General features: G+C 54.7%; 2 protein-coding genes across 8 annotated transcripts; one reads left to right on the forward strand and one right to left on the reverse strand.

The window, feature by feature from the left end:
- The first annotated feature begins 283 nt into the window (after positions 1-283).
- TIMM22 (translocase of inner mitochondrial membrane 22) lies at positions 284-5,772 on the forward strand. The gene is made up of 4 exons (XM_004058217.5): positions 284-853; positions 2,267-2,463; positions 3,026-3,098; positions 4,537-5,772. The coding sequence occupies exons 1-4, from the start codon at positions 616-618 to the stop codon at positions 4,611-4,613; spliced, it is 585 nt and encodes a 194-aa protein (XP_004058265.2). The 5' UTR covers positions 284-615; the 3' UTR covers positions 4,614-5,772.
- A 1,348-nt stretch (positions 5,773-7,120) lies between these two features.
- ABR (ABR activator of RhoGEF and GTPase) lies at positions 7,121-230,516 on the reverse strand. Of its 7 annotated transcripts, none has more exons than XM_055367089.2 (23): positions 229,320-230,475; positions 130,933-131,117; positions 106,808-106,906; positions 97,585-97,770; positions 88,540-88,647; positions 82,857-82,917; positions 76,933-76,985; positions 75,917-76,057; positions 73,426-73,547; positions 69,833-69,998; positions 63,880-64,002; positions 63,107-63,182; positions 62,142-62,246; positions 61,156-61,230; positions 56,616-56,713; positions 56,129-56,260; positions 17,471-17,530; positions 17,054-17,163; positions 16,226-16,365; positions 15,098-15,232; positions 14,047-14,152; positions 10,903-11,050; positions 7,121-9,802 (listed from the first exon to the last, which is right to left on the reverse strand). In XM_055367089.2, exons 1-23 carry the CDS (start codon positions 230,425-230,427, stop codon positions 9,713-9,715), a joined length of 3,627 nt encoding a protein of 1,208 aa, XP_055223064.2. In that variant the 5' UTR covers positions 230,428-230,475; the 3' UTR covers positions 7,121-9,712. The 7 variants fall into 7 exon arrangements, with proteins under 7 accessions (XP_055223064.2, XP_055223067.1, XP_055223065.1 ...); XM_055367092.2 differs by lacking the exon at positions 229,320-230,475 and adding an exon at positions 190,899-191,162; XM_055367090.2 differs by lacking the exon at positions 229,320-230,475 and adding an exon at positions 183,474-183,821.
- Between the last annotated feature and the right edge of the window lie 30,572 nt (positions 230,517-261,088).

Below are 261,088 nucleotides of genomic sequence, written 5' to 3' on the forward strand. Positions count from 1 at the left end.
AGGCGTGAGCCCCCGCGCCCGGTCCGTGCATTTACAGCACAAGTTCACGCTTATCTACAAAGCATCTACCTCTCACCGCACCTTCCGGGACCACAGGATTTAACGCCTCACCGCCCGATGACGCACGAGGCGGAAAGGGCAGCGACAATGCTCGCGCGTCCCCTCCCGGCGATCCGGAGCACGGCAGCCCCGCAGCGCGCGGCCACTCCTCGCTCCCCTCAGGAGCTCGTAAGAGCCCCGCGCTGGGCCGAGGCGCGAGAGCACGCGCAACGCTTCCTGGGAAATGTAGTTGGATGTCGGATTAGAACTACAAATGCCGGTACTCACCGCGCTGCAGCCCCGACCGTGAGGGCGCTTTCTGGTGAATCTGAATCTCGTTTGTCTGTGACATGGGGAAAGCTGTCCAAGCCCAATTCCATTTTCACAAGAGGCTTTCTTTTTGGAAACATGATAGCGGTCTCGCTGGTGTGCGCACGACGAGCCTTGCGGCCGCGGCTTCCTCCTGCGGCGAATCTGCCGTTGCATCACAGTGGCTAGTCTCAGGGCCCGCAACGTGACGCCTGTCGAATCTGCTGCGGGGAGAAGGACGCGAGGGTTGCTTGGGCGGCGACTGTCATGGCGGCGGCCGCCCCCAATGCCGGGGGATCGGCCCCTGAGGCAGCGGGTTCCGCCGAAGCTCCGCTGCAGTACAGCCTTCTCCTGCAGTACCTGGTGGGTGACAAGCGTCAGCCCCGGCTCCTGGAGCCTAGGAGCCTGGGCGGGATCCCAAGTCCAGCCAAGAGTGAGGAGCAGAAGATGATCGAGAAGGTGATGGAAAGCTGCGCTTTCAAGGCTGCGCTGGCCTGCGTGGGAGGTGAGGCCGGGCGATGGGACCCTTGGGAGGCTGAGGGCCTGGATGGCAGTGGGGATCTCTGCCGAGAAGACCACGCGCCTGGGAGGCGAGGGACTGCGGGCCTTGACCTTGACCACACCCTCGCCTCGTTGGTGAATCGGGCGTCACCTCTCCTGCCCCCTCAGGTCGTCTTTCCTGATGAAAATTGGGTCAGAGAATCAGTGCTGTGGTTGGGGCCTAAAAGTTATTACATGACATCCTGGCTAACACGGTGAAACCCCGTCTCTACTAAAAATACAAAAAATTAGCCGGACGTGGTGGTGGGTGCCTGTAGTCCCAGCTATTCGGGAGGTTGAGGCAGGAGAATCGCTTGAACCCAGGAGGCGGAGCTTGCAGTGAGCCGAGATCTCGCCACTGCACTCCAGCCTGGACGACAGAGCGAGACTCCGTCTCAACAACAACAACAAAAAGTTATTACATGGGTGACTTCATTCATCCGTTCATTCCCTTAAATTCACTCATTCTCTTAAATAATTCTTGCAACAAATTGTTCCTAAGCAATATCACGTGCCAGGTGAAAGAGACAAGAGCCTGGTCTTCACGGGGCCTGTATTATACTATGTGGAGAAGAATGTTGAGCAGGAACACTGCAGAGGAAGGATGCAGACATATGGAAATGCACATGCAGACGACTCTAGGGCAGCGGTTGTTTGAGGTTTGAAAAACTGAAAGACCATTGTGACTAGACAGCCCCGAGCAAGGAGAGACGAAGTCTGCACTTGTCCTTCTGTTTTTCCCTTAAGTTGAAGGGGAGGTGCCCATGATTTTATTAAACTCATATTGACCATGAGGTCATGAGAGGGCATCCATCTGGACATGTCCAGCCGGCTCAGGAAGGAAAGATGTGGCAGCAGTGTGGGATTTGCCATTAGGTAGCTGTGTGGCCTTGGGAGAAGTTGCTTAACCTCTCTGAGCCTCAGTTTATAGAAAGGAGAGGCTAATAGCATCTGTCTCACTGGATTATTGTGAAGAATGAATGAGGCTGTGGCATACTGGCATGTGATGCTCAGTAAAGCATTACTGTGAATGTCACAGTGGCCGAGAGAGTGATTTGCAAAGTTGATAGCTGAAGTTGAGGGTGGCTGGTTTACATATGAGAGAGTGTAGAGAGAATAGAGGGTTAAAGATGGAATCTTGAGAGATGTTAGGGAATGAAAGGAGGAAGAAATCTTAGAGACAGAGAAGATGATGTCAGTAACATAGACCCTGGATTGTGCAAAACCCTCCACCAGGCAAGTGGAGAGTTTGAGTGGCAAGAGGGGGGTATCCTCTGCACCGGTGGTCATCCAAAAGTATGGTCCCTTCCAGGATGATCCCAATACAGCAATCCAGAAAACATGCCAAAGACACCTTCATCTCTGTGTTTGCTTCTAGGATTTGTCTTAGGAGGTGCATTTGGGGTGTTTACCGCTGGCATCGATACCAACGTGGGCTTTGACCCTAAGGATCCTTACCGTACACCGACTGCAAAAGAAGTGCTGAAAGACATGGGGCAGAGAGGAATGTCCTATGCCAAAAATTTCGCCATTGTGGGAGCCATGTTTTCTTGTACTGAGTGTTTGATAGAATCTGTAAGTGTCTCTGCCTTCTGAGAAATCCTTGCTGGGGCCACCATTTCATTACTTTTAAAGAGAAATTGCTCTTTAAAAGTCATTTGAAAGTTGTTACTAGAAAGCAGACCAGAAGCATCAGATACATTCTAGGTTGAACTTCCATAAAATAGTCCCTGTGGCAGACTTTTTGTGTGTTTACAGTATGGGCTTGCATTATTTTTTACTTTTTGTAGGCTAGAAGTTAGCTAATGATTTTAAACGAGACTTACTGGAGAGCCCCTTGAAGAAATTTTGATTACATTTCAAATGCTGGACTTGGTTTCAGCACTCTGGTGCCACCTGCAGGAAGCATCTATGAACGCATACTCTCTCTCTCTCTCTCTCTCTCTCTCTCTCTCTCTCTCTATATATATATATATATATAAATACACACTGTATACTTAGGAACTGTATTTTCAAGAAATATTAGGTTTCCTTTGGGTAGGGACTGAATGAGCTAATGAGCAACCCTGCGTATTCCTCCTTAATGGTCTGCCTTGGCTTGTTTCTTTGGCTCTAACATGTACTTCTCCGCCCACAGCACCGGGGAACATCGGACTGGAAGAACAGTGTCATCAGTGGCTGCATCACTGGAGGGGCTATTGGTTTCAGAGGTTAGTAAACGGCTCTCGAATGCTTTTTCTCTGTGGCCTTGGACAACGTGCTGAGGTTGTCATTTCCAAACACACGAGTGTTCCAGGGACACTTGATCTTCTTCCCTCTGACAAATAAATCATGTTTGTTTCTGTGTTAACTCGGTTTTGGAAACTTGCTAGGATCTAGATTAGGGTTTCCCATCGTTGGCACTACTGACATTTTCGACCAGATGAATCTTTGTCGGGATTGGGTCTGTTTTGTGCATTCTAAGATGTTGAGCAGTATCCCTGGCCTCTACCCACGAGATGCAAGTAGCACCCCCGTCCGTTGTAACAACTTTTTTTTTTTTTTTAAGAGACCGAATCTCACTCTGTCGCCCAGGCTGGAGTGCAGTGGCACGATGTCAGCGCATTGCAACCTCCACCTCCTGGGTTCAAGCGATTCCCCTGCCTCAGCTTCCCAGGTAGCTGGGATTACAGGCACCCGCCACCATGCTCAGCTAATTTTTATTTTTTTATTTTTTTAGTAGAGACCAATTTCACCTGGTCTCGAACTCCTGACCTCGTGATCTGCCTGCCTCAGCCTCCCAAAGTGCTGGGATTACAGGCATGAGCCACCACGTGTGGCCAACATTTTTCTCAATAATTCTAGACAATTGTCTTTTAATTTTAGATATAAATTATAACAGTAGTGTCTTTCTGCCCTTGGGGATTCTGATTTCTACCCATTGAATGCTAAAAGTACAGATATTCTAGAAATATTAGATTATCAGCTGCAAAAAAAAAAAAAAGAAAACCAATTTGCTGCCTCTTCTCCCCGTTGGCATGTCCATTCAGAGCGTGGTGGAGGGCCTTGGTGACTTCACTTTCCTAGAAGCAGCAGTGTTTTATCACTGGGCCACTTTCCATCTGTCATGCCCTAACTTACCCAGAGCAAAAAGCCGGTTTTCTCATCTTCTGAGAGACAGGATGATTTGCTGTCATGAAACCTCGTTTTGCTCCTCAAGCACCATTTATGATGACGGAGTGACTTCTCCTCCGGTCGTCCCATTGTTCAGCTTCGCCAGGGCCTCTTTGAGAAGCTCTGCTGTCTCCAGTACTGCTTTGATCACCTTCCCAGGAATGTATTCCATAAACAAATCAGGGTCAAGGCCATATGCTTTCGTTTGATTCCGAGGGCTGCTTCTCTCAACCAGTTTCCTGCCTGCAAGGGGCTATTTCCCAAAGACTAGAAATACCCTTTGAAGGAGAAAAGCTAAACAAATGTAGTTAGATAAAGCGCACTGGATTAGATCATATACACTGCTTCATTGATGTCTTCCAGAGCTGTGATCGTTTGAATGACTTACAGTGCTTAAGCTCATTTCATGACACTGAGGGTGTGCCAACTTTCCGTGAGTGCCTCGTGACCCAGCAGCTGTCACCACAGGTCATGTTCTTTCTGTTTGTTTGACAGCTGGCTTAAAGGCTGGGGCCATTGGTTGTGGAGGTTTTGCTGCTTTCTCTGCTGCGATTGATTATTACCTCCGGTGAGAGTAATTGCCTGCAGGGAAGGACGATGCCAGCCCCGGATCCGGGCTGCTCTCTGGAGGACAGTTTCTGTACCACACCAGGGCCTTGCTTCAGGGCCTGAAGACATTCATTTTCCCTCATGTCGTTGGTATTCTGAGGGAGCTGCCTGGCTTCTCTGCCTCCAGCCGTTGGGGCAGCCACACTTTGCTGCTCCTGGACTCCAGCCAGCCTTCACAGAGGACGTCCCGTGCCAGATTCTCTCACAGCAGATCGGGAGACAGGATGTTGACATATAGGAATTCAGCTCCACAAAGCTTCAGGCCTGACCACAGCGGGCCCTCTAGGTTGTTTGGTGTTGTGGGCACAGAGGTGACAGTGTCTCTGCAGGCACTCAGGAAGCTGTTCTACCTTGGAACTCCATGCAACTATCTGTCTCGCATACCACGGCAGGGCAAGGCGGACTGATGCTGTCCAACCACTTATCTCACTTGTTTTGTGTTCTGCCATCCTTGTTTTTTTTTTTTAAAATACACCCCCCTCCCCCACCGCCACACACCTTGCAGTTCAAAAGGTTGGTTTATTTGTATTTTATTTTCAAATTCCCTATTCCAAAAATAGTGCCGGGTGGCCCAAAGATAACATCTGAAGGGAAAGAATGAGAAAGCTCCCGGGGAGGTGGGGGATGGGGGCGCTGAGGCAGGGTTGTTAGAGGACTGTGTCATCCTCACCAAGATCATTACATCTGCCAGGGCCTGCCTCAAGAAGCCCAGCCCAGCCTTTTCCTGGGATGCAGTGAAATCCCATCCATGAACTCGATGGGCCCCTTCTAGAAAAACCCTCCTGTGCCAGCCGAGAGGCACACACTGGCTTCACGACGTGACCGATGGACCAGTCCTGTGCTGGCCGAGAGGCACACACTGGTTTCACGACGTGACTGCTGGACCTGGCCGAGCTTGAGGCCACATGTGAAGGGTCCTGCTGTGGTCATCTTGGTGACTCGGTCACAGCAGCTACTGGCCAAGATCAGACGTCGCTGAGGGGCTCTTCACCACCATCCTCGTTCTCCAGGGTCAAGGAAGTGTTTTAACATGTCGTGTTTTCGACTTGACCTTGTGGTATTTTTCTTGGCCTAGTTGTGTGCCATGGATATTTAAAAAAAAAAAAAAAAAAGCCGTCTACAGTTGGGCTTCAGCACTGGTGCCGCTTTACCCTGGTGCTCTGTGGGGGGATGACACTGCTGGAGTCAGGCCTTTGCTTTTGGGTGGGGCACAGGCAGGTCGCTTGGCGGGGGCCACACAGTGCTGGGCACCTTCAGCCAGTGGTGATGAGTCTCCTTTTTCCTATAATACGGTAATTCCTCTACCCTTTCTTTTTTTGCCTTCTTCCTCATCTGCCCTGTCTTCTGGCCCACACACTCTTAACCAGCGTTCACACTCAGCGTACATGGCCTGGGGGCCCAAGTGTGTGTACATGAGTGATGATGTCAAACCCAGCTGGTAACACCTTCCTTGGGCCATGTTTGCCATTTCCTTGGAATGAATGTGAGTTCCTGCTCAGGGCTCATGTCCTTTTACGGTGATTTCTATATAATGCCCCTCCCAGTCTCACAGCTAGGAGGCTTCATCACTGCTAGGCCAGTTGGAGCATTCCCTAGAGCTCAGAACAAATTGTTTCCTCTGCTGTCCCTAAATATAGGACACCTACAAGCACTCTGAAGCAAGGGCAGACACTCCCACCTGGTACCTGTCAAAGTCCTAGGATGCCTGGGATCTTCCATCTTTCAGTCTAGCACGTGGGACCAAATACAAGAGATGCTGCCCTCACAACAGCCTTGGAAAAGATGAGCGCCAGGGCTGTCAATAGCCATCGGTTCAGTAAGCCAGTCATTGTCCACGCTGCCTATTCACTCGAGAGATGAATAGTTTCCTGTTTTCGATGGCTGCGGAGCCAGTATGAGCTCATAAACCAAACAGCAATTTTCAGAGACATCTGTTCCTGATCTTCAGAATAAACTCAGTGTCCAGTTGCTTCGGCTGGTGGGAGCCGATATTCACGCCACTGACTCTCTCAAAGGGAGGGTGGGCCCTCGGAGACTCAGCTTCTCTGACAAGCAGATTAGACCAAAAGGCTGCCTCAAAGATGTGCCACTTTGAAGGAAAGCGTAGAGAAGCGTTTACATAAAAGAAGACGCTTCCTGTTCAGTGGACAACTTCATGCCACTTTCAAGGCACACTGATGGGCAGGTCCCAGGTGGGACATTTGTACTGTAGCAGCACATGGCAAAGGCGAGCCAGAAGCAGCCTGGATGCTGGCTGATCCGGAGGCCTTTGTGAAGAGCAAGGAGAGGGCTCCAGCCCACCTCCCCGCAGCTCTGCCCCAGCCCCCATGGGCCACAGGGAGGCTCAAGGGGAGTAAACTAGGTAAACAGATTCCTGGAAACTCACATCTGGATGCAGCTGGAAGAGTTAAATATTTACATTGGTGGCTTCCCTGGACCACTGCGAACACAAACATCCACACCACAGGGCTGAGTTTTGTGCAAATGTTGGGGCTTTGCATTTTTTATTAACATTTTCCTCTCACATGGTTTACATCAATTTATAATAATCTACATAAGTTGAAACAGAACATAGACAAAAAAATATATCCTTGCCAACTTATTAAAGTCAGATATTCATGAAGGGTCCCATCCTACCTGTGTATCAGCAGAAACTGGCAGCCATCAGCCATTGCCCAGCAAGGACAGGCAGACCTGGCGTTTCTTAGCCTGACTCCTGCTGGGCACAGTGACTGGAGGTTCCAGGCTGCACAGTCCCTGCTCACAGAACCCTTAGCCTGACTCCTGCCAGGCACAGTGACTGGAGGTCCTGGGCTGCACAGTCCCTGGCTCCTGACTCCTGCCGGGCGCAGTGACTGGAGGTTCCGGGCTGCACGGTCCCCGGCTCACAGGAGAACCTGCTGGGTGTTTCCTTGGTGCAGTTTAGTCCAGGTCTGGCACCTGACCCTCCCCACTCTGGGGGTGGGATTTATAAATATGAGCCTTTGCATTTCTCAGCCTTTGCAGCCTTCCTGTAGCCTGTTCTCACGTTGCCTCAGCGAGCTTGGGGCTGTGGGGCTCCCTCAGGCTGAGACGCGAAGGTGCCCAGTCTGGGCCATGACTCACTCTGCCCCTTCCTGTCCATCGCTTTGGAAGCAAGCAGGAGCCTTCTGTGCCACACACCGACACTCGGATGCCAGGCAGGGACCTTAGGAAGGGCCAGGCGCTGGATCTTTAGACTCAAGTTCACCGCCTTTCCCAGGGAGCAAGGGCTCCTTGCTAAGCTGCTCACAGGCAGCCGATGGTCAGTACTTCCTTCCTCTTGGGCATGTCTTTGCTCCGTGCACAGAGTATTTACTGTTCTGCCCAAGGCGACAGGAGTAAACAGGGTCAAAAAGGGCCTCTCACCGCGCACGCGCTGCAGCGTTAGGGCCAGCAAACCCTTCTTTAAGACTCAGCCCTGAGCACAAGCAATGGGAACTGAGCTCCCCAGCCCTGAGGGCCCAGAAATGACGCTCTGCCACACAGAAGAGCCGGGGAGCTGTAACTGGCTATACGTGGAGCCCCTGGAGCTGCATCTGCTCTCCTAGGCCGGCAGCCGCAGCTCGTGTGGGAAGTGTACGGTGGGAACACACCTCACTCCTTCCTAGTACCGGGCAATGCGTCTGCAAGTCGGGTCCCTGCTCCCTGGCGGGTGCCTACAGCACCAACAAGGAGGCCCCAGCAGAACCCAGCCCCTAGAGGCGGCTGTCTGCTTCCCCACTCTCCCCACAACTTCTGGAGTTCCCAGTGTTTACCCAAAAGGCTGTATCCAGAAGCTGGGGTGGCACCACAATGGCTGGCCACCGTGGGCCTGTGCCTTTGCTTCCCAGGTCCTGGAGGACCGTGGCAGTGCTCGGCTGTGGAGTGTGTGTAAAATCTAAGGCAAGAGTACGAGGTCCTGCGGTGCCAGGGAGCTCCTGGCTGCAGCCTGCCTGCCTGGACACCTGCTTCGGCCACATCAGTCACCCTCCAGGAAGCCTGGCCCCTCTTGAAAAGCCCCCACAACTCGCTCCTAAGAGCTGAGCTGCCCCCCCGCGACCCGGGACACCCAGCGTGGCATGTGCGTTCCTCCCCCGTTCAGCCCGTGGTGTTTCCTCAGCAGCCTGACCGCCTCCTCCCCCATTCTCTCCTGACCCTCTGGCTATCTCGATAGCAGGTCACCTGTGAGTCTTTACACTCAAAGGAAATAGAACAGCAGGGAAGGGAACTGAAAAGCAGTAGAAGAAACAGTCAGAGATGCCTCACTGATAGGCAGGAGGCCGAACAGGTAAACCCCAGAAGTGGAGATTCCCAAACGGAAAATTCCAAAAATGGGCGCTCCAGCTCTGTGCTAAGCTGGGGACGAGTGTGAGTGTGTCTGCTTGTCCAACATTTGCACAGGCAGCAAGGCAAAGCAGGTGTGCTCCCAAAGGCGGAGGTTGAGGAGGGGCCGGCAGCGGCAAACGGCAGCATCAAACGGACCGCTGCTGCCCCGGCAACCCAGGGCCTCTTCAGAGCTTTCAAGGCGATGGAGCGAAGACCAAGGGTGCACATGCATGCAGGCAGGCTGGGAAGGAAGAGCGGGTGGAGGAAGACTGAGGGGAGGCTGCCAGGAGACCGCCATCTGGGAGCAGGGCCAAGAGAGAAGCTGGCAGCAGTCACACAGCGCAAAATGAAAGGCCTTGGGCTGGACTCAGGCGGAAAGAAAGTGCTGGAGGAAATGAAAGAACAAAGCGGGCTGTCTGTGTGCCCACGCCGGGCCGGTCACTACCTTTTCTGCCTGACAAGTGTACATAAAACAATTCCCGAACAGCACGGAGCATCAGACACAACTAGAGGTATGGAGGGCAGGAGGTGGGATGCGGTGGTGAGGCTGGGGCTGGGCAGCCGGCTTTGTACAAGGTGGCACAAAAGACGTACGCATTCCAGTTCTTGGAAGCTGGCTTCCCTCGAGTCTGGAGTGCTGGGTTTGGGAGTTTTCTATTGCAGTCTTTCAAGTCTGAGTTGGACCCCGGGCTGGAGGGGCTGGCTTCACCACCCCCTGCAGCCGCCCTGCCTCGGGCTACACGTCGGTGGAGAAGTACAGTGTGTTCCGCTTGAGTTCTGCGAAGGAAATGGGGGGGTGCTGCAGGTAGTAGAGGAGGACCTGGACCTGTGGGGAGACAGGAAGGTGGAGGCTGGGCTCCCGGTCCTTGGCCTCGCCGTCGACGTGCGAGAAGACATCGTCCTTGCTTGCTCCAGCCTGTGTTGCCCCTCCCACTCCCTAGACTGGCTCTGGCCACCGCCCCTTCCTGGGGAGCCCAGGTGTGTTTGCCTTTCTGCAGCCGTGGAAGGCGCTACGGGGCAGAGGGTGAGGGGCCTAGGGCCACTTCCCCAACCTGGCCATAAGCTTCTGCTCTGTCCTGAGGCGGCCACAGTCTGGCCCCTGCTCTGGGTCTTGCAGGAATCCCAGGGAAGCCTCCTGCCCTTGGAAGCAACCTCAGAGCTTCCACCCATGAGGACAAGGTCCCAGCATCTCCCCACCCCTGGGCTTGCTTTCTGAGACCGAGGCTCTCCTGAGAATGCAGCTGGCATCTCTGGGCCCTGATCTAGGCTCACATGTTTGTTTTGGCCTGGGAGGGGCAGAAGTGTCTGCAGTCCTGCCTCCCTGGTGACACCCCATAGCCCATCAACCCAGCTTCCCACGAGGGAAGAGGCGTGGGGATTCTGAGCTGTTCTCTCTCCTCCTAAGGGGCTGGTCTCACCCTCCGCCAGCCACGGGCCCAGGCGGTGCCAGGGGTACCTGCGCCATGATGTCATGGGACCGTCACCCTCTGCCAGCCACGGGCCCGGGCGGTGCCAGGGGTACCTGTGCCATGACGTCATGGGACCGTCACCCTCTGCCAGCCACGGGCCCGGGCGGTGCCAGGGGTACCTGTGCCATGACGTCATGGGACCGTCACCCTCTGCCAGCCACGGGCCCCGGCAGTGCCAGGGGTACCTGCGCCAGCCATGATGTCATGGGACCGTCACCCTCCGCCAGCCACGGGCCCGGGTGGTGCCAGGGGTACCTGTGCCATGACGTCATGGGACCGTCACCCTCTGCCAGCCACGGGCCCGGGCAGTGCCAGGGGTACCTGTGCCATGACGTCATGGGACCGTCACCCTCCGCCAGCCACAGGCCTGGGCGGTGCCAGGGGTACCTGCGCCAGCCATGATGTCATGGGACCGTCACCCTCCGCCAGCCACGGGCCCGGGTGGTGCCAGGGGTACCTGCGCCATGACGTCATGGGACCAGATGTCCGCAGCCGAGGTGAGGTGTGCTTTGCTCTCCACTTCTGAGGGTCTCAGTAACGTGGGTCCAAACACGGTAGCCAGGTTGTGAAGTGACATTTTGTTGATGGGCTCCTTCTCGGCAACCCTAAGAAGGAGAAGATGGGGAAGAAAGAAGCCCTTCCTCAGCAGCCACTCGGAGCTCCAGGACCCTTGGCCTTCGCTGTAGGAGCTCCTGAAGGACTCCTGGAAGGGGTCACCTCGTCTCTGTCTCCTAGGAGTGGGGGCCTCCCCCGGGGGAAGGGGACTCATCCAGGAGAGCAGGGCCCCAGCCATGTGCCAGTGTTCTGTGCTAACATCTCCAGCTGCTGGGTCCCCCTGAACTGATGGTGAACTGCCAGAGCCAGGGAGCCCACAGATGCCAACTCCAGCTCCCTTGCCTGAGAGCAGATGCTGTTCTGAAAACCTTCCCTGGAACAACTCACACTCGCCGCAGTCCTTTGAGGTAAATATGATTATCGTCACCCCCATCGTGTAGATGAAGAAACCGAAGTACAGAGAGGTTAAGTGACTTGCTCAAGGTCACACAGCCAGCAACTGGTGGAGCTGGGATTTGAACCCCGGTAGCTGCCTCCAGGACCTACCGCTCTGTTGCTTATTCACGTGCTAAGTGGCCCAAAAGAAGAGTTAAGGTGGGTGGGGCAGGGGAGAAAGGCAGGCAGGGCCTGGAGCCAGCAGGAGTCACTAGCTAGACCTGGGGCTCTGCCAGCTGTGCTGGGCCAGGAGCAGCCCTACTTCCAGATGAGCCCGGGGACTGTCCCCCCGTGCCTGTCCGGAAAGGTCGGCCTCGTGGGACCCAGGGCTGCCTCCTATGCCTCTCCGTCTGCCTCGTGGGACCCAGGATTGTCCTCCCTCTGGATCCTCCCCTGCTTCTCTTACTCAACAGGCCAGATGCTCTGCGATGCTTCCCTGGGGTAACAGCAGGAGCTGCCATCAGGGCTGGTGTCCAGGCAGGCCCAGGGTCAGCAAACATATCAGAGGGCCTTTGGTTCTCCTTCAGTCTCAAAAAATGTTTCTGGGCTGAGACCCACCCACCCTAAGCAGCGCCTCTCACCCTCAATACCATCATTCCCACCCTCCAGGCAGGAGCTGTGGCTGCGCCTGCTTTGGAAACAGGCAAACAAACACTGTGATGCCAACAGGCAGCTGTGCAGCAGGGCCAGCCCCTCACCACACGCGCGCACACGGTCCAGCCAGGGGCCCAGATGTGGGAACAGACTGTGCCCAGTTCCCAGGGTGGAAGCCGAATGAATTTTCCCTTCCCACTCCTCCCCACAAGGCTTGCCAAATGCTTTCGGAATTGGTTGGGGCTCTGGTCCTGGCCAAACCAGAGGAAAAATGTTTCATGATGGGAAAAACAAGACACCAGCCCCGGGCGCGTCCAGGTCTCCGCTGGCTCTCCCGAGCCTGGCCTGGCTGAGCTGCAGCGGGGGGCCTGGCCCTGAGCTGGGGCTGAGCTCAGGGAAGAATTGTTCCGCAGAGCAGTCTGAGGGGGCTCCCTGGTCCTGGCGTGCAGGTGGGTTTAAGGGACGCCCAGGGACCACCTCCCCACACAAGCCTGAGGACCTCTGAACTTTGCTACAAGTACAACCAACTTTAGCCATTCTTGGTTGGACCTGACTAGAAAGGGTGGTGGGAAGGCAAGAAGGGTCTGAATTTAGGATCTGGAAGTTGAGGGCTCTAAGGACAGGTCTGCTACTAACCCAGGCAAGTCTCCGCCTGGTGTGGGGACTCAGTTTCCCTATGTCTAGTGAGGTGTGGGCCAAGACCAGTGGGTTTCACCTTTTTTGACTGTGGCCCACAATACAACCCATGCTGTAACACAGTCCACACGTCTCTATGTAATTGAAAAGCAGCACCTGCACTCAAGGCTTGCAATGTATCCTCCTGCTGTCTGTCCCCCACTGCTGTCCATCCCCACTGCTGTCCATCCCCACTGCTGTCCACCCCCACTGCTGTCCACCCCCACTGCTGTCCACCCGCCCACTGCTGTCCACCCCCCACTGCTGTCCACCCCCACTGCTGTCCACCCCCCACTGCTGTCCATCCCCACTGCTGTCCACCCCCACTGCTGTCCACCCCCACTGCTGTCCACCCCCCACTGCTGTCCATCCCCACTGCTGTCCACCCCCCCACTGCTGTCCATCCCCACTGCTGTCCACCCCCCCACTGCTGTCCACCCCCCACTGCTGTCCACCCCCCACTGCTGTCCACCCGCCCACTGCTGTCCATCCCCACTGCTGTCCACCCGCCCACTGCTGTCCATCCCCACTGCTGTCCACCCCCCACTGCTGTCCACCCCCCACTGCTGTCCACCCCCCACTGCTGTCCACCCCCCCACTGCTGTCCACCCCCCACTGCTGTCCACCCCCCACTGCTGTCCATCCCCACTGCTGTCCACCCCCCCACTGCTGTCCACCCCCCACTGCTGTCCACCCGCCCACTGCTGTCCACCCCCCACTGCTGTCCATCTCCACTGCTGTCCATTCCCCCACTGCTGTCCACCCCCCACTGCTGTCCATCCCCACTGCTGTCCACCCCCCACTGCTGTCCACCTGCCCACTGCTGTCCATCCCCACTGCTGTCCACCCCCCACTGCTGTCCACCTGCCCACTGCTGTCCATTCCCCCACTGCTGTCCATTCCCCCACTGCATCTAGAAATGGCTACATACGTTGAATGAACCACCAGTAGGTTGGGACCCACTGATTATAAAACCTGCCTACAGTCCTAATACTATCTGTTCTCCATTTCATTTATAGAAGGCTGAATTGACACAATGAACCACTGGTAGGTCGGGACCCATGATTATAAAACCTGCCTGTAGTCCTGGGCTCTCACCCTGCCATTCTGAGCATTCTGTGGTCAATATTTGAGGTTACTACTGGTTACGGGACCCAAATATTTCTCAAAACAGAGAAACATGAGTGCAAGAACTTGGAAAGCAAACTCTCACTCCCCACAGACAGCCCGACGGAGGCCAGCGCCCAGGAGGAGGGACTGAGGAGGTGGGGTTGGGGCCCCTCCCCGTTACCTTTTCACGAGGAGGGACTGAGGAGGTGGGGTTGGGGCCCCTCCCCGTTACCTTTTCAAGTGTTCCAGCAGGAAGAGGAAGGTGATGAGGTTGGGGTCGGGCAGGGAGCGGAGCAGGTGCATCATGCAGTTTTCCTTGGCAGCAGGGTCTGACAGGGCTGTGGGAGAGAAGGGCCAGTGTGGCGTTTGGCTCCTGGGGCTCCCCGCCAGGGCCCCTGTGGTCGTGACGCTGTGGGCCCCTGCGGGAGAGAGCCCAGGCTTCCAGGCCTTTGGGGAGCAGACCCCGTGGGGGAGGGCCTGGTGTCTGGGTGGGCTGTCAGCAGCTGCTTCCTCCAGGAGGCCCCACCATGACTGGTAACTCAGCCAGGAGGCCGGCTGGTGGGAGCAGACCCCCTTCCTGCAGCTGACTGCATAGGCCTTGGGTGCTGGGGCATCCCCTGTCTCATAACAGGACACCCCCTGGTCTGTGTGGCTAAGGTTAAGTCAGTAGGGACATATCCTGCCAGCGGTGGATTCTCTTTCTCCACCCCCTCTGCTGCTGGAGCGTGGGTGCAAGCAGCCTTCCATGGGGGGCTGAAGCTCCAGTCTGCCCCAGGAGCAGAGAAGGCTGAAGGGATTCCTTGGGGCTGGGTTTGGCCCAGGTGGGTGGAGGCGGAAGGCCTGCTGGCCGGGGCCCTCAGCAGAGGTGACGGGACGGTGTGTGGTCCCGCTGGAAGGCTCAGCACAACCCGTCTCGAGTGCCCTATGGCTTCAGCCAGCCTCCTCCTTGGCTCTGGGATGCTGGCTTCTGGCCACTCACCTCAGGGCAGTCTTCCCTGGATGCTCGAGCTTCCAAGCAAGAGGCCAACGTCCAAATAGGAAGCAGAAGGGGCTGCCCATGGGGACATCAGGGGCAAGAGGCAGGCGAGAAAGGGCCCAGTGTCTGCACCAGGTCCCAGCAGGCCACACCTCACCCTCGGACCCCTCAGCCACAGGCCCCAGTGCACTGGGAAGGGCAGCCAGCAAAGGAAGCCACAGATATTTCTCCTGCTGGTTACTTCTCCGGGCAGGGAGTCCTGGCTCAGTCTGGCCCAGCCCAGTCCTAGGAGCCCTCAGGGCCTCACCGATGCCCTCCATGAAGGCTGGGTAGAGTCGGTCCGTGAGGAGCGGCTCGGGCAGTTCCCGGAAGTAGAGCTTGAGCGTCCCGGCGATGGCGTTGATGTCCATGTCACTCAGCATCAGCAGGATGTCCTTGTTATCTGCAGGGGTGGGGCCGAGGTCAGGCAGCCTTAGCCGGGCCAGCGGCCCCGTTCCACCCCCGACCCATCCTGACACAGCCCCCACCCACTCCAGCTCTGGTTCTGGTCTCCCCTGGAAGAGCGGGACGTAGAGAGGGCCCACAGGTGTCTGTGACTCGGCTCTGTGGGTCGGGGTTGGGGGAACAGGGAGAGACAGCCTGGGGGCCATCTGCTGTGGCTGCTTGGGAAAGGGTGTTTGGGGAGTGAAGTCCATCACCCAGAGTTCAGAGCCACATTCATACCATGTGGCCCGCAGCTTCCTTCCGACTGGAACCTCCCCATCGCTAAGCCCCTCTCTGGAAGGCACTGCACACTTTTCACATGTAAAAGCATGTTCCGACAAAGCCTCAGCTTCTGGGCTGCACAGAGGTGCCAACGCTGGCCAGTTCCCAGGCCCCACCCCGTCCTCCACTCCAGGCTCCCCACGGATTCATCCCTGCCTGGCCAGTGCAGGTTTCTTGACAGTGGGGTATGTGGCTGCTGCACCTGAACCAGCAGGAGCAGGGAGTAGAAACCAGAAAGGTCAGGCCTCACCACGGTGGGCTTCACGCAGAGGCAGCACTTCCCCAGAGGGGACCTGGGGCCCTGGAGACAGCAGGTGCAGGCTCAAAGCTCTTTCCCTGCGGCTCACCAGGCACCCAGGAACTAGCAAGAAAGACTCTGGAGTCAGATCTGAGTTTTAAGTCCAGAACCAAAGCCTACAAGTTGGGTCATCCTGGGCAAGTGAGTTGGCCCTTCTGAATTTCTGCAGTTGCTTACCTGCAGCAACGGACAGGAGATTCGAGGGGAGGGGATTACGTGAAAAAACGCAGAGAAAGCACTTGCCACGGGGGCTCTGAAGCAGACCAAGCCTCCTCTCCAGGGAGGCTCCTGGTTCCCCCGAGCTCTCCTGTCCATCCCACCAGCCTGCTCGGACACAGCCACACCCGCCCCAGGTGGGCCTCCCAGACTCACTGGCATCGAAGACGGCCTTGAGTGCCTGGATGTCCGTGGCCACGCCCGATATCCTGTAGATGCCAACCTCCTCGATACCCCTCTTCTCCACCTCCTCCACGCACTGCCGGACGATGTAGGGCACCTTGGAGCGCTCCCGCCTGGGGTGGAGCGTGAGGATGGGTGGAGGGCGGCCCCCACGACAGCTCTCCCGTAGCAACCCCCACCCAGCACACACACACCCTGGAGAGCTTCTAGCATTTGGGATGGAGAGCTGGGGCGGGGGCAGGGGCAGGGCAGAGAAAGAGGCCACCGCACCCCACCCCAGCCAGCCCACCCGAGGCCTGCGGAAGGGGCAGCGACGGACGTGGGCAGGAGAAGCCTTGGGAACTTGGGAAGGTAAGGCCGAGACTCTAGGGAAACAACGTCCCCCAGATTCAGATGCTTGTAGGAGGCCCAGCAGGCAGCCCACACGAGGAGGTGGGTCAGGCCTGAGACAAGGGGCCAGGGTGGTGGTGAACCGGGGGACACGTGCCCTTTCCCGAGGGGCCACCAGTCCCCGTTGGTGCCGAGCCCAAACGCTGGCCCCCGGCTGACAGAGCTTCCCGCTTATTACGAGGAGCAGCCGATCTGGGATCTCACAAGAGACCTTCCAGTGTGTAAGTGCTGGCTCGTGTGCTTCTGAAGTGTTGTGTGAGCGCCTCTGCGGCCCCTCTAGATCCACACCGGCCGTCTGCCACCGCCGAGCTGGGGGTGACTGATTAGGTGCCAGGATGGGCACCAGCGGGGAGGGCTGGGGGGGACCCGGGGCACCGACGCCAGGACTGGGAGACCGGAGGCAGCACCTACTTAGTCACCACGCTGATCTTCACACCGAAGACGCCAGTCTGCTTTTTGGACGGGGTCCTCTTCAGGCTCATGTCTCGGCTGGTGAATTTCATGGAAAATTCCACTTTGATCTGGTTGGGGGGTGAGGCGGGTAAAGATTCCCCAGGGTGTGAGTGCCCGAGGAATGCCCCCAAAACACAGGGGTCCCCTCCCCAAGACTGCAAACAAGGGCTAGCTCACACCCAGGGCTCCCTCAACACAACACCTGCAGGACAGCAGCGGGCAGGGTGTGGGCAGGAGGGGAGAGGGGGCTGGGCTGCGGGGAGGTCGAGGAGGCACAGAAGCCCCAGGAGCAGCCACAGGGCCGGGCTGCCCACCTGCTACACAGACGTTCCACCTCCCGGCTCACCCCACTGATCATTCCCATCCCCGGCTCACCCCGTTCATCTCAATCACGTCCGTGTGCCAGTTCTTGGTCTCCACGGTTTGTGGGTCCAGCTGCAGAGAGAGAATGTGGGTGAGAGAGGTGCCAGCTCGGAGGCCAAGCCAGAGATCTCCCCGTGGGTCAGCACTGCTCAGAGCCAGCTACACAGTCAGGAAGGCGGAAGTGAGCAGCTGGGATAAGCTGATGTTTACCTGGAAATCAACCCTTTGGGGGGAACCTAGCCCCCAGGCCCCTGTGGCCGCCGTGAGGGAGGCAGGGCACACTCTGTTACCCGCCGTGGGGGAGGCAGGGCACACTCTGTTACCCGCCGTGGGGGAGGCAGGGCACACCCTGTTACCCGCCGTGAGGGAGGCAGGGCACACTCTGTTACCCGCCATGGGGGAGGCAGGGCACACCCTGTTAGGCACTCCTGGCTGCCAGCCCGGGACATGGGTATTATTACCCCATTTCGCAGATGCAGAAACTGAGGCTCACAAAAGGTAAGCACCTGATTAGGAGGCGCTCAAGTCCATCAGGAGGGAACCAGCCCATCCACGTGGAGGTGTTGAAGAGTCAGGAGCCCGCGCTCAGGAGGCTGCCTGGGTTTGAATCCTGGCAAGTTTTAAACTCACTAAGCCTCAGTTTTTCCATCTGCAACAGAACCTGCCTCTCTGGGATTGCTGGGAAGATTCAGGGAGAAAACTTGGGTCAAGCCATTGGCTCCCAAATAAGCAAATCCTCCACAGGGGAAGTCCCCAGGCTCGGGCTGGAGCCCAGGGAGGTGCGGACCCCAGGGGAGGTCAGAGGCAACCCTCACACAGGACTGTTCCACATTCTGTTTCTGTAACTCGGGGGCCTTCAAGCCCGTCTGCCTGTGCACCTGCGAACTAATTCTGAGCAACTGTGCACTCCCTGGCACTTTCTGAAGTCAACATCTGAACATTTCCAAGTTTAAATAGTTGCAAAGAGTATGATTTCCAAAATCATGTCAATATTGCCATCCTAAAATAAAAGTGTGACATCATTCCTTCTCATGGATTCAGTGGGATCTAAATACCCCAGCGACGTGATACCCACACTCATCCATTTAAAAACTACACGAGGCCAGGCGTGGCGGCTCACGCCTGTAATCCCAGCACTTTGGGAGGCCAAGGCAGGCAGATCACGAGCTCAGGAGATCGAGACCATCCTGGCTAACACGGTGAAACCCCGTCTCTACTAAAAATACAAAAAATTAGCCGGGTGTGGTGGCCGGCGCCTGTAGTCCCAGCTACTTGGGAGGCTGAGGCAGGAGAATAGCGTGAACCCAGGAGGTGGAGCTTGCAGTGAGCCGAGATCGCGCCACTGCACTCCAGCCTGGGCGACAGAGCGAGACTCCATCTCAAAAAAAAAGAAAAGAAAACATCTAAACAATGTTGAAAAAGAACACAGCTAGAGGGCTAATATTACCCAATTTCAAGGCTTATTATATAAAACTCTCAAAATTCAATATTAAGAAAACAGGCCAGGCACGGTGGCTCACACCTGTAATCCCAGCACTTTGGGAGGCCGAGGGAGGTGGATCACGAGGTCAGGAGATCGAGACCATCCTGGCTAACACAGTGAAACCCCATCTCTACTAAAAAAAAAAATACAAAAAATTAGCCGGGCGTGGTGGCAGGTGCCTGTAGTCCCACCTGCTGGGGAGGCTGAGGCAGGAGAATGGCATGAACCCAGTAGGTGGAGGTTGCAGTGAGCGGAGATCGCGCCACTGCACTCCAGCCTGGGCGACAGAGTGAGACTCCGTCTCAAAAACAACAACAACAACAAAAAACTACACAAACAAGCTGTTCTTTCCCTCACAGAGCTCCTGGATCTTCTCTCCGTGAATTTGTTTCTATTCCATTTCTCCTAAAGAATGTTGTCCTAGTTTATATCTTTATATTTTCAAGTCCTTTATTCACCGTTACATTTTGCTTCCACAAAAAAAAATCTGTATACATTGAAAACAAAAATTTCCAGAGACCACAAGGCTCCAAATATTCAAAATATATTCAGGATTAGTTAGTACCATGATTGGCAGTACATAATTAAAAAGACAGCCAGGCACGGTGGCTCACACCTGTAATCCCAGCACTTTGGGAGGCTGAGGCTGGTGGATCACCTGAGGTCAGGAGTTCGAGACCAGCCTGGCCAACATAACAAAACCCCGTCTCTACTAAAAGTACAAAAGTGAGCCGGGTGTGGTGGCGGGCACTGTAGTCCAAGCTACTACTTGGGAGGCTGAGAGGGAAGAATCGCTTGAACCCAGGAGGTGGAGGTTGCATTGAGCCAAGATCACACCACTGCACTCCAGCCTGGGTGACAGAGTGAGACCCTGTCTCAAGAAAAAAAAAAAAAAAAAAAAAAGTAAGCCAACACATTATATACATTTTATTTATTTATTTTTTTGAGACAGAGTTTCGCTCTTATTGTCCAGGCCGGAGTGCAATGGTGCGATCTTGGCTCACAGCAACCTCCGCCTCCTGGGTTCAAGCGATTCTCCTGCCTCAGCCTCCCGAGTAGCTGGAATTACAGACACACACAACCACACCCGGCTAATTTTTTGTATTTTTAGTAGAGACGGGGTTTCTCCATGTTGGTCAGGCTGATCTCGAACTCCCGACCTCAGGTGATCCACCCGCCTCGGTCTCCCAAAGTGCTGGGATTACAGGCGTGAGCCACCGCACCCGGCCTCATTATACATTTTAATAAATATTAAGTAGCAGAGTAATTTTTGGTGGAATGCTCTCTCAATGAGATGGGCAGAACATTTTTTGCTTTAGTTCGCGTATCTATAGGGTATTATTTTTTGCTAGAGTGAAACGAGGCTCAGCATCAATTTGGTTCATGTTTCTGGTTTTGTTGTAAAGATGTGCAGGTGCCGTGGCTCCCAGCCACAGGATCACTTGAGCCCAGGAGTTCGAGACCAGCCTGGGCAATGTAGGACCATGTCTCTAAAATGAACAAGAAAGATGTGAACAATGAAACATTTTGTTCACATAAAGAAGTAGATGAGGTCGAAAAGAGTTTTATCACAGCCGTGTTACACCATTCTTTAACTTCTCTCCATGCTATCCGCCTTAAATCGCATATATACCTATTACTGAAAATTACTTGAAATGATCTCTCAGGTGAAAATTGAGTCCTTCATCAGTTTTGTGGAAGGCAAAGAACTGGATACCACCCGACTTTTGAAAGGTTCTAAGTGGCCACTAGAGTCTTTTACTTTCTGAACACCGACCCCAATGTTTCTTTTTTTTTTTTTTTGAGACGGAGTCTCGCTCTGTCGCCCAGGCTGGAGTGCAGTGGCGCAGTCTCGGCTCACTGCAAGCTCCACCTCCCGGGTTCAAGTGATTCTCCTGCCTCAGCCTCCCGAGTAGCTGGGATTACAGGTGCCTGCCACCACGCCCAGCTAATTTTTTATTTGTAGTGGAGATGGGGTTTCACCACGTTGGCCAGGCTGGTCTCGAGCTCCTGACCTCAAGCGATCCACCCGCCTCGGCCTCCCAAAGTGCTGGGATTACAGGTGTGACCCACCATGCCTGGCCCCTACCCCAACATTCCTAAAAGCCCCTCTGTTCCCCACCCAGGAGGTCTGCGCAATCCGGGCCAAGCCCCCACAGCCAGCCTCAGGCCTCTCCTCTGCAGAGGACAGGATGGCAAGATGCTGGCTCTCAGGCAGATGGCTTTCTGGCAATAGCACCTATGGCAGATGAGAATCTGCAAACTGATTTCCTGAACACTCTCCTGCCCACGTCGCCCTCAGAATGTCTCTGTGCACTCTGAGGCATGCGTGCCACGGTTTGAACGCAGTTGCTATAACAGGCCACTGTCACCACGGAAGGGAAACTGGATCTGGGTCAGCCTTGGGCTTCCTGCAGCTCGATGTAGGTCCTTCCCACATCTTCTATCACCCACACACCGGCTGGGGGCAGGTGGTACCCAAGCCTCCGACGGGGTCTGGGTCTGCACTGGGTTCACCCTGGGCCCCGCATTTGGGGCCAGCTGTGGCCCAGGCCCTGTCTGTGGCTGTTCCCTGCCCAGAGAAGGGATGGAACCCAGAACAGGAGACAGAAGAAGTCGGGTGTGTGCAGAGAACCAAGTGCCCCTCAGGGAGAACCACTGCTCCGAGCACCTCTTCACACACGGGAAGCGTGAGGCCATCACCAGCCCGGCTGGAGGCAAGGGTCCTACAGGGTCTCAAAGGAAGCCCCAGCTCTGGCCTTACTTTCCCGAAACTTCTCTCCCCTCTAAGCTGCTTCTGTTCTTTGCAAACCCTCCTGGATCACACAGCCTGTCCCTCGTAGTTCCTTCATCTCATCTGGACACGGAGCCGGGCCTGGGTCTGTCCCCAGCTCTGTCCCCCAGCAGTGGCCACACAGGGTGGAGGAATCAAATGCTCTTTGTCGACTGAGATGCTACCCTTGGGAGAAACATTCTGGAGTGGCCATGCCCTCTTTTTTTTTTTTTTTTTTGAGACAGAGTTTCGCTCTTGTTGCCCAGGCTGGAGTGCAATGGTGTGATCTCGGCTCACTGCAACCTGTCTCCCAGGTTCAACCGATTCTTCTGCCTCAGCCTCCCAATTAGCTGGGACTACAGGTGCGTACTACCACACCCGGCTAATTTTTGTATTTTTAGTAGAGACAGGGTTTCACCATGTTGGCCAGGCTGGTCTCGAACTCCTGACCTCAAATGACCTACCCACCGCGGCCTCCCAAAGTGCTGGGATTACAAGTGTGAGCCGCCATGCCTGGCCAATTTTTTTATTTTTAGTAGAGATGGGGTTTCACCATGTTGCCCAGGCTGGTCTTGAACTCCAGACCTCAGGTGGTCCGCCCACCTTGGCCTCCCAAAGTGCTGGGATGACAGGCGTGAGCCACCGCACTCGGCCTGTATTTGTTTTTCTAGAGACAGGGTCTCACTGTGCCGTCCAGGCTGCTATGTTGCCCTGGGCTTGAGTGATCCTCCTGCCTCGGCCTCCTGAAGAGCTGGCATTACAGGCATGTACTACTGTGTGGGCCCTTATTTTTTATTTATTTATTTATTTTTGAGACGGAGTCTTGCTCTGTTGCCCAGGCTGGAGTGCAGTGGCGCGATCTTGGCTCACTGCAAGCTCCGCCTCCCGGGTTCACGCCATTCTCCTGCCTCAGCCTCCTGAGTAGCTGGGACTACAGGCGCCCGCCACCATGCCCGGCTAATTTTTTGTATTTATAGTAGAGATGGGGTTTCACCGTGTTAGCCAGGATGGTCTCGATCTCCTGACCTCGTGATTCGCCCACCTCGGCCTCCCAAAGTGCTGGGATTACGGGCGTGAGCCACCACGCCTGGCCCGGGCCCTTATTTTTTAATTGACACATTGCAGTTGTATGTATTTATGGGGCGCAGTTTGATGTTTTGAGACCACCCCTTCTTGAGGCAGGTCTCTCCACACATCAGCATAAGCCTCAGGCCAATTCCATGGCCCCTGGTCCGATTCACCCACAGCCCCTCCTCCGCCCCAGCTTCCCACGACCGGGTGCCTCCTGGCAGCTTCTGCAGGAAGCTGAGCCAATGGTCCCTTCCCAAGTCTCAGGGGGACCTGGACACAACCTGGTGGGGGGGAATGTGCAGGATTTGGAGGCAGGCTGATCTGAGTCTCCCATTCAACCGTGCGCACTCGGGCAAGGCCTTTCACCTCTGTGAACTTCAATTTCCTCATGGAGGCATCCACACCTGCCTCACAGGGCTGTTATGGAAGAGTGAGAGCAACGGACTTATCTCGAGCCCTTCCTGCAAGTCTGACACTGATGAATCCTCTACACACAGCATCTGCGTTCATGATCATGATAGCAGACATATGCGGTTTAAGCTCTCATAGCCGCTCCCATCTCACAGATAAGGATGCTGCGGCTTAATGAGAGCGAGGAATTTACCCATTGCACACCTAGGAAGTCAGAGCTGGGGTTCAAAATCAAGGCCCCCAGCACCCTCTCTGCTGAAACTGCAGAATGTGTGAGGTCCATGACCCGCAGCTGCTGTAACTGCTGCTTCCTCAGAAAGGCAACATCCGGCCTCCTGGTGTGTGTCCCGACCCGGTCGGCAGACCTGGTGCTGGGAGGCCACCCCCAGTACAGCCCTCCCGCTGCCTCGTGCCCATCACTTCCGCTCCAACTGCCAGGTTCAACCTGGGTGCATCTGACCCAGGACTGCACCTCCTGATGCTAAGGCCCAGTTCTCGCCCCGCCTCCTCCAGAGAGCCTTCTCGGAGAGCCCCAGGTCATGGTGGGAAACTTTGGGTCCTCTCTGCCTTCCTGCTCCACTAAGATCTACCCTCTGCAGCCTCCCAGGCGACACTTGCTGCTGTCTCACACACTCCAGCCCCTTCTGAGGCCAGGCCTGGGCCAGGGGCACTTTCCTAAGCTGTAAGCCCCTCAAGCCCTGACATCTTCCCGGTGCCTGCTGCAGGTGTGGCCCTGGTATCCGCTCAGAGAGGCCTGCCTGGCCCCACGGTGCCCTGACAACGACGCTCTGTCTCCCAGGAGGCCATCAGCCTCCAGAAACCAAGTCTATTTCAGGATATCATTTAAACACAGAGGAGGGAGGGAGAGGGACAGCGTACATTTTCCAGAGAAACGCTGCTGCCCGAAACTGTGCTGGCTATTTATAACTCCTGGGAAATGTGGACTCTGCTATTTCCTGATGAGATTAGCACCGGGGTGGAGGGGCCGGCCCCTGGGACATTGGTGGATGGGACACCTGACTGCTCACCCTCTGGTCCCAGCAGACAGGTGCATTCCATGGGCCCAGGGGAGCAGGTACTTGGGGGATGTCTGATCACCTGAAGCAGGGAGACAGAGGGAGCTCGTGAAGGGTCAGGCTGGGAAGACCACCAGGGGCACACGAGCACTGGGGCCTCCCCAAGGTGGGCCACAGGCAGGAGACAGAAACAGGCTGCAAAACATCGTGGAGCCAAAAGGCGGATGAACGACTGGGCCGGGGTGGACGACTGGGCCGTACATGGTCACTGAGAGAAGCTCAACTATTTCCTTCTTTTTTTTTTTTTTGAGACGGACTCGCACTCTGTCGCCCAGGCTGGAGTGCAGTGGCACGATCTCGGCTCACTGCAACGTCCACCTTCGGGTTCGAGCGATTCTCCTGCCTCAGCCTCCCGAGTAGCTGAGGCTACAGGCACAAGCCACCATGCCCGGCTAATTTTTGTATTTTTAGTAGAGACGGGGTTTCACCGTGTTGGCCAAGCTGGTCTCCAACTCCTGACCTCAGGTGGTCCACCCGCCTCGGCCTCCCAAAGTGCTGGGATTCCAGGCGTGAGCCCCCACATCCGGCCGACTATTTTCTCTTTGTCTGGGCACTTCGCCTGGTCAAATCATGACTGCGCATTCAGGCCTCTCCCAAAGAGAAACGCTGGCGCTGGGGGCTCATGTCCAGGAGACGCCCAGGTCCCCCGCGGCGAAAACCCAGCAGGCAGGGGCACCGGGTTGAAATGGGGCTCCGTCACCTCCGAGGGAGCAGGAGTGAAGACCCGAAGGTGAGCGTGGATTCTCTGCCAAGAATCCCGTAGGTGGCTGGTGGAGGTCGCCTCGCCTTTCTGGACCGAAGTGACCTCATGTTTGGGGCAGGAATCAGCAAAGTGGCCCCGCAGCGGGGAGAGGATTTGAGGCTCCAGGGCAGAGGGTGCTCCACGCACATCTGAGCGTCCTCCAGGGCTGAGTTTCAGGAACATCCTGGGGATGCCCCTGAGGGTCTCAGCCCTTCCTCTCGGCTCACCTCTCACCCCCTGGGGCAGGTGACCCCATTTCTCCTGCCTCTGCCCGGAGGGCTGCTCCCGGCCAGCTCCCCATGCTCGGATTCAGGGGCACGCTCCCTCCGGTCTCCACTCCTGCTCCCTCGGAGGTGGCAGAGCCCCCATTCCAACCCAGTGCTCCTGCCTGCCGGGCCACACTCTCCACTCCAGCACGCAGCTCGCCCCAAGGTCTTCGGAGATGGTTTCTACCACCTCCCCTCCCACAAGCCCTCACCCAGGGCCCTTTAATCCGCAGTAAGGGGCCTGTGGTGGCCCTGCCCAAGGCAGGTGGGACTTAGAACTGGCCACTGGGGGTCTCAGTGGAGGGGGGAGCAGAGGTCCCAAGCAGCCTTCAGTGGACGCCACTCAGGACGTGATCCAGGGGCTCACTGGACGACGGGAATCTGAAGACCACATTTGCCAGGGCCCCAAGGGCTCCCAGGCCTCCGCCTCCTTCCTGAAAGCCGCTTCCCTCAGGAGCCCACTCGGTCACTCCCACTGCCCAGGAGCTGACCCCCCGAGGAGCCCTGCCTCCAGGCACAGCCCTGCCCTCGGGGGCCGCCCCATCCTGCCTCTCACGGCTGGCACTCTTCTACCCTCCACCCTCTGAGCCCCAGCATCCCAGAATGCGGGAGGGTTTCCCTCAGAGGGGGTTGCAGAGGTTCATAAAAAAAAGTGCTTCTTCGGCCAGGTGCGGTGGCTCACACCTGTCATCCCAGCACTTTGGGAGGCCGAGGCAGATAGATCACAAGGTCAGGAGATCGAGACCAACCTGACCAACGTGGTGAAACCCCATCTCTACTAAAAATACAAAAATTAGCCAGGCGTGGTGGCGGGTGCCTGTAATCCCAGCTACTCAGGAGGCTGAGGCAGGAGAATCGCTTGAACCCGGGAGGCGGAGGTTGCAGTGAGCCGGAGTTGAGATTACGCCATTGCACTCCAGCCTGGCGGCAGAAAAAAAAAAAAAAAAAAAAAAGTGCTTCTTCCCAACAAAGGTGGTAAATCTGTTTCTGAGAGGTGGGACAGGAACGCTAGAAAATGACTCCCAGCCGGGCGCGGTGGCTCATGCCTGTAATCCCAGCACTCTGGGAGGCAGAGGCGGGCAGATCGCTCGAGCTCAGGAGTTCGAGACCAGCCTGGCCAACCTGACGAAACCCCATCTCTACTAAAAATACAAAATTAGCCGGAAATCACTTGAACCCGGGAGGCAGGGGTTGCAGTGGGCCAAGATAGTGCCACTGCACTCCAGCCTGGGCAACAGAGCAAGACTCTGTCTCAAAAAAAACAAAAACAAAAACAAAAAACAGAAAATGACTCCAGAAGGACCTCAGTGAAAGTGGCCCCCGGACAGGGAACCACGTGGAAGGTGGAGCTGTGTGGGCACATTTCACGCCTGCCCTGGAGGGGCCGCGGAGCCCAGGCCCTGAGCCAGGCATCGGGTCTGAGGGTGGGCATGTTTCCTGGGGCTCCCAGGCCAGCGGCCACGGTGGCAGCCCGGGCTGGCTTTCCCCTGCCCTCCCCCAAGGGCAGCCCCACGCTCAGGGCTGGGTCCCCTTGGGACACCGAAGCCGGCCTGTCATTGGGGCAGACCACAGGCGTGAGAGGCACGGTGGGGCTGGCAAGCTGGCAACGGGGGAGACGGGAGTTGCCTGCCTCTCCTCCCTCGAGGAGGCGCCGGAGGATTCCGTCAACGTGGCTGCTCCGAGAGACTCCAAGAGAGGCAGGGCAGAGAAGGAGGGGCTGCCAGGACTTACCCCTGGCTTCCAGCTCAGGTTGGGGACACCGGGCCAGGCTCCATAAACTCTCCCCACATCTTCCCATGACTTGGCATCCACACTGCTAGGCCAGGCAGGCTCTGCCTCTCCAGCCCTCACCCTGCAGGGTCAGCCAGGCTCCCTTGTAGCCAAGGTGTCCTGCAGCCAAGGTGTGCCCACCTGCCATACCCAGGCCAGCCACAGATAGGCTCGGGCTGATACCGTGTCCCAGGGCCTCGGCTGGCCTCCCCTCCAACACCAGAGAACTTCGAAGTTCCCCAAGCCTCATGGAAGGAAGGGGGTTAGCAGCTCTGAACGATGCTTTTGTTGAAGGCAGGCTAGCCTCTTAGCACCCGCAGCAACCTGCCTTCCCCAGCGTCCATTCTAGCACCTCTGCCTGCCCCACGTCCACTGTAGAGCCTCTGCCAGCCCCACGTCCACTCCAGAGCCTCTGCCTGCCCCACGTCCACTGTAGAGCCTCTGCCGGCCCCACGTCCACTCCAGAGCCTCTGCCTGCCCCACGTCCACTCCAGAGCCTCTGCCTGCCCCACGTCCACTCCAGAGCCTCTGCCTGCCCCACGTCCACTCCAGAGCCTCTGCCTGCCCCACGTCCACTCCAGAGCCTCTGCCTGCCCCACGTCCACTCCAGAGCCTCTGCCTGCCCCACGTCCACTCCAGAGCCTCTGCCTGCCCCACGTCCACTCCAGAGCCTCTGCCGGCCCCACGTCCACTCCAGAGCCTCTGCCTGCCCCACGTCCACTCCAGAGCCTCTGCCTGCCCCACGTCCACTCCAGAGCCTCTGCCGGCCCCACGTCCACTCCAGAGCCTCTGCCTGCCCTGGCACCCACTTTGCTTTTAGCCCCTGGGCTGGGCATGGCTGACCTCGAGGAGAAGCAGACAAAACCCAAACCTGGGCTGCTCTTGGAGGCCCCACAGCCAGGCACATCTCCCCCAGCGGCCTGGGGCTCCGTCTTCCTCAGGGCCAGCCCACCCCACCACTGCCTCCCTGTGCAGGCAGCCTGGAGGCTTCAGCTTCAGCTCAGAACTGGGCTACAAATACCAGCCAGGAAGCCGGCCCTGCCCCAGCCTAGGGCAGGTCGAGGATGCCAGGGTAGCAAGGGCAGGGGCAGTGGGGCCCTCTTGAGAAAAGGAACAGGCCAGGGCCAAAGCAACACAGAGGCCCCGTCCTGAAAGGAAAGGTGTGCCCTCAGAGGTCAAAGTCCAAGATGAGAGGCCTTCTGTGGTCCTGACCAGGAAGCTTCACGCTGGAGGCCACGGGAAGGCCAAGGACCTGTCAGACCTCCATGGGCTCCGAAGCCTGGAGCTGGACCTGGAGTGGTTAAGAAACATCAACAGGGCTGGGCGTGGTGGCTCACGCCTGTAATCCCAGCACTGTGGGAGGATCACCTGAGGTCAGGAGTTCGAGACCAGCCTGGCCAACATGGAGAAACCCCGTCTCTACTAAAAATACAAAAATTAGCCCGGCGTGGTGGCACATGCCTGTAAACCCAGCTACTCAGGGGGCTGAGGCAGGAGAATCGCTTGAACCCAGGAGGCGGAGGTTGCGGTGAGCCGAGATTGTGCCATTGTACTCCAGCCTGGGCGACAGAGAGAGACTCCATCTCAAAAAAAAAAAGCAGCATCAACAGCCTTCTCTGATACCAGCTTCACCCTCCCTGCCCGGGCCCAGAACACTTTCTGGGCATGGAGCTTGCCGCCAGGGACATGAGGGGCTCCAGCAATTCCAGGGCCCAGGTCAGCTCTGAGCGGCCCCTCCCAGGCCTTGCCTTGCTCCGAGTCTCACGTTCAGTGGCGTCGTCGAGAAGAACTGTCGTGCCTGTTGCTATGCACAGCATGCCAGGCGGGGCACCACACTGATGCCTGATGGGCAGGAGCCCGGCGTCTCCAGACGCCCCCATCTGGGGCACGCAGCCCAACCCCAACCAGCCACGGAAGGCAGGACACCGCGGGTGAGAGCCTGCGCTGAGGCTGAGCGGCCGGGGTCTGAACGCCGCCCCTCGGCTAAGCCACTCACGTGACCTCATCTGGGTCACTCTCTGAGCCTCATTCCTCATATATAAAACAGTCTGGGCCAGGCACGGGGGCTCCCGCCTGTAATCCAGCACTGTGGGAGGCGGAGGCAGGTGGATCCATTGAAGCCAGAAGTTCAACATCAGTCTGCGCAACATAACGAAACCTCGTCTTTACAAAAAATACAAAAATTAGCCAGGCATGTTGGTACATGCCTGTAGACCCAGCTACTTGGGAGACTGAGGTGGGAGGATTGCTTGAGCCTGGGAGATGGAGGCTGCAGTGAGCCGAGATGGTGCCACTGCACTCCAGCCTGGGCGAGAAAGTGAGACTCCCACACACACACACAAAAAATTAAAAAATGTAAAACAAAATTCAAAACACATTTAGGCTTGGCGCAGTGACTCACGCCTGTAATCTCAGCACTTTGGGAAGCTGAGGCGGGTGGATCACCTGAGGTCAGGAGTTCAAGACCAGCCTGGCCAACAAGGTGAAACCTCGTCTCTACTAAAAATACAAAAATTGGCTGGGCGTGGTGGTGGGCACCTGTAATCCCAGCTACTCAGGAGGCTGAGGCAGGAGAATCGCTTGAACCCGGGAGGCGGAGCTTGCAGCAAACCAAGATCGCACCACTGCACTCCAGCCAGGGCGACAGAGCGAGACTCTGTCTCAAAACAACAACAGCAAAGAAAAACAGAAGAACCCAAACAAATAAATAAATAAAGTGTGAAGAACAGCACCTTGTAGGTGTCACGTCAGTTGCGTCACAGGCTAAGAATGATGCCTCGTACAGTACGTGTTCAAAACATATCATCGCCACAGAACTGTGCCTGAACACCCCGCGGCTTCCCACCGCATTCGGATTAAAGGCCGAGCTCCCCGTCCTGAACCGCAGGGCCCCACGCCGCCTGGCCGCCATCCCCTGACTCCACGTAACGCCCCACACTGTCCCCCTCTGCCTCTGAACACACCTGCCTTGGGGTGTGGACCTTGCCGGTTCTTTGGCCTGGAATGCACTGCCCCCCGGTTTTTTATGGCTGAATTCTTCTTGTCATTTAAATCTGCGTTCAAAAGTGATCCTCTCAAGCCAGGCATCCCCCCGTCACTCTCTACTGCGTTACCCAGTTGTGTTTATTTTCTTCACAGCACTCATCTGACCGGCAAGGATCTCATTTGTTGACAGACTCCTCCTGCAGACAGGGTCTCGTCTGTCTCGGGCGCCTGTGTCCCTAGTTCCCGCAGGCCTGGCACGTGGAAGGTGCTCCGGCAACATTCACAGGCCAGAGGAACCAACTGGGGCATGGGGGAAGGAGGTGACAATGGCTCCCCGCCGGGGCTGCTTCAGGACAGGGGTCAGGAAGCCCTGTATTCCCACTAAACCCCCTGCTCCCGTGTCCACTGAATGGCTGGCGTTGGCCCAGGCGCAGCCCTGTGACAGACTCTCCCAGGGTGCTCAGGGTTTAAGGTTTAGGACTAGGAATCTTGAGACACGGCCAAGATCATCACATGAACTGGATTCCAGGAGATCATCCTGTTCAGCTTCATTGAGCTGATACCAGAGAACCAGAGAGGCAAAGGGATGTACTTGCGGGCACACAGCAGTTAAGTAGCAGACCGAGACGAGAAAAATGGGAAACCTTGACTCCCACCAGCCTGGCGCCCTGTCTTCTCTGGCACCTTGTGCCACATGAGCCTGAGGGCTGGGGACCTCGGAGGCCTCCCCGAGCACAGCCACGGCATCCAGGCATCGGATGGGAAGGGCGCTGTGGATGTCACGGCTCTGGCTGTGCTGGTCATCGGTACCAGCCCCGGCTGGGGTCACGGTCCAAGAAGGAGATCCCTCCAGATTTCGGCTCAGGAGCTGGTTCCGCTGTCTTGAAGCAGGACTGGGGAAGTCTCTGTGGGGATCCTGGGGCCTCCTGGCCTCTCTACAGAAGCCCAGGACCAGCTCCACAGGCCCCTCCCGCCTCTCCAGGGCTCATCCTGGAGGGCCAAGGGTCTACGGCTCACTGGACCCAGGACTGACGCTGCGTTTCTCCCCAGGGTGGGGCAGGCAGGTCACAGGCACAGGGGACTGTCTGTCTGTTCCTCGAAGGTGCTGGGGGGCCGTTAGGACACAAACATCTTCCTGCCCCAGCATGAGTTCACAGGGGAAAGGAGGCCAAAAAACAGCACCTGCTGACCAGTTCCCAACCATCTGGGCAGTGAGCGAGGCCACTCAGCAGAGGGCCAGGCCTCTCCAGCACCAGCGCCCTGTGGCCAACACCTGGCAGCTCCCCCAGACTCACACCTGCAGGCTTGGGGACTCTTCCAAAATGCCCGGGGCAGCTCCCCTAGACTCACACCTGCAGGCTTGGGGGCGCTTCCAAAATGCCTGGGGTAGCTCCCCCAGACTCACACCTACAGGCTTGGGGACTCTTCCAAAATGCCTGGGGCAGCTCCCCCAGACTCACACCTACAGGCTTGGGGGGCGCTTCCAAAATGCCTGGGGTAGCTCCCCCAGACACACCTGCAGGCTTGGGGGCGCTTCCAAAATGTCTGGGGCCTCACTGCCTCTGGGTACTATGGCAACACTGGGCTCAGGCAGCTTTGGCCTTTGAGGAACCCCCTTGATTGGCAGGTTCTCCTCTCCCTGGTCCAGAGCCATCCAAAAGCTGGGGCACCGCGCCCAGCACCGCTGGCTGGCCAAGCCGTCTGTGGCCTGCAGGGAGGCTGGGGAGGACCAGCGCCCTTCTACCCTCCCTAGGTACCAAGAAGCGGCACCTTGCCAAGTTCACTCAGAGCAGGGTTCCCGCCTTGGTGTCTACAGCCCCCTCTGCAGTCACACACAGTGTGTGCATGGGGTGGCTCTATGTCTGAGTGGCCTCCAGAACCTGCATCAGATTCTCAGAGTCCAGGGTTCCCGCTCTGCGGACTCAAGCAAGCCTCTTGGGAGCTGGCCTGGCAGAGAGATCAGAGAGTACTCATGAAGTCCCAGCAGTGAGGTCTGCCCACTCGGCAGGTGGGTAAGTGCTGTGGAAAAGAGGGAGGGTCGCCCGACCCCACTGCCAACCTGTCAGCCAGCCTGGCCGCAGTCAGGACCCACACAGAGGCCCAGGAAGAAGTGGGCTGGTGTAGGGGCCTCCAGCTCTCGGGGGAGGCAGCACTGTAGTCCCCTGTCTGTGGCTGAGGGGTCGCTATAGGGGGGTGTGTGAACAGAGAGGACACACGATGAAGCTTTCTTCCCACCAGGAAACAAGGAAGGGCGGTGGGCAGCTGGGCCAGGCCAGACTTCTATTGCAGAAGGCTGCGAGATCTTTCCTGACGCCCAGACTGGATTATAAAATAAAGTACACGAGCCCAAGACATATCTGTATCTTGTACCCAGCACCTGTGTACCCTCGATGGCCAAGTGAGTGGTAGAGTGAACCTCTGGGGTGTGCACGTGGTCTGCACACCTGGTGCCATCAGGAAGGAATAAACGACAGGCTCTGTGAGGGTGGGGTTGTCCTGCGGTGGCGATCAAGCTGACAAAGAAAGGGACCCTTTTTCCCCCCACCCCGAGACCGAGTCTCGCTCTGTTGCCCAGGCTGGAGTGCAGTGGCATGATCTCGGCTCACTGCAACCTCCACCTCCCAGGTTCAAGCGATTCTCCTGCCTCAGCCTCCCTAGCATCTGGGATTACAGGTGCCCGCCACCATGCCCGGCTATTATTTTTTTTTTTTTTGTATTTTTAGTAGACACGGGGTTTCACCATGTTGGCCAGGCTGGTCTCGAACGCCTGATCTCAGGTGATCCACCCACCTCTGCCTCCCAAAGTGCTGGGATGACAGGTGTGAGCCTCCACACTTGGCTAATTTTTGCATTTTTACTTGAGACGGGGCTTCTCCACGTTGGCCAGGCTGGTCTTGGACTCCTGACATCAGGTGATCCAAGAAAGGGACCTTCTTCTAAGACCATCGTGAGCCTGAAGCTTCCCCGAATGGCCCAAGAGGGGCTCTCCACCCCGCCCTTCCTCAGGTAACACCTCTGATCCTCTCTGAAGCAAAGGCAGCAGCTCCCATCACAGAACACGGGACTCACCGTGGGGGTCAGCAGTGCCAGTGTCCAGCTTAAGAGGAACTCTTTGGAAGTAGGGAATTCTCAGACCCACATGGCTGTGCTTCAGGGCAGAGACAAGGTCACCTGAAGCTGCCCTCAGTCTCCTCAGACCCTGCCGGCTCAGCCTGAGTCCCCACCGCCGGCCAGCATCTGGCCTGGTCTGGGTCAGGAGCGTCTTGGACTTGGTTGCTCTATAAGGGCCTCAACTTTCCCGACAGACAAATGCTTCTGGACCAGCCTCCCTTCAGGCCCTCTTAGCCTCCTCACAGCTCCTGCAAGGGGATGCTGCGGGGGCGGGGTGGGGGGGTTCCTCCTTCAGCCCCTTCCCCTCCAAAGCTCAAGCGAGAATCTAGAATTCAGCCCCTTCCCATCCAAAGCTCAACCAAGAATCTAGAAGAGGGAAGGATGGGAGGGAGAGCAAGGCACCGGGCCTGGTCTACTTGAGTGTGATTTGAGGCAAAAAAAAAACAAAAAACAGGGAAAAGGAAAGAAAAGTAGAAACGCGAAGTTCAATACCAAGAGCCCTGGCTGAACCCACAAACCCAGATGCCACGTGTCTCCCAGCTAAACACTCGCACAAAAAGCTGACTGCCAGGGGCTGGAATGAGCCTTTGGCCCCTGAACTCTCCTCTGGGGACAAGAACAGCCCAACCACGGGGACCCCCGCTGGTACCCAAAGGATCCTCCGTGAGTGCCCCTGCCTCCTCTCCCCCAGAAACCAGAGGCCCTGCACTATTTAAAGGCTCAGTTCTGATCATGAGACCTTTCCATCTGAACAGATTCTTTAATCCCAGCCCTGGATGAGTCACGCCCCCGCCTCCAGCCTCTAATGAACCTTCAGGTCCGTGGAAGCAGGGGGGCCACCAGTGTTTCTCGCACCCACAGCATCACTCAGGGCAAAGTTAACGAGGAGTTAATCAGGCAATCCCTCCTGCCAGTCTGGGCAGTACCAGGAACCCTTCCCTTACCCCACCGAAACGGAACTGCCTAGTCCCAGCCCCTCGGCCCAACTGTGAAGCTGCTGCAGGAAAATGCCAGGTTAACGTGGCTGAGGATAGAAAAGAAGAGGCCTGGCCCCTTGACTCTGCTGCTCACCCGCTGGCCTGCGCGCAGCGAGGTGGGAAGCACAGGGCAGACGTCCCTCCGTCCACCACTGCACTGACCCCTGCGTCCACGACACGGACGCGCCGCAGCAGACGTCCCTCCGTCCACCACAGCACTGACCCCTGCGTCCACGACACGGACGCGCCGCGGCAGACGTCCCTCCGTCCACCACAGCGCTGACTTCTGTGTCCACGACATGGACACACCGTGGCAGACGTCCCTCCGTCCACCACAGCGCTGACCCCTGTGTCCACAACACGGACACACTGTGCCACGCAGCACATGTTAGGGGACGGAATCGCTCGTCACACAGAGCAGCCCAGGGCCAGGGCCACCCTGAGCTGCACTGACGCCAACTGCTCAGCAGCTCAATAGCCCGGCGTCTGCCTGGCCGCCACCCCTGTCCAGAGATCCCCATCAGACACGGAGCCACCAGACACTGCCAGGGGCAAACCCAGCGAAGGAATTCCTGAAGGGGCTTCTCAGTTCTGCCGGCCACAAATGCATAGGGAAAGAACTGAAAGTCTGGGACCTCAGGTTTAAAAGTTGCCCCCTGCCCACCAGGCGCCTCCTCAAAGGGGCAGGTAAACTGGAAGCGCCCTGTTTGGCTGGCGCTGGACCCGGAACCTGCCAGGTCAGTTTCTTGCCAACCCTGACGTTTGGGGATGGATGGTGAGCTCTGGGCTGGTGCCTGCTGGCCTCAGCAGGGGCTGGGGAGGGGATGAGTCCACGCTGCCGGGCACAGACAGCTGCCTCAGCACAGAGGGGCTCTGGCAGCAGCTGGGGCCAGCAGGGCTCTGCTAGCCCAGTCCCCAGGGAGATTGAAGGTGACACAGGGGCCAGTGCAGTACAGCTCAAGTTGCTGCCCTGCCCAGCACTTTCCAGGGCTGATGTCACCTCTGGGAGGTCAAGTATGCCCCATGGCAGGAGCTGAAACAAAACGAGGGGCCAGTGAGCCCAAGATCACTTCGTCCTGGCTGATGCCAGGAGCCTCAATGCCGGCTGGCAGTAAGAGCCTGCAGAGAGGTCCTGTGAGCCTCAGGAGGACCTGCAGATCCCCACCACGGACTGGCCAAGGCCTCCCTTGTTGCTCTCTTGATGGATGGGCCCAGCCCTGGCCAGCCGGACTGGCACTCTGGGACAGCTTACTCGGACAGTTGATTTGATCTGCAGAGTTATCGAGCACTTCCTGTGTGCTGGGCGCTGGGTCTGGCTCTTCCTCACATGCCCGATGCCAGGGCCCCAAGCCAGCCCCGAGGCAGCCTGCCCAGCTGCAGGACAGTCGGCTTCTATCTCAGATTTTAATCCCAACTCAGGTCTGGGGCTGCAGGGGCACCGGCGGTCTGCCCTGGCACACGGACGGAACGCCTGGTGCCCGGCGGGCACTGGGCCCACAGTCAGATGGGTGGTCCCTGAAGGGAAGCCTGGAGCCCCCAGACCCGGCAGCATCCCCCCCTCCCCACAACCCTGCACAGAGAAACCTCACACGGCAGATGGTGCTGCGGTCGGCGCCCCTCAGCAAAGGGGCAGCCAGCAAGGCCCGCTGGATGCAGGGGTCAGGTCGAGGCTGAACAGGGCGGCAAGACATAGACCCAGAGGCAGGCGACTCTCCGTGCGCTGTTTGCGCTCCCGGAGTGGAAAGCAGGGTCCACCTGCCGAGAAGAAACCTCTCTTCTCCCGAGGCAGGGGCAGATGCCCGAGCGCCAGGGTCCGGGTGGGGGCGGCTCCAGCGTTCGCCATCAAGTTCAAGCCACTTAGAGGGACGCGCACAACCCCAGCTCTGTCCCGGGACTCCACGGAGGGGGCGGGAGCGGGAAAGGCGAGCGGGACCCCATCAGCCCCCGCAGCCCCCGCAGCCCCCCGAGCCCCCGAGCCCCCACCCCCCGGAACCTCCAGCCCCCGCGGGCACCTTGTTTCGGAGCAGCTTGTTGCGCACGCGGCCCCAGAGCCGGGCGCCGGTGTTGGGGGGGCGCTTGCTCCCCGACTCCTCCAGCTCCAGGGGTTCGCGCCCCGCCTTCGGGCTGCAGTCGGGCTGGGGCAGGACGTCGGTCATGCCGGGGGGACGGGACGCGGCGCTGGAGAGAAGGCGCCTGCGAAGCGCTCAGCCCCGGCTGCCAGTCCCGCTAGTTCCCTAGTCCCGCCGGCTTTCCCCGCGCTCGCCTCCCTCCCCGCGCTCCCCTCCCTCCCTCCCTCCCTCCCCGCGCTCCCCTCCTTCCCTCCCCTCCGCGTCCCTCCTCCCTCCTCCCTCCTCCGCATCCCTCCTTCCCCGCCCTCCGCGAGGCTGCAGCCCAGGCTGAGCGCCGCCTCCCAGGCCCAGGGCCACCCCTCCAAGCCCCAACCCCGGGTTTCATCCCTGGCAAGGGCGCTGCTCCTCCTCGACCCCGCCGCCCTCCCTCGAAATAAAGTTTACACCAGCCCCACACCCTAGTCCCTCCCCGCTGGGTCCCTGTGTTGCCCACCCGTGTTGCCCACCGGGCTGCTCCAGGGGCCAAGCGGAGGGGCCGGCAGGGGCCGGGGGCCAGGCGGGGGCTGCATTTTGGCCACGAACAGCTGCCCTCCTCCCCAGGCAAAAGACTCTGACTGCCCTGGGGACGCACTTCCCCACCCCCAACTTCTGCCCCAGGCACCTTCCTCAGAACCAGCTTGGTGACCCGGCCAGACCCTTGTGGACCGGCACTCAGAAGCCTCCTCAGGTGAGAAATGTAAGGATAAAGGAGACCCCCAGTGTGGGAATCCCAGTGGGAATCGGGTCACTGATCTGCTCAGGGACAGGAGCAAAAGCCCGAAACGACGCGGGTCACACGTCCAGCCAGAGATGCCTCTCCACCCGCATCTGTGCTGGGCGCAGAGGACACCACAGGCAACCACCCGCGTCTGTGCTGGGCGCAGAGGACACCACGGGCAACCACCCGCGTCTGTGCTGGGCGCAGAGGACACCACGGGCAACCACCCGCGTCTGTGCTGGGCACCGAGGACACAACAGGCAACCACCCGCATCTGTGCTGCGCACCGAGGACACCACGGGCAACTATCCACGTCTGTGCTGGGCGCCTTGAGAGAGAGAAGAACTTGTTCTTGACCCTCAATTTAGTGAACTTTCTAACCGCAGACTAGGACACAAATTACGTCTCAAGGTAACAGTGCAAGTTAGACTATGGTATTCAGAGAAAAGAGAAAGGCTGAATCCCAAATGTTTAACTATGCAAAACCCAGGGGTGTCTGGGGCCTCGGACCTCTGCAGACCCCAGCACGGCGCAGAAAGGAAACCAGTATTTGCACTGTGGCAACCACGAACCAGGTCTTTCAAATGCCCGAGTGCATGTGAGCCTCACGTTCTTGTCATGTTGGTGTTACTGCCCTGTTCTAGAGAGGTGAGGACAGGGGGTCAGGAGGTCCAGTTCTGGCCAGGGTTACACAGTGCCAAGTGAGGATGGGGAGGTCCCCCCAAAGCCCTTGGTGCTCACAAGCATTGTGCCTTACTCAAACATTGGATAATGCTTTGGATTCAGGAAAAAGAGCTGGGTCAGGACATTTCTTGGTTGACCCCAAGGCAGGTGGGTCGGGGCCCAGAGACAAGCCCTCGGCATCCGGCATCACCGGCCAGGCAGGTGTCAGGATTTCTCCTCGGAGGCCTTGGTGTTTTTGAGGAATAGGTGGCTTCCCTGCAGAGACAGCCGTAGTCAGAGCTGTCCTTCGTGGAAGGCTGGCAGGGACCAGGCATCATGGATTAAGTCACTTACCCCTCCCAACTGTATGAAGTCAGTACCAGCATCCCCGCTTTATCTCTGAGGAAACGAAGGGCTCTGACAAGCTGAGCTACGTGTCCAAGGCCAGGACAAGCTGGAACACAAATGGAGGTCTGGCTAACTCCAAAGCCCACACCCCTGTCACTCACTGTGATGCCCTAGTGTGGCAGGATCTGGCCCTGGACCATCTTCCACCTGGCTGGTGGAGGGGGGCCCTGGGGCGTCCTGCCTGGGGCCTGCTGGGCTAGAACCGGGCCTGGGTCTTCACTGCCCCTGCAGGGGCTGCCAGACCAGCTCCGCTTCTTCCTGGCTCACACGTCACATGCACCCCTGGACGGTGCACACGGAACTTCCTCAAACCTGAGCTGCTAAGTGGGGGCTGAGCCACAACAGCCTCACCAGCACCGCCTGAGTGGGAGGTGGAGAGACGGACGGAGGTAGGAACATGCCTGTGTCCCCTGAGGCCTCAGTCACCCTTCTCCACCCCTCCTTCACCTGCCCCTTCCAGGGCTCCAGGAGGACCCAGACAGCCCCTTCACACAGCCACAAAGCCATCTCCTCCAGGAAGGCTCTGCTCACTCCTCAGGCCCCACTGCTTGGTCCCACTCATGTCATTTTTTTTTTTTTTTTTTTTTGAGGCAGTGTCTTGCTCTGTCGCCCAGGCTGGAGTGCAGTGGTACAATCTTGGCTCACTGCAGCCTCCGCCTCCCCAGCTCAAGCAACTCTCCTGCCTCAGCCCCTTGAGTAGATGGGACTACACGCACCCACCACCACGCCCGGCTAATTTTTGTATTTTTCGCAGAGACGAGGTTTCACCATGTTGGCCAGGCTGGTCTCAAACTCCTGACCTCAGCCTCCCACAGTGCTGGGTTTACAGGCATGAACCACTGCACCTGGCCCCACTCATGTCACTCTAGAGGCAGTGACTGAGGGCCTGGCTGCGTGCCCGACCCTGGGGTGGGGGTTAAGGCATCACAGAGACGAATCAAAAGTCAGTGCTTGACAAAGGGGCAGCCAAGAAAGCAGAGATGTCCATCAACAGGAGGCAGACAAGCATTTGTGCATTTGGCACGGGTCACTTGTGCACCTACTAGGCACCACGCCCAGATGGACAAAACCCGCACAAAATCCCATATTACGGCCTCAGAACAGGACAGACAAAATGCCACGAACATCGAGAGACACAGTTTCCAGCTGGAGGCAACCGGGGAAGGCTTCCTGGAGGAGAGGGGTCAGCGTGGGGCCCTCGGGGCTGTGGGGAAAGGCCATCCACCCTCACTGGGTCCCAGCTTTACTCTACCTCCCTCCAGCAAACGTGCAATGGCTGTCATGTAACTGGCGGGTAAGGTGCCATTATAACTGCTCTCCACGTTTGCACCGCAGTGCTCCTGGCGCCGTGACTTAACTTCGGAACTGGCCCCTGACTGGCTCCCTATGGTCCCCTTCCCTCAGGCTGGGTCCCAGGCCACAGGGTGCAGACTGCGAGAATGCACGCCCCTCCCTGCCGCCAGGTGTGTGGGAGAAGGGGGCCGTGTGAATCCCGTTCCCAAGGCCCGGCACTCATCTGTCTTAGGAACCACAGGCTCAATACTTGTCTGGGTAAAGCAAGCTCGGACTGGATGAACGATGGCCAGCTGGTCTCCATGGTGACATAAGTGCCTTCGCAGATGGGTAGCCAAGTTGGGAGTCTTCCCCTGACACGCTCATCTTTCCCTTCCTCCCTATGGACTGGGGGCTTCCTCTGGGGACAGCGCAGACTTGCCTTCTCTCCCCCAAGCCCGACTCATTGCTTCCTGGAGTCAATGGTCTTGGGTGGAAGAAGATCTGTGCAAGACAGATGTCCCCAGCAAAAGCAGAAGTCTGAATTCTAGTCGCTGCAGTTCTAGTCGCTGCAGCCCACAACGGACCCCTCCTCATCTCTGCTGGGTTCAGCTCAGGCTATCCCAACGACCTGGGAAGGGGCCACACTCCTTCCTCCCTCACTTCTTCCATCCCCTAAACCTGCTCCCCCCCACCCCTTCCATCCCCTACACCTGTTCCCCCCACCCCTTCCATCCCCCACACCTGTTCCCCCACCCCTTCCATCCCCCACACCTGCTCCCCCCACCCCTTCCATCCCCTACACCTGTTCCCCCACCCCTTCCATCCCTACACCTGCTCCCCCCACCCCTTCCATCCCCCACACCTGCTCCCCCCACCTTCATCCCCCACACCTGCTCCCCCCACCCCTTCCATCCCCCACACCTGTTCCCCCACCCCTTCCATCCCCCTACACCTGCTCCCCCTCCCCTTCCATCCCCCACACCTGCTCCCCGACCCCTTCCATCCCCCACATGTGCTCCCCCTACCCCTTCCATCCCCCACACCTGTTCCCCCCTACCCCTTCCATCCCCCTACACCTGCTCCCCCCACCCCTTCCATCCCCCACACCTGCTCCCCCCACTCCTTCCATCCCCCACACCTGTTCCCCCACCCCTTCCATCCCCTACACCTGTTCCCCCACCCCTTCCATCCCTACACCTGCTCCCCCCACCCCTTCCATCCCCCTACACCTGCTCCCCCCACCTTCATCCCCCACACCTGCTCCCCCCACCCCTTCCATCCCCCACACCTGTTCCCCCACCCCTTCCATCGCCCTACACCTGCTCCCCCTCCCCTTCCATCCCCCACACCTGCTCCCCGACCCCTTCCATCCCCCACACGTGCTCCCCCTACCCCTTCCATCCCCCACACCTGTTCCCCCCTACCCCTTCCATCCCCCTACACCTGCTCCCCCCACCCCTTCCATCCCCCACACCTGCTCCCCCCACTCCTTCCATCCCCCACACCTGTTCCCCCACCCCTTCCATCCCCCTATACCTGCTCCCCCACCCCTTCCATCCCCCACACCTGCTCCCCCCACTCCTTCCATCCCCCACACCTGCTCCCCCCCACTCCTTCCATCCCCCTATACCTGCTCCCCCACCCCTTCCATCCCCCACACCTGCTCCCCCCCACCCTTTCTACCCCCACCTGCTCCCCCCACCCCTTCCATCCCCCACACCTGCTCCCCCCACCCCTTCCATCCCCCACACCTGCTCCCCCCACCCCTTCCATCCCCCACACCTGCTCCCCCCACTCCTTCCATCCCCCTACACCTGCTCCCCCACCCCTTCCATCCCCCACCCCAGCTCCCCCCCACCCTTTCTACCCCCACCTGCTCCCCCCACCCCTTCCATCCCCCACACCTGCTCCCCCCACCCCTTCCATCCCCCACACCTGCTCCCCCCACCCCTTCCATCCCCCACACCTGCTCCCCCCACCCCTTCCATCCCCCACACCTGCTCCCCCCGACCCTTTCTACCCCCACCTGCTCCCCCCACCCCTTCCATCCCCCACACCTGCTCCCTCCACCCCTTCCATCCCCCACACCTGCTCCCCCCACCCCTTCCATCCCCCACACCTGCTCCCCCCAACTCCTTCCATCCCCCTACACCTGCTCCCCCACCCCTTCCATCCCCCACACCTGCTCCCCCACCCCTTCCATCCCCCACACCTGCTCCTCCCACCCCTTCCATCCCCCTACACCTGCTCCCCCCACCCCTTCCATCCCCCACACCTGCCAGAGCCCTCCTCAGACGACCTGCAAGACTCCCCCGGCTGGATAAACAGAGCCTGGTGGTAAGGCCCCCACGAACAGATGTCACTGCCTTTGGAATTAAAAACATTCCTAGTGGACCATCCCATCCTCCCTCAGCCCCTCCCCAGGCTCTCTGCCAGGGGAGTGAGAGGGGCTGTCCCCAAGGAGACGTGGGTGGGACCCCGCATTACACCTAGGGAGGGGGTCATGCCACCCAGCACAGCTGCGACTGAGGTAAAATCAGGTTAAGGTGGTCAGTGGCAGCATCAACGAGGAAAAAAGGTCACATCCTGCCCCGTGCGAGCGGGAGGGGCAAGGGCTGCAGCGGGGCTGCCTCGGTGACAGCTGGGGGTGGGGACGGCTTCCAGGCAAATCCTCCAGCCTGTGAGCACCAGAGGAAGGTTCTGCCTCAGAACCTAGAAATGCAGCTGCCGCTTTCCTGGAGTGACCGCCTTTTTCCCACCAGAACGACGCTCCTCTCCCCCAGCCCACACTTGAACCCCGATTCCTCGTCCTCTCCGCTAGCGCAAATGACTCCAGGAGAGGGGGTTTCTGAGCAGCCAGCTAGACCAAGACCACAGGCGCCCCAGTGGGGATAGCCTGGGAGCCAGCTGGGGCGGGGAGAGCCCCAAGAGGCCGCCCAGAGAGTCCAGAGCCCAGGAGGAGCCTGGCACCCAGCTGAGGACGGGGACCAAGGGGATGTGGCTCAGGTCTGCCAAGAACACTCCCTCTCTCAGCACCAGAGGATCAGGGCACCGGCTGGGCATCAGAGGAGCAGAGCTGGGGGGCAAGAAGGTGCTGGAGGAGAGCAGGGCGGACCCGAGGCTTTGGGGGCTGCAGAGAGCCTGCCAGTGGCTCCTGCCCAAAGACAGGTGCAGGTTCCAGGCTGAGAGAGAGATAAGCAGGCCGAGCATGGGAGCCCGGGGTGCCCAGCGCCCACACAGAGGGCGTGTGAGTTGGGCGGGAGGATGGCACGTTCCAGGGACAGCTGTGGGGGAGTGGGGATGGGAGTGTCCCCCTAACTCAGTGGCTCTGTGGTCACTGCATTCTTACTGTGTGTTCTGACCGTTTCCTGTACCGACCCTAACCAAAACCTACGGACTGGAAGGCCAAGTGTCTTCCCAGAATGAGACACTGAGACTCACTCTAGGTTTCTCTCCCCACCCATCGGATACCTCTGGGTATTTGCAATGTTCAGAGCCTGCATTCGGCCTGGGGACAGGAGACACCCAGCAGCCAATGGCAGATTAGACCCTAGGAGCTATGTTTGTTTCTTTCTTTCCTTCCTTCCATCCTTCCTTGCTTCCATCCTTCCTTCCTTCCTTCCATCCACCCACCCACCCATCCTTCCATCCATCCATCCACCCACCCACCCATCCATCCAGGTGGGGCTGGGAGAGGGGTCCAGGGTGGGCTCAAGGTTGAAGATGGGCACAGTGTAAGGAAGAAGGCAGTCAGGACGAAATCAGCTGCTCTACGGCCCAGACCTAGGCTTGCCCAAGGTAACCTGCTGTCCTCCCAACTCCCCAAAGGCCTGCGCCGGCTCATAGGGCAGTCCCGAGTACGTGCTGCTTCTCACACAGCTCCAGCCTCCCTCTGCCTGACCTCCAGCCTCTCTCTGGCCACGTCAGGCTGGTGTCGCCAGGGTGCTGGGTGGTTCTAGGTACGGAGGAGAGGCTGAAACAGCCCAAGAGCTTGTTGTCTGCTGCAGGAGAAGTGACCCGACAGCCCGTCCCTGGCAACCCCTAGCGATTCTCACAGCACATTTGGTCATGGAAAAGGGTGAAAAATGCACTTGAGCCTTTGGGAACATCTTGCTTATCTAGAACAAAACTCACGCAGGGACAGTGCGGGCAGGGCGTGGCCCCTCAGTATGCTGTCCCTACCGCCGGAGCCCCCCTGGGCTGCTTGCCTGCTCCTCCTCCCGGGAAGGAGGGGGTGTGGCCGGGTCTCCCAGCACAGCTGTACATTGCAGCCTGAGGCAGGAGGGGCTGAGGCCTGAAGGTGGGATGGGGTCGCCGAGCCTCCCTGCTCTTTCTTCATCCTGGATTCCCGAACGCCTCCCTTCCACCCAAGCTCCGAGCTCACGGTGGCCAGAAGCAAAGCCCTGGGAGCCAGGGACCTGTGGACTCAACGGCTGTGTTTTTCTCTGGGTTCAGTTTCCACAGCTGTCAAATCAGGAGCTCGGAACAGACACATGGTCTCCGCTGAGATTTCTTTTCTGCTGAGGACGCACCCCTGCCTTTTTTTCCAAATGAAATTTTATGCCGACGTCTCCCTGCCCACCTCGTCGGATAAAAGCAGAAGCAGAGAGAGCAGGCGCCCTGGCTGAAGAGGGGACGTGGGGCCCACTGGCTCACACCTGCTTTTCCACCACCCCTCGCCTGCCTTGGGGCTCACGTCCCTCCCCGGAATTCCCACGCCCCACAGGCAGAATCTGAGGCACACCTCAGCGCCCCGCCCTCCTTTCAGGCATCTACAGCTCAAACCTTAGGTTCCCAGCAGCTCCTAGAGGCAGTTCTCCCGAAGGCCTCGCTCTCCCTCGGGGTGGGGGACGTGGGGGTCAGAGAGATTAGGGGCTTTGTAAGGACACCTCTGGGTCAGACGCTGAACCTGCAGCTCCAGTCGTGTCTCTGCTTCTCTCCCTCCTTTGCGAAACTCAGGGCTTTTGCTCAGTGGCTGTGGGTTCGCCCCGGCAGCCTCGAGACGGGACAGCGCCTGTCTAGTGGGTCAGGCGGGCGTGTCTGGGTCATCTTGCGTCTCCAGCCGCGTGAGGGTCTTTCCTGAAGCCAGGGCAGCTCAGCACTTGCCTCCGAGGGCGTGAACACGCTATGCCCATCCCTCCCTGCCCCAGCCCAAAGCTGCAGGCTACACTGGGGCTCAGACCCTCGCCCAGCACCACCACTGTCCACGCCCCCAGGCCACGGCAAGGGCGGGGCTGGCCACGAGGGGCTGCTGTGAGTCTGCTGTGGCCGCAGGCTTGAGGGAGGCCAGCAGAGCCCACCCTAAAGGTGACCCCCGCTCAGCATTCATCTGCAGCCTCAGCCCTAACTCAAGAAATTCTCTGGCAACCCTTCTGTGGCGTCCTTCTCTTGAAGCTTTCAGAAAACACGGAAAGTGGGACAACCCTGGAGCTGATCCTTTGGATTCCTAGGAGGAAGCAGCAGCCTCCGCCCGCAGGGAGGTTAGCGGCTCACGGGGAGGAATCTATGTCTGCGGCTTTCGCCTCGGCGAGTTCGCTGAATGACACGGACCCGAGACGACACTCTCTGAAGGGTCACCCGAGGTTGGCCGGCTAAGATCAAACCCAGGTCCCATGCCTCTGAGTCTGGGAGCCCGGCACCCAGAGCTGAGAACACCTTTTTTTGGTCTGTCGGGAGGCTGGATGTTCTCAGGGCCTGACTGCATCGGCTCCTGAGGTCCTGTCTGGACCGGCTTCTCTGCATGGTGCCCACCCTTCAGAGGCGGGTCGGGGGAGCGGGCGCCAAGCCTGCCTGCTGAGGTGGCACTTCCCAGGGGTGGAGGGGAGCGGGGGGAGCCAACTCACGCCTCCATCTGCTTCCTGCTGGATGCTTCCTGCCCAGAATCCACTGGGCAGAGTCCAGGCTCCCAAAATCAGGAACACCTGGGCGATGGAGGCGGCTGAGCAGGGCTGACGAGAGAGGTTCGTGTCCCACGTTTGGAAAAGCTTTCGATGGCAGGGCAGGCACTCTCGAGGGACCCTCCCCCGACTTCCCCCACCCAGGACAGGCTCTGCTGCCCACTCTCCAAGGAGAACCAGGCGTCTAGACCTGCCTTGAAGAGGGACAGCAGGTGGGAGTCTGGGCTGGAGAACAAATGTGCCCGAAACAGCTGGGGTGGGCAGGGCCAGAGCAGGACAATGGCTGCAGTCACGGGGCCCTGAGAGGAAGTGGAGAGTCAGCAGGAAGTAGAACCAGGCCTGGGGCTCAGCCTCCACGGTCCCCATGTGCCTGGGGAACTGGCACAGGGGTGGGGGTGGCGGCAGAGGGAAGAGCCCCACGTGGGCCAGCTGTGAGGGTGGCAATTAGCAGGGATGTGGAACTCCTAAGCCAGGAGCCGAGGCGGGGCCTGACATGCACTCCTGGCCTTGGCGGGCGCCGACGCGGGCTGATCTTCCAGGGAGAGGTCACTCCGGTGTCCCATGACAGGGAGCTATGGGGGCTGTGAGTGCCAGGGCAGGGGTTGGGGACGGGAGAGATGGAACCAAAGGGAAAGGCCTGTGTTCCTTCCCAGTTGAATCAAGGCCTCCCTCAGGGCCAGGGGCCCGGCTGTGGTCAGTGTGGCCCACGCGTGAGGCCTGGAACAGGGGAAGCACTGAGGACCCACGTTACCGGCCGTCGATCATCTTCCTGGGAGGGGTCCCAGTACCACCATGAAGAACGAGAGGGGGCCGGAGCTGGAAGGGGCTCTGGGCTCACAACCCAGGGCCCCCAGGACGCACGCGCAGGACCTTCAGGCAGAGTCGAATGGGGACAAGACACCCCTTGGGGGTCAGAGGGAGGGAATTGGGGCAGGGGAGCCCTTGACTCCTGCCCTGGCGGGCTCCGGCCCCACGTTCTCTGCAAGCTTCCTCGTGCTCTCCAGAGTAATTGAAACCAGAAGCTGCTCCCCAGCTGCTGACAAAGGCCCCTTGTTCCCGACCACACCAGGCCAAGCTCAGAGCTGCCGCGCTGGGTCATGGCAGGGAAACCTCGGGCCAGCCGGCGTTGAGGGCCCCAGCCTTGACTTCCCCGCCCCTGCTATGAGGTTGGTTCAGCAAAGCCAGTCTGACCCCATCAGCTTAAGAAAATTATGCTGCCTCGGCCAGCCAAAGGCCCCGACCCAGGGGACCACTTATAGGTGACAGCCTTTAGGAGGGGGCTGCTGGACAAGTGACACCCAGAACCACTGGAGGGGGGTGGGGGACAGGGTGCCTGAACCCGCCAGCTTAGGGCAAACCGCGTACTGACTCCATGCCAGGCCCCGGGTCCAGGGTTTCATGGACCCTCACATTCAGTCCTCTTACAGCCCATCTGACAGGTCAGGAAGCTGAGGCTCAGAGGCAAAGATACTCGCTCTGTTCTCCCAACTAACGATGGAGAAAGCTAGACTCAGCCCCGCAAGATCTGTCTGGCCTCAAAATCCCGGCAACACTGGCTAACGATCCAAGTTCTCTTGTTTTCCTTTTTTTGAGACAGAGTCTCGCTCTGTAGCCCAGGCTGGAGTGTAATGGCGCAATCTCGGCTCACCGCAGCCTCCACCTCCCGGGTCCTGGTTCAAACAATTCTCCTGCCTCAGCCTCCCAAGTAGCTGGGATTACAGGAGCGCACCATCACGCCCGGCTAAGTTTTCTATTTTTAGTACAGACGGCGTTTCACCATGTTGGCCAGGCTGGTCTCGAACTCCTGACCTCATGATCCGCCCGCCTCGGCCTCCTAAAGTGCTGGGATTACAGGCATGAACCACCGTGCCTGGCCTAAGTTCTCTTGTTTTCTTTACCAGACGGTGAGGTCCTGGTCATTCGTTGTACCCACAGCCCAGGGCCTGCCATTCAGAGGATGTATCGTAAACAGAAACAAGTGAGTGAACAGGTGAAAGCGTGGACACGCACGTCACAGCACCGACTGGCTCTTCCAGGTATGTGAGATCCTTTCAGCCAGTGCTGAAGGTGGGGCAGGAATAGTTACCCCCATTGAATCAATAAAGAAACTTGGCCGGGTGCGGTGGCTCACGCCTGTCATCCCAGCACTTTGGGAGGCTGAGGCGGGAGGATCACAAGGTCAGGAGTTCGAGACCAGCCTGGCCAACATGGCGAAACCCTGTCTCTACTAAAAATATGAAAATTAGCTGGGCATGGTGGCGGGCGCCTTTAATCCCAGCTAACCAGGAGACTGAGACAGGAGAATCACTTGAACCCGGGAGACGGAGGTTGCAGTGAGCCAAGATTGCGCCATTACACTCAGCCTGGGCGACAGAGAGAGACTCCATCTCAAATAAATATAAATAAATAAATAAATAAATAAATAAATAAATAAATAAAAGAAGAAACTGAGATACCAAGAGGTCAAGGGACCAGAGGTTGTTCCCGCGGCCTCAGGGTGACTGCGTCTGCATTCGATGCACCTAAACCACTGACTGGGGGAGGAAAGAGCTGACCCAGGAAGAAGGGTGAAGGGGTCAAGGGGCAGGGACACTTGGCCGGGGGGGAGAGGAGGCCGAGGCAGGGGGCCCAACTGTGTGCTTCAACTACAGGAGACTAATAGTGACCAGTCATGCCCTAGGGTCACGGGTCCTGCTCATCTATTACAGCTGGGAGGCAGGTGGGGGACAGAGCTTGGGTCTGGAGAGAAGGAGGCTGTGCTGTCTCCATCCTCAGGGACGAGGTTCTTTTTCTCAATGAAAGGCAAGAGCGTTTTGGGTGGAAACAACCCAAATGTGCACGGATGGACAGACGGACAGACGGATAAATAGACATGGCACCTACACCCACGAACGGACGGATAAACAGACATGGCACCTACATCCACGAATGGATGGATAAACAGACGTGGCAGCTACATCCACGGACGGATGGATAAACAGACGTGGCAGCTACATCCACGAACGGATGAATAAGCAGATGTGGCACCTACATCCACGAATGGATGGATAAACAGACATGGCACTTACATCCACGAACGGATGGATAAACAGACGTGGCACCTACATCCACGGATGGATGGATAAACAGACATGGCAGCTACATCCACGAACGGATGAATAAACAGACGTGGCACCTACATCCACGAATGGATGGATAAACAGACGTGGCACCTACATCCACGGACGGATGGATAAACAGACGTGGCACCTACATCCACGGATGGATGGATAAACAGACATGGCAGCTACATCCACGAACGGATGGATAAACAGACGTGGCATCTACATCCACGAATGGATGGATAAACAGACGTGGCACCTACATCCACAGACGGATGGATAAACAGACATGGCACCTACATCCACGGATGGACAGGCGGATAAACAGATGTGGCAGCTACATCCACGGGTGGGTGGATAAACAGACATGGCACCTACATCCACGGACGGATGGATAAACAGATGTGGCACCTACATCCACAGATGGATAAACAGATGTGGGAGCTACATCCATGGACAGACGGATAAACAGATGTGGCAGCTACATCCATGGACAGATGGATAAACAGACGTGGGACCTACATCCACAGACGGACGAACAAATGTGGCACCTACATCCATGGACGGATGGATGGATAAACAGACATGGCACCTACGTCCACAGACGGATGGACGGACGAAGAGACGTGGCACCTACATCCACGGACAGACGGACGGACAAACAGACGTGGCACCTACATCCACAGATGGATGGATGGATAAATAGACGTGGCACCTACATCCACGGATGGATGGATGGATAAACAGACATGGCGCCTACATCCATGGACGGATGGATGGATAAACAGACGTGGCACCTACATCCACGGACGGACGGGCAGATAAAGAGACATGGCATCTACATCCAGGGAAATTGTATCCAGCCTCAGAAAGGGAGGAAATTCAGACACACAACAGCATATGGGTGAAGCTCAAGGACATGAGGAGGACAAATGCTGTCTGATTCCACCTACGTAAGGTTCCCAGACTGGACAAATTCATACAGACAGAAAGCAGGCAGGTGGTTACTGGAGGCTAAGGGTGCAGGAGTGGGGAGTTATGATTTAATGGGGATGGGGTTTTGGCTGGGGAGGGCCAACAAGTTCTGGATATGCACACTGGCAACGGCTGCACAGCACCAAATCCACCTATGGCCATGGAGCTGTGCACCCAAAAATTATTATTTTTTGAGATGGAGTCTCACTCTATTGCCCAGGCTGGAGTGCAGTGGCACGATCTTGGCTCACTGCAACCTCTGCCTCCCGGGTTCAAGCAATTCTCCAGCCTCAGTGTCCCGAGTAGCTGGGACTACAGGTGTGCACCACCATGCCCAGCTAATTTTTTTTAATTTTTGTAGAGATGGGGTCTCACCATGTTGGCCAGGCTGGTCTTGAACTCCTGACCTCAGGTGATCCATCTACCTCGGCCTCCCAAAGTGCTGGGATTACAGGCGTGAGCCACCGCGCCCGGCCCCTAAAATTTATTAAAATGGTAACTTTATGTTATGTATATTTCACTACAATCTTTTATTTTTTATTTTTTATTTTTTTCAGTGGAGATAGACTCTTGCTCTGTCACCCAGGCTGGAGTACAGTAGCGCAATCCTTAGCTCACTCTCGCCTCCTTAGCCTCCCGAGTAGTCCACGGCTACACCACGTGAGCTACTATGCCTGGCTTCTACCACTATTTTTTCTTTAAAAAGAATAAAGGCCGGACGCGGTGGCTCACACTCCCTTCCTGGCCTGGAACCTGTCCCTCCCACCACAGGGTCTTCAGCGCTGCTGTGCCCAGGGAGGGGCTGCCCTGGCAGGCACGTGGGGAAGTGGAGCTGCCTCCCAGGCACAGGGAGCAGAGGTGGACTGTGGGGTGGGGGCTGTCCCCAGCCTGCGGTGAGCGAGGGAATGACGCAGGGCCGGGGGGCAGGCAGGGGGTGCAGAGGGCCCCTCGGGTTTAAGTAGCTTCTTGGTCTCAGGCCCTTCTCCAGTCTGGGGACGGTGGCAGAAACTGAGCTGTGGGGCCCCAAGGGAAAGCGCTCTCCTCAGGCCCAGCCCGCCAAGAAGGGCCGGACCCTGGGAATATGCTAATCAGCTAGCGGGTAGGTTGCAGCTGGAGCGGCAAGGCTGGAAATAGAGTAGGATAAACACAGTGGAGTCCCCTGGGACCAGGAGCCAGGGCAGACTACGCCAGGGGCAGGGGCAAGAGCCGGTGGAGGGGGGGCTCCCAGCTAAGCGGACCTGTATGGGGTCCCTGAGTCTGGGGCCCTTGTTCACCCACTAACAAGCTCTGTGACCGCGGCTGCCTCGCTCACCCTTGCTGGTGTCCATTTCCTTCTCTCCGGAAAACAGGATTGGATTAAATGCCCTCTAAGATTTATTCCAGGCCGGGTGCCGTGGCTCACGCCTGTAATCCCAGCACTTTGGGAGGCTGAGGCGGGCAGATCACCCGAGCTCAGGAGTTTGAGACCAGCCTGGTCAACATGGTGAAACCCTGTCTCTACTACTACTAATAAAAATCAGCTGGGCGTGGTGGTGGGCGCCTGTAATCCCAGCTACTCGGGAGGCTGGGACAGGAGAATGGCGTGAACCTGGGAGGCGGAGGTTGCAGTGAGCCGAGATTGCGCCATTGCCCTCCAGCCTGGGCAGCACAGCAAGACCCCATCTCAAAAAAAAAAAAAAAAGACCTCTTCTGGCCGAACCCCCAGGAATCCTCTCCTTTTATTCATTCCTTCTACTGGCCTTGCTTGCAGCTCCCTGCCACCCCTGCTGAGGCTCCTGACTTTCCTGGGACCCTCCCTTCACATTCCTGCCTCCCTGCCAGGCGGGTCTGTCCTCCGGAACGCCCACCCTACTCCCTTCTGCGCAAGCGGAGCCTGCCCACCTTGCTGGAATAACACAGAGCCTTAGCATAGCAATTGCACTGGCCGCTCTATACCAAGATTTCTACAAAGAATATAAAGTACTTTTAACAAAGTATCCAAAAAGGTGCTTAGGAAGACTCCATACAGCTCTAGAGAAAAGGAGGTTTATAATAATCCATGAAAACAGAAAAACAGACAAAACAGGCCCTGATTAAATCTACATAAAAATGTGTATACCTCAAGAAGGGAAAAGGCACAGAATAAACTGGCTGCTTCGGAGGAGCCGGAGGAAGGATGGTTTCTGATTAGGTTTCAAGTCTCTTTGCTTCTACTGCAATTTTCTTTCTCATACAAACATTGCTTTTGGAATTAAAAAACCCAGGGCTTCCAAATCGCTCTCGTTCCACCTCCTCCTTGAAGCCTCCCTAATTCCAGCCCATGGTGACCTTTCTGCCTCTGAACTCCCGCGGGACAATCCTCCGTCTTCTTACAGCAGGAGGCAGCAGGACATCTAGAAATGGGCTCTGGAGCCAGCTGCCCGCCCTGGCTCACTCCTGGGCACATGGCCTTGGCCGGGCTCCTTAGCCCCAGCTTCCTCATCTTTCTAGCTGTGATGATATTCCTCTCCCACAGGGTCCTGGGAAGATCCCCTGAGACAGCAGATGGAAGCATTTAGCACCGTGCTGGGCTCGTCCTGGGCTCGCTCATGTGTGCACGGCTATTGTGGCTGACATCTAGCATTCTTCTCACTGGAGAACATGGACCAATACACTCGTCTTTCCAATCTGACAGTGGGTCCCTGGAGGCCAGGACCCCGTCCTGGGCTGGGGACCTCACAGACACATGCTAAGTACCCCTCCTGCTGTTTTCTTTTCTTCTTTTTCCCCAGACAGAATCTCACTCTGTCTTGTCCAGGCTGGAGTGCAATGGAGCAATCTCAGCTCACTACAACCTCCACCTCCCAGGTTCAAGTGATTCTCCTGCCTCAGCCTCCAAAGTAGCTGGGATTACAGGTGCCCGCCATCACGCCTGGCTAATTTTTGTTTTTTTAGTAGACACAGGGTTTCACCACGTTGACCAGGCTGGTTTCGAACTCCTGACCTCAGGTGATCCCCCCGCCCTGGCCTCCCGAAGTGCTGGGATTACAGGCACGCACGACCACCCCTGGCTAATTTTTATATTTCTAGTAGAGACGGGGTTTCGCCATGTTGGCCAGGCGAGTCTCAAACTCCCGACCTCCTAATCCACCCGCCTCGGCCTCCCAAAGTGCTGGGATTACCGGCGTAGGCCACACACCCAGCTAATTTTTGTATTTTTAGTAGAAACAGGGTTTCGCCATGTTGGCCAGGCAGGTCTTGAACTCCTGACCTCGTGATCCGCCCGCCTCGGCCTCCCAAAGCGCTGGGATTATGAGCGCGTGCCACCACGCCTGGCTAATTGTTGTATTTTTAGTAGAAACAGGGTTTCGCCATGTTGGCCAGGCAGGTCTCGAACTCCTGACCTCGTGATCCGCCCACCTCGGCCTCCTGCTCTTTCCCACATGTGCTCCTCTCCTTCCTCCCAGGGGCACCAGGCACAAGTGTCCCCTGCCCAGAGGACTCCAAGGCAAAGGACGCTCACCTTATGCCATAAAGCAGCACCTCAGCTGCTTCTCCAGGCCACTAGCCATGCCACGGCCCTCTGTCCGGGCTGGGGGATTTGTTGACAAAGGCCTGAGACGTGGGGACATGGCACAGAGGAGGGAACATGGCCTTTCCCACATACCATACGCAGAGATGCCTTGGCCAAGGTACTTAACCTCAGTACCCCAGTGTCCTCATCTGTAAGATGGGGAGGAGGGACTGTCATTCTCCCTGGAGGATCACGACAAGGATCACACGAGGAGATGGCATTTGGGAAGCGGCCTCCAGGAGCACAAGTGCTGGACACACATTGGTGACGCATGCTGCCATCTGTCTGTCACTAAATGCTTCCCCCACCCCACCCCGCCGCTGAGACTCCTGCCCCACTGCCCCATCAGGCGACCCAGAGTGGGGGCCTCATCACAGCAGCAAATGCCTGCGCTTAGGCCATAGGGCCCCTTGCTTTCTCTGGATGGGCTGCTGGGAGGGGCTTAGAGAGAAGTGGGGGCCTCAGGGACTGCCCTCCTCCTCCTGCCTTTCCTTCAGGCCCTCTGAATATCCCCGAGGGCTGGGCCCTATCTCAAAGCCACCTCCGACTATGTCCTCAGCGCCTGCCGCCGGGCAGAAAGACTGCATTCCAGAGGCTAGTGCCAGTTCCCTTCCTTAGATGTGTGGCCGGAGTGAAGGCAGGGACAAGCTGTGGGGACAGACCGTTCCGTGGCTCCGTGGGGCCCGGGTTCGTGGGAACAGCTTCGTGTGGACTCGTCACCCAGCCTGGCCATCCATGGTGGCTCTGAGGGCAGTCACGGGGCAAGACTGTCTAAGCCACAGCCCGCCCCTGGGGCATGCCTCCCCCGCCGAAGGCAGGCTGGTGAGATAGTTCTGCAGCGGAGGGCCAGGGCCGGGCCTTGGCACGCTGAGTGCTGGGGGACTTCAAAGGCCTCCAGGGGACTCTGGCTCTGAACTGTCCGCTCACAGGCCCAGGTCAGCTGGCAGCAGGAAGGTTTATGTTTCTTTTAATATCAACTCCCAGGCATTTAACATTCCTCGAAGCTTAAACACAGAAACATTTTCCTTACCAGACTCTGCCTTCTGCTTTGCCAAACATAACCTGGCTTCCTCCCTCCCCCACCACCTCCATCTGCTCCTGTCTCCAAGAGGCTTGCAGTGACTGATGGTGTGTTTCCCCCGGGGCTTGGGCAGCTGAGTGAGAAGGAGGGACGCAATGGGGCTGAAGTCCAGGTGGGGGAATGTGCCCTCGGGACCTGGGAGCTGAGTTCTCAAGGGGCCGGGGCCCACCGTGCCCACGGGGCTGGCTGCCCGGCACATCCTTGTAACTCTTCTATTCCACAGCCACCAGTGGCCCAGGGAGTGTGGCGTGGCGGCCACTCGTCTCTTGCCTGGGCGTCTCCTGGGGCTGGACAGGCCAGCCCAGAACCCTTCCGTGCCTGTCCCTCTAGCCCAGCCCAGGGACAGGGAGATGGGGCTCCCTCCCCTTATCCCCACAGAGAGCAGGTCCCAGGGACTGAATCTCTAGAGCCCATTTCCTAAATCACGAAGGACTGGCTGGCAGTTGCCTGGCAGCCCTGTCTCCCTAGTGACGAGTACTGAGAAGCAGGGTGCAGGCCCCACAGCATCGGAAAGAGACGTGTTTAGGAACACGGGGCGTATGCGGCAGAAGCCAGGCCCCTCCACGTGGGGCCCCTGGTTCAAACACTGGAGCCTGAGATGGGGCAGCGAATGGGAGACCCACACAGCTCCCCAGGGGCAACGCTACCAAGGACCTGCAGGTAAGAGCCAGATACCAAACTCGGTGGCCATGAAAATGCATCAGAGAACAAATGCTTCCTGCTAAAAAGCATCGTTCAGCTCCCTGTTGTAGACGGAGCCATCGCAGCCTGCGCCTGGATCACCTCTGGGGCCACGGTCAAGAAGCTCGGCGTCCAGCTGCACCTGGATCACGTCCGGGGCCACGGTCAAGAAGCTTGGCGCCCAGCTGCGCCTGGATCACGTCCGGGGCCACGGTCAAGAAGCTCGGCGCCCAGCTGCGCCTGGATCACGTCCGGGGCCACTGTCAAGAAGCTCGGCGCCCAGCTGCGCCTGGATCACGTCCGGGGCCACGGTCAAGAAGCTCGGCGCCCAGCTGCGCCTGGATCACGTCTGCAGCCACTGTCAAGAAGCTCAGCACGCCCAACGCCCGAGGCTCAACCTCAGTACGGGTCAGTTACCGTCTCCCTTCATTTCACGGTCACAGAATCTACCCCCAAACCAGACCACTTGCGGCACAGCACGAGGCCACACGAGGTACCAGACGGGAGTGTGAGTGGCTCCACCACGTCACGCCTTTTCCCGCTCCCAAGCCTACTTCTCTTAATAGGTTGGTGAATAGCAGCCATCTTCAAAATTGGCAGAATGTTTCAGAGACACAGGCTGCACACACAAAGGCCTTTTTCCTATATATGTTTATAGGGAGCCAAAAGCACAGTTGAGGCATAAATGCTGTTTTTATTTATTTTTATTTTTTTGGAGACACGGTCTGACTCCATCACCCAGGCGCGATCTCAGCTCACTGCAACCTCCACCTCCTGGGTTCAAGCGATTCTCCTGCCTCAGCCTACTGAGTAGCTGGGATTACAGGCGCACGCCACCACGCCCTGCTAATTTTCGTATTTTTAGTAGAGATGGGGTTTCGCCATGTTGGCCAGGCTGGTCTCGAACTCCTGACCTCGTGATCCACCCGCCTCGGCCTCCCAAGGTGCTGGGATTACAGGTGTGAGCCACCGCACCCAGAAGCATAAATACCCTTAACCTGAGGCGCAGCCTCTACTAACACCCAGAGTCCCCACCCGAAGCCACGGAGTCCCAACGCAGCTGAGTAAGGTCCAGCCACCCTAACAACAAGTCAGAGACCCCCCTTCCCCCAAGCCAACCAGCAGGACCCTAAGTCTTTCCGGCAGAAGAGCAAACGCCTGGTCCGTGTGCCTCACTCCGGTCCCCCGTCAATGGCAGACACGGCTCCTCACACACAGCATTCCTCCCTCCCGTTCACCGACGCAGCCTCTGAATCCTTCCCAACATGGCGTTCCGGGAAACCACCACCCATAGACTAAAGCTGGGGTGTGAAAACAAAGCTGGTTGTTTCCATCTTGCAGAAGCGTAGATGACCCACCTGAGGAGCCAGGCACACACCTGGGCTTCCGGGGCCACAACAGGCAGCCACCTCTAGCAGGGAGGGGAGAACCACCTCCTGGGGAACTTTCCTCCAACCAGCTTGGAACCAAAATCACGAAAGAGCAGGCTCCTTGACCAGGATTCCTTTTCAACTGGAACCACCTCCTGGAGGCTCCCTCAGCCTCGCCCCGGCGCCCTGGCCTCACCTGGATCTGTCCTTTGCCCATGATCTTGTCCACGATCTCATTGTTGTCCTTGTTGACCTTGGTCTTGTCATAGCACTTCTCGTAGCACAGGATCCTCAGGGACTGGGAGCCCTCCAGCTCGATCTCAAACTCCTGGGGAAAGATGGGACAAAGGGCCCTGAACCTCCGAAGCTGGGAGGCCTGGCTTTCCGGCAGGTGCGCGCCTCAGCTTGGCGAGGAGGAGGGAGTAAGCACGGCCCACGAAGGACACGTCAGATTTTCTGGAGCTCCCAGAGGCCTCCCATCACCCCTGGAGTCTGGGGGCCTGAGCTGACACCACAGGGTCTGATGCCCAGACACACACCGTGATCAGAAGCCAGAGGAGCAGGGAGCAGAAAGGGGGGTGCAGATACAGCTGGTCCAACCAACGGGCTGGCCGTCCCCGGCAGACAGGCCACGAGCACGGGGCGGTGGGGTCCCCACAGAGGCGCCAGCCCCTGCCGCTCACCTCATCCCACTTGGGCTCCGCTGTGTCCCGGAACACCCTGGTTTTGGCTTTGCTGACAAAATAGCCGAAGGAATCCACCTCCAGGGTACAGTACAGGTCTGTGGGGGAAGGACAGACGGAGATACTGAGTGAGTGGGGCCAGGGCGGGGCAGCCGGGGCGGCGCTCAGGATGCAGGGGGACGTCGCATCTGTCCAACGTCCCCGCAGATGGCATCTTGGCTCTCTCCTCCCTGAAGCCCCGGACCATCCGGCTCCTCCCCTGCCCCCTTCTTAGGGGCTCAGCCCTCCCTACCTCGGCTCACCCCACACTCTGCCCTTCCTACCTCGGCCCTCCCCACACTCTGCCCTCCCTACCTCGGCCCTCCCCACACTCTGCCCTCCCTACCTCGGCCCTCCCCACACTCTGCTCTTCCTACCTCGGCCCTCCCCACACTCTGCCCTCCCTACCTCGGCCCTCCCCACACTCTGGCCTCCTCCTCCCTCTAAAGGGCCCTTGACTGTTCCGTCTCCACATCTTCCTCACCATGGAGACGACACCACAAACTCTTCACTGACCGCCCTGGAGCCACCTCTCCCCGTAACACGGGTGCCCAGGCATCAACAGCGGCATTTGGGGTGGGAGGCGCGGGAGGCGTTTAGCAGCCCTGCCTCTGGGTCCTGAATGCTCGGAGCATCCCCTGCCACGGTGACGACCAACAACGCCCACGTCCCCAAGCCCAGGGTGCTGTGGTTTCCTCCACTGCACTTAACATAAACCAAAGGGATCTTCTCTACCCGTGCGTCCCTAGTCTCTCTCCCCGCACGACGTAAACAGCACGTGGAGAGAAGCCTGGGTTTTCCTGCCTGCCGGTGTACCCGCAGTACCAAGAACAGGGCTGGGAACCCAGCTGGCACACGGTGAACGAGGCTCCCACCACCACCAAGCGCTCCAGGTAACAAGGCAGTGGAGGGCTGGGGCGGGAGGGCAGGGCCGGGGGCTTTCCCCGGCATTTCCATCTTCCACCCTGGCCTTCAGGCTGAAAATCTACCTTGGGACCCAACTGCTGAGGCCACAGCACCGGCACGGACCCCAGGCCCTCTGCAAACCCACACCCACCCTGGGCTCGGACCCCAGCAGTCCTCCCACCTCCAGGGAGATGCCGAGGTTGTTCCCAGGGTACCAGAGGTGGCGTGGGGGGTGCCTTTGGGACACTATGGCCAACCCTCTGCAGCGTGAAACAACGTCAGAGGTCACAGTGCGGGCATACAGTGCAGGTGGCTTACTCCACTTGGCCCCTGCCGCTGCCCAGCTGGGCCATTCTCCATCAGAACAGCTTTCCTGGCCGGGCAAGGTGTCGCACGCCTGTAAATCCCAGCACTTTGGGAGGCCAAGGTGGGCAGATCACCTGAGGTCAGGAGTTTGAGACCAGCCTGACCAACATGGTGAAACCCCATCTCTACCAAAAATACAAAAGTGAGCCCGGCGTGGTGGCACATGCCTGTAGTCCCAGCTACTCGGGAGGCTGAGGCAGGAAAATCGCTTGAACCTGGGGGGTGGAAGTTGCAGTGAGCTGAGATGGCACCACTGCACTCCAGCCTGGGCGACCAAGTGACTCTTTCTCAAAAAAAAAAAAAAAAAAACAAAAAACAAAACCAGCTTTCCTGCAGAAAGGACAGTGCAGCTACCCCGAGAAGCCTCCAGCTGGAGCAACAGAAAGGAGACCCAGGTGGGCCTCAGAACACACAGAACGGGGCTGGGGATTCGCAGGTGAACAACACAGAGGCCCTGGGCATCCCGGCCTGGGCCAGACCAGGGAGTGGGCGTCTGAGACGGGCCATGAAGTGCTGTCATCATGGATTGATCTCGGTATGAGCAAACCCTCCTCGAGGGGCTGGGGACGGCTCACAGGGTCAGAGCGAGGGTTCCGGAAGGGGCTGGGGGAGGGCTCACAGGGTCAGAGGGAGGGTTCCGGAAGGGGCTGGGGGAGGGTTCACAGGGTCAGAGGGAGGGTTCGAGAAGGGGCTGGGGACGGCTCACAGGGTCAGAGCGAGGGTTCCGGAGTCAGACCATCTGGGTCCACACCCCGGCTCTGCACAAATCACCTCCCTTCTCTCCCTGGGTTCCTGTCAGCACAGCAGGAAAAGTTATGGTGCCTACACCCTGGGCCTGCCTGTGCAGAGGTCCTGAGTTTACCACGGCTGAAGACACAGGGCCTCACCTCTGAGTGAGAACAGACATATGAGTGGGTCAGGGGTGGCGGCGGCGAAGGAAGTGAGGATAATCTGGGGGTAAAGAGAGATTTTGGAGCAGCTCAGCTGGCTCTGACACCCGCCCAGGCTGGGAGGCCACGGGCCGGGTCCCTGAGGCGAGGACCTCCCGGCCAGCGGGAAGCAGGAGAGGGAGGGGCGGCGCCTGGTCCAGACATGGGTGGGACAGTGCTACGGAGCTCACTAGCCAGAAGCTCCCAAGCGGCAGCCCCCAAGAAGGGAGGTCTGTGGGTCTGGAGAGGGTTCAGGAAGCTTCCACGGTAACAAGCAGCCTGAGGGACTGTGTGGTGTTCCCGGCCAGACATCGAGAAGTGCCCGAAAGGTTAGAGCTCAGGCTCTGGTGCCGGAAGACGTGGATTCTGCTGCACCACCTGCTACTGTGTGACCCCAGGAAGGAACCTTGAGCCCCTCCAAGCCTCGGCGTCCTCATGTGTAAAACAGGGATGGTTTCCGTGACCTCGGCGGGACGCCAGAGGCTCAGAGCGGGCCGTGACACTGAGAGGCTCTGAACACGCCACAGGCTTTGCACGTGTGAGTACGTCCACACGCCAGCCGTGTTCTCACCTTCTCCAGGTGCACGGTAGGTGCTGTGTAAATTAACGACTTCATTCCGCATTTCTGAGCTCCCGTTCATCCCAGGGTAAAGGAGACCTGGTTCCCGCCCTCAAAGAACTCACAGTGGGAGACGCAAATTGTTAAGTGACAAAACAGCATGACAGGTGCCATAACCAGCTTGCCCTGAGCAGGACGGGGGCACAAAGAACCTGAGCGGGATGGGGGCACAAGGAACCTCAGGGGATGGGGGCACAAGGAACCTCAGGGGACGGGGGGACAAGGAACCTCAGGGGACGGGGGCACAAAGAACCTGAGGGGACGGGGGCACAAGGAACCTCAGGGGATGGGGGCACAAAGAAGGGACAAAGAAGGGAGGCCAGTTTGCCCCCAGGAACTCAGGGAGGCTTCCTGGGAAAGGCTGCTCTAACGGCCCGGGGAGTCACCTCTGTGTGGGGCGCTGCAGGGAGGGGCGAGGGCGGACCCCACCTGCCAGTGAAGAGCAGGGAGTGGGAGGGGCAGGTGGAGAGGGAGAGAGTGAGGGTTTCTGATCCTCTGTGATGTTAAGTCTTTTCTCCTCTCCATGACTCGGTTACCTCCTCTGGCAAATGGGTAGAAACTATTAGCTGTCTAACTGACTCAGATTCCCGTGTGGATAACAGGTAGATAAAAAGCGCAACCAGGCCGGGCGCAGCAGCTCACGCCTGTAATCTCAGCACTTTGGGAGGCCGAGGTGGGAGGATGGCTTGAGCCCAGGAGTTCACGACCAGCCTGGCCAACATGGGGAGAACCTGTCTCTACAAAAAAAATTTTTTAAAAATTAAAAAGTGCAATCCTACTTTGTGAAGCACCAGAAACAGATTTAGTACGAGGAACCCACAAGGGGGAAGGGCAGAAAAAGGGATGAGCGTGGCAGCACACCAGCGTTGCACACACACGATCATATCCCAGCCTGCTTTCGGGTCAAAATTCACAGGCGTGATTGCCTTTTAGTGGAGGCCCAGAGAGGTTAAGAAACTTGCCCAAGGTCACACAGCTTGTCATGGGCAGATATGAAGTTGGAGTCCACGTGTTTGTCGCCCTCAGATACGAAGTTGGAGTCCACGTGTTTGTCGCACTCGGTTTCTTTTTTTTTTTTTTTTTTGAGACGGATTCTTGCTCTGTCGCCCAGGCTGGAGTGCAATGCCATGATCTCAGCTCACAGCAACCTCCGCCTCCCGGGTTCAAGGGATTCTCCGGCCTCAGCCTCGCAAGTAGCTGGGACTACAGGCATCCGCCACCATGCCCAGCTAATTTTAGTATTTTTAGTAGAGACGGGGGTTTCACCACGTTGGCCCGGATGGTCTCGAACTCCTGACCTCGTGATCCGCCCGCCTGGGCCTCCCAAAGTGCTGGGATTACAGGTGTGAGCCACCGCATCCAGCCCCTAGGTTTCAGACAGCTTCAGGGAGGGCTTGAGAAAGAGGACTTTGGAAACAAAGGCCAGGGGTGACCTCCCTGCCAAGAGGAGCTGGTTTCTGGCCTTCAGGGGAATGCCCCATGTCTAAAGGCATGCTGGCAGGGCCCCATCCTGGGCAGAGCAGTGCAGAATCCACAATGGCCCACCCAACCTCGTCCTGGCCAGAGCACTTACTAGCTGATTGCCTAAATCCCTTCCACCCAACCTCGTCCTGGCCAGAGCACTTACTAGCTGATTGCCTAAATCCCTTCCACCCAACCTCGTCCTGACCAGGGCACTTACTGGCTGATTGCTTAAATCCCTTGGCAGAGTGGACGATGACATGAAGGAAGCCATAGAGTCCTGGAGACTCGTCGTCTGCAAGAGAGAAAAGCCCCCAGGGCAGAGGGTGGTCAGCGGCTCCCCTCGGCCTCCACCCCAGGCCGGCGGGAGGCAGACGGGGTATGAGACTCAGCTGAGTCTTGGTCCAACATCACCACCTGGTGGCCAGATGAAAAAGTTTCCGAAGGCCACGGCGGCCTTGTATGTGAGCTGCCCGGGGTAGGGCTGGGGGGTCCTTCTCTCCTCCACTCAGCCTGGGGGGGGTCCAGCACACCCACCATCCTGGCCCAGGGACTTAGTACCATTCCCCATGGGTACTGTCTCTCCCTCCAAATCCTGCCTATCCTGGCACTGAAAACTGACCAATATGATAAATCATTCTGCTAATGGAAAAGAGAAGGCCCAGGCCCCTCCTATGTCGAGGAAAGCTTGCCTTCAAGACCCTGTTCACAAAGTGGACCCTTTCCCAGCACACAGGCAGCTAGAATCCACCCACTCCGGTCAGTTCCCAGCCCTGATCACAGCTCCCCACTGCTCAAAACCCCCACGGACTCCTGGGCTTACAGCATGAATTCCAAACTCCCTTGCTTGGGATTCAAGGCCTTTCAAGAGCTGGTCCCTGGAAACTTCCAGCCTCATTTCCCATACACCATTTTATCTACCAGGTCTGCTCTCTCATGAATATATTAACAGCACAATCTCAGTGCACCAGGGTGCCAGTTCTCCCAAGCCAGACAGAGGGGCCCAAGGAAAAGCTGGGGTCATCTGGGGACTCAGTAGACAGTCGCCCCTACCCAAGCTGTGTCCTGGCCACTGAACAGTCTCAGCACAGCCGAGCAGGGATCAGCCATTTACAGCCACGTGTCTGTCTGAGTCCTTACGGGAAGCCGGCCACGCTCTGAGGGCTGGGACCTGCCGGTTGGGCCACCTGTGGTTCCCGAGCTTACCGTCTTTATTGCTGGTGACAGGAATGTTGTGTACAGTCCTAAGCTTGAAACAGGATCCTGTGAGCACCTGGAGCTCCACTGAGCTCAGGACAAAGGCCTGGAGATCTGGAGGGAGAGCCGAGAGAGAAGGGAGCGTGGGCACTGGTCCACCAGGACCGGCTGCTCTTCCCTGGGGGCTGCTGCGGGAAGACGGCTTAATCCCTGGGGCGGACTTGGTCCTTGCGAGGGAGGGGGAAGGATTTGTGGACACAGCGGGACTGGTGTAGATGCTGTGAGAGGGGTCAGAGTAGGAGAATCTAACTGAAGAGGTTTGTGTGTGTGCGTGTGGTGTATGCGTTTTGTTTTTGTTTTTTTTTTTTTGAAACGGAGTCTCACTCTGTCGCCCAGCCTGGAGTGCAGTGCTGTGATCTCAGCTCACTGCAACCTCCGCCTCTCAGGTTCAAGGGATTCTCCTGCTTCAGCCTCCTGAGTAGCTGGGATTACAGGTGCCCACCACCACGCCTGCCTAATTTTTGTGTTTTCAGTAGAGACGGGGTTTCACCACGTTGCCCAGGCTGATCTCAAACTCCTGACTGGGATTACAGGCGTAAGCCACCGTACCCAGCGTGTGTGTGTGTGTGTGTGTGTGTGTGTGTGTGTGCCACCGTACCCAGCGTGTGTGTGTGCATGCGTGTGTGTGTGTGTGTGTAGAGAGAGAGAGAGACAGAGAGAGTTAGAGAGAGACAGAAAGCCCAGGCTGGGCTCTGGGTCCAGTCCCAGGACTAAATCATCATGTCCTTCAGCCAATCAGTTAGATTCTTTGGGTCTCAATTAATCCGTAACATCCTTAAACGCCCATCCCTGGCACCACTGAGGGTGACTGCGAGGGCCGAAGACATGATACTGGACATGAAACGCTTAGAAATACAAAAGGCCCATCAATGCCACGGACATCATCGCGGAGCGTGGAAGAGGCAGGAATTTACCCTTCTTCTGTAGTTTCTGAATTGCTTCTCTCCACTCTGACCTCTCGTAGTCCGAGGACAGTAGGAACAGGTAACTCTGAAGAGAGGAGATAAGAATAAAGTGGGTGACCACAGTCAGGCAAAGCATACTTCCAGATCCTGCGGACCCCAACAAAGCTCCTTTTATCTTTTTTTTTTTTTTTTTTGAGACGGAGTCTCGCTCTTGTTGCCCAGGCTCTAGTGCAATGGCAAGATCTCCGCTCACTGCAACCTCCGCCTCCCAGGTTCATGCCAGTCTCCTGCCTCAGCCTCCTGAGTAGCTGGGATTACAGGTACCCACCACCACGCCCGGCTAATTTTTATATTTTTAGTAGAGACAGGGTTTTGCCACGTTGGCCAGGCTGGTCTCAAACTCTTGACCTCAGGTGATTCGCCTGCCTCAGCCTCCCAAAGTGCTGGGATGACAGGCATGAGCCACCGCGCCCGGCCCAAAGCTCCTTCTTATCCAGGCACAGCTGACCTTGCAGGAGGAGGCAGCTGGGGGTGGGTGGGTGAAGGAGGAGCTCCTTCCTGGGAAGCCAAGGTGACAGGAGCGGCTGTGCCAGGGACGGCCAGCAGAGGGCACTCATTCCCCATGAGAGGGGAGAGCGAGTCAACAGCTGGAGCCACGGCAGCCTCCTCAGGAAGAGGAGGCCTGAGTTTCCGGTTCGTACAGGTCAGGGCCGGGAGCCACAGAGTGGGCTGCTCTGGACTAAGGAAGGGGCTGTCTTGGTCCCACCCCCACCTGTCCTGACCTTTCCATTCCGATTGTGGATCCTGAACGGGATTGTGGGGGAGTTGAGCAGCAGCAGGAACTCATTCTCAAACATCTTCTTCTTCAGGCGCTCGATGGCCCGGCTCTGGCCTTTGTTGGCTTTCTGCAGGAGATGGGGACACAGAGGGTTCCCCTCACACTCGGGCCTTTCTCACGAGCAGCACTAAGCACGACACTCCGCTGTGTGTTAACATGCTCTTTACATTTTCTGTATTTCGTGATGTTTTGACATCTTGCGGCAGGAGAGGCGGGTAGCTGGGTGAGAAACTGCTCCCCCGCAGGGCTCGCTAATTCCTAAGCCTGTCAGTGACGCCCTATGAGCACAGCTTTCATACACACACCCACTGATCCAGAGCCCATGTCCCCAACCACCTTCTCTACCCGACGCTCACTCGCCAAGCCAGCATCTCCTCTGCCCCACGTCACCCAGGGCCAGGGACCAGGTCACTAGAGACCACCCCTCTAGCCCAGGGCTGCCAACATAATGGAAGCCAGCTGGTGCCAAGCCCTTTCCCTGCCCTGTTTCTCCACAGAAAAGCTGTGGCCTCACTTTCTTTCCATTCCTGCCTCCTGTTCAAAGCTGGCGCCTCCCCACATGGCCCTGGGCGGGGTGCCATGCCTCCTTCTCTTGGGAACCCTAAATAATACAAATATTACAGTAGCATTAGCCTCTCTGTACTGTCACTCTGCTGCCTCTACACATTAAATCCTGGGTACAGCAGAGACACCTGCTTAAAGAAACCTCAGATACCTTTCAGCCTGAAGCCCCACCTGCTAGCCTGGCACCAAGGCCCCCACGGCAGGGTTCCAGCCTCCCTGCCCGGCAGACAACCCACCCGGCCCCCTCGGCTCAGCCTCCCCCGCTCACCAGCCATTCATCCTCTGCGGGCAGAGCCTGCTCCCTCAATGTTCCAAGTTTCTGTCTGTTTCATAAAGGACCCACTCCCTTTTATTAACCACCATTATGCTTCAAGTCTCAGCTCCCAAGGCCATCCTCAAGCTCCTCAGTTAGAATTCATCTCTATGGTGTTTTGTTCTTTTTAACCCACTGGACTGGCAAAATTGTAAAGAATGTTCACAGTCAGTGTTGTGACACTGTGGGGGACAGTCACCCTCACACACCGCAGGGGGAATGCCACCAGTCACAGCTTTTTCAGAGGTAAAAGCCTGTCAATTAAGCGCACACTCACCCTGCCCTGCCCATCCCACCTGGAGGGAACCTACTGCAGAGGCACCTGTGCAGTGATGTCGACTTGCCTGCTAAGAGCGAAGAATCAGAGACAATCCAAACATCCAAAAACATTTGTACGCAGCCAAGCGTCAGAGCAAGAGGCAGTTGTTAAAAAGAATCTGATACTGCCAGGCGCAGTGGCTCACGCCTGTAATCCCAGCACTTTGGGAGGCCGAGGTGGGCGGATCGTTTGAGGTCAGGAGTTTGAGACCAGCCTGGCCAATGTGGTGAAACCCCATCTCTACTAAAAATGCAAAAACTACCGGGCGTGGTGGTGGGCGCCTGTAATCCCAGCTACTCGGGAGGCTGAGGCACGAGAATCGCTTGAACCCGGGAGGTGGAAGTTCCAGTGAGCCCAAATCTCACCAGTGCACTCCAGCCTGGGTGACAGAGCGAGACTCTATCTCAAAAAGAAAGAAAAAGAATCTGATACATCCAAAGGGCTCAAAGACCCACTGTGGAGTGAAATGCTGAAGTTGCAAAACAGCACGTGTAGTCTAGTCTCATTGGACACACAGGCGCACACCAGCATAAGCAAAGAAGAGTTCAGAAGAATACACCTCAAACTGTCAGCAACGGGAGGTGAGTGGCGACCAGCTTTACCCTGCACATGCTGGTACTACGAGCATTTCTTATTAAAACCAGCCAGTATTATACTGGTGATTAGAAAAAACATGAAAATTTTAAAAATTATTATCAAGAGAACAAGGCTGGGCACGGTGGCTCACACCTGTAATCCCAGCACTTTGGGAGGCCGGGGCGGGTGGATCATGAGGTCAGGAGTTTGTGACCAGCCTGGCTAACACGGTGAAACCCCGTCTCTACTAAAAATACAGAAAATTAGCCAGGCGTGGTGGCGGACGCCTTTATTCCCAGCTACTCAGAAGGCTGAGGTAGAAGAATTGCTTGAACCCGGGAGGTGGAGGTTGCAGTGAGCCGAGATTGTGCCACTGCACTCCAGCCTGGGCGACAGTGACAGAGTGAGACTCCATCTCAAAAAAAAAAAAAAAAACACAAATCACTGCTTCTTTCTGTGACTCAGAGGACGGCACCTGTGCCTCTCCAGTGACTCACATGTGCCACACTCTGTGGTCAGCAAGGGGCGTGTCTGCTTCCTCCACTGGACAGGGATACACATGAGGCACCCGGCACACCCCAGGCAGCACAGCCAGTGGGGCTCTGTGAGGGTTGACTGTTGACTCGACTGGGCACAAGGCCACGTCTGCACAGCTGGGGCAATGGGGAGGCAGCAAGCCTCCCAGGGGCGGGTGGGAAACAGGCACGCAGGGTGCTCCTGGGCGGGGACTGTGGGCAGGGCCCAGCCGTTCAGGAGGGGGACAGCTGTGCTGGCGAGGGAGCCCTCTGGGCAGATGTACCCCCAGTTGGACCCTCCGTCCTAGGACATCCCCCAGCCCTGAACACTCCTGGGGCTGTAATGGTGATCTTGCTTTCCCCTGTTCAAAGGGAGATGCTTGAGTTGAAAGAATCCTCAGAGAGGCCATCTAGTTATGTTTTCTTCAATAATTGTTTGTTTACTAAGTACCTTTTTTTTTTTGAGATGGAGTCCCACTCACTCTGTTGCCCAGGCTGGAGTGCAGTGGTGCGATCTCGGCTCACTGCAACCTCCACCTCCCGGGTTCACACAATTCTTTTGCCTCAGCGTCCCACGTGGCTGGGATTACAGGCACCCACCACCACACCCGGCTAATTTTTGTATTTTTCGTAGAGACGGGGCTTCACGATGTTGGCCAGGCTGGTCTTGAACTCCTGGCCTCAAGTGACCCACCCATCTCAGCCTCCCAAAGTACTGGGATTACCGGTGTAAACCACCACGCTGGGCCCTAACCACCTGTTTTGTACGTGTTGAAGATTAGGAACATGGAACAGAAGAAAATAGCGCTGTCACTGGAGTTCAAATTCCAGTGGGGAAGAGAGGAGTCTGACACTGCAATTACAATTCGGTAGCATTTAGGCAAACCCACAGGTGAATAAAAAGCCACAGGAACTGGGGACAGGGCACCCAACCCAGACTGTGGCGGGGGTGGGTGTCAGAGAAGCTTCCCAGGGGTGGTGAGGCCTAAGCTGAACCTGAGAGGGGAGGAAAACAGACCAAGCTGACCAAACCGCTCCAGGCCCTTCCTCCACTCACAGGGAAGCTCCTCCTGTGCTGCCTTCCTCTAGCACTGCTGTTACGTGAACTGAGGGCCATGCATGTTCCTCTAGACGCTGTTGTTACGTGAACTGAGGGCCATGCATGTTCCTCTAGACGCTGTTGTTACGTGAACTGAGGGCTATGCACGTTCCTCCAGACGCTGTTGTTACGTGAACTGAGGGCTATGCACGTTCCTCCAGACGCTGTTGTTACGTGAACTGAGGGCTATGCATGTTCCTCCAGACGCTGTTGTTACGTGAACTGAGGGCTATGCACGTTCCTCTAGACGCTGTTGTTACGTGAACTGAGGGCTATGCACGTTCCTCTAGACGCTGTTGTTACGTGAACTGAGGGCTATGCACGTTCCTCTAGACGCTGTTGTTACGTGAACTGAGGGCTATGCATGTTCCTCCAGACGCTGTTGTTACGTGAACTGAGGGCTATGCACGTTCCTCTAGACGCTGTTGTTACGTGAACTGAGGGCTATGCACGTTCCTCCAGACGCTGTTGTTACGTGAACTGAGGGCTATGCACGTTCCTCCAGACGCTGTTGTTACGTGAACTGAGGGCTATGCACGTTCCTCCAGACGCTGTTGTTACGTGAACTGAGGGCTATGCACGTTCCTCCAGACGCTGTTGTTACGTGAACTGAGGGCTATGCACGTTCCTCCAGACGCTGTTGTTACGTGAACTGAGGGCTATGCATGTTCCTCTAGACGCTGCTGTTACGTGAACTGAGGGCTATGCATGTTCCTCTAGACACTGTTATGTGAACTGAGGGCTATGCATGTTCCTCTAGACACTGTTATGTGAACTGAGGGCTATGCATGTTCCTCTAGACGCTGTTGTTACGTGAACTGAGGGCTATGCATGTTCCTCTAGACACTGTTGTTACGTGAACTGAGGGCTATGCATGTTCCTCTAGACACTGTTATGTGAACTGAGGGCTATGCATGTTCCTCTAGACGCTGTTGTTACGTGAACTGAGGCCTATGCATGTTCCTCTAGACGCTGTTGTTACGTGAACTGAGGGCTATGCATGTTCCTCTAGACACTTTTGTGAACTGAGGGCTATGCATGTTCCTCTAAACAGCACTTTGGCTGCATCCATGGGTACTGGTATGTAGTACGCTCATTTCCAGACAGCACTAAACAGTTTGCAGTTCTCATTTTGAATTGTGATTTGCTCTTTACCTTGTCAGTTTGAACTTTCCGAACCAATACTCTTTTTTTTTTTTTGAGACAGTCTCACTCTGTTGCTCAGGCTGGAGTGCAGCAGCGGAATCTCAGCTCAATGCAACCTCTGCCTCCCAGGTTCAAGCAATTCTGCTGTCTCAGCCTCCTGAGTAGCTGGGATTACAGGCGCAAGCCACCACGCCAGGCTAATTTTGTATTTTCAGTAGAAATGGGGTTTCACCATGTTGGCCAGGCTGGTCTCAACCTCCTGACCCCAGCTGACCTGCCTGCCTGGGCTTCCTAAAGTGCTGGGATTACAGGCATGATCCACTATGCCTGGATAATTTTGTATTTTTAGTAGAGATGGATTTTTACCATGTTGGCCAGGCTGATCTTGAACTCCTGACCTCAGGCGATCCACCCGCCTCAGCCTCCCAAAGTTCTGGGATTAAAGGTGTGAGCCACTGCACCCAGGCTGACCAATATTCTTGTTCACTTCTAATTTTACTCCACTGTGGTCTGTGAACATGACTTGTATGCTATCAACTTGTAGAAAAATTTTGAGATTTCCTTAGTGGCCTATTATAGGATAAATGTGAATGTCCCAAACGTGTGTGACAAGAATCTCAGTTTTCTGTCAGGGCACAAGCTTCTCTGCATTTTTAAGTCAAGCATGTTAATTGTGGCATTCAGGTCCTCTCTGTCCTTATTTATTTGCCTACTTGATCTGTCAGTTTCTGAGAGGCCTCCCAGGTCTTTTTCCTTGCACAGGTCCTGCTTTTCCTTACAAAAGCCTGCTTTTTCTTCTCTTGCTTCCCTCTACCTCCACTTTTTTTTTTTTTTTTTGACAGAATCTCACTCTATTGCCTAGACTGGAGTGCAATGGCATGTTCTTGGCTCACTGCAACCTCCACCTCCCGGGTTCAAGCCATTCTCCTGCCTCAGCCTCCCGAGTAGCTGGGATTACAGGTGCCCACCACCACACTCTGCTAATTTTTGTACTTTTAGTAGAGACAGGGTTTTGCCATGTTGGCCAGGCTGGTCTCAAACTCCTGGCCTCAGGTGATCCGCCTGCCTCGGCCTTCCAAAGTGCTGGGATTACAGGTGTGAGCCACTGCGCCTGGCTACTTGCTTCCCCTTTCTATCGTGTTCAACACGCACTGCTTTCCAGGGCACTTCCCATGTTAGCCCTATGAAATCCTGAGCACTGACCCCCTCAATCTGCTTGGAGCTACTGTAGTCGAGGTCTTTCCCTTAGTAACTACACACTCAAGGCTCCCTCTCAAAGTCTCAAACCTTACAACTTCCCGCCTCCACCTCCCCCAACACAGCTGGCTCAAAGGGCCCCAGGCTCAGATACCAAGCTCTGCTCACCTCCTTCTGGATTTCACTCTTGAGGGCAGAGATCTTCATCTTCATGTCCTCCAGCTCATGGTCTGGGAAGGGGTGCACCTGGGGGCTGGCCTCAGACTCCTCGGGGGATGGAAACACCAGGTCGGCCAGGGGGATGTACCACTTACAGTCATACTGCTGGTGCTTCCTGCAAACGAGCCAGAGGGAGCCATGAGCCAGAGGGAGCCTGGCTCTTCCAGCCTCAACTCCTGGGTCCAGAACCACAGAACCACTGACAGGGGCTGACTGAGAACTCGCCAGAAGCAAGACTGATCCCTGCTCCTGAGGAGCCTGATTGGGAAACACACACTGGAGTGATGACAGCTGGGTTCTGGGGTCCGCCCTGCCCGCAGGGAGCAACTCCGCCCCTTCACCTTACCAGGCTTCTGGCCCAGATGACTCATGTTGTCAAACATCCCAAACCACTTAGGTATCAAGAAGAGCGAAGCCTCCCTGGCTGGGCTCACATTTTCCTATTCCCCACCACAATCCCCTCCCTCCCTTCTAGACTATCCGTGTTCAATATCCTTCAGGCTAGCAATGGAATACAGGTGTTATTCCAAATGCCACCTCTTATCAAGAGTGGTCACATGGGTCAACACTGGGTGAAGGATTACAAAGCCACATCCAAGTCTAGCAAGAAAGTGTGCCCTAGTTGATTAGTAATGTCTGCCATGGCAAAGGACGACAGGCAGAGGCCTATGTGATTAGTAATGTCTGCCATCGCAAAGGACGACAGGCAGAGGCATGTGTGCTTATTATCACCATCTCTGCCTCAGAATTATCTCAAACATGATCTAGTTCCAGGGAGTCATGTCCTTTATTACTATTATTATTTAAATTATTTTTATTTTGTGAGATGGAGTTTCGCTCGTTACCCAGGCTGGAGTGCAATGGCGCGATCTCCACTCACTCCAACCTCTGCCTCCAGGGTTCAAGCGATTCTCCCACCTCATTCTCCTGAGTAGCTGGGATTATAGGTGCCTGCCATCACACCCGGCTAATTTTTGTACTTGCAGTAGAGACGGAGTTTTGCCATGTTGGCCAGGCTGGTCTCAAACTCCTGACCTCAGGTGATCCACCCGCCTTGGCCTCCCAAAGTGCTGGGATTACAGGCGTAAGCCACCGTGCCCAGCCAGTCATCCCTTTATTGACGTTCATAATGATCGATCCTTCCCCTAGACTTAGATTTGCACTTCTCATTCTGACCCTTGAGTGTTGGGGTGGGTGTGTGGCTTGCTCCCCCTGAGCTATACTTGGGGGCACAGCCAGTCAGGGAGGGCTGAAGGGAGAGGTAGGATAGCCTGGTGGTATAACACACTGGCTGTGGAGTCCCCTGTGCTGTACTTGGGGGCACAGCCAACCAGGGAGGGCTGAAGGGAGAGGCAAGATAGCCTGGTGGTAAACGAGTCCCATAGACACGGGTTTGAATCCAGGCTGCCGCTTCTCAGCCGTGAGAAGGGGTGTGCTTGGCACACTGCAGTTGATCACTAAGTGTGGGTGGAAGAATGTGTGAATGAACGCAGAATGAACCTCTGCTCAAGGCACGGAGCAGACCCACCCTCCCGGGTAGAGAGAAGGAGGCTCAAAGGAGCTTGCACGTCAGCTTGGGGTTCTAGTCCCACCCTCCCGGGTAGAGAGAAGGAGGCTCAAAGGAGCTTGCACGTCAGCTTGGGGTTCTAGTCCCACCCTCCCGGGTAGAGAGAAGGAGGCTCAAAGGAGCTTGCACGTCAGCTTGGGGTTCTAGTCCCACCCTCCCGGGTAGAGAGAAGGAGGCTCAAAGGAGCTTGCACGTCAGCTTGGGGTTCCAGTCCCACCTGTGCCTCTAGCTGTGCGAGCTTGGGCTGCTTATTTACCTTCTCCAAGACTCTTCTCTCATCTATGATTAGGGAACAACAGTCACTACTTTGTGGAGGTGTTGGGAGGACTAGAAATCATGTATTCAAAGCATGTGTCACGGCACCTGGCATAGCCTAAACCCTCAATAAATAGTAGCAGGAGACGTGGTGAATATTCACAGCACTGCAGTTAGCAGGAATTCAGAGATGTCTAATAAAAGGAGAATGCTTAAGTAGACGATGGCACATCCACTGGTAACATCGTGCAGGAAAGTAAAAGGATGACTATGAAGATGAGGCAGCAACAGGGAAAATGCTTATGACACGAAACAGAAACAGCAGAGCCCCAAATTGGGCATTCACAGTGATTACGACTGTGTGAAGAAACATGAGAACATTTAAAAACAGGGAAGGAAGCAGCGCGGCAGGAGGCGGACCTCATGCTTCAGTGGGGGACGGGGTTTCCTCCAATGTCCTTATATTATCTTTATAATTAAAAACATGACTTACTTTCAGGAAAAAGGGCTATGTAGTGCAATTAAGTTAATTAATATAGTTTTTAAAAGGAAAAAACCGGCCAGGCGCGGTGGCTCATGCCTGTAATCCCAGCATTTTGGGAGGCCGGGGCGGGCAGATCACCTGAGGTTGGGAGTTCGAGACCAGCCTGGCCAACACGGCAAAACCCCGTCTCTACTAAAAATACAAAAATTAGCCAGACATGGTGGCGTGGTGGCGTGCACCTGTAATCCCAGCTACTCAGGAGGCTGAGGCAGGAAAATCGCTTGAACCCGGGAGGCAGAGGTTGCAGTGAGCCAAGATCGCACCACTGCACTCCAGCCTGGGTGACAGAGCGAGACACCGTCTCAAAAGAAAAGAAACCCACAAAGTTGCTGAAGGCTCCATGGGTGGCAGGGTCCGGACCCCCTCCCCCGCCCCCTGCCCCTGGACTCGCACACTCACCCCGCAGAGGTCCGGCCTCCCTCCCCCACCCCCTGCCCCTGGACTCGCACACTCACCCCGCAGAGGTCCGGCCTCCCTCCCCCGCCCCGTGCCCCTGGACTCGCACACTCACCCCGCAGAGGTCCGGCCTCCCTCCCCCGCCCCCTGCCCCTGGACTCGCACACTCACCCCGCAGAGGTCCGGACCCCCTCCCCCGCCCCCTGCCCCTGGACTCGCACACTCACCCCGCAGAGGTCCGGACCCCCTCCCCCGCCCCCTGCCCCTGGACTCGCACACTCACCCCGCAGAGGTCCGGCCTCCCTCCCCCGCCCCCTGCCCCTGGACTCGCACACTCACCCTGCAGAGGTCCGGCCTCCCTCCCCTGCCCCGTGCCCCTGGACTCGCACACTCACCCCGCAGAGGTCCGGCCTCCCTCCCCCGCCCCCTGCCCCTGGACTCGCACACTCACCCTGCAGAGGTCCGGCCTCCCTCCCCTGCCCCGTGCCCCTGGACTCGCACACTCACCCCGCAGAGGTCCAACCTCCCTCCCCTGCCCTGTGCCCCTGGACTTGCACACTCACCCCGCAGAGGTCCGGACCCCCTCCCCCGCCCCGTGCCGCTGGACTCGCACACTCACCCCGCAGAGGTCCGGACCCCCTCCCCCGCCCCCTGCCCCTGGACTCGCACACTCACCCTGCAGAGGTCCGGACCCCCTCCCCCGCCCCTGGACTCGCACACTCACCCCGCAGAGGTCCGGACCCCCTCCCCCACCCCCTGCCCCTGGACTCGCACACTCACCCTGCAGAGGTCTTCTTCAGCTTGGCACACAGTAGGACATCTGTAAAGAGGAAGACGTGCCGCAGCTTCCGGGAGCTCTCTGACACTTCCACCAGGAAGCCGTCCTTCACCAGCTGTCGCGTCTGAGGGAGATGGCAGACCCCCCCAGCCTGCTCAGAGGGGAATGCGGCCGAGGGCAGAGCCTGCACGCGGGGGCATGGCCAGCCAGGGAGGACTGGACCGAGAGGCGGCATAGCCTATCATCCCTTAACCAAACGTGGTTCAAGCACTGCCTTCGGAGTCACATGGACATGGGTTTGAATGCCAACAGGCGTCTCCGCTGTGATCTCAGATGGGCTCCCTGACCTCTCTGAATCCCAGATTCGCCTTCTGTAAAGTGCGGACGGTGATGTCTGCCTCATAAGGTGACTCATTGAGATGGTGCGTGTGAAATAGCACAGTGCCTGGCACATTAAGTGTGCGTGATGCACAGGGCTCTCCGTGGCTACCCCTGGAGCCCCCTGCCCAGGACGACCTGGTTTCTCCACCCTGGGGCACGAACATCCCCGTTTGCAATCCCTCCCGACCACGGCGGTGAACTTCATCTAGCCCCGGCTCAACTGAGACCTGCTCCGGCCTGTCCGTGCTACTCCTCCCTGGCTTCTCCAGCCCCCTGGGGATGAGACCTGGGCCGTCCAGCCTGGGACTGCAGCAGTGCCCAGAGGGGACCTGCAGCCAACTCTAACCTGGGCTCTGGGTGGTTTCTGCTCCGCGTGGGAGTTCCAGAGTTTCCAACCCACGCTCAGAGCCGGGGGATCGTCCCCATCTGTGCCAGCCTTTCCGGTATGATACACGGTGTGACCTACATCTGCTGTAATACGTAGGTGAGCGTATTCAAAGTATACAATTAAGATGACCGAGGCCGGGCGCGGTGGTTCACACCTGTCATCCCAGCAATTTGGGAGGCCGAGGCGGGTGGATCACCTGAGGTCAGGAGTTTGAGACCAGCCTGGCCAACGTGGCGAAACCCCATCTCTACTAAAAATACAAAAACTAGCCAGACGTGGTGACGCCTGCCTGTAATCTCAGCTACTTGGGAGGATGAGGCAGGAGAATTGCTTGAACCCAGAGGGTGGAGGCTGCAGTGAGCCGAGACTGTGCCATTGCACTCCAGCCTGGACGATGGAGTGAGACTCAGTCTCAAAAAAAGGATGACCGAAAACGGAGGGTATGCTAAGCCCTCTGGAGATTTTTCAGATATCCTCAGAGTAAAACAGACGAGGGGATCCCCAGACGCGGCACATCAGCACCAGGAGCCACACGGAATCGGCTCTCTCTGCCCGGTGGACACTGTCCAGGCCTGTCCCTCACCACTTTCTCCCCAGGAGACCCTGGGGGCTCGTAAACAGACCACAGGAGCAGACACCCTGTCAGCCTCACTCGTAACAGCCGCCTAATGGCCTCTCCTGGACAGGAAGCCTTTCACCCGGGCCCGGCTGCCAACCCACGAAGGCAACTGTCCCTCTCATGCTTCCTGGTACTCCCCTCGCTGGGCTGTCCCCACCCTTGCACCAAGAAGGGCCCCCAGGGAATGGCTGTCCCACGTGCAGGTGCCCACTGGACATTCCGGCAACCTGGACGGCCTCCACCACCTCCAGTGCCAGCCTTTCCTGCTGCGGACTCCCCGCAAGCTACTGCGTGTGCAGGCCGAGCTGAAGCAGCTCCAAGCTCCTGCTCCCTTCGCTTCCTAGGAGACCCCGACGGCATCACACTGGCCAGAGGCAGGTGTCTGCATTCAAGAACGAGGCACCCGGAGGCCACTTTCCCAGCGTGGGCCTCCAGACAGCCCCAGGTGAGGAATCCAGCTCTGACACCTGTGGCTGAAAGACTGCGTGGTGGACCTAGAGAGACTCCCCAGCCTCAGGTTCTTCTGGCTCACTGGATTGTTATTATTATTTCTGAGACAGAGTTTCACTCTGTCGCCAAGGCTGGAGTGCAGTGGTGCGATCTCGGCTCACTGTAACCTCCGCCTCCTGGGTTCAAGCAATTCTCCTGTCTCAGCCTCCTGAGTAGCTGGGATTACAGGCATCCGCCACCACGCCCAGCTAATTTTTGTATTTTTAGTAAAGACGCGGCTTCACCATGTTGGCCAGGCTGGTCTCAAACTCCTACCTCAAGTGATCCACCTGCCTTGGCCTCCCAAAGGGCTGGGATGACAGGTGTGAGCCACCCAGCCCAGCCTCCCTAGATTATTATGAGGATTAATGAGACACTGGACTTCAAGCTCTCAGCCTAGGGCCTGGAAAGCTGCAGGTCATCAGGGTGACCAAGGACTGAAAACCTCTCCTTGGCTGGGAATGGGGAATCAGGATTGGAGAGGCAGGAGGCACCCGGCGCCGCCCGTGCGTGAGAGACGGGGACGAGGGACCTGCCGCCCGTGCGTGACAGAAGGGGACGAGGGATCTGATACTTCTCAGCCTGGGTGAGGGGCCGTGCCGGGCGCTGAGCTCACCTCCCCCTTGGGCGTTGTCACTGCAGTCCGGCGGGGGTCGATGTCCTCGTTGATGCTGGACAGGAAGTTCTGGGAGATGCGGAGGGCATCCTGCAGCAGCGGGTAGTCGGGGTGGTCCACAGGTGTGTGCTTCAGCAGGTCCTGGGAAGGGTGAGGCGGTGAGTTGAGGGGAGCAGCTCTGGGGCCTGATGAGTGGCCACCGGGGAGTGCTCAGTCCCCACCCAAAGAATCCAAAGGGTGGGCACTCAGGGACCTGCCTAATTCCCGCAAAATCTGAACTACAAATCAGAGTCAGGCCGGGCACGGCGGCTCACGCCTGAAATCCCAGCACTTTGGGAGGCCGAGGCGGGGGATCACTTGAGGTCAGAAGTTCAAGACCAGCCTGGGCAATGTGGTGAAACCCCATCTCTAGTAAAAACATAAAAATTAGCCGGGCGTGGTGGCAGGCACCTGTAATCCCAGCTACTCGGGAGGCTGAGGCAGGAGAACTGCTTGAACCCAGAAGGCGGAGCTTGCAGTGAGCCGAGACCGCGCCACTGCACTCCAGCCTGGGTAACAGAGTGAGACTCCACCTCAAAAAAAAAAAAAAAAAAAATCAGAGCCAGCACAGCAGGGGAGAGGGCCCTGGCTGCCCCCTCTTCTCCTGGCCACAGTTATACTCTTTCCCCAGTGCGGAGACCAGGTGGAGGCTCATCCCCCCGAGCAGCTGGGAGAGAAACCCTGTGTCTGCCCTGCAGCTGCTCCAAGGACACTGGAGACCAGGAGGCAGCGGGTGGGGAAGCAGGAATGCCTGCCTCCCGGGGAGCACCTGGCCACGTCAAGCTTAGTAGCCAAGCTGTATTCAGGCCCTGGCCTGGCGGCACGGATACCGCGGGCCAGACAGGCATCCTTGCAGCCTAGGAACCCCTGATTCCCCAGGTGGACTGTTCTCGGTGACTCCAGCACCCTCTCACCCAGGCTCAGTCTTCCACTGAACTCCTAAGCCCTCTCTGGCCATTCGGGGGTTTGACACTCACGTGTAGGACTAGGGTGCTCCGAGTGACCCGGTCAATGGGCTTGTAGAGCAGAGCTGTCGGGGGAGACAGGGAGAAGGAGGAAGAGGATGATGGACGAGGGCAACCCAACACCCCAGAGACCAGCTTCGTCCCCCACCCGCATGCTTCCCACGTGAACACCCCTCGAGGGACACCAGAGTGAGCCCACGGCAGCCCCCACCTCTGTTCTCGCTCCCTGGGCCGACCAAACGGCAGACACAGGTGACACACAGCCCTGGCAGCCCCTGCTCCCTCCACAGCCCTGCCTCCTCTCCCATCAGACATGGCTTCATCGAGAGCCACCCCGCCCCCCTCCCCAGGCCTGTCCTGGCCTCACCTGGCTCAAGGCAGATGCTCTCCTGGACCCCCAGCCCTGAATCACACAGCTCCACCCAGCCACGCCCTGCAGAGTCCAGCACACCTGCCACATGCAGGACCCCAGAATCACACAGCTCCACCCAGCCACGCCCCGCAGAGTCCAGCATACCTGCCACACGCAGGACCCCAGAATCACACAGCTCCACCCAGCCACGCCCTGCAGAGTCCAGCACACCTGCCACACGCAGGACCCCAGAATCACACAGCTCCACCCAGCCACGCCCTGCAGAGTCCAGCACACCTGCCACATGCAGGACTCCAGAATCACACAGCTCCACCCAGCCACGCCCTGCAGAGTCCAGCACACCTGCCACACGCAGGACCCCAGAATCACACAGCTCCACCCAGCCACGCCCTGCAGAGTCCAGCACACCTGCCACACGCAGGACCCCAGAATCACACAGCTCCACCCAGCCACGCCCTGCAGAGTCCAGCACACCTGCCACACGCAGGACCCCAGAATCACACAGCTCCACCCAGCCACGCCCTGCAGAGTCCAGCACACCTGCCACACGCAGGACCCCAGAATCACACAGCTCCACCCAGCCACGCCCTGCAGAGTCCAGCACACCTGCCACACGCAGGACCCCAGAATCACACAGCTCCACCCAGCCACGCCCTGCAGAGTCCAGCACACCTGCCACATGCAGGACTCCAGAATCACACAGCTCCACCCAGCCACGCCCTGCAGAGTCCAGCACACCTGCCACATGCAGGACCCCAGAATGGGGGAAGGAGACATGCTGTGTTTCCAGGAAGGGCAGCTCCCCAGACCTTATCATTCTCAGGCTCCTGGAGCTGAAGGCCAGGCACAGCCAGCTGGGATTGGCATGCCTCACTGTGATCCACAGGACTGGCCTCATCTCTCAGAGGAAAGACCCCTCCCCACATCCTCAAACCCCAGATAGCAAAGCACAGGAAGGCTGGAGGCAGGGAGGCTGGAGGCCAGGAGGCTGGCCTGATCTCCACAGAAAGGCTCTGCTCCCCGAGGCCAGCCTGGCCAACCAGTGAAACCCCATCTCTATTAAAAATACAAAAATTAGCCAGGCGTGGTGGCACATGCCTGTAATCCCAGCTATTTGGGAGGCTGAGGCAGGGAAATCACTTGAACCCGGGAGGCAGAGGTTGTAGCGAGCCAAGATCATGCCACTGCACTCCAGCCTGGGCAACAAGAGCAAAACTCCGTCTCAAAAAAAGGCTGTGCTCTCAAACACGTGGCAGCCTGAGGGGCAAAGGTTTCCTGAAGCAACTCAGGTTAGGCCTCACATATGAGAGCCCCAAAGAGGCTGGGAGGACGCAGGCAAGGCCAGCCCAGGCCCCCAAGAGCCACACCCTCCACAACCCAGACACCAAGTGAGGATGGCTGGGATTCAGCAGGAACAGGTGGAGGTGGCAGCTGGTGGATCAACACTTCCCAACACCCTTCCTGTACGCGGCTGTGCCCACCCTCCCAACAGGAGGCTCAGCTTCAGTCCTGCACCTGGATGCTCTGTCCCTGGGGTCATGACCTTGGGCCTCCTGCTGCAGGGGCAGTGACAGAGGCAGGGTGGTCATCTGGGAAGAAGGATGCCAGACTGGGTGTCCCATAGGACCAGGTTGCGACAGGTCCCAGCGTGAACACGCACGCCCTATCCGGGCCCCAAACCCGATAGTTCTCCAAAGCCTGAGATATAAATACCCCGTGCGCGGCTAAGCAGACACTTCAGGGAGCAATCTGCTGGCTGTGAAGAAAATGCAGCCTCAGCAGGGCCACCAGCCTTACCCGCAGTCCGAGCTTGGCTGCCCGTCGGAATCACTGGAGGAGCGGTTAAAAGATACAGATGCCTGCTCCCCGGCCCCGTCAACTCAACCCAAATCTCTGCAAGACCACAGGGGCCATCAGCATTTCTATAAAGCTTCTTTACTGATTTGAATGTATAATAATGGTTGAAAACCACTGCTTTATGTTTTATTTATGTATTTATTTTAATTTTTTTAAAAATATAAAGACGAGGGGCCGGGCACGGTGGCTCACGCCTGTAATCCCAGCACTTTGGGAGGCCGAAGCGGGTGGATCATTTGAGGTCAGGAGTTCAAGAACAGCCTGGCCAACATGGTGAAACCCCATCTCTACTAAAAATACAAAAATTAGCCAGGTGTGGTGGCAGGCGCCTATAATCACAACTACTTGGGAGGCTGAGGCAGGGGAATCTCTTGAATCCAGGAGGCGGAGGTTGCAGTGAGCTGAGATTGCGCCATTGCACTCCAGCCTGGGCGACACAGTGAGTCTTCGTTTAAATAAAAATAAAAATAAATATAGAGACAAGGTCTCACTATGTTGCTGGTCTCGAACTCCTGGCCTCAAGCAATCCTCCTGCCTCAGTCTACCAAAAGTTGGGATTACAGGCATGAGTACCCGGCCAACCACTGGTTTACGTAAATACACTTCACATGACATATCTGTAGCCCTTTCTTATCTAGCAGTTTCCAGAGACCCTCCCCATGGGCCATGGAAGCTTGAAGAAACGAGGCCAGTCTTGGGGTATCCTCGGCACTGAGGGTGCAGCCCAGGTCCTAGCTCAGGTGGGATCCATTTCTGAGGCTGTTTAAGGCACCCACCTGTGGCTCAGCCCATCTTCAGGGGGAAAAAAACACACTCGAGAACCCCAGAGACCCAAAAGAAAGCACAAGCTCAGCAGACACCTGCCAGGGTGGGCTCCGGAGTGGCGGCTCCACAGAAAGCTGACACTGCATTATCGGCTCCCCACAGCCCTCTCTTGGGTCCCAGGAGGAAGAGGTTTCTGACTAAGCTCAGAGGTCTGAACACATGGCAGGTTGGGTTTCAGAGGGGTTATTAATATGTCTGTGGTCACCTCCAGAGTCCACCTGAGCAAGGCTGTGGAATGAGCCCTGGAAGGGCGGCCAGGAGGGCAGGTGCATGGGGGGGTGGGGTGGCGCTGGGACCACATCAGATACGGAGGGAACCGGGGTAATAAGAGCGGCCCTGAAGTTTGTGCTCCCCACGGCCCCTGCACGCCGGGGTCCCCTGAGAACTCAGGGTGAGGCGCTCGCTCTGGCCCTTCCCCTGTCCCTGGGCTCCTGCAGGCTGCCCTGCTTCCTGCCCGGCCTCACCCACTCTCCCTCTCCCACTGACACTGACTTGGGCAGCAAGCTGGTCTCTCTCTAGTTTGCTGGGTACTCGCTCTGTGCCCAAGGGTACTGAGTTAACTGCTTTGCTCGCATTATTTCCTGTGATTAAAACGGGAAGCAATTCTCACTAGCCCCATTTTACAGACAAGGCAACTGAGGCCAGAGACTTGTGGCTACAAGTGGTGGGAGCTGGGTAGATCCACCCGCACTCCTTGCTTTGAGCTGCACCTTCTTCAGGGGAAGGCAACACCTGTAAAACCTCAATGAACCACAGGAGGGTTCTTGGAAAGAGTGATCAGGATGGGGTGAGCCCCCTCCTCACGAGCTGGCCCTTTCACTCCTCATTCCCCACTTTGAAGCCGACTTCAACAACAGTATCACGGAGACCGAAGCAACGTGAACTCCAGGTCCCAGGTCCGTTTCACTGAGTCGAAGCTTCCTTTTGGGGAAGGGAGAGGAAGCCAAGGGTACGTTTCCTTTTCAGAGAGGCAGAGTCAAGACCTGACCAACTCCTAGGCCAGACCAAAAAGACCATTTCTCCTCCAATCGCTGACCAGGCCAATTTCAAGTGAGAACAGGGTTCCTGCAGCCGTCCTGCTGGACCGCAGGAGAGAGGCTGCCTCAGAGCTTGCTTCCATCAAGAGGGTCCTGAGAAGGTCAGGGGACACTGGCCCCACACAGCCCCTCCAGCACAGCTGCCCCTGGGAAGGAGCCCAGGAAACCTGCCATCTCTCTTCCGGCAAGCCACCATCCCCCTCACGTCAGCCTTCGACAAGGAGCTCCAAGGAGCTCCGGGTTACCAGGGAGATAGGAAAGCAAAGTGACTGAGAAGGGTGCAGAGCCGAAACACCTGGTGGGAAGGAAGAGGAAGGTCCTAAAACCAGCCGCCCGCTGCTCCCACAGACTCAGGCCCAGAGCAGCCGGCCTGGGAGCCACACGTGCCCACCCCACTCCCTGCCACAGGCAGGCGGGGCACCCCTTGGCACGTCTTGCCTCTTGGGGCAGGGTCCACGGGCTTCTGGACACCTCCCTACCTGGGCCGGCTTCATCCTCCTACGACCAACAGTCGTGTTGATGACATGCACCTGATGACATGCACCTGTCCCGGGACTTCCCCCAGCCCCCAGCCAGCTGTGGGAGCTGCAAGGAGGATGGTCCGGGTCCCTTCCACCGAAAGGTGGTGTGTGTGTGTGTGACCTTCACAGAGTAGCTTGCCACACCCCTCTCCCACTGGCCCTGCCGACCTGCCTTCCACAGTTCAGGGCCCAGACCTCGGCTGGGGGTCTCTCACGGCTGGAAACAAACCTCTCCTTCCCGCTCCCACAGCCCCTCCGTGTCCTCCGCCTGCCAGCTGCACGTGCGCGGAGCACACAATACCCTGCCGCCCAGCCTCCGCTCCTCTCTCCAGAAACAAAGAAACTCCCAACTTCTCCCTCCGGCTCGCGCTGCCGCCCTCTCGGCTGGCAACACCGCCGTCCGGACCATCGCCACCCGTCGCCACGCTGTGCCTGGCCCCCGCAGACCCTCTCCCCGGCCTCAGGGCCACTACGTCTGCGGGCACAGCTCGTCGCCGTCTCTCCCCAACCGCCCCTCCAGGAAGTTCTCTCACACTAGCCCACCAATTCCCCACCGATCCTCGGGGCCACCTGGACCCCTCCAGCCTGGTCCTTCCATTTGCAAGCGGCCCTGCTCTGAGCAGCCCCCAGGTTTCAACTCTAGGCTGGACGCCGCCAAAACGAAGGGGGAAATTCAGGTCCAGCCGCTTGCCCACCCTCCTTCCCCGCAGCCCTCTAACCTCCCCGGCCACATCTAAGCCCACTCCAGCCGGCCCCCAGAGGTGGGAGGGTCCGCCACCTCCCACAGCGGGCACCTGGGTTACCATAGGTGCAGTTACAGCAGAAGCGAATAATGAGGAGAATCTCCATGGCAGCCTCTGTCCCTGCGGCGGGAGCGTGCAGCCATCGCTCCAGGCTCCCCGGCGCCCACCAGCAGCCCGGCCACTCAGCCACCTTACTGATGCTGCCGCACAGACTCCAGCATCGAGCAGCCGCTCCGGAGTGCTATTCCAGCAAGGGGGAGGGGAGGGAGGCGCGTGGCGAGGAGAGGAGGGAAGGGGAAGGGGAGGAGGGGTAGGGAGGGAGGGACCCAGCAGCCTGCTGGCATCCTAAAGAGGAGCACGTTTGTAGCTGGCTGGCTGCCTGGGCACGAGGCTGGAGTCCTCGCGTGTGCGCACACACGCACTCAGCTCACACTCACACGCGCTCACACATGCTCACGCTCACACGCACACACACACACACACGCACACACAAGGGGAAGGGCGCCGCGTTCACGCAGCCTGTTGCCTGCACAGCCAGACAAAGGTAGGTGCCTGTAATCCAGCCCGCTCCCCGAGGTACCTTCCATGGTGACAGACGTGTGGCTGTCCTTGGAGTCCTTGGGACCTTTCACTTTGAGTTCCTGCCAAAGGGAGGAGAGGAGTCGTGGCCTGTTCTGTCCCTCACCTCTCCCAGCCCCCACTGTGAGCCTGGCAGGAAGGGGAGTTCTGAAACTCAGGGTGCAAGTATGAGAACAGAGGCCAGGCGTGGCGGCTCACGCCGGTCATCCCAGCACTTTTGAGAGGCCATGGTGGGCAGATCACCTGAGGTCGGAAGTTCAAGACCAGCCTGGTCAACACGGTGAAACCCCATCTCTACTAAAAATACAAAAGTTAGCCAGGTGTGGTGTCAGGTGCCTGTAATCCCAGCTACTCGGGAGGCTGAGGCAGGAGAATCGCTTGAACCTGGTAGGCGGAGGTTGCAGTGAGCCGAGATCGCACCACTGCACTCCAGCCTGGGCAACAGGGCAAGACTCTGTCTCAAAAAAAAAAAAAGAAAGAAAGAAAGACAAAGGAGCCCCATGGCCATGGGCTGCCTCTGCCACCCCAATCCCCTGCACCACACCTGTGAACTCCTGGAGCCTTGTGGAGTCCAGTGGCTGGGGCGTGGGCAAGAAGGAAGGGACTCCAGGTCCCAGAGATGAGAGAGGCTGGCAGGGAGCCCTGTGATTACAGGAACCCCAACTCAGGAACCCTACACGTCGGCCAAGGGCAGACAGGGTTTGAGTTGACCAGCGCCAGGTACTCCAGCCAATCTTTAGGGCATGAGGAACCCATGAGGTAGGAAGGAAGGGTCCCACACGCCAGCAGGGAAGTGGTGGACCTTCAGCAGAGACGCTGAGCTCCCCAGGACAGTGAGCTGCATCCTACCCCCATCAGAGAGCACTTACTCAGCCCCCAGCACCCCCGACACTCCCCACCCACCACTGCCCATGCTGGGGGTCCGAGAGGAAGCTTCGAGGGAGGAACAGCCAATGCCCCTCCTGGACCCCAAGCCAGGCAGCAGGTAGTGAGTACTGGAAACAGACCCCAGGGATGACTCATCTGCTCCAAGCCTCTTTATCCTCCTTTAGAGACATTCCAGCCCCAGCTTTTGCTAACAGGACAGTGCAGCCTGCAACTGGAGCTGTAATACCATCCCCACTTGGCAGACGGAGCACACGGAGCCTCAAAGAGGGGTGTGGGAGGGAAGGCAGGAGGCAAGGTGAGGCCAAGGTCAGGTGCCCAGGTGATGAGGCCAAGGTCAGCTGCCCAGGTGATGCCACCTGCTTGGTCTGCAGGGGAGGAAGCACTCAGACAGCAGGAACTTCCTACTTCTGTCTCAAGCTGTTTCTAGACAGAGAAAACTCCCGGAGATGGAGCTTGGGTGTGTATATTTTGGGGGGCGGGGGGTGGGGTTTACTCAGCGTCCCCAGGCTGTGTCTCTGGCTGGTGCCTGGATTCCCAGTGTGTGTATATTTTGGGGGGTGGAGGGTGGGGGATACTCAGCATCCCCAGCCTGTGTCTCTGGCTGGCGCCTGGATTCCCAGTGTGTGTATATTTTGAGGGCGGGGGGTGGGGTTTACTCAGCATCCCCAGCCTGTGTCTCTGGCTGGTGCCTGGATTCCCAGTGTGTGTATATTTTGGGGGGTGGAGGGTGGGGGATACTCAGCATCCCCAGCCTGTGTCTCTGGCTGGCGCCTGGATTCCCAGTGTGTGTATATTTTGGGGGGCGGGGGGTGGGGGATACTCAGCGTCCCCAGGCTGTGTCTCTGGCTGGTGCCTGGATTCCCAGTGTGTGTATATTTTGGGGGGTGGAGGGTGGGGGATACTCAGCATCCCCAGGCTGTGTCTCTGGCTGGTGCCTGGATTCCCAGTGTGTGTATATTTTGGGGGGTGGAGGGTGGGGGATACTCAGCATCCCCAGCCTGTGTCTCTGGCTGGCGCCTGGATTCCCAGTGTGTGTATATTTTGGGGGGCAGGGGGTGGGGTTTACTCAGCATCCCCAGGCCGTATCTCTGGCTGGTGCCTAGATTCCCAGTGTGTGTATATTTTGGGGGGCAGGGGGTGGTGTTTACTCAGCGTCCCCAGGCTGTGTCTCTGGCTGGTGCCTGGATTCCCAGTGTGTGTATATTTTGGGGGGCAGGGGGTGGGGTTTACTCAGTGTCCCCAGGCTGTGTCTCTGGCTGGTGCCTGGATTCCCAGTGTGTGTATATTTTGGGGGGCAGGGGGTGGGGTTTACTCAGTGTCCCCAGGCTGTGTCTCTGGCTGGTGCCTGGATTCCCAGTGTGTGTATATTTTGGGGGGCAGGGGGTGGGGTTTACTCAGCGTCCCCAGGCCGTGTCTCTGGCTGGTGCCTAGATTCCCAGTGTGTGTATATTTTGGGGGGCAGGGGGTGGGGTTTACTCAGTGTCCCCAGGCTGTGTCTCTGGCTGGTGCCTGGATTCCCAGTGTGTGTATATTTTGGGGGGCGGGGGGTGGGGTTTACTCAGCGTCCCCAGGCTGTGTCTCTGGCTGGTGCCTGGATTCCCAGTGTGTGTATATTTTGGGGGGTGGAGGGTGGGGGATACTCAGCATCCCCAGCCTGTGTCTCTGGCTGGCGCCTGGATTCCCAGTGTGTGTATATTTTGAGGGCGGGGGGTGGGGTTTACTCAGCATCCCCAGCCTGTGTCTCTGGCTGGTGCCTGGATTCCCAGTGTGTGTATATTTTGGGGGGTGGAGGGTGGGGGATACTCAGCATCCCCAGCCTGTGTCTCTGGCTGGCGCCTGGATTCCCAGTGTGTGTATATTTTGGGGGGCGGGGGGTGGGGGATACTCAGCGTCCCCAGGCTGTGTCTCTGGCTGGTGCCTGGATTCCCAGTGTGTGTATATTTTGGGGGGTGGAGGGTGGGGGATACTCAGCATCCCCAGGCTGTGTCTCTGGCTGGTGCCTGGATTCCCAGTGTGTGTATATTTTGGGGGGTGGAGGGTGGGGGATACTCAGCGTCCCCAGGCTGTGTCTCTGGCTGGTGCCTGGACTCCCAGATTTCGGGAATGTTTCCTCACGCCCCCTCCAGTGAAGTCTAGGGTATGAAATCACTCCTGCTGCAGAGAGGAGCCTAATTGCAGTAATTAAGTGGCAGCCTCAGCAGGAAGCAAGCACATCATCGAGTGAGTCAGGATGAGAAGCCACCTGGCAGAAAGCCAGGGGCCTGGCTCTGCCCTCCAGGGTGGGCAGGCTTTGAGGGGCTTATGGTTGGGTGTGGGGGTTTCTGCCTATGCACAGAGAACAGGCAATCAGCCCAGGCCAAGAGAAGACCCCACACTCTCTGCACCATGTCTGACCCCGGGATCTTGGGCGGCCTTGGCAGGGCTGCTCTGAACACAGACCAGGGGAGTCCAGGTAGTTCCTGGGTTGGGCTGGAAACCGCGGGGAAAGCACCATTTCTCCAGCCCCTTTTATTTGTATTTTTAATAGAGACGGGGTTTCACCATGTTTTCCAGGCCGGTCTTGAACTCCTGGGCTCAAGCCAATCTCCCGCCTCGGCCTCCCAAAGTGCTGGGGTTACAGGCGTGAGCCACTGCACCTGGCCTCTCCAGCCACTGCACCTGGCCTCTCCAGCCACTTGACTCCATGGAGAGGGACTTCCCCACCCTGCACTTCGTCCTCCCAGGCAGAGGGTGACACATCTGCTCCATGGGTCTGGGAGAAGAAACTATGGTCAGCCATCCTCTCTCTGCACACTGGGTGAGAGGCGTGGGCTCTGTCCTCATTGTGGGGAGGGGGCCTGTGGTTTCCTATTCCTGCAAGGGACTCAATAGATACTTTTTTTTTTCCAGACAGGGTCTCGCTCTGTCACCAGACTGGAGTGCAGTGGCGTGATCGCAGCTCACTGCAACCTCCACCTCCCGGGTTCAAGAGATTCTCCTGTCTCAGCTTCCCAAATAGCTGGGATTACAAGTGTGCACCACCACGCCCGGCTAATTTTTGTATTTTCAGTAGAGATGGCGTTTCGCCACGTTGGCCAGGCTGGTCTCAAACTCCTGACCTCAGGTGATCCGCCCGCCTCGGCCTCCCAAAGTGCTGGGATGACAGGTGTGAGCCGCCACGCCCGGCTTCTATAGGTACGTTTCATTCCAGAGGCGAAGTGTCAGCAAGCCCACTGTGGCTACAGATCCAAATCCACACTTTCCAAGCTGCATTTTTTTAACAGTAATGAAGCTGACATGTTCATCTCCAACTGTCAGCTTCTCTGCTGCCTCTCGGTGGATTCTAAACGTGGGCATCGCCCGTCACCCCTGAAGTTTCAGGAAAACTACCCTGCGTTTCCCCAACTCTTCTAGCGTTAGAGCTGAGATGGGAACACAAAGGGCCAAGAGGGGCCTTTAAGGCAGGACTCCCAAAACTGCAGAAGCTTCTCCCCTTTTCTAGGATGGAGGTTCTCTTGCCCCGAGCTGGGGGCTGTTCCCGCAAGGCCAGTGCTTCAGGGGTGCCGCTGAGGTCTTTTTGGACAAAGGGATGAACTGGGCTCTGTCTCGAAGGATCCTAAGCAACTGTCCCTCCATGCCACCTCTTGGGTAGAAATGTTGATGGCAGATAGGACTGCACCTCTGCCCTGCGGAGGAGTGCAGGAGGAAGGCTGGGCCTCGGGAGCAGAAGCACGCGTGTTCCGGGCCAGGAAGGCTGGGCCTCAGGAGCAGAAGCACGCGTGTTCCCGGCCAGGTAGGCTGGGCCTCAGGAGGAGACGCACGCGTGTTCCCGGCCAGGAAGGCTGGGCCTCAGGAGCAGAAGCACGCATGTTCCCGGCCAGGGATTCTAAGGCTCCTTCTCCACATAAGTGGCTCTTACCCTTTTTGTGTTTATGGGATTGCAGTCTTAGAGTTGGCAAGAACCTTAAAAGACGACCTATAGTCCAAATTTCCTCAAGACTTCCCTGTCATAAATATTACCCAGAAGCTTGTTCAAATATGGAATCTTGGGCCCCACGCAAAGCCTTCTGAATCAGAAGCTCCGGGGAAGGTGCCTGGAAATCTGTGTTTTAAACAATGCCCCAGTGATTCTTATCAAGCAAAGTCAGGATTAGCTGGCCAAGCCAGACTCAGTGGCTCGCACCTGTAATGTCAGCACTTTGGGAGGCTGAGACGGGCAGATCACCCGAGTTCGAGACCAGCCTGGCCAACACGGCAAAACCTCACCTCTACTAAAAATACAAACCTTAGCCAGGCGTGGTGGTGTGCGCCTGTAATCCCAGCTACTTGGGAGGCTGAGGCAGGAGAATCACTTGAACCCAGGGGGTAGAGGTTGCAGTGAGCCGAGATCGCGCCACTGCACTCCAGCCTGGGCGACAGAGCAAGACTCTGTCTCAAAAAAAAAAAAAAAAGATTATCTGGCCATGTCTAAACCCCTCATTCTACCAGACAGGACATAAAAGCCAAGAGGGGGGACGTGACTTGCTCAAGGTCACCATAGTGTGGTGTGGGAGAACACTGCCTTGGATTTTATTTTTTTTTTTTTGCCTCCCCTGTTCCTCTCTCTAATCTGAAAGAGAATAAAAAAAATGAAATAAAATAGATCATTTTCTATTAAGAGGGAAAATGTCAGGTGCAAGAAAGCAAATATCAGGCTAAGTGTTACCCATTACAGTAACCACTTCACCGACTGGCAAGAGAGGGAGGGGAGACCAAGGGCTCTGAGCAGCCCCCAAAGCTCCTTGTCCATCAGGGTGGCTGTGCGGGGAGCGGCCTACCTCTGAGATCTTCTGGAACTGGTTGTTGGACTGGCTGCACTTCTCAGCTGTCTCCAGAGCGACTTTATAGTTATCGACAAATGCTTTGTACACACCAAGCTGGCTGGCCTGCAGGGAGGAGTCAGGGAACAGAGGGAGAGGAGGGTGGGAGGGGAGAGGATTAATGAATGGATGAAAGCTTCACGGAGCACCGGGAGCTCCCGTGCACTGAAAACCTCTCACTCAGCTCGTTGGGAACTTGGGGAAACGCAGGGATGAACATATTACAGTGTCCCTTTGAACTGGACAGTTTCCATGGAAACCAGCTCAGCCAATAAGGTTAACGAGGGGGTCTGGGGTTGGGGAGACCAGGCTAGGGCCTTTGTTGGCCTGCTAGAAATTCAACTCTTCACAGCATCCAGCTTTCCTCAGCACGGTGAAGGTCTCCCAGGGTTTGAAATCCCTTAATGTCTCATACTTCCTTCACATCCTGGAATTAGCCGGAGCAGGGAGAGAGGGGGGTGTGTGTGCTGGAGGGGAGCTGGCACGTGTGGCCTGCTCAGGCCTCCCTCCCCACGTGCAGCGTGGGGCATGACATTTAAAGGTGCTGTCTTGGCCGGGCGCGGCGGCTCACGCCTGTAACCCCAGCACTTTGGGAGGCCTGAGGTCAGGAGTTCCAGACCAGCCTGGCCAACATGGCGAAACCCCATCTCTACTAAAAATACAAAAATTAGCCGGGCGTGGTGGCGCGTGCCTGTAATCCCAGGTACTCAGGAGAATGAGGCAGGAGAATCGCTTGAACCCAAGAGGCGGAGGCTGCAGTGAGCCAAGATCGCGTCACAGCACTCCAGCCTGGGTGACAGAGTAAGACTCCGTCTCAAAAAGAAAACAAAACAACAAATGAAGATGCTGTCTTTCCATTTCCCTTGGCCTCAAGGCCCCGTCCTCACCTCTTCCACCTCCTCTACCTCCAAGGAGCCAAAGCCCCAGCCTCACTACACGTTTGCCTGTCACTCACACAGTCACAACCTGAGTCACAACCACACAGAGCCTCGCCTCTTCTGAGAGGCAGGGCAGATCCCATCGCCCCTTTCTGCAAAAGGGGAAACCGAGGCTCCGTAAGTCAATTCCCCAAATATTTATGGAAAGGCTTCGCTGCGCTGTATATAAGCACTTCCTCTTAAGGGACCAAAGGGTAGAAATTCAAATTAAAGCCATCACGAGATATTTTATACTCATCAGAAGGGTCAAAATTTAAAAGTCTAATTGACAGCAACGGCTGGCAAGCATATGGGGAAATTTAAACCCCCTGTTTTTGTTTTGAGATGGAGTTTCGCTCTTGTTGCGCAAGCTGCAGTACAGTGGTGTGATCTCGGCTCACCGCAACCTCCGCCTCTCGGATTCAAGGGATTCTCCTGCCTCAGCCTCCCGAGTAGCTGGCGTTACAGGCGCCCGCCACCACGCCTGGCTAATCTTGTATTTTTAGTAGAGACGGGGTTTCTCCATATCGGTCAGGCTGGTCTCAAACTCCCAACCTCAGGTGATCCACCTGCCTCGGCCTCCCAAAGTGCTGGGATTACAGGTGTGAGCCACTGCACCCGGCCAATTAAAACTTTTTTTTTTTTTTTTTTTTTTTTTTTGAGATGGAGTGTCACTCTGTCGCCCAGGCTGGAATGCAGTGATGCCATCTCGGCTCACTACAAGCTCCGCCTCCCAGGTTCGCGCCATTCTCCTGCCTCAGCCTCCTGAGTGGTTGGGACTACAGGTGCCCGCCACCAAGCCAGGCTAATTTTTTGTATTTTTTTTTAGTAGAGACGGGGTTTCACCATGTTGGCCAGGATGGTCTCGATCTCCTGACCTCGTGATCCACCCGCCTCGGCCTCCCAAAGTGCTGGGATTACAGGCGTGAGCCACCGCGCCCGGCCAATTTAAACTCTTACAGACTACTCAGGGGAGTGTAAATTAGTACAATTATTTGGAGAGCAATTTGTTAATAACTAATAAAGCTGAGAATAGGCATGGCCTATTTTCAGTTGAACTAATAACGGTGTGGATAGGCACAGCCCATCAATTGCTTAGCAAATCCACTTTTACATACAAACTGCAGAGCTGTATCGTTCAGTGCAGTCGCCACCAGCTACCTGAGGCTACCAAGCATCTGAGATACGGCCGGTTCAAACTGAGACGTGCCGGACATGTAAAATACACAGTGGGTTCCAAAGCCTTAGTATGTAAAAGAGAATGTAAATTACCTCGTTAATTTTTAAATACTGATTACATGTTGAAATAATATTTGGATCTGCGGGAATAAATAAAATATATTCTCAAAATTAATTTCACCTGCCTATTTTTACTTTTAAAAATGTGGGTATTAGGGGCCAGGCACGGTGGCTCACAACTGTAATCCCAGCACTTTGGGAGGCCGAGGCGGGCAGATCACCTAAGGTTGGCAGTTCGAGACCAGCCTGGCCAAAATGGTGAAACCCTGTCTCTACTAAAGATACAAAATTATCCGGGCGTGGTGACACGCATCTGTAGTCCCAGCTACTTGGGAGGACAAGGCAGGAGAATCGCTTGAACCCAGGAGGTGGAGGTTGCAGTGAGCCCAGATTGCATCACTGCACTCCAGCCTGGGTGACAAGAGCAAGACCCCATCTCAAAAAAACAAAAAAAAGGTGGATATTAGAAAATGTGAAATGATGTATGTGGCTCATAAGCTATTTCCATTAGACAGCAGTGCTCTGGAGCAAATGGCCTATGTGTGTGCTCCAGGGGACTCAAGGGTGTTCACCATCTCACTTTTCCTCCTCATAGTGGAGGGACTGGTAACAAATGCTCACAAACGGGGGAAGCCGCGCACACAGCCATGAACATGGATGCACCCGATTTACACATAGCATTGCTGACAAGCTCCAAAGCAAACATGGGTTGAACTGTAAAATATGATATACGCGTATACTTATACACCTTTTTTTTTTTTTTTGAGATGGAGTCTCGCTCTGTCAACCAGGCCGGAGTGCACTGGCGCGATCTCGGCTCACTGCAAACTCCGCCTCCTGGGTTCAAGCGATTCTCCTGCCTCAGCCTCCTGACTAACTGGGACTACAGGCACGCACCACCACACCCGGCTAGTTTTTGTATTTTTAGTAGAGACAGGGTTTCGTCATATTGGTCAGGCTGGTCTTGAACTCCTGACCTCAGGTGATCCACCCGCCTCGGCCTCCCAAAGTGTTGGGATTACAGGCGTGAGCCACCACACCTGGCTTAGACATATTTTTAAAGTACCTGCAGCTGGGAGCTGTGGTACACACACCTATAGCCCTCGCTACTTGGGAGACTGAGGTGGGAGGATCACTTGAGCCCGAGTTCAAGTCCAGCCTGGACAACATAGCAAGACCTTTTTTTTTTTTTTAAGTACAGGCCAACCCAAAATAGATACAGATATGTAGTAAACACACAAACTGCAGTCTGGAAGGCTATCCACCAAATTCATGCCAGTAGCTGCTTCAAGAGGGAGGAGGGAGGGGAGACTCCACCTTCATGTGTGACGCTGTATTTTCTTCATTAGAAGGTTCTGCTGTTATTCTTTGGAGTTTCTGGTTTAAATGTTTTTCAATACAGCAGCAAGGGGGATACAGCTGCTGCCTGGCTTCCTCAGGGGTGTCTGCTTCCCACCAAAGTGCTGGGGGAAGTGGGCTGCTGTGGACCCCCACCCCGGACCACTCTGCTTTCTGCAGGATCCTCATGCTCCCCAAGGACCCACAGAGGCTGGGGTCGGGGGTAGGGGTGGGGGCAGGCTGGCCGCAGCATCGGCTGAGCCTGGAGCCTCCCAGTACAGAGGCAGAGCCCTTTGAGGAAGCTGGTGGGGCAGGGGAGCGGGGGGGCATCTGGAAAAGTCAGAGGGGAGCGCGAGTGGGGACGCCTGGCGTGACGCCAAGGCCAGAGCATTCAGGTCTCAGCTGCAGAAGGGCTGGACTTTAAAAGGGGGCGGGGCCAGACTTTTAAAAGAGGGCAGGGCCTGAGTTTTAAAAGGGGGTGGGGCCTGACCCTAAAAGGGAGCGGGGCCAGAAGGGAGGGAGTTTATTTCCTTTTCCAGGGAGTACTGAGGCCTGGTCCATCAATGCCCACGCTACACAAGGCGTGCTAGACAGTCGCTGCCTAAGCCAAAGTCAGATCACCGATATTCTTCCAGGAAAAGGCTCCTCTTGCCCCCTTTCCCACAAGAAGGAAAAAGCCCGGAGGCCCGGGTTGGCACACCACCCTCCCAGGAGCCAGGGGCAGGAGCCAGCCGTGCAGAGGCCTGCGTCCAGGGTCACGGTAATCTCAGGGACTGCCGCTGCCACAGTCACCCCAGGCTGTAGGGCCCGAGGCCTGGCTTGGCAGGTTCATTAACTGGGAAGTGCAGGTTGCCTGGAAACAGCAGACTGGCACTGGACTGATCTCATAAAACAAACAGCAGAGACGCTAATTCCCTTCTCTCAGTAACGAATAATCAAATACCCAGAGTCTTCGGCTGAAAATAAACCACCTCCGGATGCCAGACCTGGCCCGGCTCCCCCTGGGCCCTCCCAAACCTGCAGCCCCAGGGGCCTCAGGCATCAGTTCACGATGCTGGGGAGGGAAAGTGGTGGGTAGCAGATTCACGGCCAGGCCTGTGGAGCCGAGACCAGAACCGGGGACAGCCAGGTCCAAGTGACAAAGATAAACTGTGACAGCGTTTCCAGCAACCCTAGGTTTGCTCTCCTCTACCCTCCTGAGGGATGAGGAGAGGATGCCCCCCAGGCCACTCAGCTCAGGTGAGCAGGCAGTGATGACAGGTGTTCACCATCCCTGAACCGGAGGGAGCAGGTAGGTCTGCTAGAACCAGAGTGTGGCATTCCCTTGAAAGAATACCTTCCAGGGTGCCTCTTCCCAATTTAATAATAATAATAATAATAATAATAATAATAATAATAATAATGGCACTGATGATAATGACCAGTTATTGAGTACTTATTAATTTATGATGTTCCAGGCCCTGTTCCAAGCACTTTTTCTTTTACTTTATTTTATTCTATTTCTTTTTTTGAGACAGAGTCTTGCTCTTGTCGCCCAGGCTGGAGTGGAGTGGCATGATCTCGGCTCACTACAACCTCTGAGTTCAAGCGATTCTCCCACCTCAGCCTCCCGAGTAGTAGCTGGGATCACAGGTGCGTGTTATCATGCCCGGCTAATTTTTGTATTTTTAGTAGAAACGGGGTTTCACCATGTTGGCCAGGCTGGTCTTGAACTCCTGACCTCAGGTGATCCGCCCGCCTTGGCCTCCCAAAGTGTTGTTGGGATTATAGGCGTGAGCCACTGTGCCCAGCCATTGTTTTTTTGTTTGTTTGTTTGTTTGTTTGTTTTTTGAGACAGAGTCTCAGTCTGTCATCCAGGCTGGAGTGCAATGGCGTGGTTTTGGCTCACTGCAACCTCTGCCTCCCAGGTTCAAGCGATTCTCCCGCCTCAGCCCCCTGAGTAGCTGGGACTACAGGTGCATGCCACCATACCCTGCTAATTTTTTTGTATTTTTAGTAGAGATGGGGTTTCACCATGTAGGCCAGGCTGGTCTCGAACTCCTGACCTCACGATCCACCCACCTCAGCCTCCCAAAGTGCTGGGATTATAGGCGTGAGCCACCACGCTCAGTCAGGCCTATTCTATTTCTTGGTAGAGATAGGGTCTTGCTATGTTGCCCAGGCTGGTCTTGAACTCTAAGCCTCAAGTGATCTTCCAGCCTCAGCCTCCCAAAGTGCTGGGATTACAGGCGTCAGCCACCACACTCAGCCCCATGCAGTTTTCAGATATTAACTCCTCAAAATCACCCAATGAGGTAAATACTGTTACTATCCTGTTTTTTACAGATGAGGAAGCTGATTCAGAGCGGTTGGGTAAGTTGCCCAGTTGCAGGTTTAATCTGGCAGCGCTGGGATTCAAGCCCACTTTGTGACACGGCTCTAGAAGCTGTGCTTGAGAAACAGGACTCTCAGGACAGAAATCTCAGGCCCTGCGACGTCTCCCTCCATGCCCTTCCAAGTTCTCCCGAGGCCCAGTGGTCAAGGTCACGGTGCATTCACTCATTCAAGCAGTGACCACTGGGCTGGTTCTGGGAGTCTAAGAAGAAGGAAATGTAGGCCAGGCGTGGTGGCTCACGCCTGTAATCCCAGCACTTCGGGAGGCCGAGGCAGGCGGATCGCCTGAGGTCAGGAGTTTGAGACCAGCCTGGCCAACATGGCGAAACCCCGTCTCTACTAAAAATACAAAAATTAGCCGGGTGTGATGGCGGGCACCTGTAATCCCAGCTACTCGGGATGCTGAGGCAGGAGAATCACTTGAACCTGCGAGGAGGAGGTTGCAGTGAGCCGAGATCACGCCACTGCACTCCAGCCTGGGCAACAGGAGTGAGACTCCGTCTCAACAAAAAAAGGAAATGCAGTCCGTCCTCCTGCAGCTTGTGGTTTGGGGGAGTCAGGCAGTTACTAGTGCTCACTACGAGGACTGGCACAAGGCCTGCATTTGGCTACTTGGAAAGCCTTCTCGGAAGAGGTCCCTTCTAAGCTGGGAACTGACCAGGGGAGGCCAGACGAGAGGGGGAAGGACGTTTCAGGCACACGGGGCCTCAAGTACCAAGAGTTAAGAAAGTGCCTGCCCTGGGAACTGAGAACAGAAAGTCCAGTGTCAGGAGCACAGAGGTGCGGGGAGGAAGCTGCCAAGGCCGGGGCTGGACACGGGTCAGCGTGCAAAGGGTCTCTCGAGCCATTCCTCGGAGCCTGACCTTCATCTGAGGGCCGTGGGGATCCGCTGAAGGGGCCGTCGAGGTTTCAGTGACTCTCTCCCCTCTAAGGAGAGGTGGAGGTGGGAGGTGAGTGGGCCTGGAGGCAGGAGCCACACAGGAGGATACGCAGCTGTCCAGGTGAGGGCCACGGGTGGCCAAGAAGAGGAAAAGGCGGCTGTGAGCAACGGCCAAAAAGTGGACTCCACAGGACGGGGTGGGAGGGGGTGCAGCCAGAAAGAGTCTGAAGCACTCGGTGAAGTAAAGACAGGAAGCGGAGCAGGTGACGCCGCAGGCAGGGAGCTCAGCTCTGAACACACTCAGCTAGAGGTCCTAGGAGTGTCCAAGCAGGAGAGGGAGAGTCTTCTCCAGCGTGAGAAAGGCAGAGCCCTGTCCATTCCGCCAGAACACGGCAGGGGAGGGGAGGAGGCCTCCAGCCTCTCACACCCAGAGAACAGGGCAGGGGAGGAGAAGGTCCTCTCGCCACTCACACCCAGAGAACAGGGCAGGGGAGGAGAAGGTCCTCTCACCACTCACACCCAGAGAACAGGGCAGGGGAGGAGGACAATGTCCTCTGGCCAGTCACACCCAGAGAAGAACCGCGGCCTGGACTCCCAGTCTCCCTCTTGCCTGCTGGGCTGTCAGACGTTACGTAGGAGAGCTGGGGAGGGGGCTCCATGAGTCTGACCTGGGGGTCCTCCAGGGGACACAGCCAGAGACGGGGCAGAGCTGGGGGAGAGGGTGTCACAGAAGCACAGGGAACCAGAAGACTTCTGTGAACGTTTCCCAACACGAAGTCTGCATGTTAACCCACCCGCTCCTGCCGCTCGCGACCCTGCAGTGGTGAGCAGGGCTGGGCTTCAGTGCTTCCTGCTCTTGGGACCTCAGGAGAGGATCATCGGCCAGTGTGCCCAACTGCTTCCTTCTACAGACCCGAGGTCTCACGGGAGCAGTCCTCATGCCCCCAACCCGGCATGTGCCCCTCTGTTCACTGAGGGACAGGAGACTGAAGCCCAGCAAGGAGCCTTCATTCCAGGGCTGGTTCCTCAGAGCACCCTCCGGGAGAGAGAGGGAGCACCGTCCGGGAAAGACGGAGCACCCTCCGGGAGAGAGAAGGTGCTCCCACAGAAGTGCCCATCCACCCAGCCTGTCTCCACCCAGCCCGTCTCCACCACCCCTAGAAGTGCCCATCCACCCAGCCCGTCTCCACCACCCCTGGAAGGACCTATCCACCCAGCCCGTCTCCACCACCCCTGGAAGGACCTATCCACCCAGCCCGTCTCCACCACCCCTGGAAGGACCTATCCACACAGCCCGTCTCCACCACCCCTAGAAGGACCTATCCACACAGCCCGTCTCCACCACCCCTAGAAGGACCTATCCACCCAGCCCGTCTCCACCACCCCTGGAAGGACCTATCCACACAGCCCGTCTCCACCACCCCTGGAAGGACCTATCCACACAGCCCGTCTCCACCACCCCTAGAAGTGCCCATCCACCCAGCCCGTCTCCACCACCCCTGGAAGGACCTATCCACACAGCCCGTCTCCACCACCCCTGGAAGGACCTATCCACACAGCCCGTCTCCACCACCCCTAGAAGGACCTATCCACACAGCCCGTCTCCACCACCCCTAGAAGGACCTATCCACACAGCCCGTCTCCACCACCCCTAGAAGGACCTATCCACACAGCCCGTCTCCACCACCCCTAGAAGTGCCCATCCACCCAGCCCGTCTCCACCACCCCTGGAAGGACCTATCCACACAGCCCGTCTCCACCACCCCTAGAAGGACCTATCCACACAGCCCGTCTCCACCACCCCTAGAAGTGCCTGTCTCCACACAGCCCGTCTCCACCACCCCTAGAAGGACCTATGCATACAGCCCGTCTCCACCACCCCTAGAAGTGCCCGTCTCCACCCAGCCCGTCTCCACCACCCCTAGAAGTGCCCGTCTCCACCCAGCCCGTCTCCACCACCCCTAGAAGTGCTCGTCTCCACCCAGCCCGTCTCCACCACCCCTAGAAGGACCTATCCACACAGCCCGTCTCCACCACCCCAGAAGCTCCCAGGGCTGCACCAGGGGAGGCCTAGAGTCAAGGCCCCGGCCCCAGGCGCCCCGTAACACACAGGCCCAGGCGTTCCTCCCGGACTCGGAGAGGTCTCAGGCCTTCAAGGAGTCCGAGAGGGCTGCCCGGTCCTCTCCTGAGGCTCCTGCAACACTATGGGCTCCACTGAGGCCCTGCGTGAGGACCCTCCATCCCTGGCGGACTCACCAGCTTCTGGAAGAGGTGGCCCATGGTGACCTGGCTGTCCCACTGTTGCACCTTGGGGCACAGGTTGTCATAGAACTCCTTGTGGATCTCATAGATGTCCTGGATCTTGTAGAAAATGGTCTCGATCTGCTGGATGGTGAGCACAGGCTGGGAGGTGGTGGCAGTGGCCTTCAGGGGTTTCATGGGCTGGGAGAAACAGAGGAAGAAAGAGCAGAGGTCGGGGGTAAACAAACCAGAGTGTCGGCAGGCCCCGGGGCCGATCGTTAGCCCTTCCCGCTACCCAAGTCTTGCCCAGACAAGGCTGCCAAAGGCAGGGCACTGAAGCGAGCTTTGTATCAAGGAGCCACTGCCACAGGCCCCAACAAGCCGCACACTCGACAGCAGGAACCTGGCCTGGCAGCTGTGCCAGGCCCGAGGGGTGGTGCCGGGGCTCACTCCCCTACCACGCAGCTGAGCTCAGCAGCAGCCTGTAGTGGGTTAACAGGATCCGCGTCTTTCTTCCACGATAGCCTGTGCCCCGAGTCATAAGCTCCTTGTCACACTTCAGTGGAAGGGAGGGTTGACAGGGAACTCAAGCCTATAGCTGTTTCCTTCCAAGAAACAGAATGTGGTTCTAGGACTCAGAGGGTAGGGACCCGAAGTTACTCAAGACCAGTCTTGGCCTCACTGATATTCCAAGTTCCCGTCACTTGGCACAGGGAGAGACATGGGCGTTCACGTGTCCCCCACCCCATCCCACCCCCGTGGCAGACATTGCTAAGCGACCGTGATGGCCCTTCCCACTGCGCATGGCAGGGGTCTCCAGTTCTCAGACTCTTTCTCAATGCCTGCCTGTCTATACCAAGATGCTCCAGGGCCTGCCAGTGTAGACGGTGAGGTGGCAGATAACACAGACCAACCCCCACCACTGGCCGGGAGCTGATGCCATCACCTTCCAGCCTAGCAGTGGGACTGTGGGATAATGGGACGTGCAGGCATTTCCTCAGTGTGGTTCTCTGCATTTTATAAATCACCTACAATGAATAAATATGAATAATCAGAAAAAAAAAAAAAAACAAAGATGACCAGGCTGTACTGCAAAGGCCCTGCAGGAGACAGGGCCTGATAACCTGCCATACAGGGAAGGCGTGGCAGGGAAGGGCAGGGTGGCCAGAGGGAGAGCAGCCACGTCGGATTCTTTTTTTTTGGAGACGGAGTCTCGCTCTGTCACCCAGGCTGGAGTGCAGTGGTGCGATCTCGGCTCACTGCAAGCTCCGCCTCCCAGGTTCACGCCATTCTCCTGCCTCAGCCTCCCAAGTAACAGGGACTACAGGCGCCTGCCACCACGCCTGGCTAATTTTTTTTGTATTTTTAGTAGAGACGGGGTTTCACTGTGTTAGCCAGGATGGTCTCGATCTCCTGACATCGTGATCCACCCACCTCGGCCTCCCAAAGCGCTGGGATTACGGGCGTGAGCCACCGCGCCCAGCCAGCCATGTCGGATTCTGTTGATGTTCTTCACCTACCTGAAGGCCACGTGGAAAGAGGCTTAGACTTGGCTGGGCACAGTGGCTCGCACCTGTCATCCTAGCACTTTGGGAGGCCGAGGCAGGTAGATCACCTGAGGCCAGGAGTTCAAGACAAGTCTGACCAACATGGTGAAACCCTGTCTCTACTAAAACTACAAAAATTAGCTGGGCGTGGTGGTGCACACCTGTAATCCCAGCTACTCAGGAGGCTGAGGCAGGAGAATCTCTTGAACTCAGGAGGCAGAGGTTGCAGTGAGCCAAGATTGCACCACTGCACTCCAGCCTGGGTGACAGAGCCTGACTCTGTCTCCAAAAACAAAAACGAGGCTTAGACTTAGTCTGCATTGCTCTGCAGACCCAGGAACAGTGGGGAAAAGTTATGGGGTCAGATTCGGGCTCACTAGAGCTGTCCCCCATAGGATTAAGTAGTGAGCTTTCCGACAAGGGAAGCATTCTAGCAGAGAATGGGTGACTCCGCTGCTGAAAATGCTGCACTGAAGGGAACACCAAAGCCAGTGCCAGCTCCCTCTGAACGATGACCACCAGCTCCAGCCAACCACGGCAAACTCCCAGCCCAGCCTCACTCCAGCCTCACATCGCCTCATTCTGATGAAGTCTCATCTACTCAGACATATCGCCTCACTCTGATGGAGACAGAACCCATGTTCACTGGAAGAAGTCATCTCATCTACTCAGACACCCAGATGGTGCTCTGCCTTCTGGCTCCTTCATCCTCCGAGCTCTAAAAAGCCCAGATCCAACAATCCATGCAGGACAAAGCAGGACCCTCCTTCTGACCCTTGCCGCGCTAGAACCAACGGCCCCTCGGTGTCCGGTCAGGCCTCTCCTCCTGACCCTCACCGTCCCAGAACCAACGGCCCCTCGCTGTCCAGTCAGGCCTCTCCTCCTGACCCTCACCGTCCCAGAACCAACGGCCCCTCGGTGTCCGGTCAGGCCTCTCCTCCTGACCCTCACCGTCCCAGAACCAACGGCCCCTCGGTGTCCGGTCAGGCCTCTCCTCCTGACCCTCACCGTCCCAGAACCAACGGCCCCTCGGTGTCCGGTCAGGCCTCTCCTTCTGACCGTCACCGTCCCAGAACCAACGGCCCCTCAGTGTCTGGTCAGGCCCCTCCTGCTGACCCTCACCGTTCTAGAACCAACGGCCCCTCGGTGTCCGGTCCTTGCTAGGCAAGCGCATGGGGTTCCACCTGGTGCAGGCCAGGCAGCGTGGGCTTGAGTCGCAGCTCTGCTGTGTGCACATCACTCAGCATCCCTGGGCTTCGTGTCACCAGCAGCCTCATGTGTGAAACTGGGATAATACAGCCATGCACTACCTACTGGCATTCCCGTCAGTGCGTACACGATCATGGTCCCAGACTGCAATTCTTTTTTTTTTTTTTTTTGAGACAGAGTCTCGCTCTCTCGCCCAGGCTGGAGTGCAATGGTGCAATCTCGGCTCACTGCAACCTCCGCCTCCCAGGTTCAAGCGATTCTCCTGCCTCAGCCTCCTGAGTAGCTGGAATTATAGGTGTCCGCCACCACGCCCAGCTAGTTTTTGTAGTTTTTGTAGATACGGGGTTTCACCATATTGGTCAGGCTGGTCTCAAACTCCTGACCTCAAGTGATCCACGTGCCTCGGCCTCTTGAAGTGCTGGGATGACAGGTGTGAGCCACCGTGCCTGGCTGAGACCTTTATAATCCAGTTGGGCAAAATGGGCCAACACAGATGAAATGACTATGGACGATGCGACCGACTGTAAGCACCAACCACGTGGTTCCAAGGTTGTGCTGGAGTAGCCTGGAGGGCTGCATGGAGGAGGCAGACATACCAGGTCCTTGGAGAGCTGAGCAGGTGGAGGAGTGGGGGCGTAGGGAGGCATGCCAGTCAGGGAAACAGAAGGCACCGGGGGGCAGGAGCAAGGGAAGAGTGTCCCCCCAAGCCCAGGTGGGTGAGCTGAAAGCTTTGGGGACTCCCCACCCTCCATGAGGGACATGGAACTAGCTTCAGGATTGACATCGTCGTAAGAGTTTATCCTTTTCACCTCAACGCAGGACCCCACGGAGGAGCCCGCAGAGTCGCCACAGAGTACCCAAACCCAAGAATTCTTGTCCCTGCCTTGGCGCAGTCCCCACTGAGGGGGAAATAAGGGAAGCAGGAAGGCAGCAGTCCCAGGAAGGCCAAGGAGACGGGATTTCTCAGAAGCCACGACGTGCTCATCTGCCACCCACACGGAGACAAGACACAATGGTTATGCTTCCTCCTCAACTTCCCACCCCGTCTGCAAAAGGGGAAGAAATGGACGCTCACCCACAGCCAGTCACAAGGACGGGGCCTGCGCTTGGGGCATCAGATGGTTCTCATGACACGATGGGGACCTTGGCTGTTACTCCTGATTTCACTCGCGGGGAGGGGACAGGGCTGGGTGTGTGCCCTTGGCTGGCCAGGACCCTTGAGGCCGTTATTTGTGTCTGGTGAAGTCCTGCGTATGGGCTCAGGGGCAGGAGCGTGGACTGAAAGGCAAGGTGACCCACACTGAGCTTTGGCACGGCACAGCCGTTCTGCCAAAGCACTAGCACACCACTCGGGCACCCCCTCCTCCCCAGTCCTGCTGCAGGGACAAGGGCAGGCCCCGGCTCTCCATTTCACCACTCGAGTTCTCGGAGAGGACCCGTGAGTGACTTCGACCCTGGCTCCCAGCCCAGCTGCTTCTCAGGAAGACGGGCCTGGGCCGGTTCTCACATGCCAGTGGGACTTCACACAGCCGTTTGTCCGCTCTGTCCCCCAGCGACCGGCCTTTCGAAATAAGGGAAAGAAATGTACCCACTTCCTCCACCTCCTGCCCCAGAAGGCCTGGCATGCTTGCTGCCATGCCACCCGAGTCACTCGTCACTGGAGCCCAGGGAGGAAGGCCTCATTCACCTGTTTTATAGATAAAGAGCCTGCGATGCAGCGTGGCCAGAAGGAGTCCACCCCAGGAGGGCCAGTCGTGGCCAGCGGTGGGAGGGGCTCTGGGGAGTGGCCTCACCCTGTGGCCCCAGCGTAGCAAGACACAGTTCCCAAGCTCAGTTCCCAGTGTCAAGGAGATCCAGAATTTCAATGCATTTGGCTTCGTCTTTTTTCCTTCACCCCCTACTTCGGCCCAGGCTCCCAGGCTTTTCCTGTAATCAGAGCCCACCAGGAAGCAGGAGGGCCCCAGAAGATGACCCCCACAAGCACTCCAGAGGCCAGGACGGAGGCTTCTGTGTGGAGGCTCGTCTGCCCCGTGTGTGCACACGGTTTTAGGTGCACACACCCAGCCCTTTGCATATCAGGAAGTGTTCAGCTGAAAGCAAACAGGCTGGGGCGGAGCGGTGGGAATGGGGTCAGGAGTAGGAAAGCGAGCATGGAGGCAACGAATTTCTTCTCCTTCAAGCTGGCACCTTTGTGAGGCCACCCCGAAGAGCAGAAGGTTTAGCTTCCTCCTAGCTGAGGGGTGGGGAGGGTGCAGGGGTTCCCAGCTCAGGGAGGAGAGGAGGAAGGGTGTGATTCTTTCACTCTGAGGTTTTCTTCTGAGGCTGTGGCTGTGGAGGGTCCTACTCCTCTTCCTGAGCCCTCCTACCACAGATCTGGCCTCCCAGCGAGTTCTTCCTTTGCTCCTTCTGGTCTCTGCTCAAGAAAGAGCCAAGCAGGGGCCCAGGAGGAGAGAGCTGGGGGAAGATGGGGAACCTGCCCCGGGAGGAGAGAGCCGGGCAAGGGGGGAACCCGCCCCGGGAGGAGAGAGCCGGGGAAGGGGGGACCCCGACCCGGGAGGAGAGAGCCAGGGAAGCGGGGGAACCTGCCCTGGGAGGAGAGAGCTGGGGAAGGGGGGAAACCTGCCCCAGGCGAGAGCTGGGGAAGGGGGGAACCTGCCCCGGGAGGAGACAGCTGGGGAAGGGGGGAACCTGCCCCAGGAGAGAGCTGGGGAAGGGGGGAACCTGCCCCGGGAGGAGAGAGCCGGGGAAGCGGGGAACCTGCCCCGGGAGGAGACAGCTGGGGAAGGGGGGAACCTGCCCCGGGAGGAGATAGCCGGGGAAGGGGGGAACCCGCCCCGGGAGGAGAGAGCTGGGGAAGGGGGGAACCTGCGCCAGGCACATCAGGAAGGGGGCCCCTGCCCCACAGATTCTGCCTTTGGGGCATGAGCTGTTAGAAAGGCAGAGCAGGGAGGGGCTCTTGGTCTTGGCCCAGAGGACGAGGCTCGTGGGTGGCAGGTGGGATCTAAGGGCTCCGTGTCTGATGGGGGACAGGCGCCACTCCCTCCTTCAGGGAACGGGTGTGTTGTGGCAGAAACCACGAAGCCCTAGCCTGTCTCCTCTCCCGGCACTGGAGAAATTAACGGTGTCAACGAACACTCAGGCTGTGTTCTAAGAGCTTTATGTGCCGGACACAGTGGCTCACATCTGTAATCCCAGCACTTTGGGAGGCCGAGGCGGGCGGATCACTTGAGGTCAGGAGTTCAAGACCAGCCTGGCCAACATGGTGAAATCTCATCTCTACTAAAAATACAAAAATTAGTTGGGCGTGGTGGTGGGTGCCTGTAATCTCAGCTACTTGGGAAGCTGACACAGGAGAATGGCTTGAACCCAGGAGGCGGAGGTTATAATGAACCGAGATTGTGCCACTGCACTCCAGCCTGGGCAACAGAGCAAGACTCCGTCTCAAAAAAAAAAAAAAAAAAAAAAAGAACTCTGTGTATAAATTCCTTTAATCCTCACAACGACCCCATGAAAAGCATACTATTTGTATACCCAGTTTGCAGACGGAAAAACTGAGGCACAATAGCTCATTCACCTGCTGAAAGCCTGGAGCCAGTACGGCCAGGCAGTCTAGATCCTCTGTCTGAACTCCTTTCAAATACACACCCTGTTAGTAATGACAACTATGCTCCTTTTTGGACAGCAATTTACGGTTTGGAAGACGTGTTTCACGAATGTCTGACGGGTTGTCTCTTTGCCTGTCCTCCTTTCTTCCACTAACAGTTGAGTGTCTTAAGTAACTCAACGCTGTATGAGGTCCCGAAAGCATCTCCCAATCTTCTCAACCCCATGGAAAGAGAGAGAAAGAATGGCATCCCTCTCATCTTCAGATCCAGAAATGGAGGCTCAAGGAATTTATGTAGGGCTCGCCCAAAGCCAGCAGTTTTCTTTTCTTTTTTTTTTTTGTGATGGAGTCTCACCGTGTCGCCCAGGCTGGAGTGCAGTGGCGCAATCTCTGCTCACTACAAGCTCCGCCTCCCGGGTTCACGCCATTCTCCTGCCTCAGCCTCCCGAGTGGCTGGGACTACAGGCGCTCGCCACCACGCCCGGCTAATTTTTTTTGTACTTTTTTAGTAGAGACGGGGTTTCACCGTGTTGGCCAGGATGGTCTGGATCTCCTGACCTCGTGATCCGCCCACCTCAGCCTCCCAAAGTGCTGGGATTACAGGCTTGAGACACTGCGCCCAGCCAAAGCCAGCAGTTTTCAAACCCACAACAGGTGTAAGACACCATGGGCCCGGCAATTACATATATATACAGGCACACAGACAGACAACAAACCGAAAGTTCCCTCACTTATCTTTCCCGTGTATGATGCATGCTGACATTTTTTCATTGGTTTAAAAATGCTGGTTCAACCCACGGTACTGGTTTCACAACCCACTGTACTGATTTCACAACCCAAAGCACTGATGGGCTGAGAGGCACAGTTTGGGAAACAGTGCAATACGCCTGCTCTTAATGGCAGGGCCAAGTCTTGCCCTAGCTCTGGCCCCACACCAGGACCCTCAGCTACCTGCCACACTGCCCCTCACTTGGAAAACAGCTCCGTACACACAGATAAACTCCTGGAGAGATGGGACGTACTCAGCCTGGCGTGTGGCAAAACAGCTGCACATTCAGAGTTTCACTCTTGTTGCCCCGGCTGGAGTGCAATGGTGCAAACTCGGCTCACTGCAACCTCCACCTCCCGGGTTCAAGCGATTCTCCTGCCTCAGCCTCCTGAGTAGCTGGGATTACAGGGGCCCGCCACCACGCCCAGCTAATTTTTTGTATTTTTAGTAGAGATGGGGCTTCACCATGTTGGCCAGGCTGGTCTCGAACTCCTGACCTCAGGTGATCCACCCACCTCAGCCTCCCAAAGTGCTGGGATTACAGGTGTCAGCCACTGCACCCGGCCTTTTTTTTTTTGAGGAATTTCACTTCCGTCGTCCAGTCTGGAGTACAGTGGCGCACTCTCAGCTCACTAGGACCTTCGCCCCCAGGTTCAAGCGATTCTCATGCCTCAGCCTCCTGAGTAACTGGGATTACAGCTATGCACCACCACGCCTGGCTTTTTTTTGCATTTCTAGTAGAGACAAGGTTTCACCACATTGGCCAGGCTGGTCTCGAACTCCTGTCCTCAAGTGATCTGCCCACCTGGGGCTCCCAAAGTGCTGGGATTACAGGCACTGAGCCACGGCGCCCGGCCTGCACCTGCACATTTACACAGTCATTCCTGGATAACATAAATGTCAAGTCCCCTGGGACACTGACAGCATCTCAGGGTTGACGTGTGACAACACCTCACGTCACGGCAAGTACTTAAATGTGCATCTTAGCATTCTTGTTAAGAATGAGTTTCCACAGATCCACACTTCTGCGTCTCCCTTTTCTGACAATTACCTTATGTCTCAGGCTGCAAAACACCCAGAAGAAAGATTGACACGCCACAATCACTCTGCATAACACCCAGACACATCTAAGGAGCACTTTCTTCCAAGGCAAAACCACCTCACATCTGTGTAGTACTTTTATCTTCCGAAAACATTTTCATATTCCCCTCCCAATCAGACTCTCACAACGATGCCTCCATCTGGGAGGGGAACTGAGGCATGTTACCGAGGGCTGAGCTTGGCCTGATGCCTCAGAGCTGTGCCGCTTCTCAAAAGAACACAGACAGGCCGGGCGCAGTGGCTCATGCCTGTAATCCCAGCACTTTGGGAGGCCAAGGCGGGCAGATCACCTGAGGTCAGGAGTTGGAAACCAGCCTGGCCAACATGATAAAATCCCGTCTCTACTACATACAAAAATTAGCCAGGATTGGTGGTGTACACCTGCAATTCCAGCCACTCGGGAGGCTGAGGCAGGAGAATCACTTGAACCCGGGAGGCAGAGGTTGCAGTGAGCCGAGATCGCACCACTGCACTCCAGCCTGGGTGACAAGAGCAAAACTCCGTCTTAAAAAAAAAAAAAAAAAAAAGAACACAGCCTCCTACCTCATATTTCCTGACACGGGGCCTCAGGATGGCACTAACGGTTCCCTCACCCAGGGAGGTAGAAGGACTTGAACACAAGACAGCAGAGACTTCTTAACTGGATTGACTGCCCAGAGCACAGCGTGGAGAAGGCGCTCGGCCCCCGCCCAGGCAGGCAGAGCACCGTGATGGGTTCGCGATGCCCTATGCCAGGGTCGTGGGTGACAGGTGTGTTTGCCATCTCTAAGCCGGGTGTGCTTCTTCTCCTGCCTTTTGAGAGCTGGAGCTGAGAGGCACAGGCCCTTTCTGGCAATGACCCGGGCTGCCTGATGCCCAGCCAGAAGCAGACCAGCTGCAGACTCTGTCCACAGGGAGGGACGGGTACAGGTCCCCTTTCCTCTCCAACTCCAAAAGCAGCTTCAGAGCATGACATCACCCAACACGGGCGGGGGGACCGGAAGGCCCCAGAGCAGGGACTGTACTCACCAGCAACAGGGCTTCCAGCTGGTTAATGTAGATCTCTTCACTGGCCAAGAACCCCGAGAGAACCAGCTTCCTCATCTCCAGGCCTTTCCCTGCTTCCACCTGCACAAACGCAAAGCACAGCCAACAGCTCATGAGCAAGGAGGCCAAAACCCTGCATGGACGGTCTGTTTCCCTGCCCTTCCCCCCCGACCTTTTTTTTTTTTTGAGACGAAGTCTCGCTCTGTCACCTAGGCTGAAGTAAAGTGGCACAATCTCGGCTCACTGCAACCTCCGCCTCCCGGGTTCCAGTGATTCCCCTGCCTCAGCCTCCCGAGTAGCTGGGATTACAGGCACCTGCCTCCATGCCCAGATAATTTTTGTATTTTCAGTAGAGATGGGGTTTCACCATGTTGGCCAGGCTGGTACAGAACTCCTGACCTCAGGTAATCCACCCACCTCAGCCTCCCAAAGTGCTGGGATTACATGTGTGAGCCACCGTGCCCAGCCATTATGCCAGACTAATTTTTTTTGTATTTTTAGTAGAGATGGGGTTTCACCATGTTGGCCAGGCTGGTATAGAACTCCTGACCTCAGGTGATCCGTCCGCCTCAGCCTCCCAAAGTGCTGGGATTACAGGCGTGAGCCACCGCGCCCGGCCCCCCTTTCCCCTTTCCCCTTATTTTAAGCGACACTTTCATAGGGGATAAAAGTCAGATATTATGATAAAAAATATACAAAACATGCAGAAATATAAAAGGAAAAGACAATCACCCATATTCCTCCTGTAACATCTCGTTTTGCTTCCCTCAATCTATTTTCCACATTTCCCCATCTGATATTCATCCATCGATTCATCCACCTGCCAACCAAGCCAACCTTCTCATGGTGAGCAAGACACAAGGACCTGCCCCAGGTCTGCTGGGCAGTTTAACGGGCTGTGCAGGGATAAGGATGTTCAGGAAGGAAAATCAGAGTCATGACTGAGACAGGGCACGGTCACAGGGGAGGGCACACCAGGGGCCAGAATCTAAGTCTGGGGGGCAGAGAGGGGTTCCAGAGGAAGTGACAGATAAACCGAGTGAAGTGCGGGTGCAGAGAACGGAATGGAAGGGCCCCAACCTTGAGGCCTCCTAGCCACACTTCTGTCCTTATCCTCTTGTCCCCAGGGGCTCAATCCCACAACAGAAGGCCAGCTGTGAGCCCCTCAGCCTTACCCCACCCCTGCCCTGCACACTTGCCCCAGCACTTCCTGATCACCTCACTGTGCCGGGAACAGATCCAAAGTGGCCTTCTCCTCCCTCCAGAACTGCTGCTCCTTAGTGTGGAGGTCACACGCTATTGGGCATTGGATGTCCACCAACTAGCACAGTGCCTGGCACAGAGAAAGTACCCCCAAAGTCTTCCTCAGTGGAAAAACATGCACAGTAATTCTTCTCAGCCAGGACCCCCAAGAGTCACCCCTGGACCCCTCTTCCTCCTCTCTCCTTTCCCTCTGCCACACCGAGCCCCCAAGCCCTTCCGCGCTTCCCTGCTCATCTGTTGCCTCCTGTTCCCTCTGTCCCACCCTTCCCCTCTCCTGTGGCTGAGGCCCCCTGCATCTCACCCTGTCAATAAGTAAATAAATAAGTATGTATTTACTTATTGAGACAAAGTCTCCCTCTGTCGCCCAGGGCTGGAGTGCAATGGCATGATCTCAGCTCACTGCAACCTCTGCCTCCCAGGTTCAAGTGATTCTCCTGCCTCAGCCTCCCGAGAGTATCTGGGATTACAGGCGTCCACCATCACACCCACTAATTTTTGTATTTTTAGTAGAGATGGGGTTTCACCATGTTGGCCAGGCTCGTCTCAAACTCCTGACCTCAGGTGATGCGCCCGCCTCGGCCTCCCAAGTGCTGGGATTACAGGTGTGAGCCATGGAGCCGGGCCGAGATCCTTTTTAGATTTCTGTATAAGAGAATAAATTTGTGTGGTTTTAAGCCCTTAAGTTTGTGGCGATTTGTTTCAGCAGCATTAGAAAAGCAAGACAGACCCCACGCTTCAGGCAAGGGCAATAGTTACTTATTGGCGGCTTCACAAATTCCAGGAACTGAGCTTAGCTATCTTCGTGGTTCAACTCACCGGAGTCTCAAAACCTGGCAGGTGTTATCATCTTCCTGAGGCACCGAGAGTCGGGACTGCCAGAGGCCTGCACAGCCTCCAGCACACGTAGCCCCGGGGGACAAGATCAGAGCCTGGAACAGCCCCCAGCTCCAGCCCCTCCAGGTCAGACCCTCAGGGGTCTTCCTGCTGCTTCCCAGCCTTGACAAATGGGAACTCATCCCCTGTGCTGGGGGCTAGCACCCCCTCCTGTTCCCTGCCAACCAAGGATTTGCCTGAGGGTTTAGCAAATGCCACACCGTGAGCTTTAACTGTAGAGCTGGTTGGACTAGGATGGGGAGAAGAAAGGGATTTGCAGCCCCAGCCACAAACAAGCTTCATCCCCCCGGCACGAGCATAGACCCTGGAGCCCTGCATTCGCCCATTTCTGCAAGATCCTCCCCTCAAGACTTCCATTCACAATCCAGTCTTGAAAGGCTGGTTCTGATGGGAAGACAACTCAGGAAGACCCTCCCTCAAGAGGCAACAGTCAACCCCAAGAGTCCTGCTCTGGGCCCTGTTCACGCTGCAGTTTTGGCTGGGATGGGAGCAGAGGCGTTGGAGAGCGTACGGATGGGAAATTAGCCTCGGTGCACTTGGCTAACAGGAGACCTGTTGCTCAGTCACCACCAAAGGAAGGCCTGTCCCATCTCCCATCTTTTCCAGCTTTCCTCAGACTCCACAATTCCCAGTTTAGAGCCATGAGGAAATTCACATTGTTTCTTCAGTCTTTGCAGGGCGTCTCTTGTCTCATCAAACAGCAGGCTCACCACTCACTCACCCATTCCCACCAGGAGCCAGGCACCGGGAGTACGAAGGTGAAGGAGAGGTGCCCACGTGCCCAGAATGCTCCGGAGCGAGTTCTCTAAAGAGTTCCAGGTCCCACAGCCTCTGCCACGCTGCCTACCTGTCTCCAGCACCGGGAAGCTGCCTGTCCTCACTTCCTCCCAGCCAGAACTTGTGAAATGCAGTCCTGGTGGGTTCGTTTATCCTCAGCATCCTGCACAATCTGCTAGGCTGACAGTGTGGCAGCTTGAAGCTGCCAAACTAAAGACGTCAGGTCACTCTGGTAGGGACAGTGTCTAGAGATAAGGCGTGGCCAGCTCAGGCCTGGTCCTCCACAGAGTTGAGAGGCTAAATAAAGCCTCCAAACATCTGGTTCCAGGCCAAGCAAAGACACAATCTCTCCAGGAGCACTGGCCTCCAAGACAACAAGCAGGGCTGGCTCTCTGGCTGCGACTCAAGGCTATAGGGCATGCAGCGAGGGTCTGAGGCTTCACAGACGGTAGAAGTCAGTTCACGGGCCACAGCTGGCTGCCAGGAGTACCCAGCAGGTTCTGCTCAGAGTAGATGCCACCAGGCCTGGGGGTGGGGGTGGCCGTGCCTGGGGCTTATACCCACACCAAGCATCAACCTCAGGACAACTGGCCCATCTCAGTCTCAGGACAGCTGAGGCAGTGTAGAGACATCGAGAGACCCTCTCCTCTCCCAGCGCTAGGCGCTGAGGAAGTCTCTTTCAGCTGCTTCCTTGGCAGAATTTAGAACAGAGAAGACAGGTCAACTGCTGGGGGACAAAGACCAAATTCCAGCGGCCCCTCTCTCCTGAAGGGTGGATCCCCATATTCTGGGCTCCCTGTCTGAAGTCTTAGGCAGGCACCATGGGGCACAGGCAATGTTTTGAAACTTCGGTTGTTCATATCCCACCCTTAAAATTTTGCCATACTTACATACCACCACCTGCACTATTCTTTACTCAATATTGTTCTTTACAGTAACTTTTTTTTTTTTTTTGAGACAGAGTCTCACTGTGTCACCCAGGCTGGAGTGCAGTGGCAGGATCTTGGCTCACTGCAACCTCCATCTCCCGGGTTCAAGTGATTCTCCTGCTTCAGCCTCCTGAGTAGTTGGGATTACAGGTGCATGCCACCATGCCCAGATACTTTTTGTGTTTTTAGTAGAGACAGGGTTTCACCATGTTGGCCAGGCTGGTCTTGAACTCCTGACCTCATGATCCACCACGCTCAGTCTCCCAAAGTGCTGGGATTGCAGGCATGAGCCACTGCGCCCAAGAACTGACTTGTAAAAAGCAGTCTTACCCTACACATATTTGAAATCGTAAGAAAAATGTACAGGTCATATTTTTTCTAATATATATTAAAATATATACTTAACCATTAAAATGCAAAATATAGATCGAGGTGCCACCGATCATTTCTCAAATCACCACATGTGGGGGCCCGCACTTGGAAAAACATCCAAATGGGGGATACAGGCATGATGTGGAGGCACAAGAGACCTGGGCAGGTGAAACAGAAATAGAGATGTTTCAGATGATCCATTAAAAACTGGCACAGAATTGGGCTGGGCTCAGTGGCTCACGCCTGTAATCCCAGCACTTTGGGAGGCCAAGATGGGCAGATTGCTTGAGCCCAGGAGTTACAGACTAGTGTGGGCAACATGGTGAAACCCTGTCTCTACAAAAATATAAAAATTAGCCCAACGTGGTGGCATGTGCCTGTAGTGAGGGGAAGGCTGAGGTGGGAGGACTGATTGAGTCTGGGAGGTGGAGGCCACAGAGAGCCATGATTGTGCCACCGCACTCCAGCCTGGGTGACAGAGTGAGACTCTGTCTCAAAAGAAAAAAAAAATGGCACAGAATGATACCTAAAGGGTTAATCTGCATTACAAAAGGGTTTTTATTCCTGACAAATAAGTTCCTTAAAATAACACCTTCTACAACGCCCCCGTCACAACCCTACCTATCTTTAAATAGAATGGCATGAAACATTTTTGGCAAGTGTAAGCCATTTTACAGATGCAACGTGACGCTGCTATCAGTATTTTATTTGCATTACCAGTTTTACAGATCAATAACTCTTCAAAGGTAAGTCTGGGCTGAGATATGCAGCAAACTGCAGCTATAGCTTTGGAGAAAACTGCAGCCAACTTTACCTCTGCCCCCCAGGAAGATGAAGCGTCTTGGAAATGACACTGGAAACAGGATTGATTCATGGGCCTGGCACTTGGGCACATGCTCACAACGTAACTGCTGCTTAAGGTAAGTACCCCTAAAGTAAAGTAATAGCAAAGAGAATTGCCTTGGATTCCTACCAGCTGCCAGGGAAGGGTGTGCCAAGAACCTCTGCAGCCCAGGACAGGAGTGTATCATCCAGAAATGACCCTTGGCCTGCACACACACACACACACACATGCACGCATCCAGGCCATCCCCAACTCCACTAGAAGTGGTCCCTTCTCCCCTGAAGTTGGTGCCCTTTTATCAGTACTCTTCTCACAGTCTTTTTTTTTTTTTTTTTGAGACTGAGTCTCACTCTGTCGCCCAGGCTGGAATGCAGTGGCGTGATCTTGGCTCGCTGCAACCTCTGCCTCCCAGGTTCAAGCAATTCTCCTGCCTCAGCCTCCTGAGTAGCTGGGATTACAGACGCCCACCACCACGGCCAGCTAATTTTTGTATTTTTAGTAGAGATGTGGTTTCACTATATTGGTCAGGCTGATCTCGAACTCCTGACCTCAGGTGATCCGCCCACCTCAGCCTCCCAAAGTGATGGGAATACAGGCGTGAGCCACCGCATCTGGCCCACCCTGCCTACTTCCGTACTCTATTCCTACTCCCTGTACCTGCCCCTTGCTCTGAACTCCTTGTGAGGGAAGATCACGCCTTGTTCCTCTTGTCGTCTCTACAGTGCCAGGCAGGGTGCTCTGAAGAGCACCCAACCTGAGAGTGTTTGTTGAATGAATCCAGGAGCTTTCTTCCCACCGCTCTGTGGCCACCTGCTTGTCTTCTCCCTCTGAGGCCAATGCCGGTAGAGGAGGGAGGAATTCTAGAGGTGTTCAGGATGGAGCAGGGAGCCTGGAACTCCCCAGCATTCGAGAAAGGTCCCCTTCCCCCATGCTGGCAGCAAAGTAGAGGGGAAGACCCCATCCCGGTGCTCAGGGGGACCCAGGAGGAGCAGCGTTTTCAGGTGTGACACGTGCTCAGGCTCTCTCGGCATCCATGGGCCACCGCCGTACGCAGCAGGACACCTCTGAGATGGAGCGAGGCTGGGAACCTGGTGCACCCTTCGTGGGCCCCAGCGGGCCTCACACATTGTGCAGATTCTCACAGGCACCAGCCCCACACCAAGCACTGTGCAGTGTTCAGCAATGAATATGACATGGTCCTGGTCCTCCAGGAGAACGGGACATAATTGCGGAGGCAAATGTCTAGAGTTCTGAGCATCTGAGCAGAATGAAATACGGGCTTAGCTGAGGCATACGCCAGGGTCCAGCAGAAGGGGAGGTCCCGGAGGCAGCCTCTGAGTGGGCCCACATCTGTGCTGGGGGCTTCCCGGAGGAGGCCCATGAGGGCCACACACCTCCCATCCCAGCATTGCTACTCCCAGCCTGACTCCTGGCTCAGGAGCAGACCTTCCCACGCTGTTCCTAGTGGGGAGGCTGGTCAGACCCTAAGTGCAGAGGCCTCCCTGAGCCCACCGGGAGACGTGACTTACCCCCACGGCCCTACGCCAGCACCAGATCAGAGAAGACAGGGTGGGGTGCCAGCCACTGCCAGCCTCCCTACAGCTCCACTCCCCACCCAGGCCTGCAGCCACCGCTCCACCCATACTCACACATCAGCCATCTCCCGTGGTTCTGCATCTATTTTTACCTCTACTGGCTCCTCCTCAGAGCCACACTGTAGAGTAGGGGGGGCAGGACTGTGATCCCCATCTTCTGTGAGGGACAGGGAGGCCCAGAGAGGTTCAGGGACAGCCTCCCGTCCCAAGCGATCCTGGCTGCACATGCCTTCTAAGCCCCGCCGATGGGCACTCGGTTAGGCAGCCTCGCCTAGCAGTCTGCAAACTCCCCGAAACACATCCTCACTGGGCCTCCTTTCTCGACACAGAACCAGAGAGCAGTTGAGCAAAAGGCTGAGGTGGAAGCTCTGAGAGGTGTGTCCAGGAGAGAAAAAGGAAGACCGCTGTGGAGTGCCGGGCCAGACTCACAGAGCCGGCGTGGTTCCGGGGCCGCCCTGCTCCTCAAGGGATTCTGGCCACCACTGCCCTCCAGTTCCACCGGGAGGCAACCTCTCCTACAGGACGGGGCATTGCTGCAGAGAACGCCGTCAGCCCCAGAGCGGGTGGGCCAGGGCCCAGCAGATGCTCCCTGCCTATCCCGCCTCGGGAAGGGCACCTGCCCACCTGGCTGCAGCCTCCAAGCCAGCTGTTCCCTCCCCCGCTTCAGCTGACCCAGTGCTTTTCCTTCAAGGAAGCTCAGTGACCTCTGGCTCTTGCCCTTTGCAAACACCCTCTTGCCTCAGCTCAGAGACACCAAGTCCCTGTCTCCTGGCTGGGAAGAGGGTGGTCCCTTTCTTGCGGTTGCCGTGGAAACAGGGGATTCCTGCCCACCCGCTCCAGGGAGGCAGCGAGGCTCGGGCTGACAGGCGCGCCAGGTGACTCCTGGCACAGCCGCCGGAGCCCTGAGCTGGGCTGGCCTGGAGGGGGCGGCAACCACTCCCCCGAGGACACCGGTGGTCGGGGATGCAGGCCCGCCCCTCTCCCCCGGGAACAGCTGCCGGGGCCGGGACCCTCGCGGACTCCGCCGAGGGCTTCCACCCGGCCGCGCGCTCTGCGCCCCCATCAGCCATTTCTCCCGCGCACCTTCGGCAGCGCCGGCCCGGCCCCCCCCAGCGCCCAGGGCGTGTCACGCTCCCACCTTCACAGCCACCAGGAAGGGGGACCCTGAGCCGGGGCTGGTCGGGGTTCCCAGCTCGCACTCCTCCAGGAGAAACACATCTTCGTCCTCCAGAACCTTGTCCAGCAAGCCTATCGCCTCCTCTTCCTCCTCCATGGCAGCCGGAGCCCGCGGAGGGCAGACAGGAAGCGGGGTCCACGCAGCGGCGGCGGGAGGAGGGAGGAGGGAGGAGGCGGGCGGGAGTGGGGGCAGGTCTACACCCGCGCGCCCGGCCTGGGGCTCCCGACCCGGGACTGCATCCCGGACCTAGTCCAGCCCGCTCCGCCGCCGCCGCCGCCGCCGCCGCCGCCTCGCGCGTCCTCGCCGGGCGAAAGGGGGAGCAAGGCCCGGGCAGCCCCTGACGCCGTGCCCGGCCCGTAGCGGAGGCGAACCCGCGGCACAGCAGCCCAGCGCCCTCCTCCGTGTCCCGCCCGGCCCCGCAGGGCCCGCCCTTCCCGGGCTCCGGGGCTCGGGCTCGCGCTCGCTCCGAACACACAGGAAACGCGCGTCGCGAGGTGGAGCCGCCCGTCCTCTGGGGTTGCGGGGCCGCGGCTGGCGGAGGCTTCTGCGGCGGAGGAGGAGCGAGGAGGCCGCGGCCGGGCCGGGCCGGGCCGGGCCGGGCCGGGCCGGGGTGGGGTGGAAGGGGGAGGCCGCTTCCCAGACGCATCTTCATTCCCCGCGCGCGGCCGAGCCAGGAGCCCGGCGAGGAGGGGCGACCCCCAGAGCCACCCCGGAGTCCCCATGCGCCGGAGCCCCCTTCCGGAGGGGAGGCCCCGGCCCGCCCAGAAGCCACAGCCGCGTCCCGGCCGCCGCTGGAGGAGTCAGGCTTTGCGACAGACAGGCCTGACCTGCCCCAAGCAGGAGCGCGGCGCCACCACGGTCCTGCTCACGAGCGGTGGGCGTCCCACTTACAGGGACCAGGATCCCCCTCCTCCAAGCGCCCCCACCTCCTCCGAGCAGTCCCCCGACTCACGGACGCTACTGACACCAGCAGCCCCACCTCCTCCGAGCAGCCCTCCCAGCCACCCCACCGCAGGGAGCCATCCTGCAAGGGGAGTGCACACAGAACCCAGGACAGGCACCCAGAACCCAGGACAGGCACCATCGCCGGCCCTGCCCACTCCCAGCCAGCTTCCCCTGGCTCCTCCAATGGTTGCAGAACCCCCAACTGTGCAGGGAGTGAGGCCACATTCTGGTCCCCCTGGCCCTAGTTGCTGGATGCACATACACCTCCTTCCATGGGAGGAGGAGTCCAGGGGAGGCCCTGGGAAAAGCTCTTTTACAACCCAACGATGGAGCAAAGGTTGCAAACGGCACCCATGAGGGTGCGGGTGAGGCCAGCCGGTGAAGCGAGCCAGGTAGGGCTGGGTGAAACCACCACTCACTCCAGCTGATGGCTGCTGGAGGAAACGCAAGCTCATGGCTGCCTGATCTCTGTTCAAAATAAGCTAAAATCTGGCTTATTAACAGGAATGCTCCTGATTTTAAAACGATGGCAAATAATTAACATTTTAAAACAACATGGTGCCGTCTAAATGAACCACACCTGTGGCCCGAGTTCGGCCCACAGCCCCCCACGCCCCCCAGAATTCTTCAGAAGCTCTGGGCTCTAGGTGGGGCTCATGCAATTCCATTGGCAGCAGAGAAGGTGCCCTCTCTGGAGAGAGGCTCCATCCTGTTTCAGAGCTGAAATACAGAGCAGGGGATTGGGGGGTGAGCCCTTGGGGGGCCCCAGGGCTAACAGCCTTTGATCAGGGAACTGTGCCACCAGGGTTCAGCAGAGGCACACCCCCACCCCACCCCACCCATCTCCTTCCAGCCCCTGGTTTTCCCCTGTCCCTGCCTGGGTGGGTTATAAATAGCCAGGGCGCATCTGAAGGGCCTTTTCAGCCACAATTCCTCATTTGGTGTGGGTGGGTGAGGCTGTGGCCAGGGCTTGGGAACGACCAGGCCTGGCATTCCCCAGGGCACAAGTATGCCAGCTCAGGGCCTGGTACCACGGGTTCTTCTGTCTCCCGCCCAGCGGGCTCCAAGTGCATGGTATGGGCTGCCCACATGAGTCAGACCTGCAGGTGACACGAAGAAGGGCCTAAAACCCCACAGGCCCCTGCTGTGTTCCTTCCTCCACTCAAGAGGACATGAGGTGCCCTTGGAAGTCTGCCAGGATATCCTCGTCCCTGTTCCCCACACCTCTACACGGCATGGTGAGACTGACGCCCACTTCTTCCCAAAATTCCTGAACCCCACACAAGTGACTCCCTGAGTATCCAGGGCCTCTCTACTCCACCCTGTCCCCGGTGGCTGGAAATTCCAGTGAGTAATGAGAGTGCCCCTCCATCAGACACAGACTCCACTCACAGGCCCTCGGTGCCCCCCTGGAGGGGAAGTGACTCACCAGTCCCCACAGCTTCCCTCCCCTTCCCTTACAAATGCCCTGAGCCAGCCCTGGACCTGAGCTCCACACTCCGTCTGCCTCGGCCTGGCTCCTAATGTTCTCCATAGAAGCAACCTGCTTCAAAGGCCCCCCAAACGGTTTATTCCAAAGCCAGAGGCCTCCCTCTCCGACTCTTTGGCCTCTGCAGTCTAGAGTTTCTCCAAGCCCTCAGCTGCCCTGTTGATGCAGGCACTGCCCCGACCACTCTCTGGTGTAGGCTGGCCCTTCATTCTCCCGCCTCCTGTAAATGTGGAGTCACTTGCTTGGGCCCAGCCTCAGCCCTCTGCTCCCTTCCCCCAGAGAAGCAGCCCTTCTCCCTTCCAGGCCAGTGGTGGCCCGCTGCCAGCTCCAGCCCTGGTGTCTTGCTGGGCTCTAGGTCTAGCACCTGCCCCAGCCACTGGGTCTCCTCACTTGGAAGCCCCAGCAACAGCCCTTCCGCTCCACACATCTGGACCAAAGGACCCTTCCTCCTTCTGAAACAGCTTCCCCTTCCGGGTTTCCACTTCTGTTAGTGCGGCCGCCATCTTGCGAGTCTTCCTTCCCTCAACCCCCACATCCCTTTTACCAAGTCCTTCGGTTCTTCTTTTCCTTTTCCAAAGCCACCACCCCACCAAGCTTTAGAGCCTCTTACACCCACACGACCACACGTACTTCCCCACTTTGGCCCCTGATCTTGTCTGTCCATCTGTCTGTTCATTCATTCATTCATACCCAGAAAAGGCCTGGCATAACACACATACAAGGCTGGGAGACGGGGCCCTTGCCGTTCGCAGGCTCTCGATCCGTCTGGGGTGAGGACGTGTGAACACACGAGGCAGTGTTCTCGTTTACCAGCCACCCTGGGGATGGAGGACAGTGGCACTAACGCTGCCTGAGAGTGAAAGCTTCACAGGACTGTGGCTTCTGAGTAGCATCTGGAAATAGGGAAGGGTTTCCAGGCAAAGAATAGAAGGCCTGAAAGGAAAGGGTTAAGCGGCTTCAGCAACCCGGTTGCAGTGGCGCACCTGAAATCTCAGGTACTCAGGAGGCTGAGGCGGGAGGATCGTTTGAGCTCAAGAGTTGGAGGCTGCAATGAGCTATGATCGTACCACTGCACTCCAGCCTGGGCAACAGAGCCAGACTCTGTCTTGAGGGAGGGAGGAAGGGAGGAAGGGAGGAAGAGAGGAAGGAAAGGAGGAAGGAGGTAGGTTAAGAAGCACTGCTTGCTAGAGGACAGAAGATGAACTTGGAGAAGTGGGCTGAACAGCATCATGGAGGGTGAGGGGCATAAGCACACACCACAGCTAGCTAATGTTTGAAATCTTTCGCAGCCACGGAGATTTCTGACACCAGCAAGTCTAAATCTCAGTCTCCAATGGTTGACTCCCCACAGTCTTCCCCCACACCCACCCTCCATTCCCTCCTTCCCTGACCCAATCAGCAAGCATTTGTTAACGCCTGACCCAATCAGCAAGCATTTGTTAACCGCCTGACCCAATCAGCAAGCATTTGTTAACCGCCTGACCCAATCAGCAAGCATTTGTTAACCGCCTGACCCAATCAGCAAGCATTTGTTAACCGCCTGACCCAATCAGCAAGCAGCTGTTAACCGCCTGACCCAATCAGCAAGCATTTGTTAACCGCCTGACCCAATCAGCAAGCAGCTGTTAACCGCCTGACCCAATCAGCAAGCAGCTGTTAACCGCCTGACCCAATCAGCAAGCATTTGTTAACCGCCTGACCCAATCAGCAAGCATTTATTAACCGCCTGACCCAATCAGCAAGCATTTGTTTTTTGTTTTTTTTTTTTTTTTGAGACGGAGTCTCGCTCTGTCGCCCAGGCTGGAGTGCAGTGGTGCGATCTCGGCTCACTGCAAGCTCCGCCTCCCGGGTTCACGCCATTCTCCTGCCTCAGCCTCCTGAGTAGCTGGGACTACAGGTGCCCGCCACCACGCCCGGCTAATTTTTTGTATTTTTTAGTAGAGACGGGGTTTCACTGTGTTAGCCAGGATGGTCTCGATCTCCTGACCTCGTGATCCGCCCGCCTCGGCCTCCCAAAGTGCTGGGATTACAGGCGTGAGCCACCGCGCCCGGCCAGCAAGCATTTGTTAACCGCCTGCTGTGCACCAGGCAGTGTGCTAGCATTCGGAATGCAGCCATGGACAGGGAACCCCGTGCCTACCCTCGCGGAGCTGACAGTCTCAGGGACAGACTGACCTGACTGACCAGGGACAGACAGACTCCCAAGGCAGTGTCAAGGGAGGGGCAAGGCCGTACTGGGGAGGGGAGCAGTGTCAGAACTCTGCAGCTGAGGTGCCACTTTTCTGGAAGGGATAACATGGAAACACCTATTGCGATTTTTTTTTTTTTTTTGTGACGGAGTCTCGCTCTGTCACCCAGGCTGGAGTGCAGTGGCAAGATCTCAGCACACTGCAACCTCTGCCTCCTCGGTTCAACCCATTCTTTTGCCTCAGCCTCCCAAGTAGCTGGGATTACAGGAACCTGCCACCAGGCCCGGCTAATTTTTGTATTTTTAGTAGAGATGGGGTTTCATCATGTTGGCCAGGCTGGTCTCGAACCCCTGACCTCAGGTGATCCACCCGCCTCGGCCTCCCAAAGGGCTGGGATTACAGGTGTGAGCCACGGCACCTGGCCCACTGCTCATTTTTAGATTCGACTTTAAACGTCACCTCCTCCAGGGAGCCTCCCGTGACTCCCCATTGGCTGCGTCAGATGTGCCCGCTGGTGCCCTCAGAGCCCACTCTACGTTCCCAATCGTGGCACTTCTATTTTAACTTCTTTATTTTCCTGTTACATCACTAACAATTCTAACTCTGTAGACACACATAATAAAGAAAGTCTCCTCTGGTTCCCTGTCACAGAGGGAGCCTCTAAGAGTCAGTTATACATTTTTCCTTATTTGTGTCCACGAATAAACTATACATATAGGCCGGGTGCAGTGGCTTACGCCTGAAATCCCAACAGTTCGGGAGGCCGAGGTAGGAGGATCACTCAAGCCCAGGAGTTTGAGACCAGCTGGGCAACATGGCAAGACCTCATCTCTACAAAAATTTTAAAAAATAATTAGCTGAGTGTGGTGGCATGCTCTTGTGGTCCCGGCTTCTTGGGAGGCTGAGGCAGGAGGATTGCTTGGGCCAGGATATTGAGGCTGCAATGAACTGTGTTTGTGCTACTGTGTTCCAGACTGGGCAACAGAGAAAGACCCTGTCTCCAAAAAAAAAAAAAAAAAAAAAATTAGGCTGGGCGCAGTGGCTCACGCCTTTAATCCCACACTTTGGGAGGCCGAGGCAGGTAGATCACTTGAGTTCAGGAGTTCGTGACCAGCCTGGTCTACGTGGTAAAACCCTGTCTCTACTAAAAATACAAAAATTAACCAGGAGGGGTGGCACAGGCCTGTAATCCCAGCTACTCTGAAGGATGAGGCACAAGAATTCCTTGAATCAGGGAGGCAGTGGTTGCAGTGAGCTGAGATCACACCACTGCACTCTAGTCTGGGCGACAGAGCAAGAATCTGTCTCAAAAAAAAAAAAAATTATGGCCGGGCGCAGTGGCTCACACTTGTAATCCCAGCACTTTGGGAGGCTGAGGCAGGCGGATCACCTGAGGTCAGGAGTTCGAGATCATCCTGGCTAACACGGTGAAACCCCGTCTCTACTAAAAATACAAAAATTAGCTAGACGTGGTGGTGGACGCCTGTAATCCCAGCTACTCAGGAGGCTGAGGCAGGAGAATCGCTTGAACCCAGGAGGCGGAGGTTGCAGTGAGCTGAGATCGCGCCACTGCACTCCAGCCTGGGTGACAGAGAGAGACTCTGTCTCAAAAAAAAAAAGCAGTGGTTAGAGATGCTGGTGGGGCTGGGTAACAGACAGGAGAGAGACTGTGTGAGGCACAATGACATGAGTTTAGTCTGGCTGGTTCATGCATTCATTCAGCTAATATTTACTGAGCACCTACTGTGTGCCAGGCACAGTTCTTGGCACCAGAGACTGCAATGAGCAAGTTTTGTTACAAAACCGACAAAATCTCTCTGTCGTGAGAGTTCACAATTCTAGCAGGGAGTTGGTCCTGAGGCCACAGAGGTAGGCAGGGGGTCCAGGGGTCAGGTCAGACAAGGCCTTGACAGCTGTGCAAAGGGAAGGGGGGCCCTATAGGCGAAGGGAAGGGGGGCCCCATAGGCGAAGGGAAGGGGGGCCCTATAGGCGAAGGGAAGGTGCTGAAGGATTTCAGGCCAGGTGTGACAGGACATTCATCCTGCATCCCTCCTGCTGACATCAGATGACTCTTTCTAAAACACTGCTCACTCTGTGCCCAGCAGGAAGCCACCAAGCCAGCCCAAACAAGGGCCGTGGGGCCCCAGCTGATGACTCACCCATCTCACTGTTGACAGTAACCTCTCAAAGGGCCTGGCACGTTCTCACTTCCAGGCCTTTAACAACAGCAGGTCCTCGGCTTGAAGCACTTTCTCCCGCCTCTCGGCTTCTCCCTGGCTCTCCCAGCTTTCCTGGCAGAAACTCAAGCCCCACCTCCAGATTGCATGAAGCTCAGTAGCTCTTCGGCCAATGGGAACCGACACCAAAGGGCAAGTGCCAGGGCAGTTGCAGCCACTAACTGCAGCCACAGATGGCCCTGGATTCGTCACCTTCCAGATCACCTTGCTCCTCCCTCTGCCTCCTCTCTGTTCTAGTACAGGTCACTCCAAAATCATATACATAGTTCAACTACATAAAGCTAATGTTGGCCAGATGCAGTGGCTCATGCCTGTAATCCCAACACTTTGGGAGGCCGAGGTGGGCAGATCACCTGAGGTCAGGAGATCGAGACCAGCCTGGCCAACATGGTGAAACCCCGTCTCTACTAAAAATACAAAAAATTAGCCAGGCGTGGTGGCGGGTGCCTGTAATCCCAGCTACTCGGGAGGCTGAGGCAGAAGAATCACTTGAACCCGGGAGGCGGAAGCTGCAGTGAGCCGAGATCACGCCACTGCACTCCAGCCTGGGTGACAGAGGGAGACTCTGTCTCAAAAAAATAAAATACATAGGCCGGGCGAAGTGGCTCACGCCTGTAATCCCAGCACTTTGGGAGGCCAAGGCGGGCGGATCACCTGAGGTTGGGAGTTCAAGACCAGCCTGGCCAACATGGTGAAACCCCATCTCTACTAAAAATACAAAATTAGCCAGATGTGGTGGCCTGTAATCCCAGCTACTTGGGAGGCTGAGGCAGGAGAATCACTTCAACCCAGGAGGCAGAGGCTGCAGTGAACCGAGATCGCGCCACTGGACTCCAGCCTGGGTGACAGAGGGAGACTCCGTCTCAAATAAGTAAATAAATAAATTACATAAAATAAAATAAAATAAAGCTAATGTTGAGGAGAAGCCGGTACACAACACTGTTTATACAGTGAAACAAATAAACTAAAACAGAAAGAAAACTCCCCTGCACTCTGGATGTGAGCCCCAGCTCTGCCTCTTGCCAACTGTGTGACCTGGGCATGTGATCTAGGCTCCCTGTGCCTCCGTTTCCTCATCTATAGAATGGGGGTAATTACGGCACCAACTCTAGGGCTGCTAGCTAGCCAGGAGACGGAGATCCCAGACAGGGCGTGAGAGCTGTGGGATGAGCCAGGCCAGCCAGGTGTGGTTCATCAGAGAAGATTAACGGTATGCAGAGGTGAGCAAGATCCCAACCAGGTGTGAATGTAGGAGGACCAGAGAGGACAGGGGAGCCAGCAATGACGGGACCCAGGGTCACAACCGAGGCACTAGTCTACCTACTTCCGACTTACCTCCTTCCCAACTGGGACAAGCCCAGGAGCCACCCTGAGCCTCAGTGTCTTCATCTACTAAACGGGGGCAGCCCCACGGCTGGAGGACTTGGGTGGCAGGGCAGCCCCTGGGCTCCTAGCACAGCACCTGGCACATGGGAGGGTCCAGCTCGTGTCCTTCTCTTTGCAGCAGGGACCCAAGATCCAGGAAGGGGAAAAATGCAGGGGCCGGCTGCTGGGGGGCGGAGGCTGAAACTCGAGGAGTCCCTGAACCACACAACCCAGGTCCGGAGCAGTCAGGAGGGAGTGGAGCAGGCACCATCTCAGGAGTTCCTGGTTGCCATGCCGTCTCTTCACGCACCTACCAGCAACCTCGAATCCCAAGCCCCAAGCCTTCCAAAGAGACCAAGAAAGGGAAGAAGAGGCTGCAGTTCTTTCCAGCGTTAACCCTGAGCCTGAGTTCCTCCCAGTGTTATCCCTGAGCCTGAGTCCTTCCCAGTGTTATCCCTGAGCCTCAGTTCCTCCCAGCCCTAAGCCTGAGTTCCTCCCAGCCCTGAGCCTGAGTTCTTCCCAGCCCTGAGCCTGAGTCCTTTCCAGTGTTATCCCTGAGCCTGAGTCCTTCCCAGTGTTATCCCTGAGCCTGAGTTGCTCCCAGCCCCTGAGCCTGAGTTCTTTCCAGTGTTATTCCCAAGCCTGAGTCCTTCCCAGTGTTATCCCTGAGCCTGAGTTCCTCCCAGCCCTGAGCCTGAGTTCTTCCCAGCATTATCCCTGAGCCTGAGTTCTTCCCAGCGTTATCCCTGAGCCTGAGTTCTTCCCAGCATTATCCCTGAGCCTGAGTTCTTCCCAGCATTATCCCTGAGCCTGAGTTCTTCCCAGTGTTATCCCTGAGCCTGAGTTCTTCCCAGCGTTATACCTGAGCCTGAGTTCTTCCCAGCGTTATCGCCTGAGCCTGAGTTCTTCCCAGCGTTATCCCTGAGCCTGAGTTCTTCCCAGCATTACCCCTGAGCCTGAGTTCTTCCCAGTCCTGAGCCTGAGTTCTTCCCAGCGTTATCCCTGAGCCTGAGTCCTTCCCAGCATTAATCCTGAGCCTGAATTCTTCCCAGTGTTATCCCTGAGCCTGAGTTCTTCCCAGCATTATCCCTGAGCCTGAGTTCTTCCCAGCATTATCCCTGAGCCTGAGTTCTTCCCAGTCCTGACCCTGAGTTCTTCCCAGCGTTATCCCTGAGCCTGAGTTCTTCCCAGCATTAATCCTGAGCCTGAATTCTTCCCAGTGTTATCCCTGAGCCTGAGTTCTTCCCAGCATTATCCCTGAGCCTAAGTTCTCCCCAGTGTTATCCCTGAGCCTGAGTTCTTCCCAGCATTATCGCCTGAGCCTGAGTTCTTCCCAGCGTTATCCCTGAGCCTGAGTTCCTCCCAGCATTACCCCTGAGTTCTTCCCAGTCCTGACCCTGAGTTCTTCCCAGCGTTATCCCTGAGCCTGAGTTCTTCCCAGCATTACGCCTGAGCCTGAGTTCTTCCCAGTGTTATCCCTGAGCCTGAGTTCTTCCCAGCGTTATCCCTGAGCCTGAGTTCTTCCCAGCATTACCCCTGAGCCTGAGTTCTTCCCAGCATTACCCCGAGCCTGAGTTCTTCCCAGCATTATCCCTGAGCCTGAGTTCTTCCCAGCATTACCCCTGAGCCTGAGTCCTTCCCAGTGTTATCCCTGAGCCTGAGTTCTTCCCAGCATTACCCCTGAGCCTGAGTTCTTCCCAGTCCTGACCCTGAGTTCTTCCCAGCGTTATCCCTGAGCCTGAGTCCTTCCCAGCATTAATCCTGAGCCTGAATTCTTCCCAGTGTTATCCCTGAGCCTGAGTTCTTCCCAGTGTTAACCCTGAGCCTGAGTTCTTCCCAGCATTAATCCTGAGCCTGAATTCTTCCCAGCGTTATCGCCTGAGCCTGAGTTCTTCCCAGCCTTACCCCTGAGCCTGAGTCCTTCCCAGCGTTATCCCTGAGTCTGAGTTCTTCCCAGTGTTATCCCTGAGCCTGAATTCTTCCCAGCGTTATCGCCTGAGCCTGAGTTCTTCCCAGCGTTACCCCTGAGCCTGAGTTCTTCCCAGCATTATCGCCTGAGTCTGAGTTCTTCCCAGTGTTATCCCTGAGCCTGAGTTCTTCCCAGCGTTACCCCTGAGCCTGAGTCCTTCCCAGCGTTATCCCTGAGTCTGAGTTCTTCCCAGTGTTATCCCTGACCCTGAGTTATTCCCAGCATTATCCCTGACCCTGAGTTATTCCCAGCATTATCCCTGACCCTGAGTTCTTCCCAGCATTATCCCCGAGACTGAGTCCTTCCCAGCATTAATCCTGAGCCCGAATTATTCCCAGCCCTGAGGTTCTTCCCAGCGTTATCCCTGAGCCTGAGTTCTTCCCAGTGTTATTCCTGAGACTGAGTCCTTCCCAGCATTAATCCTGAGCCCGAATTCTTCCCAGCCATGAGGTTCTTCCCAGTGTTATCCCTGAGCATGAGTTCTTCCAAGCATTATTGCCTGAGCCTTCCTTTGCTCCTCCCTTCCTCCTGACTGAACATCCCAGAACTACTTGGTTCCATTCCACAAATACCAGTTGAGAACCCCTAGGTGCCAAGAAGCTTCCACTGGGGTCCACAGAGATGATCAGGGTCCTGATCTCACAGGGCAGATGCACCCCACAAGTGACCGTGCACACCTCCCAAACTGCAGTAGGATCAGTGGCGGGGTGGGTACGAAAGCTTCACAAGGGAGGGCGTGTGAGCGGGACCTGACAGCGCTGTGCAGGCTCTGGCATCATAGAAACCCAAGTTTCAATAACACGCTGCCCCGCTGGCTGCATGGTCTTGGACAAACAATAATATTGATAGCTATTATTAAGAGATGGAGTCTTGCTCTGTCACCCAGGAGGGGGTACAATGCCTATTCACAGGCGTGATCCTAGCACCTCTCAGCCTCCAACTCCTGGGCTCAAGCGATCCTCCTGCCTCAGTTCCCCTTGTAGATGGGATTATGGGAGTGAACCACCATGCCCAGCTAATCTTAGGCAAATTATGTCACCTCTCTGAGCCTCAGTTTTCGCACCTGTAATGTGGAGATGGTTATAGCACCTACCTCATAGAGTTGTTGAGGCTCTTAAATGAAACCAACACATGAAAGGTTCAGCACAAGCCTCTCTAAGCAGCTGTGATGAGGGGGAGGAGGAAGAAGAGGATGATAGGGACAATGATGATTTTTTTTTTCCTTTTTTTCTTTTTCTTTTGAGATGGCATCTCGCTCTGTCCCCCTGGCTGCTGGAGTGCAATGGCGCGATCTCAGCTCACTGCAACCTCTGCCCCCACTGGGTTCTAGCAATTCTCCTGCCTCAGTCTCCCAAGTAGCTGGGATTACAGGCACCTGCCACCACACCCAGCTAATTTTTTGTGTATGTTTTTAGTAGAGATGGGGTTTCACCATGCTGGCCAGGATGGTCTTGAACTACTGATCTCAGGTGATGCACCCACCTCGGCCTCCCAAAGTGCTGGGATGACAGGCATGAGCCACCGCGCTCGGCCAATGGTGAGAATTTCAATTCACCTCCACCCTTATCTTTGGGTTCTCCTGCAGGCTGGAGTCTAAACCCCTGTTTCGATTTTACATTGACAAAGCATTCTGCCAAACACCATCTCACAGAAACCTCACAACAGCTGTGAGGTTTGAGCCCTGTGAGGTCAGGAGGGAGGAAATTCTCAGTGTCTTCACTCTACAGATGAGCAAACTGCAGCTCCGGTGGGGAGTCATGAGTGACACCCCTCAGGCCACACAGTGAGACAGTGGTAGAGTGGGGACAAAACCCAGTTCTTCTCTCTGCCTTGTGGCCCCTTTTTACTAAGCTTCCCAAGAGGCAAGCAGACAGAGCAGTCTGTGGCCTGTGGGGAGCTGGGTTTTCTGTAAGACCATGGTCCTGCCTTAGGAACCTACACCCCCACTTGTCAGCTGAGATGAGTCCTGGCCCTTCCTTCTCAGAGTGAAGCTGGGCAGCTGAATGGAGCCACCTGTGGTCTGTGGGCCTGGCCCTGCCGTGCTGCCCTGCTCAGCCTGGACTTTGGCAGGGTTTGTGGGGCAGGGCTTCAGGTTTCACCCTAATACCTCTGTGGGATCCATGTCTTGGGGACACAAACGAAGACAAAGGCAGAGAGCAAGGCTGTGGAAGGGCGTGTTGGGGAAAGAGGAGCATGTCCTGCCAACACCGCAGAGCCCCGGCTTCACCCGGGGCCACCCCATGTGGCAGAAAGGAGGTTGATTGCAAAAGCAGGTTCGGTCATGGTGCAGCAGATATTGATCAGACTTGGTCTTTGCAGTGGTAATGCTGTTGGCCCCCCAGCCCTCTAAACCTGGTGAGAAAAGTCTTGTGGGCCCTGGTGGCCAAGGGCTGTGCACTTCGGTGAGCCAGGCCTGATGCTGCAGGCCTCCCCTCATGCTGAAATTCCGCAGCATCTTCCTGCAGCTGCTCACAGTGGGATGGAAGCTGAGTCCCCCAGGCAGGGCTCTGAGCCCTGCTGTGGTCTGAGAGCTGCTCACAGTGGGATGAGAGCTGAGTCCCCCAGGCAGGGCTCTGAGCCCTGCTGTGGTCTGAGAGCTGCTCACAGTGGGATGGGAGCTGAGTCCCCAAGGCAGGGCTCTGAGCCCTGCTGTGGTCTGAGAGCTGCTCACAGTGGGGCCTCCTCCCCACTACCTTTCAGGGGAGTTAGAGCTATCTAGAGACAAGGAAACTGAGGCTCAGCGGTATGAGGACACTTGCCCAATGTCTCACAGCTAAAGAGTGGTAGATTTTCTTTTCTTTTCTTGAGATGGAGTCTCGCTTTGTCACCCAGGCTGGAGTGCAGTGGCAAGATCTCGGCTCGCTGCAACTTCTGCCTCCCAGGTTCAAGCGATTCTCCCGCCTCAGCCTCCTGAGTAGCTGGGATTACAGGCATGTGCCACCACACCCGGCTAATTTTTGTATTTTTAGTAGAGACAGGGTTTCACCATGTTGGCCAGGCTAGTCTCAAACTCCTGACCTCAGGTAATCTGGCTGCCTCAGTCTCCCAGAGTGCTGGGATTCCAGGCGTGAGCCACCGCGCCCGGCCTGAGAGTAATAGATTTTCATCTGCGCAAAGCTTATCTGCTTTCCATCCTGGGTGGCTGAGGGAATAATAGTGTGACACTTCATTTTCTAGGCCAACCTGACTAGGCCACAAGGTGCTCAGATACTTGTCCAAACATTAATCTGGACATATTTGTGAGGCATTTGGGACGAGGTTGATATGTGTATTGGTGGACTGAGTAAAAAGACTCCTCCCCAGTGTAGGTGGGCCTCATCCAATCCACCCAACACCTGAATCAACAAAAAGGCAGAATAAGAGGAAGCTCCTCTTGCCTGACTACTTGAGCGTGAGCTGGGATGTTGGCCTCCCCCAGCCTCCAGACTCGGACTGAAACACTGGCTCTTCCTGAGCCTCGAGTCCACTGGCTTTTGAGCTGGAATTTACATCCCTGGCTCTCCTAGCTCTCAGGCTTTTGGACTTGGACTGGAACTCATATTGGCTGTCCTGGGTCTCCAGCTATTGACTGCAGAGATTAGGACCTCTAAGCCTCCATAATCACCTGAATCAATTCCTTCTGATACTTTTCTTCGTATGTAGATATAGATACAGATAACGCACACACCCTGTTGGTTTTGTTTCTCTAGAGAATACTGACTAACGCAAAGACTCAACCTTGGGCTTCCCGTTGGCTGCATATTGGGCGTGGAAGGCTCAGCGATAAGGCGGTGCCAGAAGCCAGATATCTGAATATCTACAACAATTGTCTGATATGGTCCAGAAGTCCCCCCTGTTCCCAAGGCCCCAGCAGGAAGCCTGGTAGGGGAGGGGACCTGTTTGGCCAAATAAGCACAGCCAAGCCGCAGAAACCTCGGTATTTTATTCACAGTGTTTTTAACCAAAACATCCCCTAAGTACTCAGGAAGAGGCGTCAGCTCCCTCCAGGCACCCCGTGTAAACAGCAATACCTGCAGAGTCCACTAGGTGGGGCCGGTGACCCAGCGGAAAGGGCAGAAACGCTCCCCGAGGAGGGAAGGCAGGTGCGCGGATGGGACCTTTGCCGGGACGATCCCCAGGCTGGACAAGTGCTCCCTACTCCTGCCTTGCGTGGCTTCTAGTCGATGGTGTAAACATCAACCCTGGGGGCCACAAGCACTTTAGGGGGCAGTCACTCTAGCATCTCTGGATTTCAAGGTCCTCAAGCCAAGTGAGTCTCTCGTGAGCCACCAAGCAAGACGCACAGCCACCAAGTCAAGTTCTGCCCCGAAACCCCGGAGCGCCAGGCGGGGGCATCTGTGCGTGACGCCCGTGATCTGTCTCCTGAGAGAAGGCACCTGCCAGCACCAAGGAATCGGAAAATCGACGGACACGGACACCAGTCATGGTGGTCACGGGACAAGGACAGGGCACAGGGACAGGGAGCAAAGAGGGAGGTGGCGCGGGGACAGGCAGCGGCAAAGACCCTGGCCCCACACCGGGATTCCGCAGCATCTTCCTGCAGCTGCTCACAGTGGGGTGAGAGCTGAGTCCCCCCAGGCGGGGCTCTGAGCCCTGCTGTGGTTTGAGAGCTGAAGGCAGAGATGGGAGCGAGAGTCTTCTCCTCCTTGCTCTCCCCTGGTTGGCCCCCGTTCAGGTCCCTGAACACCTGCTCTGCCTCCTTGGGTTAGTATTTGTACCCTGAGCCCAATGCCTCCAGGGGAACCAGGGCAAAAAACCTGCCCCCGCAGGTCCGAGACGCTTGTCTTTAACCCGCCTCCTGTCTTAGGGCAGGACAACACACTGACCAACCCCCTCGCCGGCCCCCTTGCCTCCCACCTGCCCCCCACCAGCCCTTCCCAAAGGTGCACGCCTGGGCTGCCGCTAAACTCGGCCTCGGCCTCTGTTGCCATGGCAACAATGTGGCTTCCCCCAAGTGGGAAGCTCGTTGCCAAGGCCCTTGTTGCCAAAGGCTATAACAGCCACCCTGGTGTGTGAAGAGGGGGTGAGAGCTCTGTGGGGGGTGGAGGGTGGCCAGGGAGGCTGGAAGGAGCAGGGGGTTCTCAAGAATGGGAGGGTTAGGGGGCCTCAGCTGGGGTGGGGGGGCACTAGCCCCTGGAGGAAGAAGAGGCAGCCCGTGGCATCTCAGCGACTGCTCCTCTGGGGACGTCAGAAGGCAGAACGGAGACCCCCTACAAAACACACCCGGACGAGCAGGACCGAGCAAGGATGGGGCACTCCCACCGCCCCCTGCAACACACACCCCCCACAGAGGACCGGCTTGGATTCTTCTCCCCCGCCAGCTCCAGGCAAACAACCCCCAGAACCTCTGTTTTGCTCGTTCATGTGTCTCCAACGTGCACACACAAGCTGCGCTCAGACAGCGTCAGTCCCTGTCGCCAGGAACACGTTAATGACAAGGACCGCAAACCTTCCACAGTTTCTATCCCTGGCCTGTCTCAGAGCACATACTTAATATTCCTTCTACAATGCTTCTCTCTGGAGCAGAGCTCTTGTCTCTGTCAACAAGGAGAGGTGGACGCCATCAGAGTTTGTTCCCTTCCAAAGTGAACACAGGAGGGCTGCAGTGGGCAGCTCATTGCACCCACAGGGAGCACCAGGCCCAGGCTGGCTTTGCGGGGGCAGCATCTGAACACCTGGAGCCCACGGGCCACGCATGCAGCCACTGCCTGGCCTGGGTGCAGAAGGGAGGAGAGCCTGGTCCTCTCCTGGGTCCTCTCGAGGAGACAGGCTGACAGGGGAAAGCTGAAAGAGGCAGGGAGGGGTCTGGGAGGCCTAGGGAGCAGATGGCTAGTAGAGGGGGAGAGACAGGGGCGGCAGCGTTGGCAAAGCAGGTGGGGAGGGAAGCCTGAGCCTGAGAGGGGTCCAGGGCCAGGACGAGATGACGAGGCACCAAGAACGGCCAGTTCCAAACATCTCCAGTCCCAGTCTCTCGAGACCAACCCAAGCAGGGCCTGGCCCATGACGCCCAGGCCTTCCCGTCACCCCTCCCCAAACCCAGAAGGAAAAGCCGGTGTACCTACCCCAGGAGCCAGTCCCTCAGGTGGAGTCGGGGAGACGCCATCCCCCCCGCCCTGGCTGCGGGCGCTGAGCTGCGGGGACATGGTGGGCGACTCGTCGATGTACGGCATGGTCTCTGAGCCCTCCGGGGGCCCCTTCTGCTCCTCATTCCCCTCTCCGTCGTACTCGTCCGTCCCGTAGCTGAAGTCTGAGACAAGGAACAAGAAAGGCCACTGAGAATCCTCCACCAGAGCTGCCAGGGACTGGTAGCGTAGTGGGCGCCGGCGGCGGCCCCCGGCTGCCATGGCCCCGGCTGCACCATCCACGCCTGGCCCGGGCGGGGGCTGTGCGGGGGCCTGGGCCTGGTGAGGGGCCGGGGAGAGCCAGCAGGCACTGGGCCCTGCACGCTCCGGGGCTGCTGGGAGGCGGGGAGGAGCGGCTCTGCTGTTGCTATCCGATGAAGAGCATGTCAGCCGCGTATTTCAAGCTGCTGTTTTCTTTGCCTTCTGCCTAATTCCAAGTGTAAAAATTAACAGTGGGAGCAAGAGGCAGGACGCTTCCAACTCTCCTCTCTGAGTCACCATTTTGCTTTTTATAGGGAATAAGGAGGTGGGGGGGGCCGGTTGATGTCACTTCCTGTGGCCCTCCTCCTTGGGTACCATTTATACTGAGCCCACTCCCTCCAGGGGGCCAGGGCAGGTTCTGGAGTGTGGGAGGGGAGCCCTCAGCCCTCAGAACAAGGCCCCGCACGGAGGACAGAGCCCAAGGCAGCAGGGCGTGGGCGAGGAGGCTGTGCCCAGGCCTGGCAGGGACAGGGGCTCACAGCAGACTCCTCAGAGCCAGTGCTTATTTCTATCACCCCAATGTGGGCTTCCTTCAAAGGAGGAGGGAAGGAAAGGCGACCGGGAAGTTGAGCCGCATTAACCCCCCAGGGCTGCCAGCACCACTTGGGCTCCAGAACCCAGGCACGGAGCCCACCCACCTTGGGAGGGGAGGCTGAGCCAGTGCAGCGAGGGGGGTGTGCAGGTCAGCAGCTCAGGGCTTCACATTTTCCAAAAGGGTTAGGAGGGCGGCCTCGGAAAGGCCCCTGCGTCCAGCCCCACCAGCATGGCTATAGGAGGGACCCTCCCACAAACCGGCCCCTGCCCCTTGGCCTGTTTGCTCCCCAGCTCTGACCCACCACTACCGGGAACGGAGAACGTGGCAGTGTTGCTTCCCAGGGCCGTGGTGGACCTCCTTGGGCTGGGGCCGCCAGCGGCGGGTGGACACCCCTCTCACACTCATCGCAGAGCAGGCACTCGTGCAGGCCAGCGGGAGCTGGCACCGCAGGGCGTCCTGGAGACACGAAGATCACCGTGCCGGCAGCCTTGGGGCCAGCAGGAGCCTCCTACACACTGGACTGCCCAGTGGCGGCGTCCGCTTATTAAACCTCCCCGGGTATCTTCTGGGTGGGACTCCCTGGCAGGGCATCTTCGGATCTCGCACAGTGTGATGGGGGAGGCTGAGTGAGCCTGCCCTGCCATCTGCCCAGACATCCTTTCCTCCAGGTCACCCTCCCTATGGCACCTGGCCCCCTGGCACCTTAGTGAATCCTGCCCCTTTGTCCTTGAGCCCCTGGGGCAGGAGGTGAGCATCTGAGTCATCACTGTACGCCAGCACCCACAACCCCACCTGTGGCAGGCTCTCGGGGAAAGTGCGTGGAGCGAATGAATGAGCAGAGGATCGCACCGTCTGTCTCAGGTCTGAGGCTTCAGCCAAGTCCCAGCCAGCCAAGTTCTCCACGGGGGCCCCAGCTCTTCCCTCCTCTGTCACAACACACCAGCCCACAGGCAACCAGCAGCTGGAGAATGGTGTCAACAGGTCACCGGGACGCCTGGCCGTGGCCACACTCTGCCCAATCTGGCCTTTTGGCAGCCGAGCGCTTCCCCTAGGCTCGCTGCACCTGCTTCTGTCGGCTGCCTCTCCTCGTCCCTGAGCCAATGCCCCATTCAGCTGCCAGGGGACATGGACTAGTCTTTTCCCTAGACAGGCTTGTGTTTGAGGAACCACAGGACCCAGGGATGCCTACCAGTGAGATGTGTGTACGCCACACACCTGGGCAGGACCCAGGGATGCCCCATCACTGAGATACGTGTACGCCACACACCTGGGCAGGACCCAGGATGCCCTCCCACTGAGATATGTGTACGCCACGCACCTGGGCAGGACCCAGGGATGCCCCATCACTAAGATGAGTGTACGCCATGCACCCGGGCAGGACCCAGGGATGCCCCATCACTGAGATGTGTGTACACCACGCACCTAGGAGATAAGGCCCAGTGCCCTGGAGACCATGACACTTGTGTCTGCGGCTGGCGGGATGTGAACTGACTCTGGCCCTTCCAGGGGAAGGAGGAAGAGGCACAGCGGCACCCAGCTGGCCTGAGTCTTGGTCCGTGAAGGGCCTGGCCGTTGGTGAGACCGCCTCACTCTGGAGAAGCACAGGAGGGGATGGAGGGCAGCCTCCCGCCGGCCCCTCCCTCCTCCCTCCTCCTCTCCAGGAGATTCCAGGCTGCCCTGTTGGTGCCTGGAGTTAAGGCCGGGGAAAATAAGCAATAGTGGACCCCGGCCTCGCCCACGGTTTAGATTCCAGCCGGCCAAGCAGACTCTCCTGTACGCTGACCAATTCCCAGGGGTCGCAGGAATGGACCCCACACACTTGGGAGATCGTCCAAGATCAATGGGGGGAAGGGACGGCAGGGAAGGTGGGGGAAGGGACGGCAGGGAAGGCGGGGGAAGGGACGGCAGGGAAGGCAGCTGAAGGTCTCTGCCAGTCTCCCCACGTGCACAGTTCATCCTGATCAGAGCAGAGGACCACAGGCCCTGCCATCCCCTGCTCCTTCCAGCCTGGACGTTCCACGGGGAGGCAGTTCTTATTTTCCCCAATTTACATACAATTGCCTAAGGTCACAGGATCTGAACCCAGGTCTCAAATGCCCTCCCTTTCCCTCTGAATCTCACTCCAGAGAAGTCCCCTTCCATATCCCTCCTGGTTAAGGGGGGCTGACCATGGAGCTGAACGCGGGGGGCCTGAGGACAGGGTGCTGGTGGGGGGAGGCCCAGGGGCAGCGAAAGGGCTCGGCCTGCAAACATTTCCAGGGCCTTCCCCTTTCATTTCTGCCCCCACAAAACCATGAGAGCCCAGGAGACTCCAACCAGGAAAAGGGGTACAGAAAAGATGGGGAAACCAATCCTCGGAGAAGGCAGGAACCCTGGGGGAGGAAGATGGGGACCTACTGAGCACAGGCTTCAGTCTCCGACGGCCACAGGTGGGTATGCTGAGCAGACAGCGGCTTGGGCACCAGATCTCAAAAAAGAAGAAAAGGCAGACAAGGCAAAGGCTGCTGGCAGCCAATATCCATTTCCCTGCCAACTAACAGAAATCCTACTGTATTCGGAGCGGCAGTGCACCCAGCAGCTAGTTCAAAGACACCTTTCCTGATGGTGTGAGCCATATGATTACATTCTGGACAACAAGATGTTACATGGATATGTGTGGAACTTGCAGGAAGCTGCTGGAAGAGACTGATTTAGCCGAAAGGTACACTATCCACACTGCCCTTGTTCCTCCTTCTGTTGCTGGTTTGGAGAGTTGATGGGATGGCTGGAGCCCCAGCAGCCATCCTGAACCATGAGGTGAGCTGAGGATAGAAGCCACCACTGAAGACAGCTGAGCAGAAAGCTGGGAGTCCAGGTCACTGAGGGCACAGTGGAGCCTACCCCAGGAAGGTCTACCTCGGGATGTTTTTACATAAAAGAAAGAAAAAGTGCCAAATGCGATTTGAGCCTCTGTTACTTGGTTTTTCTATTATCTGCAGTCAAACCTAAGGTAACTGACCCAGGTGATCTTCCCTGACGTCCCCGCTTCGGTGCTTTTCCTGTGACTATCACCGTCCTTCTCAGGCTCCTTGGTGAAATCTTCTTTCTCTACCCATCCCTTAAAAATTGCTGTTCCCATGGAGGGGAACGTCACACACTGGGGCCTGTTGGAGGGTGGAGGGCAAGGGGAGGGAGAGCATTAGGACAAATACCTAATGCATGCAGGGCTTAAAACCTAGATGACAGGGCCAGGCACAGGGGCTCATGCCTGTAATCCCAGCACTTTGGGAGGCCGAGGCGGGCGGATCATCTGAGGTCAGGAGATCAAGACCATACTGGCCAATATGGTGAAGCCCCGTCTCTACTAAAAATACAAAAAAATTAGCCAGGCATGGTGGCGGGCGCCTGTTGTCCCAGCTACTTGGGAGGCTGAGGCAGGAGAATGGTGTGGACCCAGGAGGCGGAGCTTGCAGTGAGCTGTGATCGCGACACTGCACTCCAGCCTGGGCGACAGAGCAAGACTCCGTCTCAAAAAAACAAAAACAAAAACAAGAACAAAAAAAGATTCATGTGCTTCAGCAAATGTTGGGCTCCAGTGAGTGACATGCTGGAGTGAAGTGTACAACTCTCTGCAACTTACTCCGAAATACATAAAAAATAAGATGGGCTGAACGCGGTGGCTCACACCTGTAATCCCAGCACTTTGGGAGGCCAAGGCAGGTGGATCACGAGGTCAGGAGTTCAAGACCAGCTTGGGCAACATGGTGAAACCCCGTCTCTACTAAAAATACAAAAATTAGCGGGGTGTGATGGCAGGTGCCTGTAATCCCAGCAACTTGGGAGGCTGAGGCAGGAGAACTGCTTGAACCCGGGAGGTGGGGGTTGTGATGAGCTGAGATTGCACCATTGCACTCCAGCCTGGGTGACAGAGTGAGACTCTGTCTCGAACCAACCAACCAACCAACAACAAAAAAACCAAGATGGAATGATGATGTTCAGAGGGATGGAAAGATGGACAGCTGTGTGATAAAGCAAGCACATAAAAATCATCACTGGGAACGTTAGACAGCAGGTGAATGGGTGTTCACTGTGAATTCTTTCAACTTTTCTGTGTGCTTACAATTGTTCATGATAAAATGGTGGTGGTGGCAGGGACTGGTACTCGCCAGCTTCCATCAACCCCACATCACCTTCCTCTCCCGAATTGTGTTCCTGCTCCCGGGAGAAGTCTGGGATGCAGACTCCTGGGAATCTCCACATTTAGGAGCCTCAAACTCAGCCTTTTCCCAAAGTTAATACAGCCTTTTCCCAAAGACCACACACTTAGGGAACCTGGGAGCCATTCTAGATGCCTCCGCATTCCCGCCCCTCATCTCCTGCACTGTGAGGCGTCCCCCCTCCTCCCCACCCTCACCAACTCTTACAAGGACAATTCCAGCACCCTCCCCACAGCAGCCGGGTCACAAATCAGACCGTGTTGCCCCCCATTCACTTAGGGACACAGCCCCGCTCCTCAGCTCAAGGCCCTTTGTGGTCCGCACCTGCTCCACCTTTCCAGGGTCCTATTCTCCTGCCCTGTGACATCGGACTCCTTCCAGCTCCCTGCGGTGGGTTCAGTAGTGGCCCCACCCCCACAAGGTATGTCCAGATTCTAATTCCTGGGACCTGGGAATGTGACCTTATTTGGAAAACATTCTTTGTAGATGAGAATAAATTAAGGGTCTCAAGATGAGATCATTGTCGATTAACCGGTGGGTCCTAAATCCAATGCTGTGTCCCTGTGGAAAGAGAAAGGGGGAAAACACAGACAGAGGAGAAGACAGAGGCAGGGTTTGGAGTGGGGCTGCCACCAACCAAGGAATGCCTGGAGCCACCAGACACTGGAAGAGGGGAGTAAGTGGGAACTCTGCCCCGGCAGCCTGGGGAGGGGCTGGGACTTTGATTTCAGACTTCTGGTCTTCAGACTGCGAGAGCATCAATTTCTGTTGTATTAAGCCATTAAGTTCATGGCAATCTCTAATGGCAGCATTAAGCCACAAATGCAGTGCCTGCCACGCACACAGCTCCCCGCTTTGCACACGAAATGCAGTGCCTGACACGCACACAGCTCCCCCCTCTTTGCACACCAAATGCAGTGCCTGACACGCACACAGCTCCCCCTTTGCACACCAAATGCAGTGCCTGCCACACACACAGCTCCCCCCTTTGCACACCAAATGCAGTGCCTGCCACGCACACAGCTCCCCCTTTGCACACCAAATGCAGTGCCTGCCACGCACACAGCTCCCCCCTCTTTGCACACCAAATGCAGTGCTTGCCACGCACACAGCTCCCCCCTCTTTGCACACCAAATGCAGTGCCTGCCACGCACACAGCTCCCCCTTTTGCACACCAAATGCAGTGCCTGCCACGCACACAGCTCCGTCTTTGCACACCAAATGCAGTGCCTGCCACGCACACAGCTCCCCCCTCTTTGCACACGCTGCTCCTGTGCCTAGAAAACCCTCCTTGCTGGGCACGGTGGCTCACGCCTGTCATCCCATCACTATGATGTGGGGCATCCTACAAGGCAGGAGGTTCACTCGAGCCCAGGAGTTTGAGACCAGCCTGGCCAACGTAAGGAGACTCTGTCTCTATGAACACACACACACACAAAGACACGCACACACACATACACATATATATACCTCTCCTTACCCCTTGTCCACCTGGTGAAATCCTGTTTTGCCCTCAAATCTGCCTCATCTGTGCCCTCTCCTAGGAACTTTCCTGCATTCTGCATATTATGATAATACTTGAATACCAAAAGCACTTTTTTTTTTTTTTTTGAGATAGAGTCTCGCTCTGTCACCCAGGCTGGAGTGCATTGGCACGATCTCAGCTCACTGCAACCTCCGCCTGCCAGGTTCAAGCGATTCTCCCGTCTCAGCCTCCCGAATAGCTGGGATTATAGGCATGCACCACCATGCCTGGCTAATTGTTGTATTTTTAGTAGAGACGGGGTTTCACCGTGTTAGCCGGGATGGTCTCCAACTCCTGACCTCATGTTCCGCCCGCCTTGGCCTCCCAAAGTGCTGGGATTACAGGCGTGAGCCACCACACCTGGCCAATAAAGCACTTTTACAAGCCAATGAGAAAAGATGAAAACCTCAACTTTCTAAATGTGTAAGGGAAATGAACAGAAAATTAAAAAGAGAACTACAAATATTCAAAATGTATTAAAAAGAATGTTAACCTCATTTGTAATGAAAGAAAATGTAAAGTTCTATATAGTTTTCACTGTTCGTGTCAAATTGGCAAGGATTTTAAGATAATAATAACAATATCCAGAGCTGTCAGGGCACAGGCACTCACAGAAACTCTTGCAGGCTGCCTATAACTGGCACAACTTTGCGGGGGCACAGTGGCTCACGCCTGTAATCCCAGCTCTTTGGGAGGCCGAAGTGGACGGATCACCTGAGGTTGGGAGTTCAAGACCAGGCTGACCCACACGGAAAAACCCCATCTCTACTAAAAACACAAAATTAGCCAGGCGTAGTAGCGCATGCCTATAATCCCAGCTACTTGGGAAGGCTGAGGCAGGATAATCGCTTGAACCTGGGAGGTGGAGGCTGTGGTGAGCCGAGATCACACCATTGCACTCCAGCCTTGGCAACAAGAGCAAAACTCCATCTCGAAAAAAAAAAAAAAAGTTGGCCCAACTTTTCTAGAGTCAATCTGGTAACTGGTATCAAAAGGTTTAGTGGTTGGTACAGTTTACACCCAGTGTAATAAGATTATGATCTATGATACTAGTTATAAATGAACATAAAAATAAAGTTATAAGTCACAGGGCTGTCTGTAAGTGTGAAATATTAAAAACAACCTGAATTATGAGACTGGTTGAGTCAATTATGGTTTTTCTACAAGATAGGCTGCTATATAGCATTGAAAACTATATGGATGATGAATAGCATCTTATCAAGTGCAAAAAGATTAATAACAATAATTAAAGTATGTTACAATGTCTGAAAAAAGTAAAAACATACGTGCATAGAAAAAAGGCTGGAAGGCTACAACACAAAATCATTAGAGCCTTACGAGTCTGGAAATTTTGAAAAAATTAACGTACGGTCTCTGCTCTCTAGGGCACTGGCAGACACCCGACACCCGTCTTCCCTTCTTCCTTGCTTACTCTACCCTCGTTTTCTAGGAAGTGGCAACAGACCAGTCCCAGGCAAGATACCCGCTTTCTCTGCCTCTCTCATTACCAGGAATGGCTGCCCTACACCATTCTGGCCACTGAGACCCAAGTGAAGCATGCTGGGGCCTCTGGCAAGGCCCTGACTTTGATGATTACAAAGAGACGTTTTGCCTTGAACTCATAAGTGATGACTGGAGTTACGGTGGCTTTACTGCTGCCACCAGGAACAGGTCAAGAAAGAACAGAGGCCGGGCGCTTGGCTCATGCCCGTCATCCCAGCAATTTGGGAGGCCAAGGCGGGCAGATCACCTGAGGTCAGGAGTTCGAGACCAGCCTGGGCAAGATGGTGAAACCCCATCTCTACAGAAACTACAAAAATTAGCCGGGTGGTGACTCACGCCTGTAATCCCAGCACTTTAGGAGGCTGAGGCAGGTGGATCACCTGAGGTCAGAAGTTTGAGACCAGCCTGCTCAACATGATGAAACCCCGTCTGTACTAAAAATACAAAAATTAGCCAGGTATGGTTGCACGCACCTGTAATCCCAGCTACTCAGGAGGCTGAGGCAGGAGAATCACTTGAACCCAGGAGGTAGAGGTTGCAGTGAGCTGAGATTGTAGCACTGCACTCCAGCCGGGGCAACAGAGCAAGACTCCCTCTCAAAAAATAAAAATTAATTAATTAATTAAATGAAATTAAATAAATAAAAGAAAGAACAGAGCCATTTCCCTCATGCTGTTCAGCTGAGCCACACTAGGAAGAGCCTGTCTCATTTCCTGCTCATGGGAAATACAAGTCCCTATATATTGGGTTTTCTGCTGCTTACAATGAACACATTTCCAAATGATATCCTCACAGCCCAGAGAGGAAGCGAGTCCAATCAGCAATCAAATCTCCGAGATGCTACGACAGAGGCCTCAAAGGCCCGGCGAGGCGGAGGGGAGGGCGTGGGCAACACTCGGGGAGAGGAGGTGGCTGGGGAGGCTTCGGTGCCACGCTAAGAAAGACAGTTCATCGCTGTGGCTGCGAGCAGGGACCCTGCGGTCCGGCAGCGGAGGTTCCAGCCCACGCTCGGTCAGGCAGCGGAGGTTCCGGCCCACGCTCTGGCACTTCCTAACCTCTCTGTGCCTCCGAGGAGTGCCTGGCACAGGGCGGCTGCTCCTAAATGGATACGGGTTTAGCAAATGCGTGTGAAACGGGGGACAACACAGGATCGAGTGCACGGGCCGCTGCGGGGGTTAAACTGGATGACACGCGTACGGCACTTAGCCCACAGGAAGCACCCAATCCATCTCAGCTGCTATTATTAATGTTATTAATTGGATCTTGAAAGCTGTGTGGGTGCCTGCCAGGCGGGTGGGGGACAGGAGCAGAGTTTCAGGCAGTGAGAGGAGGCTTGGCAGTAGCACCCAGTGGGAAACAGCAGGGCCCCTGGAGGGGACTATAAATAGCCAGGAGGGCTAGAACACAGAGTGAGCAGAGGGGGAGAGGGCCATGCTGGAGAGGAAGCAGGGACTTGCTCCTGAGAGCCTCGTGAGCTGAGCCGAGAGCCGTGCAGGACTCAGTGAGGACGGGTGACCTGGCCCATGGCCCTCTGCAGGCTCTTGCTGGCCACATCATTGCTGAATATTGCTAACTTTATTTTTCATTCTTTTTTTCTTTCTTTCTTTCTTTCTTTTTTTTTTTTTTTTTTTTTTTGACAGTTTCACTCTTGTTGCCCAGGCTGGAGCGACACCCTCCAGCCTGTCGCAAGGGTGATACAAAGGCTGATTGTAGGTGATGAACTTATTTTCTGCCCAAGAATTGAGGATGGGAGTGAGAGAGGGAAGAGCAGCTGAGGGAGCTCAGCCCTGACCATTATTCCACCAAAGCTGCATCAAAAGTCTTCAGAGAGGCCAGGTGCGGTGTCTCACACCTGTAATCCCAGCACTGTGGGAGGCTGGAGCGGGCAGATCACCGGAGGTCAGGGGTTTGAGACCAGCCTGGTCAACATGGTGAAAGCCGGTCTCTACTAAAAATACAAAAATCAGCTGGGCTTGGTGGCAGGTGCCTGTAATCCCAGCTATTCGGGGGGCTGAGGCAGGAGATTCGCTTGAACCCGGGAGGCGGAGGTTGCAGTGAGGCAAGATTGGGCCACTGCACTCCAGCGTGGGTGACAGAGCAAGGCTCTGTCTCAAAAAAATAAACAAATAAAGTCAGGTAATGTGATTCTTCCAGTTTTGTTATTTTTGTTTTGGTTCCATATAAATTTTAGCATTTTTTTTCTATTTCTGTGAAGAATACCATTGTTTGAGCATTATTCGTAAAGTCCCTGGGATATTCAGAATGGTCAGTGAGCATTGGTTTAAAGTCACCCCCTGCATTGGCCCCTAACATGAGAGTCAGCCTGTCCTTCTGTCCTTTGAAGCTTCGAAGCCAGGCACGGATGCCTTTTCTAGGATGAAAGTCCTACATATGTCTTCTTCCAATAGAAGGCTGTTTTGTCTACATTGAAAATCTGATCTGTTTTGTTTTTCTTTTGTTTTGTTGTTGTTGTTTGAAATAGTCTGGCTCTGTCACCCAGGCTGGAGTGCAATGGCGCGATCTCAGCTCACTGCAAGCTCCACCTCCCAGGTTCAAGTGATTCTCTTGCCTCAGCCTCCTGAGTAGCTGGGATTACAGATGTGCACCACCAGGCCTGGCTGATTTTTGTATTTTTAGTAAAGACAGGGTTTCACCATGTAGGCCAGGCTGGCCTTCAACTCTTGACCTCAAGTGATCCACCCACCTCGGCCTCCCACAGTGCTGGGATTACAGGCGTGAGCCACCGCGCCTGGCCAAAAATCTGATGTTTAGTGCGGTCACCTTCCTTTACAGTCTTTGCTACATCTTCTGGACAACTGGCCGCAGCTTCTCCATCCGTACTTGCTGCTTCACTTTGCCCTTTTCTGTTATGAAAGCGGCTTCTTTCCTGACCCCTCATGAACAAATCTCTGCCAGCTTCAAACTTTCCTCTGCAGCTTCCTCACCTCTCTCAGCCTTCACAGACTTGCAGAGCGCGAGGGCCTTGCTCTGGATTGGGCTCCGGCTCAGGGGAACGTTGTGGCTGGTTTGATCTTTATCCGACCACTCAAACTTTCTCCATATCAGCAGTGGGGCTGTTTCCCTTATCATTCTTGTGTTCACTGGAGGAGCACTTTGAATTTCCTTAAAACACTTTTCCTGTGTGTTCACAACTTGGCTAACTGGTACGAGAGGCTCCGCTTCCAGCCTATCTTGGCTTTCAACAAGCCTTCCTCACTACACTAAATCATTTCTTTTTTTCTCTCTCTCTCTCCCTCTTTCTTTCTTTCTTTTTTAAACAGTCTCTATCACCCAGGATGGAGTGCAGCAGCACAATCTCAGCTCACTGCAACCTCTGCCTCCCAGGTTCAAGTGATTCTCCCACCTCAGACTCCCGAGTAGCTGGAATTACAGGCGCCCACCACCACGGCCGGCTAATTTCTGTATTTTTAGTAGCGATGGGGTTTCACCATGTTGGCCGGGCTGGTCTTGAACTCCTGACCTCGTGATCTGCCCGCCTCGGCCTCCCAAAGTGCTGGGATTACAGGCGTGAGCCACCACGCCCGGGCTAATCTGAATCATTTCTAGCTTTTGATTTAAAGTGACAGACGCACACCTCGAGGCCACTGTAGGGTTACTCACTGGACTAACCTGGATATTTTTGTGTCTCAGGAAATAGGGAGGCTGGAGCGGAGAGAGGAGAGAGGCTGGGAACGGCTGGTGGGCGGAACAGCCAGAACACACAACGTTCATAGATGAAGGTCGCCGGGTCCGGTCTGTGGTGCCCAAAACAATGACAATGCTAACATGGAGGATCGCCGATCACAGATCACTGTAACAGGTGTCATAACAATAAAAAAGTCTGAAAGATCGTGAGAACCACCCAGGAGTCATAATAACAAAAAAGTCTGAAAGATCGTGAGAACCACCAACAGTAACAGAGAGAATGCGAGGTGACCACACACTCCCAACTGGTGATAAAAAACGCAGCAGCATCTTCGAAGCTCAACTAAGCATGGAGGTGCCGTAAAGCGAGGTACGCCTGCACATGAGTGCCGTAAAGCAAGGTACGCCTGCATCACAGGAGTGCCGTAAAGCGAGGTATGCCTGCACCGCAGGAGGCCATTTACTTTAGGTTGGAGCAAAGGTAATTTAATGGTAAAAACCACAATTTTTTTTTTTTTTTTTTTTTTGAGACAGGGTCTCACTCTGTCACCCAGGCTGGAGTGCAGTGGCAGTTTCGGCTCACTGCAACCTCCGCCTCCTGGGTTCAAGCAATTCTCCTGCCTCAGCCTCCTGAGTAGCTGGGATTACAGGTGCCCACCACCAACACCCGGCTAATTTTTTTTTTTTTTTTTAGTAGAGATGGGGTTTCAGCATGTTGGCCAGGTTGGTCTCAAACTCCTGACCTCAGGGGATCCACCCGCCTCAGCCTCCCAAAGTGCTGGGATTACAGGTGTGACCCACCACGTCCAGCTCTCAACTACTTTTGCTCCAGCCTAAATAGAAAGCTCAAGAACAGGCGAAACAAATGGATGGTGATAGAAGTCCACGGCAGTGGCTTTCTGGGGGTGGACGACGGGGACAGGGAGTGTTGGCTGGGAAGGGGCAGGAAGCAACTTTCCGGGACACTGAAGATGTTCCATATCTTGATCTGGGTGTTAGTTACACAAGCAGACATATGGAAATATTCACCAAGCTCTATGCTTAAGACTGGTGCACTTGAAAAGCTTTTGTTGTTGTTGTTGTTGTTGTTGTTTTTTAGAGACAGAGTCTCGCTCTGTTGCCCAGGCTGGAGTGCAGTGGTGCAAACATAGCTCATTGCAGCCTCAAACTCCTGGGCTCAGATGACCCCCCTGCCTCAGCCTCCCAAGTAGCTGGGACCACAGGCAGGCACAACCATGCCTGGCTGATTCGAAAAAGTTTTTGTAGACACAGGGTCTTGCTATGTGGGCCGGGCTGGTCTTGAACTCCTGGCCTCAAACAATCCTCCACCTTGGCCTCCCAAAGTGCTGGGATTATAGGCATGAGCCACCACACTCTGCCTGAAAAACTTCTTAAAAATTTAAAATCTAAGTTGTACTGTTGCAGGAAACTGAGAACCGGAGAGACCGATATGGAGAAGGGAAGGACTGTTTATTTTAGGTATGCACTAGCTCAGTGGATTTGCATTTAAAAAGCTTAGCATTGAGTAAAGACAGAATGGGGTTTTTATAAGCAGACTTCACAAAAGTAAAACAAAAGCAGTTAATCATATAGTGCATAACTTGTGGCTTGTAGCTGTGTCAAAAGAAAAACAAGGACTGGCTAAATCCAGACATTTGTAGACACAGTTATGCTTAGGAAGCCAGGGAAAGGAGTAACAGTAAAGGAATTTGTCTTTCTTTTTTCCTTCAACCTTGCTCTAAAAGGCGGGTGTGTGGAGCCCATTTCTTTAGCCTTGGCTTCTTAAACAGCGTTATCTTATAACTCCTTAAAGTGAGCTTGCTAGGCAGAAAAAAAAATCGGGTTTTTTTGTTCGTTTGTTTTTTGTTTTTTGAGATGGAGTCTCCCTCTGTCGCCCAGGCTGGAGTGCAGTGGCGCCATCTCGGCTCACTGCAAGCTCCACCTCCCGGGTTCAAGCCATTCTCCTGCCTCAGCCTCCAGAGTAGCTGGGACTACAGGAGCCTGCCATCATGCCCGGCTAATTTTTTTGTACTTTTAGTAGAGACAGGGTTTCACCGTGTTAGCCAGGATGGTCTCCATCTCCTGACCTCGTGATCCGCCCGCCTCGGCCTCCCAAAATGCTGGGATTACAGGCGTGAGCCACCGTACCTGGCCTGTTTTTTTTTTTTCTTTTTAACCCTTGCCTTGCCTGTTACTTTTCTTGGAGTAAATACATACATATTTATTTTTCAATTTCTGCCTCCGTACCATTATGACTCATTTACAATGGAGGAAATGAAAGCGCAGGGAGTTAAGTTACTCGCCCGAGATTTCACGGCAGTCAGGTGGGAAACCAGATGGACACAGGTCGTCCGACTCCACGACCTTTGCTCTTAAAATGTTATACGTAGGACTCACACAAATACCAAACACGAAGTGGGTGGGCTGCTCTGAGGGGTTCACATGGAAGAAACAACCAGTCACAGAGCGTGAGGAAGGAAAAGGTCCATTTGCAGCAGGGTCTCAGCGTGCAGAATGGGGGCAGGACACAGGAGGCTGGCCCTGATGAACAGACTGGTACCACTGAAGCCGAGCTCTGGAGGGGTCAGACTGCAGAGGGCCTGGAACACTGTCCTGAAGAGTCAGATTTCACGCACACTGGGAGCCACGGATGCCAAAATAGCAAGGTGATTTCAGAGGTGACTTCAGGAAAACAAAGCTGACTGTGGTGCATGAGATGATGTGGAATGGGGCAAACCGTCCCTCTGTGCTTTGTCAAAGGTGACCGTGGTGGGAACCAAGGGCAAAGTCTGGCAATGGGAGAGTTGACTGAAAATGCGGCCACAGCAGGGTCCTCTGGGCTTGGAGGACTGAGCGATGGACAGGAAGGGGGAGCTGGTTCCTGGGGAACAGACCCTAAGTCCAGGTGGAGACATGTCTGGACTGAGAAGACTCATGGCCATCCCTGTCAGAAGATCCAACGGGCAGCCAGACAGCAGAGTCTGGACCACAGGTGTGGATCTGGGAGGCCGGTGACCCTGAACCAGGGAACTGGCCAGCGGAAGCGAGGCTGCCACTTCCCAGGTGCCACCTGTACCAGATCAACCTGTCCGGGGCAATTTCAGCAGGGATGGTGGCTCAGATACAAAATCTACCACCTCACCTACAACAATAAGGACACTGTCTTCTACTGCACTTTATTTTATTGATTTATTTATTTTTGGAGATGAAGTCTCAATCTGTCACCCAGGCTGGAGTGCAGTGGCGTGATCTCAGCTCACTGCAACCTCCGCCTCCCGGGTTCAAGCAATTCTCCTGTCTCAGCCTCCCAAGTAGCTGGGATTACAGGCACCCGCCACCACGCCCGGCTAATTTTTGTATTTTTAGTAGAGATGGGGTTTCACCATGTTGGCCAGGCTGGTCTCGAACTCCTGACCTCAAGTGATCTGCCCGCCTCGGCTTCCCAAAGTGCTAAGGTGACAAGTGTGAGCCACTGCGCCCGGCCATTCTTCTATTGCACTGGGAGGCAGAGGTTGCAGTGGGCTGATATCGCACCATGGCACTCCAGCCTGGGTGACAGATTGAGACTCTGTCTCAAAAAAACAAGATGAGGATAACGATACCATGTCACAGGGTGGTTGTGAAAATGACATTAAATAACATGATGTAGGTTAGAGGACTGGGCACACTATCTGGGCAGAAGGGTCCTCAGGTCAGCTGAAGCCGAGTGGGTGTCGTAGGGAACGGGAGAGTAGATACCTTCAGGGTCCAGGTGACCCCAGCTGATCCAGGAGATATTTAATACCATCGGGAGCCCCTCAGTCAGGGCCTGGCTCCAAGGGGAGGAATCCTGGAAACCAGCATCTTTCCCAGGGGACAAGCCACCTCCTTCTCAGGGCCCCCCACTCTTTGATTGATGGAGCAGAGGTTGGGGAGCCAGGACAGCTCCGTGGTCAAGGGCAGAGGCTTTGGAATCACACTCAGGTTCCATTCCTGAGATTAGCACTTCGGGAATGTGACCTTAGCCATGTGACCTTGGGCAAGCTACTCAACCATTCAGAGCCTCAGTTTTCTCATCTCTAAAATGGGGATAAAAACAAGATCTATACCTCATGAAGCTTTTGTGAGGTTACAATGAGGAAATATATGCTATGCAAGGCACCCAAAGCTGGCACTAACAAAACGGCAGCTATTATCATTATTCCCCTGCTCTCCTTCCTGAGTACCAAGAACCCTTTAGGGACCTCCTGGCCCTTAAAAAACAAAGCAGGGCTTTGGCAATTTGCAGTGAGTTAAGGCTACAGCAAGCTTTGTCAGCTAACTCTGCTGTTCATCAGTCAGCCTCCATTCAGCACAGGCTGGTGGACTAGTTACGACTTAAATTCTTTTTTTTTTTTGGGAGACAGAGTCTTGCTGTCTCCCACGCTAGAGTGCAATGGCACAATCTTGGCTCACTGCAACCTCCACCTCCCCGGTTCAAGCAATTCTCCTGCCTCAGTCTCCTGAGTAGCTGGGATTACAGGCGCCCGCCACCACGCCCGGATAATTTTGTATTTTTAGTAGAGGTGGGGTTTCACCATGTTGGCCAGGATGGTCTCAAACTCCTGACCTCTGGTGATCCACCTGCCTCGGCCTCCCAAAGTGCTGGGATTACAGGTGTGAGCCACCGCGCCCAGCCAGTTCATGACTTGAATCCTAAGATACCTGTTCCAATCTTCACTGCACACTGGAATCCCTGGGGAGTTGGGAAGCTCTCTGGCTCCTACCCCAGAGATTGCTACTGAATTGGTATGGAATGGTCTGGGCATCAGGCCTGTTAAAAGCTCCCCAGGTGACTCTAATGTATAGGAAGGCCAAGAGCCACCAGGTTCAGACAGGGACACTGAAGTGAGTGTCTTTACAACCAAATGGAACTAAGACTCTTGCCGGGCACAGTGGCTCACTCCTGTCATCCCAGCACTTTGGGAGGCCGAGGCGGGCAGATCACCTGAAGTCGAGAGTTCGAGACCAGCCTAGCCAACATGGAGAAACCCCGTCTCTACTAAAAATATAAAAATTAGCCAGGTATGGTGACAGATGTCTGTAATCCCAGCTACTCGGGAGGCTGAGGCAGGAGAATCGCTTGAACCCGGGAGGTGGAGGTTGCAGTGAGCTGAGATCGCACCATTGCACTCCAGCCTGGGCGATAAGAGCCAAACTCCATCTCAAAAAAAAAAAAAAAAAAAAAACTCTGAAGCAGCCTATGAAGCCATCAGCCAGGCACGTGATCAATTCAGCCAGCACAGGGAAGGCTGCCTGGAAGAGGCAGGGCTTGACCTCAGTCTTGGGGACTGTGGGATTGGCCGGGGGAGAGAAGGCGGACGGAAAGGGCTTCGCTCTGATTGTGAACCACAGACAGACAGGGGTGGGGTGGGGGTCGGCCCCTGTCTCATTCACTCAGGACCCTCGGCCTGGCCTGTAGCAGCCACTGGGAGCACAGACAGCGCCACCCTCACCCCGAGGCCTGGAGCCCCTCATTAGCCCAGCAAAGCGGCAACTGGAGGCCGGGCAGAAGCCGTGGGGCAGCTCACTCCTGGGAGGAAGCTCACTCCTGGGGGACAGCTCACTCCTGGGAGACAGCTCGCTCCTGGGGACAGCTCGCTCCTGGGGGGCAGCTCGCTCCTGGGGGGCAGCTCATTCCTGGGGGGACAGCTCATTCCTAGGGGGCAGCTCATTCCCGGGGGACAGCTCGCTCCCGGGGGGCAGCTCGCTCCCGGCTCCCAGGGGGCAGCTCGCTCCCAGGGGACAGCTCGTTCCTGGGGGACAGCTCGCTCCTGGGGGGCAGCTCGCTCCTGGGGGACAGCTCATTCCTGGGGGGCAGCTCATTCCTGGGGGACAGCTCATTCCTGGGGGGCAGCTCGCTCCTGGGGGGCAGCTCGCTCCTGGGGGGACAGCTCGTTCCTGGGGGACAGCTCGCTCCTGGGGGACAGCTCGCTCCTGGGGGGCAGCTCGCTCCTGGGGGGACAGCTCGTTCCTGGGGGACAGCTCGCTCCTGGGGGGCAGCTCGCTCCTGGGGGACAGCTCGCTCCTGGGGGGCAGCTCGCTCCTGGGGGGACAGCTCGTTCCTGGGGGACAGCTCGCTCCTGGGGGACAGCTCGCTCCTGGGGGGCAGCTCGCTCCTGGGGGGCAGCTCATTCCTGGGGGGACAGCTCATTCCTAGGGGGCAGCTCATTCCTGGGGGACAGCTTGCTCCTGGGGGGCAGCTGCCGTTGCAGGAGTTGTTTGCTCCGGCTCTGCCTCCACTGCTGGGAACAGACTCGAGGCCCCACCACGGGCGGGTGTTATGGCCTCTCCGGTTGCCATGGAGATGAAATCCAATCATCCACCTCCAAGATCCCTGGAAGAGGGAGGCAGAGACTGTAGCCGCCTGGAGAAGCTCAGGGCTCCACAGCCTGAGACAAAGGACTCATAGGTCTTGGACATCAGGGGCAGAGGCTGAGGCCCAGGGTGTCAGGGTGGCCAGCAGCCCTGGGCAGAGAAGCGCATGTGGCTTCACCAGCCTGCAGCTCTTGGGGATGGATGGGACATGCTGAGTATTATCTGCGCGGTGTTTTACACGGTGAGCCCACGGCCAGGATCTCATTTCATCCCCACAGCCCAGGGAGGTTGTCAAAGTAGCTATGAATGGCCGCCTTTGACACGGGGGAAAACTGAGGCTTCTGGGTCTCATCCAAGGCCACCTGGCTGAGAAACAGCTGAGCCACAGATTAAAGCTACTCTGCACCAAGGCCATTGTTTCCTGCGATTTGACAAAATCCCCCCACCTTGGCAGAGGGAACTAAAATTCCTCATCTCTCTGTAGGAAAGACAGTTACGTGCCCACCGAACATAGAGGAATCATATTGCAGACGGGCCGTATAACCTTGCCGTGATACGACGAAAGCTGACGGCCTGTGTACGCAAGCAACAGCCATTCAACAAACATCTCCTAAGCTATCACACACCAGACGCAGTGGCGGGCACAGACTCCAGCACCCCCAGCTCCGTTATGAGTCGCCCATGGAAAGGCAACGGGATTCAACGAGGTGGGCTTGGGGCCAGGAGGCAGATCTGGGCCCCGCGTCCAGACCTAATCTCTAGGTGCCGACACTTCCTTATCTGTAAAACAGGCAAGACACAGCTGCCCTGCGCAGTTCACAGGGCTGCCGCTGTGGAGTGACAAGAGATACCGAATAAAAAGAGCATTTCGCAAACAATAACGCGTTCAGTCAATCAGGCAAAAAAAAAGGGGGCAGGGGCCAGGCTCAGTGGCTCACGCCTGCAATCCCAGCACTTTGGGAGGCTGAGGTGGGTGGATCACCTGAGGTCAGGAGTTCGAGACCAGCCTGGTCAACATGGTGAAACCCCGTCTCTACTAAAAATACAAAAATTAGGGCCGGGTGCGGTGCCTTATGCCTGTAATCCCAGCACTTCGGGAGGCCGGGGCGGGCAGATCACCTGAGGTCAGGAGTTCGAGACCAACATGGTGAAACCCTATCTCTACTAAAAATACAAAAATTAGCTGGGTGTGTGGCGGGCCCCTGTAATTCCAGCTACTCAGGAGGCTGTGGCAGGAGAATCACTTGAACCCAGGAGGTGGAGGTTGCAGTAGGCCAGATGGTGCCATGGCACTCCAGCCTGGGTGACAGAGTGAGACTCTGTCTCAAAAATAAATAAATAAATAAATAAAAATAAAGGAAAAAAAGAAAGAAAATAAATCCTCTACAAAGAAAGCAAGTCTGAGTTCGTTTGGGGTATCGGTATATTCCGTCTTCCCCGCGAGGTGGTGGCCCCCTTCTGCTCACTGCCTGTTATTTGTGGCGCCCGGGACAGGACTCACGCAGAGCCAATGCTCAGTAACTGCTGGCTGAGTGATACGATCTCCTCATAATCCTCCTCATCTCTTCCCATAACAACCAATTCAATTATTTAGGGTCTGGGGGCCAGGAAGTCCTTCTGACAAATCCCATAGGAGTTCTAACCCTTATTAGAGTTAACAGCTTCAGCCTACTTCCTGCTTCCCCTCCGAACCTCCTCAAGAATTGATAACAAGTAATAATCCTGGGCTGATTTGATTTAAGGCTCTGCTCTTCCTCCTGTCTTTCCCTGTGGGAAATGCCACTCAGCCCTAGAGCTGCAGAAAGCGGGTGGCCAGGAGGCGATGACCTGGAAGGACCTTTCAGTCCAACGGTGCTCACCACCCGCCTGGGATGGCCTCCTCGGAGCCCCCCCTCCCATCTATGGCTTTGTAAGTCCTTAGGGTATTTATGAAAAATTAAATGACAATCTAGTGCTGAGAAGTAGGAAGAGGCAATTCAGAGAACAGACGAGTAATGCCAGGTCCAGAGAGGCCAGCAAGACTCTCAAAGCAGCCCTGCAGGGTGGCAGCAGCCAGGACCAGGATGCACGACCCCTGCCTTCCACCCCAGGGCGCCCTTCAATCCCAGAGCCACGCAGCTCCGGGCTCCTTCCCCTGTCCGCAGAAGTCGCCCAAGGCGTCCACTTGCACCCCTTCACACATACACCTGCAGAAGCAGCCGCACCTCTGCCCAGTGCTGCTGGGTGGCCACGTTCACTGGCCTTCGGCTCAAAATGCTGGCTCTCCACCCAGAGCCTTCCTGGGCCTTAAACATAATTCTACTATTGAACTGCGCTGTCACAGAGTGCCTCAGAAGTCACCTCCTTCTCCCCACTCCCAGCTCCAGAGCACCGGTGACTGTGACTTCCACTTCCAATGTCTTGTGTCATTCAAGGAGGGCAGGTAAGAGGACGTGCCCAGGTTAGCCTCTTCCTTGGACATTCGACGTCACCATTCCTCCAGAGTGGTGCAAAGCTACGTGTGCGCGGAGCTGGGGAAGGGCAAAAGCCCAGCCAGCTTGTCTCTGCTTGTTTCTATCCACGCAGGCACACGGAGACACACACACACACAAACACACACACACACACATCACATCCTTGTGGCCCCACCACCTCTGGCCCCCACACTCCATTCAGCCCCCGGCCTCTCTGCTGCCATAAGCACCCTCCTACCAGCAAGCACAGCCATCACTTGGAGGGTGTGGCCCTGGCTCTGGCTTCCCCAAAGGTGAAACGGAATGATAGGATTGTTGTGGGGATTCCATGAGATGACGTCTGTAAACAGCTCAGCACAGTGCAGGGCACATGAAGGTGATGATGATTCTGCCACTTCCCCTAGAAGTCAGTGACACCCAAGTCGCTTTGGTGCCCAGACACCTGCCACCACGCCACCACTGCCTCATGCCACCACTGCCACCATTGCCACACAACACCACTGCCACCAGGCCACCACTGCCACCATGCCACCACTGCCACCATTGCCACACAACACCACTGCCAACACTGCCACCATGCCACCACTGCCCTGGCCACAGAGCAGGCTCAAGGGCCTTCATCCTTCACATAAGCCACTTGCCACTATGTGGTCAACACGACCAGTGCCCAGCAATATCCCCACCCTCCTGTCTTTCTGGGCACATGGAAGGCTGTACTGTCTGGCCACTTGGCAGTCCCTGGGCAGGGCCAGGTGCTCAGTCCTGGCTAACAAAATGTAAGTGGATGTGACAAGTATCATTTCACGGCTGAACAGTGAAAAATTACACACAGCTCTTTCTCCCTTTCTCCTCCCTCTGTGACCCTTGGAGGCCACACATTCCAAATGGTGCAGTCTCCATCAGGCTGGGTCCCGGCATGACCATGGGGAGCAGAGCCCCCCGTCTACCGGGACCACTGTGAGCAAGCAGCAGCTTGCTTGTATTAAGTGATGAGGATTTCAGCAGTAATTTGTGGGGGGTTTTGGGTTGTTTTTTTTTTTTTGACACAGAGTCTCACTCTGTCGCCCAGCCTGGGGTGCAGTGGCACAATCTCGGCTCACTGCAACCTCTGCCTCCTGAGTTCAAGTGATTCTCCTGCCTCAGCCTCTTGAGTAGCTGGGATTACAGTCACCCACTACCACACTCAGCTAATTTTTATATTTTTAGTAGAGATGGGATTTCCCCATGTTGGCCAGGCTGGTCTCAAACTCCTGACCTCAGGTGATCCACCCGCCTCAGCCTCCCAAAGTGCTGAGGGATTAGTGTGAGCTACCATTCCCGGCCTTCAGCATTAATTTGGTTCTACGGCATGACCGGCTACCCTAACACCCTGCTCCCACTTAGCCCTTCCATGTATGCTCAGCAGGCCAATCCCAGCCTCACGGAAGCTCCACACACACTTCCCAACACAGCACCTGACAGTCCTTTCTCCTAACCCCACCCACGCCAGCCTCATGGCAAGCTGCAGCCGCCCTTTTCCCATTCAGGAGAGAAGCAGAAACCCAGCACCCTCTTCTGGGGAAAGACGGGAAAGCAAGGTGGAATGTCTTCCAGCAAGTAAGTGCGTGCCAGGAGCACCAACGGCTTAGTGTTGGGTAGAAGCTGGCACCTGAGGGCCACGCCTTCCCGGCCAGCATGATGGCCCCAGGCTGGTCAATGGGCCCACCCACTCTCCCCAGGCTGGTCAATGGGCCCACCCCACGGTAAGCTTCAAGGATGGCCTGCTTGCTGCTGATGAGTGAAGTAAGCCCAAAGGTTGTCAGGGAAATACCCGCATTCCTAAGAGCATTATTCACAGTCACCAAAAAACAGAAACACCCCGAAGTGTCTAGGGGTGGATGAATGGACACACAAAACGCGGCCTTTACATAAAACGGAATATTATTCGGCTTATATTCCGACACAGGCCAATTCTGACATAGATGAAGCTTGGGGGCATTAGGCTACGTGAAAGAAGCTGGTCACAAAAAGGCAAATACCATATGATTCCACTCGGATGAGGTGCTCAGAGCAGTCAGATTCATCAAGTCAGAAAGTAGGAGGGTGGTGGCCAGGAGCTGGGGGCTGGAGAAACGGGGAGCCGTTGTTTAATACAGGGGTCCCCAGCCCCCTGGGCATGGACCGGCACCAGTCCGTGGCCTGTTGGGAACCAGGATGCACAGCCGGAGGTGAGTGGTGGGTGAGCGAGCGTTACCCCCTGAACCCCACTTCCCATCAGAGCAGCAGCGGCATTAGGTTCTCGTAGGAGCGTGAGCCCTGTCGTGATCTGCGCGTGCGAGGGATCGCAGTCCCATCCCGAAAGCGCTCCCCACCTTTCCCCGGTCCGTGGAAAAAGTGTCTTCCATGAAGCCGGTCCCTGGTGCGCTGGTTTCACAGATGCAGAGTCTCAGTTTAGCCAGGTGAGAGTTCCGGAGATGACGGTGCTGATGGCCACACCACACTGTGAACGTGCCTCGGGCCACTGATGCGTACACTGGATGGAAAATTTTAGGCATGTGTATTTTGCCACAATTTTTTTTTTGTTTTTTGTTTTTGTTTTTTTTGAGACAGAGTCTCACTCTGTCACCCAGGCTGGAGTGCAGTGGCGCGATCTCGGCTCACTGCAAGCTCCATCTCCCGGGTTCACGCCATTCTCCTGCCTCAGCCTCCCGAATGGCTGGGACCACAGATGCCCGCCACCATGCCTGGCTAATTTTTTGTATTTTTAGTAGAGACGGGGTTTCACCGTGTTAGCCAGGATGGTCTCGATCTCCTGACCTCGTGGTCCACCCACCTCAGCCTCCCAAAGTGCTGGAATTACAGGCGTGAGCTACCTAGCGCCCAGCCTATTTTGCCATAATTTAAAAAAATAGAATAAAATCTAAATTAAAAAAAAAAAGTAGACAGGAAAGGAGTAATACCAGGGACAGAGACCCCTCCATGGGTATCGACAGGAGGCCAGGGGTCTGAACCAGGCCTGGAGTCCACCCAGCTTCTGAAGAGGGGTTGGGAGTCACCTTCTGAATTACAAAGGAAGATCCCACCTCCAGAACTCATTTCTGGTTTTGTTTTTTGTTTTTTTTTTTTTTTGAGACAGAATCTCACTCTGTCACCCAGGCTGGAGTGCAGTGGTGTGATCTCAGCAACTTCCACCTCCCGGGTTCAAGAGATTCTCCTGTCTCAGCCTCCCGAGTAGGTGGGATTACAGGCATGCACCACCACACCCAGCTAATTTTTGTATTTTTAGTAGAGATGGGGTTTCACCATGTTGGCCAGCTGGTCTCGGAACTCCTGACCTCAGGTGATCCACCCACCTCGGCCTCCCACAGTGCTGGGATTACAGGTGTCAGCCACCGTGCCCGGCCCAGAGCTCATTTCTGTTTTGCCGCCAACTCCCTGGCACAAGACAAGCTCAGCTCGGCCATAGGTAGGGGTTGCCGGGCACCTGTCAGCTCCAAATGCCAGGAGCCAGGCTCTCCGAATTCCACTCCCAGTTTTAGCTGTGTGTCCTGGGGCAACTTGCTTCATCTCTCTGTGCTTTAGTGTCCTCATTTGTCAAATGAAGATAATAACATAACAACATCATCCCATACAGCTTTTGTGACAGTTAAATGAGTTAGTCCCGGCGAAGTTCTAAGAACAGGGCCTGGCACGTGGTATAACGTTAGCGGCTGTTACTGTTGTCACTGACGTTGTCACTGCTGTTGTCCCTGTTGTTATGATTTCTCCCCAAAGTCCCCGCCTGGGAGAGACACCGAGAGGAAGGCCAGCTTGTCCAGTGTCTTTTCAAGGGCTGACACACTTCTCAAAGTGCTGAGATTACAGACGTGAGCCACCGCGCCCGGCCTGTGTCAGAATTTTTTTTGTTACCCACCTGACAAAGCTCTTCATCTTGCTAAAGATAACAGAGCACTTGGCCAAGCCAGCGCGATGTCTGTGTTCAGATCTCCTCTCTCATCTTTTGCCCACAATGGGAAAGGAGGTAAAAAGTCTGTGTTCCGGGTGTGCTGAGCACTTGCTGTGTGCTGGGAGTTGCGGTAGACACTGTCCTGTATGATTCCACTCTGAAGAGGTGCTCAGAGCAGTCAGATTCATCAAGACAGAAAGAGGAGGGTGGTGGCCAGGAGCTGCAAGCAGCGGCACACGTGTGGGCAATACACAGGTTGCCCAAGCGCTGAGAGAGGCCCAGGAGGACGGGCCCCGGGCATGGCAAGCGCACTGCCCCCTCTCACTCCTCCGGCGGCCGCCATCCACTCCCAGTCCTAGATCTGAGCTCCTTCCTGGGAGTCCAGGGCCCTTCACAAGTTTGGGTGAACAATCCCGGTACACGGTCTGCAGTAACATCCTGCACGGCTCTAAACCAGAGGCAACAGGGCACCCCACCCACTGGGAACCACGCGAGCAGGGAGGGACGAAGGGAGGAGCATCACGCACACAGACGCCGGACTCCCTAGGTTCTGCAAACCCAGCCATCAACACACAGAGGCCCACGAGCCCATTCCTGAGCCTCCCTCCCTTGCTGAGCTATTGGTGCACGTATGTGTGCATATATATACACATGTGCACACACACACTCCTGGGGGTGAGGAGGTCACGTAAGCAACTTGCTGTCATCTTTCTAAAAGGTAAGAGTGGAGGCAGGAGAACATTTGATTCAGAGCTCATGCTCTGCAGCCAGACTGACTAGATCTGAATCGCAGGCTCTACCCCTTACCAGCTGTGTGACCTTGGGCAAGTCACATAACCTCTCTGTGCCTCTGTTTTACCTTCAAAATGGAGTAATAATAGCACCCAAGTTTACAGGGTTTCTGTGAGGATGAAACGAGTAAACATCTAAAGCACACCGAAGAGAGTATTAGTTCCTATTACCACACCTCAGAAGCTCAGCAAGTCAGATCTTATGACTGCCAGGCTCTCACAGAGGCCCTGGTTCCCCTCTGATTCTATGTCTTATTTCCCTGGACCAGTTCCCTAAAGCCCTGTCTGCTGAGAACTCATCTGACAATTCATCCTAATCCCTAGAGGGCCCTAAGCAAAAATCCCAAGCTGAGTTCCTGCACCCAGGCTAGGCTTGGTCAGTGCCCAGCCCTGCCCTCCCCAACTGCGTCCTGGGCGTGACACCCTCAATGCCCCCACCTCTCTCATTCTGCCATTTAGAAACCACAAAGGGCCTCAGTCAGCCACTCCCCACCTCAAAGCCGTGTTCTTCCCTGCGGAGAGATCGTCATGGTTTTTCCAGCAGGGGATGGACAAGTGTTTTTCTTCACGGGACATCCTGAGAATGCCTGATTCTGGGGATGGCTGACATCCTACAGAGCCCTGGACAGGAAGCCCAAGGATTTAGGTTGAACCCTTTTTGGGCAGGTCACTTCAACTCTCTGGCTGCCCGATCCTGTTCTTCTGCAAAACAGGAACAGCACTGCCTCCTCCCCAAGTGAGGGAGAGGATACAATAGAAAGACAGGACATCCATCCTGGCTAACACGAGGAAACCCTGTCTCTACTAAAAATACAAAAAAAGTTAGCCGGGCGTGGTGGTGAGCGCCTGTAGTCCCAGCACTTTGGGAGGCCGAGGCAGGTGGATCACGAGGTCAGGAGATCGAGACCATCCTGGCTAACACGGGGAAACCCCGTCTCTACTAAAAATACAAAAAAGTTAGCCGGGCGTGGTGGTGAGCGCCTGTAGTCCCAGCACTTTGGGAGGCCGAAGCAGGTGGATCACGAGGTCAGGAGATCGAGACCATCCTGGCAAACACGGGGAAACCCCGTCTCTACTAAAAATACAAAAAAGTTAGCTGGGTGTGGTGGCGGGCACCTGTAGTCCCACCTACTCGGGAGGCTGAGGCAGGAGAATGGCGTGAACCTAGAGCTTGCAGTGAGCCGAGATCATGCCACTGCACTCCAGCCTGGGCTACAGAGCGAGACTCTGTCTCAAAAAAAAAAAAAAAGACAGGACAGGCTGGGCTGGTGGCTGATGCCTGTAATCCTAGCACTTTGGGAGGCCAAGGTGGGTGGATCACCTGAGGTCAGGAGTTCGAGACCAGCCTGGTCAACATGGGGAAACCCCATCTCTACTAAAAATACAAAAAATTAGCCGGGTGTGGTGGTGCGTGCCTGTAATCTCAGCTACTCGGGAGGCTGAAGCAGAAGAATCACTTGAATCCAGGAGGTGGAAGTTGCAGTGAGCCGAGATTGCGCCACTGCACTCCAGCCTGGAAAACAAGAGTGAAACTCTGTCTCAAAAAAAAAAAAAAAAAAAGACAGGACAGTGTCTACTACAACTCCCGGCACACAACAAGTACTCAGCACACCTGGAACACAGACTTTTTACCTCCTTTCCCATTGTAGGCAAAAGATGAGAGAGGAGATCTGAACCCAGGCATTGCACTGGCTTGGCCAAGCGCTCTGTTATCTTTAGCAAGATGATGAGCTTTGTCACGTGGTTAACAAAAAAAATTCTGACACAGGCCGGGCGCGGTGGCTCACGCCTGTAATCCCAGCACTTTGGGAGGCCGAGGTGGGTGGATCACATGAGGTCAGGAGTTTGAGACCAGCCTGGCCAACACAGTGAAACCTGTCTCTACTGACAATACAAAATTAGCCAGGCATGGTGGTGCATGCCTGTAGTCCCAGCTACTTGGGCTGAGGCAGGAGAATCGCCTGAACCAATGAGCCGAGATTGCACCATTGCACTCCAGCCTGGGCAATAAGAGTGAAACTCCGTTAAAAAAAAAAAAATTCTGACACAGCCTGGGCAGGTTTAATCCGTGGTGATCCAGAGCCGGCCTCCGTTCTGGGAGATGGGGACCAGTCTGGACCCCTTTCTTGCCCCATCATCAGGTGCACTTGGTCAAATCCCCACCATACCCCTTCCCCCATAACTAGGCAGAAGGACCAAGGAAGGCCCCCTGACACTACACGGGCCTGGCGTGGCCCCCTGTGTCCCTCAGTCATACCCCCCAGCCTGGCCAATGCCCAGATGGCTTTTGGGACAGTGCCCATCATGCCCCCCAGCAGATGGCACACCTGCGGGAGGGCTGGGGTCCAGGCACACCTGTGGGAGGGCTGGGGTCCAGGTCTACCGAACCTGTCAGCCTGTCACACGCATCACAAGGTGAGAAAACCTCGCCTGGCAACCATCTCATCCTTCTCACTGGTTTGAAGCCTGGTGGTCACCATAGCAACAGGCTCCCGCTCCAGCCTGCCAGGCGGGGCTGATGCAATTCTCGGCAGTGAGCAGCTCCAACTCAGCTCACATGGCTCTGCTCCCACTCGGGGGCGGGCGCGTGGGAGGACCAACGAAGAGGGAGGAGGTGGGCACACAGCCCACAGAAATCTCAGCTTCCCCCAGTTCTGCTCCGAGGACTGGGTCTAAGGGACGAGGGCCAGGAATTGAGCAGCGGGTTCACCTCCCATGCCCCTCATGACCCTGGTGTCCCTGCCGCGGCTGCCACTTCTGGGAGATTCATCTCTAAAGCCTCAGGGGACCTGGGGTATCGGGAGACAGGCTGTACCATGGCGTCTCCACCACCACACGGTCCCCTCCCCGCCTGCACCCCACCAGCTGGGCACCCCCACTTCCCGGGGCCCACGGGCAGCCCGGACCTTTAGAATTCAACAGGTGCAGCTTACAGTTCCCGTCCCATGGTGCTGCCTCCCCTGGTTGCATTAAAGTGCTCATAAAGCCCAGAATCCCCCTGCAAGCCAAAATATCTCCATGGTGCCGGCCAGTCCCCTCCTTCCAGCTTTCCAATCCCACTCCACAAGGGTGTCTGGCTGCCCTGGGGAGTGTTACCTCCTCTGCACGGAAGGCATACTAGCTGAGAGCCCGTTCAAGCATCCACATCCCCCAATTTCATGGAACGAGCACACAGAAAGGATGGGGGTCACCTCGTCCTGCCTGCCCGCCCACCCCCCACACACTGCGGACACAGGGAAGGAAGCCACAGGACAAGAGCTTGGCAATGCCGTGTCCTCAGGGCTCCGGCGCCTACCCATGGATGCAGTGCTCACCCTCCCAAGGCCGGTGTCCTGGTGACGATGCCACTAGTGCCAAGAATGCTTCCCTCCTGCAGGCCCCGCTCCCTTCCCCATTCCAGCAGCCACTTCCCACCCTGCATTCGTTCCCTCCTACCTGGCCCTCACCAAGGCATCCACCCAATCCCAGCGGGGCCTCAGCACAAACAGGTCCTGCTCTGGGACCGTGCCTCCTGCCAGGAGGCTGTGCCAGGAGGAGGGATCTGCAGATCCCTTCCCGGGCGCCCTGGGGGCCAGCCAGTCACACTGGGCCCTCTCTGTGGTCGCCTCGATGCCTGTGGAAAGTGATTAGCTCTGAGGCCACTTGAGAGATGGTGTTCAGTTCCGGGATGTCCCAGCAACGTGTACTACGGGAGCCTCCAGGACGACTGGAGCAGATGGGCAGAGGAGGTAAACTGTCAGGCTGGGGGCATCTTTCCAGACACACAGATCCACGGAGTCGCGTGGAGTGAGTCCAGAAAGGAACCCACATATCTACGGTCGACGGATTGTCAACAAGGGCACCAAGACCCTTCATGGGGAAAGAAGAATCTTTTCACCAAATGGTGCTGGGACAACCAGATTGCCACATGTAAAAGTTGAACTTTTACTTTGTACCATATTCAAAAATTAACTCTAAATGGATCAAAGACCTAAATGTAACAGCTAAAGCTAAACGACATGTAGAAGAAAACCTGGGGGTAGATCTTCATGGTCTTGGACTTGGCAAAGGATTCTTACATACGACACCAAAAGCACAAGCAACAGAGAGCACGGGGGAACCGCACGTCATCAATGAACACTTCTGTGCTTCAACGGACCCCATCAAGAAAGTGAAAAGACAATGTGCAGAGGGGAAGAAAACATATCTAGACTATATTTTAAAAATCTTACAACTCAACGATAAAAAGACATCTAGGCCGGCCGCAGTGGCTCACACCTGCAATCCCAGCACTTTGGGAGGCCGAGGCGGGCAGATCACAAGGTCAGGAGTTTGAGACCAGCCTAACCAACATAGTAAAACCCTGTCTCTACTAAAACTACAAAAATTAGCCAGGCATGGTGGCAGGTGCCTGTAATCCCAGCTACTCGGGAGGCTGAGGCAGGAAAATCCAGGAGGTGGAGGTTGCAGTGAGCCGAGATTGCGCCATTGCACTCCAGCCTGGGCAAAAGAGGGAAATTCAGTCTCAAAAAAAAAAAAAAAAAAAAAAAAAAGGATAGGGTGGCAGGTAGGTGGGTGACCAGATCCTGCTGGCCATCGAGGGACAGGAGAGGTGCTCACCGTGGAGCGCTGTGTCCTGGTACCCAGGTGGCCCTAGGTTCAACTCCAACACTGTGATCCTCAATGGGGGTGCTGTGGGGACCCAAATTCAGACACCCATGCCCACCAGCCTACACCAGAGGGCAGACGGGTATCTAAGGGGCACACGCTGTGGGGAAGAGCATAGGCCTCCGGCTGCAGGGGGCTCATGAGGAGCCATTCTGAGGACTGAGCCTTTGCTGAGAGGGAACCTGGGGCCAAGTGGCTGCTCCCTTCACATGGGCGACAGTGTCCAGTGAGAAAATAAACCTCTTTTCACGTGAAGAAAAAAAAAAAAGGCCTCTCCTGAGTTCCTGGCTGGGTAGCCAGGTAGACGGCAGAGCTAAATGCTGTGGTGGCTCACGCCTGCAATGCCAGCAGTTCGGGAGGCCGAGGTGGAAGGATCACCTGAGGCCAGGAGTTCAAGACCAGCCTGGCCAACATGGTGAAAACTCATCTCTACTAAAAATACAAAAATTAGCCAGACGTGGTGGCGCACACCTATAATCCCAGCTACCTGGGAGGTTGAGGCAGGAGAATCACCTGAACCTGGGAGGCGGAGGTTGCAGTGAGTGGAGATCGTGCCACTGCACTCCAGCCTGGGTGACAGGGAGAGACTCTGTCTCAAAAAGAAAAAAAAAAAAGTTTTATGTGCATTATCTTATGTAATCCTCTTAACAATTACTTGGTGAATAGTGAGTTCCACTATTATCCCCATTTCATAGAGGAGTAAACTGAGGCACAGGGAGATGAACTAACTTGCTCATAGTCACGTAGTTAGTTAATGGTGAGGCTGGGATCTGAATACCAGGCAGCCTGAGAAGTGGCTCTTCCGTCCACCTCCAACCTCCTTTTAGCCGAGGGTTTTGAGCTCATTTCAACACAGCCACTGTGTCCAGGGATACCAGCGAAGAATTAGATCAATGTCAGGCTCTGACGCACAGGCAGACTCGGCAATAACAACATCCACACACACATACGATAAGTTAACTCACTGCAGCCTCACACCGCACCAGGAGGCAGGCACTAATATTATCTCAATTTTACAGATAAGGAAACGGAAGCTCAGAGAGGTCAGATGACTGGCCCAAGGTCACACAGCTGCTGAGTGGCAAAGCTTGGAACCCGGGCAGTCTGGTCTCAGACACTACCCTCTCTTGCTACTAAGTCAGTCATGCTACAGAGCATGACATTACTTTTTTTTTTTTTTTTTTTTTTTTTTGAGATGAAGTCTCACTCTGTCGCCCAGGCTGGAGTGCAAAGGTGCAACCTTAGCTCACTGCAACCTCCACCTCCCGGGTTCAAGTAATTCTCCTGCCTCAGCCTCCCAAATAGCTGGGATTACAGGCGTGCGCCACCACGCCCGGCTAATTTTTATATTTTTAGTAGAGACAGGGTCTCACCATGTTGGCCAGGCTGGTCTTGAACTCCTGACCTCATGTGATCTCCTGCCTCGGCCTCCCAAAGTGCTGGGATTACAGGCGTGAGCCACCGCGCCCAACCTCAGTGCACACAGTTCTAACATGCCTAGGGGGCTGGCCCCTCAGGCCACAGGCCATGAGAAGCAGCAACTACAAGGGAAGAGCCGCTGCTGGAACACGCCTAGCGGAACAGGGGGAAGCCAACAATCCCGGCAGATGAAGCAAAGGAACCGGCAGGCACACTGCTCTCACGCCAATGCGTGCGGACAGCCTGGTGGGATCAGCAGGACCATGACCTGAGCCTACCTGCCGGGCACAGAACCTCAGGCGCACCCAGGCAGACCCACGATGGGGTGCACTCAGCCCCGTATCATTCATGCTGCAGGTCAGCCTAGGAAGGGATCGTGCAGTTCGGTAGGTCACCTTCTGGAATGGATTGAAAAGGATTATCTCGCCTAATAAGGGCAGGTATTACTTTATGAGGCTCATTTCAAGCGTGCATGTGTATATGTGTGTGTGCAGATGTACGTATGTGTGCCGCGTTGCAGTGTGAAATGATTTTCCACTATGGATTCTCTTCCAACAGGTGGAAGGAGCGTGACCACCCCTGAGTAAGCCACCATGTATTCCTGCAATGGAATTCCAGGCAGCTTTGACCGTGCACAGTTTAGAGCTACAGGCAGGAGCGAAAACATAAATTTAACCAGAAAAGGGCAGCTCACAGGAACATACTTACAATGTAATTCTTCTTCTTTTTATTCTTTTTTTAAATTTGTATTTATTTATTTTTTTTAAAGTAGAGATGGAGTTTCGCCATGTTGCCCAGGCTGGTCTCAAACTCCCGGACTCAGGCAATCCAGCCGCCTCGGCCTCCCAGACTGCTGGGATTACAGGCGTGAACCACCGCGCCCAGCCGTCTCGTTAGTCTTTAATAAACCAAACCCAGACATTGTATGTGCTGTTTTGCATATTGCTACATTTCACATATAACAAAGAAAATGGCTGGGTGCGGTGGCTCACACCTGTAATCCCAGCACTTTGGGAGGCCGAGGCAGGCAGATCGCCTGAGGTCAGGAGTTCAAGACCAGCTTGGCCAACATGATGAAACCTTGTCTGTACTAAAAATACAAAAATTAGCCAGGCGTGATGGTGGGCACCTGTAGTCCCAGCTACTCGGGAGGCTGAGGTAGGAGAATTGCTTGAACCTGGGAGTTGGAAGTTGCAATGAGCCAAGACCGTGCCACTGCACTCCAGCCTGGGTGACAGAGCGAGACTCTGTCTTAAAAAAAAAAAAAGGAATCAAAAGTGTGTAGGGCTAGTCCAACCCTTACATTTCACTGCTGAGGACACAGAGGGCTGGCATGGGAGTGGCAGAGCTAGAATAAAAACCCAGATCTCCTGCCTCCCAGTGCAGCAAAAGCCACTGTTGTAACCACAGCCCAGAATTACCAAGAGAAGGCTGAAGCCTGTTCAGACTACAGGGAGCCTGTTTGGGACTCACAGTCCTCTGGCGACGAGCAGAGACTCTTCATGCTTTCGTGCCTTGGACCCACAGCAGCCTGGTGAAGCCAAGGGACCTTTCTCTGAAGAATGTTTTGAAATGCGTAAAACTAAACTATGCAGGATGACAAAGGAAACCAACTATATTAAAATGCTGTCTTAGTCATGGAAACTCTCAGGAGTCCAAGAGAAGTAGGAATGCAGTACTCATACACAAGAGAAGTAAGAATGCGGTACTCACACCTAGGAGAAGAATGCGGTAGTCACACACGGGAGAAGTAGGAATGCGGTACTCACACACAGGAGAAGTAAGAATGCGGTACTCACACACGGGAGAAGTAGGGATGCGGTACTCACACACACAGGAGAAGTAGGAATGCGGTACTCACACACGGGAGAAGTAGGAATGCGGTACTCACACACACGGGAGAAGTAGGGATGCGGTACTCACACACACGGGAGAAGTAGGGATGCGGTACTCACACACGGGAGAAGTAGGAATGCGGTACTCACACACGGGAGAAGTAGGGATGCGGTACTCACACACACGGGAGAAGTAGGGATGCGGTACCACACACGGGAGAAGTAGGGATGCGGTACTCACACACACGGGAGAAGTAGGAATGCGGTACTCACACACGGGAGAAGTAGGAATGCGGTACTCACACACAGGAAGCACTCAGTAAAAGCCAGTGACACTTACGACCATTAATCTTCAGAATCCCTTCCACCTCCTTGGTCGTGGGTCAACGATGCTGAGGAGGGAGGCCCAGGGACCTGTGCCTTTGAGTCAGACCCATGGGAGCCCCTCCAGGGCCTGGTCTCGGCTGAGGGATGAGGGATGCTGGCCCTGAACTGCAGGCCCCACACGTGACGCTGCCGCCACTGGGGAAGGTGCCTTCTGGAGGGAACAGGTCCCTTGGGGCTGAAAGGAGAGGGACCCACAGCAGGCCCTGCCTGGAGACAGGGAGGTAGGGCGCAGGAGGAAACACTTACACCAATAGGAGCAGAGCCCTGGGGTCTAGGGCCGCTGTACCTCTCCTCTCTGGTACAAGATTCAAGAATTGCTTGAACCCAGGAGGTGGAGGCTGCAGTGAGCTGAGATTACACCACTGCACTCCAGCCTAGGCGACAGAGCAAGACTGTCTCAAAAACAAAAAACAACAACAACAAAAAAACCACACACACACACACACACACAAGGACTAACACAGCCTCTTATGGGCCAGGCACTCACACATTATTTAAGCAAAGTTCATGAAATGTCAGCTCTGCAACTGTACAGTCCGTAGGAATTACACCCCAAATTCAGATGAGGAAAGAGGCTCAAAGATGTAACAGCTTCATGGAACCAGCATTGACACCTACGTCTCTCTGACTCTAAGGAGAACTGAATCTCAGTGAGTGTCCGTTCATTCATTTTTCATTCATTCATTCACTCACCAAACGCTTCTCATGGTTCAGGCACTGTTCCAGGTGCCAGGGGTACGACAGAGCAGCAAACAGACCAAATGTCTGCCCTGGGGAGCTGAGTTCACGCGACAGCCAGACGCCCAGCGCCTATGAGGCTCTGGGGAGGGAGGCGGCGCAGATGACTCAGCCAGGGCCACCCCCGAGGAGCTCACATTCAGGTTAATGGAGGTGTTGCCATTCTCTGTTGAAGAAGTGGGGGAGGACAGACATAGCGCATCTGAGAACCTATTCTACCGTGAATTATTAACACTTTTCACAGAGTCCACGCTCCACAAAGGAAACTTCAGCGATACGGAAATCTCCCAAGGTGGGACGCCCGTGCGGTGGAGGCAACGTCACTCCATCGAGCTGTTGCTCTCTGGCCCCGCCACCTGTACGAGTGCTGCAGACGGTGCCTTCTGGGGGAAGGGGGCAGGTGTTGCTGGACCGCCCTGCCTGCTAAATATCTATGTGGATTCCCGGTCCAAGGACACCATCCCTTCTCAGGGATACAAGGCTGGGGTGTCTGAGTCTCATCTCCTTCCCAGCACCTATCCTGGGAAGGTTTTGTCGGAAATCCCCGTCACCCACAAGTCCAGTCTTTTTTTTTTTTAAGACAAGGTCTCATTCCTTTGCCCAGGCCAGAGTGCAGAATGTGATCACAGCTCACTGTAACCTCAAACTCCTGGGCTCACATGATCCTCCCACCTCCGCCTCCCAAGTAGCTTAGACTCTAGGGGCATTCCACCACACCTGGCTAATTTTTTAAAATTTTTTTGTGGAGACAGGGTCTTGATATGTTGCCCGGACTGGTCTTGAACTCTTAGTCTCAAGCAATCCTCCCATCTCTGCCTTCCAGAGTGCTAGGATAACAGGTGTGAGCCACCGTGCCTGGTCAAAGTCACTATTTTTTTTTTTTTTTTTTTTTTTTTTGAGATGAGGTCTCACTCTGTAGCCCAGGCTGGAGTGCACTGGCATGATCTTGGCTCACTGCAATCTCCGCCTCCAGGGTTCAAACAATTCTCCTGCCTCAGCTTCCCTAGTAGCTAGGATTACAGGCGTGCACCACCACACCCAGCTAATTTTTGTATTTTTAGTAGAGACAGGGTTTCACCATGTTGGCCAGGCTGGTCTCAAACTCCTGACCTCAGGTGATCCATCCGCCTCGGCCTCCCAAAGTGCTGGGATGACAGGTGTGAGCCACAGCGCCCGGCCAGAAGTCACTCCTTTTACAGCTGGGCCGAAGGCACCTGTTAGGTCCTCTCCCACCCCCTACACCACTAGCTAATGGTAATCATAGCACCCATTCCCCTGGGAGCCCCAAACCAGCCCGGGAGATGCATTTCACTGCGGAGTCTCATTAAGTGACTCTCCCAGTGCTGCACGGACTTTACACGGGGACTCTGGGTTCGAATTCAGGCTCTGCAATGTTGCAATTTCTCTTTCCTTTGCCGACACATCCTCCAGAGGTTAGAGACTCCCAGCAGAACTGAGGATGTGAAAAGACTCAGTTCGTGGTGGGGACCCAGTGAGTGTTTATCAACAGTAACAATTATCCCTTACTCTGGTAGAGAACAGTGCCATGAACACACGTCGCCAGCATCCAGCTTCTCAGCTGATTTTTACAACAGCCCCAGGACATACATGGGGCAGGCGTTTATCACCCTCACTTTGCAGACAGGAGAGACTCGGCAAGAACAGCTGCACCTAGACACAGCCTGGTTTCCTGGTGTGGGCTCCTCCGGATCCCCTCTCCCTGCTTCTCCATCCTCTTTTCCACCCCAGCAGGAGATGAGAGGAAGACAAGGGCATGAGGCTGGGATGTGGTACCCCCAGCTCCCCACTGTGGGCCACCCGGGCTGTGCACGCTCCTGCCCAGAAGCCCTGACCACGTGGCCTCTGCCTCCAGGTCTAGGACACAGACCCTGCCCTCACCCTGCCCACATTTCTGTCATAGCTCTCCCCGCACTCCTCAGCCTGAGTGTGGCATCTGCTTCCTGACGGGCCCTAATGGATGTGGCTCACACCTGTCATCCCAGCACTGTGAAAGGCTAGGCCAAGCACAGCGGCTCACACCTGTCATCCCAGCACTTTGAAAGGCTAGGCCAAGCACAGTGGCTCACACCTGTCATCCCAGCACTTTGGGAGGCTGAGGCAGGTGGATCACGAGGTCAGGAGTTTGAGGCCAGCCTGGCCAACATGGTGAAACCCCGTCTCTACTAAAAATACAAAAATTAGCTGGGCTTGGTGCTGGGTGCCTGTAGTCCCAGCTACTCAGGAGGCTGAGGCAAAAGAATCCCTTGAACCCAGAAGGTGGAGGTTGCAGTGAGCCGAGATCCTGCCATTGCACTCCAGCCTGGGCGACAGAGTGAGACTCAATCTCAAAAAAAAGAACATGAACATTAATCTTTTGCTCCATTAATTTGTGCCTCTCTGTTCTCTCCTGTAAACTGGAGATGATAAGTATCTTCTTCATAGACTTTGTGAAAAATAAGGGAGTTAATACAGACAAAGTGCTTGCAACAGTGTGGGACACACAGCAAGCGCTAGGCTAACGTTAGCTGTTATCACTGGCCACTCTGCATCAATCGCATCATGATTTTTTGTGTCGACTCTGTATCGACCCTGTAAAAGCAAAATCTCAATGTTTCTGTGACAATTCCATAGAAACTTTTCTTCAGCTTGGCCTGTAGGAGCCAGGGGGTGGCACAAAAGAGAGAAGCAAGTCACAAGACGAGCAAGAAGCATCTAGGTGGGACCCTGGCAAAGTGTCACACACAGCACTGAATCCAGACGCAGGGACCCCAGATAAACTGCAAGATGCCCAGTGAACATGGATGTCGGAGCATCTAGGTAGGACGGACCCTGGCAAAGTGTCACACACAGCACTGAATCCAGACGCAGGGACCCCAGATAAACTGCAAGACACCCAGTGAACATGGATGTCGGAGCATCTAGGTAGGACCCTGGCAAAGTGTCACACACAGCACTGAATCACCAGATGCAGGGACCCCAAATAAACTGCAAGATGCCCAGTGAACATGGATGTCGGAGCATCTCGGTAGGACCCTGGCAAAGTGTCACACACAGCACTGAATCCAGACGCAGGGACCCCAGATAAACTGCAAGACTCCCAGTGAACATGAACGTCGGGTGAGCAACAGACAAGCTTTCAGTCTACTATGTCCTAAGTTTTGTATGGCATATACTTTCTTTTCTTTTTTTGAGACAGGGTCTCACTCTGTTGCCCAGGCTAGAGTGCAGAGGCATGATCTCAGCTCACTGAAGCCTCGACTTCCCCAGCTCAAGCCATCCTCCCACCTCAGCCTCCGTAGGAGCTGGGACTACAGGTGTCTCCCACCACTCCCAGCTAATTTTTTGTATTTTTATTACAGACAAGTTCTCACTATGTTGCCCAGGCTGGTCTCCAGCTCCTGGCCTCAAGTGATCCTCCTGGCCTCCCAATATGCCCAGCCATATAGGATATACTTATACTTAAAAATTATTCATTGTTCATCTAAAATTCTAATTTAACGGGGCATCCTTATTTTTATTTGCTGAAAAACTCAGCAATGCTTTCAGTGTGGTTGGTAAGATTGTTCCCATTCTAAAGGTGAGAAAAACACAGCTCACTAGAGCGTAAATAACTTGCTGGAGGTCACAGGCTAAGCAGGTTTTCAAAGACCAAGCTCCCGGCCTGCAGAGGTGCCTCCGCCCAGCCGAGCAACAGGCCGGGCCCTGGAGCGCCTTCCCACAATCCAAAAATGCCCCTCAGTCCCTGGAGGGGAGCCTGTGACCTGGAGGAGCCATTTTCTCCCGGGCAGAGGGAGCTCCTCACAAGCCAGTGCTGGGGGAAGACCTCCTGCGGGTGGATGGCCGGGAGGAGGTGCAAGAGAGGGCTGCAGTCAGCCAGGGTGGCACCCACAGCCCTTCCGGGAGCCACCCCTGCCTGGCGCTGGGACCTGGAGACAAAATGTCCAGGAGGAAACTCAGGAAGCTCCAGAGGAAACCCCTCAGGAAGTCCTGAAATAGTTCCACAGCCCAGAGTGAAAACTTTCTTTTTTTATTTTTTCTGAGACGAAGTTGTGCTCTTGTTGCCCAGGCTGGAGTGCAGTGGTGTGATCTCAGCTCACTGCAACCTCCGCCTCCCGGGTTCAAGTGATTCTCCTGCCTCAGCCTCCCGAGTAGCTGGGATTACAGGCATCCACCACCACGCCCAGCTAATTTTTGTATATTTTAGTAGAGACGGGGTTTCACCATGTTAGGCAAGCTGGTCTCGAACTCATGACCTCAGGTGATCCTCCTGCCTCAGCCTCCCAAAGTGCTGGGATTACAGGCGTGGGCCACCATGTCCAGCCCCAAAACGAAAATTTTCAAGTGAGAGCAGCCTTGAGGGTGCCATGGTCTCTCTGAGTCCAGGGCGTAGACCCCCAGTGCCCGGCAGCTTGGCCCGGCTCGCAAGGCCCCCTCCCCAGAGCCCACGCAGATGACCTCGGCCCCCACCCCCCGGAGTGTCCCCACCTCCGCTCTCCCAGAGCCCACGCAGATGGCCTCAGCCCCCGCCCCCCGAGTGTCCGCACCCACCCTCCCCAGCGCGGTCCCACCTCTGCTCTCCCAGAGCCCAAGGTGGAGTTTCACTTCGGTCATTCTCAGCTCTATCTTTACTTAAAGGTGGTAGGAACACCACACGTTCAAAGCAGGACAGGCAAGTCTCCTGACTCCACGCGGCTGCAAGGCTGAGCTTTTCTGTGAGCAGGGACGGGGGCAGGCTGCGGCCCCATGCAGGGCTTCTCTCCAGGGCCAAGAGTCTAGGTCCAGTGCCCAGTCCCCGGTCCTGACACTCAAGCAGGTGACATTCAGCGTCCTCTTCACCTGGCTGAGAAAGGCCAACAGCATCCCCAGGCAGAGGAACAGCACGTGCAAAAGGCACCAAACTATGAATGGGCGAGCGTGGTATCCTGGGAAACCGGGAGAGGCTCAGTGTGGCCGGAGGCCCGGGGGTGTGGCAGTGGGGCCAGGAGGGGAGGCTGAGGCTGGAGATGGGTTGGACCCAGTCTCTGAGAAGGCTCCCACGTTGTGCTAAGGAGTTTAGAGTTTATCCTGCAGGAAGGAGGGAGCTACGAAGGCTTGGAGGGCAGATGCTGCAGGCGCCTGGTCCTTCCCATCCAGTGTGGGCAGCGCGGGCCTCACCTGGGACTTGCTAGAAATGCAGAATCCAGGCCGGGCACAGTGGCTCACGCCTGTAATCCCAGCATTTTGGGAGGCCGAGGCGGGCGGATCACCTGAGGTCAGGAGTTTGAGACCAGCCTGGCCAGGCCAAACTGGTGTAACCCTGTCTCTACTAAAAATACAGAAACATTAGCTGGGCATGGCGGCGCGCTTGCAGTCCCAGCCACTTGGGAGGCTGAGGCAGGATAATCGCTTCAACTGGGAGGCAGAGGCTGCGGTGAGAGCTGAGATCGCGCCACTGCACTCCAGCCTGGGTGACAGAGCCAGACTCTGTCTCAAAAACAACAAACAAGCAAACAAAAGAAATGCAGAATCCGAGCTCCGGACCTGCCAAATCAAAATGTGCATGTCCATCATGGCGGGCATTACCCGGGGGCTGGGGGACCCCGTGATACCCCAGTGATTTACCTTCTCGGGGTGAGGCAAAGCCTTGAGCTCTGGCTGGGCGGAGACAGAGGCCACCAGTTGGATGTCTCCAGTATCCCCTTCTGATGGCCCTTCTGCCCTCCTAACACCCAGCTCCACCTCCTGCTTGCATCCTCCCTGCTCCAGGACTCTCCGGGGCATCGCCAGTGCTGGATCCAGACACCCAGAGCCCTAGAGCGCTTTGTCTCTTCATAGCCACCCCCAACTCCAACCAATCACAAAGCAGCATCTTCATAGCAACCCCTGAACCCAACCAATCACAAAGCAGCATCTTCATAGCCACCCCCAATTCCAACCAATCACAAAGCAGCATCTTCATAGCCACCCCTGACTCCAACCAATCACAAAGCAGCATTTCCCAGGGTTCCACCTGCTCGGTGCCTAGCTGGGTGTTGCGGGGAAGGGAGAACCACCATGGTGAAAGGCTGGTCCCCCGAGCGGAGGGCGTAAGCCGAGGAGCTTTTCAGACATGCAGAGGCCTGGGCCCCAACCTGAGGTCTCATGCCCCAGGCCCTGGCATTGGGCGCTTCTGGCAAAGAACACAGGCTGAGGCGTCCAGACAGATGTGTTGTGTGACCTCTGGGAAGTCTTGGGGAAGCATGAAACAGGATAAAAATGGCTAAGAACTCAGCAGGTTGCCGGAGGCTAAATGGGATACTGTTAGCAAAGCAGAGAGGACAATGTCTGGCATCCTATCACGGCAGCCTTTGTTATTCTCCCTCATGCCTCTAAGGAGTTGAGAGTCTGGCAGAGAAGAAATGACAACTGGCATGAAACACTGTGCCGGTAAACACTATAAAACAACACGATATCGGCCGGGCGGGTGGCTCACGCCTGTAATCCCAGCATTTTGGGAGGCCGAGGCGGGCAGATCACTTGAGGTCAGGAGTTCAAAAGCAGCCTGGCCAACATGGTGAAACCTCCTCTCTACTAAAAATACAAAAATTAGCCAGGCGTGGTGGCGCACGCCTGTAATCCCAGCACTTTGGGAGGCCGAGGTGGGCAGATAACCTGAGGTCGGGAGTTCGAGACCAGCCTGACCAATATGGAGAAATCCCGTCTCTACTAAAAATACAAAATTAGCCGGGCATGGTGGCGCACACCTGTAATCCCAGCTACTCGGGAGGCTGAGGCAGGAGAATCACTGGAACCCGGGAGGTGGGAGTTGCAGTGAGCACTGCAGAGGTTGTGGAGATTGCACCATTGCACTCCAGCCTGGGAGACAAGAGCGAGACTCTGTCTCAAAAAAAAGATAAGAAAGTGCTAAGCGATGTGAGCCGGAGCAATCAGCATTAGGGACTCTGAGCCAGGGATCTCACTAAGGCCAGTGCTCGAATCAGGCCTGGAGGGCTTCCTGGAGATGGTGGTAGCTGAGCTGAGGCTTGAAGCTGGTTAGATCCTTGGAGCACAGAGCTTTGCAGGATGGTGAGAGGCCTTACTGGCTAGAGAACGGGCAGTGTGCTGGGAAACTGGAATGGATAACAAGAGGTTCCCCCAGTCTGGACTGAATGTGGTGGGAAAGGCAATGCCCCCCCACTGAACCCACTGAAGGTTTCTGGAAAAAGGAGAGAAAATGGGTCTAGCACAGCCACAGGTAGTTGGAAAGGGAACAGTGTCCTTCACTCAGGGAGGGGCTTGAGGACAGACACTGCAGGCACCCACAACAAGGGCCTGGCTGTGCTGGCAGCTGACCAGCTGCAGCAAGGTCCTCCAGCTAGAAGCAGCAGCTCTCCTGACAGCCAATGTGCGTTCCATCCTTTCTTCCCAGGCAGCAGGAGACCGAATCAGCTCCTGCCTTTGGTTTCTGAAGATTCTACACCCAAAGATGGCACTTGGTGCCCCAGCTCATCCGGGCCTCCCAAGGGGGAACGTGGGTCAGGAGCTGCCACGGGGTCTGCAAAACGCTTGCTGGCCTCGACCAAGTCAAGGTGGCTGTTCCACGCGGCTGGGTGGACGCCAGCTGGTCTCTCATGACCCTCCCCGTGACGCACTCACAAAGTAACTACCAAGGCTTTCTGCTCCATTAACACCAAAGCTGGCCCTGCAGGGGAAAGAGGAGGGAGGGAGGACGTGGGTTTTGTCTAGACGGAGGCACTCACAAAGCCAGATGATGCCTGAGCTTCCACCACGCAGGAAGAGGGTGAGCAGAGGAGGGCAGAGAAGACCTGGTGCGTCCCCCTCAGGGTGCCCCCCCATGGCAGAAGTCACCAGCAGAGGCCAGGAACAATGGCCATCCCCCTTCTTATCCTTAAAATCAGGGTAAAACCTTTCATAGGTTTACTGTGAAGATGAAATGAGATCACGAATGTGAGAACACTGGCTCTACTCTTGCACCCGTGAGGTGTCCAATCAATTGCTTTGTTACTTTTATTCCTATTGGGAAATGGGCTCAAAAGATCTGTGTCAGGGGTTGCCTTTCATCTGGCCAGAATCCAGAGCTACAGAAGGGTCTGGCTTGATTTGAAGTCCCAGCCAAAGGGGGCTCCACTAAGGTGTAAGCCCCCCAGACACAGGCCTTCCCCGGGGGCTGACCTCTCCGCGGGGGACTCTCTGGGCTCGAGGGCCGTCGTGGGTGTGAGCCTGGGTCTGGAGGGTCTGACCCGTCATTAACATGCTGCGCGCGGGAGAGTTCAAACACAGCAGCTGGCTCTGCAGCCCAGCAGGCCCTGGGCCTCGGCAAAGGACCTCGATGCTCAGTGGCCTGATTTATGGCTGAGGGCTCTCTTTATTTTCCTTTTGAAACTGTGGAGGTGGATTTTAAAAGGCTGGAGAGCAGGGCCAGCACGCTTGGGCTCTGCCAAATCCCCGCGTCCTCGCCCCTGGCCTCGCTCTAGAAACTGGGCACTGGCCCTGCTCCATCCCAACCGCCAAAGTCTATTCTCACTCTCCCTTTCTCTGTGTTTGTGTTTGTATGGGGGGGTGTTTGTGTTTGTGTTTGCGTTTGTGTGTGTGGGGGGGGGGTGTTTGTGTATGTTAACAATCAGCACTTCTTGCCAATAATCCCAGGAACGCAGTAACGCAGGCACGTGGGTACTGCAGGCACGTGGGCTCCAAGTGCCCATGAGATTTCCTTAGGCTCATGCCCCTAGGAAGAGGCAGCCCAGTTGGTGGATGCTCCCAGTGCTTCCAGGATACCTGGGGCAGAGGGCTGTCTCCTCATATCACGGGGGCTTGGGGGCAAGACGCAGTCTTCACAACTGTCTTTCTAGCTAGAGAAATGAACCCAGATCCATCAACCTCAGTGAAATACCAGCGTCAAGGGGCCCCCACCAGCACCGCTGTGAAGGGTAAGAGTGTGGGAGAAAGAACACAGTTTACAGCGGGGCCAACCGAGCGCACAGTTCCTGGCTTGTAGTCTGCGACCTTGAATTAATTAATTTAGTTTACTTATTTATTTATTTATTTATTTTGAGACGGAGTCTTATTCTGTCGCCCAGGCTGGAGTGCAACAGCGTGATCTCAGGTCATTACAACCTCCACCTCCCGGATTCAAGCAATTCTCCTACCTCAGCCTCCCGAGTAGCTGGGATTATAGGTGCCCGCCACCATACCTGGCTAATTTTTGTATTTTAGTAGAAACGGGGTTTCATCATGTTGGTCAGGCTGGTCTCCAACTCCTGACCTCAGGTGATCCACCCACCTCGGCCTCCCAAAGTGCTGGGATTACAGGCCTGAGCCACCGTGCCTGGCCTGTCTCTTCCATTCTTCCTAAACCAAATTAAAAACTAGTTTCTATGAATCCATCAGGACTGATGGACTTTCTTTTCACGGGACCCCAGGATCCTGGGAGACCCAAGGATGAGGTTTCTATCTATGTCCCTCTACAGAACCCAGACACAGTTCCCAAAGAGGCTCCCATGGGCGCCATTGCACAGAACAACTGCAGGGGGCACCCTTGCATAGCACACACTGCCACGCTGACCCCACAACTCCCAGAGGGGTCTCTCTCCTAAAACTTCAGCTTCAATAGCACACACTGCCACGCTGACTCTACAACTCCCAGGGGGGTCCTTCTCCTAAAACTTTGCCTCCAAGGGAGAGACTCACTCAAAAAGATGACGTATGGGCTGTTTAGGCCCGAGGTAACGCGAACGGGGTAACCACAAGTGACGAAGTCAATTGCGGCTGTGAGGAGTAGATGTTCCCAGCCAGAGAAATAACTGGCTTAATTACATGGCGTCTTTGGTCCCCGTAATCTCGATCCATTAAACCTTTGCTGCTGACCAGGAGCCACTGCCCAGGAGGAAGAGGTTAGCCCAGAACACTCACAGAAGCAGCCCTTCAATCCCACGAAGGTAATGATGGCCACATCCTTCCCCAACAGCCCCGAGTAAGCCCACAGATCCCTGCTCAATACCAGGCTTCTCTAGGCAGCACCAGCTCCACCGATGCCCCGGGGAGGCCAGCAGCCACGCTGCCCGGAGTGACAAGGACTCTGAGCTTCCTTGGCTCTGGTTTACCTGAGGCCTCCCAGCCACCCAAGACTTTCTGGAGACCCTGCTAGCCTTAGGCAAGATGCCCGATCACGTCTGCCATGTCCACCTGTGACCTAGAGGCACACGAAGGCATCAGAGGTGAGGGCAGGGACAAGAAGGAGGGGAGTGAGGCCAGGCACGGTGGCTCACGCCTGTAATCCCAGCACTTTGGGAGGCCGAGGTGGGCGGATCACCCGAGGTCGGGAGTTCGAGACCAGCCTGATCAACATGGAGAAATCCCTTCTCTACTGAAAATACAAAATTAGCCGGGCGTGGTGGCTGGCACCTGTAATCCCAGCTACTCGGGAGGCTGAGGCAGGAGAACTGCTTGAACCCGGGAGGCAGAGGTTGCAGTGAGCCAAGATCGCACCACTGCACTCCAGCCTGGGCAACAAGAGTGAAACTCTGTCTCAAAAAAATGAAGAAAGAGGGGAGTGGCACCCCATTAATCAATCAGGTCACCACAGAGCCGACCACATCTGCCTCCATCTACTGAAGCCCAGGCTGACTCTGACATTTTCCATACGGCCAGTAAACCCAGATTCATCTTTCGCTCTAGTGTGTGAGGTGAGGAAGGAAGGGCAGGAGGAGGATGCAGGATAAAGCCTGGACAAAAAACTGGGTGAGAGGCCCGAGTCAGGTCTCGACCCGGGGACAGAGAACCCGCTGCTCCATCCACAAGTGGCCATGGCCTTGCTCTGGTGTGTGGGGAGGAAGGAAGGGCAGGAGGAGGATGCGGGATAAAGCCTGGACAAAAAACTGGGTGAGAGGCCCAAGTCAGGTCTCGACCCGGGGACAGAGAACCCGCTGCTCCATCCACAAGTGGCCACGGCCTCAGCTGGTCCCGCCTCAAAGGGCTTTTTGCCAAATGCCCAGGCAGGGGTGGGATTGGGCATTATCTTCAGCCTCCATACAGGGGTGCCTTCCATAGCCTGCCTATTGCCCTGATTTCTTTCTCCTTCCCCCTGCACAAGGTCTGGGTCAGGTTCTCCTCAAGCTTCAGGGACCAGAGGAACATTCTCGCTGCTCCCAGCAGCGCCATGTCCCCAACTGACCATATCTTGCCCTAAGAAATGCAAGCTACTCCTGGGCCGGGCACGGTGGCTCACACCTGTCATCCCAGCACTTTGGGAGGCCGAGATGGGTGGATCACGAGGTCACGAGATTCAGACCATCCTGGCCAACATGGTGAAACCCCGTCTCTACTAAAAATACAAAAATTAGCTGGGTATGGTGGCACATGCCTGTAATCCCAGCTACTCAGGAGGCTGAAGCAGGAGAATCGCTTGAACCCAGGAGGTGGAGGTTGCAGTGAGCCAAGATTGCCCCACTGCACTCCAGCCTGGGCAGCAGAGTGAGACTCCATCTCAAAAAAAAAAAAAGAAAAGAAATGCAAGCTACTCCCCACAGCAGCAATGGACTTTCTCACATGTGGAGACAAGCCAAGGCCACATGTCACAAACAGCCTCCCCTATCACAGCCCTAGAGATGGGTGAGCTGCAGAACTCTCCCCCTGGTACAAACAGTCACTTGGAGAAAAGTGCCAAGAATATAGAACAGAGCAGGTAATCTACCCCCCCCCAACATCACCTCAGTCCACCCAACACATCACCTCAGTCCACCCCACACACATCACCTCAGTCCACCCAACACACATCACCTCAGTCCACCCCACACACATCACCTCAGTCCACCCAACACATCACCTCAGTCCACCCCACACACATCACCTCAGTCCACCCAACACATCACCTCAGTCCACCCAACACATCACCTCAGTCCACCCCACACATCACCTCAGTCCACCCAACACATCACCTCAGTCCACCCCACACACATCACCAACACCCGCCACCACCAAGGGCCTGGCAGGGGCAGCGGGCGCAGGGTTGTCTTGAAGCCGCCTGCCCTAGGTTTGCCTCCAAAGGGCTCAAGCTCAGCCAAACAGCTGCCGCCAACGCTGGCAGTGAAGTCTTCCAATCATAAACCCTGGCAAAAGCGCAAGACTCCCTTTGGGGGTCTCTGACTCCACTACAAGCGAGTACAATGACCAAATCCGCACAGCAGGAAACGCATGGACGGGCCAGCTGACAGGTTTCAGCTAACAGGGGTTTCTGCTGGGGGGAGGAGCTCAAGGAGCCAAGAACTCGAGTTTTCTTTTCCCACCCGTACTCAGACAACCAACACCTATGGAGGGCCTGGGCGGGAGCCGCTGTGGGAGGCGCCGCCTCAGAGCTGGTCTGATACCCTGTTCCTGCCAGTCCTCCTGCCACATTCCCTGCCCCTTCCTAAGTCCCGTGCCGGCCTCTCCCAGTCCCTCAAGGCTTTCCCGGATGAGGAGCGCAATGAGCTGGACAGCTGAGCGGCTCAATAGCTCTCCTCACCTTCAAAGCACTTTATAAATATGAATTAATCCACACAACACCCATGAGAGCCATCATGCCCTCCCTCTTCAGAGGTGTGGTCAGAAGGAAGGTACCGGAATCGTCCCAGAGAGCAGATCATACCTCAGACAGAGAACAAGTCTTCCATCCTACCCGCAAGAGTGAGGCAGAGCGCCCCCCGCCATTCCCCATCTTCCATCCTCCTAACAGCATCTTCCAGCCAATTCTCCACAAATTTCCTTCCTTTTCCCAAAGAACAACAGTAGCCAACAATCACAACCACAGAAACCTAAGTTTCTCTGAGTAGATGACTTAATTCTTCTGCCAGCCCCACCTCTGAGACTCCAGCAGCCATGACGATTATGGGCCGGTGTTGACAAAAAGGAATAAATTACTGGGCTATTCCGAAAACAAGTGAGCATCCGCCAGCAGGCGCTCACTAGCACACACGGAGGGGTCTGATGCGGCCCCGAGAACTGAACTGCTCTGATCAAACGCACACAGGCTGTCAGACCAGTGGCTTGGTCCCTGGTGTAGAGAACGTGGGGCTCAGATGAGAAACTGAGGCAGGCTCATGATCACCTGGAGACAGTCTTACATCTCCACTGCTCCAAATACTTTCCTGGCCCATAGATGGGGCACTGAATCTATAAAGGGCATGAAAATGTCACAAGAGAATGAAATCGCCCTTGGAAATGTTGCTTGGGGTAAGAGAAGTGAGCTCCAAAAAGCAGGCTCTAGTAACAACAGATGGTCGCGTTCTGCCTTCCATGAGGGCCGAGCCACTGCAGGCTCTTGCTTGGCTCAGCAGGGAAGGTATGTTTGAGACCAGGACTAAATTATTTGGGACCAAATGGAGGCCGAAATGGCAAAGGGAGAGGCTTTAAATACAGCCTCTGCCTCTCCTCTAGATAAGTCCTAAACACACATACAAAGATTTTCCATTTGAAGAGGTGTCAGATGATCAACCTGCCTGGGGCACACGTATGTCTTAATCCAGATCTGCTTGGAGAATCCCAGGGACCGAGAAAGTTTCAGAGCACACCTCCACCCCCATTTTGGGCTACTCCGCAGAACTTAATTTAATCCAATCTAATCCCGTGGGATTTGGAAAATAAAAATAAAAAAATAAAAAATAAAAAAATAATAAAGAGAAGATGATACATGTTTAGTGGAAAGGGTGATAAAAGACCAAGAGGCATTATGACCAAGAAAACATGGCCGGGCGCGGTGGCTCACGCCTGTAATCCCAGCACTTTGGGAAGCCGAGGCGGGTGGATCACCTGAGGTTAGGAGTTGGAGGCCAGCCTGGCCAACATGGTGAAACCCCGTCTCTACTAAAAATATAAAAATTAGCCGGGTGTGGTGGCGGGCACCTGTAATCCCAGCTACTCAGGAGGCTGAGGCAGGAGAATTGCTTGAACCAGGGAGGCGGAGGTTGCACTGAGCTGAGGTCACACCACCGCACTCCAGCCTGGGCGAGAGAGCGAGACTCGGTCTCAAAAAAAAAAGAGCCTCAGAGAGAGCATCATACCAACCCCAGGGAGAGAAAGGTAAGGTACTGAGGGGTGAAACTGACATTGCTACATTAATACAGGCAAATGAGTGGCGCAGACACAGGAAATGGGGGATGTCTGAAACCATCTGTCACTCCACAGGCAAAGGACTCTGCTCCCATCAGTCCCAGGGCCCCTGGCAGCTGGAATCCAACTCCTCTCCTTGAGGCAGACAAATCACACTTACCCCAGCCCTTCAGGACTTCTACCATAGGAGAGATGGGGGGTTTGCTGCCCAACCCTCATCAAATGACCACCAAACCTGTGATGGAAGTGGCCACGCTCCTCCTGTCAAAACCAGAAAGAATGAACTGCCAACCCCAAAGGCAGGAAGTGTGTTCACGGCCGGGCGCGGTGGCTCATGCCTGTAATCCCAGCACTTTGGGAGGCCAAGGCGGGTAGATCACGAGGTCAGGAGATCGAGACCATCCTGGCTAACACGGTGAAACCCCGTCTCTACTAAAAACACAAAAAATTAGCCGGGCGTGATGGCGGGCACCTGTAGTCCCAGCTACTTGGGAGGCTGAGGCAGGAGAATGGCGTGAACCTGGGAGGTGGAGCTTGCAGTGAGCTGAGATAGTGCCACTGCACTCCAGCTCCAGCCTGGGTGAAAGAGCGAGACTCCGTCTCAAAAAAAAAAGAAGTGTGTGAGGGGAGGGGCTGGCTGGCAGGCTGGCACCTTAGAAGCAGAGAGCCACCAGCCTCGGTGGGTTCAGACAGAGCCTCAGCTGTCCCTGCCTGGGCTCCAGGCCCAGCCCCCAGGTCCTGCAAGAGGCACAGGGCCAGGTTGGGGTCAGAGCCATTGAAGCCATTTAGCCTGCCGGACCGTTTCAGGGAGAACTCTGCAACAGAGGACCATAGAGAATGGTGTCCCCCATTCCGTGACATTCCAAGGCCTTGAATAAACTCAGACATACCCAGGTGGTACTCGGGGTCCTCCTCATTATTCTAGGGTACAATCTAAATTCCAGCTCAGCTATTTGTTACTTACGTGATCTTAGGTCTATGATTTGTGCTAACTGAGCCTCACTTTCCTAATCTGTAAGAGTTGCAGAGTTGTGAGATTTGGAGAGAATGGATAGAAAGTGCCTAGCACAGGCCGGGCGCAGTGGCTCACGCCAGTAATCCCAGCACTTTGGGAGGCCAAGGTGGGAAGATCACCTGAGGTCAGGAGTTCGAGACCAGCCTGACCAATATGGTCAAACCCCATCTCTACTAAAAATACAAAACTTAGCTGGGTTGTGGTGGCAGGCGCCCATAATCCCAGCTACTCAGGAGGCTGAGGCAGGGGAATTGCTTGAATCCAGGAGGTGGAGGTTGCAGTAAGCCAAGATCGCACCACTGCACTCCAGCCTGGGCAAAGACGGAGACCCCGTCTCAAAACAAAACAAAAAACAAAAAACAAAAAAAAAAAGAAAAGAAAAAAGAAAGAAAGAGAAAGTGCCTATCCCAGTGCCTGCCATACAGTAGGTGCTCAGGAGATGCTATTATCATTGTTACCAGGAACAATGCTCAGAGAGGGGAAGGCAGGGAACCTCTAACACCGAGTCATTCCCATCTCTAAGTCACACTGCCACCCTGTGCCCTGGGTATACCCCCTTTACAGTTCCCGATGGATCTGGCATTTGTGGAGATTTGTCACCCCAGGACTGTGAGCCTGTAAGCAAACAGCTTCCTGAGAAGCAGAGGAACTTCCTCTGGGAGCCACAAAACCATGCTGCCAGGCAAATGACAGCTCGGGTATTTGTTTTAATTTAGGCTCTTGTCAAGAGGAAAGTTGATGGCTAACAGCCCAAACATGACTGCACAGCACCTCCCCGGGAAGCCTCCTGCTACAGCTCTCCACTAAGCTCTTCCGAAGAGGGAGGCAGGGACTCCTCACACTGCGGCCACATAAGTGCCCCCTCCCACCCACCATCCAGGCCACCCCATGAGCCGCCCAGAGGCCAGGGCAGCAGCAGGAGGGTAGACAGTTCAGGTGCCAATCTGCCTGAATCAGGGCTGCCCAACAGAACCCCCTAAGAGGCCTTGGCCTAATTCCCTTTTCTGGCATTCCTCTGGTCAGGAATTTTCAAGGTGGCCTCAGGCAATTTTGCTTTTTTGCTCCAGGCGTGGGAGGAAGAGAGTGGGGTATGGAAGACTTGGAAATGATCAGCTCAGAGGAGTCTTCTGCCGCAGAGAAAGCTAGAGACAGCGTTCCACAAGATTCCAGGCTTCCGGAAATAGGGAAACAAGAACTGGGTTTTGCAAAGAGCCAGAAACACTCAGGAACATAAGCACACGTGAATCTGAGGCATTGTTATGACGGCTGTTTGCAAGCACACGGCTAAGAGAGGGCCACTAATCCTGCCTCCGGGTCAGGAGCTGATCTGCATCTGCCCTCGGAACAGATGTGTGCCCCCATTCATGCAGACGCACGTGCACGCACATGCCACACAGCCGTGAGCCCTGACCTTCACCCAACGACGCTGGCCTCTGCAGGGGAAGGAGCAGATGGAGCGGCGGCACTTGGCACAGGACCTATGCCCAGGGGATCCAGCTTTGCCCCTTTGATGTTGAGAAACCAAAGCAGAATGAACCATCACAAGGACAGCTCCTGGGGGGAGGAGAGGAAGGAACATGGGATGGAGGAGGAGGCGGGTGGAGAAGAAGATACGGGGAATGACCTGGACCCAAGGGGTTGCTGAGATCAGAGGTTGAATGTTGGGTACCACACAGCCTCCAGGGTAAGGCTTTGGGGCTCAAGGCATCACCCTTCTCTACTCCCCCAACCCCCCCCCCCATATGACTTATCAAGGAACTCTAGCTGGGGTGACCCTTACAAATGCCCTTGTTGGCTCATGCCTGTAATCCCAGCATTTTGGGAGGCCGAGGCAGGTGGATCACCTGAGGTCAGGAGTTCGAGACCAGCCTGGCTTCATGGTGAAACCCCATCTCTACTAAAAATATAAAAAATTAGCCGGGAGTGGTCGTGGGTACCTGTAATCCCAGCTACTCAGGAGGCTGAGGCGGGAGAATCACTTGAACCCGGGAGGCAGAGGTTGCAATGAGCGGAGATTGCGCCACTGCACTCCAGCCTGGACGACAAGAGCAAGACTCCGTCTCAAAAAAAAAAAAAGAAAGAAAGAAAACGCTCCTGTTCCACGGCATCCAGTGCCTAGAATCAGGCTGAACCAGGCTCCAGCTGGCCCCAAGTGCCTCCTCCAACTCCTGCCTGGGAGATGTGCTGAGAGAGTGGGAGGGTCCCACTCACGTGGGCCAGGAAGGGCGAAATCCACTATGTAAGCCCAGGAGGACCCTCTTCCTAATCCCTGAGAGCATTCGGGAAAGGTGTCTCAGGGAAGGGTGGGGAGAAGGGGCGGTGCCTTTCCAGCACCGGAGCAGGAGCAAGGTGCGGTGGTGGGGGCGGGGGGCGGCTGTCGGTTCGCCCCAAGCCCCCCCACACCATTACCCGTGATCAGTTACGCATCCCCCGGGGCCATGCAAGAGCAATCACATGATCCAGAGAGATTTGGGAGCGAGGGGGTGGAGAACTCGAGAAGGTTTGTTTTTTTTTTCTTCTGAGGGTGGTTGGTGATGATGAGGGTGGGGGTGGTGATGAGGCAGGCAGGAAAGATTGCTGAGCCCGGGATTTTCAGCTCCCGCATCCAAACGGCCCCCGCGGATATCTGCACCCACCGTCTCCCCTCCCACTAGATCCCACCCCAGCACCGAACCCCTGGGCCCTGAACCACACATGGCCCCGGTGCCCCTGGGGTGGCAAACTCGGGTGCCAACGACTGCTCCCAAAACGGCCTTTCGGCTTCAGCCTGGACAGAGAAGCTGCCGGTCCAGGGGCGGGGGCAGCACCCAGAAGGGCCTCCCTCCCCTGAGGCTCGCGGAGGCCGGGTTCACAACAGGTGGGAGGGGGGACGCAGCTCTCGGCTCGGTTCGCCCACGGTCCCCGCCCCCGGACCGCAGGAATCCTCTCTGGGGACCCCCCGCCCGCGCCCCCCGGACCAGCCCGGCGCCTGGGTCCCGACCCCGATCCCGATTCCCAACCCGACCCCGATCCGGACCCTGATCTCACCCCCGCCCGCGCTCCCCGGACCAGCCCGGTGCCTGGGTCCCGATCCCGATCTTGGGGTCCCGATCTCGAGTCTGGGGTCCCGACCCCGATCCTGGAGTCCCGATCCCGATCCTGGGGTCCCGATCTCCATCCTGGGGTCCCGATCCCGATCCTGGGGTCCCGCCCCCGCCCGGCACACGTACTGCTGTAGAGGGTGTCGATCCAGGACAGGCGCGGCAGGCCCCGGTGGCTGAGCGGCTCCATCCCGCGGCGGCGGCTCGGTCAGATCCGAAACCCGACCCTCATCGCGCAACAAAGGAGGGAGGGCGGGCGGGAGCCGGGGGAGGCCGAAGTTGCGAGCGCGGAGGGGCGAGGAGGCCGGGAACCAGGTCCCCGGGAGGAGCGCGGGGCGGCCGGGGCAGGGGCGAGGGCGGGGCGGGCGCCCCCAAAACCCTCCCGAACCCTCCCGGCCCCTGCGGCCGCGCCGAGCCCAGCCGCGGATCCCGGAGCCGATGAGCAACTTCGCGGGGGGCGGGGCGGGGGTGGGGCTTCGTGGCGGGGCGGGGCTTTGGTGCGGAGGCGGGGCTTTGGTGCGGGGGCAGGGCGGGGCGGCACCAATCGGCTCGAGGCTCCGCCCTCCGCAGGACGCCCCCGGCCGGGCTAAGGGGGCAGCGGGGCTCCGGCTCTGGGCGAGGAGGGGCCGCGGGGGTCTCGGGGGGTCTCCAGGCGGCGGCGCAGACCCAGGTTCCCCTCGTCCCCCCCGCGCCGGGCTCAGCAGGATCCTGGCGATCCGCAAACCAGGTGCCGTGGGGGGCCCGGGAGCCCACAGGGGTGACATCACCTCCCGCCCGGGATCTCCAAGCGCGGCTTCGCGGGCGGGAGCAGCAGCCGGGCCCCTCCCCAGCCAGACCCGCTGCGGCACCCACGGGGTGAACGTCCTGCGCGCCGCGGGACGCGCCTCTCTCCTCCCGAACCTTCCCCCGCTCGTCCCTTTCCACATCCCTGACCTCTGAGCGCGGCCGTTCCCGCCACACATGGAGGGGGGCGGGTGGAGACCCGGGAGGACCGAAGTCACGGGGGCTGTGGGGCCAGGACAGTCCCACATGTGCCCCTCCTGGGCGGAGGACAAACTGGAGCCAGGAGAAGCCCCAAGGGCTTCCAGGACCCCTCCTGGGGACCCCGAGCCACGGCCTGGAAAGCCCATCGTGTTTGCATCATCACCTAGAAATGGTGGGAAGTCGGGTCAAGAGGCCTGAGAAATGACCGTTTAGAGACGAAATTCCCTCTAACGAAGACCCCCTCGCCCAAGGACAGTGAAGAGATTGGGGGCCCCATGCCTGTCTCCTGTGGGCTGGTTCTGTGGGAGCCATGGCAGCTTCCCCACAGACCTCTTTGGGCCAAGCGACCCTGGAGCAGGGAAGGACAGGAGGCGAGTCAGGCCAGGGGGGTCCAGGGCAGTGGGGCTGAAGCCCCTTCCTGAACCCAGGGAAAGGGAAGCAGTGGGGCCCACCCAGGGGGCCCGGTACCCCAGATAGTGACATTTCAGATACCGGAGCTGTCCCCACCCCACCCCATCCCCAGGCAGCTTAAGGGGAAAAACCTTCTTGGAGCCCAGCCCTACAGAGGCCTACCAGGAAGGTTAAGTCAGCCTGGCCTTTGCCAGGGGCAGTGTGGTCGGCACCCGCAGAACGCTGGAGGGGTGTGGGGGTCGGTCCTCATCACTCCAAACAGACACACACACATCTAGTTCTTAAGGGGAGAAGCAGCTCCTCCCCCAGGATGCTGAGAGGAAGCCCCATAAGCCGCTTGGGCAGAGGCCTCTGCAGCTGCCCCAGGGGAGATGGGGGTCACCCACTCATCACAGGCTGGGGAGCCCCTGGGAGACGCACGGGATGATGCTCTGGGTGGGGAAGCCTCTACAGGTGGCTGCAGCAGAAGTGGTTTTCAATATTATTAGCCCGTCCCTGCGTCCCCAGGGCTCCCTCTGCCCCAATCCTCCTGGCTCAGGCACCAGCGCTGTCTCTTGCCGCCCCTCCCTGCAGCTGTCACCCTCCCACCGTCCCTGACTAGCACACAGGATTGGGAGGGCCAAGCAGGCACCTGGAGCTTGGCAGGGAGGGGGCGTGCATCTCCAATGAGACGCTCCAGAAATAGAGATTTGGAATGGGAAGGGAACGAGCAGGCTCTCGGAGGACCGTGAGGCCGGAGGAGCCATGAGGGGCCAAGGGCATCTCTTCTTCCCACCTGGAACTCTCGGAAGACAGCCCAGGAGAAAGGTGGAAACGGGCGTGAGCTGCCGCCACCAGGAGCCACCAGCCCAGGAGGCAGCAGCACCGTCCCCTCCTCAAAACAACAACAAGCAAGAACGCCCGGGCCCTCTCCCCACACTGTGGGGTTTTCCTGATGGCCACATCCGGCGCTGACTGTGAGGGAGCTATGGATGTATGCTTCTGCGTGAGTCACATACATTTGCGTACATTTTACATTTTTATCTACAAAGGCTTGAACAAGCTATTTTCAGCATCCTCCAAGCTAAAATGTGGCAGTTGCTTTCCTTCGCGTTGCCATAGTTTGCTTTTTTCTGTCTACATTCTGTCCAATCCTGGCACTCTCGGACCCTCCACTCCACAACACGATAGAGGGTAGAGGGAGAGACAAATCTTGAGGGCTCTACAGAGGAAACTTCTGATAACGAACACAGAACACTGACTGTGTGCCGGGCTTAGCGTTTCGTTCACTAGCGTGATCTCACCGTGAATGTCACTGTTATCTCTGTTTTCTCCATTTTCCAGGTCAGAAAACCAAGGCCCTGAGCAGCTGAGTAACCCACTCAGAGGGTAAGTGAGAGCTGGGACTTGAACCCTGGCACTCTGTTCATGCTTTTTGTTTGTTTGTTTGTTTTTGAGACAGAGTCTCGCTCTGTCCCCCAGGCTGGAGTGCAGTGGTGCAATCTTGGCTCACTGCAAGCTCCGCCTCCCGGGTTCACGCCATTCTCTTGCCTCAGCCTCCCGAGTAGCTGGGACTACAGGCGCGTGCCACCACGCCTGGCTAATTTTTGTATTTTTAGTAGAGACGGGGTTTCACCTTGTTAGCCAGGATGGTCTTGATCTCCTGACCTCGTGATCCGCCCACCTCGGCCTCCCACAGTGCTGGGATTACAGGCGTGAGCCTCCGCGCCCGGCCTGTTCATGCTCTTAAAACACCACGCATACTGCCTCCACGGCCAGCTAACTGGTGATCACCGGGTGCTGAAGGTCCTGAGAAATGTCTGCGGGTCCATGGGGTTAGAGACCACCCTCTGGGAAACCCTGTCAACCCTCTTTCATCTCCAGACGTCTGTCTCAGACAACGTGTCTCAGGAAAGGGCAGTCACTGCGAGATTCCCTTGATGCCTTTGTTGGATGGCTTCCAGTAGATGTTAACACCACGGCCAGATGCTAACCTTGGCCACAGAGACAAGTGTGTGAGCCTGTGAGCACCACAGTGATTTGGGTGGGAACAGAAACCTCCGCATCCCTGGCACTGAGGAGTTGGGGAGACCCAACGTCACGTGCTGGGAAGGAAGGAGTTAAAGAGTCCTTCTCCTCCGGGCTTTGCCAAAGGTGATGCTACCCTGAAGTGGTCTAACCCCAGCCATCAACCCTAATCTGTCAGAGCAGCGGGGAGCTGTGGCAGACAGACCTTCCTGATTCAGCTAAATGTGGACCAGGTGGGGACCAGCCAGTGCTCCCCAAGGCACTGAACCCCCATCTATCACGCTGCCTCCTCCAGGCCCCTTCTAAGCATTCCCCAGACAGTCCCTGGGGCCAGTGCTCTCCACCCTCCCAGCCCTCCCTCCAGCCTGTGCACTCAGACTGTCTGCGGCTCCCCAACCCCAGGGTGACCTGCCTGCTCCTGCCTCATCACTGGACTTAAAGGGGATTTCATGGTTGGGTGCACCGCCAGGAGCACTGGGTTAATGATGAGGGGCTGAGTGGGAAGAAGGTACATCCCATTTTCAAGGCTATTTGCCCTGCTCCTAATTCCCAAGCACGTGCTACTCACGGCCTCTCCAATGACCAACTCTTGCTTCTACCAATCAAGGTAGAAGCCTTGGTTCTTGGCCAGGACGGAAAAAAGGGGACGGGCCCTAGAACCAAAACTGGGTATCTCCACTTTTCCTCCCTTCTCATGTTAGCAGCTCAGCTCCACTGCACACGACAGGAAGGCCCCAGGAGTCTCTGCTTCCTTGATCACCCAGAGGTCACCGCTGATGACAAAAATATGTTCCCATGCGGGGGCCAGGCAGGGAGCCCTGGTGCGTGCAGAGGCTGAATACACAGTGGGTGGGAGGGAGTGGGGCCCTCTACATTCAAATGAAAAACCAAAACCAAAAATAGACTGTGATGACCAAAAAACCGAGAGTTTGCAACCTCACTGGCCCATCAGGTCCTTAAAAGCTGGGACTGGCCAGGCACGGTGGCTCACGCCTGTAATCCCAGCACTTTGGGAGGCCGAGATGGGCAGATAGCCTGAGTCTGGGAGTCCGAGACCATCCTGGCCAGCATGGTGAAACCCCGTCTCTACTAAAAATACAAAAATTAGCCAGGCGTGGTGGCATGTGCCTGTAATCCCAGCAGTGAGCCGAGATCCTGTCACTGCACTCCAGCCTGGGCAACAGAGTGAGACTCCCTCTCAAAAAAAAAAAAGCCGGAGCCGGGCACAGTTGCTCACGCCTGTAATCCCAGTACTCTGGGAGGCCAAGGTGGGTGGATTACAAAGTCAGGAGATGGAGACGATCCTGGCTAACACGGGGAAACCCCATCCCCACTAAATATACAAAACATTAGCTGGGCATGGTGGCGGGCGCCTGTAGTCCCAGCTACTCGGGAGGCTGAGGCGAGAGAATGGTGTGAACCCAGGAGGTGGAGCTTGCAGTGAGCTGAGATCATGCCACTGCACTCCAGCCTGGGGACAGAGCAAGACTCCGTCTCAAAAATAAAAAATAAAAAAACCAGGACTGCATCTTCCTCACTGGGCAGACCCAGTGCTCAGCGCAGTGGGTGAACAAGGCTCAGGTAGACTCCCAGCACAGCTATGACCGCATGGCGCCTCCAGATCAGCTTTCTGCCGAAAGCCCAGCAGATCGGCATTCAATAATGCACATTGAACAAATAAAATTAATGACAGCTAACAGTTATTGAGTGCTTTTTTTTTTTTTTTTTTTGAGACAGAGTCTTGCTCTGTCACCCAGTCTGGAGTGCAGTGGGCATTATCACAGCTCACTGCAGCCTCGAACTCCTGGGTTCAAGCTGATCCTCCTGCCTCACCCTCCCAAAGTGCTGGGATTATAGATGTGAGCCACCGTGCCTGGTCTACTGAGTGCTTCTTAAGTGCCAGGCACTGCTCTATCTGCTTTACGTAGGTTATTTCACCTAATCCTTACAATAAGCCAATTTACTATTATCTCCATTTCACAGAAGAAGAAATTGAGGTGCAGAGAGGCTAAGCCATTGGCTAACTAGCAGATGGCGATGCTTGGAAATGAACCAAGTCTGAATCCAGGGTTCCCGTGTGTAATCTCTGCATTGAGCGGCAATTAGTGAATGAATGAATAAACAGAATGAAGTTAAACTCAGGGAGGAAGAAATCGGAGCTACACGAGGGAGGTAGGCAGCGTTATTTCAGAACCCTCCCAGGGCCACTGATGATAAAGTAGAAAGAGAACTGGTATCCCAAGAAAACCATATCTACTACAGCAGGCCAGATGACCCTGGAGACAAGCTGAACAAAGTCCAGTGACAATCTCCCAAATGCCAGTCCCGGCCAAGCCCCACTTCTTCAATGCCTCCGGCCAGTCTCAAGAGTTTCCAGCCTTAGTGTTCACATCTGTAGACAGTATGCACCCAGGGCCAGGCACAGTGGCTCACGCCTGTAATCCCAGCACTTTGGGAGGCCGAGGCCAGCGGGTCACCTGAGGTCAGGAGTTCAAGACCAGCCTGGCCAACATGGTGAAACCCCGTCTCTACTAAAAATACAAAAATAAGCTGGGTGTGATGGCAGGCACCTGTAATCCCAGCACTTTGGGAGGCTAAGGTGGGTGGATCACGAGGTCAGGAGATCGAGACCATCCTGGCTAACATGGTGAAACCCCGTCTCTACTAAAAATACAAAAAATTAGCCGGGCGTGGTGGCGGGCGCCTGTTGTCCCAGCTACTTGGGAGGCTGAAGCAGGAGAATGGCGTGAACCTGGGAGGCGGAGCGGAGATCGCGCCACTGCACTCCAGCCTGGGCGACAGAGCGAGACTCTGTCTCAAAAAAAAAAAAAAAAAAAAAAAATACAAAAATTAGCTGGGCGTGGTGGCAGGCGCCTGTAATCCCAGCTACTTGGGAGACTGAGGCAGGAGAATCGCTTGAACCTGGGAGGTGGAGGTTGCAGTGAGCCGAGATCATGCCACTGCACTCCAGCCTGGGTGACAGAGTGAGACTCCGTCTCAGAAGGAAATAAAAAAAAAAAAAAAAAAAAAAAAGAAGGTATGTGCCCAGGTGGATCAAGAAGACGACCTCCAGGCCTCCTATGAGCACTAGCAGAATACAAACTCTCCTGTCAGATCCTGGGGTGGCCTGTTTTCCATGCTTTGCTCTATTCCCATTTCCTTGGTACAGTAAAGCAGCATTTACTATTCTTTTTTTTATTTCTTTTGAGACGGAGTTTCACTCTTATTGCCTGGCTGGAGTGCAGTGGCAGGATCTCGGCTCACTGCAACCTCTGCCTCCTGGGTTCAAGCGATTCTCCTGCCTCAGCCTCCCAAATAGCTAGGATTACAGGAGCCCGCCACCACGCCTGGCCAATTTTTTGTATTTTTAGTAGAAATGGGGTTTCGCCATGTTGGCCAGGCTGGTCTCGAACTCCCAACCTCAGGTGATCCGCCCGCCTCGGCCTCCCAAAGTGCTGGGATTACAGGCATGAGCCACCATGCGCGGCCAGCATTTACTATTCTAAGATTCATCCTCAGCCCTCCAGTCTGCGGAAAGAAGAAAATTCCCCAGGCCTCCACAGCATCACCTGTAAGGGCGAAGTCTCAGCCTACGAGTCTGTCTTTTGCCCTCTTCTCACCTGCCCTCTGCTCAGCTTCCCGGCTTTTCCAGCAGCCAGTGAGATCTACAGGCAACAGAGGTGAACTGGAAGCCCTTCCCAGTTAGTCATTTCTCCACCAAAGTTTTGTGTCAGCTTGAGTCATGGGAAGACCTGCTGCCCTGGCAAGATGTGGACCTGATCCCCGGGGAGCTGCATTCACCCCCTCACTGCCTCCCTAGGCATCACTGCAGGATAAAGCACAGTGACATCAGGTCCTTGCAGCTGTGACACTCCCCACACGCCCCCACACACTTCCCAGGGGCCGAGTTGAAGCCCCGTTCCCATGGCCAGGGGCCACAGCAAGGGCAGCATCCTGGGCAGAGCCGCTGGCTTAGATTACGCAGTCCCCAAGCCACTGTTTTAGGAGGGTCTCTCGCCAAGCCCCAGCTCACGTGGCCCTCACCTGACATGGCTCAGATGACACCACCCACAGGTCAACAGCAGAGTTTTCCCAAAGGGTCCGTCCGAGGGCTCAACAGCAGGGCCTGGAGCCCCCTCCTCATTTACTTACCACCAAGTCCCCATCAGCATTCAGAAAGACGCCAGCAGAAGAGTCCAGTGGATTCTCTAAGTCTCTAAAACCCAGAGATTCAGTTCAGTGGCTCCAATCTCCTTAGCCCCAAGGGAAACAAGAGCACGTCCAGCTGGGGTCAGAGCTCACGGGCTGGCCCTCTGCCCTCCTGTGGTCACCACGGCCCCGAAGCTGGCCGTGCTCCTCGCTCGTTCAGCCAGAATTCTGCAGACGCATCCCAGGCCTACGCTGCTCTGCCAGGACCTCTGACACCACCCACCAGGCTGCCCCTGTCCCCATCAGGCCCAGGAGTGGCCGCAGGAGCCGAGGGCAGGCTGTCAAGGAGACGGGCTCCGAGAGGCAGCGGCTCACCATTCAGCAAGGCGAGGGCAAAGGAACCTCAGAGCCTAGCCAGGGGCGCCTGCCATCAGTGGAGCCTCTGCTCTGGGGCTGCCGGTCGGGCCGTGCGTGCTGTGTCTCTTTAAGGACCAGGCCTCTTTAAGGCAAGTTCCCTCTGCAGTCCAGTCCTGCCTCTGCCCGTCCTGCGGCAGAGAGTGGGGGCTCCCCAGCGCCATCTGGCGGCCGCACAGCAGCACCTCGGCCACCAGCGGCTTCCAGCCAAGGGGCCCGCAAGTGCCTGGACAAAAATCTCCAGCTTGGACACAGGTCTGCAGGCTGCTGTTGGGAACACAGCTGGGGGAGTCAGGAGGAACTCCGTCCGGGAAGGAGAGAGCAGAAGCCCCCAGGAGTGACATGGGGAGAATGATCATCCCGCCGGACAAAACCTTCACTAAAATATCCTCAAATGGGCCGGGTGTGGCAGCTCACACCTGTAATCCCAGCACTTTGGGAGGCCGATGTGGGCGGATCAGCTGAGGTCAGGAGTTTGAGACCAGCCTGGCCAATATGGTGTAACCCCATCTCTACTTTAAAAAAAATACAAAAAGTAGCCGGGCATGGTGGTGGGTGCCTGTAATCCCAGCTACTCGGGAGGCTGAGGCAGGAGAATCACTTGAACCTGGGTGGCGGAGGTTGCAGTGAGCCGAGATCATGCCACCGCACTCCAATCTGGGTGCGACAGAGTGAGGCTCCCTCTCAAAATAAATAAATAAATAAATAAAATATTATCAAATTGGGCCGGCACAGAGGCTCACACCTGTAATCCCAGCACTTTAGGAGGCCAAGGCAGGCGGATCACTTGAGGTCAGGAGTTCCAGACCAGCCTGGCTAATGTGGTGAAACCCTGTCTCTACTAAAAACACAAAATTAGCCGGACATGGTGGCGGGCATCTGTAGTCCCAGCTACTCAAGAGGCTGAGGCCGGAAAATCACTTGAGATCGAGGCTGCAGTGAACTGAGATCGTACCACTAACACCCCAGCCTGGGAGACAGAGCGAGACCCTGTCTCAAAAAAACAAATAAGTAAATAAAAATAACAATGTGTGGGAGCATTTAAAGAGGTCACAATTGGCCAGCTGCAGTGGCTTATGCCTGTAATCCCAGCACTTTGGGAGGCAGAGGCGGGCAGATCACTAGGTCAGGAATTTGAGACCATCCTGGCTAACATGGTGAAACTCTACTAAAAATACAAAAAATTAGCCGGGCGTGGTGGCAGGCGCCTGTAGTCCCAGCTACTCAGGAGGCTGAGGCAGGAGAATCGCTTGAACCCGGGAGGCGGAGCTTGCAGTGAACCGAGATCGCACCACTCTACTCCAGCCTGGGTGACAGAGCGAGACTCCGTCTCAAAAAAAAAAAGAGGTCACAATAACTAGGGGTCGCTACTAGCCTTCAGTAGGCAGAAGCCAGAAATGTTAAAATGTCCTACAGGACTTGCCCTACAGAACATCTGTTGTAAGTGCCAAGAGCGTTGAGAACTCTACCTGGTTGGGGAAAACAGGATGGCGGATGGCAAGTTCCCATCTCACCCCCAGCTGGTCCTCTTTCCCCATCACACTGCTTTGGATGTCCTTCCTACTAAATTTCGCCTTCATAAACGTAGGGGTGGAGGGAAGGGGCAGTCTGACCCAGCCGCCTTCACAAGGGAAGCCGGTGCCTCTGGCTGCCCCTCCCAGAAGCCAGGCACACACACCCCTGAAATCACTGCACCAGCTTCTCTTAGGCTGAGCTGCACCCAGGACATGCAAATTTTCCATAAAGCACTTTCGGGTTCTGATCGTGAAACCTCGTGACTCCTAATTTCCTCTTCCCCAAGCTCTTGGCACCTTGCCCTGAGCTGGTCAGCTCAGTCTCATGAACACACAGTCCGGTGCCAGGAGCTGGCACGAGAAACTAGCACACATGACTCGTGTTCTCCCGAAAGGAGAGTGAAGAAGGGTGAGACTCCGGCCACAGTGGCCACGTTTTGGCTGGGTCCGTTGGTTGGAGCAGTCCCAGGCTCACGAGACTGACATCAAAGATATGAAGATCAATTAGAGGAAAGAGTTTCCCAGTGCCTAACAGCAACCGAAGACTTGCTCTAAGACATCCGAAAACACATGTAGCATGTCATTCCTCTCTTACTAAGACCTGTCCATGGCTTCCTTTTTTTTTTTTTTTTAGACAGTCTTGCTCTTGTCCCCCAGGCTGGAGTGCAATGGTGCAATCTCGGCTCACTGCAACCTCCGCCTCCGGGTTCAAGTGATTCTCCCGCCTCAGTCTCCCGAGTCACTGCTGTCGGGATAGAGACCCACACAACTTTTGGTGGCCTAAGGAACCTGTGGCCGGGCCTCTGCACCCCTTTCAGCTTCATCTGGCACATTCTGCTCCTTGCTCTCTTCTACTTTTTCCTGCCTTGGAACTTTTGCATAGGTTGACATCGCTGGCAAAAACGCTCTACCTCCGCTCTGCCTGGGTAACTCCTACTCTCCCTTCTGGTCTTAACTTAAGTATCTTGTCTTCCAGGGAGCTTTCCTGACCCACCAGACCAGGAAGGCCTGCGTCGTTCCCTGCTTCTGAATGCTCAGGACTCTTGTAAACGTTCAATGCCTGTCTCTCCTGCTAGACTGAGGTCTCTTGGAGGATAGGAACCACATCTCTGTTATTCACTGTAACCCCAGGACCTTGCACAAATAGTTTCAGTGAATGAATGAGCAAGTGTGAATGAATGAATGACCAAGTATATTCCTGGTCACAAAGAGCCTGGAATGAGGCAGTACAGGTGTTCCACCCAGCCCACCTCCACCAGCTGGAAAAGAACTGTTTGGCTGGTTGAGACGTCGTGTCGAGAATGACCACCCTCTCTGGAAAGATGCAAAGAAAGAACAACTGGCCCCTAGGATGGGATTTGGGGTGGGAGAATTGCTGTTCCAATTAATTCTCTAACTGCTCACAAAAAACCCTAGCTGAAAATTCCCCAATGCACAGGGTTCCCTTGTTCAGCAGCCAGCATTGGAGGCTGTACTCCTTTCTATCCAATCAGGCTCTAACATGGAAACAGCATAGAAACCCAGAAATGGTTCAGCCCACTAAGGGAACTTCGGTCTCAGTTCTCAGAGTCCTTCTCCGAGGCCTGTTCCAAATTTGCAGTAAAACTTGTTTTTAGGCCAGGCACGGTGGCTCACGCCTGTAATCCCAGCACTTTGGGAGGCCGAGGCAGGTGGATCACCTGAGGTCAGGAGTTTGAGACCAGCCTGGCCAACATGGTGAAACCCCGTCTCTACTAAAATTACAAAAATTAGCCAGGCATGGTGGTGGGTGCCTGTAATCCCAGCTACTCAGGAGACTGAGGCAGGAGAATCGCTTGAACCCAGAAGGCGGAGATGGAGGTTGCAGTGAGCTGAGATCGTGCCACTGCACTCCAGCCTGGGCAACAGAGTGAGACTCCATCTCAAAAAAACACACACAAAAAAACTTGTGTTTGGGGGAGGGAGGTAAACGGTAGCTCTTCCCTGGGAAGAAAGCAGTTTCTAGGTGCGTGCCCGTCCCGTCTGCTCTCACAGTCTGCTGGGATTCCGAGAAAGAAGATGCTGGTTGCTCACGGTATGCTCAACCCCTCTGCCCCACGGCGCTGCAGGCGAAGCTGTGACTCACCAGCTCCCAGGGATGACTTTGATGCACCTCCAACCAGACAGATGGAAAATCTGGCTTTCAGTTCAATGATGGGAGAAATATGATAGAAATGGATTCTGGGCCCTCACGCTCCCAAGGGGCTGGCCTGAGCGAGTCTGCAGGGCCTGACAGACAGGGCTTGGGCACGACTTCTGTGGCTGCAGATTGCACTGGGCCATGGTGACCACCACGCCGACCCGAGGGCGCTGTACAGTGCGACACCAGACTCCAGGTCTGCTGGGGGCCTGTGCCCAGGGGAGAGGCTCCTTTCCATGTTTCCGTCACCAAAACAAAGAAATAAACAAAACAACCAATGTCAAATCAAGATCCGGTTCTCGGGCCTTGAGTTTGTAAAGATCCAGAAAGCCACCCCAGCAGACGGCGGTTGGTCTGCCAGCTTCCCGCCAAGCTTCCCGCCAGCTTCCCGCCAAGCTTCCCGCCAGCTTCTCACCAGCTTCCCGCCAAGCTTCCCGCCAGCTTCCCGCCAGCTTCCCGCTAGCTTCTCACCAGCTTCTCACCCCTGCCTAGTAATGATGTTCCGGCATTTTTCTTTTCTTTTCTTTTCTTGAGACAGAGTCTCCCTCTGTTGTCCAGGCTGGAGTGCAGTGGTGCAATCTCGGCTCACTGCAACCTCCACCTCCCGGGTTCAAGCGATTCTCCTGCCTCAGCCTCCCGAGTAGCTGGGACTACAGGCGCCCACCACACGCCCGGCTAATTTTGTATTTGTAGTAGAAACGGGGTTTCTCCATGTTGGTCAGGCTGGTCTCGAACTCCTGACCTCAGGTGATCCACCTGCCTCGGCCTCCCAAAGTGCTGGGATTCCAGGCAAAAGCGCCCAGCCTGTTCTGACATATTCAACAGTGTCAGGGTTCTTCTGTCTCCTGAAATGAGGGGCCTGTTGAAAGCAGTAGGGGTGTGGAAGAAGAACAGAGGGTAACATAGAAACGAGGCAGCAAACACTTGCACCTGCTACCTGCGCCCAGGCTGCCGTCAGGACTCTGCATGTATTCAACCACTTCATTGTCACCGTGCCACACGACCGCTCCAGGAGCCACACATTAGCCCCTCAACACTCTGCTGCCTTTCTCCAACAGGAGGGAAAGAGCGCTCGACCGAGCACAGCCTGAATCCAGCTGCTGGTTCTGCCACTAACTTGCTGTGTGACTCTGAAGAACTGCCTTTCCCTGTCTGTCCCTTGATGTTCTCACCTCGACACGAAGAGATGTAAGTCCCAGGCAGTAGCTGATAAAGGAAGGGGGAAACTTTCCTCTTTCCCACCCTTCAGTTCCTATATTCCAGGAAGTTTAATGGGTTTTCCAGGCTAGAAAAGTTATTATTATTATTATTTTGTAGAGCCAGAGTCTCACTATGTTACCCAGGCTGGTCTCGAACTCCTAGGCTCAAGCAATCCTCCTGCCTCATCCTCCCAAAGTGGTGGGATTACAGGCATGAGCCACCGCGCCCTGCAGAAAAGTTACTTATTATTTCACTGAATATTCCCTGAGCCCTACTGTATAAACCAGAGTTCCTTTTCCCAGGCTGCTTATGATAATGGACTTCAGACATGCCCAGAAATCACAGAGAGGGAAAGCACAGACAGTGGTCTGGACAGTGAGTTACGGAGGGGGCAGGAGGGAGGTACCACGTCAAACTGAGCTGATGACTAAAAGCTTCTAGAAAGAATGTGGGCTGGGCACGGGGGCTCACACCTGTAATCCCAGCATTCTGGGAGTCCGAGGCAGGAGGATCACCCGAGGCCCTGAGTTCAAGACCAGCCTGGCCAACATGGTGAAACCCCGTCTCTACTAAAAATACAAAAAAATAGCTGGGCGTGGTGGAAGGCACCTATAATCCCAGCACTTTGTGAGGCTGAGGCAGGTGGATCACCTGAGGTTGGGAGTTTGAGAGCAGCCTGACCAATATGGTGAAACCCCCTCTCTACTAAAAATAGAAAATTAGTGGGGTGTGGTGGCGGGCGCCTGTAATCCCAGCTACTGGGGAGGCTGAGGCAGGAGAATCCCTTGAACCCAGGAGGCGGAGGCTGTAGTGAGCCGAGATAGCGCCATTGCACTCCAGCCTGAGCAAAAAAAGCAAAACTCTATCTCAAAACAAAAAAACAAAACAAAACAAAAACTTGCACAGAGGCAGACGTGGAAATGGAGCGAAGAGCTAGAATGGATGACTGTGGAGAAGGTTCTTCTGGGAACTGGGGGCGAATATAGAAACTGCTACTAATCTAACGTGTGGCCTCAGCATGAATTCAGGAAAACAACAGAATTAGCAGCTTTTCTTAGATCCACCTTATAGAGAAGCCTTTCTGGGACACCCCCTCCCCCTCAATACCCACAAGGATTCAGGACTCCCCCGCTCTCCCGGCGAGTTTGCTGAAAGCCCTTCGGCCGACGTGTCCCGAGCATCGCCAGTATTTACGTTCTAGGCACTGCGTTAAGCACGTAACCTTCACTCTTCGCAAGCAGCCTCTCTTATGTGGAAGCCACAGTCACCACGCCCGCTTTACAGAAGAGGCTCAAGGTCACACTGCTAGTGAGTGACAGAGCCAAGTTCTCACTCCAGTCTGGCTCGGTCCAGAGCAGTTGTACCTGGCCACCAGTCCTGAAGCTTCAGGAAAGCATCCTGACCAGATGCCGCCCGACATTCACTCAGGAAGAGCTCGGTTTCCAGCACGCCAGGGAGCACTGGCACCTGATGCTAATTCAAGCACATCAGTGCAGCTCTTTTTGTTTGTTTGTTTTTGTTTTTGAGATAGAGTCTCCCTCTGTCCCCCAGGCTGGAGTGTGGAGTGCAGTGGCACAGTCTCGGCTCACTGCATCCTCCGCCTCCCAGGTTGAAGCGATTCACCCGCCTCAGCCTCCTGAGTAACTGGGACTACAGGCACCCGCCACCACGCCCAGCTAATTTTTTTTTGTATTTTTAATAGAGACGGGGTTTCACCATGTTAGCCAGGATGGTTTTGATCTCCTGACCTCGTGATCTGCCCACCTCGGCCTCTCAAAGTGCTGGAATAACAGGCGTGAGCCCCGCGCCTGACCACTGCAGCTCTTAAAGCTTACTCTCCAGGGGAAGTGGCAGAGGAAGGGAGACACAAAGATGAATTTCCATGCTCTTTCTCCTCTACTGAAATCTGACAAGCTGCTGGGTCTTTTGATTTCTCCTTGAACATGAGGTTTGTACCTGGAGGATCTCTGGTGGCAAGGGTGTTTCCTTTGTTTTTTTTTTATTTATTTATATTTTAATTGATTGATTGAGACAGTGTCTCGCTGTCGCCCAGGCTGGAGTGCAATGGCACGATCTTGGCTCACCGCAACCTCCGCCTCCCGGGTTCAAGTGATTCTCTTGCCTCAGCCTCCCGAGTAGCTAAGATTACAGGTACACGCCACCACGCCCAGCTATTTTTTTGTTTTGTTTTGTATTTTTAGTAGAGAGGGGTTGCACCATGTTGGCCCAGCTGGTCTCAACTCCTGACCTCAGGTGATCCGCCTGCCTCGTCTTCCCAAAGTGCTGGGATGACAGGCGTGAGCCACCGCACCCAACCGAGATCCGCCTTCCTAAGAAAGGAGACTGTGCTGCTCAGAAACCTTCCCAAATGCTCCCGGAACCCCGGCTCCCCTGAAGTGCCTCCTGGACAGACGCATCCTGCAACGCTCCAGAGGGTATCGGATCTCAGGGGCATCTCTTTCTTCAAGGCAGCCCCCAGCCCTGCCTGGCCCAGGCTCGGATGAGCATTGCAAGGAGCACTTTAAGGAGAGTCACTCCTATTTCAGAGCCTCTGGGAAACGGGCCCTGATCTCCTGCTGTGGTGCAGAGAGGGTTTGGCTGGCGGCTCTGAGCTGGAGCCACCTCCACTTAATGCTGGAGTGAATGATTTCAAACCTCTGTCTCTGCGGGTTTGAAAAAAATTGGGCAGGGTCAGCCCCATGCCCCATTTTTGGTCTGAGAGGTTGGAGAGAAAAAGACACCATCCCTCTGGCTCCTGACCATTCCAAAGCCTTGAGCTCTAGGAGCCTCCTCAGATCTTAGCCACAGCTCTGATGAAACCTCACCCTAATCCCCTTCTCGTGGCCCACAGCCTTCTAGACACTCATTGCCCAAGCCCCTGCATGAGTTATTTTCCCAGTTGCTGTTTCTGTCTGATTGTGAAAGATTCTTTCCTCCAAAAAGCCACATGCCTGTCACATGTGCCAGGCATGTGCCAGACCACCAGCAGAGAGGGGGAGGGTGCTGGGAAGTCTTCTTTCCTAGACCCCAGGCTGGTCCCCAGAGTCTTGGGGAGTGGCTCCTGATTGCTCCCTATAGCCAACATCCCAGGGAGCTTGGGATCACACTGGAGGGAAGATCAGCACTCACCCAAACCAGACCGTGACTTGGTTTTCCCCAGAGAGCAGTATCTATGGTGCCCCCACCTAAGACCTAGCTGGAGCTGGGCTCCTCAGACCACTGGCTTTGGGGGCAAATACACCCTGCTGACTGTCAGATCGAAGCCATGCTGCAGGCAGCTGAGACAGGAACACTGCTGCTGCTGCTGCGCCCAGCTGGCCACGGCCCCACGCTGCGGGTTAGTTCTTTGGGGGCCCTGAAGGAGAGCTGAGCTGTCGCCTTCTGGACATAAAGGAGCTGCTTTTGCAAAAGAGACTGTATCTGCCCCCTGCCACAACTAACCAGAAATGAGGAAGCTGCCACAGAGAAGCCTCCCAGTCTCTGGGGCTGTGGGTTCTGTCTGCTCCCCCTCCCAGAGGCCACACATGAGGCTGTACATGCAGGCAGGCCACATTTCCTTCCAGGCCCACAAACAACCTCGACTTCCTGCAAAGACCACTAACCCCAGCGTCGGAACACGTGGCACGTTGCCCAAGGCCGAGCTGCTGCTGATTTTTAGTGTGACTTTCAGGACCAAAAAGGAAGAGGTTCTGTCTGGACAAGGAGAGCTTGGCCTGAGACACCAACAGACGGTGACTTCCCACCTGGCCTCTGCCTGATTCTGCAATCAAAGCTGCCTGGTTCCGGCCGGGCGCAGTGGCTCAAACCTGTAATCCCAGCACTTTGGGAGGCTGAGGCGGGTGGATCACCTGAGATCCGGAGTTCGAGACCAGCCTGGCCTCATGGTGAAACCCCATCTCTACTAAAAATACAATATTAACCAGGCATGGTGGTGTACACCTGTGATCCCAACTACTTGGTTTTTTGCTTTTGTTTTTGAGACGGAGTCTCGCTCTGTTGCCCAGGCTGGAGTGCAGTGATGCCATCTCAGCTCACTGCAAGCTCCGCCTCCCGGGTTCACGCCATTCTCCTGCCTCAGCCTCTCCAGTACCTGGGACTACAGGCGCCCGCCACCATACCCAGCTAATTTTTTTTTTAATTTTTTTTTATTTTTAATAGAGACGGGGTTTCACCGTGTTAGCCAGGATGGTTTTGATCTCCTGACCTTGGGATCCACCCGCCTCAGCCTCCCAAAGTGCTGGGATTACAGGCGTGAGCTACCGCACCTGGCCAATCCCAGCTACTTGGGAGGCTGAAGTAGGAGAATCGCTTGAACCTGGGAGGCAGAGGTTGCGGTGAGCCGAGATGGTGCCATTGCACTCCAGCCTGGGCAACAGAGCGGGACTCTGACTCAAAAAAAAAAAAAAAAAAAAGAGGTGCCTGGTTCCAAGGACGAGGCCCTATCTCCTCCGAGACCTTCATTCCTCTGAGGGGGCCGGGGAAGGTGTGAAAACTTTGCTCAGGAGTGGTCAGGGTCACAAATGCCTGGTTCTGGAAAACAAAACCTCTCTCTGGCTCTGCAGGTGCCAGGGAAGACTGGGGGAAACAGAGGCAGTGAGCCAAGGCCCGGCTAGGAAGATCACCCGGGCTGCTGGCTCAGAAGCCACACTGCAGTTAACACACTGGCAGGGGCTCATTTGTACCCATGTCATAGACCACCAAGAGGCCACACGGAAGGTACAAAGCATACAGGCTGTTGGGGTTTTTGTTTTCTGGTTTTTTTGAAACAGGATCTTGCTCTGTTGCCCAGCTGGAGTGCAGTGGTGCGATCACGGCTCACTGTAGCTGGTGGGATATTTTTGGGGGGTGGAAGGGAGAGACGGAGTCTCACCGCAGCCTCCCCCTCCCGGATTCAAGCAATTCTCCTGCCTCAGCCTCCCAAGTAGCTAGGATTACAGACGCCCGCCACCACGCCCGGCTAATTTTTGCATTTTTAGTGGAGACAGGGTTTCACCATGTTGGCCAGGCTGACCTCAGTTGAACTCCTGACCTCAGGTGATCCGCCCACCTCAGCTGCCCAAAGTGGTGGGATTACAGGTGTGAGCCACAGCACCTGGCCAATTATTTTAAACTATAAGTTTATTCAGTTTTTTTTCTGTCATATAAGTCATAAAGCCAGAATTTTAAAAACTTTTAGACAATAAAAGAGTAAAATGTGACCCATAAAATACACCACCCCAATTAGCATTTTCCAGCGTTTTTTGTATGCATACAATAGAGCTTTTTTTTTTTTATTATACTTTAAATTTTAGGGTACATGTGCACAACGTGCAGGTCTGTTACATATGTATACATGTGCCATGTTGGTGTGCTGCAACCATAGAGCTCTTTACAAAGTTTTATAGTTGGCCTTCTCTACCTGGCTGGAAGCCACACTATCCCTATCCAAGGGCACCCTCAGATTCAACCAACCACAAATCAAAAATATTTGGGAGGAAAACAATAAAAAAAAAAAACCACAAAAATAAAAAATACAAATAATACAGCATAACAACCACATAGCATTTGCAATGTATTAGGTATTAAAAATAATCTAGAGATAAGTTAAAGTACACGGGGGTGGGGGGCAGGCATGGTGACTCACGCCTGTAATCCCAACACTTTCGGACGATCGCTTGAAGCCAGGAGTTCAAGACCAGCCTGGGCAACATAGCAAGACCCTGTCTCCATTAAAAAAATTTTTTTAAATAAAGTCTATGGGAGACGTGATTAGGTTACATGTAAATATTACAGCACCTTATATAAGAGACTTGGGCATCCTGGGATTCTGGTATCTGCCAGGGGTCCTGGGGCCAATCCCCCATGAAAATGGAGGGACAGGTGTAATTGGAGTGGCCCTCCAGACTGTGCCCAGGAATTTCTCAGCCTGATCTTTGGCCAGTCCAGCTTCATTTTCTCCCCTCCTCCCGTTACATCAAGCAGAACAAGTTTCACCTAGATGAGCTATGACCTCACTTTACTCGAGGCCTCCATGGTGCAGACACAAAGATGGATCCCCAGGTGGAAACCCGGGCACGTCATCCCGGTTTGTTCATGGTGCAAGATGTCTCCGGTTACTTAGGGGAGACAGGAACATGACCTGGGTTGTCAGCACCGTCCAGGGACACCAGAGATAAAGCCTCATCTATAACATCCCCAGTAACAAGCTGAGAATTGCTCCTGACAAGGTCCTGGGGCTCTTCCTTCCTCTGGGCAGGGCTACAGCTTAGAGACTGGGAGAAAGGCTTGGGGTTGGCCAGGGCCACCCACCTGCCTCAGGAGGGGCTGTGTTAATGACATCAGCCTTTCAGCAATGGAAACTAAGGAGGATGGGGGGAGGAAAGTACAGGAAGACTTGTAAAGGGAAAGTTCGGTTTGGATTCAGGGCCCAAGCCCCAAACCCTGATAGGAATAAAATGATCAGAGGAGCAGCCGGGGGAGGCTTTGGTGCCCCTCAGGCAGCCACATCACTCAAGACTGTTCACATCAGCAATAGCTTCACTAGGCCGGTGTCCACGAGGCTGCTGCTCCGGATGCAAAGCATAATGCTTTAGGCCAGGATGTGGGTTCTAGAGACAGAACAGACCCAGTTCACGGCCTGGTGTCATGACGTATTGAACCTCTCTGAGCTTCAGTCTCTTCAGTAATGATGGTAAGTGCTTTAACTGAGATTGTTAAGGAGACCCAGCGAGATGGTGAAAAGAAGACACCCCGCACAGCGCCTGTTCCCTCGTTAGCACTCACGCAATATCAGCTATTATCATCATGCTGGCTGACTTTTATGTGAGCGTGTATAACACAGGTACACACACACACAACACCTCTCTCCGGAGGGTAAAAACAAGACAAAAAGTGAAACAGGCCCCCTGAAGAGATGACGGCAACCCGATATTGTGCGTGGTGTGAAGGTCACCAAAGCAAAACCACACGCTTTGTTTTCTGGGGGTGTCTCATTGACAGTGCAGAGGTAGCTTACTAGCATTTTTGCTTGTTTGTTTGTTTGTTTGTTTTTTTGAGACAGAGTCTTGCTCTGTTGCCCAGGCTGGTGTGCAGTGGCGTGATCTCTGGCTCACTGCAACCTCTGCCTCCCACGTTCACGCCATTCTCCCGCCTCAGCCTCCCAAGTAGCTGGGACGACAGGCGCCCACCACCACGCCCGGCTAATTTTTTTGTATGTTTAGTAGAGATGGGGTTTCACTGTGTTAGCCAGGATGGTCTCGATCTCCTGACCTTGTGATCTGCCCGCCTCGGCCTCCCAAAGTGCTGGGATTACAGGCGTGAGCCACCGCGCCCAGCCTGCTTACTAGTGTTTCTTAAAAAGTCAAAGCAACGCTATTCTTCATAAGCGTGTTCCTCCCATACTTTGCTATTCAAGAGCAGCTAGATTAAGAAAAAGAAGATCCATCTAGAAAAACATAATCCCTTCGCCTCCTTTTATTTATTTATTTTTCGAGACAGAGTCTGGCTCTGTAGCCGCTCTGTTGCCCAGGCACCACCATGCCCAGCTAATTTTTGTATTTTTAGCATAGATGGGGTTTCCCCATGTTGGCTAGGCTGGTCTCCAACTCCCGACCTCAGGAGATCCACCCCCTTCGGCCTCCCAAAGTGCTGGGATTACAGGTGTGAGACACCGCACCTGGCCCAAGAACCTCTTTATAACAGATTCAGCCATACCAGAACCCCAGAGCACACATTCAAAAGACAATCTCCAACCTCTTATTACTCATCTTAGATCACTCATTCTAAATTGCAAATTCAAAGGGGATCCCGGCTGTCTCTTTCCTATACTCTTCAGCGAACAGTCCCCAAACACACACTTGCCCACTCACGATGAAGTTGCATTCACAGTATTTCCCCTATGGACAAAGAGGCTCAGATTCCTGACCCTCTTCTGAAAGGCCCCAGCTGCCCCCTTTTCACATCTTCACATATGAGCTGGCAGCAAATGTTGCATGAAATGAAGACCCTCTTAGGAAAGGGAAGGTGATCCATAGCCATCTACTCCCAATCCGCTGACCCTTGATGAAATAGGCCTAGGTTTAGGGTTAGGAAACACTGCGGCTAGAAACAGAGGCCTTGGAGACAAATGGCCCTCTTGTTTCAACAAGGAAGCTTCTACTGCTTGGGAGAAAGTGGTCAGCTCAGCTCTCCTCGAACCCTACTATTCAGGTTGGTGCAAAAGTAATTACGGTTTTTGCCATTACTTTTTTTTTTTTTAGATGGAGTCTCGCTCTGTCCCCCAGGCTGCAGTACAGTGGTGTGATCTCGGTTCACTACAACCTCTGCCTCCCGAGTTCAAGCAATTCTCCTGCCTCAGCCTCCCAAGTAGCTGGGATTAAAGGCATGCACCACCACGCCCGGCTAATTTTGTATTTTTAGTAGCGACGGGGTTTCATCTTGTTGGCCAGGCTGGTCTCGAACTCCTGACCTCAGGTGATCCGCCCGCCTCGGCCTCCCAGAGTGCTGGGATGACAGGCGTGAGCCATCGCGCCCGGCCCCATTCCTTTTAAAAGGTCTTTCATTCGCCGGTGTGAGCAGAGGATCCTGGGGAGACTCCTTGGAAGGGGCTTCGGATCCAGCCAGGCTCCCGCGCAGCCCTCAGGGGGCGTGGCCTGGCCCGTGGGGGCGGAGTCCATGGGGGCGGGGTCCGCGGGGAGGAGCCTGCGGGGCGGCCCTTGTGGGGGCGGGGCCTTGTGGGGGCGGAGCCTGCGGGGGCGGGGCCTTGTGGGGGCGGGGTCTGATGGGCGGGGGCTTGCGGGGGCGGGGTCTGCTGGGGCGGAGTCGGAGGGGGCGGGGCCGCAGGTCCTGGTCACGTGGTGAGGCTGCGGTAAGTCACCCGGGCTGCCTAGTCCTCCAGGCGCGGTTAACCCAGTCGGGAACCCCTGAGTCACGGCCCGCCGCCGCTGCGAGGAGCCTGGCGAGTGTTCGGCCTCGGTTTCTGAGGTTTCGGCGGGAGCAGTGATGCAGACGCCTTCAGGGCCCGGGCCGTGTCCGTGACTCGCGCAGGAAGGCGGATGGCGCCCCCCGGGCCTGCCTACACCCTGGGAACCTCGCGGGGCGAAGGGGGCTCGGGAGCTCTCTCCGCCTGGCGAGGGACGCGCCAGGGGGTGTGGCGTGAGTGTGTGTCCCGCCAGGACGTTCCGGTGGCGCCGCCTGACGCGGGAGGAGAAACCAGCTCCAGCTCCTCATCTGGATTTTACATAAATGCATGACTCAAAGTGCTTTCGTGTCCGGGCCTCGGTGCCGGCTTCACGGGGGAAATCCCTGGAGCCGATGGGAGGGCACGAGAAACCACCGACCCCCGGCCTACGGGCCAGCCCAGTCCACTCCTCCCGGCCTCTCCCTCATCTCAGCCTGGGCCCCGCAGAAGCCACCACCAGGGCTCCTGGATTCCACCAGGGGCATCTTAGTCCCCAGCAGGGCATTTAAAGACAATGTGGGCCGGGCGCGGTGGCTCAGGCCTGTCATCCCAGCACTTTGGGAGGACGAGGCGGGCGGATCACCTGAGGTTGGGAGTTCGAGACCAGCCTGGCCAACATGGTGAAACCCCGTCTCTACTAAAATACAAAACATTATCCGGGCGTGGTGGCGGGCGCCTGTAATCCCAGCTACTCGGGAGGCTGAGGCAGGAGAATCGCTTGAACCCGGGAGGCAGAGGTTGCAGTGAGCCGAGATTGCGCCACTGCACTCCAGCATGGGCGACACAGCGAGACTCTGTCTCAAAAAACAAACAAAAAAAACAAATGAGAAGCGTGGGTTCAAACTACAGTCCTGAGTCATATGACCTGAAAGGACTGTATATACAAAGGTGGTCCAGAAGATTATAATCCTGTATTTTTCCTGTACCTTTTGTACACTTAGACGTGTTCAGATACACAAACATTTTCCATTGTGTTACAACGGCCTATAGTATTCAGTAGAGTGACCTGCTATACAGGTTCGTACCTAGGAACAGTAAGCTGTCTATATCATATATCATATCTATATCACATAGTGGGCTATACCATTGAGCCTACGTACCTGGGCTGTATGTTAGTATTTAGGTTTGTGTGAAATATACAGCAGGTGATTTTTGTATTTAGGTTTGTGTAAAATATGCTATGATGCCTGCACAACAGTGAAATCATCTACACATTTCTCAGAACCTCTTTTTTTCTTTTTTTTTTTTTTTTTGAGACTGAGTCTCGCTCTATCACCCAGGCTGGAGTGCAAGGGCGTGATCTCGGCTCACTGCATCCTCTGCCTCCTGGGTTAAAGTGATTCTCCTGCCTCAGCCTCCCAAGTAGCTGGGATAACGGGTGCACCACCATGCCCGGCTAATTTTTGTATTTTTAGTAGACATGAGGTTTCACCATGTCGGCCAGGCAGCTCTCAAACTCCTGACCTCAGGTGACCCGCCCACCTCGGCCTCCCAAAGTGCTGGGATTGCAGGCCTGAGCCACCATACCCGGTTTTATCCCCATGATTAAGAGACTGTAATGAGCTCTGGGCCCTTGGCACATTACCCAATATTCTTAGGCCTTAGTTTTCTCATACATCAAATGGGGGCTAATAATACAAACCTCTCTGGTTGTGAGAATAAATGAAACAGTGCACAAATGAGATACAAATACTTCTAAGCATGCCGTGAAAGGCCTGAGAATGTATCATCTGTAACAGCCTGTTCTGTAGGCTCCTTCTGGAGAGAGGAGTGGGGTTGGGGGGAGAGGTGACAGGAAATGTCAGGCTTCATTTCCAAAATTTCAGTAGCATTTGAATCTTTTCTATTGAAAATGCATTGGCTGGGTGCAGTGGCGCACGTCTGTACTCCCAGAACTTTGGGAGGCCAAGGCAGGAGGACTGCTTGACCCAGCAGTTTGAGACCAGCCTGGACAACATAGTAAGACTTCATCTCTACAAAAAATACAAAAATTGGCTGGGCGCGGCGGCTCATGCCTGTAATCCCAGCACTCTGGGAGGCCCAGGCGGGCAGATCACGAGGTCAAGAGACGGAGACCATCCTGGCCAACATGGTGAAACCCCATCTCTGCTAAAAATAGAAAAATTAGCTGGATGTGGTGGTGCATGCCTGTAGTCCCAGCTACTCAGAAGGCTGCGGCAGGAGAATCACTTGAACCAGGAGGTGGCGGTTGCAGTGAGCTGAGATTGCGCCACTGCACTCCAGCCTGGCACCACAGCAAGACTCCGACTCGAAAAAAGAAAAAAAAAATACAAAAATTAGCTGGGCGTGGTGGCGCACACCTGTAGTCCCAGCTACTTGGGAGGCTGAGGCAGGAGAATTATTTGAACCCAGGAGGTGGCGGTTGCAGTGAGCTGAGATCGCGCCACTGCCCTCCAGCCTGGTGACAGAAGGAGACTCCGTCTCAAAAAAAAGAGAAACAAAATTAGCTGGGTGTGGTGGCACACTCAGCTGGGAGGATCACTTGAGCCAGAGAGGTTGAGGCTGCAGTGAGCTCTCATGTCACCACTGACGTCACATCACTGTGATGGGTTAGACACTGATGCGTTTATAGTATAACTGCCACCTGACTGTGTTGTTGAGTGCACAACCGAGCATCCCTTGACCCCTTAGATCACACAGGGTTTATCCCAGGAATACAAGCCTAGCTCAATATTAGACAATCTGCATGATTCACTACATTAATTTATTATTATTAATATTAGAGACAGGTTCTTTCTTTGCCACCCAGGCTGGAGTGCAGTGGCGCTATGACAGCTTACTTGCAGCCTTGGACTCCAGGGCTCAAGCGGTTCTCCTGTCTCAGCCTCCTGAGTAGCCAGGATGACAGGCATTTGGAAACTGAAAAGTGGAAATAACCAGCTTTCGTTTCTGGGCTGCAGCTTGTTTAGTGCCACATCTTGGAGAAAGCTCTGTGCTTGTGGTTAGATGGGTTGATCTTGAATGGCCAAGATGGGTGGGTTGCTTGAGTCCAGGAATTTGAGGCTAGCCTGAGTTGGTCTGCAAACCAGCTCACCAGATATTGGGTCTCACCATGTCTCCAAAAATATTTTGTGAAATTTGTGAAACTCCATCTCTACAAAAAAATACAAAAATTAGGCTGGGCGCAGTGGCTCATGCTTGTAATCCCAGCACTTTGGGAGACCAAGGTGGGTGGATCACCTGAGGCCAGGAGTTCGAGACCATCCTGGCCAACATGGTAAAACCCCGTCTCTACTTAAAATACAAAATTTAGCTGGGGGTAGTGGCACGTGCCTGTAATCCCAGCTACTCGGGAGCTGAGGCAGGAGAATAGCTTGAACCCGGGAGGTGGAGGTTGCAGTGAGCTGAGATCTCACCACTGCACTCCAGCCTGGGCAACAGAGTGAGACTCCATCTCAAAAAAAAAAAAAAAGCCAGGCATTGTGGTTTGTGTCTATAGTCCCAGCTACTACTCCACAGGCTAAGGTGGAAGGATTGCTTGAGCCCAGGAGTTCAAGGGTGCCAGTGAGCTGTGATTGTGCCACTGGCACTCCAGCCTGGGCAAGAGTGAGACGTGTCTCAAAAAAAAATGTGAACAGATTCTCTCAAAAAGAAGGTGAGAATATAAATTGGATCAACTTTTCTGAAGGATAATTTTACAACATCTATTTGTATTTAAAATGCATATATTTGGCCATGTGCAGTGGCTCACACCTGTAATCCCAGCACTTTGGGAGGCCGAGGCGGGCGGATCACCTGAGCTCAGGAGTTCGAGACCAGCCTGGCCAACATGGCGAAACCCCATCTCTGCTAAAAATATAAAATTAGCTGGGAATGGTGGCAGGCGCCTGTAATCCCAGCTACTCAGGAGGCTGAGCCAGGAGAATCGCTTGAACTCGGGAGGTGGAAGTTGCAGTGAGCCGAGATGGCGCCAGTACACTCCAGCCTGGGCAACGTGAGCGAAACTCCGTCTCAAAAAAAAAAAAGAGAAGTGGGGTAAAAAAGGAAACTGTTGGAATCACAGACCTTATGACTTTGTAATTCCTTGCACAGCCTCTCGTAGAAGATCAACAAGTTTGTTTTTTGTTTGTTTGTTGTTTTGTTTGTTTTTGAGACAGAGTCTCGCTCTGTTGCCCAGGCTGGAGTGCAGAGGTGTGATCTCGGCTCACTGGAACCTCCGCCTCCCGGGTTCATGCCATTCTCCTGCCTCAGCCTCCCGAGTAGCTGGGATTACAAGGCGCCCGCCACCACACCCGCCTAATTTTTGTATTTTTAGTAGAGATGGGGTTTCACCATGTTGGCCAGGATGGTCTCGAACTCCCGACCTCAGGTGATCCACCCGCTTCGGCCTCCCAAAGTGCTGGGATTACGGGCCGGAGCCACCGCACCTGTCCAGATCAACCACTCTGGGGCCATTGATATCAGCGATGGCCTCCCTGCTCTTGTCTAGGAATGAGGGTGTAGCAGACCCATTGAGTTATGAGTGTTTATAAAAGAGAAGTTGCTCGACCCCCAGATGAGTCCCTGGGTGGAAAGGAAATGGTGGATACTAGAACTTGTTCTTCCTGGCCTTCCTGGGCAACTGACACACAGGAGGCAGCTCTGCCTGTGACCCAAAGGAACTAGGTGTCAGGAGCAGCAACGCAGGGCACCCCAGTGTGAAGTGCCCTTGGCCAGCTGAGGAACTGCCATTCTCCTCTCCAGGAACGGTGGCAGCGTGTGCTGCGTCTCGATCGGGTGATTCCCACACCATCACTGCATGCCAGGGTCCCCTGTCAGCCTGTGAAGAACCAGTCTCAGAGCCACATCTGTGGCAGAGAAGTCCTTGCTACTAATGAGATTCGAGTTCTCTGCTAACGTCGCGGTAGAGAAGTGCTGACCACTGCTCCCTTGTTGACTCTGTAAGGGAGAGGTTCAAGAGGGAGCTGCTGGCCGGGCACAGTGGCTCACACCTGTTATCCCAGCACTTTCGGAGGCCGAGGCGGGCGGATCACGAGGTCGGGAGATCGAGACCATCCTGGCTAACACAGTGAAACCCGGTCTCTACTAAAAATACAAAAAATTAGCTGGGTGTGGTGGCGAGTACCTGTAGTCCCAGCTACTCGGGAGGCTGAGGCAGGAGAATGGCATGAACCCGGGAGGTGGGGCTTGCAGTGAGCCGAGATCGCGCCACTGCACTCCAGCCTGGGTGAGAGTGTGAGACTCCGTCTCAAAAAAAAAAAAAAGCCTGCTTTGTGCCTGCCAGGTCAGTTAAAGACGGCAGGTGCTTAGTATGGGTCTCTCTTGTACATACATGTATGTAGTGAACACCTGTTTGCTAGCCTAGTACCACAGTTACACTGAAGGCTCCTGGAGCAGAATTTTGAACTCTTTCCCTTGGTTCACTGCTCGGCTCAATGCAGGTGCCAATAAAGTTTGCCTTCATGGTGCCTGAATCCCTTTCTTCCAGATGGAGTTTATGGGAGCCTGGAATTGATAGAGTTCATGGGAGCCTGGAACTTACGGTCATAAAATCAGACATACAGTGTTTTACTCTCTGCAGCTGCGTTGAAGTGGGTGGTGTTTTATTGTTCACATCCTTCTCTTTTAACCTCTTTGTTTTTTTCTTTTTTTTTTGAGACAGTCTTACTCTGTCCTTCAGGCTGGAGTGCAGTGGTGTGATCTCGACTCACTGCAACCTCCACCTCCTGGGTTCAAGCCATTTTCCTGCCTCAGCCTCCCGAGTAGCTGGGATTACAGGCGTGCGCCACCATGCCCAGCTAATTTTTGTATTTTTAGTAGAGACAGGGTTTTGCCATGTTGGCCAGGCTGGCCTCAAACTCCTGGACTTAGGTGATTCACCTATCTCAGCCTCCCAGTGAGCCACCATGCTCAGCCAAAGTTTGCCTGAATGGTGCCTGAATCCTTTTCTTCCAGATAGAGTTTATGGTAGCCCAGAACTGACCTCTCGTGGTCATAAAACCAGACATACAATGCCTTACTCTCTGCACCTGCTTTGAAGTGGCTGGTGTTTTATTGTCCACATCCTTCTCTCTTAACTTTCTAATACTTGGTGACGTGGACACCCCACACACATACGAGTTACACATATACATAGATAATTATACTATTTTGTTGACCTTTTTCATTGAGCAGTTTGGAGGTATACTCACTCTAAATTTTCTGCAGCAATTCTTTTAAGCACTGGAAAAAGTTGCATTTATCAAAGTCCAGCAGGTATCCCCAATTATTTACAAATTCAGCAAATTTACGAATCACAACAAAGCTGCCATCTTAACTCCATGATGATCTTTGCTGCTGAAGAAAACAGATACATATGCCAAAGTGCCTTCAGAACCTCCAACAAATTAAAAAAAGAAAACACATATCTTTCATGGCAAAGACACCTAAATTAGTAAAGCACTAAATTAGTGAAGGCTGATCTCTTAGAGAGATAGGGAGAAAGTAGAGGTAGAAAGTAACAGAATCTAGAGAGGCAGAAGCTCAGCCCAGCTGTGTTGGTACTGTGGGGGCTGTCACTTTTTACCTGTGTGGAAAGTTCTGACCTAAGCCGGGTGCTGTGGCTCACACCTGTAATCCCAACTCTTTGGGAGGCCGAGGTGGGTGAATCACCTGAGGTCAAGAGTTCAAGACCAGCCTGGCCAACATGGTGAAACCCCATCTCTACTACCCAGCTTCTCCGCACTATCGTCCACGTATCACTCAGCTTCTCCGCACTATCGTCCAGGTGTCACTCAGTTTCTCCATGCTATTGTCCACGTATCACTCAGCTTGTCTGCACTATCATCCACGTATCACTCAGCTTCTCTGCACTATCGTCCAGGTGTCACTCAGCTTTCTGCTATTGTGTTTGCTCTCAAGCCAAAAATCACTTTGGGCTGTTTCCTCTCTCTCTGCTTCCTGGCTCCTAACACAAAAGGATTACTTTATCACTTTATCAACCAACTGGCAACTCCTATCTACTCACACACAAACTCAAAAGGGCTTTTTCCTTCATGCTTTGCTTAGACCAACCTTAACCTCTTAAGTACATTTAGAACCGTATTTTTGCATCCTTTTAACGTCAAGCTGCGGGGCCAGATGGACAGAAAGGGCCCTATATTTTAAAGGCGCCAGACATTTACCACCTTATATCAAGCACTTGGCAAAGCCTGCCAAACTCTGGGGTGCTGGGCTGGCTGCTGAAAAATCTCCTGAGCTTGTTAAAAACAGAGATTCCTGGCCGAGCATGGTGGCTCACGCCTATAATCCCAGCACTTTGGGAGGCCAAGGCGGACGGATCACCAGGTCAGGAGTTTGAGACCAGCCTGTCCAATATGGTGAAACCCCGTCTCTACTAAAAAATACAAAAATTAGCCAGGCGTGGTGGCAGATGCCCATAGTCCCAGCTACTCAGGAGGCTGAGGCAGGAGAATTGCTTGAGCCCAGGAGGCAGAGGTTGCAGTGAGCAGAAATCTCTCCACTTCTTTCCAGCCTGGGCGACAGAGTGAGGCTCCGTCTCAAAAAAATGAATAAATAAATAAATAAATAAATAAATAAATAATGAAAAATAAATAAAAATATGGATTCCAGGTTTTGCTCTGACCCAGTGGGATTCCATTTCAATGGAGCTAGCCACCAAAAATCGATCTTCTTATGCTGTTCCTGCAGAGGTGTCTGACTTGCAGTCAGTCCTTATCTACATTATTCCAGCTCCTGTGGCAGGTGCTCAGAAAACAAAGGGTGAATCATAGGAGTCATTATTGATTGATTATTCACCGTGATTTTTTTACCATAGATTTCCTCATTAATCCCCACAACATTCCAGGTAATAGACACTATTAACACATCCATTTTACAGATAAGATATCCAAGGCACAGAGACGTGAAATAACGTTTTCAAATCCTCACAGCTAGTAAGGGGTAGAGCTGAGGTTCAAACGTGGGCAGTCTGACCCCAGAACCCACATCCTTTACTGCCGTAAGGTGGTATCTGCCTTCAGCAATGCTAGCAAGGTGGGAACAACATGTAAATTACTGTAACAAGGCCGGCCACGGTGGCTCACGCCTGTAATCCCAGCACTTCGAGAGGCCAAGGCAGCAGATTACTTGAGGTCGGGAGTTTGAGACCAGCCTGGCCAAAATGGTGAAACCCCGTCTCTACTAAAAATACAAAAAATTAGCCTGGTGTGGTGGCACAAGCCTGTAATCCCAGCTACTCAGGAGGCTGAGGCACAAGAATTGCTTGAACTCGGGAGGTGGAGGTTGCAGTGAGCCGAGATTGCACCACTGCACTCTAGCCTAGGCGACAAGAGCAAGACCCCATCTCGAAAAAAAAAAAAATTACTATAACAAGAAGAAGAATGAAACAAGTGTTAAACTGAGATACAAAGAGGCTGGGCATGATGACTCACGCCTGTAGTCCCAGTACTTTGGGAGGCCAAAGCAGGAAGATCTCTCGAGTCCAGGAGTTCGAGACCAGCCTGGGCAACAGAGCAAGACCTCATCTCTAAAAAAGTTTTATAAGGATTAGCCAGGTGTGGTGGTACATGCCTATGGTCCCAGCTACTTGAGAGGCTGAAGTGGGAGGATCGCTTGAGCACAGGAGTTTGAGGCTGCAGTGAGCCCTGATCATGCCACTGCCCTCCAGCCTGGGCAATAGACCATGACCCTGTCTCAAAAGAGAAAAAAAAAACAACAACAAAACAAAACAAAAAGAGAGGCCAGGCACAGTGGTTCACACCTGTAATCCCAGCACTCCGAGAGGCTGAGGCGGGCGGATCATTTGAGGTCAGGAGCTCGAGACCGGCCTGGCCAACATGGTGAAACCTCGTCTCTACTAAAAATACAAAAATTGGCCGGGCATGGTGGCTCACGCCTGTAATCCCAGCAGATCACCTGAGGCCAGCAGATCACCTGAGGTCGGGAGTTCGAGACCAGCCTGATCAACATGGAAAAACTCCATCTTTACTAAAAGTACAAAATTAGCCGAGCGTGGTGGCAGACGCCTGTAATCTCAGCTACTTGGGAGGCTGAGGCAGGAGAATCGCTTGAGCCCAGAAGTTGGAGGTTGCAGTGAGCCAAAATCTCTCCACTTCACTCCAGCCTGGGCAACAGAGTGAGACACTCTCTAAAAAAAAAAAAAGAGAAAGAGAGATAAAGAGATACTTGGGGAGAAGCTATATCTGGGATGGGGATTTGGACTTAAGAAATTTTTCACCGTTTTACCAAACAGCTAAAGGAGTGTGAAATTCCAACAAATCCTTGAATGGAGCTGCAGACAATCAGAGTCAACCCATCTAACCACGCACAGAGCTTTCTCCAAGATGTGGCACTAAACAAGCTGCAGCCCAGAAATGAAAGCTGGTTATTTCCACTTTTCAGCTTCTAAAACCTGTTAATTTTGTAATATGCTCAGGGTGGGAGACAGCTCAGCCCAGGAAATGATGAGACGTGAAGCTGCAGATTCTGTTTTTCTCCCACTGTGCCGGCCATTAATTCACCTAAAGACCATCATTTGAGACACAACTAGCAAACTAAGGGGCGTCCAAAGAGCAGGAGGACGTGGCCATAGTTTAGGTGACTAAGCAGATACTATTTGGTGTGAATTAAGTCTGCAGAGCTTGAAGGTCACAGTCTTTTTTTTGAGACGGAGTCTCGCTCTGTCCCCCAGGCTGGAGTGCAGGGGTGCAATCTCGTCTCACTGCAACCTCCGCCTCCCAGATCCACGCCATTCTCCTGCCTCAGCCTCCTGAGTAGCTTGGATTACAGGTGCATGCCACCATGCCCGGCTAATTTTTGTATTTTTTTAAGTAGAGGCGGGGTTTCACCATGTTGGTCAGGCTGGTCTCAAACTCCTGACCTCATGATTCACCTGCCTCGGCCTCCCAAAGTGCTGGGATTACAGGCGTAAGGCACCGCGCCCGGCCAAAGGTCACGGTCTTAACTCCTAAGTCCTTCTGTGCTAGCTTCTCAGAGATTGCACGCAAACTGCGCAAAGACACTGTCTTAACCCGACAGTGATTTCACTTCTTCAAAGATGACAGGCTCTATGGTTCCAGCGACAAAACTGTGAAAACAAGGCAGTCTAAGGTGCTGTTTCTATTTTGGAGAGATGTGAAATGGTTTGTTTTTTGTTTTTTGAGACCGAGTCTCGCTCTGTCGCCCAGGCTGGGGTGCAATGGCACAATCTCGGCTCACTGCAACCTCCACCTCCTGGGTTCAAGCGATTCTCCTGCCTCAGCCTCCCAAGTAGCTGGGATTACAGGCGCCCGCCACCACGCCCGGCTAATTTTGTATTTTTAGTAGAGACGAGGTTTCATCATGTTGGTCAGGCTGGTCTCGAACTCCTGACCTTGTGATCTACCCGCCTCGGCCTCCCAAAGTGCTGGGATTACAGGCGTGAGCCACCACTCCAGGCCTGAGATGTGAAATGTTATACAGGACTTGGACTTCCCCACCCCGCCCCCACCACCTTAAACCTAAAGATAAGCTAACTTCAGGTCCCTTCAACCTAAAATGAACATTTATTTTGGCTTTCATCACTTTTTGGAATCTATGATACTAGGATGTGTGTGTATATATATATTTCCTCTCCATGAGTAACCACCACCCCAGGGATGACTTAGGCAAAATATTTAAATTATTCCTTAAAAAGTTTAAATTACCCTAACAATGCTGAATATCTACAGTTAATAGCAATTTAAAGGAATATAAAGGAGAGATTTAAGATATGAATATAAAAATTCTGATCCTGGCCGGGTGCAGTGGCTCACGCCTGTAATCCCAACACTTTGGGAGGCTGAGGCAGGTAGATCACCTGATGTCAGGAGTTCGAGACCAGCTTGACCAACATGGAGAAACCCCGTCTCTACTAAAAATACAAAATTAGCCAGGCGTGGTGGCACATGCCTGTAATCCCAGCTACTGGGGAGGCTGAGGCAGGAGAATCGCTTGAACCTGGGAGGCGGATGTTGCAGCGAGCCAAGATCATGCCACTGCACTCCAGCCTAGGCAACAAGAGCGAAACTCCACCTCAAAGAAAAAAATACATATATTTGATTGTACATAGTTTTTCCCTGTAATGTGGCAGCTATCTCGGTGTATATAAGCTCAATGGCCAAGTTCTATTTCTCTCCAAATAAAATACTCAGACCAAAAAAGTATTGCTCTTGACCAGGTGGGGTGGCTCACGCCTATAGTCCCAGCACTTTAGGAGGTGGAGGCAGGCAGATTGCTTGAGTCCAGGTGTTTAAGACCAGCCTGGGCAACATGGCAAAACCCCATTTCTACAAAAAATACAGAAATTAGGTAGGCGTGGTGATGGTGTATGCCTGTAGTCCCAACTACTCAGGAGGCTGAGGCAGGAGAATCACTTGAACCCAGGAGGCAGAGATTGCAGTGAGCCTAGATCTCAAAAAAAAAAAAAAAAAAAAAAGGAAAAGAAAGAAAGACCTCTCCCCCTCCCCCTCCCCCTCCCTCTCTCTCCATGGGCTCCCTCTGATGCCAAGCAGAGGCTGGACTGTACTGCCGCCATCTCAGCTCACTGCAACCTCCCTGCCTGATTCTCCTGCCTCAGCCTGCCGAGTGCCTGCGATTGCAGGCGCGCGCCGCCACGCCTGACTGGTTTTCGTATTTTTTGGTGGAGACAGGGTTTCGCCGTGTTGGCCGGGCGGGTCTCCAGCTCCTGACCGTGAGTGATCCGCCAGCCTCGGCCTCCCGAGGTGCCGGGATTGCAGACGGAGTCTCGTTCACTCAGTGCTCAATGTTGCCCAGGCTGGAGTGCAGTGGCGTGATCTCGGCTCACTACAACCTCCACCTCCCAGCCGCCTGCCTTGGCCTCCCAAAGTGCCGAGATTGCAGCCTCTGCCCGGCCACCACCGTCTGGGAAGTGAGGAGCCCCTCTGCCCGGCCGCCGCCCCGTCTGGGAGGTGTACCCAGCAGCTCATTGAGAACGGGCCATGACGACGATGGCGGTTTTGTCGAATAGAAAAGGGGCAAATGTGGGGAAAAGAAGGAGAAATCGGATTGTTGCTGTGTCTGTGTAGAAAGAGGTGGACATAGGAGACTCCATTTTGTTCTGTACTGGGAGAAATTCTTCTGCCTTGGGATGCTGTTAATCTATAACCTTACCCCCAACCCCGTGCTCTCTGAAACATGTGCTGTGTCCACTCAGGGTTGAATGGATTAAGGGCGGTGCAAGATGTGCTTTGTTAAACAGATGCTTGAAGGCAGCATGCTCGTCAAGAGTCATCACCACTCCCTAATCTCAAGTACCCAGGGACACAAACACTGCGGAAGGCCCCAGGGTCCTCTGCCTAGGAAAACCAGAGACCTTTGTTCACTTGTTTATCTGCTGACCTTCCCTCCACTATTGTCCTATGACCCTGCCAAATGCCCCTCTCCGAGAAACACCCAAGAATGATCAATAAATACTAAAAAAAAAAAAAAAAAGAAAGAAAGAAAGAAACTGAACACCTAAATAGAACTTACTATGTGCCAGCCTCAGCCCTTATATCAACTTGCTCAGTTCTCACAAATCTGCGAGGTAGGGAAGCTGTTACAACCCCCTGCTCCAGAGGAGGAGAGCGGGGCCCGCAGGGGCTGTGTCATTTGCCTAGAGTCACGCGGGAGTGAGTAGCAGAGGCAGACGCAAACCCAGCTCCGAGTCTTCCTCTGTTCCCTGCACTAGACTCACTCCCCTCACGTCGGAAGTGGAGAAAGGGGCCAGAGGAAAGCTGACGCCATTGGCAAAATCACGTCCAGCCTGAAGGGGCCCGTCGGCTCTAACTAATGCCTCCCATACACATTGCCCATCTTCCCATCTTTCAAGAAAAGCCAGAAATCCAGATTGCTAGGTAAAACCTCCTGGTTTTAAATGGATCCAATTTTGTTTTAACCCTCTGTAGCCCAAACAAAGCACATCAGCAGACTGCACTTAGCCTGGGGCCGGCCACGTGCCACCCTGCTGTTGCAGCTGTCTCTAAGGACTGCGCTGTCCTCTGCCTGTCTGAAGACCCTGGGGAACTCTGGGTCTGGTGGCCAAAGGGGAGTCACCTCAGTGAACAACAGCTCCTTCAGCCCATTGATATGAATAATTAATTTCTGCGTGCTCACCGCCAGCCCACAAAGGTTACCAACAAGCTCGCATTCAGGAAGCAACTCTGTGCCCTCTGAGACAATGAGGACAGGCGTGGGGGGATCCTAGGGGTGTTCAGGGAGCCCCATAATGAAGCCCAGCATGGTGAGCTGTGCTCAGAGAGCAAGTGGATGCCAGCCCAGCCTGCTGCCTAGGTGGGGCCACAGAGCATCATGGAGGCTCATTAGAGATGGGACATGCGGCGGCTTTCCCTGCTGTCAGCAGGAGTGGGCTCTGGATTCCTCAAGGTGCTTTAAAATAAAACGAAAAGGCGCAATTATGCAGCCAAACAGAAGGCGAGGCAGCTGCCTACAAAACGAGGCTTTCGCCGTAATAGGACCCCAACCCCAGCGCACAGTGCGGCCGCCTCACCGTCCCCCCCAGGCTGCAGCCGTGACGCGTCTGTAATTGGATGCTTCGCTGTTCCAGCTCTTGGATTATTCAAATTACAGGATTTTCAGTTTCAATTAAGGTTATGACCAGGCAACAAGATGAGCAAGATACCACGTTTCACCTTTATAGTCTATTTCAGCAAGAAGCATGGCCAAACTAGTAACAGTGGGGATAATCATAAAATTAACCAACACATACTGAGTGGTTACCATGTGTCAGGTCTGGTTCAAGGTATGTTATATACATATTGACTTATTTAACCTTCACGCCAACTTAATTGGCTATTGATATTATATTATCATCGTCCCCTAGCCTACAAATATAAAAACTGAGGTGCAAAAAGGTTGAGGAATTTGCTCAAGGTCACATAGCAGTTAAGTGGCAGAGCCGTGATTCGAACCCAGGCAATGTGGTCCTGGACAGCGTGCTCTTATTTATTTATTTTGTTTTTTTGAGACGGAGTCTTGCTCTGTGGCCCAGGCTGGAGTGCAGTGGTGCAATCTCAGTTCACTGCAACCTCCACCTCCCAGGTTCAAGCGATGCTCCTGCCTCAGCCTCCTGAGTAGCTGGGATTACAGGCACGTGCCACCATGCTCAGCTAATTTTTGTATTTTTAGCAGAGACGGGGTTTCACCATGTTGGCCAGGCTGGTCTTGAACTCCTGACCTCAGGTGATCCGCCCGCCTCGGCCTCCCAAAGTGCTGGCATTACAGGAACGTGCTACCACACCCGACTAATTTTTGTATTTTTAGTGGAGACGGGGTTTCACCATGTTGGCCAGGCTGGCCTCGAACTCCTGACTTCAAGTAATCCGCTACCTCGGACAGCATGCTCTTGATCATCACACCAGTAGCTGTTTTCATTTATACAGAGCTCACCATATGCCGGACCCCATGCTACATTATTTCATTTAACCTTTGCAACACCAAGTGAGGTACAATGATCCGCATTGTATAGAAAAGAAAATAGGCTTATAGGCAGGTGAATTAACTTGGTTAAGGACACAAAATAACAAGTGGCTACAGCCTGGATCCAAACCCAGTTTCCTCTGATTCAAAGCCAGGCTCTTAACCTTACTTGGTACATAGTCCCAGCTCATTTAACTTACTGGGGCCCATAAAATTTAGGTCTGTCTGCAAAATTATCTAGTCCCGTCACCTTATTTTAAAGTGAAAAGCTATAGTCTGGAGAGGTTAACAGTTAGTGGTGAGCTGGAGTAGAGAATAACTTTGGCCCCAGAAAGAGCTGTGTTCCAATCCTGGCTCTGTCCTTTGTGAGCTGTGTGACTACAGACCAGTGACTCAATGTCTCTAGACTTGTTAATACAGAATGAGAAGAATGATCCTTAGTCTCATGGGAACATACTGATTAAAGTATGTGTGTAACCTACACTTCTGCTCAACATTCGGCATGCCAAAACCATCTCATTATAGTCAGCTGTCCCCAAATTACAAATGGACGATTTCAAACTTTGGCCGATGAGTCTGCTGTTTATGATTTGAAATAATGCTGTAAGTGATGAGTAGGTCGCCAAGATGGGCCCCCAAGTCCAGTGAACAGAGACCTTGGAAAACTGCAGTGTACTTCTAGACTTCTCTGAATTCCTCATACATTCCAAATGTGCAAAATCCCCAAGGAAATCGCGTTTTTCAGAGAGCTGAGCAATCAGATCTTTAGGCCTTCCACCCTCACAGATGAAGTTAATATACTACTAGGTCAATGACATCAGGAACACAATAGGTTTGCACGGTGTTTAATTCTAGTATCCTTTTCTATCTGTTTGTTTGTTTGTTTGAGACAGAGTCTCACTCTGTTGTCCAGGCTGGAGTGCAGTGGCGCGATCTCGGCTCACTGCAACCTCTGCCTCCTGGGTTCAGGCAATTATCCTGCCTCAGCCTCTCGAGTAGCTGGGATTACAGGTGCCTGCCACCATGCCTGGATAATTTTTGTTTTTTTTAGTAGAGATGGGGTTTCACCATGTTGACCAGGCAAGTCTCAAACTCCTGAGCTCAAATAGCTGCTCGGGAGGCTGAGACAGGAGAATGGTGTGGATCCCGGAGGCAGAGCTTGCAGTGAACCAAGATCACACCACTGCACTCCAGCCTGGGCAACAGACCGAGACTCCGTCTAAAAAAAAAAAAATTTAAAGTAATCATTTTTCTCAGCAGCTGAAAAACGCAACGTGAGGTCCAGGCAGCCTCCCCTCAGACAGTGTTATCTCAGGCCGACTGTAGCGAGCGTCGAATGGGAAGACAGGAACAGGATCGCTGCGGAAAGACTTGCAGATTTACTCTGCAGCTACGCGGTGCAGAAATAACAGGAGACTCACGTGGTGTAAATACAGCTACACAGGGCGGTGGTGCAAAGTCAGATGGTTACGGGGATTTCTGCTTATGATTCTATGGTATACGGAGCCCAGTTTCCAAAACAGCCAAATCTGCCCCAACACCTGGACGACGAGTCCCTGTGACTACAACACAGCCCTGATGTTTGGAGGCGACCCACTCCCCACCCTCCTTGCAATGGGTTCCTCAAAACCAGAACAAGCTAAAAACAAACCTTACACAACCAGCATTTTCCAGCACAGTAAACCAAGGCAGGGAATGTATTTTTTTCACTGAACTTCTCATTCGTGACTATTCTAAAATCAACCAGGAACTTATCGAGTGCCGGCCGTGAGCCCAGGCCTGTGAAAGATTTTGTTGTGAGAGAAAAGGGGTGTAAAGGACGGCCCCCGCTTTCAAGGAGTCAGCTAACCACTCAGTTTGAGAGCAGCTCCTCACAGTAGACATGTAAAAGGCTACTGCCTTGCACAGGGCCGTGGCTCCGTTGTTATTTGTTTACTGACTCAATAAATTAATAGATGGCATAATAAGAAGACAATTGTGCCGTGTGGGGCCCGCTCTAAGAACCGCAAGATGGGTTGGAGTCGTTGGCAAAGGCTGTGCCAGAGGCCGCTAGCTGCCTACGCAATATCAATTCTTCTATTTTTCCTTGTAACAGAGCCCCTATTTTACTTGAGGTGGCCATACACCCAGATAAAATACTGCATTTCCCAGCCTCTCTTATAGCTTGAGGTGGTTAAGGAGATAAAAACAGAAACTGTCAAGAGAGGTTCCCAGGAAAGTGCCTTAAAAGGCAGACCAACAGCCACCACTCACTCTTACGCTCCTCTTCCCATTCTTCTAATTCCTGCCTGAAACGTGAATGTGATGGCTGGATCTCCAGCAGCTATTTCAGACCAGGAGGGGAGCTTGAGGACAGAGAAGCAGAAAGACTGAAAAGCCTCCATTCCTGATGATCATGGAGTCACCATACTCTCGCCCGGACTGCTAGACGCTGGAATTCTGTTACTTGTGAGATAAATAAGCCTCTATCTTGTTTAAGCTACTTTTTTTCAGTTTTGTCATATACAGCAAACCCCTAACGACCAATCTCAGGTTCCACAGAAAATCAGCCCTTAAAGGAGGGGTTGGTTTGGGGAAGTCAAGGCGGGAGGGCTCCTCAAATGCCAGAAAGGGCACAGGAAAAGACGCCGGATGGAATGTGCAATGGCGGAAAGGATCTGCGTAGGAAACAATATAAGAAGCCAGATGGTGGCTTTGCAGACGCCAAGAGAGACAGGGCTTGACGGGGAAGCATCAGGGACCCCAGGGGACCTGGAAAGGTTGTCTTCCTCTGAAGATGCAAAACACCTCTGGAGTAGGGATGGGGTAAGTAAAAAAGGAGAGAAAGAGGCAAACAAATAAGCTTGGGAAACTTTATTACCTGGAGAGATTCAAATATAAGCAGTAGCCTGGTTTAGCCAACTGAAAATTCCTGGACTTATAACAGCAACAATAAAGACACCATCGAGGAAGAGTAATGATAACAGCACCATCGAGGATCCCGATGGTGAGACGGGGTTTCACCCTGTCACCAAGCTGGAGTGCAGAGTCGTGATCTCGGCTCACTGCAACCTCCGCCTCCCGGGTTCAAGCAATTCTCCTGCCTCAGCCTCCCAAGTAGCTGGGATTACAGGTACATGCCACTCTGCCCGGATAATTTTTGTATTTTTAGTAGAGACGGGGTTTCACCATGTTGGCCAGGCTGGTCTCGAACTCCTGACCTCAAGTGATCCACCCACCTCAGCCTCCCAAAGTGCTGGGATTACAGGCGTGCGTGAGCCACCGTGCCCGGCCTCAAATGGCTTCTTAATATCTCTTCACAATAGGGATGGGAAAAAATTACTCTATCACAGCTGAGGCTGAAAATTCAATCCTTCAAATTAAGTTACTCAGACATGTACTGAACACAAGGAATTCTTCCTGGAGCAACAATCTCATTAGTCACTGATGGGAAGGGCAGAAAACCCATCAGGTTACAGATGAATCAGGTTCAGGTAACATGACTACTTAGTAGGAAATTCATTTCCCATAAAGATTAAAAATAAAAAGTCTCAAGGCCAAGTGTGGTGGCTCATATCTGTAATCTCAGCACTTGTGGGGGCCGAGGAGCGAGGATCGCTTGAGCCCGGGAGTTGTAGACGAGCCTGGGGAACATAGTGAGACCCCGTCTCTACAAAAAATTAAAAATTAGCCAGCTCGTGGCATGTGCCTGTACTTCCAGCTACATGGGAGGCTGAGGTGGGAGGATCGCTTGAGCCTAGGAGGTGAAGGCTTCAGTGAGCTGTGTTCATGCCACTGCACTCCAGCCTGGGCAGCAGAGTAAGACCGTGTCTTAAAATAAAATAGGCCAGGGACAGTGGCTTACACCTGTAATCCCAGCACTTTGGGAGGCCGAGTCAGGCAGATCACCTGAGGTCAGGAGTTCAAGACCAGCCTGGACAACATGGCGAAACCCCGTCTCTACTAAAAATACAAAAAGTAACCGGGTGTGGTGGCAGGCACCTGTAATCCCAGCTACTCGGGGGGCTGAGGCTGGAGAATTGCTTGAACTCAGGAGGCGGAGGTTGCAGTGAGCCGAGATCTTGCCATTACACACCAGCCGGGGTGACAAGAGCCATACTCCATCTCAAAAAAATAAATAAAATAATATAAAAATTAGCCGGGCTTGGTGGCGGGCACCCGTAATCTCAGCTACTCAGAAGACTCCACCTCAAACAAACAAAAAATCAGTAACAACACACACACACACACACACACACACAGAGACACGAATACCCTCCATGGTCACTCTACGCCAGGTGTTCTGCCAAACTCTTTAATTATTCTCTTGCATTTAATCTTCGTAACTATCCTGAGAGGGAAGTACTAATATTTGAGGCGGTACAGCTTGGTGTGCGAAAGCATGGACCTGGAAGCCAGACTGCCTGGGTTCAAATCCTAAGGGCTACTTATAAGCTGGGTGACCATGGGCAGGGTTATTGAAGTTCTCCAGGCCTCGTGATTCTCATGGAAAATGGAAATAATAACAGCACCTGTATTCGTCCGTGTTCACACTGCTGTAAAGAACTACCCGAGACTGGGTAATTTATAAAGGAAAGAGGTTTAATTGACTCACAGTTCCCCATGGCTGGGGAGGCCTCAGGAAACTTACAATCACGGCAGAAGGCAAAGGAAAAGCAACCACCTTCTTCACAAGGCGGCAGGAGAGCGAGCAAGCCTGCGGGGAACTTCCAAACGCTGTAAAACCACCAGATCTCATGAGAGCTCCCCTCGTGATCAGGACAACAGCCTGGGGGAAACCGCCCCATGATCCAGTCGCCTCCCACCAGGTCCCTCCCTCGCCACGTGGGGATGACAATTCGAGATGAGATTTGGGTGGGGACACAGAGCCAAACCCTAGCAGTGCCTGTCTCCTGAAGGTGCTGTGTGGAATCCATGAATTAAAGCATATGAAGTGCTCAGAACAGGAGCTGGCAAAAGTGAGCCCTTAGGGTTAGCGACGTTTATTATTCCCATCTGTCAGAGACGGAGGCTTGGAAGGGTCAGTGGCTGGCCGGTGGTCTCACACCTGGGGAGAGGCAGGCCTGACTTCACAGCACGCACCACCCAACGCAGCTGATCCTGGCTCTGCCCGTCCCCCCACTCCTCACCACACCAACACGGCCTGGTCTTTGTCTTTCCTGGTACCAAGCAAGGCTACAAGGTGCTAAAAGGAAGATACTAAGCGAATTGGCAGACTAACTTATTTATTACACTCTGATGTTGCTATCTTGCGTGGACAAAAAAGCCGAAATGTGTTTTGGCTTAGGAATCTGCCCCTCATCTAAAAGGAAATGGCCCTTTTCACCTCTGCTTCTGGGCCTCTGTAGGTGAGGCCTCACGTGTTCTCTCTCTGAAACCCTGACACTAAGGCAAAGCCTGGATTGCCCAATAAAACCTGACCTTAAGGACCTCTGAATGCAGATAATGAGTGTGATTGCTGGTGGAGGCCAATCCAGCAAAAAGAGACTCATGAGCCAAGATGACCTCTGCCTTGAGTCCTGCCCTGCTGCCTGAAAGGTTCTAGAAAGAGTCAGAGCCTTGCTGGGAGGGGGAAACACGTATCTTCTTCATTCATATTTTTTAGAGACAGGGACTCGCTCTGTCACCCAGGCTGGAGTGCAGTGGCACAATCATAGCTCACTGAAGCCTCGACCTCCTGGGTTCAAGTGATCCTCCCACTTCAGCCTCCTGAGTAGCTGGGACTATAGGTTCACACCACCACAACTGACTGATTCTTTTTTTCTTAGAAATGGGGTCTCACCGGGCGCGGTGGCTCACTCCTGTAATCCCAGCACTTTGGGAGGCTGCGATGGGCGGATCAGAAAGTCAGGAGATCGAGATCATCCTGGCTAACACGGTGAAACCCTGTCTCTACTAAAAATACAAAAAATTAGACAGGCGTGGTGGCGGGCGCCTGTAGTCCCAGCTACTCGGGAGGCTGAGGCAGGAGAATGGCGTGAACCTGGGAGGCGGAGCTTGCAGGGAGCCCAGATGGCACCACTGCACTCCAGCCTGGGCAACACCATGAGACTCCATCTCAAAAAAAAAAAAAAAAAGAAAAGAAAGAAAAGAAAGAAATGGGGTCTCACTGTATTGCCCAGGCTGGTCTCAAATTCCCAGCCTCAAGCAGTCCTCCCACCTCAGCCTCCCAAAGTGCTGGAATTACAGGTGTGAGCCATTGTACCAGCCACACGCACCACGGAAAACCAAACCATCTGTGATTCAGAATGACTGGGGAGTGGGAAGCTCTGAGGAAGCAACTCGGCTGGGCACAGTGGCTCAGGCCTGTAATCCCAGCACTTTGGGAGGCCGAGACAGGCGGATCACCTGAGGTCAGGAATTCAAGAGCAGCCCGGCCAATATGGTGAAACCCCGTCTCATCTAAAATACAAAAATTAGCCAGGCGTAGTGGCACACTCTTGTCATCCCAGCTACTCAGGAGGCTGAGGCAGGAGAATCACTTGAACCCAGGAGGCAGGGGTTGCAGTGACCCGAGGTGACGCCACTGCACTCCAGTCTAGGTGACAGAGCGGGACTCTGTCTCAACAAAAAAGAAAAAGAAAAAAGAAACAACTCAAAGAAAAATGACCTGTAGTAGTGGTTAATTAACACTTATGGGTGCTTCCTACGTGCCAGGACCCGTCCAAAACGCTTTAGAAATATGATCCATTTATTTCTCATATCAACAGCAGGAGAGAAGAGGTGCTTATTAGCCTCATTCTACAGATGAGGAGACTCAGGCTCAGAAAAGTCAAATAACTTCTCCCAATGTCACACAGGCAGTCTAGCTTCAGAAACATGGTTTAATTCCGTGTTTTCAAACCTTTTTGTTCATCTCACAGCAAGAAATACATTCTACATCAGCTCCCAGTGTACACATACGCGTCCGCATAGAATCGAAACGGAGTCCAAAAACAGAATAATACTCGCCGTGTCCAATGCACTTATCTTTAGAGAGAAAAACCCCTGCCCGCCTGGAGCTTGCGTTTGACTGGAGGGAGACAGTGAATAAGACCCACATGCCAAATTGCAGCATCCACGGTGGTAATTTGGGGAATGCTGTAGAGAAAAATGAAGCAACAAAGGACAAGGGTGGCCAAGGAAGACCTCCCGGGTGCTTCTGTTGCCAACTGCACTAATTTCAATGAGCTGTTACCCACAGTGCGAAAACGCCTTAATCGCTCCACTCTAATGCCTCCCTGTATGCTTGAGGGCTCTTTCTCCTAGATTGTGTGTGCACACATGTATGTGGCAGTGTGCACATGTATGTACATGTGCAGGTGTCTGTGTATGCATGTATGTGGCAGTGTGCCATGTATATACGTGTGCAGGTGTGTGTGTATGTGTGTGCATGCATGTATGTGGCACTGTGCCATGTGTATACGTGTAGGTGTGCATGTGTGTGCATGCATGTATGTGACAGTGTGCCATGTACATACATGTGCGGGTGTGCAGGTATGTGTGTGCGTGCATTTATGTGGCACTGTGCACATGTACATATGCAGGTGTGTGTGTGCATGCATGTACATGTGAAGGTGTGAATGTGTGCATGCATGTATGCTAGTGTGCACATGTATATATACGTGTGCAGGTGTGTATGTGTGTGCATGTATGTGAGTGTGCCATGTGTTTACATGTGCAGATGTGTGTGTGCATGCATGTGGCAGTGTGTCATGTATATACATGTGCTGCTGTGTGTGTATGTGTGTGCATGCATGTGACAGTGTACCATGTGTATACGTGTGCAGGTATGTGTGTATATGTGTGCATGCATGTATGTGGCAGTGTACCATGTGTATACATGTGCTGCTATGCATTTATGTGTGCATGCATGTAACCACGTGCAAGTGCACCCCCCACTCACTTCCTCCCTGAGGAGGCTTTGGAGACAGAGGCAGAACCCGAACATGTAGCTATGCAGTGTGCCACAGGAGCTTGCCCTGCAGAGGGGGCTGGAATGGCGCCTGAAATCTAGCCCAGGCATCACTAGCCAAAGCCATGAGTGCCAGACACGTGCCCCGGCTCACGTCTGTAGTCCAGAGGAAGGTGACTCTTGTTATCATTGGTCCACCCAGAGGGGAGCATCTTTTGCAATTCCCAGGGGCAGCGCCGACTTCTAATGTGCATCAAGGTGCCCTATGTGCTAGAGTGTCCTAAGGGAGACAGGCGACGACTCACAGAAATAAAAATCACTCCCTGGGAAAAGTCTAGTGTGCTGGGCACCCCGGGGAGGGTGATGGATGTCGGTCTGGGGGGAGACAGGATTGGAACCAGCTCTGAAGCAGCTGGGGCCACTTGGGTAGCCTCCACCAAGGGCATTTGGAACTTGGCACTAGGGTGAAATCTTCAGGCTCTTCCCTTAAGTTAAAGAGACATATAAAAATGTTACCAGCGTGGGCGGCAAGAGCATTGCCTGTGGGAAACACAGCCAATCTTTGCTAATGAATAAGTGTAATTGATCAAAACAGATGACTTGATGGACCTTCCAAATGTGCTTTTAGCAAAGTGGACAGTTTTTCATTCAAATGCAAACTCATCCAGATAAAATCTAATAATGGAGATTTTGGAACAATCCCAGCATCAATGATTTTTTTTTTCCTCCTTCACTGAGCAGGAAGGCATCTTAAATTCCTGGCTGCAGCTTGACCCAACCGGACACCACCAGTGTGCTGCTTTCCGCGTGGCTGAGGAGACCGTGACAGTTCACAGACACAGCAAAGGGCTCCCACGCCACCCCCATCCCCACCTGACCTCTCCTCCTTAGCCCCATTCCCACTCCCTGACCTAGAAAGAGCTGGGTGGACGCTCAATTCCAGGCAATCATTTATTCAGCCATTATTCGTTGAGCTTTGACTGCTGCAAAGCAACGTGCATACCACCAGAAGGGGGTTCAAAGATGACTAAGACCAGGCCCTGTCCTCAGAAAAGAGAGCAGATACGAGGGGAGAGAGATGACAGGAGACCCGGTGAAGGTCTCAGCTCACCCCAACGAGCACTTAATCTTTCTGAGCTTCAGTTTCCTCTTTTATCCAATGAAGACGCTGGACTAGACATGGTCTCTGGGCACCAGGCCAGCCGGAAAACGAGATGGGCCTAAGCCTCCCCTTCCCCTCTTGCTCCCAGACTCCTAGAAAGCCAAGAGGCCAGGCGCCGCCTTCTAAGAAGAAAACGAGTCCGCAGAGGGGGCTGGTGAGGGCCGTGGCCCTTCCCTGAAGTTGGCACGTGGCCCCAACACACAGAGCAGCCTGGAGAAGAGGAGACTAAGTTCAGAAAATGGAGTGGAAGGTTCGGCCTTCCACGGTTAGGAAAGCGGAGCTCAGAAGGATCGGGAATTTCCGGGAAATGGGAAGCCCCTGGGGTGTGTGCAGAGAGGGGTGACAGACAGAAGGGTGACAGCGCCCGGTGGTGCCAAGGAATCTGGCGGGGGCCAGGCCGGAGGGAGGGGTGAGGGATGTCAGGGCCACAGAGCACAAAGGCCTGGGCTCCTCCCACGCGCCGGCCACACGCCCCGTTCCGCCAGCCCTGCCGCCGCCACAAGTTCATTTTCATAGAATCGCCCAAGCTTAACGTCGCTTTGCACGTGTTTTCTAAGTTCCACAGGTGGCTTTGGGGTACAGGCGCAGCTCACCCTCCTTCCCGCCCGCTCCCCGGCCCCGAGCTCGAGGTTAAACAGGGCCGCGGAGTCGGCCGGGAAGGGGTCCCAGCAGCCCGGGGTGGGGGGCGCGCGGCGGGGTCGAGCGGGGTCTGGGGGGGGCGCCCACCTGCGGAGAAGCCGTCCTCGCGGTCGGAGCTGTGCCGGCTGCCGTCGCTGTCTCTCTCCGGCGAGCTGTGGCCGGGCGAGTCCCGCTCGGGCACCCGCAGGAACCTCTGGCGCCGCCACGGGGACAGGTGCTCGCGCCTGGGGGTCTCCGCTGCGGCGAGGGGCGAGCCCGGGCGGTCCTTGGCCTCGGCCTCCCGCTGCTCCAGGTTGCGGGTCCCCCGCTGCGGCCGCCGCCCCCCGGGGATCAGGTGCATCCAGCGGTGGGGGCTGCACGCCCGCCCCGGCCTCTCCGCCTGCTCGCGGGTCCCGAACCGGCAAGGGGCCACCAGCCAGTGGCTGAGGATGAACTTCTCGTTGAAATCCACCATCTCGAAGTCGTGGTCGCTGCCGTCGCCCCCCTCGTCCGTGCCGGGAGCCGCCTGGGGGTCCCCGAGGGGCGCGTCGTCCTCCTGGGCCCGGAACCGCAGCTGGGGCTGCAGGAGCTGCTGGTGGACGGCGTCGGCCCAGCTCCTTCCCCCGCCGGCTTCTCCGGCCGCCCCGGGCCCGGCGGGCAGGTCCCCGCGGGGAGACTCAGCCTCGGGGTCGGGGCGCCCGGGGTCCCCGCGGGGAGACTCAGCCTCGGGGTCGGGGCGCCCGGGGTCCCCGCGGGGAGACTCAGCCTCGGGGTCGGGGCGCCCGGGGTCCCCGCGGGGAGACTCAGCCTCGGGGTCGGGGCGCCCGGGGTCCCCGCGGGGAGACTCAGCCTCGGGGTCGGGGCGCCCGGGGTCCCCGCGGGGAGACTCAGCCTCGGGGTCGGGGCGCCCGGGGTCCCCGCGGGGAGACTCAGCCTCGGGGTCGGGGCGCCCGGGGTCCCCGCGGGGAGACTCAGCCTCGGGGTCGGCGCGCCCGGGGTCCCCGGAGTCTCCGCCGCCGCCCCCGGCCAGCGCGGCCTGCAGGAGGGAGGCTTTGAGCTGCTCCTCCGCCAGCACCTGTTGCAGCCGCTCCAGGTTGAGTCTGCAGCGCTCCAGCTCCCGCTCCGCGTCCCGCACCGACTCCAGCCTCGGGACCGGCGCCTCCGCCCCGGGGAACTCGGCCCGCCAGCGCCGCTCGAACGCGCGGGGGTCCCACATGCCCCGAGCTCCGTCCGCGCCGACCCTTCCCCGCGGCCCCCGAAGAGACCAGAGGTAAAATCAAGTGTCCCCTTCCGCCCTCGCGCCTCTTCCCCGTCTTCTTCCTCTTTTCTTCTCCTCGTGGGTTTCGCCTCCCTGACGTCAGCGGCTCCTCGCGGCGGGGGCGGGCGCCCGGGGGATGAGAACCCGCCCCGGGCATCCCACAGCCAGCTCGGGCCGCGGAGCCGCCGGGAGAGGGCGGGAGCTGCGGGGCCTGGACTCGAGCCTTCCCCGCTCGCCGCGCCCTCCCGGCCCCGGACCCCGCCCGCCCCGCTCCCCTGTCGGCCCGCTCCCTGCACCCGAGCGCGCGGCCCCGGACACCCTCCTGCCGGGCCGGGGGAAGACGTGGGGGCTGAAGGCGGCGTGGCTGGTGTCACTGCGGACCCGCGGGGTCGCCCTGCGCCGGGATTGATGGATTGATTGACTGATTGACTGATTGATTGACTGATTGATTGATTGATTTTCCTTTTTTGAGGCCAGGTCTCGCTCTGTCGCCCAGGCTGGAGCACAGTGGCGCGATCGTGCCTTAAACTCACTTGACGAAGATCACGGAGCAGTTTAATCCAAATGTGGGGGTAACGCTTCGGGGTTCTGTCGGCCCCTGTAAGTTTCTCTCCTCTTCTCACTGAAGTTTTTCCGGGAAAAACACTCAAGGATGACTGAGCCAAGCGGCTCTGCTGGAGGCGCCCGGGACCTCAAAGCTGGACTCCCCGGGGACTGAGTCCAACCGTGGCTGCAGGGGCCGCGGCCTGGCGGAGGGTCCGCGTGGGTGTCTACGAGGACCCCACACTCCATCTCCTCTTTGCGGCCTCAGACACTTCCCCTGGGGAGGACAAGAAATGGGAGCTGGGCCGGGCGCGGTGGCTCACGCCCGTAATCCCAGCACTTTGGGAGACCGAGGTGGGCGGATCACCTGAGGTCCGGAGTTCGAGACCAGCCTGACCAACATGGAGAAACCGCGTCTGTACTAAAAATACAAAATTAGCTGGGCGTGGTGGCACATGCCTGTAATCCCAGCTACTCGGGAGGCTGAGGCAGGAGAATCGCTTGAACCTGGGAGGCGGAGGTTGCAGTAAGCCGAGATTGCTCCATTGCACTCCAGCCTAGACAACAACAGCGAAACTCCATCTCAAAAAAAAAAGAAAGAAAGAAACGGGAGCTGGAGAGGGGGCCTGGAGACGGGGGTCCCACGTGGCCCTGCCCTCCACACCTGGCTGAGCAAGGCTTTCCAGTTCTTTTCCAGGGTTGTGGATGAGGCCCCACTGCCTGCGAAGAGAGGCCCTGATAAACCATCTCGTGCTTTCTTAAAGAGGGGACACCTTATCAATGATTCACGTTTCCTTCATTTTAAGCATGAAGAAATTGATCTAAGAGGTCGGGCGCGGTGGCTCACGCCTGTAATCCCAGCACTTTGGGAGGCCGAGGTGGGCGGATCACCTGAGGTCAGGAGTTCGAGACCAGCCTGGCCAACATGGGGAAACCGTGTCTCTACAAAAATACAAAAATTAGCCGGGCGTGGTGGCAGACGCCTGTAATCCCAGCTACTCGGGAGGCTGAGGCAACAGAATTGCTTGAACCTGGGAGGCGGAGGTTGCAGCGAGCTGAGATCACACCACTGCACTCCAGCCTGGGCGACAAGAGTGAGACTCCGTCTCAAAAAAAAAAGAAAAGAAAGAAAAAAAAGAAATTGATCTAAGAGGCTGACTTGGCAGCTGGAAATTCTTCCTCCCCACAGCACCTTTTGGGGACTGGAGCTAAACTCAGCCACCTTCTCCGTAGCCCCTGCCAACCACCCGGCTCTCACCTGAACCATGGGCACAGGCCGTCCTGCTCCCACTTTTCCAGCCCCTTAATTCATTCCTCAAGGCTACAAGGAAGCAAGGAAGATGTTTCTTAACCACAAATGTGCCATGTGTTTGCGCCAAGCCCTTTCTTGGCTCCCGTCGCGTACAGGGTGGAGTCCAGACTCCTTGGCCTGACACAGGAAGTCCTCCCACATCTGGTCTCTGCCCACCTCGCTGCCTTCTTCCTATAATTTAGCCTTGCCAGCTCAAAGCTGGCCCCAAAGACCTCACACCCTTTTCCTTTTCCTTGGAACTTCTCATCTCTCCCTACACGCTTGCAAAAGTCCCCACTGCCTGGGGACCTCCCCCTCTGATGAACCTTTTCAGCCCCTCCTCGCTCGCCCTTGTTTGTATCAGCATTGGATCTCATGCCTGCCTTTTATCTTTGTTTGCCCTTGTTCCACCTTTTTTTGTTTCTTTTCCTGTAGAGAGGCAGCGGCTTCTCCACCTCATCTCACTCCCTGAACCGGCAGGGGGCCATGAGCAAATGGAACAAATTTCAAATCCACCATCTCGGCCAGTGGCGGTGGCTCACACCTGTAATCCCAGCACTTTGGGAGGCCGAGGCAGGTGGATGACCTAAGGTCAGGATTTCAAGACCAGCCTGGCCAACATGATGAAATCCCGTCTCTACTAAAAATACAAAAATTAATCGGGTGTGGTGGCGGGTGCCTGTAATCTCAGCTACTCCCAAGGGAGGCTGAGGCAGGAGAATGGCTTGAACCCAAGAGGCGGAGGCTGCAGTGAGCAAAGATCACGCCACTGCGCTCCAGCCTGGGTGACAGAGCGAGACTCTGTCTCAAAAAAAAAAAAAAAATCTCCCAAAAAGACAAAAAAATCCGCCATCTCAAAGTCGTGCTCACTGCTGTTGCCCCCATCATCTCATGTTGCCCAGGCTCATCTTGAACTCCTGGGCTCAAGCAGTCCACCCTGTCTGCCTCCCAAAGTGCTGGGATTACCAGCATGAGCCACTGGGGCTATTCCACCTGTAGGGCAGCGGCGCAATTACTGCTCACTGCAGCCTGGACCCCCTTGGAGGAAGCCATCCTCCCTCCTCAGCCTGCGGAGTAGCTGGGACTACAGGCATGTGGTATCATGCCTGGCTAATTTTTGTATTTTTCGCAGAGATGGGGGTCTCACTGTTGCCCAGGATGCTCTGGAACTCCTGGGCTCAAGCAATCAGCCTGCCCTGGCCTCCCACTGTGCTGGGATTACGGGCGTGAGGCACTGCATTGGACTCCACTTTATTATAGTTACCAGTGAGACCTTCTGTTTCCCCTACTCTAAGAACCCCTCAAGTGCAGAGATTGTGTCTTTTTTCATTTTTGTATTCCGACACCTTCTCGCAGAGTGTGGTATAGAGATGACTGATAATTGTTGAAGGAAAGAAATGAATGAATGAACAAACAGACAGATGCATGAACCCCCTCCTTGCCTCCTGCTGGGCTCTCCGGTCCTGAATCACTCCGGACTGGGGCACATTTGCTTCCCACACGTCAACTCCAAGAAAGAATTTCCTTTCTTGCCAAAGTCTGTGTTTACTCATTTTACTAATATCCCTCTTCCTTCTTTGTTTTTTCTTTTCCTTTTTTTTTTTTTTTTTTTTTTTTTTTTTTGTGAGACAGAATCTCACTCTGTCGTCCAGGCTGGAGTGCAGTGACGCAATCTCGGCTCACTGCAAGCTCCGCCTCCCAGGTTCACGCCATTCTCCTGTCTCAGCCTCCCAAGTAGCTGGGACTGCAGGCGCCCGCCACCACGCCCGGCTAATTTTTTGTATTTTTAGTAGAGATGGGGTTTCACCGTGTTAGCCAGGATGGTCTCGATCTCCTGACCTCGTGATCCGCCCGCCTCGACCTCCCAAAGTGCTGGGATTACAGGCGTGAGCCACCGCGCCCGGCCTCTTTCTTTCTTTCTAACTTGGTATGCCACTGGCATGAATCATCCCAGTGTTTGTCTTCACGCCAGACTGCTATGGAGAAATGGATATGTTTTTTGTTATTTTTTTTTTTTTTTTTTTGAGATAGAGTCTCACTCTGTCCCCCAGGCTGGAGTGCAATCCCCATTCACTGCAACCTCCGCCTCCCAGGTTCAAGTGACTCTCCTGCCTCAGAGTGGCTAGGATTACAGGCACGTGACACCACACCCGGCTAATTTTTATATTTTTAGTAGAGACGGGGTTTTGCCATGTTGACCAGGCTGGTCTCGAACCCCTGACCTCAGGTGACCCGCCCACCTCGGCCTCCCAGAGTGCTGGGATTGCAGGCGTGAGCCACCGCGCCCAGCCATGTGTTTTAAATACACTACTTTGGCCGGGCGCGGTGGCTCACGCCTGCAATCCCAGCACTTTGGGAGGCTAAGGCGGGCGGATCACCTGAGGTCAGGGGTTCGAGACCAGCCTGGCCAATATGTTGAAACCCCATCTCTGCTAAAAATACCAAAAATTAGCCGGGCGTAGTGGCAGGCGCCTGTAATCCCAGCTACTCAGGAGGTTGAGACAGGAGAACTGCTTGAACCCAGGAGGCAGAGGTTGCAGTGAGCCGAGATTGTGCCACTGCACTCCGGCCTGGGCAACAAGAGCGAAACTCCGTCTCAAAAATAAATAAATAAATAATAATAATAAAATGCACTAACTTCCTATTCCCCAGTTTGAGTGATTTCTCCATCTTTCACCTAGCTCCTCAACCTGCTTTCTCTCCCACCTTCACTGCACACCCCAGGGGTCATCACAATCTCCTTTGTCCACTGAGAAGGACTGAGAAGCTTCCAATGCCTATCGCCAGCCCACGCCAGGGAGAGTCCATCAAAGGGAGTCCACGACATCTTGGCCTCCGTATACAGATTTCAGAATGGGAGAGGAAGAGCAGTCCAGAAGTGAGGGATGACCCCAGGCAACAGCATATTGATTGGAAACTGTTTCAATATGTATATTTAAATGCACCAAGAAAAAGAAAACTACAGGTTACTAATACACATCCATTTCTGAAAGTGCAAGTTCCCTGGGAGGATAGTTTCAAATCTGTCCTTTAATTAAAGCCGTGGTATGATTCTCTTTTGGCCCAAGGAAATTGTTACCAATACCACTAATTTTTTCCACAAGGACCAGTAGAGCTGGAAATGCCAGCACACATCATCTTCTGTAAACAGATCCCAGGAGCAGCCTGCATTGTCCCCAGCTGGTGGATAGCTCAAGCTTTATGACTTGGCTCTGGGTCCTCATGGGGACAGGGGTAGGCTGCTGACATTTACTGAGTCCACACCTCTAGCTGCCATACATTTTTTATCTCTTCTAATTCCTCACAACAACCCTGTGAAGAAGGTATTATTGTCGCCACTTCAGACAGACAGAAATGGAAGGTCAAAGAGGTTAGAAGCCACACAGCTAGTCTGCTGAAATTTTCTTTCTTTTTTTTTTTTTTTTTTGTTAAGAGACAGGGTAGGCCAGGCACAGTGGCTCACGCCTGTAATCCCAGCACTTCGGGAGGCCGAGGCAAGTGGATCACCTGAGGTCACGAGTTCGAGGCCAGCCTGGCCAACATGGTGAAACCCCATCTCTACTAAAAATACAAAAATTAGCCGGGTGTGGTGGCAGGTGCCTGTAATCCCAGCTACTCGGGTGAGGTGGGAGGCTGAGGTAGGAGGAGCGCTTGAACCCGGGAGGCGGAAGTTGCAGTGAGCAGAGATCGTGCCACCATACTCCAGCCTGGGCGACAGAGTGAGACTCCATCTTGAAAAAAAAAAAGAAAAGAAAAAGAGACAGGGTCTGACTCTGTCACCTGGGCTGGAGTGCAGTGGTGCCATCATAGCTCACTGCAGCCTCAACCTCCGGTACTCAAGCCATCCTTCCACCTCAGCCTCCCAAGCGCACGCCACCACACCCGGCTTTTTTTTTTTTTTTTTTTTTTTTTGTAGAGACAGGGTCTCCTTATATTCCCCAGCCTGGTCTAGAAATCCTGGGCTCAAGCGATCTTCCTGCCTCAGCCTCCCAAAGTGTTGGGATTACAGGTGTGAGCCACCGTGCCTGGCCTGCCGGATTCTAAATAGTGTTAGGATTACAGGTGTGAGCCACCACGTTCAGCCTGCTAGATTCTGTAGTCCTGCAGCTTTGTAAGAACTTGGTCCAGGTGCATCTGTCACTGGCATTTCTTTATTCAATAAATATTTGTTGAGCACCCACTAGGTCCCAGGGCCTGGCAAATTAAGTTTAAACTTTGTTTTTGGTTTATTTTTTTGAGACAGGGTCTCGCTCTGTCTCCCAGGCTGGAGTGCAGTGGCCACAATCTCGGCTCACTGTAACCTCCGCCTCCTGGGTTCAGGCGATTCTCCTGCCTCAGCCTCCCGAGTAGCTAGGATTACAGGCATGCACCACCACGGCCAGCTAATTTTTGTATTTTTAGTAGAGACAGGGTTTCACCATGTTGGTCAGGCTGGTCTCGAACTCCTGACCTTGTGATACACCCACCTCGGCCTCCCAAAGTGCTGGGATTACAGGTGTGAGCCACTGCGCCCCACCAGGCACCCAGTTTTCTAGAATTTTTGTCACTACAGTCTTACCTTTTCTAGAATTTTTTTTTTTTTTTTTTTTTTTTTAGACAGGCTCTCACTCCATCTCCCAGGCCGGAGTGCTGTGGTGCGACCACACGTCATTGCAGCCTCGACCTCCCAGGCTCAAGCGGTCCTCCCTCCTCAGCCTCCCAAGTAGCTGGGACCACAGCACAAGCCACCACATGTGGTGATTTTTATTTATTTATTTATTTATTTTTTGTAGAGATGAGGTCTCACTATGTTGCCTAGGCTGGTCTCAAACTCCTGGGCTCAAGCCCATCCTCCCACCTCGGCCTCCCAAAGTGCTGGGATTACAGGTGTGAGCCACCGCACCTGGCCCCTTCCTAGAATCTTGTATGAAAGAATGTGGTCTTGGTGTTGGACTGTTGAAACAGCACAGTGTTTCTGAGTTCAATCGGCACTGTTGTGTATTTACATCTCCTTCCTTCCCTTCCCATACCCCAGGGTCGGAAATAGGCATTTTAACATACTAGGTGGAAACAGGCATTCAAGCTTCATTCTAACGCTGTGACAAAAGTGTTATTATCATTATTTTGCAGTTAAACAAGTGTGGTTTGATGAGATTAAGACAGTCATTCAGGGCCAGGCTTAGTGTCTGACGCCTGTAATCCCAGCACTTTGGGAGGCCGAGGCGGGCGGATCACCTGAGATCAGCAGTGAGACCAGCCTGGCCAACATGCTGAAACCCCATCTTCACCAAAAAAAAAAAAAATACAAAATGCAAAACTCAAAAATCAGCTGGGCGGGGTGGCGGGTGCCTGTAATCCCATCTACTCAGGAGGCTGAGGCAGGAGAATTGATTGAACTCGGGAGGCCGTTGCAGTGAACCAAGATCGCACCATTGCACTGAAGCCTGGGCAACAAGAGCAAAACTCCGTCTCAACAAACATAAAAGATAGTCATTCAAGTTTGTGTAATTCATTCCTTTTTATTGTGGAAGAATATTCCATTGTATGAATATACCCCTATTTGTTTATTCTCCAGTTGATAGACATTGGAGTTGTCTCTGTGTGGACAAGTGTTTTCATTTATATTCCCCACAAAAAATACAGAAATGGGATTGCTGGGTCGTAAGGAAACTGTATGTTTAACTTTTCTTTTTTCTTTTTCTTTTTTTCTTTTTAATTTTGAAACGAAGTCTCGCTGTTTCGCCCAGGCTGGACTGCAGTGGCGCTATCTTGGCTCATTCCGCCTCCCGGGTTCACGCCATTCTCCCACCTCAGCCTCCCGAGTAGCTGGGACTACATGCACCCGCCACCGTGACCAGCTAATATTTTGTATTTTTTTAGTAGAGAGCAAATTTCACTGTGTTAGCCAGGATGGTCTCGATCTCCTGACCTCGTGATCTGCCTGCCTTGGCCTCCCAAAGTGCTGAGATTACAGGTGTGAGCCACCGCGCCCGGCCAAAACTGTATGTTTAACTTTTAAAGATATTACCATACAATGTTTTCCAAAGTGTCTGTACTATTTTCCTTTTTTTTTTGTATTTTTAATAGAGACGGGGTTTCGCCATGTTGGCCAGGCTGGTCTGGAACCCCTGACCTCAGGTGATTCGCCTGCCTCGGCCTCCCAAAGTGTTGGGATTACAGGCGTGAGCCACCACGCCCAGCCTGTTTTCCATTATTAACAGCAATGTGTGTGCTTCTCATTGTTCTATGTGCATGTCAACACTTAGTGTTGTAAGTTTTTTTTGCTTTAGCCACTTTAGTGGGTATATAATGCTATCTTGTTGTGGTTTAATTTGATTATTAATGATGTACAACATCTTTTCATGTACTTATTGGCCATTTGCATATTTTCTTTTATGAAGTGTTTGTTTAAATCTTTTGTCCATTTTTTTTTGGATATCCTTTTAGAGTTGACTTGTAATAGTCCTTTTTTTATTTTTATGTTTTTTGAGACAAGTTCTTGAGGTCTGTTGCCCAGGCTGGCCTGGAACTCCTGGGCTCAAGTAATCTTCCCACCTCAGCCTCCCAAGTAGCTGGGACTACATGCCTGGCTATGGTTTTTTTTCTTTTTTGTAGAGACAGGGTCTCCCTATGTTTCCCAGGCTGGACTTGAACTCCTGGGCTTAAGTGATCCTCCCTCCTTGGCCTCCCAAAGTGTTGGGATTACAGACATGAGCCAGTATGCTCTAGCTCTTTTTTTTTTTTTTTTTTTTTTTGAGACAAGGTCTTGCTCTGTCACCCAGGCTGGAGTGCAGTGGCACCATCTCAACTTGCTGCAACATCCACCTCTGAGACTCAAGCGATCCTTCCACCTCGGCCTCTTGAGTAGCTAGGATTACAGGTACATACCACCACGCTCAGCTAATTTCTGTATTTTTTGTAGAGACCAGGTTTCACCATGTTGTTCAGGCTGGTCTCAAACTGCTAGACTCAAGTGATCCACCTGCCTCAGCCTCCCAAAGTGCTAGGATTACAGGCCTAAGCCATTGCACCTGGCCTGTCTAGTTCTTTTCTTCTTTTTTTTTAGATGGAGTCTCACTCTGTTGCCCAGGCTGGAGAACAGTGGCACAATCTCGGCTCACTACAAGCTCCGCCTCCTGGGTTCACGCCATTCTCCTGCCTCAGCCTCCCTAGTAGCTGGGACTACAGGCACCCGTCACCATGCCTGGCTAATTTTTTTGTATTTTTTCAGTAGAGACGGGGTTTCACCATGTTAACAAGGTTGGTCTCGATCTCCTGACCTTGTGATCCACCCACCTCAGCCGCCCAAAGTGCTGGGATTACAGGCGTGAGCCACCTAGCCAGCCATGGCCTGTCTAGTTCTTTATATTATTTATTCATGCTCTTTGTCAGATATATAAATATAGATAGATATATATATATATATTTTTTTTTGAGACAGAGTCTACCTCTGTCGCCCAGGCTGGAGTGCAGTGGCGCCATCCTGGCTCACCGCAACCTCCGCCTCCCGGGTTCAAGCGATTCTCCTGCCTCACTCAGCCTCCTGAGTAGCTGGGATTACAGGTGTGTGCCACCATGCCCGGCTAATTTTTGTATTTTTGGTAGAGATGGGGTTTCACCCTGTTGGCCAGGCTGGTCTGGAACTCCTGACCTCATGTGATCCGTCCACCTCGGCCTCCCAAAGTGCTGGGATTACAGGTGTGAGCCACTGTGCCTGGCCGTGTCCAAGTTTTTGTGTGGACATGTTTTCCATTTTCTCTGTTTCTGCTTAGGAGCGAAATTGCTGGCTCATATGGTCACTCTGAATTTCGCTTATCAGAGAACTGTCCGACAGTTTCCAAAGCATCTACGTCATTTTACCTTCCCGGTGTATACGGGCTCCAACTGCTCCACATTCTTTCCCACACTAGTGTGCATTTTTTGTATCATAGCCACCCTAGTGCGTGTGATGTGGTATCTCATTGTGGTTTCTCTGGTTGTTGTTTCCTTCGGGGTTTTTTTTTTTTTTGAGATGGAGTGTTGCTCTGTCACCCAGGCTGGAGTGCAGTGGCTCAATCTCAGCTCACTGCAAACTCCACCTCCTGGGTTCCAGCGATTCTCCTGCCTCAGCCTCCTGAGTAGCTGGCATTACAGGCGACTGCCACCACACCTGGCTAACTTTTGTATTTTTAGTGGAGACAGGGTTTCACCATGTTGGTCAGGCTGGTCTCAAACTCCTGACCTCGTGATCCGCCTGCCCTCGGCCTCCCAAAGTGCTGGAATGACAGGCGTGAGCCACCGCGCCCGGCCTTGTTTTGTTTTTGAGATAGGGTCTTGCTCTGTCGCCCAGGCTGGTGTGCATTGGCACAGTTGCGGCTCACTGCTGCTTCAAGCACCAGTACTCAAGTGATCCTCCCACCTCAGCCTCCTGAGTAGCCAGGACCACAGGTGCCTGCCACCACACTCAGCTAATTATTTTTTTAACTGTCTTGTAGAGACGAGATCTCACCATGCTGCCGGGGCTGGTCGCAAAGTCTGGGCTCAATCTGTGTTCCCACCTCAGCCTCCCAAAGTGCTGGGATTACCGGCGTGAGCCACTGCACCCAGCCTCGTCATGGTTTTGATTTATTTGCCTTTCCCTAATAATTAATGATGAACACATATTCATGTTCTTGAAACCACCTTTCCAAAATGATGACTGAGACAGTGTTAGATCTAACTTGACCGACTCCGTCTTGCTTCTCACCTCCAAGCTGCCCTTGTTCATTCCTGGGCGTAGGCTGAACTAACTTTAGGAGAAACTTAGTTTATAGTTTATAGTTTAAACAAAGACGGTTAACAGCCCTTTCCCAAAGCAGACCTCCTTCTTCCCTGGGGACTAGTCTGCCTTTGTAGGACTAACTTTAGCCCCAAGATTAGAAATTATGGTTTAGCAGTCATGCAGCTGGAGGCCAGAAGATTCTGACTCTCCTTAAACTGCTCCTAAGATAAGCGCTTGAGATATTTTGGAAACCCTGCACTTGATGGATCAGCTGACACCACCCAGATCAATAAACTGGCTCATCTGATCTTGTGGACCCCACCCAGGAACGATTGAGCTCAAGAAGACAGCTTTGACGCCCTGTGATTACACCTCTGACCAATCAGCACTCCTGGCTCACTGGCTTCCCCCACCCACCAAGTTATCCTTAAAAACTCTGTTCCCATTGGCCGGGTGCGGTGGCTCACGCCTGTAATCCCAGCACTTTGGGAGGCTGAGGCAGACGGATCACGAGGTCAGGAGATCGAGACCATCCTGGCTAACACAGTGAAATTTGCTCTCTACTAAAAATCCAAAAAAATTAGCCAGACGTGGTGGTGTACGCCTGTAGTCCCAGCTATTCGGGAGGCTGAGGCAGGAGAATCGCTTGAACCAGGGTGGCAGAGCTTGCAGTGAGACGAGATAGCGCCACTGCACTCCAGCCTGGGCAACAGAGCGAGACTCCGTCTCAAAAAAAAAAAACAAAAACAAAAACAAAAAAAACTCTACTCCCCAGTGCTCAGACTGACTAGAGTAATAATAGAACTCCAGTCGCCCGCACAGTCGGCTCTGCGTGAATTACTCTTTCTCTATTGCGATCCCCTGTCTTGATGAAGCCGCCCTGTCTGGGCAGTGGGCAGGGTGAACCCCTTGGGCAGTTACATTCCCACTGGGCATCTATATATTTTCTTTAGAAAACTGTCTATTCAAATTCCTAACCCAATTTTTAGTTGCATTGTTTGCCTTTCTATTGTTGAGTTGTAAGAGTTTTCATACATTCTAGCTATTGGAACTTTTTTTTTTTTTTTTTGAGACAGAGTCTTGCTCTGTTGGCCAGGCTGGAGTGCAGTGGCACAATCTCGGCTCACTGAAGCCTCTGTCTCCTGGGTTCAAGCAATTCTCCTGCCTCAGCCTCCCAAGTAGCTGGGACTACAGGTGTGCGCCACCACACTCAGCTAATTTTTGTATTTTTAGTAGAGATGGAGTTTCACCATGTTTGTCAGGCTGGTCTCGAACTCCTGACCTCATGATCTGCCCACCTTGGCCTCCCAAAGTGCTGGGATTACAGGCGTGAGCTACTGTGCCTGGTTTTTGTTGTTGTTCTTTGAGATGGAGTCTTGCTCTGTTGCCCAGGCTGGAGTGCAGTGGCTCAGTCTCGGCTCACTGAAACCTCCGCCTCCTGGGTTCAAGTGATTCTCTTGCCTCAGCCTCCTGAGTAGCTGGGATTACAGGCATGTGCCACCACACCTGGCTAATTTTTTGTATTTTTAGTAGAGACAGAGTTTCACCATTTTGGCCAGGCTGGTCTTGAACTCCTGACCTCGTGATCCACCTGCCTCAGCCTCCCAAAGTGCTGGGATTACAGGCATGAGCCGCTGCGCCCGGCCCTCCTACCTTTTTTCCTGTTTTATTTATGTCTTTCACAGCATTGCTGTTTTTGAGGATTCCAGGCCAGTCGTCATGGAGAGTGTCCTGCGTAATCTGTACCCATCTGATGTTTCCCCGTAATTTGATCCAGGTTGAGCGTTTTGCCAGGTGCTGGTGTGTGCTTCACACGGCATCGTATCATGACATTTTCTAATTACTGCAGAATGGGGTCTGTTTCCTCATCACGCTGCCAGGGCTCTGCCAATTCCACGCCTCTCTTTCTAGAAACAAGCAAGCAAAGGTTTCATGTGCAACTTCTGTTTTCCACATTTTCTAAATTACAAAAGCAATAAGGGCTTGTGAAAGAAAACTGGAAGAATCCAGAATTATATAAGATAAAAAATGAACATCTCGGCCGGGGTGACAGAGCGAGACTCCATCTCAAAAAAAAATAAAAATAAAAAATAATGAACATCTCTCTCGATTCTGGCACCTCTCCCTGGGGGAACTAGGTCCACTTTGGTGGTTCTCCAACTGGAACTTAAAGAGAAAGAGAGAGACAGAGAGAGAGAGAGAGAGGAGAGAGACTGACTGAGAGAGACTTGCTTTGGCTAATTTTTTATTTTTTGTAGAGACAAGGTCTTGCTATGTTGCCCAGGCTGGTCTCGAACCCCTTGCTTCAAGTGATCCTCCTGCTTCAGCATCCCAAAGTGCTGGGATTACAAGTGTGAGCCACCATGCCCAGGCCCCCAATTTATTTATTTTGAGACAGTTTCAATCTGTCGCCCAGGCTGGAGTACAGTGGCTCACTCACTGCTCACTGCAGCCTCAACCTCCTGGGCTCAAGGGAGCCTCCCACCTCAGCCTCCCTAGTAGCTGGGACTTCAGATGTGCAACACTGAGCCTGGCTAATTTTTTTTGCTAGTTTTTTTTTTTTTTTTTTTTTTGGTAGTTTGGTTTTTTGGTTTGTTTCACCATGTTGCCCAGGCTGGTCTCTAACTCCTGGGGCTCAAATGATCCACCCCACTTGGCATCCCAAAGTGCTGGGATTACAGGTATGAGCCATTGCACCTGGCTTATTTTCTTCTTCTTCTTTTTTTTTTTTTTTTTTTTTTTTTTTTTTGAGACAGTCTTGCTCTGTCGCCCAGGCTGGAGTGCAGTGGCGTGATCTCGGCTCACTGCAAGCTCCACCTCCCAGGTTCATGCCATTCTCCTGCCTCAGCCTCCTGAGTAGCTGGGACTACAGGCACCCGCCACCACGCCCAGCTAATTTTTTGTATTTTGTTTAGTAGAGATGGGGTTTCACTGAGTTAGCCAGGATGGTCTCCATCTCCTGACCTTGTGATCCACCCGCCTCGGCCTCCCAAAGTGCTGGGATTACAGGCGTGAGCCACTGTGCCCGGCCTTTTTTTTTTTTTTTTTTGAGACGGAGTCTTGCTCTGTTGCCCAGGCCGAAGTGCAGTGGCGCAGTCTTGGCCAACGTGGTGAAACCCCATCTCTACTAAAACTACAAAAAGTAGCAGGGCCCAGTGGCAGGCACCTGTAATCCCAGCTACTCAGGAGGCTGAGACAAGAGAATCGCTTGAACCCTGGAGGCAGAGGTTGCACCACCGTGCCCGGCTAATTTTTTGAATTTTTAGTACAGACAGGGTTTCACCTTGTTAGCCAGGATGGTCTCGTTCTATTTTAAACCAATCCCTGCTGCCAGGGGCACTGCCGTAAGCCAACTAGCATCTATCCCTGGACCTGAGGGCACGGGTTAACTGCACCTAAACCACATGGCTGAGAACCTGGGAAGTGTTAATTTCCCCATGAGAAATCAGAGCCTTGTTGGCAAGAAAAAAGGAGCAGGCAAACAAAAATGTCTGTTCTGGGTTGACGTAAGGACCCTCACAGAACTCTCTGTGGGCGCGGTGGCTCACGCCTATAATCCCAGCGCTATGAGAGGCCGAGGCAGGAGGATTGCTTGAGCCCAGGAGTTCCAGACCAGCACCTGTAGTACCAGCTCCTCGGAAGGCTAAGGCAGGAGGATCATTTGAGCCCAGGAGTTTGAGGCTTTTTTTTTTTTTAGACGGAGTTTCGCTCTTGTTGCCCAGGCTGGAGTGCAACGGTGCGATCTCAGCTCACTGCAACCTCCGCCTCCCAGGTTCAAGCAATTCTCCTGCCTCAGTCTCCTAAGTAGCTGGGCATGTGCCACCATGCCCGGCTAAATACTAACTGCCCTTGAGGCATGGTGTCAATGTACCCCCCCACCAACAATGTCTGAGAGTGCTTGTTTTCTTATGCCCTGGCCCATGCAGTGTGATATCAAATTTTGGAATTTTACTAGTATAACACATGAAAATGATATATCAATATAGTTTTAATTTGCATTTATCTTATTATGACTGGCTTAAGAATGTTTTCATAATAAGAGCCATTTCTCTTTTTTCTGTGGAAATCTTTTTTTTTTTTCTCCCAAGATGCAGTCTCGCTCTGTCGCCCAGGCTGGAGTGCAATGGCGTGATCTCGGCTCACTGCAACCTCTGTCTCCCGGGTTCAAGCGATTCTACTGCCTCAGTCTCCCAAGTAGCTGTGATTACAAACGCCCACCACCACACCTGGCTAATTTTCGTATTTTTAGTAGAGACGGGGTTTTGCCATGTTGGCCAGGCTGGTCTCAAACTCCTGACCTCAAGTGATCCACCTGCCTCGGCCTCCCAAAGTGCTGGGATTAAAGGTGTGAGCCACCGCGCCCGGCCCATCTATTTAAGTCTTTTGCCCATTTTCCTCTTGGGCTGTTAATCTTTTTCTTATCCATTTGTAGGAATTCTTTAAATACCAGAGAACTTAGCTCTTTGCCTGTGATATGAGTTGAAAATATTTTTCCAAACTTGTCATTTATCATTTGACTTTGCTTATTGCATTAGTCCATTTTGTGCTGCTGTAACAGAATACCTGAGACTGGGACATTTATAACTAACAGAAATGCACAGTTCTGGAAAGCAAAAGGCAGCGACAGGCCTGGTGCCAGGTGAGGGCCTCATCTCTGCTTCCAAGACAGAGCCTTGTAAGTTCATTATCCAGGGAGAGGGAGCGTGTTACTCACACGGCAGAGGGCGGAGAGGCAAGCAGCAACAGGGGCTCAGATGCACCCTTTTATACAATGATGGCATTAATCCACTACAGATGAGGGCAAAGCCCTTTTACAAGATGATAGCATTAAACCTACACACAAGGGTGAAGCCCTCCTGGCCTAATCACCTCTTAGAAGTCCTACCTCCGAACACTGTTACAGGCCGGGTGCGGTGGCTCACACCCTGTAATCCCAGCACTTTGGGAGGCCAAGGTGGGTGGATCACCTGACGCCAGGAGTTCAAGACTAGCCTGACCAATACAGTGAAACCCCATCTCTACTAAAAATACAAAAATTAGCCAGACGTGGTGGCACACGCCTGTAATCCCAGCTACTCAGGAGGCTGAGGCAGGAGAACCGCTTGAACCCAGGAGGTGGAGGTTGCGGTGAGCTGAGATCGTGCTATCAGACTTCAGCCTGGGCAACAGAGTGACACTCCTCAAAAAAAAAAAAAAAAAAAAAAAACTGTTACAATGGCAATTAAATTTCAACATGAGTTGTGGAGGGAATAAACAATCAAACCGTGGAACTTTACAATTTCCCTGCAGACTTTTTTATTTAGCCAAATTTACCGATTTCTTTTTGGTGGATTTTTGATATTGTGATATGGTAAGAAAGGCCTTACTCTGCACTCATAAAATCATGTTTTTATATTTTCTTCTTTCTTTTTTTGCATTTTAATCTTTGATCCAATTGGAATTTCTGCTCATATGCAGTAAGTATGGCTCTAACTTTGTTTTTCGATACAGCTGTTTCAATACTACATACTAAGAAAGTAAACTAGGCAGGGTGTGGTGGCTCACACCTGTAAGCCCAGCATTCTGGGAGGCCAAGACAGGAGGACTTCCTGAGCCCAAGAATTCAAGACCAGCCTGGGCAACCCAGTGACATCTCAGTGTCTAATAAAACGAAAAATGATCTGGGCATGGTGCTGCACGCCTGTAGTCCCAGCTACTCAGGAGGTTGAAGTGGGAGGATCGCTTGGGCCTAGGATGTCGAAGCTGCAGTGAGCTGTGATCATGCCACTGCACTCCAGCCTGGGTGACAGAGTAAAACCCTATCTCAAAAAAAAAAAAAAAAAAAAAAAAGCCAGGCACAGTGGCTCACATTTGTAATCCCAGCACTTTGGGAGGCCGAGGCGGGTGGATCACCTGAGGTCAGGAGCTCGAGATCAGCCTGGACAACATGGTGAAACTCCATCTCTACTAAAAATACAAAAATCAGCCAAGCATGGTGGCGCGCGCCTGTAATCCCAGCTACTTGGGAGGCTGAGGCAGGAGAATCTCTTGAACTCGGGAGGCGGAGGCTGTGGTGAGCCGAGATCATTTCTCCACTGCCCTCTAGCCTGGGCGATGGAGTGAGACTGTCTCAAAAAAAAAGGACATCTTAGACCTTCATCAAGTATTTCTGGAGAAAGTGATTCCAAGTGCTTTGCTCATCAATCTTCATTTCTTTTTTTTTTTTCTTTTTACTTTTTTTCCCCCTAATATTTTTTATTTTATTTTATTTTTTGTATTTTTAGTAGAGACGGGGTTTCACCATGTTAGCCAGGATGGTCTCGATCTCCCGACCTCGTGATCCACCCGCCTCAGCCTCCCAAAGTGCTGGGATTACAGGCGTGAGCCACCGCGCCCAGCCCATCAATCTTCATTTCTAACATCTCCAGTAACTGATCCTTATCTTGTTAACTCTTTGAGGCTTTGGATAGTGTTTTTTGTTATTCTGCCCAGTATTTAAATTTCTCTTCAAGGAAAGAATTGTCCTAAATTATCTAATCCACTAGTACTAGAAGAGGAATTTCTGGGTTATTGCAGTAAAGTTTCATGTGATGAACCATCCTTGAATTCTCCCAGAATAAACACCACATGGTCATAACATGTTAATTTTATTTTATTATTTTTCTGTGTGTGTGAGATGGAGTTTCACTCTTGTTGCCCAGGCTGGAGTGCAATGGTGCAATCTCAGCTCACTGCAGCCTCCACCTCCTGGGTTCAAGTGATTCTCCTGCTTCAGCCTCCCAAGTAGCTGGGATTACAGGCTTACGCTAATTTTTTGTATTTTTAGTAGAGATGGAGTTTCATCATGTTGGCCAGGCTGGTCCCGAACTCCTGACCTCAGATGATCCACCCGCCTCGGCCTCCCAAAGTGCTGGGATTACAGGTGTGAGCCACCACGCCCAGCCATGATATGTTAATTTAAATATGCAGGCCAGGGGTGGCGGCACACTCCCCTAGTCCCAGCTACTTGGGAGGCTGAGGTGAGAGGATCGCTTGAGCCTGGGAGGCAAAGGTTGCAGTGAGCCAAGATCACCTTGCTGTCCTCCAACCTGGGTGACAGAGTGAGACCTCATCTAAAAAAAAAAAAAATTAGGCTAGCCTGGCACGGTGGCTCACACCTGTAATCCCGGCTTTGGGAGGCCAAGGTGGGCAGATCACAAGATCAGGAGTTCAAGACCAGCCTGGCCAATATGATAAAACCCCATCTCTACTAATAATACAAAAATTAGCCAAGTGTGGTGGCACAGACTTGTAGTCTCAACTACTCAGGAGGCTGAGGCAGGAGAATCACTTGAACCTAGGAGGCAGAGGTTGCAGTGAGCCAAGATCTCGCCACTGCACTCCAGCCTGGGCGACACAGCGAGACTCCAACTCAAAAAAAAATTAGACCGGGCATGGTGACTCACACCTGTAATCCCAGCACTTTGAGAGGCTGAGGCGGGCACATCACCTGAAGTCAGGAGTTCAAGACCAGCCTGGCCAACATGGTGAAACCCCGTCTCTACTAAAAATACAAACATTAACAGGGTATGGTGGCGGGCGCCTGTAATCCCAGCTACATGGGAGGCTGAGGCAGAAGAATCACTTGAACCCAGGAGGTGGAGGTTGCAGTGAGCCGAGATCGTGCCACGGCACTCCAGCCTGGTCAACAGAGCGAGACTCAGTCTCAAAAAAATAATAATAAAATAAAATAATAAATAAATAAATATGCTATATTCCGTTTACTAATATTGAATGTGTACTTTTTGCATTAATGTTAATGCCTGAGATATTTCTACATTTATCTTTTTAGCGGAATCTTTCCTGGGTTTGGTACCAGTCTTGTGCTCATCCTTTTAAAAGATTTTGGAAGTTTTTCTTCTTTTCCTATAGTTTGGAACAATTTAAATAGCCCTGGTATTATCTTCTCTTGAAAGGTTTGGTAGAATTCCCATCTTTTTTTGTGTGTGTGTTTGAGACTGTATCTTGCATTGTTGCCCAGACTGGAGTACAGTGGCGTGATCTCCGCTCACTGCAAGCTCCGCCTCCTGGATTTAAGCGATTCTCCTGCCTCAGCCTCCCAAGTGGCTGGGACTACAGGTGCCCGCCACCACGCCCGGCTAATTTTTGTATTTTTAGTAGAGACGGGGTTTTACCATATTAGCCAGGATGGTCTCGATCTCCTGACTTCGTGATCTACCTGCCTCGGCCTCCCAAAGTGCTGGGATCACAGGCGTGAGCCCCCGCGCCCGGCCCCTAGTGCAGTGGTTTTAATTGTGTTCATGGGGACCCTTGCTGGGCGCTGTGGAGGGAAGATCATGGGGACCCTCGCTGGGGGCTGCGGAGGGAAGATCATGGGGACCCTCGCTGGGGGCTGCGGAGGGAAGATCATGGGGACCCTCGCTGGGGGCTGCGGAGGGAAGATCATGGGGACCCTCGCTGGGGGCTGCGGAGGGAAGATCATGGGGACCCTCGCTGGGGGCTGCGGAGGGAAGATCATGGGGACCCTCGCTGGGGGCTGTGGAGGGAAGATCATGGGGACCCTCGCTGGGGGCTGTGGAGGGGAAGAAAAGTCACGTGAACAACAGACGGAATTCCATTCCCTCCAGTGCACACAGCAATTATGTGCTTAAAAAATAACAAAACATGTAGTTGGAGTAGATTTTCAATAACATGAAATTACAAAAATTAAATTTTTGGTTTTTGTTGTTACTGGAGGAAAAAGCTTTAATGCCTTTTCTTGTATTTATTTCTTGCTCTAGCCTTTTTCAGAGACTAAAATCTGCACGTGGAATCACTTCCCAAACACGTATTCTGCCATCAGAGCTCCAGCAAGGAATCTAAGTTGCTTCAGGCTATCATGATAACCCTTTCTCTCATCCCCAAAGCTCATCGATAAAATTTGACATTTGCTCATCAGAAAACAATTCCCGATTCTGGGCTTCTTATCCGTGCTGTTCTCCCCCACAGGGAGAGGGTTGTACATCTTTGCTTACTCCTAGAGTGGAGTAAATGGGATTGTTAAGCATAAGGATGAAGGCAGGATGGGGAGGCGGAGCATCAGATCCACACTCAGGTTTTGCAAAATCAAAACAAACAAACAATTCCCCAATAACAACAGAAGCCTCTAACTCTTTTTTTTTTTTTTTTTTTTTTTGAGACGGAGTCTTGCTCTGTCACCCAGGCTGGAGTGCAGTGGCACCATCTCGGCTCACTGCAAGCTCCGCCTCCCAGGTTCACCCCATTCTCCTGCCTCAGCCTCCCTAGTACCTGGGACTACAGGCGCCCGCCACCACGCCGGGCTAATTTTTTGTATATTTAGTAGACACAGGGTTTCACCGTGTTAGCCAGGATGGTCTCGATCTCCTGACCTCGTGATCCACCTGCCTCGGCCTCCCAAAGTGCTGGGATTACAGGTGTGAGTCACCGCGCCTGGCCAGAAGCCCCGAACTCTTTTAGAACAACGTGCTATTTATTAATAGGCTATTTTCTCATCTCCCCTTCTGGGAAAGCTCACTCAGAAAAACCCTAACACACAACCAGAAAGCCTCTGGTTACAAGTGACCTTTGCAAAGTGTCCTGTTTTCAAAGGAAGGGGCTTCAAAATAAGAGAAGATGGAAGACATCTGAATTGGAACTCACCCCCGCACCCCAACCCTGGGGAAGAGGGTGGGGATCAAGATCACTGCCGGCCAGGCACGATGGCTCACGCCTGTAATCCCAGCACTTTGGGAGGCCGAGACAGGTGGATCGCGAGGTCAGGAGTTCGAGACCAGCCTGGCCAACATGGTGAAACCCCATCTCTACTAGAAATACAAAAATTAGCCGGGAGTGGGTGCACGCTGTAGTCCCAGCTACTCGGGAGGCTGAGGCACGAGAATCACTTGAACCCGGGAGGCGGAGGTTGCAGTGAGCTGAGATCTCATTGTTGCACTCCAGCCTGGGCGACAGAGCAAGACTCCGTCTCAAAAAAAAAAAAGAGAGAGAGAGTGAGAGAATATTAGCCTCTCCTTGTTCCTCCAAAAGGCAGAAACTAAACCCCCAGAGGCAAATCTACCAAGGCTGACCCACTCCCCACCACACTGCCCTGCTCCAACCCCACCGCCCCTCAACCATCCTCCCTACCTTCCAGGGTAATTAAGAACGGAGCAGAACTCCATGGCAGCCAGTCTTGGTTACCCACTGATTTAATCTCTGATTCTCGCCCTGAGGAGAAAGAATATGAATTACTATAAACCCATCTGTTCCCTCTCTTTCTAAAAAGACAAGGACCCGGGGCTGGGTAATACTACTGTTGGCATTACGGGAGGTCTCCAGCTCACTGGTGTCTCCCTCCCCCCTTCCCCCAACAGCGCATAATGTGAAGATTTTCTTTAAAAAAAAAAAATGACTTTAACGCCCCCAACTAATGTTTTCCTAACAGTAATAATTATAAATTCCAAACAAAAACTTAGCGGTGTGTGTGTGTGTGTGCGTCTCTTCCAGGCTTTTCATTTCAATAGATCTGCTAATTAAAAGCTATAATTTAACAAATAATGACCTAACCATCTCACTTTGAAATCAAACAAAAACCTACCACTAAAATGTTGGACTAGATAATGAATCCGGGTGCAATTCACACTCCTGCTGGGCCCAGGCTGGCCCCCTTCCAGCAACGGGCCTACGCCTGTGATTAGCAGAAATAGCTTTTCCAGCCATTTGGAGCAAACAGGGAGGATAAGTGAGCAATTTATGAGTCTAACAGTCTTTCTGGACCCACGCCCGCTGCTGAAGGAGCAGGAAGCAGCATTTATCCCTCCCCTGCCCTCGTTCATTGACACTTGGTCAATTTCATTTTCTCCCCGGCCCTCTTTGGCCCCTGGGGGAGAGAGTTATTTCTTTTTTTTCTTTTTTTTGAGACGGAGTCTCGCTCTGTCACCCAGGCTGGAGTGCAGTGGTGCAATCTCGGCTCACTGCAAGCTCCGCCTCCCAGGTTCACGCCATTCTCCTGCCTCAGCCTCCCGAGTAGCTGGGACTACAGGGGCCCGTCACCACGCCTGGCTAATTTTTTGTATTTTTAGTAGAGACGGGATTTCACCGTGTTAGCCAGGATGGTCTCGATCTCCTGACCTCGTGATCCGCCCGCCTCGGCCTCCCAAAGTGCTAGGATTACAGGCGTGAGCTACCGCACCCGGCCCCTAAAGTTATTTCTTAATAACAAGCTGGAAGGATTTGTGAAAAGGAAAACTAGCAATGAAACCAGGTGAAGATGCCCACTGAATCCAGCATCCTAAATGTTTAATAAAATAATAAACGATGGGCTGGGTGCAGTGGCTCACGCCTGTAATCCCAGCACTTTGGGAGGCTGAGATAGAAGGATCATCTGAGGTTGGGAGTTTGAGACCAGCCTGGCCAACATGGTGAAATGCCGTCTCTACTAAAAATACAAAAATTAGGCGGGCATGTTGGTGGGCGCCTGTAATCCCAGATACTCGGGAGGCTGAGGCAGGAGAATCGCTATTTTTTTTTTTTTTTTTTTTTTTGAGATGGAGTCTCGCTCTGTCGCCCAGGCTGGAGTGCAATGGTACAATCTCAGCTCACTACAACCTCCGCCTCCCAGGTTCAAGCGATTCTCCTGCCTCAGCCTCCCGAGTAGCTGCGACTACTGGCGCGTGCCACCACATCCGGCTAATTTTTTTGTATTTTTAGTAGAGACAGGGTTTCAGCATGTTGGTCAGGCTGGTCTCGAACCCCTGACCTCGTGATCTGCCCGCTTCGGCCTCCCAAAGTGCTGGGATTACAGGCTTGAGCCACCGCGCCCGGCCGAGAATCGCTTGAACCCGGGAGGCGGAGGTTGCAGTGAGCCGAGATCGTGCCATTGCACTCTAGCCTGGCGACAGAGCAAGGCTCTGTCTCAAAAAAAATTTTTTTTAATGTAAAAAATAATGAAATGATAAAAAACAATCAAAGCAAGATTGTTTCCCACCTACCACGCCCCTTCCCTGAGCTGGGAATTGGGCACCTGTGCCAGGTTAAACATAGCCCGGTGTTCTGGAACCTTCCCCGCAGCCCCAGCTCACACCAGTCCGCTGAGAGGCTGCCCAGCTGCTGTACAGGAAATGCTCACGCTCCGTGGGAGGAGCCTTCAAACACCCACCCCTTCCTGGAGTCCCGGCGGGACGGGAGAACTGGGGACTCCGGGAAAGCGCTGCGGAGCGTCAAAGAGCTCCCCGTGGAGCTGAGGCAGGAAGACCGCGCACTGGCTGAGACCCCAGGAGCCCAAAGCTGGACCTGGCGCAGGCGCAGGGGAGGAAGGCGCTTCTGGGTGTGCAGAGGTCACACGGCCACCCGAGGACCTCAGCCTAATCCTGCCTTGAAATCTTAAATCCCAATGTCCGCCGGGCGCGGTGGCTCACGCCTGTGATCCCAGCACTTTGGGAGGCCGAGACGGGCGGATCACAAGGTCAGGAGTTCGAGACCAGCCTGGCCAACGTGGCAAAACCCCGTCTCTACTAAAAATACAAAAAAAAATTAGCCAGGCGTGGTGGCAGGTGCCTGTAGTCCCAGCTACTCCGGCGGCTGAGGCAGGAGAATGACGTGAACCCGGGAGGCGGAGCTTGCAGTGAGCCGAGATCGCGGCACTGCACTCCAGCCTGGGCGACAGAGCGAGAGTCCGTGTCAAAATAATAATAATACAAAAAAAATTAGCCAGGCGTGTTGGCAGTCGCCTGTAATCCCGGCTACTTGGGAGGCTGAGGCAAGAGAATTGCTTGAGCCCAAGAGGCAGAGGTTGCAGTGAGCCGAGATTGCACCATTGCACACCAGCCTGGGCGAGAAGAGCGAAACTCCATCTCAAAAATAAAATTAAATACGTAAATAATAAAGCTTTGCTAATCCCATTTAATGATGGTTTTTTTTTTTTTTTTTTTTTTGAGACGGAGTCTTGCTCTGTCGCCCAGGCCAGAGTGCAGTGGCACGATCTCGGCTCACTGCAATCTCCGCCTCCCGAGTCATGCCATTCTCCTGCCTCAGCCTCCCGAGTAGCTAGGACTACAGGCGCCCGCCACCACGCCCAGCTAATTTTTTGTATTTTTAGTAGAGACGGGATTTCACCATGTTAGCCAGGACGGTCTCGATCTCCTGACCTCGTGATCTGCCCACTTTGGCCTCCCAAAGTGCTGGGATTACAGGCGTGAGCCACCGCACCCAGCCACGATGGTTTTCAAAGGCTGCTATTTCATTGATGAACACATTGACTTACTCAATCCCAAATCTTTAGAGCAAAAGTATCAAATGTCAATTTTTTGTATCAGCAGCCTCTCCAGCAGTGACCTGAGACAGGCTTTCACAGCTGGGCTGCCAAGGATATGTCTATTAATTGATTTTGTAGAATCTGTGTCATCACTAATTGGGTATATTTGCATTTCAAAAGAGGCAGAGTTCAAGTTCAAGCCATTCTTCCTCTCCTTCTTTTGACTAAGAAGGGGCTCTTTAACGACAGAATTCCACCTTGTTTATCTCTGCATCTTCCAAGCACCTCAAGGTCCTTATAAAGATTAAGGAGGGGTGGGGGGACACGTGGTGCGTCACACCTGTAATCCCAGCACTTTGGGAGGCCAAAGTGAGGGGATTGCTTGAGCCCAGGAGTTCAAGACCAGCCTGGGCAACATGGTTAGCTCTGTCTTTACAAAACACACAAAAATTAGCCAGGCATGGTGGCAGGCGCCTGCAGTCCCAACTACTCATGAGGCTGAGGTGGGAGGGCTGCTTGAGCCAGGAGGCAGAGGTGACAGTGAGCCGTGATCACGCCATTGCACTCTAGCCTGGGCGGCAGAGTCAGATCCTGTCTCAGAAAAAAAAAAGGGCTAACACGGTGAAATCCCATCTCTACTAAAAACACAAAAATTAGCTGGGTATGGTGGTGGGTACCTGTAATCCCAGCTACTCAGGAGGCTGAGGCGGGAGAATCGCTTGAACCTGGGAGGCAGAGGTTGCATTGAGCCGAGATGGCTCCACTGCACTCCAGCCTGGGTTTGGGTGACAGAGCAAGACTCCACCTCCAAAAAAAAAGAAACAAAGAAAGAAAAAAAAAGATCAAGCCTTACAATCAAGATATACACATTAAATGGACTCTGACCATCCGTATTCCTTCAGACTCCTCACATTGCAAACAACAGCTTAAGTAACAGGTCAATACACTGCTTCAATAATAAAGAGGGTATTTTGGCCCATGTAACTGAACAGTTTGGGGATAGATCTTTAGGCGTGGTGAGATCTAGTGTTCAAACAATGTAACCAAGAGCCTGGTTTTTCTCTTACCACATTTCCCGGCTCTCTTTTCTTGTTGCAAATAGCTCCATTCTCCAACCTGCTCCCGTCTTCACGGTTGCCCGATGGACAGTCATTTCCCAGAGCTAGAGCCATGCTCATGTATGTCCAGCAGGTGTGAGTCTATTCAGTCAATTTCCACACAAGCAGGAGGTATTTCATTCCTGGCAGCTCCAGCAAAATTCTCTGGGTATCTTACTGGCTCTGACTGGCAACTGCCTGTCCCTGAACCATGTGCTGTGGCCAAGAGGGGAGTCTCCGACAGGCATAAGCCAATCCCATTTGAAGTGCTGAGGACAAAGGAATGGAGATGCTCCAACAGAAAAGGGAGTTTTTTTTTTTTTTTTTTTTTTTGACAGGGTCTCACTCTGTCACCCAGGCTGGAGTGCAATGGCACGATCTCAGCTCACTGCAAGCTCCGCCTCCCGGGTTCAAGCGATTCTCCTGCCTCAGCCTCCCAAGTAGCTGGGGCTACAGGTGCCCACCACCACGCCCGGCTACTTTTTGTATTTTTAGTAGAGATGGGGTTTCACCGTGTTGGTCAGGCTGGTCTTGAACTCCTGACCTCAGGTGATCCGCCCGCCTCGGCCTCCCAAAATTGCTGGGATTACAGGCGTGAGCCACCACGTCCGGCCAAGAGAGATCACTTTAGTGAGAGAACGGAGGGTGGACGCCAGGAAAACAAGCAGAAATGGAAACCACACCGGCCAGCTCCTGGTGGGTGGAGGTGCTGGGTGGGAGCAGTTTCCTTCCTGGCTTTTCTCTCCGGCGCACACTGCAGCAGCTTCAAGGGTGAGAGTTGGAGGCCACAGAGCCGGGGCCTATCCAGCTGTGTGTGTCGGTGGGGGTGGGGGGGACAAAGGCTGACGCCCCATGCTCACCAGTCCACTCCTCGCCAAGCTTCCCCGGCTGCCCAGCACTTCCTTCTTCCTTTCCCTCACCTGCCAGACTCCTCATCTCTGAGGCAGTTCTGATCTCTTTGATCATGTTCACCTGCCTCAATTTCATGCACATGAGGGAAATTTTTCTGATTCCTTGTAGGCTTGAAACCCCTTTTTTAATTCTACTTTTTTTTTTTTTTTGATGGAGTCTTGCTCTGTCATCCAGGCTGGAGTGCAGTGGCACGATCTTGGCTCACTGCAATCTCCACCTCCCAGGTTCAAGCAATTCTCCTGCCTCAGCCTCCCAAGTAGCTGGGATTACAGGAATGCACCACCGAACCCGGCGAATTTTGTATTTTTAGCAGAGACGGGGTTTTGCCATGTTGGTCAGGCTGGTCTTGAACTCCTGACCTCAGGTGATCCACCCGCCTCGGCCTCCCAAAGTGCTGGGATTACAGGCGTGAGCCACCGCGTGCGGCCTATTTCTACTTTTTAGAGACTGGGTCTCGCTTTGTCGCCCAGGCTAGAGTGCAGTGACGTGATCTTTGCTTACTGCAGCCTCAAACTCCTGGGCTCAAGGGATCCTCCCACCTCAGCCTCCTGAGTAGCTGGGACTACAGATGCATACCACCACCCCCAGCTAATTTTTTAATTTTTCGTAGAGACAGGGTTTCTTAATAATAATGATATGACAATATTGATTCACTAATTGTAATAAATGTACTACAGTAATGTGATATGTTAATAACAAGGAAATGGGTTCAGGATACATGGGGGACTCTTGGTATTCGCTTCTCACTTTTTCTGTACATCTTTTTTTTTTCTTTGTTTCTCTTTTGAGGCAAAGTTTCACTCATGTCCCCCAGGCTGGATTGCAATGACACAGTCTCCTCTGACTGCAACCTCCACCTCTGGATTTATGTGATTCTCCTGCCTCAGCCTCCCAAGTAGTTGGGATTACAGGTGTGTGCCACCACATCTGGCTACTTTTTGTATTTTTAGTAAAGACGGGGTTTCACCATGTTGGCCAGGCTGGTTTCAAACTCCTGACCTCCGGTGATCCACCCACCTCAGGCTCCCAAAGTGCTGGGATTACAGGCAGGAGCCATTCGCTCGGCCTAGTTTTTCTGTACATCTAAAATCGTTCTAAAAAATAACGTTCATTAAAGCATAAAAAATGGGTGGCCGGTCGCGGTGACTCACGTCTGTAATCCCAGCACTTTGGGAGGCGGAGGTGGGTGGATCACGAGGTCAGGAGTTCGAGACCAACTTGGCCAACATGGTGAAATCCCATCTCTACTGAAAGTACAAAAAATTAGCCGGGCTTGGTGGCGCATGCCTGTAATCCCAGCTGCTCGGGAGGCTGAGGTGGAAGGATTGCTTGAGCTCAGGAGGTGGAGGCTGCAGTGAGCTGTGATTATGCTACTGCCTCCCAGCCTGAGTGACAGAATAAGACCCTGTCTCAAAAAAGCAAAAACAAAAAACAAAAAAACACCCCCCAAAAACCCATGAAAGATCAAAAAGCAACTGGAGAGAGGGAATAATAGCTAGCGGCTCAAAGTGTACCTTCTGTGAGGGTGGGAGCGGAGATGCTTCCCCCACCGCCCCAGCAGCAGGGTTATCTTCAGACAGCAGGACGTGCAGATGGGTGCAGACAGATCTCTTTGTGGGCCCAGGCAGGAAGCTGAGGGTTCACATCTGATGGTATCAATTTTTCCTCTGAGACAGGAGAGGTGGGCTACGTGCAATGAAACTGCGGGTTGTACGTGATGAAGACCTGAAGGTCCTCCAAGAGAAGTGCAGGAGGAACCTGACCAGCGCAAAAGAGCAGCTTCCTCTCCCAGCACAGATGACACAAGATAAAACTTCAGTTTTTGCAGGGGCAGCCCCAGGTGGATAGCACCAAGCAGCAGGGCCTTAGCCCAACAAGAGGCCTGAATTGAGCGCTTCATGGGGTTCAACTTTTTTTTTTTTTTTTTTTGAGACGATGGAGTCTTGCTCTGTCGCCCAGGCTGGAGTGCAGTGATGTGATCTGGGCTCACTGCAACCTCCACCTCCTAGGTTCAAGCGATTCTCCTGCCTCAGCCTCCCAAGTGGCTGGGATTACAGGCGCCCGCCACCACGCCCGGCTAATTTTTGTATTTTTGGTAGCGACGGGGTTTCGCCATGTTGGCCAGGCTGGTCTCGAACTCCTGACCTCAAGAGATCCGCCCGCCCAGGCCTCCCAAAGTGCTGGGATTACAGGTGTGAGCCACCGCGCCCGGCCTGGAGTTCCACTTTCTGACCAGAAGAGGGCGCCGGGATTCCACTTTTGTTCTTCACGCCCCACGTTTCTCTTTCCAAAGTTGCTAAGGTTTGGAGTCTAGGAATAAAAAGTTCCCTTCTGAGTCCGCCACAATGATGGCGGGAGGCGGTGGGAGGGTCGGCGATGGTTTTGTTCCTTTGCTTGTTCACCCCGGTGGGGAGCCAGGGAGCAGAGTGTGGGAACTGGGTGGAGATGTCTGCGGAACGGTCACCCGGACACGGGAACACGGCTCTGAACGTCGGGAGAGAAGCTGCAGCTGGAAAGAGACATTTGACCTTTAAGGGACTGTCGGAAGAAGAGGAGCCGATCAAAGGGGACAGAAAAGGAGTGAGTGGGGAGAGATGCCAAAGAGAGGAGCCCAGTTCCCGCCGGGCACGCGGTTCAGCCTGTAGTCCCAGCGCTTTGCCAGGCGAGGCGGGCGGAGTTCGAGATCAGCCTGGCCCACAAAATGAGACCCAACCCACCCCCATCTCTACAAAAATAAAATACAAAAATAAATTATCCGGGCGTGGTGGCGGGCACCTGTAGTCCCGGCTGCTCGGGGGGCTGAGGCAGGAGAATGGCGTGAACCCGGCAGGCGGAGCTTGCAGTGAGCTGAGATCGCGCCACTGCACTCCAGCCTGGGCGACAGAGCGAGACTCCGTCTCAAAAAAAAATTAAATAAATTAAGTAATTGAGAACGGAAGCTTTGCAGTCAGGGGAAACTTACTGAGACTGTTTTCTCATCTGAAAACGGGGCGACGGATAACAAGGACCGTGAAGAATCCCCCAACGCGGGCGCCCCAGCTCAGAGCCCGACCCTGGGAGGTTGGAGCCGAGGGAAGCGCCAGGAGCGGGGTCCGCAGCCTCGGCCCCTCCCGCGACCCCCACTTGCGGCGGGATTCAGGCGGCGGCGACCCCCGGGTCCCTCCCCTGGGGCGCCTCCCGACGCGTCCCGGCCCCGGTCTTAGCTCATAAATCTCCTTCACACAGAGGCCCATAAATCAGGGCCGGTGGAGGGACCCCCCAGCTCCCCGCCCCCGCCCCACTCCTGGAGAGGCAGGGGGCGCAGGAAGCCCCTGGGTTGGGGGCCGCGGCTTGTTAATTACAGGTCGCGGGGCCTGATTTATGGGGGGCGGGCCGCGTGCTGCGCGGGGGCTGGGCATGTCTGGGGGAGCCCGGACGGGTTCCAGGAGGCCTGAGGGGCTCCCAAGTTCTCAGGACCTTGTTGAAATGACAGTCTGGAGCGTAATCAACCGTAACATGTTCCTATGTAAATAAAATATACACGTAATAATACGCATGGCTAAGGCAATGGAGAGACTGTGTGCCCAGCTGTGCTAAACGCTGTATCAACTCACCAAATAGTTACTGAATGCCTATTGGGTGCCAGGAATCTTGCATGTATATATATTCTCTCCTGAACCTCCCCAGGCAGCTCTGAAAGTTAGTCCTTATGGTTCCCATTTTGTAGATGGAGAAATGAAAAGAGAAGTGATCGACTTGTCCAAGTTCCCTTGATTAATAAGTAGTGGGTTCAGGAATCATACACCTCGTCTCTGTCCTCCAAGCTTAACCTGCTTGGACTAGGTTATCCTACCACCTGCTTCCCTGTCTTCCTGCTCCACCCATGAGCTGTGTGACCTTGAGCAAGCGTCTTAGCCTCTCTGAGCCTCAGTTCTCCTCACTGATAAAAGAGCATTCTGCCCTATCTACCTCACAAGGAGTTAGGAGGATCCAATTTAAAGGGAGTTTATGAAAGTGCTTTAAAAATTCTCTCTAAAGTTCTATATGAGGCTGGGTGAGGTGGCTCACGCCTGTAGTCCCAGCACTTTGGGAGGCTGAGGCAGGCAGATCACTTGAGGTCAGGAGTTTGAGACCAGCCTGGGCAACATGGTGAAAACCCATCTCTACTAAAAATACAAAAATTAGCTGGGCATGGTGGCATACGCCTGTAGTCCCAGCTACTTGGGAGGCTGAGGCAGGAGAATCGCTTGAACCGGGGAGGTGGAGGTTGCAGTGACCGAGATCACGCCATTACAATCCAGCCTGGGGAAAAAAAAATTCTGCATGAAAGAGTATTAGGCCGGGCGCAGTGGCTCATGCCTGTAATCCCAGCACTTTGGGAGGCCGAGGTGGGAGGATCACGAGGTCAGGAGTTCGAGACCAGCTTGACCAACATGGTGAAACCCTGTCCCTACTAAAAATACAAAAATGAGCCAGGTGTGGTAGCGTATGCCTGTAATCCCAGTTACTCAGGAGGCTGAGGCAGGAGAATCACTTGAACCCGGGAGGCGGAGGTTGCAGTGAACCAGGATCTCGACACTGTACTCCAGCCTGGGCCACAGAGCAAGACACCGACTCAAAAAAAAAAAAAAAAAAAAAAAAGAGTACTAGTTTAAGGTGACTTTAGGTACTGTAATGGATAAATCCCCAAATCTCAGTGGCTTAAACATGAAGATTTATTTCCTGCTCATGGAATCATTCATGTGGTGTCTCTGGTCAGGCGGTATTCCTGGGCAGCTCTCCCCCAGCCATGATTGAGGGCCCCAGACTTCTTCCTCTTGTACCTCTGCCGTCTTCAGCTTGTGGCCCCC

The sequence above is a fragment of the Gorilla gorilla genome, chromosome 19 (assembly GCF_029281585.2).
Source record: "Gorilla gorilla gorilla isolate KB3781 chromosome 19, NHGRI_mGorGor1-v2.1_pri, whole genome shotgun sequence".
Lineage (NCBI taxonomy): Eukaryota > Metazoa > Chordata > Mammalia > Primates > Hominidae > Gorilla > Gorilla gorilla.

Excerpts from the sequence above, each read along its gene's own strand:
- TIMM22 (XM_004058217.5), top strand. The coding sequence starts at position 616 with ATGGCGGCGGCCGCCCCCAATGCCGGGGGATCGGCCCCTGAGGCAGCG. Across the intron at positions 854-2,266 it reads TGCGCTGGCCTGCGTGGGAG|GATTTGTCTTAGGAGGTGCA; the intron begins GTGAGGCCGGGC and ends GTTTGCTTCTAG. Across the intron at positions 3,099-4,536 it reads AGGGGCTATTGGTTTCAGAG|CTGGCTTAAAGGCTGGGGCC; the intron begins GTTAGTAAACGG and ends TTTGTTTGACAG.
- ABR (XM_055367089.2), bottom strand. The coding sequence starts at position 230,427 with ATGTGGGACCCCCGCGCGTTCGAGCGGCGCTGGCGGGCCGAGTTCCCC. Across the intron at positions 131,118-229,319 it reads CGAGGACGGCTTCTCCGCAG|ACTTCAGCTACGGGACGGAC; the intron begins GTGGGCGCCCCC and ends TCCTTGTCTCAG. Across the intron at positions 61,231-62,141 it reads TGTCACCAGCAATAAAGACG|ACGACGAGTCTCCAGGACTC; the intron begins GTAAGCTCGGGA and ends TCTCTCTTGCAG.